The 222,968-nt window shown below is 41.8% G+C and overlaps 2 protein-coding genes across 13 annotated transcripts; one reads left to right on the top strand and one right to left on the bottom strand.

Moving 5' to 3' along the window:
• Window positions 1–10,008: 10,008 nt before the first annotated feature.
• On the bottom strand, window positions 10,009–27,943 carry MPC2 (mitochondrial pyruvate carrier 2). The gene is made up of 5 exons (XM_037906821.1): window positions 27,681–27,943; window positions 15,001–15,041; window positions 12,030–12,114; window positions 11,208–11,319; window positions 10,009–10,252 (listed from the first exon to the last, which is right to left on the bottom strand). The coding sequence occupies exons 1-5, from the start codon at window positions 27,781–27,783 to the stop codon at window positions 10,195–10,197; spliced, it is 399 nt and encodes a 132-aa protein (XP_037762749.1). The 5' UTR covers window positions 27,784–27,943; the 3' UTR covers window positions 10,009–10,194.
• Window positions 27,944–28,158: 215 nt separating this feature from the next.
• On the top strand, window positions 28,159–186,581 carry DCAF6 (DDB1 and CUL4 associated factor 6). Of its 12 annotated transcripts, none has more exons than XM_043538454.1 (23): window positions 28,159–28,322; window positions 61,638–61,699; window positions 62,991–63,179; window positions 71,214–71,306; window positions 81,660–81,845; window positions 87,135–87,248; window positions 88,251–88,386; window positions 92,148–92,362; window positions 102,255–102,348; window positions 108,767–108,886; window positions 109,119–109,364; window positions 115,285–115,452; window positions 130,410–130,469; window positions 141,918–142,029; window positions 151,541–151,683; window positions 152,749–152,832; window positions 152,987–153,314; window positions 162,937–162,978; window positions 174,625–174,763; window positions 179,051–179,207; window positions 180,726–180,814; window positions 185,199–185,304; window positions 186,140–186,581. In XM_043538454.1, exons 3-23 carry the CDS (start codon window positions 63,177–63,179, stop codon window positions 186,202–186,204), a joined length of 2,700 nt encoding a protein of 899 aa, XP_043394389.1. In that variant the 5' UTR covers window positions 28,159–28,322; window positions 61,638–61,699; window positions 62,991–63,176; the 3' UTR covers window positions 186,205–186,581. The 12 variants fall into 12 exon arrangements, with proteins under 12 accessions (XP_043394389.1, XP_043394392.1, XP_037762724.1 ...); XM_043538453.1 differs by lacking the exon at window positions 28,159–28,322 and adding an exon at window positions 28,589–28,651; XM_043538450.1 differs by lacking the exons at window positions 28,159–28,322; window positions 62,991–63,179 and adding an exon at window positions 28,365–28,651.
• The last annotated feature ends 36,387 nt before the right edge of the window (window positions 186,582–222,968 follow it).

Raw genomic sequence — 222,968 nt, forward strand, 5'->3', positions numbered from 1 at the left:
AAACAGTAATTGTTGCACTTGGCAAAACAGATCTATTGGTCTGTTTAAAGATCTGACCAGAGATATTTGTGACAGAAATGGCAACTTCCTGCCATATCCTTGGGAGACCTTATTGAATGAAATGTCTTTTGAGGTCCATTGTATTAAATGAATGATTTATGCCATGGTGGTAACAAAGTGTTAAGTGCTTTTTCCTAGGGAATATCTAGGTGAATACTAATTCCTTTCCTCTGGTTATGCAAAACCTTTTGAAACTATGCCCTGAGGAGTGAGCCATTGACTGCTGATCACCTGTTACATGAGGCCATGATCAAAAGCCTTCCATCTAATTCACTGTGGATGGGCATAACCAGGACCTAGAATTTTTTAGGTTTCTGCTTAAAGTTCTGTGGCCCTCATTAAGAGTAGGGGTTTGTCCACTTTCCTTAGCCATTGAGAGTAGGCTGTGTATCCTCCCACCTTACCTGTGGTGGCTATATTTCAGGGATGGGGATTGCCATGTACGTATAGTTTGTAAAGTACTTGGGATGAAAGGCGCTGTGTATATTGAGGAAGGGATGTGGTTAAAGGAGGAGACTGAGTCAGGAGATCAGGGTTCTGTTTTGGCTGTCATCAAGTCACTTGCTCAAGGCCACATAGCCTCTGTACTTCAGTTCATCTACTCAAAGCATGTAGCCACTAACCCATGGTAGATGCCTTCGCCATGCCACTATATGGGAGGAAAGGGATATTTTAAAAACCCCTCTGGATTTCCTAGTGAATCATGTCTTTTCTGACAAAATTTCTTGTGGCTGAGATTATCTTGTCTTGGGCACTTTGTATTATCACAGTTTGATCGTTTGTCAATTTTTTGTAAGTTTTTTAACAGCTGCTGTTTTCTATCCCATCGTCAGGGAATGGCTGGCATCTCAGATACCAGAAACTTGCAAATGCTGGCTTCTTAAGGGTGATCACTGTACTTCAGACATGTTAGGGGCTTACTTGAAAGCTTTGAGATCTTGAAATGGAAGGTGTTATAGAAGGGCAAAGTGTTGAATAATCACTTTCTAGTGACGTGCTGCTAATATTTTTAAGAGGCTCCAACAAACATCCCCCATCCTACCTTAGTCTGTTTCTAAATTCTGTACTAGAAGTATTCAGAGGTGGGACTGAAGGATCTTCTCATTCCCCCACACTCCTAAAGGACACCTCACAACCGTAACCAAGAGGGAGGCACTACATTTGGCAAACGGTTTAGTTTGCTGGAACCATTCCCATTCTTTTCCTGAAAACACAGTGCAATGATGGTCACACTTCAGCTTGTAACTGGAAACAGTAGACAGCTGGAGCAAATCTAGTTCATTTTGAAAGTAAAAAGTGTCTCTCCAGAGATATAGTTGAATGTCAGTGAAATGTCTGTGGGAAGGATGGTTCAGCAATAATCAGAGGTGGAAAGTGATCAGAGCCTTGTCTTGATGGGCAAAAAGGGAGTGTTTCAATTGTTAGCTTAACACCTGAAGTCCTTTAAATTGTTATGTTGGAGGTGTAATTTCCAACTTGGGTAGACATATCCAGGCCAGCTCTGATTGAGCTAGTGTACTAGACATAGAAGTGTAGCTGCAGTGGTCTGAGCAGTGGGCCGGGCTAACTGCCCCAAATATGATCCTCTCAGAGACCTTAGGTACCTACTGGAGGTGACTAGTTCATCCTTCCATCATTTTAGTGCTCTAGCTTGATTGGTTAGCATGGGTACATCTACCCAAGCTGGAAATCACACCTCCAGCTCAAGTGTAGCCTGCCTCTAATGGCATGTCTAACACATTTGAAGCTATTATCGGTGTCCATGTTTTAACCTAGGTCACAATATGGTCAGCGAACACCGCTTAAACACGGTAGCCTGCAACCTACTGGGGCTCTTCAGTTGTGTTAGGGCTAATCATATGTTTGCCCTTCCTTAATTTTAGCAGAACTATAGCACAAGGGGTGGGAAGAACCTCCCGCAGCATCTTGCTGATCTACTAAAGCTAAAAATGCCGTATTGCCAACTCAAGGGATGTGATCATATTACTTGATACTGACTTTTTTCCTGAAAGCCCCAACTCCCAGGGTCCTGTATCTCACTTTAAAATATATTTGTAGCCCCTGTAGTTGTGGAGGAAAACCTGGCGATATAAACTTCTAAAGGCTCAAAAAGTAAAGGCAAATACTTCTCCCACCTTCCTCCCTAAAATTGGCTGAAAACTGTAGGAATCTTTTGAATATTTGAGAATACTTAATGTCTGTACTGAAGTTTTCCTAATATGTAATCTAAATCTCCTTTACTGCAGATTAAGCCTGTTAGAATTTATCCTATCTTCAGTAGACCTGGAGAATAATTGATGACCATCCTCTTTGTAACTAAAAGACAAAGGGGATGGGAAGAACCTACTGCAGCATCTCACTGATCTATTAAAGCTAAAAATGCTGTATGATAAGCATCCTCTTTGTAACAGCCCTTAACATATTTGAAGGTTATCAGGTCCCCCCTTAGCCCCTTTTCCCCTCAAGACTGCTTTTTTTAACCTTTCCTCATAGGTCAGGTCTCTCCAATTTGTCTCTACATCTTTCTTAAAGTACAGCATCCAGAATTGGACACAGTATTCCAGCTGAGGTCCCATCAGTGCTGAGTAGAGCAGACAGCTACCTTCTGTCTCTCACATACAACACTACTGTTAATACCCCTCAGAATGCTTTTTTGCAGCTGCATCACATTGTTGATCCGTATTCAATTTGTAATCTGTTATAACCAATATATCCTTTTCAGCAGTACTACCCCCTAGTGTATGATGGATAATAATTTTGTAGTTGTGCATTTGATTTTTCCTTTTTAAGTGAAGTACTTTGCACTTGTCGTTATTGAATTTTATCTTGTTGAATTCAGATCAATTTGTCAAGGTCATTTTGAATTCTAATCTTGTCCTCCAAAATGCTTGAAATCTCTCCCAGCTTGGTGTCATCTGAAAGTTTTATAAGCATACGCTCTACTCCATTATCCAAGTCATTAATGAAAATATTGAATAGTACCAGACCCAGGACTGACATCTGTAGTACTGCACTAGATATGCCCCTCCAGTTTGATAGCAAACTACTCCGAGTATAGTCTTTCAACCAGTTGTGCACCCACCTTATAGGATTTTCATATAGACGGTGTTTTCCTAGTTTGCTTTTGAGAATGTCATGTGGGACTGTCAAATGGTTTACTAAAATCAAGGTACATCATGTTTACTGCTTCCCCCTATCCACTAGATCAGTAACCTGTAGAAGAAAATTAGGTTGGTTTGGCATGATTTGTTCTTGACAAATCCACACTGGCTATTTCTTACACCCCTATTATTCTCTAGGTCGGGGTGGCCAAACTTACTGACCCTCTGAGCCACATACGACAATCATCAGAAGTTCGAGAGCCAGGGCACATCTGTTGGGAGCCGGGGTTGTGGTTTCAACCCGCTCCTGCTGAAGCCCTGAACCCTGGCAGGTGCACCCTGCAGGGCTGAAGCCCTGAGACCCCCTCTCCGCTGGGCAGAAGCCCCTACCACACCACCCTGCTGCAAGGCAGAGGTCCTGAGCTTCCCCCTCAATCTGGTAGGTGGATATTGGGGGGGCCTGGAGGACTCCATGAGCTGTACTTGAATGATAAAAGAGCCACAGTTTCGTCACCCCTGCTCTAGGTGCTTACAAATTGATTGTTTAATAATTTGTTCCAGTATCTTTCTGGGTATCAAAGTTAGGTTGATTTGTCTGTAATTTGCTGGCTGCTCTTTGTTTCCACTTTTTAAAGTTTGCATTTCTCCAGTCCTCTGGGACCTGTCCTGTCCTCCAAGAGTTCTTGAAAATAATAGCTAACTGTTCCAAGATTGCTTCAGCTAACTCCTTAAGTACCTAGGATTAATTCATCAAGCCCTGCTGACTTGAATACATCTAACTTACTTAAATATTCTTTAACATGTTCTTTCCCTATTTTGGCTTGCATTCCTTTCACCTTGTTGTTAATATTGTGTTGAGTATCTGGTCTTTTTAGTCAAGACTGAAGCAAAATAGGTGTTTAAACTCCTGCCTTTTTGAGTTCATCAGTTATTAGCTGTCCTTCCCCGCTAAGTAGGGGATATTCACTTTGTTGTCTTTCTCTTGTTTCTAATGTATTTAAAGAATCTCCTCTTATTGCCTTTTGTGTCCCTTGCGAAGTGTAACTCATCTTGTGCCTTAGCCTTTCTCATTTTGTTCCTATGTGCTTGTGCTGTCCTCTTGTACTTCTCCTTAGCAATTTGTCCATGTTTCCATTTTTTTGTAGGATTCCCTTTTGATTTTTCAAGTGCACGTTAAGATGGGTTAACAAGCTCCCCCTCTGTCGTGGGCTGGGATCAATGTGTTTGAACCCTTTTTAGAAACTTCTTTTCTAGCCCAGCTATAGTAGGAATGCTGCTGTATTTGGTACTGTACCTTGGACAATGCTTCAACACACAGCCTGGTGCCAGTAGTTATATATGGCTATAATTTGTCAACTGCTGTAGATAAAGCTTAATAATCAGCTGAAAATCTGTTTAGATCTGTAGTGTCCAACCTTTGGCCCATGACTTGAGAAACTTAATACTTGATTCCAAATGAACAATGTGTTCCCTGAGCTGTGTCTTTGATTATTTTTTTAAAGAAGTATTTGAATCAGGTGTAGAGCACAACCTCCCCCATTTCCTCTGCAGTTCTAGTAGGCTGAACAGCTGCTGTCTCTTCCCTTTTGCAGGGCTCCAGCATGGCAGTTGCTGTTGTACAAGATCTGCAGTGTAGGAGGGGGAGGAGAGAGTAATAGCTGTGGTTGCTCCATTGCCTGCTTCTCTGCTGGGTTGTAGGAGCCCCAGGGCGCACAGGACAGGAGCCTACCACACACTACTTGCCCCTAGAGAAATAAACTACTGATTGTTGCCCTTTGCCTTTTTAAAAATATTTAGCCCTCAGGCTGAAACTGTTGGACAACTGGTTTTAGAGCGTCTAGGCAAACCTAAAGGGTGGAGTGGGAAAGTGGAGAAAAGGCTATGGGAGGGGATGTGTGCATACCTGAAGGGAAAACAGAATTGTGGGAGAAAGATACAGAATGAGAAGAGATGGGAAGAATGAAGTTAAAGAAAATTATACAGGAGGATGAGAAACTAGAAGGGAATGAAATGCAGGCGCCATGGTAACTTTTGTTAATGAAAGTGTGCAGGAAGGATTCTGTGACTATCTGGTTTTATATTCTGGGGGGGTTTCAAAATAAGTAGGGGGAGTGAAAGAAATCTTCATAGTTTGTACTGTCACCCCTTCTGAGTCACTTCCCATTTGTGTGTGACATTTGCTAGCTAGCATGATGAAACAGAGTTTTTAAACCAGGTTTCTGAAATGGTTTGAACATAAAATCAGAAATGTAGGGCTGATAGGGACCCCAAGAAGCCATCAAGTCCCACCCCCTGTGCTGAGGCTGTAAATGTAGACCATCCCTGGCAGATGTTTAAGAACAGGTTGGACAATGAGGGAGATTCCACAACTTCCCTTTGAAGCCTATTCCTTAGTTCAAAATTACCTTTGGAGTTAGGAAAAGCTTTCTACTATCTAACCTAAATCTCTCCTTGCTCCATATTCAGCAGGACTACTTGTCCTGCTTTTGGTGGACATGGAGAACAATTGACTAGTCCTCCTTGTAACAGCCGTTAACACATTTGAAGACTTACTAGCTTCCCCCACCATCTTATTCTTCTTTTTGCAAGAGTAACCATGCCTGTTTCAGAGTAGCAGCCGTGTTAGTCTGTATTCGCAAAAAGAAAAGGAGTACTTGTGGCACCTTAGAGACTAACCAATTTATTTGAGCATAAGCTTTCGTGAGCTACAGCTCACTTATGCATCCGATGAAGTGAGCTGTAGCTCACAAAACCTTATGCCTGTTTTAACTTTCCCCCTCTCCACTGTCTCCTGTGTAACTGTGTATAAGCCATCTTAAGATATGTTCTAAAGCAGTGTTTTGTTAATACATGCAACCTCAGGGTGGGGGAGGTCCTTGAAAGGGCAGGCTCTGGTGTACTAGAACTAATGCATTTCCAAAATCAAGGTATAGCATGCTGTATAAGGAGTGATAAAACTGGATTCAGTTCTCCTTTCTACCCATCCCTGCCCCAGCTGCAGTGGAGCACAGAAGGGGCTGGAATGGATGGTGAAGCTGCTTTAAGTCAACAGTTGAATTGCAGTGCAATGTGTGAAGGAGGTGAGGCTGCTGTATTCATGAATACTATATATGCTATGATTGGCTGACCTGTAAGGGAGGTTTTGTCTGACACTAGAGTTAAATCAAAAAGAGTTGTCAGGAAAAACAACCAGGAACAGCAATGAGCTACTACGTTTGGCTAGAACCCAGCAAAGATAAGATTTATTTGGCCAGGGGTGGGAGCCTAGGCTCAACAGGACTCTAAACTATTAATTGCAGTGTTGGTCCAATGAAAAATATTACCTCCTCTACCTTCTCACTCAACTGAGAAATCATTGAGAGAGTTGATCAGAACCTATTCCTTTGAACAGCTTGATGATGCAGGCTTTGCAGAGGGCGGCTAAAGAAGTTGCCTTACCTGCCTAACAGGGATTGGGAGTGGAGGGGGGCGGGGGGGCGCCAAGATCTAAGTAGGCCACAGCTGGACTTTTTAAAATTCTTGGCCTTCCTATTAAAAATAAATAGCCTGTTTGGAAAAGGCTGTATAGTCACAGAATATGCTACTGGTCACAGTTACTGAATCTAAGTCAGGCCTACTGAAATAATCATAGTCGATACAGAGTGGGTCTGCAACTGGTCTACATGTGACTAGGAGAGTCTCATGATTCTGAGATGAGAGCTTCTGGCTCATCAGCTGTAGGGATGCACTGAGAGGGGACTTTGGTGCAACTAGCTCGGCAACAGCACCAGCACATAACACAGGAAGTAGGCGAGGTGTCCTGCTAGCCTCTGCTCACTAGATGGAGGTTGATTTCTTCACGTGGCTGATTATATTGCCCTTTATCTAGCTGCCTACAACTCTGCCCTGTGCAGCAGCAGCCGCCTCATACAGTTCTGACTGCAGAATGTTAGCCGTGCTGATGTATGCAGGCGTATCATAAATGGATTTTCATATACTACATGAGCAGTTGCTGGAGTTTAGAAAAATCCTTCCTGGAGGCAAGCACCTTTTGATTCTGGAACCAATAGGAGAGAACTAACGGGGTATATTTGTAACATTTTCTTTAAAGGCAAAACTGACATTTAGAGAAACTGTTAAATTCAGTCTTGACTGGCACAATGACTATCCCTCTCTGGAAGAGTAAACAGGAAGGGGATGCTTGTCATATTTACAAATACTAAGAGTATGGCAAAAACATGGTATTCCTGCCCTTACTAATACATGGTTACATGTTGCTTAGATTTTGAGAGCAGAAGGCTTTGCCTATGCAACATGGACTTCTCCTCCTCCTCCTCCTCCTCCTCTTTGCTGCCCCCCCTTCAAAAACAAAAATCTCATTTAGGGGTTGGGAGGGCCTGGTCTCTGCCCCTTGTTATGACCTTGCTATGTGGGAGCTTCCATTTGTTTGCTCTTTGCAGGAGGGTAGGAGCTGCCTTTTCTGAACTATTACCACCATCTACTGTAACTGTCCACCCCACTCGGACCAACTCCACTTAGGGTAGGTCTACACAACTAAGAAAAACCCACAGGTGGCTCAGGCTCCAGGGCTATTTCATTTCTGGGCTCAGGCTGGATTCTGGGCTCTAGGACCTTGTGGGGTAGAGAGCCCAGGCTCAGAAGTCTACACAGCAATGAAGCAGGCATAGGCCAGCTGTGGGTTTTTCTATAGTCTGTCCATACAGCTGTAGTGGCTTTTAAACAAATAGGAGTTGAGAACCAATATAGGTAATATGGGGGGGGGAGGGGAGAAAGTAGTTATGTGTTGTCCTAAGACTTTAGGAGGGGATACTGCTAGACCACAGAACCTAAGTAGTATCAGGTCATTAGTACTTTCCTGAAGACTACAGTAGAATAGCTGATTGGTTCTCTCCATTGCAGTATTTTTTAGATGATGATTTAAGGCTAGTCCTGAACTACCACAAAACTGGTGACTGTTAGTCACAGCACTCTTAACAATTTCCAATTTGAGTAATTGCATTAGGCCTATTGCCCTAAAGTGGAGCGTTGCTGCTAAGTAGTCATCATATTCTATCCTAGATGTGGGCAAACTACGGTCCATGGGACCATTGTGCCCAGCCTGAGCTCCCTGCTGGGGAGGCTTGCCCCCGGCCCCTTTCCTGCTGTCCCCCCCCTCCACCGCAGCTTCAGCTCGCCTTGCCACAAGCGCTCTGGGCAGTGGGGCTATGAGCTCCTGCTGGGCAGCATGGCGGTGTGGCTGGCTCCGGCATGGTAAGGGGATGGGGAGTGGTTGGATAAGGGGTAGAGGGTCCTGGGGGGCCTGTCAGGGGACAGAGAGCAAGGCCGGGGGGGGGGGGCGGCAGTCAGGGGATGGGGAACAGAGGGGGAGGTTGGATAGGGGTGGGGTCCCAGGGCAGGGGGTAGTCAGGGGGGGTTGGATGAGTCAGGGGTTCTGAGGGGGGCAGTGGCCAGGGTGTTTGGGGAGGCATAGCCTTCCCTATCCAGCCCTCCATAGTTTTGCAACCCTGATGTGGCCCTCGGGCTAAAATGTTTGTCCACCCCTGTTCTATCCCCAGAGTAAGCTGTATTACCTGAATGTATATCCCTTTACTTTGGAAATTCACTTAGAAGGAGCCCCCACAGATAAAGTCATTGATTTGGAACACTGTCAGTAAGAACACACACTCTTATGGGAAGTAGACACATGCAAGAAAGATCAACTGCTAACCATGAATGACTAGCCATTTTATAAGTTAGTTATAATACACTCTAGTCCAGGCAACACATGATTTTGCTTGGGCCTGCTAAAAGGCAGCAATTCTCAGCTTAGCTTATTTTCTCTTCTATTTGAGGGGCTAGAGCATTTCACCTCCATCATTTGAACTCCTTCAGCCAGATGGTTACCTAAGTCTCTCAAATTTCATGCTGGTTTTTTATTCACTGCAGTTCAAGAGGACAATTCCTCCCACACAACTCTCTCAAGTAGAAGAGATCTATTTGACTGAAGGGGTGGGGTAGAGAACATCCTGGGACAGCACTCTTACTAGGGAATTGCTACATTCCAGGAGCTGTAGAGCAATGGTTTTCAACCTGGGGTCTGCAGACTACGTCTAAGATTTCCAAAGGAGGCTGCAGCTTTCTTGGAAATTTAGGGGTCCACAAATGAAAAAAAGGTTGAAAGCCACCACTGTAGAGAATGCCTCCTTACAAACATTTAGAATGGTCCCAACATTTTAGCCACGATGTGTCATGTTTCACTGTGTGAAGAGATTCCAGCCTTGGCATGCCAAGGTCTTCTCACTCACTGGGGAAGTGAACGCTTCCCAGCTTGCTGCATAATACAGAGTAGAATGTAATTCTGATAAATTAAGGAAATTCTTAGCATTTGAGTCAACAACCTTAGGGAATTACTTTGTTAGTCTGAAAGCTGAATATCCATGTACAAGAGATTTCACAGGCCTGGAGTCAGTCTTATGAGAGACCAGGTACAGCATAGGGGCAAGCAAACTTCCCCATATGCTGCCTCCCTCGTGTGTCAGTCCTCATCTGAGGAAACACCTTTTAGAGAGCAAGGGTAGTTCAGTCTCCAGGGTCCATCTGTTCCTGAGACTGCTAACAAGTAGTTAGCGGTGATAATTTGTGATGTGGACATTTCCCCATGCTCAAAGGTTAATTAGCCATTGAATCACCCATATGTAATTTATTACTGACTAGGCTCCAGGCCAAATCCGGACTGCTGATCAAGAGGTTCCACATCTCAGTATCAACTGAGCCATCGAAGAACTTCATTTTTTTCTGGAAAGGCAAATACGCTTTGATATTTGTGGATCAAAATGGACTTAACATTGTAAATTGATTACACCAGCTATAATTTAAAAGGTTATATTTTATTTAAACACACAGAGACACTGCATGTTACCTACATCTGAAGAAATACATTTGTTCTCTAGACATTTAGAAAAATTAGCACATCCTTCTCAATGCGAGAAGATTAAAACTGGTCAAGCTAGGTTCCACTGGAAGTTATGTGCACAGCTAGATTTGACCAGTAGGGTTAAGGTTCTTTTTGCTGCAGCTGCTCTTGTTCCTTGGCTTTTAGCTCTTGATTATACCTATAGACAGAAGATAAGTGAAGTCAGCATACAGCAAACCAAACGTACGAGTTTGCAAACACATTCCTAATAGCTACACTAGAACCTTTTCATACTATTCTTTGGGAGACATTTGAGAAGTAGCAGGAAGTTTTTAATAGGGTAAAATGCACAGAAGCCTTATCTGTGGGCAGAAACACTCCTGATTTGATTTACAAGTGGAAGTTTAATTCAAACTTTTGATTACACTACAAGTGAAGGCTCCCAAGCAGCTGAGCAAGACAATTACTGCAAGATTCCTAAGTGAAATGGCTGACCACTTCTGGACTCATTCTAGCTCGTTATTCCAAGTAGCCACTTAGAGTTGTGGTTTGCCCTCCCAATGAAACAGAGCTGGAGTGCTCTTCCCAGGGGCCATTGCTGCCCATGCTAAATGAAGGAACTGATGGGAAGGTTCAAGGGATACTAGTGGGAAGTCCAGAGAAATGCATGGCTGGTGGAAGGAGGATTGGGGGAGTTGAGGTTCAGGCCTGTGGCGATATGGTTGCCTAAAGGGCAAGTGCACCCTAGGTAGCTTGAAGAGCCTGTCTTATGCTTGGTAGCTAAGACCCAGGAATGAGAATTCTGCACAGATATCTCTAGAGAAATTCTATTTGCTTCTGAAATATTAGGTAATAGGTTTATGATTAAAGTTACAGCATCCCTTTAAAAGTTTTGCTTATCTATAATTGTTCTAGTTATGCCAGATATTTACAACCTTAACTCCATTTGCTTGGCATAAAAACACTCAACATTTTTCCCTGGGGCGTGCAAAGTTAATAGTTCTGCAAGATTTTTTTTATACAATTGTTTAAGCCTGACTCCCTTTACCTAGGTCTGTTTGTTATTTAGTGAGTGCTAACAAATACTAGAAATTCAGAAGCCACCCAAATAAAGAGTATTTATAGTGAAGAGCCTCCCAGTAGTATGTACATACTTCCATATACGAAAGAGCTGGGAACCACCGGCACAGCCAACAAAGAAATTCACGGTGAATAGACCCCAGTTTTTAGGAATAATAACTAGAGAATATCTTGACCAAATAAGGCCTGTTGGATACAAAGCAAAGATTACCATTAAATACTCAAATATGCATCTAATTACATTAAAAATCACTTGAGAAATGTTGATCAGACACTAAAAGGTATTCAAACTGTTCTAGCACATCGACCATGTCCTAATAGAAACATATGGACACATCACATCATTAGTGCCATGATAACCCCGTACACTCCTCAGCAAGCGGGACCTTAATTCTGCAGCAAGGTTCCAGACTGGAGGCTCTCTGGGGTAGCAGGCTAGAAAATGTGCAGCAGCTTCAATTAAAAAAAAAAAAGGAAGTCACAGGTGGCAGTCAGTGCAGATATCCCAGCATTATTTGTTTTAATGCTGCGTTGTTTTACATAGTCCCTACTTTTCAGTTTTAAAGTATGAGACTTTTTGACAATGTGTGACTATCAGAAGTTGTGAAACAACGCCCTGGCAATGGGTGGATTTTGTGGTGAATTTCATGGCCACAGAGTACCTACAGCCCTCTCTGTAATATAAGTAGGTTATCAGAAAATATCTAGGCCTATCATAGAAAGAGGGATCTTTTGATAAAAGGCTGAAGTTAAATTTTTTAGCACATAATAGAATCTGTGAAACAGATTAATGTATAATTGAGCATTAATCTTGTGGTGAAGATTCTTTATGAAGAAGAAAAGATTACAAACTGGTGAGGATTCTGGTCAGAGGTGTAGAAACAGAATGCATTCACCTGTTGCCATTAACACTGCAGACTGTGCTGTACTGAGTTTTTCTGCTGGTCTGGTCATATCAGCCATTCCAGCACATACCAAACCCTGTAAAGAAAAGACACAGCCAACTTTAGTCAGCAAAGTAATTATTTCACTTATTTGTCACCAACACCACTCTAAGTGCAGAAGTATCCAGAGAGCCCATTGCAGTTTGTGATGCACAAGCATGTACAAAACTTACACTCTGGGGCATAAGCCAGCTAATAACTGACAAGGAATAGGATAATATTTCTCTCCTCTGAGCAGGGTATTCCATAGTTGTCCACTGTGCGATTTCTTGTGTCCAGTGCTGGACTCTGAGGATACTGGACAAGACGGATGCTTGGTCTGATCTGGCATTGCAAGTCCTGTGTTCCCAGTTCAGAAAATGGAGTTGCAATCTTTATTATAGCATTGCAATAGTACAGTAGGCAGTGTTTTTGCCCTCCGCTCACAAAGTGTAAATATTTAATGTAGAGCATATGGCAGAGTTCTTAGTGTCCCAGAAATGCTAGGCCTATAGTTTGCTTCCAGTCCTACACAACAGTCTACTTACACTGGCAGTTACTGCACCAGTTCACTGATGCTAAGTACAGTAACTCCTCACTTAAAGTCATCCCGGTTAACGTTGTTTCGTTGCTGATCAATTAGGGAACATGCTAGTTTAAAGTTGTGCAATGCTCTCTTATAACGTGGTTTGGCAGCCACCTGCTTTGTCCACCGCTTGCAGGAAGAACAGCCCGTTGCAGCTAGTGGTGGGGGCTTGGAACCAGGGTGGACCAGTAGCCCCCCCACAATCAGCTCCCTGAGTCAGGTCCCCCAAAATCATGAGATTTGTTTAAAATTAATAGGTTAGGGTTTTTATTCACCTTCTGGTTTTTGAGCCTTTAGGGTTCATGTTTAAGCTTCTCTCTGGAACTATGAGGGCTAGAAACTTAAAATTTTAAGATGAAAGCTGAGCTTCCTAAAGAGTCACGTAACCCCCCAGCTCCCGGAGTTTAAGACACACACCAACTATCACAAGACTCAACAATATGTTAATCAACACACTATTTCAGCCTAGTAGTGGCATCCATTTTTCAAATACAAAGATAGAAATTGGTTTCCATGGGTCATACATAGGAATTTGTCTAAATAGACACCTAGTTTTTGAAGATGTACTTTTAAAAAGTGGACTGTCACTTTCATGTGTGGCACCAGGTGCCTTAAGCTTTATAAAAAGGTAAATGGAATGCTGGAAAAATAATTATTTCAAGAATAGCTAGAACTCACATCTTCAAGAAAAGTGAGAAATAAACATTGATGGGCCACTGATTATTAAAACTATCTAAAAGGAAGATTAACATACTGGCTAACGTCTTACTATTTTACCATGTGGTATCACTGCCCTCTGCTGGACAGTATCAGTCTTGTTTAGTATCCAACTGTAGCTTCTAGTCACTTAAGTTTCAGAGTAGCAGCCATGTTAGTTTGTATCCGCAAAAAGAAAAGGAGGACTTGTGGCACCTTAGAGACTAACCAATTTATTTGAGCATAAGCTTTCGTGAGCTACAGCTCACTTCATCGAATGCATTCAGTGGAAAATACAGTGGGGAGATTTATATACACAGAGAACATAAAACACTTAAGGATGACAAAACCTTAGTATTACTGTCAGTAAGGACTCCTTTGGCTTGAGTGACAGAGGCTTGTGTGTTTTTGAAACTAGAGGCCTTGTGTTGTATTCTCAGTGCATCATGTGGTTTATGTTGCCTAATACGTTAGGAGAGCCATGCAGGACTTATCTAGGAAAAGATACAGTTTCAACACATCTACTTAATATAGATTAATACAGCAAGCTCCTCACATACAGGGAAAAAGCCATTTTATGGCAGTTATGTTATCAGAAGGCTACATATAATTCCAATTTCAGCTTGAGGGCAATGTTGTGGAGGCACAGGAAGCCTGGTATGGCATTACAGTGCACAGGCCTACTGGTAATGCTGCATCAGCTAAACTGCTGCTATGCATAAAACAGAGAAAGATCTACTGGAAAAACAAAAACCCAAAGCTAAAGCAAAGGATGAGGAGAGGAAGAGTAATCTGACTGTTGGACATAAACGGCCTGAAAGATAGTAAATATTTTCAAAAGATACCTTTCTACAAATACTAGTTAGCTCATTTTTGACATAAAACCAATGCCAACAATAGACTAAAAGGCTGACATGGATGAGGACCAAGAGTGAACAGCCCTGAATGTAAACCTGACATGTTGACTCAAGCCACTAAATTTCATAACAGAGGACTGTTATAGGGAAGTTGAACTGCACTAAAATCAAGGAGTTCCCATTTACCAGAATGGTAATTTACTTTCACTTATTACCTAGGCAGTGTTTTTTAAAAAAGAGGTTATATGCTAGAATATGTTTAAACAAAGATATTGCAGAAATGTAAGTACATCCTGGTATGAATAAACGGAGTCTCAGAAACTCAACTTTGCCCTAGATTCACTACAGTTGTAGTGCTGAGGCACCAGTTGTAGCATGTCTGTTCAAAGTGACCTTGCAGTCCTCCCCATTTTAGGCCGTCATCTCAAGAAGTCAGTTTTAGCAACTGACTTCCAAGAAAAAAAACACGGCTGGATTGTTATGCTACTCCATTGGGGGTGGACTGCTTTACAAGGAGTTTTGCATTGGGCCTGGCAATAGTTATTTCACAGAGGGCTCTTCAGTGAAAGTGTGTCTCTCACTGACCTCCAAGAATCAAATTGTTGTCACGTGTGCTCTCTACCATTACAGTGAAGGTACAGTCATTCGGACTCATTCCACATTTTAAAAACAATTAGGAGCTTAATAGCAAATCCTTTGATGGCGTGGCCAAGACCATTCATACCAAGAACTAGTCACTTTCCTCCTGGGTGGCTGAAAATCATTCCCTGACCCACAGAAACGTTAACTGACTTCTTATACTTACCCATTTCATAACAGGTGCCCAGAAAAACACTGTTTTGGGACCTGGAGGGAAAAAAAAAACCGCAACAATTTGAGTTAAGGCATAATAAACCACACACTCAGATATAGCTGTAATCGTACCAAAATGTATTTTTTAAAGCATTGGTACGAATCCCACAGTTGAGGGAACAGTATTGTCTCATGCACACCACAGTACATACAGGGAGAGCTTTTCTACTCTGCTTTGCTAATGCCTTTCTAGTCTGACCCACAACCCCTCTTCAACATTACGGTCTTAGCAGTAGTATCCAAGGCCATTTTGTTTTCTAGGTTATTAGACTGGCAAGTGAGCCAATAGCTGCAGTGTGAATAATGCAACTGTGGCGAACAAAAAAAAAAAAGTGAGGTCCCAGCTAGTGGCAATACAAAAAGCTGTATCACTTGTAGATCCGCTCTTATGGCAATTCATGACAGTTTTAGTCCCACATAACAATGTTTTTTTCCTCCATGAATTCCAAAGTACTTTAGTCTGATTTCCTGGGTATGTTCTCATCAGCAGTGTCTCTACCAACAGCTGTAGTATAGCCATCTCTTGTGTGACAACAGATCTGCTCCACCACCATATACGATTAAAAAGTGGAATTCAGGAGGCAAAAGTAATTATCCATACTGGAATTTTCCCAGCAGGGCTACTGTCCTCACCCGCATGCAAAAACGCTTGAGTGACGACGAACAGTCAGGATCTTAGGTCTGACTGATCCAGAACATGGTGGATACAATTTTCAGGAGCGTTTAATTTATGTAGAAGCTTAAGTTCTGATTGACTTTGAGTGCAACATTCTGAGAGCAGATGTAGGGCAAGAAATGCCTATGTATTTTTGTCTCCCAAATACACATCATACCTAAGGGTCAAAACTTTCAAGTTCAAGTCGCAGAAGTTAGGCATCTAAGTCAGCAGCTTGCTTTCCAAGTCTGCTGACTTTCCATTGACTATAGACCCTAGGGAAAAAATCAAGGTGCCTTATTTTTAGCTCCCCACAATTAAAAATTGTCCTAAATGTTTTAATTGTCACTGCTGGCAGCAACTATTCCCTGTGAAAGTAAGAGTACAGGAGCATATCACCACTGTAACTTAAGGTTATAAAATCAGTTGCCACACATCTTTGAAGCAATTCAAGCCCTATAAAATATTTAGCAACAACTGTTTTTACATTCTTGCACTGTGCTCCCAGACCCATACTGCTTGTAGAACAGAGATCACTTGCTGATAATTTCCTTTCTTCCAGCAGCACCTCCCACAATTCTGGACATTTGGGCGGCTCCCCTCAACTCTGCAGCTCAAGGAGGTGGATCAGCATTTTGGTGCTATGGGCTCTGGCCATGTCCCCTCTGCTCCCACTTACTGCCCAATGATTTATTGCAAAGCTGTAAAACTTGAACTTGCATAACATTTTTCAGAATTAACAAAATAACTACATACTTTAGACCAAGAAAGACGATTGAATATCTGACCTTAGGCTATGAGCCATCTATGGAAGACAGAATTGAGGGAGATGCTGCCAGCAAAAAGAAAACTAATGGTAAGAAGTTTTACATTATGCAGTCCAGCATCTCCCACAATTCTGGACATCTGGGATGTAATGAGCAGTGAACAGTGGTAGGGAGGGTTATGGAAAAAAATTTGGTAGGAAAGAAGGGAATACCCACCCTCCTGTTTGAAAGCTCACTCAAAAGGCTACATTATTTCTGGGCTACCACCTGCAGCACCTTCCTTCCAAAGGAGACCTTTGCAGAAGACAAAGTCCACCTCATAGCAATTCAAGAAGGTATTACCTTATGACCTTTTCAAATTTCCGAAGCAGACGCACTTTCTCATTCTGCCCTTGAAGTTGCTAGGGATCTTGTGGGGTGCACCTTAATCCCTTCTAGGATAGGAATTTAAAATGCTTTATAGGCTTCCACCCAGCAACGGAGGACTTGGAACTTCTGAGTCTCTGGCATTTTGGGTGGAAGGAGGACACAAATAAAGCCCAATCTTTCTGTGGATTCTGTAAGCTAGAGACAGATTTTCAACACACTGACATCTAAGGTGTGCTACATCTTTTCAGTTGGATACTGAGGTTTTGGATAGAAGAAAGGAAGCATAAAACTCTTGGGAAGTATGGAAGGAGGAATTCACCTTAGGAAGAATGGATTTTCTGGAGACCTGAGTACTACCTTAGCCTCATGGAGCAAGCTTTAAGGCACCTGAAGAGATAATAGCTGCCACATCTGTCAGACAAGTTTCAAAGCTGGCAGAGTTAAGAAACAAAATCTTAACGGATAAGTAAAATGCCGACACTGATGTCAAAGGGATGGGCTGGTCAAGGCCCTCAATACCAGTAGTAGGTCCCATTTTGGAAAGAATGGGCTGACCGCTGGGCTGGCTAACTGGACTGCGTGAAGGAATCTGGCTACCTGGGGGCTATCTGCCAGGAAGCACAAGGATCCTGTGAATAGCACGCTGCTAAAAACAGATCTGGCATGTAATGATTCTGGGCTATCTATGCCTTCTTAGAGAAAATCCAAAATGGTTAGGATTCCTGGATTTGTCTTGTGCTCTTGACACCTGTAGTTGAATCTGGACCAGACAGAGGAGTAAGCATGTACTCACGACCCCCTGAGTGGTCACAACCCCCAGTTTGAGAACCCCGGGACTAGGTTCTTTGGCCAACTATGTGATAAGACATTGGTCTCCATGGCTCCAGAGTCTGTCTCCCTGGTGAAGTATTTCAGTATCTTTGCATTCATATGATTCGTAAACAGGTCCACTGAAAGGAGGCTGAACGTTTGAGTGAGGAAATCAAAAACCTCCTGATTCAGGCACCACTAGGAGCTGTTGACCCTGCTGAGCCAGTCCACCTTTCAGTACAGATCCCCTTTTGAGAGATCACTCTGAAGTTAAGAGAAATTGCTCCCTGCGCCTCATTATTTCCACTGCTTCCACATGTAGCACCTGACTTTGTTTTGCCTTGGTTGCTTAAATATACACCCGTAGTTATGTTGTCTGACTGAACTTGGGACTCTTTTCTCCTCTAGGACAGACTGGAAATCAGAGTCAGCTTGCCCACATTCAGCTCTAGAAGGTTTATGCTGTGAGCTGTTTGGGTTCAAGTGTACTTCCCAGTCCTCCAGGTTGCCGCAAGGTGTGAGAACTAGAGTAGTGGTTCTCAACCAGGACTACATGTACCCCTGGGGTATGCAAAGGTCTTCCAGGAGGTATATCAACTCATCTAGATATTTGCCTAGTTTTACAATAGGCTACATAAAATGCCCCAGTGAAATCAGTACAAACTAAAAGTTCATACAGACAGTGACTTGTTTATACTGATCTATATACTGTACACTGAAATGCAAGTAAAATTTTTATATTCAAATTGATTTATTTTATAATTACATGGTAAAAGTGAGAAAGTAGACAATTTTCACTAATAGTTGTTGTGACACTTATGTCTGATTTTGTAAGCAAGTAATTTTTAAGTGAGGTGAAACTTGGGGGACTCCTGAAAGAGATACAGTAGTCTGGAAACGTTGAGAGCAACTCAACTAGAGGATCTGGAAGCAAGATGGGCATACCTTTGTGGACAGTATTGTGGGCTGATCACCACTGTAGGGAGTTGATCTCCTGTGTTGGAACCCATATTTGATCTTTCATGCATTCCAGGGAGTTGTCCCACCCCTTTAGGATAAAGGCTTGAAGGCATCTGATATGTGGCCATGGAGCAATCCCTATCCATGACATCAGAGGCCCAGCAGTTTAAGACATAGTGCTATCGGAGGCTTTCCGCAGCTCTGGAGCAAGATGACAGAATTCTGGATTTTCTGGAGCCTCTCTTATGAGGAGGAGTAGAGCTTTGCTACTGAGGTATCTATTTCTGTGCCCAGATGACTTAGTCTGGTGGATGGAATCAAGACACTTTTTTGGACACTGATGAAGCCATGCACCTGCAGGAGATTCAACATCTGAGACATGGCTTTGTGCTCCACTGACTGCAATGGAGCACTATTCAAGATGTCATTCAGGAAGGTTCAGATAGATTCCCTGCAAGCTAAGTCTAGCTAGGATCACTACTATCATCTAAATGGGAACGTTTGGTACTGATGTTTTGTGCTGCAGTCAAACCTCAGAAGTCTGCAGGGGCATGATCTGATGAGGATATGGAGGTATGCATCTGTTAGATGTGCTTAAGTTTGGAAGCATGTGCCATATCTGAAACCCTGCTGGGTCTCATTTTCCTTGGGGAGGGGAAGGGACTTGTCAGAACGCCCCTGAGCAAACTGGGAGGGAGGGAGGAAGGCTGATTGGAAGCTCTGCTTCTTTCTCCAGAGCACTCAGGCCCCCTTCTTAGACCAGGGAGGATGTGTGACCCCACAAACCTCTCTTTGTTCTCCAGGCATCCCTTGGGACTTACCCCTCCACGTGGACTGGCTGGGGTCCAGCTCCTCACTTTTGGAGCTTCACCTTGATCTTGAATGGGGTTCTGCTCCATTTGTCTCATGCTGGAGTTGTAGCTACTTTGCTGGGAAGGGGACCCCATCTGCCTGTCCAACTTATAACCCCAGGACCTAATGGAGTTAGCGTTGGTTGGTCAGGCACAGTCTGGGCACAAGTTGCCATCTGCTGAACCTTGGAAGGTTGCTTCACACAGATACTACTTGACTTTGACATGGTGCTTTCTTGGCTGCTCTGCCATGCCTGTATAGGGGCAGAGGAGCTGGCAGGGAGGCACTGCAATGGAGATGGAGGGTAGGCTAAACTATTAGAGCATTAACCAATCCAGGGAGGTATAAGATGAAACAAAAACTGCTCCCTATTGCCCAAACTGAATAGGAGAGGAAGAAAACAAAAAACACAACACACCAACAACCACCCCCACCCCGCCAACCACACAGAATAGGGGCTGGAGCAATTGACCACCAACTGCCTCGTGCCAGGGAGCAATAGAATATGGTGCATGAGGATGCGTAACCAGATCATGTGGTGTCAAAACATTGATCTGCCTCTGTAAGCTGCAGAGTGGAGAGGAACGGCCCAGATGTCCAGAACTGTGGGAGACACTGGGGTGCAAAAAAGACCTGTATTTTTCTGCTCTGGTTTGGAAGTGAAAACAATTCTACCTGGCTGGGCATATTTATGGTGCAGATGGAGTATATAACATTCAATATTTTTTAAATAGCAGTTATCTTCTCATGGAAAGATCTTGGTTAGTGTACCAGCATCACTTTCAGCAGAACTAACTGCTTCTGAGTCAGTCTAAATCCTTTGAGGTCCCACAAAACTGGCATTAAATACTCAGACTGTTCATTTGTTGACCAGTGAAATTAAAACCATCTACAATGGTCTCAGTTTTTGGGACAGGTTAACAAGATTGTACCCTTATATTAAAAGTAGAAAGTTCTCAGGACTCTTAAGCAAATGTGTAGAATGTAATGCAAACTAAGTGAAACACATGAATTGATTCTGAAGTACCAAGTTAAACCAGGACCGTACTGCAGTTTTGTTAACAGATTAAAGCCCACAGCCCATTCAGTTTGTTCTGTCTGAATTCACCCATGTGTTTTTGGACAAGAAGTTCTTCAGGACAAGGATGTGTTACATTTTATGCATTGTATAGTACTGGGTACATTTAGGATACCAAGACTGATCTCTTGCAGCATAATAAAATATTAGTGAGCTTATCTAAGACTTCTCACAGCTGCAACTTACACATAGTGCCATCAAACACTCCTTTTATTTATCAATTTCCTAGAATACAGCAGAGTTCTCAATGGACTTGCAGAATTAGAGACTAGCTGTATGCTGAAAAAGGAGCAAGGGAAAGATTCCAGAAAGCTTAGATGGAGATCTCAAATTCAGACAGATTTAGCATGTAATATTTGATAAAAATACTGTCACAATGTCACATTGTTCCATGCAGTAAGCAGGTACTTGTCAATCTAAGACAATCTGGTTGTGTTGACTTACATCAATGGTGCTGCAGTTTTTTATTTTCACAGTTGCCATGTTACATTATGAGTGTAATTATGGTTAATGCACGTTAGTACCATTCATTTTAAACAATAGGCAAGACTCCTCTAGGGGATGCCAGGCTCATTATCCCCTCTCCTAAAAGGCTCTTGCTGTTCTCACTCATTTATAAAAAAGAAACAACAATTATGTGACCTGACCCAGCATTTGGGTCAGCAAGGGAACATCAGCTGCAAATGTCCCTAGGTACCGGTTAGGATGAACACTGCATATTCTCATACTCTAATAAAAATGCCTGTTTAAGAAATGTACTAGCAGGCAAGCACAGATGTGAGTCAGTAGGGTATAATACAACAGGGGCAGGGGTGTCAGTGGGTATCGATGGCTTAAACAGTAGTTCTTGGAGTGTCATGCACCCACACTCACACCAAGAGTAAGTATTGTAAGTAAATGAATACTCAGCAGGATTTAAAGAACAATATTCTGTACTCCATTGCATTCAAGATTTGTGCCCTAAATTAGATTTTTAAGTCAGCCTACATTGTGGGAAAAATGCCTTATACAGAGTAGCAGCAGTGTATTATGCTGGCACTAGTAAATCAAGCCTCATTAGGAGACAATTACTTGGTAAACATGAAAACTCAAATGGAGTTATTCTTATACTGTATAAAGGCTTTGCAACTCCTGAAGTTTGCTAGAACAGCCTAACAATGCAAGCTGTAACTTTGCCTTTGTAATATGCTACTAGATTCACAGATCTAGTTTTACAATAAGCACTGGTAGCTTGCACTTCTACATAGGTTTTAAATTTCTAAATTATAAAGTTTGTGACACTGACATTCTACTCAACAATCAAAGACTAAAAGCATTCATGACTATACTAAGTGTGAAATACCAGCATATTATACTAAGTTCTCTTCATAAGGGAGAGCCTCCCGAATACAGTAAATAGACTGAAGGCAGATATAGCAGGTCATTAGAAGGTACTAGTAGCTGCAAGTCCATGCTGTTGTACAGGTGCAATTCAAAGTCACATGCGTAAACCCCCCCACCCCTGCCCCTAAATTAGGGCTCTTGGTTCCATGTAGCGTGATGTAGTGAGCAGTGATGCTGTTGTACATGTTCCCCAAAGTTTGGGCATGGTGCTGCCCCCTGGCTGGAGGCACAGTCATCTTTGTTACCCCAAATAGCTGTTGCTTCCACCTTCTCTGATTAACGGTCATATTCCAGCTGCCACAGAACCTTCAGACTCCAACATTCCATCTGGTTTTCGCAGGGCCCAGTGATGATTGAACCTGGTGATATTCTAAATAAAGAGCTTTCAACCATGACTGTAGCTGTTTCCATCACATCATACTGACTCAGACATCACAGGCTACAAAAGAGGGGGGCAAACTATGGCCCAAGGGCCACATCCGGCCCTCCAGCTGGTTTAAACCAGCCCTCGAGCTCCTGATGGGGAGGAGGGTCTAGGGCTTGGCCTGCTCCTGGACTCCAGCTGGGGAGCGGGGTCCAAGGTCGCTCCGCGTGCATATGCCAAGGCTCCTGGAAGCAGCAGCATGTCCGGCCTCCGGCTCCTAAGCTTAGGGGCAACCAGGGGGTTGCGCGCACAGCCCCCCCAAGCACCACCCCCGCAGTCACATTGGCTGGGAACTGCAGCTAATGGGAGCTGCAGGGGCAGTGCCTGCAGACAGCGCAGCACTGCCTGGCCACACCTTTGCATAGGAGCAGAGGGGGAGGGACATGCTGCTGCTTCCAGGAGCTGCTTCAGGTAAGCACCGCCCAGAGCCTGCACCTCTCCCGTGCCCCAACCCCAGCCCTGATTCCTATCCTGAACCCCAACCACCTGCCCCAGCCTGAACTCCTCATTTCTGGCCCCACCCCAGAGCCTGCACGCCCAGCCCTCGCCCTCACCCTCCCCCATGCCCCAGCCCTGATCCCTCGCCTGCCCTCTGAACCCCTTGGCCCCAGCCTGGAGCACCCTCTTACACCCCAAATCCCTCATCCCCAGCCTCACTCCAGAGCCCTCACCTCCAGCTGGAGCCCACCCCCCCATGCACCCCAATGCCCTGCCCAGAGCCCCCTCCTGCACCCTGAACTCCTCATTTCCGGCCCCACCCCAGAGCCCACACCCCCAGCCAGCCCTCACCCACTCCTGCACCCCAACCCCAATTTCGTGAGCAGTCATGGCCCACCATACAATTTTCATACCAACATGTGGCCCTCTGGCCAAAACGTTTGCCCACCCCTGGACTACAGAGTGACAATTCTTGAATCTTATTCTATAGATTATATAGCATAGAAAGCTTCCTTACCTGGCCCCTTCTACAAGGTCTGGGAAGTTTCTCTACTAAATCAGGTTTAAACATGTCTGCTAGGACTTCTCCCTCAGTGTGGAAACTCACCCATAGCCTTACTCCTGTTTAAGCTTTTCCCTCCCATCCACTTTCTAGACCTTTTACATTTGCAACACTAATGGCAGACAGGTCTAAAGTCTGACCTACTTCTTCCAGCTATGTCTTAGGATCTTCCCAGGGAGGGTGCCTGGATAGTTTCTTGCTACAGAGGATGTGGCTGTATTTATTTTGGAACCTGGAGTGGCACACAGGGTTGAGGAAATGCACTGCTTGTTTATTCACTGACTGCATGTCAAGTTCATAGTATTTAAAGCCTTAAGAAAGAGAAGACCAGTCTGAGGGCCGGGCCATGGATTTACGTTCACCTGTGAAAGCAACTGGTAGGCTCAAGTGCTAAATGTTCATAGCATAATCTTAATCAAGGGCCTCCCAAATTCAAATGCTTTCTTTCTCATATGTTTGCCTGAGCATCGGTGGCATCCTTCCATACAGTAAAGTCTAGTACCTATTTCTTCCAGATTACGGTGGGGTTTTTCACAAACATTATTTTCATGTTCATTTATGCTGGTGTGGGTGATGTTTTACTCCTACATTCAGGAAGATGCCTGTTCAAGTTATGTTTAGTATTTGTGATAGGGTCTGTAAGCTTCCAAGCATGTATGTATGCAAACATCTGATTATTTTCTACGTATTTTTCCCTAAAAATACTTCAGTGTCCCTGCAGCAAAGGCAATGGTCTATCAGTAACAAAGCCGATAAGCCAGTACACATGCATTTGAGGGAAAAAGTTGCATAGGAATCTGATTGGAATTTTAAACTAATACTTGAAAAAAATATCTTGACAAAACCCTTAAGAAAATACTCCTCAAATTATTAATGGAGTTTTAAAATGACAGTGAGCTGGTTCAGAAACTCAAGAGGAGGGAGAGAACCGCTGTTTGCAAGGTCTTCCTCAGAAGAGAAGTAACTCAAGAATGTGACAAAAGCTCTGTTTTGATTAATTGATAGCCTCCACATGCATTTTGATCATAATAAAAATAAATTGACTAAAGACACTTTATGAAGCTTGGAATGTATTACACATATCTATGCTTACTGAACTGAATTCGTCCCTAGTGTAACTATTATTACATCAGGGATAAATTTGGGTCATAAAAATACAAGATCTTAGTTTGAATATATGCTTCCTGCTCCTAACAAGAAACACACAGTACACGGATGAAGTAATATATAATTCACACCAAGAGATGGGCTCTGCTTTGTTCATGAATCCCTTGTTGAAATCTGACTATCCATCCCTGATTAAGAAGCTTTAAACAGTGAACACATGACAGAACACAAGCCAAGTCACATCTCTCTGCTGCTAACACTAGTTTTCCATCAAGTGGCAGCCAATTGGAAGTGGAGGAGTTGGCTTTGCACCTCACATTTGTCAGAAGCTTTCACTGTCCTCTAGCCATCTTAATTAGTTTGAAAAACATTACCCAAATGCAAGATTTTTTTTTTTTAGTATTTCATCCAAAAAGTGTTCTCCAGGTCAAAGTAAAGGGATTTCTCTTAGACAAACAATTTAGAATCTAGGTAAAAAGTCACTTATCAAACGAGGCCATCAAACTAGGCCTCACCAAGGACAGATGACTGTACATTAAGCGCTTTCCTTTTAGGACAAAAAAGTATGTTTTCATGTTGGATGGCTTTTGTTCTAGTTAAATGTGCCCAATAGCCCTGGAGACGAAGCTCTCTATCTATAGAGCAGGTACAGAAGGGGGGAGAAAAAAAAAGGGGGGGGGTGAGAAAACCTGGATTTGTGCTGGAAATGGCCCACCTTGATTATCATACACATTGTAAGGAGAGTGATCACTTTCGATAAGCTATTACCAGCAGGAGAGTGGGGTGTGGGGAGAGAAAACCTTTTGTAGTGGTAAACACCCATTTTTTCATGGTTTGTGTGTATAAAAAGATCTTCTGTACCTTCCACAGTATGCATCCGATGAAGTGAGCTGTAGCTCACGAAAGCTTATGCTCAAATAAATTGGTTAGTCTCTAAGGTGCCACAAGTACTCCTTTTCTTTATATGGTATTGTAGTTATTCAGTTGTGTTATCTACCTTGACAACAATTGTCTGTTTTTTTAAACCAGCACGAAAGCATGCACTTCTATTTTCCTCAGTATCTTCTATTTGTTAACTATAGTCATTTTGAATGTCTGGCCAACTTCTTCCCTCAAACATAGCACTCCTTGAGACTCCTGCTCCCGGGTATACGCATAGAATCTGTCACATAAAGAGTAGATAAGCATGTCTCTTCTTAAGGCCATCAAGACACATGATCAATCCACTTATCTTCTTGGATTCTCCTGTCTCAAGACCTTTCTCCTCATTTTCTCCCTACCCCCATAAAAGGGCACTAAACAGGACAACTGCTACCAATTAATTGTGGACACTTGCTGGCTCAAATCTAAACTCCTGGGGAAATGCAAGATAGTACAGAGATCCACACAATTCATGAAATAGCTCCAGTGGTATACATCACTCATGAATAGACAAGACATATTCACTTATTTGTTTTGCCAGCTAGAAAAAAAGCTTTACTTTGTACTGTATAAATGGCAAACTCTACAACAAAATAATTGAAATTTGTTGCCCCCTACTCTCCTCTAGCCATTAACACAACATTTGCTTGAGGGGAGGTGGAAAAAAAAAAAAGCAGGTGAAGGTAGTTTTTTATTTAAATAGAAATGTCATTGGCTTTTTATTTTAGAGCTACTTCAACTACAGAGCATTAGCTTCTGAACCTGCAACACAGGGGAAGCCAAAGGTTGAGCCGAAGTGGCTCATTTCAGATAAGAAAAAGAAGACAAGCGGCAGTTTGTTTTAAAAGGGATTATACTTCAAGATAGGAGATCCCTACTGTTTCTTTTCCCTTTTCTCGGTCAGATTGATCCAAAGACAATTATGGTTAACAAGTTCAAATCTGTGTCAGCATCATCTCTATTGTATTATTACACTATTTGTAAAATGGCAGTAACAACACACTTAATATGTTCACGTGTTGTAAATAGCTAGAAACCCCACTGCAGTTAATGAAGAGTCACAAGATTTTGGATTTTTTTTTTAAAAAAAGGGGAGGATGTTCCCATAAGTAAAGTAAACTTGCTAATTTGTGTTAGAGCAACAATACCACTCATCGTTTCCCCAATACTTCCCCCCCCCCCATACTCCTCTCATATACTCTATAGAAGTGTAGACAAACTCTTAAAGAAAAAAAAAATCTAGTGACTGTCAATTTGATGCTAAATACCACAGCAACAATCCTGTAGTGGCATATTTGTAGGTGATATCCTAATGTCTAATAGGTTCCCGGCCTCAAAAAAGATTTTAAATCCACCTGGGTTCCTTCAAAAATTAATATTACTGATCATTGAGACTACAAAGTGCATTTCAAGATCAGAAAAGCAATAAGATACTATAGGATCCCTTAGTTATTGTATTGTATAGTGATCCATTACATCCATCCCTGTACTCTTAGCAAGTTCCCCAGTACCCAGGTCTGTATGTCCAAGTGCCTACTAGACTCTACAGGATCTTCTGCTTTTCTCCCTTTTCTGGTTACAGGAAGCTCTACTTGGAATAGAGACACGTTTAAAGAAAGTCTTTCTGGTGAAGATCAGAGAGCTTTTCCAAAGAGATCGTGTAACACTCCCGGAAGGCAGCTAGGCTCCGGATCGGACTGAACTCCCCCAACAGCTCATCCCACAGCTGAACCGTCCTTAACAGAAGGCCCTTTATCTTAAGCCCTTTATGAGCTGCCTTGTCCTAGAGGAGAGCAAAGCCTCAAAAGTTTGCCCCATTTACTATTAAAAAACGATAATTTAGAAACCCAACTTCTGTCTGCCCGCCCCGCACACCCGGCCCGGTAGGTGGGGAGACCTGGGGCCTCGACCTGCCACTGTTCCCGGCCCAAGGTCTCGCAGGGCTGCCAGTCTGTCAGGAAGGAAGCAGGTGCCGGGCGGTACCACCCTGCCCTCCCACAGGCCAAGGAAACCGAGGTGCAGAGATGGAGTCACCAGCCCAAGGTCACAGCGAGGCCCGGCCGGGCTCCGGCTCCGCACCCTCTCCGTGCCGCGCTGGGGGCGGGGGAGGATGGGGGCTCCCAGCGCCTCAGGCCCGGGACCGCCGCCCCGCAGCCAGCGCCGGGCACAGGCCGGGGCGCGCCCAGCCGGGAGCCCCGAGCGCTCGTCATCCCCTCGGGCAGGATGACCGGGGCCCCGCCCTGCCCAGCCGAAAGGGGGGCGCAGCCGCAGCCCTCCCCGATCCGCCCCGGGGGGCGCGGCCGGTACCTGCCGGGTGGTTGTACAGGGGTCGCAGCCGCGGCGGCAGCTTGAGCTCGATGCGGTCAAGCAGCCGGTGGTAGGAAGCGCGGAGCCCCGCGACCGCGGCCATGTCGGCGGGGAGAGGAGAGAGGCCCCCGGGCTGGTCTGGGGTCCCAGGAACAGCGGCTGCTCCGACGTCCCTCCGCGACCCGCAGTCCTTCGGCTTCCCTCTGACCCTCCCGCCCCGCGAGCCGCCCTTCGCGTCCCGGCGCCGCTTCGCCAGAGGAGGCCCCAGCTCTACTTCACGCTGATTGGTCCGCTGGGAGGCGAGGGGGCGGGGTCGAACAGCTCGCCGAGCGCTATTCGCTAACAGGGCCTCCTTCTCCCTTGGCGCCCCTCCCTGCGTGGAGAGAGCTGACGCTATGGCGGGGGAGGGGGGTTTCCGGCCATCTTTGATAAGGGCAGGAACATCCTTTTCCATTCCGGCTACCGTGCTACCCAAACTAAACATGGCTGCCTTCACGCTTCGGTGCCCCGGCCAAGATGGCAGTCGCCGATGAAAGACATTGGAAGAGCAGGCGGCTTTGTGTGCCCAAATACAAGACGGCCGCTTGTCTGACTTCACCGCCCACATCCACAAAGCCGAATGGTCGCGTTCTCGCGATAGGTGTAAGTCTCGAGCGCTGTGAACGGGGCAGGGGCAGGGGCGGAGTCAGGGGCGGGGTGCGATGGGGGCGGGGAGCGGAGGAGCTGCCGCTGTTGCTCGTTCCTCGGCGGCGGGCGGGTGCGTGCGCGAGCGAGCGAGCACCGCGCGGGCGGGAGGGCGGGCGGCCGGGTCTCCATGGTGAGCGTGGGGGGCGGCTGCCGCCGGCGGAGAGTCTGAGCCTCCCCTCCCCGCGGTGCCATGTCCCGGGGGTGCTGCCCTCACCTGCTGTGGGACGTGCGGAAGCGGAGCCTGGGGCTGGAGGAGCCCGGTCTGCTGCGGAGACACTACCTAGGTGAGCGGGGGGAGGGGCAGCCGTGGGGGGGGGCGGGCGTTGCCGGGCGCTCGGAGCTGCCGGGCGCTGGGGGGGGGGACGGGGACGCTTCGCCCCGCACGCGCGCCAGAGGCGACAGTGACAGCTGAGCCCTTCCCCCTCCAGCTCTGGGGCGGGGCGGTGTGTGTGTGTCGCACATGTTGTGGCTCGGCTGGCTCCCCCCCCGCGGCCCCGGTCACTGTGCTTTGGTCAGTGCCTTCCCTGCGGGCCCCGGCCTCGCCCCGGCCTTTCTGCGGGCTCTTGAGAAACCGCTGCCCCGAAATGTCAGTCACCGCGTGAGAAGTCAGTCCCCGTCCCCGGCGCCTGGGTGGGTCCCCCGCGTCTAAAGGATTTTGCGGGGACAGGAAGCAGGGGCGCTGGAGCCGTTTGTGTCGTGAGGCTGCCGAGAGCCATTGAACTCCACGGTCAACGCTGTTCTGTGATGGGAACCACTTCCAGCCGGGGGGTGCGGCAGCCTCCCCGCACCCCGACTCCTCGCACCCATGGTGCGAACCCTCCTCAGCCGGTGGAAACGTAACGCCTCTCTGCCCGCCCTCGGCTGCCTGGCTCTGTCTTTCCTTTCCCGTCCAGAAAACAGACCCAGGGGGTAATAAAGCGTCTCAGTCCAGTGACAAAATGCTTTGCATGCTTACTCTGAACAGTCAGAGCCCTGTCTGTGGCAGCTAGTGCAACTTACGGTGAAGTGGCTCAGGAGTTACTGACAAAAGCATGTGAACACCAATGCTACTGTGATTGTTTTTGCAGATTGTCTCTCTTTCTGACTCCTTGAGCTGGCAGTGCTGCTCAGATGACTTTTGAAACGATCATCTTAAAACAGTTGTTTGTTTAATATCCCTTTACTTGTGTTAAAAACATCTCAGGATCATTAAGAAGGGTAGCTTTTAAAAATGCCACTTAATTCTCACCCATTGGTGCTGTGTGTTTGCTCTTTGTATTTTATTCATGTTAGACAATAACATTAGATTGGTGAGTTTTACTTTCTAGCTCTCATATATTACCCAAATACTGCTGCTGTTTTAAGTTTCCAACACCAGTGTTTTACTAAAATATAACTTGAAATTTTAGGGTGGGAGGAAAGCCACAACTATTGTGTTAAGTTTTTTAGTCGCTGCCCTCCCCCCCCCCCCCCAAAAAAAAAAAAAATGTTCTTAGGAGAAGGGACAGGTCTTCTCTGTTTGGAGCTCAGTTGTGCTAGGCACTATACAATCTCTTTTAGGGCCTCTAGGTTATGCTGGAATAGTAATAGGAATATAGTATTCCTTTAAATTGGCCACTGGAGTGAAATTTTACTTAAACACCAGTGACTTTTTAAATCAAAGAACCAATTTAAAAAGTATAATGCTCTTTTTTTGTGAAGAAGCATTATATTTCTATGGCTTCCATATATGATCTGCTCTGGTTTTCAGTTGGTTTTCCAGAGAAATTTAAGGTGGTGTTTGACCTAGTAAATTCTCAATATTTGTGACTGTCTCCCCTTGTGTCATACCTTGACAACGGTAATCAGCCTAGGGCATGGATATGGTGATAGAACTTGAATACCCAGGTGACTTGGTGCTTATAAAGGCCTATAAAAAAACAGTGCCCCAGTTTGAAGAGGGAATGGGAGCAATTTGGTGGCAAAATTAGACAAACTAATTTGTTGAACTTCAGGAGATACTGCTAGACCTACTATTTTTTTCCCAACCTTTTCCTGTAGAGGTTGAATGGGGATATAAGTGGGTAGAGAGGAGTGAATTTTATTTGTGAAATGTTAGGAGGTTCCTTATGGATGTTTGTCCAGTATAACTTTTGTATCTGTCTTTTTAAAAAAACGGAAAGTACAAGTCCTTGGGTTTTTTTTAACAGTTTCTAATTAAATCAAAAAGTTTGATAATTTTATAGTAATGGTTAGTATTTCAGTGAGATGCCAATCCTATGTAATCTGGCTAGCTGGCTTCTGTTTCTAGTTGCTCAGTCCTTACTGCAAACGTACTGTAAGGTTCTCCAAAGAAGTGCTGACCTTAACTGCAGTTCAGTACTAGAGTGGACCAGGACATATTTGAATTGTACCCAAAATGTTGTTTAAAAATAAATGGTATTCAACTCCATTAAGTCATTGACACACCTGCTTGGTTTTGTACCAAAAATAGAAATTATTGCTAATCAAGGTGCTACTTTTTTTTTATGCCGTAGTCACCTTTTGGTCTCTAGTAAAACTGATCTTAATCAAAAGGACATATCTGCGATTAACATGCATTTGATCATGCACATACAGGTCTCTTCTGTGGTTCAGCAGGAAACTGGAATGAGACCACAAACTCCTTTCATACAGGTTATGGCCAGACAGCCAGTAGGTGGCGAAGATTATTGGTCCGTAGTGATATAGACTGACTTAGAGGTGAAAGTCTCAGTAATCTTCTAAGGACCACCTGATCATCCATTCCACCACTCTGATATTCTACCAGACAGAATTCTTATTCTAAAAAAAAACCAACAAAAAAAACACACACTTTGACTTGTTGTCTGTATAGTAATATATTGTTAATCAGTGGTGGACAGCCTGCAGGCTGCACGTAGCCCATTAGGGTAATTCGCTGGCAGGCCGCAAGACAGTTTGTTTACATTGGCATGGCCGCCCACATCTCAGTGGCTGCGGTTTCCTGTTCCCGGTCAATGGCGTTGCGGGAAGTGGAGCGGGCCACAGGGACGTGCTGGCAGCTGCTTCCCGCAGCTCCCATTGGCCAGGAACGGCGAACTGCGGCCACTGGGAGCTGCGGGCGGCTGTGCCAATGTAAACAAACTGTCTCGTGGCCCGCCAGCGGATTACCCTGATGGGCCGCGTGCAGACCGCAGGTTGCCTGCCACTGATGTTAATGCTTCAGGCCTTGAATGAACTTTTCTGTAAATCTATTGAAACTGTTTTGGGTAAACAATCAAAACAAAAATGGATTATCCTATTCCCTTCTGCCCCCAAACCCCATTGTTAATATATTGCCAAATGTATTGTTGGTAATGTGGTGTGAGGAAGATGTGTGTGTCTATTATATGTATATGGTGTGTTGGGTCTTTCATTTACAGTAAAAGCTGTGTTATCCATCCCTATACCAACTGGAAAACTCTGTATACCGGCATTTCTAATCTTCCTAGAAAGTCTGGTTTATAGTCTGGTTGGTGTGGGGCCGGCAGGCTCCCTGCCTGGCTTCGTGTGGCTCCCCAGAAGCGTTGACATGTCCTTGCTTTTCCTAGGTGGAGGAACACCATGAGGGGTTCAAAGTGTGGGAGAGGGTTGGGGGGTGGGAGGGATTCCAGGGTTCAGGATCCAGGGGGTACTCACCTCGGGCAGCTCGCTGCAAGTGGCGACCTGTGCCTGCTGCTCCTAGGCAGAGGAGTGGCTAGGTGGCTCTGCACGCTAACTCTGCCCCTAGGTGCTGCCCCAATGGGTCCCTTTGGCCGCACTTCCCAGCCAATGGGAGCTGTGGAGCCAGTACTCAGGGCAGGGTGGGGGCAGCACACAGAGCCACCTGCCCTGCCTCTGCCTAGGAGCATCTGGGACAGGTCGCCGCTTGTGGGGAGCTGCCTGAGGTGAGCACCCCACACATCTGGAATCCCCAGCCCCCTTCCACGCCTCAACCCCCTGCCCCGAGACCCCTCCCACACTCAAACTCCCTCCCAGAGCCCCCTCCCACGCCCCAGCCCCACATCCTCTCCCGCACCCAAACTCCCTCCCTCTTAGGTAACTGGCATTTTTCACTTACTGGCACCCTCCCATTCTCCTAAAGCCTGATAAAACAGCTTTTACTGCATATGGTAATATTTCCCTGTAATCTTCAATCTAGTGAAAGATTGGAGGGTGGTGCAGTCTGTAATCCTTTCCCTATTAATTTTTACTTAAAATGCCACTTGGCTTGTTCTGAAAGTCTAGTAATGGGCTGGCAGTCAAATGACCCATACTGCCTTATAGTGATTGGTTCATCTTCAGCACCTTAGGTTGACAGGTTGGATTGCTACAGTAGCTAGTCTAACAAAGATATCTAAGTTACATTGTACTGTCCTATGTAGATTTCCCACAGGAGGAATTTAGGTGTGCCAGGAAACGGAGGTTGATCTTGAAACGTTTCTAAATAATTGTCCCCATTGTGTCCCTCTGAAGTCCTATAAAACTCCTGATGGCATTCTGAAAGAGGGGCTTCTGCAAGGGTGAGTTTGTGGATGTGTGTTTGAGCAGGAAATACCTCTAAGGATCCCATCTGCAGTGATAGAGGAGACAATCAAGCCCATCATATCACTGCAGTTATACCTGCAGCTGTGATTTTGTCAGCATTGCAAGTTAATTAGACTCAATCAGTGGTCATATTTGAGATCTCCGAGGAAGACAAAGGTGCTGCAAGAAACTATTGGTGATTCATTAGGTGGCACTCTCCCCTCTGAGTCAACTTGGTCAGTCAGTGTCCTAGTAGATGAAATTGTGCTGCTGGGAGTGCCATCTCTTTGATGAGATATGAAACTGAGGTCCTTTCAACTTTCAGTTATTAAATATTTCTTGGCGCTTTTGCAAATGTAGAATAGTAAATCATGGTATTCTACTCAGATTCCTTTTTGGATGATTACTCTGTCTGTTGAAAGGCCCTCTGCAGTTTTAATTAGATGCAATATTATTTGCCACCACTAGACCTAAACTGTTCATTGTTGGTGTCTGGTATTGTAGTGCGCTGTGAAACAGCTGACATGGTGGTAGGATTTTAGTGATGAATGAAGTCAGTGCTCTTAAGATAGCATTTTAAAGTATCAGCCTTATATATGTTAAGGCATTTTGGCATCTTCAGAATCAAAGCAACTATATAAATGTGATATCTTGTATATTTTAGAATCTTTAGTGAAAAAGTAGCAGCAGTGTTGCCTTGCAAAGAGGAAAACAGATTAATAATTTGTTGGAAGTATTCCATATTACTAGGGTCTACTTGCTTTTCTGTGAGAGGGATAGTGCTGCTGAAGATTACTATGAACTCTATAATGAAAGACTTCTCTTTATAAACTATTTGGCATTGGTGATAATTCACAGCAAATCCATACTCTGAAATACTAAAATATTTTACAAACAGAAATTCATTACTAGTTTGTTATTCAGAATGATTCTCAACAGCGTCTGGCACACTGTTTGGCACAGCAATAAACAAAATAACAGTCTCCCCTCAAATATTCGAATTTATTACCTTTTCTTCTTCTTTCCTACTTTCTTTCCTCCGGCTAATCTGGAATTTTTAAGCTTGCCAAATATTTTGGATATGATGCAACACCTCATAATCTCTGGTTTTTGTTTTGTTTTTTTTAAAAACAAAACTGTACTTTGCTAAATTCTGTACTTGAAGGCATCTGTTTTTGTTTACCAGAGGGAGACTTTAATATTAAACTATTTCTTTGTGGCTCTTGGAATATGCAGATGGTTTGAAATCTATGAAATAACTACTGGAATGTGTGCAGTTCAGTGCACTGGGATCAGATCTGGGCATTTATCTGGTAATACTTCAGTTGCTGGTGCCAGGGAGAGAATAGCAGATGTCTTCTCTTATACATAGACCTGGAAGATAGGACTGGCCAGCCAGTTTATATATGTGGTTAGCTGGTCCTGTCTATACAATAAAGAACTGTGGTAGAACCTGATTGCAGCCTAACACCCCACTGGCATTAATTTGAATAAAAAATAAAATATACATAATGAACACAAACCAGTGTGGGGGGAGAAAGAAAAGGAGGACTTGTTCTTTTCTTTTTGTGGATACAGACTAACACGGCTGCTACTCTGAAACATGTGGGGGGAGAGTTGCTTTGTTATTTTTCCTCATATACTTCTGGCAAGTTAACTGCTCTTTGCAAAAGAACGATCTTCAGTGTCTGATTACAAGGACTCAAATGATTGACTGCTATTTTAATGTGAATGGTGTTGGTCCTGATGTGCAGCATCCTCCACTGCTCTTTGGCATGTGCCCAGAATACTAGCACAGCAGTGATATATTGTGGCATATACAAAAGATTTTTTCAAATAAAAGTAATTGAGGATTTCAGAAGGACATAACTCAACTTCCCCCTAAAGTTTTTTTTATCAGTAATGTTCACTGAACAATAGCAATGAGTGCAGCCATATTTGGGCATGCCAGATGGTAATTAGAAGGCAAATAGGGAATCTGAAAGAACATATAACCTAAAACATGAACATATATTTAAGAACGGAAATTTATTTTGTTTATCAGAGACAGGAAATTTGTGATAGCATTGGTGCATTCTGTGGACTTCCAGGGATTATGTAGGGCTCTTAAGGAGCATAGTGACGTTGCTGAGAAGCTAAATGACTACTTTGTATCATTCTTCACCACAGAGAATGATGAGGCAGTACCAACATCAGGCATACTCTTTTCAGTTAATAAAGATGAGATATAGTCAGTGACTAGTCTGTCAGTTTGCTTCTGCACCTCCTTGTTTTACACCATAAAGAGTGGTAAATCATCAGGACCTGTTGATATTCAGCCAAGAGTTCTGAAGAACTTAATGAAGAGGCTGAAGGAAAGTCTACGCTACAAAATGAAGTCGACCTAAGTTACGTGGATGTATAGCCACCACAGTAATCGAATCAGTTTTACACGTCCATACTATGTTCCTTGTGTTGGCTGTGCGTGTCCTCACTAGGAGCACTCACACTGACTTAACTGCCAGCGTGGGGCATTGTGGGATGATTTCTGAAAGGCAGCAACAGTCAGTGTAAGCAGGGCAGTGTCTACAGTTACACTGCTTTGACCCGACTACATCAGCTGAAGCACTACGCCTCTCGCGGAGGTTGAGTTATTAAGTCAATGTAATAGGCAAGTTACATCAGTGGGAGCTCCATTTTAGTGTAGATGTTTACAGAGTTAGGTTGAAGTAAGGCAGCTTATGTCAACCTAACTCTGTAGTGTAGACCATGGCTGAGTCACTAATAAATCCTGCCATATAATCTCACTAAAATCAGTAACTATATCAGAGAATAGAATAGTAACAAATGTTACACCTATATTTTAAAATGTGTTAGGGGTACTCTTTGCAATTACAGAACAATAAACCTTATTTTAATGCCAGGAAATTTAGCAGAAATTACTAAATATATTAATTTAAGTTTTTAAAATAGTATAACATGGCAAAACTAACAAAGCTTCTATAAAGGAAAATTGTGCCTTTAATATATTAGAATTATTTTAGCTTGGCAACAAAATAGGGCATTAAGGAAAACTGGCTGATATATTTTAGGTCCCTACCGAGAGATTAATTCTGCCACTTTGTGTATACACATGAGGATATAATGTTGCATGAGCAACCCTGGTTATGGTATTTCCTAAATTTTGTGTTTGTCTTGGCAGTCTTCATATGCTTATCATATAACATTGTTTACTGTAATAGAAATATATAAAATGATGAATGAGAATGAAAATGAGAGACAATTGAGTTCTCTATTTATCCTGTGTCATAAAACAAAAGGACACCCAACAAAATAGATAAACTAAAAACTGATAAAAATAGATGGATAATTTAAAATTTTTACTCAGTGCATAATTAATGTACGGAATATATTGCCACCAAATATCAATGACGATTCAGAAAAGGATTTGACATTTACATAGCTATTGTAAACATCTCCAGCTATATCTGAATGGACAAAAAATGTATAAGGGATATAAACCCCATGCTTCAGGATCAAAGTGACCACTGAATGATGGAAGAAACTTTACTCATGGCCAGGTTATTCCATTTTGTGACCATACATTTCATAGGTTTTTATGCACTGGGTGGTTAAGTTTAATTACTGATTAATAAAATAGATGAATAATTTTGTCTATTTCGTTGGATGTTCCCTTGTTCTTTCTTCTTAATCCTTCTTGCATCTTTAGCACCCAATCCCATAGTTCTTTGTAACCCAGTCTTGCCAACCCCAAGCACTCAAAAATCATGAGTGAAGGCCCCCAGAATCATGATATTTAAAAAATAATGAATTTTGGTTTCTTTGCCTTCTGGCCTTTATGCCTTTAGGGTTCGTGTTATCAAGCTTTTTTCAGTAACCATGTGGGCTAGAAATTTACTTTACTTTTAAAAGAAAGCTGAAGTTGTCACAGTCACATGCTTCAGGAGTTGAGTATTCAAGAATAACACCAAATACCCTGAGAATTATGATTTAAAATGGTAAGAATCCACCACTGCTAACACTAGTGTGGATGTAGGATCTGAGCCTCTGGGTTAATATGTGTACAGGAAACAACCCTGCTTCCCACTTTGGAAGATGAAGATGGGCTCCAACTGCATTTCTGCTGGGACATTTTGCATCATCTTATGGAGTTAGTTGAGCTCATAATCAAGAATGGATGACCCATTTCTGATAAAATAAAGACCCTTCCCACTGATACTTTCATTCTTTTTAGAACCAAGCTGCTTAAACCTTTTTTTGAGGTTCTGAATTGTTTAGAAGTTACGGGGTTTTATGTGAAAGACCTGTTCTTGCAAGATATTCAGACCAATTTTGCAGACCCAAGGGGTTCCATTAGTCTGGATCTTTATCTGTAACTTGGTAGAACTAAACAGACACTTGGAACTTCTGAGTTCACTTGTCCTTACCCCAAAATTTGATGTCAAATCAGATTTTTTTTTTTTTTTTTGAGTGGAGGAAGAAAAGGGAATTAAGAGGGAACCTATAATGGAGAGATCATAGTGCCACAGGAGAAAGGTTTCTGTAAAGCAAGTTCAGCTCATGGTATATTAAAAGCTGTTGAATGAAAGCTATGCAAGCTATAGCACAACATATTTACCATGAGCAGCAATAGGTCAAAATGTAAGGAGTCTTCAAAAGGTGTTGAGCACACATAGTATTTAAATGAGTAAAAGTGTTGTAGGATACCATTAATCAGGCTACAAAAATGAAAGTGAGGCTACCTTTCTTTATGGTTTATGTAAATAATAAAGTTTTATCTCAAAGTAAAAGTTTTAGGTTGTCTTATGGAATAATAGTGATGCAACCACCACCATTAATGTAGCAAAACATTAATTTGAAAAAAAAGCTGTATGTGTTGTGATTGATGCGGGTTTGTTGCATCCTGTGGACTTGGCTGAATTTTGCATTTTCTGTACTATGACCTAGATGTTTTGTTCGGCACTCTGGGAATTCAGACCAGACAAACTCCTGCAGTGTAATCAAACTTGGCACACTTCAGCAAACAGAACAATTTTTATTTTGGTTGTATTTGTTTTATTAGTGAGAGTTTAATGATGCCAAATTGAGCAAGGGCTAGTGCATGCAAATGTTTAGTAAGCTTCCTCATGTGCCTCTGTCAGTACGTCTTATCTTGCTGTATAGCTCTTAGAAATGCCATGGCATGCTGGTGTCCTTGACCAAAATCCCACCTTTTGCCTCACATGCACGCTGTCAGTCTCTTTTGCTTCTTTGTGCTTTGGAGGTATTTAGTATAGTTTATAAATCACTTTAGAATCACTTATGGTTAAAGGCACTGTTTAAATTAAGGGGTAAAATATGAGATATGTACTGAATGAGAAAGGAGAGCTCAATATATAATGTACTTGTTGCAGTATCTAGCCAGTATATGAAAGATGCTGAATTGTATGATAACACTTCAGCTAACAATGGGATTTTCAAATGCACTCAAGTCACTTGGCAACGGAACTATTGAAAGTCAAAGGGACCTATGCTTCTAGGTGACCTAGGCTCTAATTATGCAAAAGCACCTACGCTTCTTTCCCTATCAGAAGCATTCATGGAGTGGGTATTGCTAATATTTTGGCACTGTGTTATTCTAGGCTGTGAATATGTCCATCTGAAGTAAAACTAGGAGGAAATGACTAAAAGCTGCTGAAACTATTGCTGGTTCAGTTTTCTATGCTTCAGAAACTCAAGAGGAGTGTGTTTTTTTCCTAATTGAATAGTAATGTTGCCATCTGTGATTTAAAAGGATTATATTTTCAATTCTGTTCATAAAACTTTACATGACCAGCATTAATGGCTATTGTATGGATAAAGATCTGGGCACAGACTTGAGAATGAATTGCCTAAATTCTATTCAGTTCTGAGATGTGAATATATTTTCTTCATATACTTCAGATTCGGAATAGTCTCAGACAAGAGGCTGGAGAGTTTTTTTCCCAAAGTTTTTACTAACTTTAAATGCATTGCATCATTGGAAGTTGCAGCCTTCCACCGAGTCTGTAATGAATACTTCTAAAGAGAGTCTTTTGTACAGAAAGCCTATTTACTTTATACATAATTTTCTACATCTTGCTATTGAATGTTTGACAGCTTCATAGTTTATTTGCACCTTCATCTTGTAATGAGTCCTGTATACATATAAACTGTCTCCTGCTGAATCTCGGGTGTTCCCAAGTGTAGGCAAGAGCTGAGTGTGAATAGGGAGCTACCAGGTTGGATCACTAAATCTAGAGCATGGGCCTTACTGGGCCGTTAAGAAGGCCTTTATTTTTCTCTGTGAATCTTTCTCTCTCTCCTTTTTGTGAAGCATATAGTCCTTTAAACCATGGTATTCAGGACGGCTGAACTGAATTTCTCTTCAGGGCAGCACTAATACTACTGCTGACTGGTCAACAGGTGTGATCTGGGTCACAAGAAGATTGTCCTTGCCTGCATTTGTTTGAGGCAATGCTCAGTGCACATATGCAGACCCTGCCAGCTCTGTGTGAAATTAACCACTGAAGATAAGTATCAGCAGCAGTAAGGAAAATGATGAAAATACTTCATGCAACTGTATCATATTCTTATTAGTATATTGTGTTGACATTCTCCATTTTTGTTAGGAACTAACCCACAGTTCAGCTTGACTTAGAGAAAAATGTGCTGCAATGTCTTACGAAGTGTCTGTATCTCTAATGAGGGGCACTTTATAAGTTACAAAAAAATAAACCCCCCCATAGACTCGTGGGATGAATGTACACAATTTAATACAATAAATTCCTTTTAAAAATAAGTAAAAATAACTGGACTATAATTAAAGGGAATGTCACCAGATTGTTGTAACTGGACCCAACCTTTGGATCTCTATCTGCCACCTCTCCTTTAGTAAATGAAATAACCAAACACACTATACATTTTTAAAGTGATTTATTTTGAAAACTTTTCAGATTAGTTTTACAGCTATAATTCAGCAATCATACAGAAAATGAACGATTGTTTGGTTATTTCATTTACTAAAGGTAATTGAAGCAGGTATTTATGAAGTCATTGGGAGGTGAACTGTCTCCAGTTCAACAGGTTAATCATTAATATTTGGAGGATTTTCTTGCCATGCTGAATAGGAGGAGAACATCACCAGACAGACATTTAAATTGTTTTATTTAACTAAAACAACGTTATGTATTCTGGATTTTTTTCTTCAACAGCAAACATACACTGTTTTAACAAAACAAGCATATGAATTTTTGAATTTAGTTAAACATTCAAGTTTTTAAAATCAGGTTTGTTTTTGTTAAAATTGTTTTTAAGTAAAATAGTTAAATGAAATATTAAAAAAAAAATAGCCATGTCAACATGAGAATCTTAAAATATTGGCTTCTGCAGCTAACTCAGTCATCTTCACCTTCATTTTCCTGTTAGTTCATAATCTGGAAAAGAAAAACAAGCTTTCATGCTTTTTCAGGTCCCAAATGATTTCTCAATTTGGAATGAATTAGTCCAAAGGAAGAAAATATTCTTTCTACACCGGCAGAAGAAGCTACAGCTGCTAAAAGTGAAATGATCACTTAAACAGTCTCTGAATCCAAGTCCTTAAGTGACTTCCACCAGTTCACTGGTGTGACTTTCTTTAAAACATCATCAGCAAACATATATTTCTTGAGTGGTTCACCCTTAGCTCTGAAGTTTATTATAGTTGGTATTGTGGAGGGATGATTGCTGGATGTCTGTCATAGCCAACTCCTCTTCAGCAGTTAAGGTTTGACCCTGGTACCGAGTATTGAGAATATTTGCAAGAAAATGAGCTGGAGATAGTGCTTGTCCCATTTGTTTTTTTAATGCTTGTAATTTAACTCTGTCATTGCATATTTCTCTTTTTAAGATCTCACTCAGTTCCTTCTAAATTTCAACAGCGTCAGTAATAAAACAGCAATTTCCCTGCATTTTGTTCAAGGCTACAGAAATAGGCTTCAGGGTACTCAGCATGTGTTCAACATTTCTCTTAAGCCCAATGTTGAGAACTTTGGGTGTGACAGTGCCATCTGTTCTTTCACGATTTTGTTTACAAACTCTCATCAGATTAGGCCAGTTCTTGATATAGTGCTCAAAACAGTCCCCTACTGAATTCCATCGCTCATCTTGTGGGAGAGTTAGCTTGGTTCCTCCCACTTTTTTCAGAGAAGCTGCTGCAAAGTGGTTGTTACAGAAGTATTTTGCAATTTCAACAACATTCACCTTTATTTCTGGAACACTGAAGACTTTGGCTAGGATGTGCATCAAATGAGCACTGCAACCGTATGTTATTAGCTTGGAACTCTCTTCTAAATTTCTTCTCATCTTGGATACATTTGCAGCATTGTCTGTGACCAAGCTGCATACTAGACATTTGAATTTTTTTTCACAGTTTGTTATAGCTTTTACTGCTACTTCTTGTAAGTATTCTGCTGTGTGTGCATTTCCTGATGTGTCAATTGTTTCTGTAAGGAAGACATTCCCTTCTTCGTTGTCACACAAGCACATACAACAGGACCATTGTGGACATTGCTCCACCTGTCAAGACTCAGGTTAACAATTTCACCCTCTAGACCTTTTGCACACTGCTCAATTTCTCTTTCATACACTTTATCCAGAACTTTGCCTGCAACATCTGCTCTGTAGGGTGGACAGAATCCTGGTCTTAATGACTGAACCATGTTAATGAAGTATGGGTTCTCAATCCTACAGAAAGGAGAGTTTGTTGTATAAACAACCTGGGCAATTTTTTCATCAATAATCTCTTTTTGTAATCTGTTTCTTATCACAAACTTATCTATGGTTGTTTCTGAATGATGGAGATTTTTTTTTTTGCTATGGGTGATATACTGTGGCTATGTGACATACATGATGTGACTGAAACACTATCATTGGCAGATAACTCTGAAACTATAGAAAATGATGGTGATCTTGAAGGTGGATAGTCTTCAGAATCCTGTATGTTGAGGATGGATTCTCCTAAACAAAATAAGTCAGTGCAGTTATTTAATTATTATTACCATACTGCTCATTTAGTATTACTCATTGCATTCATTGACACTCAGTACTGCTTTAAAGGTGAAATTGTAAGAGAAAGATCTGGCTATTTCAGCTATTTATTTATCAAAACTGCATCTAAAATGATAGTACCATAGAGTAACAACTATATTTTTTTTGCTCAAACGTGAGAATTCAAGAATAGTCCAGAAGGAAGACAAGCAGTTCTTAAGAAGTATGAAATAAGAGTTTACCAACCTGAAGATCCTGCAAGTTTAGACATGTTCCTTTCATCATCTTCAAGACAGCTTCCTCTTGAGAAGGAACACTTCTCATGATGTTGTTTCATTTGGGTAACAAGACCTTGCATTTCTTTGTTGCACTGTTTGCATTTTGTACGCATAACTGTCTTACCCACAGGTAGAGGAACTTCATTAAAATATTCCCAAACTGGGTCTCTCTTGTGGCCTGCTGCCATTATAGGTTTTCCCTTCTAGTGAGAGAATGGTATGGTAGATCTCAAATCAATGAAGTCTATACTCAGAAAGACCTCAAGACTTCTGGAATATGCTGCTCAAATAGTTTCACTTTTGTTTCTGCTGCCTGTCCCTCCCTTCTCACATTTATCTCCAGACTTCTTCTCCTTGTCCAAATCTATTTCACCCCCCACAATCTTGAACTTCATTGAACTTTTTGGAACTTTTCACTTTTAGAGAGAGCTAAGGGATTGACTCTGTATACACAAATTTGCAGAGGGACAGTAGGGTTGAGGTCTGTTATTTCTCACCTCTCTATATTTATTTAAAAACATTTTTGCTGTTAACAAGCATGTTACCTCTGGAGACACAAATCCACGGTTTGAGAACTGCAAAACTAAGCATCTCTGATGATATCTTCTCGACTGAGCACTGAGTCCCATTGGGTAGATAGAAAGATTAACCTAAATAATCTATACAGAAATCCCTGGAACATCATAAGATTGGGTCCCTAATTCATGAGCTATTCGAACTCATTTACAGAACTTTTCTTAAATATTACATGAATATATTGTCTCATATTATAGAATTGGGATTTATAATCCCTGTTCCATGATGAGATATTTTTGAGCTATAATGTATCTTAATTAAAACTCTCTTTAGATAGGTTTTATCCTCAAAAAGCATTTTATCAAAAAAATCAGATTTTGATTTTTATCCACCCTGACTATAGTAGGAGTAATTTACCTACCAGTATAAATAAACATAAAGGCCTGTCAAAAATGTGTGGTGGTTGAGGAAGAAGGTTTACGAAGACTCATTTAAGCACAGGTGATTCCACAACAAACAGCTGCACAAGACATTTTTAGCCATTGCACAGCATTGTGCACAGTTGTCTACGTTCTGTGTATGGGGACTTCCCCTTGACACTACTGGGAAGTTCACAGTGAAGCTAGAAGAAAATGTGGCTTTGAATAGACTTTTCTTCATTCAAGATAAGTGTAGAAGCAAATACTTGGTATTTATTTCAGAATTTGAAGTTTTTCACTTGGCCAATGCAAAGCTATGTTCAAGGCTTATCGATAAAACAAATCATACGTACTGATTACTGTGTACTAGGTAGGTTTGCTCAATTAGTTAAACTTAAGGTGTTTTGGGTATTCTTAGGCATGGGAAGAATAGAAAGACATTCAGATTCCCCTTACATTGAGTTGCGCCTTTCTGTTAATTTTTTCTCCTCCTTCAGCTTAGTCACAATGACCATTCCCGCCAGAATCTAGGAATGATTATTACCTAATTGGTATAAGAAATTGTGAGATGCTTGCTTCCCATTAGGAGTAGTGTGTGCAACCACTGAATGCTTACTATGTTTGCATAAAAATGCATTCTCAAGCTATTTTTGCAAATAATGTAAGCTAGTAAGAACGTCTGTGTGAGGTAGTTGTGGTTGATGACAAAGTCTGCCACTGTAACACCTCGCTTCTCTAAAGATGCACGGTATGTTCTTTTATTTCAGTTATGAGGTAAAATTGAGTTGTACTTTTTCATGCATATAACACGCTAAATATCAAACAGTGACTGGCTAAACAAATAAATTTGTCCCTGTGACACTGTGTTTACTTCAGCTTAAAACTCAAGTGCTTGTAACCTTATCAGTGATCAAGAACACAAGGGGAGTTTATATTTAGCCATGGACTGTTTTAGAGTCTGAGATATGTTTGAAAGTGGAATAAGGACAGTACTACTGATGAAAACAAAATCTAATTTGGACACTGTAACTGATGTTAATTGGGCCTTGATAAGATGGACAGAGGTGAGTCCAAATGAAAGCTTTTTTCAAAAACACTCAACAGCCTATTAATCATACAGAACTATATAAGAATTACAAAAAGTCAGGCTCACTTGGTTTGCTAAGCCTCCTATATGTTTTTTTTTCTTTTGGAATCAAATTCTGCACTGGCTTACATTCTGGGAAGACCCCATAGACTTCAGTGGGTGTACACAGGATGGAATTCAGGGCAGAATATGTCCCCCCTGTTCTGTAGTTGGTACTATATTGTCAATGTTTCAAAGTTCACTTATTTCTTAACACTTGAAGCTCTACTCTTGAACTGTGCCTTGGCATTTGAACATAGGTTTACATAACACCAAGTCAGTGGAGTTAGATATCTGTAATAAAGCATTTGTTTATCAAAAAGGGAAGTAGACCCTTTCGTAGATTTAAAATATATTTTGCCTTTTCGGCATGTCCATACCATTTACATCTATTTTAAAAACAAGAGCTGTAACATAAATATATAGTTTTGGAAGGGAATGTGATCAAGTACTTTGATTAAGGGAGTAGGGGTCAAAACTCTTGGGTTCTGTTTCTGTCACTAGCTCACTGTGTGCCCATGGATAAATCACTTAAACTCCTTGTGCCTCAATGTCGTCATCTGTAAAATGCTAATAACCTACTGGCCTAGCTCACAGGTGTTCTTGAGGGCTTACTTCATGTTTTTAGAGAGTGTTGAGCTCCTCAGATGAGAGGTGGTCTGTTATATCAGTGTAGAGTCCTAGTTACTATACAAAACATCAACATACTGTACTAAAATTGGTGTGTGTTTTCTTTCAGGAGAAGGAAAAGCAGTGTGTTATACTGTGGATTGAAAATTATGCTGGATCAGGGTTCAGAGTTTGGTATATTCAGTTCAGAACAAATGACCAATGTGAGAGTGAAGTCAACTACTTCGATAAAAATGTGGTTCCATACTGTATAAACTCCACTCTGGATAATCAAATGTCATTTTAAAATGCTTTTAGGGTACAAGTTAACAGATGCTCTGCATTGGGATCAAATTCTGGCTCTGTTTCAGTTTTAAACTAGGGCATTTAAAATGTCACAGCAAGCTAGCACTGAGGAACTTGGCTTTGGTAAGAACCAGCTTGAGATAAATGAGTATTCGTTTGACAAATAGGATCTATTGCTATTTTTCAGAAAAGGGGTTCTCTTTTTTCAGCTCTGGGTACCATGGATGATGTGACTTCAAATAAAAAGTTTGTTAGTTTAGACCTTGTTCATGAAATGGTCTGTTCTTTCCAATGGAAAATGCTAGACTAAGATTTCAAATGTGTAAAGTGCTTGAGTATTAAGCTGTCATTAAGCTATCATTCCTTGACCATTGTTACCTTGCAGATGTACCTATCCATCTCTCCTATGAGAGACCTACACAGTGCTACCCCAAAGCAATGTGTTTGTGTGGAAAAGATGAGGCAAAATGGTTGAGGAGAACAAGATCTTCATGAAGTTTTAGGTTAAACCTTAACCCTCCTTTTGTTCCTCTGTTTAGGTTGCAAACTATATAGCCCTTTGCGGTTGCTCTGGTTTTGGAGGGGCCCCAATTTGAAGTGTGGTAGTCCTCCATAGTGGGAAGACATCAAGAGACAACTGGGGTGATGGTGAAAGGTGAACTGGGGAAATCTGGCACTGAAGAAAGGAGAGCTGAAAATAAAAGTTCACATTTATTTTTAAAATTGTACTATCGAGATAAGGAGTACTTGTGGCACCTTAGAGACTAACCAATTTATTTGAGCATGAGCTTTCGTGAGCTACAGCTCACTTCATCGGATGCATACTGTGGAAGTTGCAGAAGACATTATATACACACAGAGACCATGAAACAATACCTCCTCCCACCCCACTCTCCTGCTGGTAATAGCTTATCTAAAGTGATCATCAAGTTGGGCCATTTCCAGCACAAATCCAGGTTTTCTCACCCTCCGCCCCCCCCACCCCCCCCCACAAACTCACTCTCCTGCTGGTAATAGCCCATCCAAAGTGACCACTCTCTTCACAATGTGTATGATAATCAAGGTGGGCCATTTCCTGCACAAATCCAGGTTCTCTCACCCCCCTCCAAAAACCACACACACAAACTCACTCTCCTGCTGGTAATAGCCTATCCAAAGTGACCACTCTCCTTACAACGTGCATGAAAATCAAGGTGGGACATAACCTGTATTTGTGCTGGAAATGTCCCACCTTGATTTTCATGCACGTTGTAAGGAGAGTGGTCACTTTGGATAGGCTATTACCAGCAGGAGAGTGAGTTTGTGTGTGTGGTTTTTGGAGGGGGGTGAGGGGGTGAGAGAACCTGGATTTGTGCAGGAAATGGCCCACCTGGATTATCATACACGTTGTGAAGACAGTAGTCACTTTGGATGGGCTATTACCAGCAAGAGAGTGAGTTTGTCTGTGGGGGGGCGGAGGGTGAGAACCTGGATTTGTGCTGGAAATGGCCCAACTTGATCACTTTAGATAAGCTATTACCAGCAGGAGAGTGGGGTGGGAGGAGGTATTGTTTCATGGTCTCTGTGTATATATAATGTCTTCTGCAGCTTCCACAGTATGCATCCGATGAAGTGAGCTGTAGCTCACGAAAGCTCATGCTCAAATAAATTGGTTAGTCTCTAAGGTGCCACAAGTACTCCTTTTCTTTTTGCGAATACAGACTAACACGGCTGCTACTCTGAAAACTATCGAGATAAACATCTTTAAAATATCCTTACTGGTGTTATTGGGATGCTGGATTAAAACTGAACAGGACTTGAAAAATCCAGTTGCTAGGAGTGAGTTAGAAAGTTCTTGATGTGAGTGGTATATGTTTGGTGACAGGAGTAACATAAATATATAAAGTAAGCCATTAACTTTTTGCAGAATTTAAGATTTTTCTAGCCTTAATTGTTGGCAAGATAATGTTCTGAATGTGAACTGGAGTATTGCTGTCTTTGAGTCTGTAGACAGACTGCTCTTTTGTGGCTCAATTTTCCCAAGCTGCAGCTGAATGAAATTGACGTGACTGTTGAGGTTTCATTGCAACTAATCAGAATCACATGGACGAAAATGAAATTGGCAAGGATAATTAGGAAAGTTATTAGCCGCATGTAGAGGTAGGCATTGGAGCTATTCACTTGGAGAGAAGGATCCAAACAGTAAAGGCTGGTGAGAGGGTAGAATACTCACTCTTTCCCTCTCTCCATCATAGTAGAATATAGGATCTCTGCGATGGTTAGGAGAATGAGATGGAGTGAAAAATTTCCATCCAGCAGGGAAAGCAGTTTGGGGTGGCTTCAAGCGCTGTCTGGGACAGTGCTCTCTCCCTCCTTCCAGAGTAAAGGTTGTGGGGGATGGACTTCTCACCAGTATATTATCTGTATCTTGCTGATGGGGAGAGAGGAGTTTATCTCTTGTTTTTCATATTGTCTTTTAGCCTAGTAGCTGTCACAGACTTTTTCAAATCTTGAAACTGAATGTATGCTGTTTTGTTTATATTTTGCATTTCCTTGAAAGATGAAGCTAACCCAGTCAATTTAACATCCTTGTTCTAATCTTCCAGATGCCAATGCCACAGGAGAAAGTTTATATTTAAAGAAACCCCCAAAACTTCTTAAAAAGCCCTCTTAATTTTAAGTTAATGAAAACATTTCTATTCACGTAGAATACATTTCCATTCTTGTATATTAATCCCTTTTTTGTAAGCTAAATTTTCAGCCTAAGCTACTTGCTGGCATCCGCTGGCATGTTATGATTTTACAAAATATGCAGCAAAAAGCACCTGTATGGAGACAGAATTTTGATTCTGAAGTGCATTTGAAGGAATTAATTTTATAATTGGAACTCTTTCGTTGTAACTTGATAGCCTTTATTTTCTCAAAGTTGGCAATTTCTAGGGAAAGATTCTCTTGGAATAACTGTAGGCAAACTTTCAGTCTAGCATTTGGAAATAAATTCCAGTAATATGAGTTGAATGCTCTGGGATAGAGCTAATGGATGGGGAGGAAAGATGTCTCTGAAGGGGGAGAACTTAGGTCCTAGCTCAGGGGTGGACAAACTTTTCGGCCCAAGGGCCGCATCGGGGTTGCAAAACTGCATGGAGGGCAGGGTAGGGAAGGCTGTGACTCCCCAAATAGCCTGGCCCCCGCCCCCTCCCACTTCCTGCCCTCTGACTGCCCCCCTCAGAACCCTCGATCCATCCAACTCCTCCTGCTCCTTGTCCCCTGACCGACCCCACCCAGGACCACACCCCCACCCCTGACAGGCCCCCTGGGACTCCCACGCCTATCCAAACTCCCCGTCCCCTGACCCTCCCACCCCCCGAACCTCCACGCCAATCCAACTACCCCTTGCTCCCTGTCCCCTGACTGCCCCCCGGAACCCCCTGCCCCTTATCCAACCCTCCCGCTCTCCGCCCCCTTACCATGCCGCTCAGAGCAGCAGGAGCTCGCAGCCCTGCTGCCCGGCAGGAGTGGTGGGCCAGAGTGTTGGCGGTGCAGTGAGCTGAGGCTGTGGGGAGAGGGGACAGCAGGGGAGGCGCTGGGGGCTAGCCTCTTGGGCTGGGAGCTCAGGGGCCAGGCAGGACGGTCCTGCAGGCTGGATGTGGCCCATGGGCCATAGTTTGCCTACCTCTGTCCTAGCTTTTGCTTTCTTTGTTAAACCAGTCCCCTTCAGCCTCTCCATGCACTCATTCCCAGCAGAGGTCCACATACTATTCCTGGACATATACCTCACCAGTTTAGTTTTTGCTGCTAGTACTGCCAGAAAGTACTATGTGCAGAAGTAGCACATCACACAAGAATGATTCTCAGCTATAGAATTTTCTTGCTCTGCATCTGAAACTGGGAAAGGTTGAGTAACTCTGGATTCTTGTATCCATATGCTGAATTTAACTTCAACAGTGGAATAAACTTTTCTGTGGTCCATTTGTTGTTGTTTAAGGTTTACAGTGTAGTAACACTTAGAGGCCAACCCGGTCAGGGTCCCATTGTGCTAAATGAGTACAAACAGCTAGTAGAGGACAGTCCCTGCCCCCAAAGATCTTATACTTTAAAGTTAAATCAAATATTTGCAAAATTAAACTCATTTGAAACTAGGGTTTTGTAGTGGAAATACTGAGACATTAAAAGATTGTGAAATGATGGGGTTTCACTGGACAAATATAGTCGGGTAACCAAAAACTGAGATTGGAGTTGTTTATGTACTCCAGTATAGGAAGGGTACTTGTGTATTAACATACATTGTATAAGGATTATCCATCATATTATGGGAAAACTCTTGCAGACTTAAATTACTTTCTCTTCCAAGAATTATAAAATGCATTTGTCCACGCCAGTTTGTTATGCTGCAGTCCAGCCAAATGCATTACTGTATCAATACCCTTTTCAGGGTGCATAATGTATGGGACTTAATGACATGGTGCACAGATCATTTATATTCCAGTAATAACCTGGACCATCTTTTCTGTGTATATTTACAAGGAAAGGAAATACTCAAGGTTACAAATTTGGAAGGGTAATTTTGAAGTGTGCATTCTGCTCTTTAACATATGAAGACTTTACTATAGCTTTGGACCTTGCAAGCCTATAAGCTAAAGTTCTCTAATTAAAATGGGAAATAAAACATTCACTGAAAGGGTTCAAGGATGGTAGCCTGATTAAATAAAATAATTATGTGAGTATTAGTTATGGAGCTCAGAGCAATATTTGACAAGGTGGAACATTATTTTCTGAAAGCAGTATGCTAATCAACAATATTTGTTAATGCATGAGAAAAATATATATTCCACTCCACAATGTCTCTAGGGAGGGTAAGTACAATGTAGCTATCCATTCTGAAATTTGGACAGGATATGGGCGACTTCATTTTTATTTTAAAATAACCCCCAAAATAAAACCACAAGTAGTCAGTTCTTTACTTTTTCTATCTCTGCTGAAAGATTCCAACGCTCGCAGCACAGTACCCCTGAACCATACTAGGATATTGGTTCATTACTGACCTAAGGGGAAGTGTGCTACCAACTTAAATGCCAACATTACTACTTGTAGCACCTGGATTTTCTCTTTTCCCAGCTTGACCAAGATCACAGGATATGGTGTTACGATGACTGCAAATGAGAAAATTTCAAGAAACTAACATTTCTTCAAGCCTTTTTGCAGATCCAACTTATAGTATGCATGATCCTCATGCATGATTTTTGACCAGTTAGGTCCATTGAATCTGATCTTCTGCTCTGCATGTCCTCATGCCCTCCGCCCTTTCCCCCCTCCCCCATTTGAGAACATATGGCAGATCGGCCCAAACCGCTTCTCACTTTCCACTTACCATCTGTGGCAGTGAGACAGAGCTTGGTCTCTGCCTTCTAGCCTGAAGCACCTTTTCATTGTCTCAGACTTATAAATATTAGCAATTACTACAATTAGGTTAGTGTAAGAATGATTTTTTGCCCTTTTGGTAGCCCCTTATTTGTTTTCTTGAAATTTTCTTCTTTTCTTTTGACTACTCCTTGGCACTGAGGTGCCTTCCCATCTATTGACCAAACTTAAACTCTCTGGCTTTCAGCCATGCCCATCTTGTGAGAGACTTATAATATTAACTGATGGAATAGTCATTGTCTTTTCTGTTTGGGTGATGGTAACATTCTGGACCCTTGTTCTGTATGCCATTCCTTCTTCCCTAGAACTTTCATCTCCAGAGATACTTTGCTAATGCTCTGCCTACTGGAGCTGTCTATCAAGGGAATGTAGGATTGAGAAATGTTCTTCTGGCTGCAGAAAGAGATTTTCCTCCCAGAGATTCCACACCTTCAGTGCTACTCTAACTTACGGAGTCTATCCCAAAACTTCCTGTTATCAGTCCTGAGAGAGGGTCTCCAACTCCTGCAGCCAGCCATCCTCCAACCTCCAAAACAAGCTCACCAATGGCTGGAAGCTTGGCATTGAAGCCTGGTATTGTCTCCACCCTGTTGAACCATGGGAGATATGAGCAGCACTCTAAGGGCAACTCATGGTGGTAACCCTCTTCCTTGGAACAGAAGAGATAAAGGAAATTGAGTCATGGACCTTCTAATTCTTCTAAATAACAAGTCTAGAGGCCTGATCACCTTGGATAGGCTAGAGAGGCAGCAAAGCCTGGTACTGGCAAAGATTTCTCACTGGCAGACACCCTCCTTACCAGAATCCTTAATGGTACTGGCACACCTGTTGTTAAGTACTCATGCTGAGCACTCAGCACTAGCCTATCAGTTATATACATATTTTTGGATAGATATTTTTTTTTTAAATTCTCCTCTACAATGAAAGGAATCTCTGCTTTCTTTAAATTTGTCTGTTGAATCTCCTTTTGCATTCTCCCATTTTGACAAGTATACTTGCTGGACAGTTTGAACCTTCTGATGATACAGTTGATGCATATACTTTGGAGTGCTGTACAGCATAGACTTGTCTGTTAGCTACTCTTCTCCAAAGCACTTGCAAGTAACTGACTACAGTAGGCTCTTCAGTGTTGAGTGAGAAAAAATGTGAGATTTCTTTTATTTACCTTTTTTGAGACATTAGGTTTCATGTTTTCAAACTTTTCCCTGCAACCATAAAGGCTAGAAACATTTTCTTTAAAATGTAAATCAAAGCTAAGATTTGCACAATTGTCGGACTCCAAAAGCTTTAAGTGAAACACCAAATATTATGAGAGTTGGTAATGATGCAGCTTTAATGTAGTTGAGATGCCTTTGCCTCTTCTTAAATCCCACTCTTCCTCAATTTATTGTTGCTTCTGCACTATCCCAACTGCTTCAGTTGATTTTGCCTTTGCGCACAGTAGGAAATCACAGCCAACAAACAATAAAAGGGGGAATCAGAATCTCTTCCGTATTCCAGTGTGAAATCCCAGACCCAGAATTCTCCTGAAATTATAACCCTGTGTACAGTTACCAGGGAAACCAGGCTAGCATCCCTAGGAAGAACTATGGTGAAACCTGATTTGTTAGAGGTTTAAACAGTGGTTTCTTAGTTGTTGAATACTTCACTTTAAGAGAGTGCACTCTTCATTACTGCTGCTCCTAATCACCAGCTGCTCTCATTCTAAAGATTTTCCTTTCAGTTCCTGAATCTTAGCCTCCTGCCATTATTTAATACTTTATTAAAGGTTGTTGGATTGAGGTCTTCTCTGCTAGTTAGGAAGGAGCAATCCTTTTTTTCTTTTTACGGTTTGTATTACGGTGTGCCCAGAAGCTCCAAGCAAAAGTGCAGCCATAATGTATACACTCTCGCAGAGAGAGAACTATACAAACACATAGCCAGACAAAGTCCCTGCCCCTAAAAGTTTATACTCTGAATAAACAAGATCAATAAAGGTGCAAAAGGAAACAAGAGGTGAAGTGGCTTGTCCAAGTTCACCCAACATGTCAGTAGCAAAAATGGAAATAGACATGAGGTCTCCTAGGTCCCAGTGCAGTACAGGTCCTTGAACCTAGGAGAGTTAGATATGAAGAGATTTCTTCTCTAGATTTGTGTCCCACATCCAATTTCTCTTTCTCCTGCTTCCCCTAAGAAAGGGGCATTTTCACTGAATTCAACTGAGACAAGATGTTATATTCCTTCTTTGAAAAGGACATGGGCCACTAAGTGAGTATTTTTAATTTAGAGGATACCAGGTTAATTCCTTTTTCAGGTCAAAATAAAACACCTAAGCTATGTCTACACTGCTGCTATATATGTAGGTTCTTGGGCAGTTAGCCAGAGCCACTATCCATGCTGCCTCAATCACACTCATATTTTTAGGGTACTAACTCAAGCAGAGCTAGAGTGTCTATGTCTACCCAAACTTGGAATTACACCTTCCAGCTGTAATGTATTCATATCCATAGAGTGAAATCCTTGTCTGAGTGAAGCCAGTGAGAGTTTTGCCATCGATTCCAATATTATTATTATTTGTATTCTCATAGCACCTAAAAGCCCTAGTCATGAACCAGCATCCCATTGTGCTAGGTGCTGTATGAACACAGAACAAAAAGGCAGTCCCTTTCACCTTTAGTTTTTTTCTCAAAACATAGATTCATAGATATTAAGGTCAGAAGGGACTATTATCATCTAGTCTGACCTCCTGCACAATGCAGGCCACAGAATCTCACCCACCCACTCCTGCGATAAACCTCTCACCAATGTCTGAGCTATTGAAGTCCTCAAATCATGGTTTAAAGACTTCAAGGTGCAGAGAATCCTCCAGCAAGTGACCCGTGCCCCATGCTACAGAAGAAGGCAAAAAACCTCCAGGGCCTCTTCCAATCTATCCTGGAGGAAAATTCCTTCCTGACCCCAAATATGGCGATCAGCTGAACCTTGAGCATATGGGCAAGATTCACCAGCCAGATACCCAGGAAAGAATTCTCTGTAGTAACTCAGATCCCATCCCATCACAGGCCATTGGGCCTATTTAGCATGAATATTTAAAGATCAATTAATTGCAAAAATCATGTTATCCCATTGTACCATCTCGTCCATAAACTTATCGAGTTTAATCTTGAAGCCAGATAGGTCTTTTGCCCCCACTGCTTCCCTTGGAAGGCTATTCCAAAACTTCACTCCTCTGATGGTTAGAAACCTTCATCTAATTTCAAGTCCAAACTTCCCAATGGCCAGTTTATATCCATTTGTTCTTATGTCCACGTTGGTACTGAGCTTAAATAATTCCTCTCCCTCTCCGGTATTTATCCCTCTGATATATTTATAGAGAGAAATCATATCTCCCCATAACCTTCTTTTGGTTAGGCTAAACAAGCCAAGCTCCTTGAGTCTCCTTTCATAAGACAGGTTTTCCATTCCTGGGATCATCCTACTAGCCCTTCTCTGTACCTGTTCCAGTTTGAATTCATCCTTCTTAAACATGGGAGACCAGAACTGCACACAGTATTCCAGGTGAGGTCTCACCAGTGCCTTGTATAATGGTACTAACACCTCCTTATCTCTACTGGAAATACCTCGCCTGATGCATCCCAAGACCGCATTAGCTTTTTTCACTGCCATATCGCATTGGCGGCTCATAGTCCTCCTGTGATCAACCAATACTCCAAGGTCCTTCTCCTCCTCCGTTACTTCTAATTGATGCGTCCCCAGCTTATAACTAAAATTCTTATTAATCCCTAAATGCATGACCTTACACTTCTCACTATTAAATTCCATCCTATTACTATTACTCCAGTTTACAAGGTCATCCAGATCCTCCTGTATGATATCCCTGTCCTTCTCTAAACTGGCAATACCTCCCAGCTTTGTATCATCCGCAAACTTTATTAGCACACTCCCACTTTTTGTGCCGAGGTCAGTAATAAAAAGATTAAATAAGATTGGTCCCAAAACCGATCCCTGAGGAACTCCACTAGTAACCTCCCTCCAGCCTGACAGTTCACCTTTCAGTATGACCCGCTGTAGTCTCCCCTTTAACCAATTCCTTATCCACCTTTCAGTTTTCATATTGATCCCCATCTTTTCCAATTTAACTAATAATTCCACATGTGGCAGAGCATCAAACACCTTACTGAAATCTAGGTAAATTAGATCCACTGCATTTCCTTTGTCTAAAAAATCTGTTACGTTCTCAAAGAAGGAGATCAGGTTGGTTTGGCACGATCTACCTTTTGTAAAACGATGTTGTATTTTGTCCCATTTACCATTGACTTCAATTTCCTTAACTACTTTCTCCTTCAAACATTTTTTCCAAGACCTTGCATACTACAGATGTCAAACTAACAGGCCTGTAGTTACCCGGATCACTTTTTTCCCCTTTCTTAAAAATAGGAACTGTCTTAGCAATTCTCCAGTTATACGATACAACCCCTGAGTTTACAGATTCATTAAAAGTTCTTGCTAATGAGCTTGCAATTTCATGTGCCAATTCCTTTAATATTCTTGGATGAAGATTATCTGGGCCCCCTGATTTAGTCCCATTAAGCTGTTTGAGTTTCGCTTCTACCTCAGATTGGTAATATCTACCTCCATATCCTCATTCCCATTTGTCATGCTACCATTATCCCTAAGATCCTCTTTAGCCTTATTAAAGACTGAGGCAAAGTATTTGTTTAGATATTGGGCCATGCCTAGATTATCCTTAACCTCCACTCCATCCTCAGTGTTTAGCGGTCCCACTTCTTCTTTCTTTGTTTTCTTCTTATTTATATGGCTATAGAACCTTTTACTATTGGTTTTAATTCCCTTTGCAAGGTCCAACTCTACTTGACTTTTGTCCTTTCTCACTTTATCCCTACATGTTCTGACCTCAATAAGGTAGCTTTCCTTGCTGATCCCTCCCATCTTCCACTCCCTGTATGCTTTCTGCTTTTTTCTTAATCACCTCTCTGAGACGCTTGGTCTACAACTCCTGCCTATGAATTTTTTCCCCTTTCTTGGGATGCAGGCTTCCGATAGCTTCTGCAGCTTTGACTTGAAGTAATCCCAGGCCTCCTCTGCCTTTAGATCCATAAGTTCTTCAGTCCAATCCACTTCCCTAACTAATTTCCTTAATTTTTGAAAGTCGGCCCTTTTGAAATCAAAAACCCTAGTCGCAGATCTGTTTTTGTTTATCCTTCCGTTCAGTTTGAACTGAATTAGCTCATGATCACTTGAACCAAGGTTGTCCCCTACAACCATTTCTTCTATGAGGTCCTCACTACTCACCAAAACGAAATCTAAAATGGCATCCCCTCTAGTTGGTTCAGCAACTACTTGATGAAGGAATCCATCAGCTATCGCATCTAGGAAAATCTGAGCCCTGTTATTACTAGCACTTGTCCTGCAGTCTATATCTGGGAAGTTAGTCTCCCATGATCACGCAGTTTCCATTAGTATTTACTTTATTAAAAACATTAAAGAGGTCTCTATCCATATCCAAATTAGATCCTGGTGGTCTATAGCACACCCCAAGCACTATCACAGGGGAGGCTCTAGTAGTTCTCTTCCCCAACGTGATTTTTGCCCAGACAGACTCTGTCTTATCCATTCTATCGCTTCTTATTTCTTTACATTCTACCTCATCATTGATATACAGTGCTACTCCACCACCTTTACCTTTATTTCTGTCTTTCCTAAACAGCACATACCCCTCAATAGCTGTAGTCCAGTCATGACTACTATTCCACCATGTTTCTGTTATCCCTATAATATCTGGTTTCACTTCCTGCACCAGTAGCTCTAGTTCCTCCATTTTGTTACCTAGGCTCCTCGCATTGGTGTACAAACATCTTAATTTTTGCTGTTTGGCCTCACTCACATTCTGTACCCAATTAGGCAGGGTCATTCTACAGCCAGTATGACCTATTAGACTGGCATCCACACTGCCCTTCCTCCTTATGTCCATTCTCCTACCCACGACTGTATCCTTTCTTACTTTTTCTTCCCTCTCCATGCTAAAATCCGGCGTGGAGATTATCTGGACATCTCCCAACCATCTCCCCCAAATTCCTAGTTTAAAGCTCTCTTAACCAGTTGTGCCAGCCTCCATCCTAGAAGTCTATTTCCTTCCCTACTCAGAGGCAGTCCATCCCGAGAGAACTATCCTCTGTCCATGAATGCCTCCCAGTGGCCATACATCCCAAAGCCCTCCTTATAGCACCACTGTCTGAGCCATCTGTTGATAGTCATAATCTTGTCACACCTTTGTTGCCCTTCTCTAGGAACAGGCAGAATCCCACTGAAGATCACCTGAGCCTCGATTTCCTTAAGCGTCTTCCCCAGCCTGGCATAGTCTCCCTTGATACGTTCCAGCGAGAATCTACCGGTATCATTTGTTCCCACATGAAGGATAATTAGTGGATTCTTTCCCACTCCCTTTAGGATCCTTTTCAACCTCAGGTCTACATCCCGTATCTTAGCACCTGGAAGACAGCACACCCTTCTGTTCTCTGGATCAGCTCTGGTTACAGGCCTGTCTATTCTTCTCAGTAAGGAGTCCCCGATCACGTAGACCTGTCTTTTCCTGGTGATGGTGCTATTCTCCAGTCTATCCCCTGTTCCCTCTAGCTGCAAGTTCCTTCCATTCCTATTCTCCCTTGTAATCCTCTTCAACCCATCCTGTATCCTCCTGGGGCTCATATTTGGTGTAGTCTCCATTGACTCTTCCCCTTTTCCAATGGATTAATTGTCATCATCAATTCCATAACAAAAAGCTACATTAAAGCTAGATGGTTAAACAGTCATGGCAGGAAATGCCCAGATAAAAGTTGTATCTGTACAATCTTACTCTTCACCCTATAGGTATGCATTGTTAGAACAGTCTTTATCTGTGTAGTAACATAGTATTTTATGCATACAAGACAATGATATACAATTGATGGAATCCTCCCTCATTCAATATGTGCTTTGTAGGAGATTCTCCTTGCCTTAAATGCCTTTCACCTTGTCTTGCTTTACTCTGTTTCCCCTTCCACATGCACATTTCCTGCTCAGTTCAGAAACTTCAAAAGCACCCCTGCCATCCATGTTTGACTGTTTAAACTGTGAAATGGAATGATATTGGTCATTTATATTGCTCTTCAAAGTGAATTACAATCAGTAATGATGAGGAAACTGAGGTTAAGTGGCTTTCTCAAACTGAGAGGGACTCAGAGATAGAGCTGGGACTGGAACTCAGGAGGTCTGGCTTCGGGTCCTCTGCTTAAGCACTAGACCAGGGGTCGGCAACCTGCGGCGCATGTGCCAAAGGCAGCACGCGAGCCAATTTTTACTGGCTCGCTGCTGCCAGCCGGGGTCCCGGCTGCTGCCCCCGCTCAGCCCGCTGCCGACCTGGGTAAATGAAACCCCAGGCCGGCAGCGGGCTGAGCGGGGCCGGCAGCCGGGACTCCGCCTGGCAGAAGCCGGCGGACGGAACTCCAGCCTGCCGCTGGTCTGGGGTTCTGTCCGCTGATGTAGTGTATTACATTTCTCCCTGTAGGAATGTGCTACTTGAGGAGCACCAGGACTGGCAGCCGTAAGTAGTATACCATATATAGCACATTCCTACGGGGAGAAATTTAACACACTACACCGGCATAGGGAAGGCTGTGTCTTCCAAACAGCCGGCCCACTTCCCACCCCCTGACTGCCCCCCACATAACCCCTGGCCCATCCAACCTCACCCCCGCTCCTCGTCCCCTGACCACCCCCTCCCGGGGCCCCCTGACTGTCCCCTTCAGAACTCTCCACCCATCCAACCCCCCCGCTCCTTGTCTCCTGACCACCCCCTCCCGGGATCCCCTGCCTCTAACAACCCCCCGGGACCCCATCCCCTGACTGCCCTGACCCCTATCCGCACCCCTGACAGGCCCCCTGGGCAGGGCCGGTGCAAGGAGGTTTCACACCCTAGGTAAAACTTTCACCTTGCCCCGTGGCAGCTCCCCGCCCCCCCGGCAGCAGCTCCCTGCCGCCGCTCCCCCCTAGCCCAGGGAGCCTCCCCTGTGGCAGCTCCCTGCCGCCCCCTCCCCTCGGCCTGGGGAGCCCCCCTGCGGCAGCTCCCTGCCCCAGCTCACCTCTGCTCTGTCTCCTCCCCGAGCACGCCGCCGCTTCTCCCGCCTCCCAGGCTTGCGGCGCCAATCAGCTGTTTGGCGCGCAAGCCTGGGAGGGAGAGCAGCAGAGTGGGGCGGTGCTCAGGGGAGGAGGCAGAGCACAGGTGAGCTGGGGTGGGGAGCGGTTCCCCTGTGCGCTGCCCCCCCCCCATTACTTGCTGCAGGCGGCCATCCCTGCGCCCCCCTGCCCCAGCTTACCTCTGCTCCACCGCCACCCCCAATCACTTGTTCGCCTAGTGGTTGCACCGGCCCTGCCCCTGGGACTCCCAAGCCTATCCAACCACCCCTGTTCCCCGTCCCCTTACCATGCCGCTCAGAGCATCAGGACTGGCAGCCGAAAGTAGTCCACTGTAAGTAGCACGTTCCTATGGGGAGCAATTTAATACACTACACCCAGCTCCGCTCAGCCCGCTGACAGTCTGGAGTTCTCAAAATATGTTCTCTCACCCCTTATCAAAAATTACACTACAATTAGCTTAAAAACTTGAAAACTTAAAAACTTTGTATATTACAGTAATTGTTAGAAAATGTATGATGATAAATACATAGGTTTGATGAAACAAAGGTGGTAGTTCTTATGTGCCTGTGTTTAATTTGTGTGTTCGATGGTTTACCTTCTAAAAAAATCTCGCATGTCTCACACCCCCAGAAAGGGCATCTCGCACCCCCGGGGGTGCCTGCATCCTGGTTAAGAACCACTACATTAAACTGATAAGATCTGCATTTTAATTTAATTTTAAATGAAGCTTCTTAAACATTTTCAAAACCGTGTTTATTTTACATACAACAATAGTTTAGTTACATAATAAAGACTTAGAGAGACCTTTTAAAACCGTTAAAATGTATTACTGACATGCGAAACCTTAAATTAGAGTGAATAAATGAAACACGCCACTTCTGAAAGGTTGCTGACCCCTGCACTAGACCCTGTTCCACTTTCCATTTGAGACCAAAACACACTGACCATCATGTTCCTATTTAAAATACATTGTGCTTCTTAAAGCATATTCTACTTATTACTCCTGGGGCGAATTCAGCGCTACTGCACAGGCACAGAATTCATGTCCCCTTCAGATTTCTTTGCTTCCACACAGAAAAATGACTTTCTGACAGGGAAGCAAAGGGAAGCCGCAAGAGCGGTCATGTGCCCCTCCCCAGCAGCACGGTTGCATTGTTTCGGGCGCCTAGAGCAGGCACCGGAGAGGTAAATCACTGTGAGGGGGCAGGGAAGGGCCTGAGGACACTCTGGCTGATGCATCCGGACCCCCCCCCCCCAAACTTCATCCCCCCCCCATACTCAGAACCTGCCACCGAATCCCCTGTGCCCAGAACCTTCCACTGAGCCTCATTTCCTCCCCCTCCCCCCTGCCCGCACCCGGCTGGTGGTTCTTACCCTGCACTGGGCTCAGCTGCTAGTCCTGGCTGGGTTGATGGTGGAGAAGGAGGGCATTTCCGCTGCACAGGGCAGCCAGGGCCTGAACTACCTGCAGAAATCTCCCCCTGCATCAGGAAACGCCGCACCTTTCTGCCTCTCGCTCCTCACCCACAGGAGAGAGGGGGTCACTGTACGGGGAGCTGTTTCCCTATCTGCCCAATTCCCATTCATCTGGACCCCCACCATACCCAGAGCACTCTGCTGAGTCTCATTCCCCCCCCCCCCCAGAGTCTCATCCAGCCCCCCACTGAGCTCCCCGCACCCAACCCTCCCCACCGTGCTCCCCTCCCTGTGCATCTGGACCCCCGCCGAACCCCTCCCCCTGCATCTGGACCTCCACTTCTGCACCAGACCACCCCCCTGCCAAGCCCCACCCACTGCATCCAGACCCCCATCCCTTCACCCAGACCATCCCCTGCTGAGCCCGCTGCACTCAAACCCCTACCCAGACAGGCCCCACCCCCTGTGCACCTGAACCATTCCGAGCCTCGTGCACCTGGACCCCCACCCCACAGAGCCCCAACCAGCTGCACCTGGATCCCCACCCCACTGAGCCCCACTCCCCCAGCACTCGGATCCCCCGCTCAACCCCCCACACGCAGATCTCCTGAAGCCCCATCCCCTCACATCAGACTCTCCCTGCTGAGCCCAAACCACCTTCACCGGGACCTTCCCGCAAGAGTCCCATTTCCTGCACCTGGAACCCTTCAATGAGCGCCTTGTGCATCCAGATTCCCCACTGAGCTGCCTGCACCCAGATTGCCCCTACACAGAACCCTCTCACCCACACCTGGATCCCACCACACTAGCCTCTTCACATTTGGATCCTGCTGGGCTGAGCCTGCTTGCCCCATACCTGGTGTGCCTGGCACAGAGGGACAGGGCCCCAGGGTGTTTCTGGGACAGGTCCGGCACTTGCGCTGTGTCAGGGTCTGTTGCAGCCTCACCGCTGAGTCCCTGTCCTCGGAGAGGAGTAGGGGGGTGCCTGAAGGGTGATCTTCCACCTCTGTACAGCCAGTGGTCTGTGCGCCTCACTGCCATGCCGGAGCCTCCACATTTATTTATTGACAAATAAAATTTTCAGAATTTTTTGTAGAATTTTAAAATTTTGTGCCTAGAATTTTTAATATTTTTGGCACAATTTCGTCAGGAGTAACTTCTTATCTTCAGTTAGAAGTTTTTAGCTATTGTTTGTTACTGTTCATAAGTTCTATTTTACAGCTTCTAATTTCTAAGTGTCTGCTTGTTGTGAAGCTTGCCAAATGTTAGCATCACAATTTCTAAACTGGTGCTAAAGATGGTAGAACAGCAAATAAACACGAAGCATTGCTTTTTCCATTTGAATATTTGAACCATACAAATTGTATTAAGATTTATACTACGTGCAGGTTCTGTTCTATTTAGGTTCTTTTGCTGTGCGCAGCACCATGATATCTGATTGCCAAAGTTCTTTAACCTCAGCTTTTTAAAATGAGACTATAATTCAGTCTTCTTTCTTCAACAGGAAGAAGAGAATTTATCCAAAGATTAAAACTTGAAGCAACACTGAATGTGCATGATGGCTGTGTAAGTGATTTCTTGTATCTAAGTTTTCAGAGCTTTAAAAATGTGGTGTCCCATATCAGAGTGTGTGTACCTATACTTAAAAATGCAAACTAAATACATTTTAAAGCTGAACTGAAAATATTTACTTGCCAGGACCTACATCCAGGCCCTCTGGGTTCTATTTCTTCTGAAGCAGCTGACAACAACTCAGTCCCTGAAACTGAGCAATGAGCTGTGTTCGCTTCATTGCTTTAGTTATGAGGGAGGCAGTCACCTATAGCAGGGAAAACTGGACTTGGGTAGGAGCAGGAAAGTGAAGGAAGAACTAATCTTAAATAATTTCTAATGTAATTATTTGTAGTTTAACACACATTCTGATATTTTGGGATTTTATTGTATTGCTTTGCTTGAGGCATTTTAGTTCTCTTCTAAGCTTAGAAATGAGGAAGGGCTGTACATTGATTATAAAAAAGGCGCAATACTGTAACCTAAAATGTGGCTGACCTTGAAAACACAATGTGAAATGGCACAGTCACATGGTATAAAGAATAATTATGGATTTTTCTTTTAAAGTAAATATTTAACTTGTTAAATAAATCTCTACTTTTCTGTATCTAGCTGGTTGCAAAATTCTTCCATGCTGTGCTCTCATAGCCACACTTCTGCTAACTCATAATTAGATTCTGCTTCTGACAGCAGTGGCAGAAGACCGGTAGGCAGCAAATAGACTGTGTTACTCAAACTCCACAGGACTGTTTGAGCTCTAAGAGTAGTGGATACGTTTGACTAAGTTCTGTGATCTAGGTGGTAGAGGTTGGCTGTTTGGGCAGGGCTTCTTTGCTGGCCTGTCATCTCTCAGCAGAGCTGAAGTTCATGTTTGTTAATGCATGTGTTTTGTTTTTCTTCTCAGAGAGGATTTTTGAAAGGTGCTGGGGTGTTCAAGGGAAGAATGGCTTGTAAAGTCCATAATATGCAAGCTACTATGTAAATGAAAATGTTGAACTTGGGCCTTTACACAAATTAAAAAAAAAGATTCAAAATTAAGGTTCTCACAGAGCTATAATTCAGCCCCCCTGAGCATTGTGATAGGGGCTTAATTCTTGTACCTGTTAAAGTCCTAAAGTTTTCAAGCATGCGGCTGATAACCCTTTAATTTATTCATATTCTAGGATGTGGTTATCTAATCTTACTTGATTAGTGTTAGCTTAATTTCATAAGCTTAAACAGGTGACATGTTATCGATGGTTAGCTGGCTGTAGGAGAGGATGTTGAATAGGACTTGCTCTGAGTAAAAGATCTGAACTCTTCACAGGTTGTATAACTTAATGAAGAATGGCCAATGTGACTGGAAAAACTACCAGCTCCGTATCCTCGTCGCCACCTAAATGTGAACTCAGAAATCTTATGCTGCTATGAGAATGATCAGCTGCTGTTTGCAGCATGAATGTTTGATGGATGTGTGCCCCTTGCATGCTAATGAATAAGGAAACCAACATGCATGGTCAGACCATTATTTTCAAATGCTAGTAACTTAATTTCAAAAAATATTTCAGACTTAAAACTCTTATTCCAGGGGTTCTCAAACTGTGGCTCGGGACCCCTCATGGGGTCATGAGGCTATTACATGCGGGGTCATGAGCTGTCAGCCTCCACCCCAAACCCTGCTTTGCCTCCAGCATTTATAATGATGTTAAATATATAAAAATGTGGTTTTAATTTATTATAATTAAAAACATTTATTTATTTATTTATCAGGATTGCTATGTGAAAGGGGTCACCAGTAAAAAAAAAAAAAAAAAAAAAAAAAAAAAAAGTTTGAGAACCACTGTCTTATTCTGAGCTACACATGGTTGAGTTTAAAGCTCTTAAACAAAGAGCACCTTCACATATACTTAATATCTATTCAGTTACATACTCAAATTACTGAACACATTTTCTTCAGATTTACCAGAATAGTTACCTTTTTGCCTGGGACTGAAATAAGAATTTTAACTTAGAAGATACATTTTATGAGAGTCATAAAAGACTTCCAAAAAAAAAAAAAGGTATGGTATGGAATTGCAATGTCTCAGGATTGTGATAATAAGTAATGTTGTGATATTTATTGTTACAGTTGTAAGGTAATGAATGATACACATGATGTTGGTCGAAATTTTCCAGTTTAGTACTGAAATTAATCCATCATGTGGATTTATATAAAATAAAGTATAATTTTATTTCACTGGGTCTCTTCAAAGTATGAAAATGTGTTAGAAATCATTATATATGGAGTGAGTAGTGATGTTTACCATGAAGACTGCATTAGTTTTTTCATTAAGAAAGGTCCTTTTTTAGTTGTTTATAACCGTATCAAATACTCATCTTTTGGGCTGAAATATTCCAAATCTGGTCTCTTCTTGAAGGTGAATTCTTTTTAAAATGTGAATAAAAATGTTCTGCAATTTTCAGGTACAAGAAAATGGGGTCAGGGTTGGGGGGATACTTTAACCATTACAAAATAAAATATCTAAGAATAGATACAGCTGCCCAGTGGAGAGTGAGAGAAACTTGAAATTTGCCATCGAAATGGTTTGTGGGATAGACATGGGCCTTATGGAGGTCTGGTGAAGATGCATTTTGAATTGGCAATGTTAGGATTTTAAAAATGTACTTTGCTCATGCATTTTTTTTTTAAGTGAACAGCAAAGTTTTTTAATGACAATCTCCTAATGTTCTTTTGGCACTGTGTGTGTGTGTGTGTGTGTGTGTAATTTTGAGTGGATTCTCCTTATTTTAAAGGTGCCCTTCAGAATCCTGACTTACTTCATGTGATTCTTGGAGGAAGGAAGCAATAAGAGCCCTTGCCTCATTAGTACACATCTCTTGCAGCACACAGCTTTTTATTGCTCCACATGATGAAATTTTCTTTGCATTGTCACTTTTCTTTTATAGAAACTTAGAAATGCCATCTAAACAAAAGAATATTGAAGTTGCAGAATCAAATTGCCAAAGGCTTTGATTACATGAGCATGCTTTTTTTTCCCTGACAGGACTCCTGCCTCACTCAGTGTGTATTTCAACTGTGTGGAGAGAATGTGGTGGATGTCCTAATGGATCTTTTATTTTTGGTCAAAAATAATTTGAACTTGCATCAGTGTCACACACAGTACTCTGGGGGCACTCATTAATCAGTATGGCTGATGTTTAGTGGATGAGGCAGGACTTCATGTTGAAAAGTGAGAATAAGGATAAATATTGAAGAACTGTCTCATTACACATCATGCAGCCTGCATGTTGAATGAAGCATGAGTCATGTGGGAGAAACAGTATGTGAGCATGTAATTAAAAATTGTGATATAATACATAGAATCTTAGAAATAGAGGGCTGGATTAAATATACCTAGACCATCCCTCACAGATGTTTCACAGATGTTTGTCTAACCTGTTCTTAAGAACTTCCAATTATGGGATTTCACCTGTTTCCATGCTTGACTATTCTTATAGTTGGAATTTTTTCCTAATATCTAGCTCAGCAGTTCTCAAACTCCATTGCACCGTGACTCCCTTCTGACAACAACAATTAATATGGGTTGGTGAGGGAGGGTGTGGGGACAGAACCTGAATCCCGCTGTCCCTGGCTAAAGCACTCATGCTTCGGCTTCAACCCCAAGTCCCAGCGAGTCTAACAGCGTCCCTAAGGACCCCATTAAAATGGGGTCCCAACCCACAGTTTGAGAACCGCAGATTAAATCTCCCTTGCTGCAAACTAAGCTGATTACTTCTTGTCCTACCTTTTGTGGACATAGAAAACAATTAATCACTCTCCAGTTTTTATTTTAAAACAGTTATCAAATCCCCGCCTCCTCAGTCTTCAATATAATAAACATGCCCAATTGTTTCAACCTTTCCTCTTAGGTCATGTTTTCTAAACATCTTACATTTTTGTTTCCATTCGTCCACATCCTTCTTAAAGTGTGCTGCCCCTACTGGACACATTACTCCATCTGAGGCCTCATCGGTGCTAAGCAGAGCAGAACAGTTACCTCCTGTGTCTTACGTACTGTTAACACATCCCACAATGATGGCTGCGTTTTTCGCAACAGCATCGCTTTGTTGGCTTATATTCAATTTGTGATCCACAATAACCCCCAGATCCTTTTCTGCTGTACCACTGCCTAGCCAGTTATTCCCCGTTTTGTGTTTATGCATTTGATTACATGTACATATGGGGGAAGAGTGAAAGTTGCATGGCTGTTTCCTGACTTTGCAACCCTTGTGACAGTAATTAAAAAAAAAAAAAAAAAAAAGAGCAGTGGTTCCCAAACTTGTTTCACCACTTGTGCAGGGAAAGCCCCTGGAGGGCCTGACCGGTTTGTTTACCTGCCGCGTCCGCAGGTTAGGCCAATCGCGGCTCCCAGTGGCCGTGGTTTGCTGCTCCAGGCCAATGGGAGCTGCTGGAAGCGGCGGTCAGTACGTCCCTCGGCCCGTGCTGCTTCCAGCAGCTCCCATTGGCCTGGAGCAGCAAACCACGGCCACTGGGAGCCGCGCTTGGCCGAACTTGCAGATGCGGCCGGTAAACAAACCGGCCGGGCTTGCCAGGGGCTTTACCTGAACAAGCGGCATCCCAAGTTTGGGAAATACTGATATAGAGGGATATGTGTTGTGTACTATACTTATTTTTTCCTCTCCAGGTACTGCACCTGATTTACACCATAAATGAGAACTTTAATTAGTGTAGCGTGACCTAGTGTTAGGATCTAGGGTTTAATTTTACTTCTTGGAAGAGTGATATTCCCTTTTTCTCCCTTTTCCTTCCATTTCTTCTCTTGGGATACTTAAATATTCTAAACAGCCTATCGTAGATGAAGGTGGGTGTGGGTGTGTGTGTAAATTGTCCAGAAGAGCAAGCAGTAGTGGGTATCTACCTTTGAGTGGGACATTAGTTTTTTTCTGATCTACTCCTTTTGGGAATTAGTCCTACAGAGTGGTCTGTGAAGATAAAAAGTAGGACTCTTTGTTAAGGTAATACAGAGATTTGGGCCAGCTGTTGAGAGGGTTTTCCCTCTGAGCACTGATAAATACAGTGTGGTAGTTAATCACAACTGCTGGAAGAAGCAGTGGTCTCTGATTATAATATGGGCCTGTTGCGTTAAGGGCCTTTAACTTGCAAATCATCAGTAGCAAAATCAAGAAGTGGATTTAGTAGTGAATGAGAAACCAGTGCAAGTTGTGGATCACCAGCATATGTTCTTTCAGGTAATCATAATAAAGTGGCTTCTTCATGAACTTATCTGGGGCTAGGCAGAAAGTATTATATTTGTCTAACCTGGAGCTGATGTATGGATGAACCAGTGCAGTGACATCATCATCCAAGAGGAATGACTGAAGTCTTCTTGCTGTGTTGATGTGGGGTGCTATTATTAGGATCATCACTGTTGCTTTTTTCATTCTGTCTGCACATCTGTTCTTTAACAAAGTATCTTCTTCCCTGTTCTGTCTTTTAACAACCACCTCCTATTATTCTTTTTGCTGGCTCTCCTCCCGTGTGTGTGTGTGTGTGTGTGTATAGATAGGAAGATAGATTCATAATAATTTTGCTGCTTCCTTCTTTTTTGAAAATTATCTTTTTCCTCTTCAGTGCCTTTTTATTCACCATTAGTGGGCTCCTTCGGAGCAGCAGTAGCATCCTTCACGTGGAAGGGGCTGTAGATGGAAAATAACTAGCATGCTGGTCGTCGTCGTCGTCTTCTTTTTTTTTTGCAGCCAGCTGGCTCTGTGAAGTTGTGCTGTGCTTGACCACTTTGCTGAGCTACTGCTGTTCATCAGTCAGATTACTGTAATGTTAAATAGATATGTAGGCTGAATCAGTGCCTCTCTCATTATGGATGTTTGTACCCATAGCTCATCTGGATCAATGAATCCTTATTTTGTTAAGGAAAATTATAGTATTTTCATGTTCTAAAATGAATTAATTACATTTAGCAAAAGTTGTTTTCCCTATTGAGAGCTGCAAATGGCAAATTTGAAACTTAGAAAAATATTCAAATAGCTGAAATCATTTTTTTCCAACTTTTAACTAAAACAGATGTTACCTTTTGGGCTCAGACTGGGAATGAGACAATCTAGCCCAAAAGAAGATATTTTTAACAAGTTATGTACGTATTAAAATAAGGGTTTAGAATGAAAATGCTTTCTTGGCCTTGATTAGTGTCACCACTAATACAGTACTCTAAAGAATCATCATAGCTGAGCACTCTAAAACCTCAGTCAAGACCTGGTGTTGTCACTGACCTTGAATAGCTCCTTGGGAGTACAAGATGTTGACGGGGACACTGCATCAGGCAGTGTTCAAGTATTTGCCTAGGCTCTCCTCATTCACATTTGGGTTTGTTTCTCCATTTCCACTTGGTCATATTGTCACCAGACTTTGCTACCTCAGCTCTCACTGATTAGAGTACACCAATTTTTTTGTTGGAGGTCAGTGCCTGGAGGGAATTGTTTTGAAGGAACCAGGTTCTCCAAGATCATTGGCACTTCCTGCCATTTAGTTACTATGTAGATTCTAACAGTGGTATTTTGGGGTAAGGGATTTTCAGAGGCAGATCTCTTTCTGGACTTCAGCCTCTTAGGTAGTAGAATGTGTCTATGCAGTGGATGTCTTGGATCATGTACCTGCTTTTGTATCTCCTTCTTACTGAAGGCATCCTGCCTATCTAGTGGTGGTGCAATCTCAGTAAGGCACTACAGCAACAGTGTGGGAGTCGGTTTCAAAATCCCTGCGATGATCCCTCAGGACAGTTGAGTTCAGTATCAGTTTTGTGCATGGCTTGAAAGTGAGCATACTGGGGCAAAGTACTCTGCAGTTTAATAACACAGGGCGTCTGGTTGCTCAGAATGTTTTGGCATCAGCTCCCTGTTCTATGTTAGCCAGTTTGTGGAGAACACGATTCCTGGAGTTTAATTTCTTATTTAGCATCTTGATATGCTCTTTGAATATTAGTGTTTGTTTTAATGTGACCCCCAGGTATACCCATATGTTTATAGTGCTCAAGGATTGTACCATCACACAATATCTGGAGTTTTTGCTTGGCCGGATGGTACTTCAAGGGAAAGGTGCACACTTGTGTCTTGCTAGTATTGGCATTCAGGAACCACATATGACAGTATTTTCCAAGTATACTGAGGGAACCAGTTAAAATGTGCTCAGTGTCCTCATATCTTTTTTTATTGGGTAACGATGCAAAGATCAGCTGCATAAATTAAATACTTGTACATTGGAATTCAGGTTGATATGTGTAGACCAGTGGTTCTCAAACTTTTTTTTTCACGGACCATATGAAAATTGCTGAGGGTCTTGGTGGATCACTAAATGATCTTTTCAAATGTTGTTTGTACCATTAGCTAACTATTGTAAAGCGCTTTAGATAAAAGCGCTATATAAAAAATACCCCCTATATAAAAAATACCCCTTCAGTCAGCTGCCCCCAGGTCCTCTGCCAATCTGCCCTGGAAGAAAATTCCTTCCCGACCCCAAATATGGCAGTCAGCTAAACCCTGAGCATGTGGGCAAGACTCACCAGCCAGACCCCCAGGAAAGAATTCTCTGTAGGAACTCAGATCCCGCCCCATCTAACATCCTAACACAGGCCATTGGGCATATCTACTGCTAATAGTTGAAGAACAATTAATTGCCAAGATTAGGCTATCCCATCATATCATCCCTTCCATAAACTTATCAAGCTTAGTCTTGAAACCAGATTTGTCTTTTGTCCCCACTGCTGTTCCAGAACTTCACTCCTCTGATGGTTAGAAACCTTTGTCTAATTTCAAGTCTAAACTTCCTGATGGCCAGTTTATATCCATTTGTTCTTGTGTCCACGTTGGTACTGAGCTTAAATAATTCTTCTCCCTCTATGGTATTTATCCCTCTGATATATTTATAGATAGCAATCATAATAGTAATAGTTCACTAGATATGCCACTGAGTCCAATTGCCTTTCCACATTTCAGGGTTTTCATGGCTATTGTCAGCTCTTCTATGTTGAGCTGCTCATTATGGACCTCACTATCTCAGAGGAGTGCGTGAAGTTTCTGTTTAACTGAACTCTTAAGACATATTACTGTGATAGTCCAAACTTTCTATTTTTCTGTATTTGAGTTTTACATCTTCATTGGCAATACTGTAATGTTGCGGGGGGGGGGCTGGCTAAGGAAAAACTTACAAGGAAATAAAATACCAAGTGCTCCCACCCTCATTTGTTTCCTTACTGGAAGAACATCATCGCAGTCTTCTCATAGGTGAGATCTGGGAAGGTTTTTGCAGTTCTATATGGGCTTTTCACCAGGTTTATGAGAAGGTATGGCCTCTGTGAGTGTGTTCATGTTAGCCAGATCCTGAATACTTAGTGCTTTGAAGATGCGATAGTGAGAACTTTGACCCCAAATTCAGAGCACTCTGTAGAATGAAATACATTCTAGGGAGTAAAACACCCAAGTACATCAAATTATAGGTACTAGAAACTCTATTGAAAGGCTTACTTTATCTGAGGGGACCCTTGTGATGCCACAGGGACCAAAGAAGGCAATTCAGAGTCTAGAAAGGTGGGTGTGGGAAGGGGTCCAAAACCTGGAATGCTCTGTATTAGCCAAATAACTATTTTTACAAAAGACTACTGAATTTAGTCAACTGCTGAATTTTAAGCATGAATTTCCTAGTTAGCTGAGCACATATGTATAAATGTTATTTTAAAAGTACACGTTAGTTCACATAATAAACAGCAAATTAAACTCTGTTGCCTGAGGTATGCGCTTATAGGGAGATGCAGGAGCATGGTGTATATGAAGAATGTACAGAATACATTAGACCGAGTACTGAGAGATGCCAACATGTTTCAAGCAGGTGGACTCTCATCAAACAATTTGTTAAAAATCACAGCTTTTTTTATGCTAACAACTCAGATTTAATGACTTAAGAGATCTTGTTGGAATCAACTGTTAGAATATACTTTTCAGTGTCTATAGAAATGTTGACCTTTTTGATATTGTGTGTGTGTAAACTTTTTTACAGTCATTTTAAGTTTTGATATGAATAAGAATATAGGTAAAAGATTAATTTCTTCAGCCTGGTGTGTTAACTAATTTTTCTCAATAATACATTAAAGGCCTGATTTTTGTTTTTTTTTCAGTGGAGGTATGGTTTGGCCTAGCCTTCACACACTGTGCAAGTTTGGACCTGAACACACTACACTTTTCTTTCACTATCAAATGCATATCAATTCAGATTCTCAACACCTACATGCACATTTAATAGAATTTTTGTTTGCAGACCCCATCACCTGCATGTGCAGGTGGCTAGCCACGGGAAAGCATGTGTGTGGAAGGTGTGGCCAAGTAGTGAAAATCAGGTCTCTGAACAGATTTAAGCACTCCTGTGTATTTTGAAGTTGTTTAAGTAACTTTATGATTCCATTTTCATATCTAGGTATTTCTTGGCTATTTTATTTTCTATTTTAAATATTTTTCCTATTAAATATTTTTGTTTAAATATTTCAAACAGGTGAATACAATTTGCTGGAATGATACAGGAGAATATATATTGTCAGGTTCAGATGACACCAACCTCATAATTAGCAATCCCTACAGCAGAAAGGTAAGTTTACTTTCTGGATAGTCAATATTTTACAGTATTTCCCCAAAATCTATCTGCCCTTGTTTTAAACATCTCTACTCCAATTTACAGGAGGGAAGCATTGCATAGCTATGTACCACACTGACAACTTGTTAAGAGCCAGAGAGTTGCACTTATATTAGTTTACGTAAAATGGAGTAGGTTTCAGTTGCAATCATGGAAGCATGGCCCATCGAGACTGCCCTGTTTCAGCTTGGTTTACTGTGCCTATCTCTAGCACTAACTTTTGTTACATAATTAACACATACAAATTATAAATACACAAAATGCATAATACTTAATGCACAAAGCAGCATGGACTGCTTATACATGAGATGGTACAAATGCTAATCTCCTTATAACATCTCTTCTGTTTTCATCCACTCCCTTCTCTAAAACTGGAGGCAAGGGAGAAGCTTTTCATTGTACTCTAAAAGTTTGAGAAATCTGGACTCCGTTGGTTCAAGCTGGGAATAGAGTTCAACTTCCTGAACCAGCCTTGTGTTTTTTTTTATGCTAAGAGATTGTTGGCATTAATGACTTTTGTGATCACAACTGTGGCAGTATCCTAAGTAAGAAGTGCTGTTAAGTAGGCAGTTTCCAAACTATTTTGGATTTTATCAGTAACAAACAGTTTAAAGTTGTGTCTCAGCATAGAATGTGGCGGTGTTCCAATGAAGATCGAGCACTGCAGGCTGGAACCTGTAGTCTCCAGGAGCCTGATTTACTTATTAAAGTGAAAGTTAGCTAAGTGTTGTATTGCAAAATTCATTAGGATGGAAGTTGGCTCCTTTTATAGCTTTGAGAATAATTGTAGGAGTTAGAGCCTAGTATTTGTACAATGTTGATTTTTTTTCTTCTGACTTATTGATTGTGTTATGACTTTCCTTAAGTCAGGAAACTTATTACATTTAAGTGCAGCTGTAAAGGTACTTTAAAATGTTTGTGTGTGGCTGATGCCTTTTTGGTATTTTGGATGAAAGATATTAAATGGGTTAGTTCCCTTAAATTTTGAAAAAAGAAAAGGAGTACTTTGTTAGTCTCTAAGGTAGCACAAGTACTCCTTTTTCTTTTTGCGGATACGTACTAACACGGCTGGTACTCTGAAACCTTAAATTTTGAGATGCTGCAAATTAGAAGTAGTAATTAGTATTCAAAATGACGTTACATTATATGTGGGGGGAAAGGGGAAGAGGTTTGTATTGAACTAGGAAGAGCCAAGTGGGAGGTGGGAAGTGCAATGTAGATTTCTGCTCTGCCAAATCATCTGTGTCTCATCAAAGGAGCTGTAGTGCAATGACCCTCAGTAAGTTCATGAAACAACTTTTCCCCTGTACCAAAATTCTTGTAGCTTATGACTGCATCTCCTCTGTGAAGAACTATTGGGGTTTTTCAGAACAGATATACTTTGTGGCACTCATAGACTCATAGATATTAAGGTCAGAAGGGACCATTATGATCAGCTAGTCTGACCTCCTGCACAATGCAGGCCACAGAATCTCACCCACCCACTCCTGCAATAAACCTCTCACCTATGTCTTAACTAGTGAAGTCCTCAAATCATGGTTTAAAGACTTCAAGGTGCAGAGAATCCTCCAACAAGTGACCATGCCCCATGCTACAGAGGAAGGCAAAAACCCCCCAGGGCCTTTTCCAATCCTTCCCAGCACAGCAGTGTTCCTGCTCAGCCCCCTCTTTTCTCAGTGGGGATGGGACCAAATACCAATAATAACGCTTGAAAGTTAACGTCTGTGTGGGAGCTAAGTGGGAAGTAGACAGTTATAGGGCCATAGAGGCTTGGATGGGCAAGTGGAGAGACAGGAGTGCTTGCCTACCTAAGATGCTGTAGTGGGAGAATAGCTATAGGGTGAGGCCTGGGGGCTATTCATGCCTCCAGTCATGTCTTTTCCGCCACCTACCATTAATGCCTCTTGGCCTTAGAGAAATATCTTTCTCTACTGCTGGTGCTAGTCTGATAAACCTCTTCTGAGTCTTTCAGACCAGTATTCCTGCTGGCAAAGTACAGATGGTTCTGTTGTGGAGTAAGGTGCCTCAGGAACAGAGTTGGTAGTTCTACTGCTGACTTAAACTCAGTTGCATGCCTCCTGTTTCCCCTCCCTCTTGTCATGTTGGGAGGTAGTGGAAGAGAGGAGAAAATTACAGTTGGACTGTCTGATAGAAGCTGTTCCCCAAGGCACCTGCTCTGGCTGGTAAACCTCCCGTAGTTCATTAGGAAGGGAGGTAGGTTAGTCAGACTGCTGTGGGGAGGAGGGAAGAAATTTCCCAAAGCCAAGAGGGATGTTAGTGTGGGGTGAGGTGAATGAACAGTTCTGGGTCAGAGCAAGAGATACTTAAATGATGATTAATCTGCAGTCATTATTGTATTAATAATCCGTCAACTTAAAAATCAAACTTCTGGTCTTCTGGATGTAATTTTCTTACATATTATTGCTACAGTCAACACCTAAGTTTCCTATGATTGAAAGATCAGAGGATTGAAAGATCAGAGGAATTATTTTTTCTGGTTTTGATTTATGTTGTGTTCAGCCAATTTTACTGTTTCCCCTATTTGTGTGGGGCCTTTTACATAGCAACAGAGAGAGAGGGTTGTTTTTTTTTTCCTCCATAAGACAATATCATAAAACCACAAAACCTAGCAGTGGGATTTGAGGGTAGGGGTGTTGTACCTGAAACTACTCTTAAAACTTAATGTTTGAAGTTGACTGTATTTTCAAATTGATGGTGACGTTTTTAGTTCTAAGGTGTGTGTAAACGTATTCAAGGCCACTGCTTTGTCTTTAGATCGGAGAAGACTAAGCTTTTCTCTATAATAGTAAAGTGCAGTGGTTTAACTAAATCTATTTCAAAAATTGATCTCGTGAAACCACTACAGATCACTAATGTAGAAGCACTTGATCTAAATTGATGTAAACAAAGGTTAAACTAGTTTAAGAAACTTGCCTCCTGTAGATAAGGCCTAGGCTTCTAGCTCTCGCTAGCTAAGCTTTTTTTATATCAAGGTTTAACCTAAAACCATTTTTATATTGAAGGTGGTATCTGCTGGGTTTGTAATTCAGGGTTGGGTGAGTGGAGAGAATGCTTATCTTCACAGCATAATAGTTCATGCTCAACAGTAAGTAGCAGTTTGATTCAAGTCTTATAACAGTGTGTCATCACCTCCCAAATTAGCAGAGCCCTGGGCTGGGTTTTCAGAGAAATGAAATGCAGGAAATAGGGGTTGCATAAATGTAAATGCTTTATTATGTCTTTTCCTTGTGATCTTTACTTTCCATTTTTGTTCAGTGAAAATGTTTGTTTTACCTGTCTGGTCCCAAGTCCAGTCTGGTCCCAAGACTGGGTGATGTCATTGGCCAAACTCTCTGAGAAAGATCATGTTTAACCCTGGTATTGGTGGGCAGTGAAGTTGGGTTCCTGGGAGGTATCTCTGGCTCTCATGGGTTGGAGTCTTTACAGGTTGCCACTCTGAGAAGAAGCTGGAGTGGCCTGATGATGGAGTGGGAACACTGGGGGCTCATTGTGTTAATGGCTGTGGCTGGATGGGGAAAGCAAAAGGAGGAATCAGTAATCATGTTTCTCTCTTCCCCATCTGCTGCTTCTGATGGAAATGAGGGTCTTAACAGCCTGCGCCCCCTAATGAAAGGGCTTTTAGAAGGTCAGAGCAAGGATGGCAAGTCATGACTCCTGCATTCTGTGGCTTGCTGTGCGGTCTTGGATAAAGAACTTACCTCACTGTGTCTGTAGACCCATCTATTACATGCAGATAAAGTTCTTTGGGATCATCAATGAAAGACTATTAAAATCAAAAGTATCTTTGGATGTCCCACACTTTCTGCTTCTTGAATGTAAGATTAGAGTACCATCTCTGTATTTAGGGGGATAAAAATCATGCAGTGAGCTCCTCAGGATGGTCTTTGCCTCTGTTTGGAAAGCACATAGCAGATTGTGCACGTTACTGAGAATAATGTCCAAAAGATTTGCCACATTTTAAGTAGCATTATTATTGTTAATGAATGCTCCTAGCACTAACCCTCACCTATTCCTCCACAATGTCATCCTGATTTCTATTCTTGGTCTCCCCACACACCTTAATCCCAGATTTCAGAATTGGGGTTAAACCATTTTGTTAACTTTTCCATCACTTTGTATAGGCATCTTTCTTAAATCTTCCACTATAGTACGACTAGTACAGCTTATAGCAGTATTAGATGACAGATAAAAAATGCCTGTTACACTAGCATGTGCACTATTGCTACAACTTGTGGAACTGCAGTGGTGGGAGTTTTAAGAGTGTAGATGAGGTCCATATATATGGATCTCTTCTTACCTCGGCTGTTTGTTAATTATATTTTGCTGCGAGACCAATGCAGGTTTACTCCTGGGGGAATTTTGCACCACTGTGCACGTGCAGAATTCATCTGTCCCGCATAATTTTATTTTTTTCTGCAGAAAATACATTCTGCCCAAGAAGTGTTGCAGTTACACCTTTTCTCCATTAGAGGCCGCTGTAGCGCCATAACAACCAACAGCATGAATGAAGCAGGCTGTTCTGGTGCCACAGCGGCTTGTGATGGGAAAAAGGTGGAACTGCAGCGCTTTTAGGGCAGAATGTATTTTCTGTGGGGGAAAAAATGTTGTGCGCGCGCGTAGTGGCACAGAATATCCCTGAGAGTAGAAGTTCATCACAGCACCCAGCCCGCAGAGCCAGGTTAGCAGAGAGTGGGGCACATGGGGCTGCTGGGGGTCACACACTGGGGTTCAGGATGGCTTGTGTGGGGGACAGACTGGAGTGCGGGCTTAGGAGCTAATGGGGTAACAGTGTTGAGCCAGAAGCTGAATGGAAGTGTGGGTGCAAGGTCACATGGGGATGGGGGAGGGTGGGCTGCAGGGACACATGGGGATGGGGGAGGAGGCTACAGAGACCCGTTGGGATGGGGGTGCGGGTACAGGAGCAGATGTGACTAACTGAATGGGAGATGCTTGGGGTCAGCCAGGGTCTGCAGGGGGGAGGCTCCTCAACTCCCTAACAATCTTGCCTCTCCCCTCCCCAAAAAAGCCTGTTCCATATTTTTCCCACCCACACCCAACAACCCTCCAGGTTCACTCCAGCCTCCTTCCCTCTCCCTCAGATCTTCTGTTACCCCTGACACCCCCAAGCATTTGCACTGCTTCTGATGGGTGCGGGAAATACAATTCTGTATTCTAATTTAAATGAATTACTCAAAGTTCTGTATTAATATGTCTAGCAAGGAATCTGTGTCAAAAAAAAAAAATTACCAGAATCTTTTTTTTTTTGGTCTGTATTGCTACAGACACACTTGCTGACAGATATTTTGAAATAAATTACCAAAATAATTGAAACTGGCATGATTGTATTGTGTTGTTTTGGCAAATAAAATATGCAGAATTTTACAGAATTTTAAAATATTGTGCGCAGAATTTTTAATTCTTTAGTGCAGAATTCCCCCAGGAATAACTGAAAGGTTGATGGCTCAAACTTTGATTCATGTCTGTCTGACAGCTTGCAAATTGAAGACATTCAGCTTGCATTGAGTATTCTTTCCCACCCCAACCGAGGAACCACTTGAGTTCCTACAGCTGCATGTAACTAGTATTTCAAAACTAGTATAGACCCTTACTAAGTAATATGATGGAACATAAACTGATGATGCAGCTGATGATGCATGCCAACTTGTGAGTGAGAAACATTAAATTTTTTTGCTCTCTGGAGAAAAATTGTAGCAACATACTGGTAATTTATCAATGTTCAGGTAGACCCTGAAAAAATTCTTATATTGCACTATTTCACAAGGGTTAACCACAATTTAGCAAAATAAAAAGTGAAACCAAAGTTTTTAAATTTAGAACATATGCAACTGATAAAACATGTGTAATCAAGGGCAAGCCCTCTTAATAGTTACACAATATATCTTGGGAGGATGAAAATGTGCATACATAATAGAATTCCCTGCCAGTCCAGATGGTGTTCTAATATAATATTCACTTAGCTTGAATGGGCCATATGTTTCTGTGGCTTGAAAGACCCAGAGTGAAAAAGAATGTTACTGAGTTTTCTAATATAACTATAAATCCTAACGGAAAAGGCTGTCCTGATTTTACTTATTCATGGACACCTGTGATGAACTCTTCTGAGTGGGATCTTTTTTTCTTATTCTGCTCAAGGCAAATGATACTTAAAACTAAGACCTAATTTTCTGTATCTAAACATTTATTTGTATTAGACAAGTGACAATACACAGCAAGAAAATGCAGGTTACTTAAAATCTAGCTGTGGAAAGAATTTTATGAGCTACGAGGGCAGTAGATCTACACTTGGAAAATGGTGGAATTTAGATTGGGTTTGTCTAGCATGTGTTAGCTAAGCCCAACCTAAACTCAACCACTTTTCCTAGTCATACCTCATGTGTTCGTTCCACTCCATCTCTGGACCTAGGGATTTGTAAATAAAACCGGTGACTTCAATTTTTACTTTTTTAAGTAAAATGCCTGAATTATAGTATAGTGAAGAATTTAGTTACAATGAATAAAGATTTTAGTTTCACTTAATAGGAGCTATAATTTAAATGGAATTTCCAAAAGAAAGTTTATTTGTCCTATATATTGCTGCTAGAAGTAGGATATTTGTGGTTAGGAGCAAGAGAAATGAGCCAACCAGCCGATTGCTCTGCCCCAACGTTTCACTGTGCAATAAGACAAAATTTAAAGTTTTGCACTTCCATTACTCCCACTTCAGTTGATTTTCTGTGTAATATCTAAGCAATTGCAAATTTTTGAATGTGAAATGTAAAATATTTTGTTTACCTTTTGTGGAAAAGGTCTGAGGCCTTAATTTTGCCTAGGAGGCCAAGTGGTGTTCTGAAGCAAGCATTTTGCTGCTGTTTTTTTTTTTTTTTTTTTTTTTAAAGGGGGGGAGGGCATTGTGGTGGCTGGTAATGAAATAGAGCTAAACCCCACATATTAAATCTTTTCTCCTTTTTCTCTGCTTGTGCACAAACAGCTTTTGTGACAGGTGCCTCTAATTTTCCCTTTCTGTCAGCACAATAAAGAGAGCAGCAAGGGATATATGGGGAAGGTGAGGGAGGGGCTGGAAATACTAACTGTTGACTGTGTTACCATAGACTGCAGTTGGAGGCAGGGAAGGAATGGCATCATTCAGTCCTTTATGGTACTGCTGTACATGAAGTGTACCTGGGGATGAGAGGGACTGAGACAGATGGGGCTGATGATGAAGCTGAGAGCTTCCTTCCTTCAGTGAAAGTATACAACAGTGCTGAGAGCTGCACATAACCATTTTGCTTTTTCAGCCCTCTTGGGGCAGAATCCGGAGTTCCCAAGAATTTGAGTGCAGGCACAGGCCCATTGCAGAGGTTCGCCTCAATTTCAGAAGCAGAACCAGAGTCTCAACTGGAGAAATCTGAGGTAGAGAGAGAGAGAGGGAGGGGCTGATCAGCTTTTAATTGCAAAGAAGGCACCTTTTAATTGCAAAGAAGGTGTTGGTAGGGCCTGTGACCAAGGAAGAAAGAGGAGCAGGGCTGGTTGTGACCTGGTGAAGGATATAGTATATGACTCAATAAGGGATGGGGAGGTGGGAGCAGAACAAAGGGAGGCTGCATTCCCTTTTTGGGGAAGGAGTAAGGGAGAGATGGTGGGAGTTATCTTAGATTAGGGTTGGAAGAGACCTCAGGAGGTCATCTAGTCCAACCCCCTGCTCAAAGCAGGACCAACTCCAACTAAATCATCCCAGCCAGGACTTTGTCAAGCGGGGCCTTAAAAACCTCTAAGGATGGAGATTCCACCACCTTCCTAGGTAACCCATTCCAGTACTTCACCACGCTCCTAGTGAAATAGTTTTTCCTAATATCCAACCTAGACCTCCCCACTGCAACTTGAGACCATTGCTCCTTGTTTGGGCATCTGCCAGCACTGAGAACAGCCTAGCTTTATCCTCTTTGGAACCTCCTTCAGGTAGTTGAAGGCTACTATCAAATCCCCCCTCATTTTTCTCTTCTGCAGACGAAATAAGCTCAGTTCCCTCAGCCTCTCAGTCATGTGACCCAGCTCCCTAATCATTTTCATTGCCCTCTGTTGGACTCTCTCCAATTTTTCCACATCCTTTCTGTAGTGGGGGACCCAAAACTGGATGCAATACTCTAGATGTGGCCTCACCAGTGAATAGAGGGGAATAATCACTTCCCTTGATCTGCTGGCAATGCTCTTACTAATGCAACCCAAGATGCCGTTAGCTTTCTTGGCAACAAGGGCACAGTGCATGGGATTGTCCCATCCTAAGTGCAGGACTCTGCACTTGCCCTCGTTGAACTTCATCAGATTTTTTTTTTGGCCCAATCCTCCAAGTTGTATAGGTCACTCTGGACCCTATCCATACCTTCCAGCATATGTACCTCTCCCCCCAGTTTAGTGTCATCCACAAACTTGCTGAGGGTGCAATCCATCCCATCATCTAGATCATTAATGAAGATGTTGAACAAAACCGGCCCCAGGACCAACCCCTGGGGCACTTTGCTTGATACCGGCTGCCAGCTAGACATCAAGCTGTTGATCACTACCCATTAAGCCTGACGATCTAGTCCACTTTCTAGCCACATTACAGTTCATTCATCCAATCCATAGTTTTTTAACTTGCTGGCAAGAATACTGTGGGAGACCATATCAAAAGCTTTGCTAAAGTCAAGATATATCACAATATATGATATGATATACCATATATATCATGACAAACAGAGAAGTTATTAGGGAATGGAGAAAAGCCTCATATTATTTAGTTTGTTGATTTTTATTTGGGAGCTCAGATATAGTTTGGTGTGAAGTCAAAAATATTTCTTTCATGGAATGTGAGGGGAGGTATCTGTCAGAACCACCTCTTATTTTGGGCATTAGCTGTGACTGAGCTAAAGCATCTTAATATAATGGAAGTCATCCATTGAGATCTCTTACTTTGGCAGCAGAGCTCTGTGGATTTGGTGCTGAACTCTTCGCTCATTTTAAACAAAATTGAGCTCTGAGGGTGTTTTTTTACATTTCTGTTTATATAATTTTTCTGAACCTACCTGAATAAAGAGGAGAATGCAGCAAAATAAAGTGAATTGATTGGCTCTCTGGATACGTAATATATAGTTGTATCCATATCTTAGAACATGCAGAATATTAAGTAATATATTGTTAGCACTTGCATAAATCATTTTAAAAAGTTTGAAGTAATGCTTTTAAAATACAAGGCAAGAATTTACAGAGAAACTTGATCTCTGTAAAACTTTCTTTGATTAAGTTAATTGGTGGAAAGCTTTAGAAGTCCTTGTCATATTGTAAACATCTTGTACTAACATGAGAATGAGACGGTTGCTAGAAAAAAAAAAATGAAATTGTCAGTCTGCTCTCATTGTCAGAGGTGGGAGAAATAAAGTAAATCAAAGTAGAAAAGCACACTTAGTTTTTTAATTTTGTTCAGTTTTAATATTCTAATTTAAGGTGGGTTAGGAAATGAAAGCATACAGAATATTTTGCCACAAAATATTGAGACCCTATAAAAGATTATGGTAACATAAATAGCATTACATTGCTAAATTGTACTGTGTATGTATGATTTTAAAAAAATCATTGCTGAATTAAATATGCGTCATGTTAAAATGTTTGGTAATAAACTAATAGTCAAGCCTGGAATTTTTAGTGCCCTACATTAGTGAGGTTAAGTTCCAATTTAGAAGTAGGGATGCTGTGAAACCCACCATAAAACTTTTTCAGTTCTACTTTTTAATATGATTTTGCTCTTTTATAATTTGTGCTATTTTACCTTTGGGATAACTTCAGGACAGTACATTTAAAAAGTAAATAGTGTGCTCATATTAGATTTCTTGCTCCCTTTAAGTCTTCTCAGCTGCTACTGCCAGCTGTCTAGTGGCTCATTACCACTTCATGTAATGCTGCCTCTTCATGCTCCAGGATAAGTGTCCAAGAGTCAAAATCTTTAAAATATAGGTACTGGCTTTTTCAAGAAATACTTTTAGGGCAGTGGCCCTCCAACTCTTTCATTTTGCAGACCATTTTGACGTAGAGCGAGAGAGAGCATGCATATGCCTCTTGTATATCACCTTATCTCGCAATCCATTCCTTTCTCACAGCATTTTCTTTGTTTTATGGACAACAGACTGTGTACATTTCTAGCATTCCATACTCTGGAACTTTGGGATTATTGGCTGAAAGTTTATTTTATTTTTCCATGTGTTGCTATTTGTTTTGAAACTATTAACCTAACACAAGCCTTTCTTGTTTGCTTTGTAGGTTTTAACAACCATTCGCTCAGGACACAGGGCAAATATTTTTAGTGCAAAATTCTTACCATGCACCAATGACAAGCAGATTGTGTCCTGTTCTGGAGATGGAGTAATTTTTTATACTAATGTTGAGCAAGATGCTGAGACCAACAGACAATGCCAATTTACGTGCCACTATGGAACTACCTATGAGGTATTGTATATCATCTCTGTATAAAAGCACAAGATTTATTTAAGACAGGAAAAATAGATGTCGGTGTTGATATTAGCTAGGATTTCAGTCTGACAGTGACAACTTCATTTCTATGCTTCACAGTCATTTAAACTAGTTTTCCTTTGATTTGTAACTTTTAGGGGTCATTTCATGTGTAATTTCCTTTAGTAGAGAAATAAATTGTCCAAATAAAGGAGACTCTAAAGTCAAGTATTGTTAAGGCCACTTTCCCTGCAAAATATATAAGCAGATAGCAACAGATACATAATAGCACTTGTTTATCTACATGTTAGGGGGACAGGTAGTTTGTATATCATTTTTTATTAAAGGGAGAAAAACAAGGCCTTTACTGTACTAAGGTAAATATAAAATCTTACAGAGAATTTCCTAGCTTTCAGCACATTTTCACCTTTTAAGTTACAGATACATCTTTATAATCTTAAGGACTTTTTTTGGTGGAAATAATACATTACAATCATCATTAATCCTCAAAACCCCTATGTTAGTAATATCCCCATTTATTTTACAGATGGGCAAAGCAACACAAAGTGTGTTTAAGTGACTTGGCAAAGCTGTAGTAAAAATCAGGAGTTCCTGACTCCAGTTTCATGCTAAATTCACTAGACAATTTTGCCTCTTGTTTGCCCTACTGACTTACCCATACTAAATTTTACAAAAGATAAAGATAAACTGTCACCACTTTCTTGGAGTTGTCAACATTCCATCTTAGTTTTCCAGTATTTTTCAAATGCTACTTTCATAATTATCTAGCTCAGACCTTCCAGTATTAGTTAGTTCTTGATAGGTCCTTTGGTTTTTATACAGAGTGGACAAAAGATATGAGAAGAATCAAATATACTAGTATCAAACAAAGCAAAAGAATGGTGATTCATGTCAAAATGGAACATGTCTAAAGAGCTGTCTGGATTAATTTCTCGTTATGTGGTAGAAGTTTCTTTAACAGTATATGTCTGTGTGCAGTTAAAGGACTTGTCAGAAACGTTTAACTGAACAATGTCGTCTTCTCAGGAGATGTGCAAGGCAACCCTATGGAGCTCATTTTGTATTTGTAGACTGGATGCAGCTTGAGTTCAATAGTCTTAGGGCAGGTCTACACTTAAAACACTGCAGTGGCACAGCTGCACTGCTGTAGCACTTCAGTGAAGATGCTACTGTGCCAATGGGAGGGTTTCTCCTGTCGGCATAGTTAATCCACCTCTGTGAGTGGTAGTAGATTAAATCGATGGCAGAAGCCCTCCGGTCAACATAGCGCTGTCTACACCAGGGATGGATTTTTCACATCCCTGAATGATGTAGTTATACCAATGTAAGTTTTTTATAGTGTAAAACTGTACTCAGGATTGCTTGTCACTTTTGCCAAAGATCATCTTAGGTTCCTCCCTCACACCAGTTATTTCTTTTTTGAGATGCGTTTAATTTGTGTGTTCTCGTTTATTTTGATCAGGAAGCTATTGCTTCCTTAGTGGCATTCTCCTTCTTATCATGGGAGCTAAGATCACTTCATATTTTCAAACAGCTTCATGTCTGAACATGATTCGCTATCTGATGTTGCACTTATTTATCCAGCCCTTAACTAGACTGTATGAGTTGATCTTACCCTCACTGCATCCCAAAAATATGGAAGAGAATGGTGTAGCCTGTCACTCCACCCATGGTTTCAGAAGAGTCTCTGAGGATTGAGATATGAGTTACTAAGGGCCAAGGGTACTCAACACGATCTAGATTTTAATACCGACTGTTTGTGTTCTCATGGTAAAGAGGTAAGAGTTCAGTCAGCGGTGACAGTGGTATTTACCTATAGTGTTAACTACCAAGCCTTTGCTGGATAAATATGAATTTGATATATTGAACAAGTTGAGTTATTTTCCTTTTATAAAAGAGAACAAAGTAGTTGAAGATTATTCCAGAAGAAAGTGAACAGCCAAGCATTAGGCTAGGAAAACTGGAGCAGCAGAATCTTGAATATAGACTAACAAACATGCATATTTGTAGTGCAAATGCAGTTTCCAGCACCCAGTTCAGCCGAAGATCAGAGTAACCGTGTGATACAGGGGGTTGCCAGAGGAAAACAATGAAGGATAAGTTAATGAATGTGGTGAGGAATGGAACCCCATTTTTGCATCTCCTGGGAACTTGTTCTAGCCTAACAAGTCATCTTGCGTCAACTAGCATAATACCTTCAGTCAACTTCAAGAAATAGCTTTCTCAATAGAGCTTAAAACTTGATGTCTCAAGTTCCGTTCTTCCATTCTTCTTTGTTTTTAGTCTGTCTTGATTTCCTGAGCCTGTGACTAGACTCCATCAGTCTGTTGTCCAGTCATAGATATTTCTTTAGAGAGTAGATTCATGACATTCCTTCAGTTTTACTGAGCATGGTGCTCACAACGTTTTGGTTAAAGTATACATCCTATACAAAACTTCTGTTTTGTAAATTCCACTATGACTCATTAGTTGTTCATCTGTACCAGGCAGAGTTATTCTCCACACACGGAATGATGCAACCTTGAACTCTGACCATGTACAGGTGTTAGAAATGGGTATCTGGTGAATGTTAGGAATATTGAAGTGGTGGCATTGAAGTAGATGATTAGGGACATGGCTGTGTTTGACTTGTGTTAAGTGAATGCTAATGGAGGGAAATCCTTTTTGTTTTTTAAATAGAAATAGTGTGTAGCGTTTATCATTTTGAGAAATTATTGATTTGTAATGTTTTTAATTAAAGTTATGGGAAGATGTTTCTAAAATCGCCTATAGTTTGTTGAAAATCTCAAACACAGTGTATTTTCAATAGTTGATTTTGTTCAGAGTTAAGTTAGCCTATTTTGCTAGAAATGAAGGAGATTGCAGCTTGTGTGTTGTACTTGTGGATACAGATGACGTAACAGAAAAGGTGAAGGTGAAATCATAGTTATTGGTTTTCAGGGTAGGTTGAGGATTTAATGAGTGATTCTCTGACTTCTGTGGTTCTGTTGGTGGTATATGCACTTCAGCAGCTTTTACTATTTTCAAAACAGTTCTTTGATAGAATATTTGTAAAATACTTTAGGATAGAAAGGTACAACTTATTTAAATATTATTACTCTACCTAAAACCTATCTTGTACTTGAATAATGAAGCAGATACAAAGTTGTGTAGCACAGTGAGCACTGATCTTAGATCCCTGAAACTTCAAAGCTCAGCAGAGCAAGTAAGAGGTAGTATTGGGGAGAAAAGAATTGACTTGCAGATACAACTTGGAATTAATTTGTCAGTTTGTTAGATGCTTCATCTCATTTAAAAGTATTTTTTGACCATGGGGGAAAATGTGTTTAAGAAGTCTGAGTTTATTTTTCAACTGTATTTAATTGCCTCATTATATTAAAAATAGAACTTTATCTCACTATATTCTCTAAATAACAAAAGCTAATATTATCTGTCCCTCAGGTACTAATTCTGAATTAAACAATGGGATAGATTTTAGACTGGCTTCATCACTTGGAGCTTGTGGCAATTACAGACCATGACTGACACACCTCACAATAAGGAAGCTTGTGGAAATTCATGAGCACTGTGCCATTGTTTTATGAGAGACAAGTTGTGGGAGAAGAGGAATGGAGTATATTTTTGAGAGCCAGACAGACACACGCACAAAATGGGCCTCTGGAGACTGGAGTATTTGCAGTTTATACCTGGCAGTTCAAAAACTATGAATAGTCACTACCAAATACCAGACTTTGCCACTATTCATATTATTTCTATTTCAGAAAGAGTATACTTCTAAGGATAATTCTTGCCTTCATATTTCCAGTGTGTCAAGATTTTTTTGTACAGCTTAATTTTTTAGATCGATAATTTAAAGATAGTTATATACGATATCGTGTTAAGGGACAATATTTATGAAGTCAGCTCAGATTACAGCTACTGATATTTATTTCATTTTTTTAATAAAAAGAAAAGAAACCCCTTGCTCCTTACAAATTACAGCATATTTAATAGTGAATTATAAAATACTGTATTGTTACCAATATAATCAAAACTAAACTACAGCAGTTGAAATAAATGAATGTGGTACATTTGTGCTTCATTATTACTTTTGCCTGGTGTTCATCTACGGCCTGAAGTCGATGGAAAAACTCCCATTGACTTTAATGAAAGTAGGATCAGCCTGTTACTTACTTACTTACTAACTAATTCAGTAATTCGCCCTGTCTGCTCTTGTCAGTAGTGTGAAAGAGTGAGGTTCTGCTGCACTTAACTTGTGATGGTCTGGTAGCTGTTTTTCAGACACTGAGCTCCTAAAGGGAAGGGTACTGTTGAACAACCAAAAATGTGGACAGCCTAATGACTGGAATAGTAATTCTAGGATTTCCACACTTTAAACAAATTTCATTACTTCATTCTGTGTAAATTAGTGGCTTGAGATGTACATATTTAAATGAAAGATGTTTACATTTTCCATAAGATATCTTTAAAATTCTCTTTTGTATATAAAGAAATAAAGTGTGTGATCATATCACAGTTCACATGCCTTCATCCACCTGAGGTGTTCTGCTCTGTAATATTTGGCACTTCTTGTTCTCTATATTTTATGGAATGATTTGTTAAATGAATCTGGACCAATGATTAGTTTTCTGAGAACACCCTTATTTGGAATATCACTACATCTTTGTAGGAATTGATAGCTTTCCGGAGATCAGGAATATGGTGTAATAAAACAATTCAGTGAAAGTGAAGAAAATACTGATTAATGCATTGAAGGATAGGGAGCAATAATAGACTTCAGTTCATTACTGTATCTTGCATGGAAGAAGCAACTTGATTGGGGGAACAGTGTTGGTAAGTATTTTCCTGTGGTTTGTATGGGGATGGATTTTAAGACTACAGTGTAGTTAGATTGTTAAAATATTCTCTTGTTGCATAATAGAAAATAAAATGAACCTGTCTTTTATTCTCACTTTAGATGCTAATTATTTATTTAATAACTAAAAATACCAAGTTTGTGCGTCATTTATGCAATAGGCAATGGAAGTGTTTGTGGGATTTAAATGCTTATTTCAGCTGCTGGAGGACTATCTGTAAGGTTGTTTTAAAGACTAATATAAACTATTTTAAATTTTCAACTATCTTTCACTTTTGATTATTTTCATAGAAATCTTGAGCGCAATTAAAAATCACCCTGTGATTATTGCTCACTAATATTAAAGGCTTTATTCCCAAAATTATATTCTTTCTTGAACTATTAATGGTACTGACTTTTTTTCATTTCAGATTATGACAGTACCAAATGATCCCTATACTTTCCTCTCTTGCGGTGAGGACGGAACTGTAAGGTGGTTTGATACTCGAATCAAAACAAGTTGCACAAAAGAAGATTGTAAAGATGTAAGAACCAAAATTTCCAATAAGATGACAGAAATATAGGGCTATAGTATTAATATTAGAATCTGAACCCTAATAAGGTTTCTGAGGGCCCCGATGAGCTGACTGAGGCATGTTGTAAAGATTATCCTGGAGCTAGAAAAGAGTGCTGTTTGGACTCTCTACATCTGAGGTACATTTATGAACCTCTGGTTTGGTTTACTTCAAACTTGGTAGAAAAATTCTACCTTGGCCTCAGACCTAACCTTCCAGTCCTGAGGCTGTGATGGGTTTTTTTGTGCATTTTTGAAGTGGTGGTGTAAATTGAGCTTATAATGGAAGCTCAGCTGCGAATTTAAACTCTCAAGCAGCCTCTGTAAAATAGTGGTGTAATAAACATATTAGATCAGATTAATCACTGATGTATCTCCGTGGATGGTATTAATTTCATCCATAGTGTTTGGATTCCAGAAAACGTTTGGTACTGATCTAGATAAAAACTGACCCCCAAAATGTGTTATACATATTGCCCCTTGGTCCCCGTCTCTTCTGTTTTCTGCATTGTGTTCCATTTTAGGGTTTGGTTATTTTTGGTCCCCAATCTTGTTACATTACTCTTAATACATGACATTCCTCTATTCAATTATCTGCCCATAAACCAAACCTATTCTAATCCTTTTGAATTAGTGTAGATACTTCCTGCCTATTTGCAATTCTTTCTGTCCGCATCCTGGTTTCTTTGTTTAAGAAAATCCAAGCAGTTGTTAGCCCTCTCTACCCTTAACTCTTAGCTTTTTTTATGTTGATATAATGCTGTTTTTCATCCTCTGATTTCTTTTGTCCACTGCAGTAACTCTTCCCTGTAATACATTTACCACCTATCTGTATAGGGCCAGATTTGGCTCTTTTGTACAAACATGATTGCAGTACCTTGACTAGTGGGGCTGCATCTTTTTTTTCCAGTAGTATTTTACTTCAGATGCTTAGGAGCTATTTTGTAAGTGCAGTATCTTTGTTTTATTCCAGGATATTTTAATAAACTGCCGACGTGCTGCCACCTCTGTAGCTATCTGTCCTCCAATACCATACTATCTTGCTGTGGGCTGTTCTGATAGCTCAGTAAGAATATATGACCGGCGAATGCTTGGCACAAGAGCAACAGGTGAGAAATAAACATTAAGTAAATTTTTCTAGCAGCAGACAGTTCTAGTTTGTCTGGTTTATGACTTAAGCTTAGTTTTATGTAAGATCTAGGCTTTTAAAAAATATTGTATATTGGATATTACTAAAAAGTACAGTAAAGCCTGCAGGGAAATATTTTGAAAGATTTGATTATTTGTAAATAAACAGTGAATGCTGCTATTAAGGTGGCCAAAACTTCCTGCAGGTCAAATGCAGCACATGGAATTCTATAATGTCTCTTAGGGCTCTCTTGGAACATGCAGCACACAGAGACTACTGGTTCCAGTATGCAATGCTCTGTCTTTATTCAAGTAATTGTTTACAAAAATAAACCACACTGGAGCACTGTATGATTGCACCTCTAGGTTGTGCATGCCACATTTCTCTAGTAAAAATGAGGGCAGGAACTGTCTCAGTGACATGCACATTTACTGCATCCATGTCAGCCCTATGTTTGTATGCTTTTGCTTCATTAGAAGATAGTTTCTTGCAGAAAGGGATCTTGTGAATTTTACAGATTCTCATAGAAAACATTTAACTTCTCAGTAGTTGTCACTGTACCTGACATACTAGTAGCCTTCAATATTTGCCTAAAGTTATTACCAAGTTTCTAAATTTAGATAGTGTGTGGTGAGATCATTCACTCTAAACAGTGGGGGTTGTTGTCTGGCTTGTTGGAAAAGGTGTATGCCCCTTTACAGGGCTGGAGAGCCAGGGAGTAACTTTCTGCTGTAGCTGCAGAGGAGGTCAGCGTGGGGATGCTGACCCATCCCCGCAGATGACTGAAGAGAGGGAGGACTGTATTGATCCATGCTGGTGCAGGAAAAGCCCTTTTTTTATCTGGACCAGGTGGAGCAGCACCTATTCTTTCACCCATGGAAGTGATGAAACACTGGGGTTTGTCAAGATCCACTGTGAGCATTGCACTAGTCACTCCTTTCTCAAGGGGCTGGGAAGGAAATTTTCCTTCACCGCCAGATTGGCGAACACGAAGTGGGTTTTTGTTTTGTTTTGTTTTTTTGCCTTCTGCACAGCAGGTTTGAGGGGCTTAGTTGGGACAAATATGAACTGGGAGTTACTCTGTGATGTCACAACCCATTATATAAATGTGTGGCAGATGTCAGGTACTCCACAGAAGAGGCATACAGTGACTGGATAAAATGGATCGATAAAGGATTTAGAGGTGGTATTTTAAAGGAGTGGAAATGGGGTTTGGGGCTCCTATGACTGGTATGGCAGGGAGCCTATCTCCCCCCCAGCCCCCCCCCCGACAGTCACCCCTAGAGCCTCATTTGAGTGTGTGGGGGATGGTGAGAACTCAGTAGTGGGTTGGTTGGGGACCAGGATCAATAAGGGGGAGGGCTGACAGAAGCCAGCTGGGTGTGTATTGAAATGATTATGGAATTACCTGAACTGTACGCTTCTATCTGCCGGGTACTCCCAGACATTTAAGCATAAAGTTGTGGTCTAGTTAAACCACATCCAGTGTCTCCTGTCCTTCCAGCACAGCCGGACAATGACTGGAGTATTTAATACACTGTTTAATTATGAAACTGTTTTACCTTAGGGATGTGATCAACACTTGAAACAGAGATTTCAAATGTAACTATTATGGGAATTAAGCTGGCCTTTGGTTTGTGGAGCTCTATGAGAAGTAAGATATGCAGGGTCTTACTTCTTCAATTTAGAAGGAGCAAACTACTGTCTTATTAATGGCTCTGTGGCTGGTTGTTTCAGAGTTTGCATGCAAGCCCAAAGGTATCAAATGCCTAAGAACCAGCATGACAAGCCATTGTATGTTTGCATTGAAGTCTCTACCACTTCCTATCCTCTCCTCCACAGATAGTCTGACTGGGTATTCCTTTTGCTGTGAAAATTGAATGAGGGACATGTGGGGGGGGTCTCATTGTGAAAGCTTGAATCTAGTCCTTACCCAGTAAGGTGACCAGATGTCCCAATTTTATAGGGACAGTCCAGGTATTTGGGTGTTTTTCTTATATAGGCTCTTATTACCCCCAACCCTGTCCCAATTTTTCCAACTTGCTGTCTGGTCACCCTATTACCCAGATAAATCAAGTAGTCTTTGCTTTCCTCTAACAGACAGTGAAGGGGGTGTGCCAATGTACATGCACATATGTGTAATATAGCTTGATTGTGTAGCAATATCTTAGGGTGACCAGACAGCAAATGTGAAAAATCGGGACTGGGGTGGGGGGGGTAATAGGAGCCTATATAAGAAAAATACCCCAGAATTGGGACTGTTCCTATAAAATCGGGACATCTGGTCACCCTACAATATCTATAGTCAAATCCGGCACAGTGTTTCCATTCTAAGACCCTATTGTCAGTTGCTCAGAACTTTCTGAAAGCTTGAGTTATTGAGATGAAACTTTCTAGTTCTGGTCTTTGCCCAAAGCAATTTTTTAGTTTTAAAGATTAGAATAATGAGGAAAATTTGTTCAGATGCTTTGGTAGAAGTAGGAAAAATACTTTTTTCTCACTGTAAAAATAAAAATAAAAATTATAACCTTTTCATGAATGGCTGTATGGTCAAAACAGTGGGAAGTAGAAAACTTAGACTTTGACAGGGAAATAGCCTTTAGGACAGGGACTTTTAATCTTTTAATCTCTCAAACACCATGCAAAGTAACAGTAATATATACATGATTAGTTCGTTTATTTTTTTCTAGTACTTATGGGTGGCAGTGCAGTCATCCCAAATGCATGTCAGTAAAACTTTTATACTACACAATATCATCATACTGTTAAATACTACATTTCATAGAAGCTTATTTTAAAAATACTTTAATTTCATTTTTATTGCTACTTTTTTTCATATTTCTCTATCTTCAAAGCATTGTTGCCTTTGTGTTGAATTTAGCTGTATAGACCTGTAAGGGAGAGAGGGAAAATGACAAAAAACATTAGACACTTGTATAATTGTTCTGTGCAGAATATAGTGATTTTAAGAGCTGGCACACCAGTACTGGAAGCAAATGCTATGTCTCATTTAAAAGCAGACTCCTAGCTCATCTGCTATGGTATAAAGAATCCATTATTATCCCTGATGCATTGAGATAGCACACACTGAACTTGTCATTATTCTAGCACTGAATATTCTCAGTTGCAGGCCATTTTAGTTTTGGAGAGAAATCCATACATGTCAGAAAAAAGAGATCTGTAAATGATTTGTAAAAGAGATTATTTTCAATCAGTTCAGAGGTTTGGAAGGTTATAAATATTTCCAGTGGAGATTCATTAGTGGGTAAAGCACAGGTGAGTTGGTCAAAGGAGAAATGTAATTTGTTTTGAAATTTCAAAGGAATATCCTCACCACATATGCCACATGTCTTTAGATAAGTATGTGTACATAGCAATATGACCTTAAACATTGAAGGGAATATCTTCTAGATCCCTTCTCTAATTGGTTGTGGTAATTTGAATTATTGTGTTTTGTATTGTAAATATTTTTAGTATTGATAACATTCTGTTTCCAATAAGTGTTACAGATACAGTAGCAAGTGATATGCTATATAACACATTAATCTTGTGTGTACACTGAAAGAGGTTAAAGTACCAAAATAAAATATTTACAAGATCTGACTTGTCGCTTTTGTGCCATATTTAGTATTTCTCTAGCTATAATTCATACTATTTTGGCTGTTTTGTTAACCATATATTTGCTAACTGAAAATGTGTTATAGTTTGCATGTGTTTTTTTTGTTTTTCTTATTGTTTTAGGTAATTATGCTGGTCGGGGCACTACAGGAATGGTTGCACGTTTTGTTCCTCCACATCTTAATAACAAATCCTGCAGGGTAACATCTCTGTGCTACAGTGAAGATGGGCAGGAGATCCTTGTTAGCTATTCTTCAGACTACATATACTTGTTTGACCCTAAGGATGACACAGCCCGAGAACTTAAAGTTCCTTCTGCAGAAGAGAGAAGAGAAGAGGTGAGTGAATGATTAATATGATCTGTTTTCATCTATTTGGGCAATTTTTCCTTGGTGTAATTATTGACACCAATGGTATTGCCGTAAAGATGAATTTGACAAGATTGCTGAAAGAATAGTTGTGTGATATGACCCTGAATGTACAAGGCACTGTGCCATCACACAGATTGTGCAGACAGAAAACCATCACTGTCAGAGCTCTTCCTGTAATACTTTAACCTTTATAAACCAGAAGAAATTTACAAAACCTGAAGAAATTCCCTTTTGGGCATAAGAAAATTCTGCCCAAAGATACTTTAGGAAAAAAAAATCAGAGGTCTACAAAAACAGGGACTCTTAAAGTATCTTAGTAGCCTTGTTTTTACACTCAGCTATGCTGTAATAGAAGAGAATGATTTTACGAAAACTGTAAAATACAGCAGAACTTATTTTTATAGGGTCTAATCCTGTGAAATAGAGCAGAGCCTGAATTGAAAAGGTTTTGCTTGGCCACAGGTAAACTGAAGCTTGTGAGTTGGCTCATATCGGGGGAAAAAGCAGCTTGCCTTTCCCCTTCAGCACTGAGCTTAGGTCACTGATATTTGTTGTGTGTAGGTCCACTAGTCACAGCTCCATTTGTGTGACAGTACTAACATCCTCCATCCCCAACTTGTTTCCCTGCAGTTGACCCTTTGTGGCTAACATGCTGATGGCAAATGGGGCAAAGTTATCCTAAATGGATTCTTCATTGCCTGCCTACTAGCACATTGAAATTCCTTATTTCCTGCTGGTTTTGAGCACACAGCGGTTTTCTAGTTTGGACTCATAGAGTGAATGCTATTTACCATAAAGTGGAATGAAAGATTTAAATTGTTTAAATGAATTAATGGCAAAATGCAGTTCTGGATACAGTGACCCTCTGCTTGGAGTGAAGTTTGTTGCCATATGCTGGAATTTTGGATATTTTTACATTTAAGACCAGTTGTCCACACATACAGCACTGGCAAAGTCTACTCTGCTGGAGTTGCAGGATACGCTGGAACAGTTTACTTATATGAAATTCTGTTCGAGATATAGAAGCAGCAATGTGTGATAACAGCATATTTCCCTGAAGACAGAAATAGCAACAAGAAGGATCAACAGACATGTCAGGAACTCATTGATACGTATTTTAAAATAGTATGTCTCAGAAATGAGTTTGTTTTGTTTAACTGTGTGCCATACACGTGAAACAGAAAAGAGAAAAATTACATTTTTTTCTAATTTATAATCTTTGAATACCTTTTAATCTAGAAGTATTTTTAAATATATAATTTTCATAAGTTGAATGTTATGTTCTATAGGTTATGAAAACTTTCAACATTTCAATTCAAGATGAATTTTTGTCTACAAAATTCCACTAAAACCGTATAATACTCACTTGTGCAAGCTCCTTTATACTGCAGAGGTTTGTTAATTATCAATGGCCTTCTTTTTTGTCCAAGTGTTTACGAAAGCTTATTAGTCAACATATTTTAAAGGTTACTAAAGGGTATACACACTACTTGCTCATAAGTGCTGTACTGTGCAAAAGATTTTTCATAAATTATTGCACATAAATCTACATTAAGTACTTAGTGATATTTATGAAAAATGTTTGTTGTTAAATTTATGCAGGGCCTGTTAGTAAATTAGTTTATATTGATGAAGTTATTTAAGATTTTTTTTGAAAGCCATTATTTAAGAGCTTGTCAGACAGTTATAAAACCGAATTAGAATGATTCATCTAGTGTTTCTTAAATTTTTGTGTAAACTTTTACCTAGTGGAAGGTGCCAGATCATAAGCCCTGGAGATTGATGTTCTGAATTTTTTCACAGCATAGTCAAGTGTGAGTGTAAGATTCCCCATGCTTCCCTGCCAGTGTACCTTTACCCGAAAGGACCACCTCAAGGAGCGAAGAAGGGAGTTGACATTTCCTTGCCCTTTTAATTCTTGGTGGCTTTGAGACTGCCAACTAGAGTGTCAAACAGTCCCAACCATAGTGATGTCTTTTTTTTTGATGTGGGACTAGACTGGGACCACCAACTCATTTCACATAGACTGCCAAATAGCAGTTATATGGCATTTTTCAGTCATTGCTAACCTTAGCTGGATTTGAACAGGTGGGACTGAGATAGGTGAAAATAACAGCAGTTTATCTAAAGCTGTTGCTTTACCTTCTGTGCAGTTGAGCACTTGCCTTGGTGATGTAAATGAAAAGAGATGGAGTTCCCCTCCACCTCTAGCCTTTCCTGGTCATTAGGTTGCCACTGATCAGAATGTTCCTTCTCCTGCTTCTCCCTTTCATTACTACTTATGAGTTCCATGGCAGCATTCTCATCTGTTTCCACATGAATGCATCAGAAGAATCTTTCTGTTTGTCAGCAGCAGCACCATTTTCTCTGATCATATACACCTCAGGCATTTCTTCATTGTGTAGAACGTGTATTAAGGGAGTATTACCTAACCAAGGGTGATTGAGAGGGAAGGGAGTTGCAGGACAGAAGAGAGTGTAAACAAGGTTTGGGCAGGATTCTGTTTCCTCCCTTAACATCCCCGGTGACTCCCCCATTCCCTATGCATGCTACAAAGTATGTATCTTCACTGCAAAGTTACTTGAGTGATCAGGACCTGGGTTAGCCTAATGCCAGGTGAGCAGCCACACTATAAACCAAACTCAAGTTAGTGTCTTCATTTCAGAGTAGCAGCCGTGTTAGTCTGTATCCGTAAAAAGAAAAGGAGTACTTACGGCACCTTAGAGACTAACAAATTTATTAGAGCATAAGCTTTCGTGAACTACAGCTCACTTCATCGGATGCGTACTGAATTCACCTATGTGAGGTGCTAGGCCTTCTTGGAGCATATCCCATGTTCTTTGTGCTGCAGTAAGCTGAGCCACTCTGTGGTTGTGGGAAAACTTCAGTCCTGGGCATAAGAGGAATTGTGGGAAGGTCATTGGAGGACTATCAGAACTTGAGTGGCTTAACCTGCATCCTCCTGGATAGTGAAGGGTTAGCTGCCCAAATGAAAGTCTCTCTTGGGTGTTAGTCTGTGTCTCAGAATGGGCCAAGTAGGCCTGGTTGAGAGTACCATAGAACTTGGGTCAAAAGTTTGTGTGTGTGTGGATGGAGAGCCAGGTTAATGGCAACACCTGAATAAGAGCCCAGGTTAACTCTTCGGTGAAGTTATCCAAAGAGGCTGCTGAAGGTGACTCCTCAAAAACCCTCTCACTTTCCTGTCCTGCTCCCACTGTGGCCCATGATGTATCTGACTGCTGGAACAGATCACAATTTAGGGCTACAGGCTCAGGCAGCAGCCTTTCACCTCAAGTTTCTCTTCTTTGCTCTCATGGTACTTTCCTCAGCCTTGTATGGTCCTGTATCTCCAGAAACGTGTAGCCTGCTGGGGAATGGGGAAAGTGATTAGAGCTACCAAAGAGAATGGGGAACGAAGTGGGTGAGGAGAAATCAGCAAAAACATGTAAAAGAACGGAAAACAATAGGAAAGAAAGAAAAGATGACAAGGAGAAAGAACAGAAAAGTTACATGACAGATAGAAGAAAGGAGAGACTGCAGGGAGTGAAGGGATTCAGGTTGGTGGTGGGTGACCTCGCTACCAAGACACTGGGGAGCGGGAGGTTGCAACAAAGGTTCGGAACAACTGTACTACTAAGAGGGATGTGTATATTAAGCGATTACAAACGTGTGGAATTGGCTCTGGAATCCCCCTGTTACTACAGAATTTTGCTCCAGAATCTAATTTTTCCTGTAAAAGGAAATACGTTATGGTTGTGAGAATAGCCTTGAAAACATGAAAGCAGTGTAGTGTTATCTTCTTGAGTCTGCAGACTGTCTGAAACAATAGTTTTGAGCTACAAATTCCCCCTTTACCTCAGTGGCTTTTTCATTCAAAACTAAAGATAATTTAAATTTCAGTATTATTTCACTGCTGATTGTCTAGGCAGAAATACCTAGTAAATATGCTTATTGCATAGTCCAGAACTGCCTTTCTAGGTCGTCTGAGCCCTAGCTGCCCCTTCCTAAGCTACCAAAACCTTTACTTCCTTGTCCTGCCCCTGACAGTATTTAAGGCAGCGGTTTTCAAACTTTTTTTTCTGGTGACCCAGTTGAAGAAAATTGTTGATGCCCATAACACAACGGAACTGGGGATGAAGGGTTTGGGTGGGGGAGGGGGCAGGGAACTGGGGTGGGGGAGGGAATCAGGGCTCTGGTCTGGGGGTGCAAGCTCTGGGGTGGGGCCAGGGATGAGGGGTTTGGGGTGCAGGAAGGTTTGGGGGGCTGGAGCAGGGGATTGGGGTGTGGGCAGCTCCTGGTCAGCAGCGCAGCAGGGGTGCTAAGGCAGGCTTCCTGCCTGTCTTGGCACTGCATACCGCACTGCGCTATGGAAGCAGCCAGCAGCAGGTCCAGCTCCTAGGTGGAGGAGCGCAAGTGGCCCTTGCCCGCAAGCACTGCTTCCCCCCTCCCCCCCCCCAGCTTCCATTGTTTGGTAACCAGCCAATGGGAGTGCGGAGCCAGCGCACAGAGCCCCATGGCCCTCCACCTGGGAGCTGGACCAGCTGCTGGCTGATTCTGGGGTGCAGCTCTGTGCTGGAACAGGTAGAGACTAGCCTGCCTTAGCTGGGCAGCACTGCTGACGGGACTTTTAACGGCTCAGTCAGTGGTGCTGACCAGAGCTGCCATGACCCAGTGTCTTACATTCTATGACCCAATACTGGGTCATGACCCACAGTTTGAAAACCACTGATCTAAGGTATAGTTATGTGTCATCAGTGCAAAAATCTGCATCATACAGAAAATAAAAATGCATGGTAAAATACATTTGATTTAATATCAACACAAGTTACTGTACTGACTGTATTCATTTTTATATTTAATTCAAGCCCACCATTTAAATTACAACTCTGGCTACTGTAGAATTGCTAGGGATATTGCTGAGTCCAGGGACTTTGCTGCAGAATCTAGGCCCCACTTATTTTGGAATAAACAGAGCCTTGGTTAATGCACTAAAGTTAATACTGTGTAGAATAAACTCGGGTAGGGTTGTGGCTGTTTTGGGAGTCATAGCTTGAAATTTTAATATTTTTGTGTGACTAAAATTGGCCTTAACATTGTCTTATTTCACCTATATACTCAATGTTCTTCGAGTCCTTGTTCATGCTGGTTCCATTCTAGATGTGTGTGTGCGCCCACGTACACAGTCGTCGGAGATTTTTGCCTTAGCGGTATCCGTAGGGTTGGCTGTGGTGCCCTCTTGAGTGCCATGCTCATGTGCTGATATATTAGGCGCTGCCGGCCCTACGCCCTCTCAGTTCCTTCTTACTGCCCATGACGGTTGGTCGAAGTGCCTGTCTTGCATTGCAAAAGTGTTAGCGGTTCTTTACAACCCATTGTCTATCTTCTTTGTTTATAGTTTGTAGGTACTTAGTTAGCCGTTAAGTTAAGTGTTAGTTAGTTTGGTAGGCACGCCCTGTTCTCCCTTCTCCTCCCCCCTCCCCCCAGCTTCTAACTATGCTCATCATGCAACAGGCCGATGCCTATTAGTGACCCCCACAACAGCTATTTGAAGTGCTTGGGGGAGTCCCATAGAAAGGACAAATGTAGAATCTGTAAACAAAAACAAAACAAAAAAAAACACCTTTTGCTCTAGAACCCAAAAGGGGCGGGATATCTGCTTGAGGGCCCTCCTGGCTTTAGGGGCAGGGGTGGGCGCTGGCTTCAGCCCTGCGCTGCTCCCAGCTTCAGCGCTGGGGCTCCAGGCACCGGGTTTCAGCTGCGGGGCTCTGTGGCCCCCCGAAAGGGCTCGTGGACCCCCATTTGAGAACCGCTGGCCTCGGCGGTCTCGCAGACATCAGTCCCTTTCGGGACGGGATCGCTCCCTATCACAGCACCAGTTTCCAACTCCCCAGTACCGCTCATCGGGCAGGCACTGATCCTCGCCTTGTCTCTCTCATCGCTGACCAGGGTCAGTTGGCAGACTCAGGCCTCAACGGCTCCGCCCTGATCAGCAGAATGGCAGTGGTCCAAGTTGGACCAGGAGTTCAGCCCCTCAATGAGGAAGAGTGATTTGCCACCGACCTGCGAGAACGGTATGGTAGCAGCAGCAGCAGCATGGCAGCAGAGATAGTGGCACACTAAATGGCCATACTGGAACCCATGGGGTGTGCCCGTAATGCCGGTCCCCTATTCCCACCATTCCTCCCTTGCCACCTCGGACAAACTGCCTCTGGCACTGTTGGCACCGGAGTCTGAACATGGTACTGAATCCAACGCGGGAGCAGCGCAGCAGGCTCCAATGCATAAGGAACCGTTCCCGGAGAGGGAAGGGGAATCCACCCTCCCCCAGTGGTTGTCGTCTCCAGACTAAGTGATGGTGAGTTCCTCACAAATGGGCAGTACCCCCGACGACTTCAAGGAGCACCAGGCCCTCTTTAAAAGAGTGGGTTCCAATTTGAATTTGAAAATTGAGTTTGTGGAGGAGTCCGAACTCTTTAATGTTATATCCTCCTCCACCCCAACCCGGGTCACGCTGCCCGTCCACCCAGGGGTCCTTAAGAATGCCAAATCACTGTGGCAGACCCCCCTCTTCCATTCCGCCTACTTCTAAGAAGGCGGAAAAGAAGTACTACATCCCTGCAAAAGTGTTAGAATATCTGTATGCACACCCTCCAGCAGCATCACTGGTCATGTCTGCTGTTAATGAAAGGGACAGGCAGGGCCAAGTGAGTGGCATGCCAAAAAACAGACACACCAAGAGACTGGACTTGTTTGGCAGGAAAATTTATTCAACGGCCAGCCTGCAATTTCAGGTGTCTAACCACCAGGCCCTGTTAGACAGGTACAATTTTAATCTGTGGGACTCCCTTAGCAAATTCAGGGAGACCTTCCCACAAGACCAAGCCCAGGGGTTTGCCACTTTAGTGGAAGAAGGCATAGTGGTGGCAAGAGGGGCCTTCCATGTGGCCTGGGACACTACGGACTTGGCGGCCAAGGTGGTCGCCTCTATGGTAGTCATGAGGCGCAGCTCCTGGTTGCCCCAGGAGATGCAGGCCACCATTCAGGACCTCCTGTTTGAGGTGGCAGGACTCTTCTCTGAGCTCATGGATGCAAGTCTCCCCGGCCTTAAAGACTCCTGTGCCACCCTCCGCGCCTTTGACCTTCATACCCTTCAGCAGGCCAGAAAGCCATTCTGTTCTCTGCCTCCCCAGTCTAGGTCCTGGGAACTCCCTGGCTGAGCATCTACAGGAGAAAGGATAGAGACAAGGGGTCTAAGCAGTGACACCTGTTGTCTTCCCATTTGTCTGGTCAGTCTGTCCTTTCCAGGAACCAAGGAGGCCAGAAGCAGGTATTTTGATGGTGTGCTCGAGGACGGTGTCCCAGTCACATCCCAGGATCCACCCTCCTACTCTTTCTTCAACTGCCTGCGCACCTTCCAGTCGGCCTGGTCATTGCTGACCTCGGATCATTCGATGCTTAACGAAGTATCTTCAGGTTACACCTTCCACACTCAGGCCCCCTGCAGGCACGTCTGGCATCGGTCTACATCCCCAACAGACATAGCGTGGACTGGTAGTCAAGGTCCCAGACCCCATCCTGTCATCACTCGCATGGTGGCAGAATCCTGCCTTTGTGTTTGGAGGGGGTTCCCTTCGCGGCTCCATCCCCGCCGATGACCCTTGTCTCTGATGCTTCTGACCTGGGGAAGGGAGCCCACCTGGGCGATCTCAGCATGCAAGGTCATTAGTCAAGTCACGATCACTACCTACACATAAACGTCAGGGAGTTCAGAGCAGTTCACCTGGCCTGCCAAGCCTTCCTACCTCACATAAGAAGCAAGATGGTCCAGGTCCTGACAGACAATACAACGGCTATCTACTATATCAACAAGCAAGGTCGTCTGCCCTTTGCCAAGAAACCCTCAAGCTTTGGGACTTCTGCGTACAATACGACATCCATCTCGTAGCTGAACACCTTGGCAGATCGCCTCAGCAGGACCTTCTAGTCTTGTCACGAGTGGTCCCTCCATCCGGAAGTGGTCAGCATCATCTTCCAGAGGTGCGGGATTCCCCAGTGGACCTGTTCACGTCCAGGCAGAGCAGGAAATACCACGTTTTCTGCTGTATTCAGGTGATCGAAAGAGACTCCCTGTCAGATGCTTTTCTGCTCCTGTGGTCGGGAGCTCTGTTGTACACCTTCCCCCCAGTGCCATTAATTCACAGAATCCTCATGAAGATCAAGCAGGACAAGGCGAAGGTGATCCTCATAGTGCTGGCTTGGACACGCCAGCGCTGGCTTGGCACGCTGCTGGACCTCTTGTGGCTGCTCTGTTACAGCTACTGCTCAGGCTGGACCTGCCAAAACCACGGCAGTCTTCTGCATCCAAACCTGGCAGTGCTGCACCTGATGGCTTGGCTGCTGCATGGTTAAATGCAGAGGAGCAGGAGTGCTCGTCTGGTGTCCAGCAGGTACTGTTGGGTAGCAGAAAACCCTCCATCAGAGCTACCTACCTGGCTAAATGGAAGTGGTTTGCCTATTGGACCTCGGATAAAGGCATTTGGCCCAAGCAGGCCTCGCTGCAGTTAATCCTGGACTACCATCTGGATCTCAAGTTCCAAGGCCTGTCCCTTTTATCTATCAAGGTCCCTTTGGCCACTATCTCGACCTTCTATCTGCCTCTCGAGGGCAGGTTGGTTTTCGCCCAGGGTATGACTGCCAGATTCCTTAAGGGCCTTGAGTGCCTCTACCCACATGTCAAGGACCCCGTCCCTCTGTGGGACCTGAATCTTGTGCTGTCACGGCTCACGGGACCCCCCACTTCAAGCCTCTGGCTTCCTGCTCTCTCCTTCTCCTTTCCTGGAAGGTTGCCTTGGTTGCAATAACATCTGCCTGCAGGGTCTCAGGGTGCTTACCTCCGAACTGCCCTATACTGTCTTTTACAAAGACAAGGTCCAGCTGCGGCCGCACCCAGCTTTTCTGCCCAAGGTGGGGAGGAGCCGGGAATCTCCCAGTTTCATACGGGCCAGGACATTTACTTACCTGTTTTTTCCCAAAACCACAAGTCAGAGGAGTGTAGATTGCATTCCCTAGGTTGTGCTAACCTCCTATAAAACCTAACCTCCTTGAAAGGACCAAGCCATTTTGTAAGTCGATGCAATTGTTTGTCATGGTGGCCGACAGGATGAAAGGTCGTCTAGTGTCTGCGCAAAGAATTTCTTCTTGGATCACTGCCTGCATTCGCTGCTGCTAGGATGAGGCAAAGGTGCACCCTCCAGTGATCGTAACCGCCCATTCCACCAGGCCACAAGCCTCTTCGGCAGCTTTCCTGGCTCAAGTGCCTATCTAGGACATCTGTAGGGCCACCCGGTCGTCTGTCCAATGTTCATGTCCCATTACGTACTTACCCAGCAGGCCTGGGACGATGCTGGCTTCTCCAGAGCAGTTCTGCAAGCCGCAAGACCGTGAACTCTGAGTCCACCTCCGAGGATACTGCTTGAGAGTCACTTAGAATGGAATTGACATGAGCAAGCACTCGAAGAAAAAATGGTTCCCTAGCTTTTCGTACCTGTGGTTCTTGAAAATGTGTTGCTCATGTCCATTCCATTACCCACCCTGCTGCCCCTCTGTCAGAGTTGCTGGCAAGAAGGAACTGAGAGGGCGAAGCGCCAGCGGCACCTAATATAGCAGCGCATGAGCGTGGCCATAGCTGACCTTACAGATACTGCTAAGACAGAAATCTCCAACTGTACACATGAATGCGCACACACCTAGAATGGATTAGACATGAGCAACACATCTCGAAGAATAACAGTTATGAAAGGTAGGAAGCTGGGTTTTTTTTAGTTTTATATAATACTATTGCTTATCTTTATTTTTCTAGTTACGGCAACCTCCTGTTAAACGTTTGAGACTAAGAGGGGATTGGTCAGATACGGGACCAAGAGCAAGGCCTGAGAGTGAACGAGAAAGAGATGGTAATGTGTGGTTATTTTAATTGTTGTTTCTAGTATTCCTGAAGAATATAAAGTGTTAAAAACAAAATTATCTGCAGTTTTTAAGGATCATACCCAAATTTTAGAATATTTCACTTATAGCTTAACATAAGATGAAAAATGTTGCTGTACTGAATATAGTAAATTTTATGCCCTGTCTGCATTAGGGAAATTCTAATCAGTGTAGTTAATAGTGTAGGTGCACCGTACCTGTGTGAAATAAGACTTACTGAATTAAGCTGCACTAATGTACTACATTGATGTAGTTACATCAGTGTGAATTTCCTTAATGTAGATATGGCGTTACTTTTTGCTAAAGCTACAAGAGGAAATACTGTGTAATAATTAAATCTGGACTAGGAATCAAAACAATAGTGTTTCAATCCTGATTCTGCCACTGATTCATTAGTGACAGTCGCCAAGTCGTTTAATTTTGATGCCTATGCTTTCACATCTGTAAAGTAGTATTACGCAGTGGCTGGAACCAGACGCAGTTAATACAGGCAGTTAATAGGTCCAAAAATTGCTTTGCCAATAATAAAGTGGGGTCAGCAAACAGTGATCCTATTGCATTTTAAGTTGGAAAGCTTGTGGAACGTTGCTGTCTTTCTTTAATGACATCTTCCCCTTTGCCCTTTAGTGCATTTTCATCTGCATATCCATAATGATCTCTTCGCTTATCTTCATGTGTGTTTGTGTGATTTTTTTTTTTTATACTCCACACTTCTATAGGCCCCACTCATTTTTTAAGTTTATTTCTTCTCACATCACCTCTTGGCTACAGCTCTTACTTGGTTCTTGCTCCTCACTTTCTGTCTGCATCCTCTCCTCTTGGCAGTTATGTTTTTTCTTTTTACTTTTTTCACTGTTCTTCTCTTTTTGGTTACCTGCTTACTCATATTAGCAATGGTCTGTCATGAAAAGGTTTTGAAAAGTGGCTGTGCTAGTTCTCCTACTTCCTAAAATCTGTCCTTTTTTTCTCATCTTCTCCTCTAGGTCTTCTCTTCCACTCACCTCTTCCTACCTCAGAAAACTTCTGTGTGTCCATCCCTTTTGCCTCAAGCCTTTCCCATGACCCTATAGTCTCTCTGTCCCTCTAGCTTCTCACATAAACAGTCACTTCTGATCGCCAGATGATCTGAAGTTTGAGAGGGATACTGAAAACTCTCTCGTTCATCCTGCTTCCCTCCTCTGCAGCAAGTGTTTTTGGAACCAAGCAAAACTGACAAACATTAGAAAAAGAGAAGCAACAAAGAAAAATGAAAAACTCCAGCTTGGCCTGTGGTGTGATTCTGACATTCCTCTCTTCTTCCTCTGGGCCATCTGTCTAGGCAGCTCTCACAGGTATTCAGAGGAATGGCAAGTCCACTTATCTTTTTGCTGCCTCGGATGTCCATTCTTTTTTCAGCAAAAAAATCTTTCAAACGTTTATAAACAATTGCAGAGTTGTTTTATTTTACAAGAATTACAGGAGTAATAGCTTAAGGTACAGCCTTTCATTTCTTGTGTGCTGTAGACACCTAGGCACGTGTTCGAAATCAATGGCTAAAAGGTCTTTAGCCACATGAGCCTAGCAACTTTGTCAACAAGGAGTTTAGGAAAAAAGTATCAGGAAATGGGGGAAAAAATCAAGAAAACAAGAAAATAATGGAAGTAAATTATGTAACGCTTTGAGGTAAAAAGATATGCTTTAAAATTGTCCAAAAGTTTAGGTATCTTAAAATACATCACAAGCTTTGCTGCTTTTTGCCCCATCAAAAGAATATTCAGGGTCACAGGAGGACACTTGTATGTATCTCAACACACAAACCTTTGAAAATTAAGAAAACTCATGTTTTTACTGAAAATACTTTTTTTTCCTTCTTAGGTCTTCTTTTTGTGTGTGCTTAATGTGAATTTAACGATTCCTTTTTTTATCACACTATCTTTACACACTCCCTCCCACCCACCCCATAACCCAGGGTTTTCAGAACCCAAGGCAGTGGTAATTTTCCTGATTTTCTCCAGGCGGTGTCAGGAATAAATCAGTGGGGACGCAGTTCCTCCATCTGATATGATTAGGGCCCTACCAAATTCACGGTCCATTTGGGCCAATTTCACAGTCATAGGATTTTTAAAATAGTAAATTTCATGATTTCAGCTATTTAAATCTGAAATTTCACTGTGTTGTAATTGTACGGGTCCTGACCCAAAAAAGAGTTGTGGTGGTGGTGGGTGGTTTGCAAGGTTATTTGCAAGGGAGGGTTGCAGTACTGCTACCCTTACTTCTGCGCTGCTGCTGGCAACAGTGCTGTCTTCAGACTTTGGCAGCTGGAGAGCGGCGGGTGCTGGCCAGGAGCCCAGCTGTGAAGGCAGAGCCGCTATCACCAGCAGCAGCAGCACAGAAGAAAGGATGGCATGGTATGGTATTGCCACCCTTACATCTGCTTCCCTGCCTGCAGAGCTAGGCCGTCAGCAGTCGCCACTCTCTGACCGCCCATCTCTGAAGGCAGCAGTGCAGATGTAAGGGTGTCATGGTATAGCATTGACACCCTTATTTCTGCACTACTGCTGGTAGGGTGCCGCCTTCAGGGCTGGGCAACCGGCCAACAGCTGCCGCCTCTCCCCAGTCACCTAGCTCTGAAGGCAGCGCAGAAGTAAGCGTGGCAATACCACGACCTCCCCTAAAATAACCTTGTAACCCACCCCGCAACTCCCTTTTGGGCAGGACCCCCAATTTGAGAAACATTGGTCTTCCCCATGAAATCTGTATAGTATAGGGTAAAAAGCACACAAAAGACCAGTTTTCACCAGGGGGGAGGGGAGACCAGATTTCACGGTCCGTGATGCATTTTTCATGGCTGTGAATTTGGTAGAGCCCTAGATATAATTGATACAAACTATTTTTAATTAGATTTTAAGCATGTGTGCGCGCGCACACATGCTGTCGCAGTAGGTTTTAGAGCATCTTAAACCTTTATATTTACCTAAGTTAAGATGGTTTCAAGGGATCAACAACTGGGTGTCCAGGTTCCAGTTTTTATCCAGCTGATGGGGAATTTTAGATGTCAGATCCTTGCCTAAAGAAAACTTCCTCGGACTGCTCCCAGGCACACTTTCTAACGAAACTTTTTATACATTTTCTCCAAACAAAGCACATACAGTAGAACCACAGAGTTACGAACTGACTGGTCAATCACACACCTCATTTAGAACCAGAAGTACGCAGTCAGGCAGCAGAGACCAAAAGAAAGCAAATACCTTACAGTATAGTACTGTGTTAAATGTAAACTACTGAAAAATAAAGGAAAAGTTTAAAAAAGAAAAAGCTTTGACAAGGTAAGGAAACTGTGTCTGTGCTTGTTTCATTTAAATTAAGATGGTTCAAAGCAGCATTTTTCTTCTGCATAGTAAAGTTTCAAAGCTGTATTAAGTCAATGTTCAATTGCAAACTTGAAAGAATAACCATAACGTTTTGTTCAGAGTTACGAATATTTCAGAGTTACGAATAATCTCCATTCCTAAAGTGTTTGTAACTCTGAGGTTCTTCTGTAACTCATAATAGCCCCTGATAGGCTAACAATTTTCCTAGCAATAGCCAATGACAATTCATTATTCTCATTATTAGCAAAGCATTTCTAATCATAACAAGAATAAAACTTACATCAGAGGGGCCTAAAACCAAGGTCATCTGTCAACACATTCCTTTTATTTTCATGAAATAATCCCTGACCTTGCCTCTCAGGGCCTAAGATTTTCCTTGCTATGTGATGTTTGGGTTTCCAGTGGCAATGGTTGAACATACAAAATGGCTGACTGCAGTACTGCCAAATTCTGGGATACATGCAAGTGTATCAAATTCAAGGACTACAACCCCACCCACCTCATTTTTCCTGTCACCGAGGTTGTCTGTCACCTAAGTTGTCTGAATATTTCTTCCATTGCTCCTCCAGAGGTTTCCTTTCTTCTCTCCATTTCACTCAGCCCCCTTTATGAGCTATGCCTAGTTCCAAGATCCTACTCTTTCACTAAGACTGCAGCTTCAGCACCTTGACTCTCATCTGATGCAGCTAAATAGTGGCTGATGTGCTGGGGACAGCAGCTACATTGTATTAGTTAGGCAAGTGGGTGAGCTGAGACTTCTGTTGTGCTAAATTATCTATTTATTACCTCATCCTTCCACCTTATATCCATCGCCTTTCTTATCTACCCTCCTCCTCTAATCCCTCCAGTTGTTCTGGTGGAATCCATCCCATCTCCTGATCTTCCTTGCGCTCATGCCCTACCTTACTCTTCTCCTTAACTTCTTGCTCTCTTCTGGCTTTTCCTTCTCACAATGCAAAAATGCTTTAATCTTTCCTATTTTACAAAACCAAACCTTGAGCCCACTTGCCTCTCCAACTGTCACCCAGTCGCCTTTCATCTCTAAGTTCATTGAATGCACTGTTTACAATTGCTGTCTGGAGTTCCTCTTCAATCCAACTTCTGTCCCTTGCATTCCACTGAAACCACTCTTGCCAAAAAAAAGACTCCTTCATAGCTACAGTTCAGGACTAGTTCTCCATACTTACCCTCCTTAACTTGTCAGCCACTTTTGGTACAGCTGACCATGCTCTTCTTGGAATCATGTCTGTCTTAGGTTCTGTGACACTGTCCTCTCCTGGTTCTCCTCCTACCTCTATAATCATTCCTTCATTGTGTCTTTTGAATAATTCTCCTTATCTGCCTTTGATCTTTCTTCAGGGCTTCCACAGGGCTTTCTGTCATTGGTTCCCTTCTCTTCTCCCTCTACCCCTTATCTCTGGGTAATTTCATTTGCAAACACAAATTCAACTACCATCTCTATGTTGACAACAAAGATCTACCTCTCTCCTGCAGACCTGTCTCCTTCTGTCCAAACTAAAATCTTGGCCTGTGTTTCTGACTTATTCTTGTGGATGTCTAGCAACAAGTTCAATCTGCAAAAGAACTCCTAATCTCCCTCCTCTGCCCAAGCCCCTTTCTCAAACACTGTGGACAACATCATTACCCTGCTGGTCACTCAGGCCTATAACTTGGGTATTATTTTTAACTCGGACCTCTCTCTGGGTCCTTACATCCAGGTTATATCTAAATTTTGCTGTTTGTTTCTGTATAACATATCTAAAATTACAGTCTTTCCTGTCCATCAACACAGCTAAAACTCTCATGCAAGCTCTCGTCGCGCATCTTGGTTACTGCAACATCCTTTGCTCTAGCTGTGACAAATGCAGTTTTGCCCCACTCATATCCATCCAGAATGCTGCTGCAAAGGCCATTTCCCTAGTCTGTTACTTTGACCACGTCACCCCTCTCTTTGAATCCTTTCACTGCTCCCCCTTCTCTATCACATCAAACATAAGCTACTTTTCTTCACTTTCAGGGGCCGTCACAGTCGATCCCCATCCTACCTATCGTCTATTTTGCTATCAAGCTGTCAATATTCACCTCGGATTGGCTAATGATGCCAGCTTCCACTGCCCACTTGTTAAATTTTCAAACAAACACCCTCATGCTTTCTCCCATGCTGCTTGCCACAGTTGAAAGGCACTTCCTGTAAACATTGGCAAAGCTACCTCATTATTCACTTTCAAATCCTTCATCAAAACTCTCCTTTGTCATGGTCCGTACAATTTTTTTTTACAAGGGTTGAATTGCAAGTTTGCTGAAAACACTGCCTATCATGCTGACCAATATATTGTCTCATTGTTTCCCTGTAATCCCCCTGCTTATCTATCCATCTGTTGTATTTTGTCTTATTCTTAGTCTCCACCCCAAGGGGTTAACAATCTGTGTCTTTGTTCTGTGTGTATAGCATCTAGTACAATGTGGTTCTGGTGCATGACTAGGGCTTCTAGGCAATATTGTAATACAAATAATATGTTTAACTGTGTTCTTGAATACAGCATCTTCTAACTAGATATGTGTCAGTTGGGCAACAAGTGAAATCTGTGGAAATTTGAATTCCCTTCTGTCACTTACATTAGATAGTGGAATAATCAGTAAATCACTTTTCCTGCTTTTAAGGTATTATCTAGTAAAAATGTCCTGTTTAATAATAAATAAAATAATAATAATTGTGGGAATCTGAAACAGCTGACCTATTAACTTTTATAACAAGTGTTCAAACTGAATACAGTGGAACTCAGTTACAGAAAGTCAGATATAGGGAAATTCCAATTTAATTGTGAAGCAGAATGAAAGTTGAGGTTTTTTTAGTTTATTTCCCTGTTCAAATTGCAATACGAGTTAGAATAACTTAGTCTTACTCTGAAAAAGTGATTTCACTCCGAGGATACCAATTTGTATAACTTCAGTACTGTGTTTTTATATGGAAAAAGAAAAGCGTCTCTTGCTTCTTTACAAAATTGCAGATAAAATTTCAATATCTTTATTTTTACAGGGGAGCAAAGTCCTAACGTCTCTCTGATGCAGAGGATGTCAGACATGCTATCAAGATGGTTTGAAGAAGCTAGTGAAGTTGCGCAGAGCAACCGAGGACGAGGAAGATCTCGGTCTAGAGGTGATAACTTATTTTAGTAAGGATAAACAGAATTATTGATACTACAAGGATTTTTTTTTACATGAAAGAGGGGGTTGGATGTACAAGATCTTTTTGATTGGAAGCTTTCTGGGGCACAAACTATAGTTTTAGTATATTGTACAGTACAGAACATTTTATGTTTGCAAAATATTAAATGATCATACAAAAGAGTCCTTCTGTAAATGTGCATTTGCTATTTTTTTCCCCAAAGGTGGAACCAGTCGACCAGATGCCTCCATTATTAGCAACGTACCACCAAGTGCTGAATCAGAGACTGCAATGGAAGTGGATGGTCCTGAACAGCTTCCATCCTCTTCATCCTCTACAATGTCAGCACAAGCTCCCTCAACATCTTCCTCAGTAGAAACCCCCCCTTCCACATCCTTACTATCCTCTCCTGATAATGAACAAAGACCATCTTTGGAGGCATCTGCTCATCCTACACTCCATCAGTCTGGTGAGGAGAAATTGATCCAATATGCCATGGTTTATCAAATTACTTAAATAACAAACTACAATTTTGTTTTTGACACGTTTTTGGTAATTGATTTATAGTCTTGTTGAGGTCACGCATGTCATGAATGTGGATTAGATGTTTCTGTTACCTGATACTCTAAAGTATGGCTATAAAGAAATATACTTTCACAAAGAGAATCTCAAGTAGAATTACTAATCTTGTTTTTAAAAATTAATTATACTTTTTTTTTAAAACCAAAAAAACCTATATTTTGTATTGTTTAACTGTCTTCTTCGTGGCATATAAGTAGATACCCTACCCCTCCTGCTGAGATTTGGCTGCAGTAGCTCCAACACAATGAATAGCAAAATCTGTCATCTTTTGCTCATCAATGGAAATCTGGAATGATGTGTCCCTTTCAGCCTGTATATACACCCAGGTCCTATAGAAGCTATGCCAGAATCAACTAGGGCAGAGTTGTTTTGCCTGCTGAAAGTATCTGGATGGACAGGGCTCACCTTGTAGTGTATTCTGTCCCATTTAATAATCTAAGTTCTATTTTCACTTCTAATATTGTAACTGAAGTAGCTCCTTGTCTTAAATGGAGATTTACATTTACATTAGTGTAAATGAAAGGAGAATTTAGCCTAGTTGTTAATATCAGTGATCTCTTTGTGGGAGAGAGCTACAAGGCTGAGTCACACCCCTCTGCACCAATACGCAGAAGAGGCACTGTTTGTCCTGGATCCCTGTGGGTGCATAGTAGAAGGCGAGGAATACCACATGCAAGAGGTGTTGCCAACTACCACAATTTTCTCTCAAATATCACAATAACTGGTGTGTTTCCCACAGCCCCAGCTTCTAGAGTCATGTGTTTACATGAGAATCTCAGCTTTCAGTTTTTTAAAAAAAAGTAAGTTTAGAGTCCTTATGGCTATAGAGAGAAGCTTGAAGATGAGACCTGAGTGCACCCAAAAGGTTGAGGAACTAGAAGGAAAATAATCCCTGCCCCCAAATTGTTGTTTTTTAAAAATCTCATGGGTTTTTTGAGGCTTGACTTGTGATTTTTGAAAATATGGGGGAGGCAGTACTGTGTAAGGTCCACCCTCTCTCTTCTGATACTTATTGCAGGCATTGTGAGTTGCTGTCCTTGGAGGAGATGCCTGGTTCCAACTCTCCCAGGCCCTGAGTGGATGTGCTGGGATGAGGGAGAGATGAGATTTTTCCCCATCTCCCAATCTTCTTTGAGAAGCAGCCATAAGAGGAAAGAGAGAGTGCCATTCACTGTGCTATGGCTGCTGCAGTCAGACCCTCTGGGACATTATCAGAAAGGGGCAGGACAGTACTGCTGCTTAAAAACATGGAAGAAAGAGAAGTTAAAGATATAAATGGATGTTTAATAAAGGTAATTTAAAAAAACCCCAAAACTTTCAAATATACCAATATTCGTCTGGTATCCCAGTTAATTTTCCCTAATAGAGAAAGTAAACAGCAACAATTTTACTCATTCCAACTGAAGTGTGGTTCATCTCTCCTAATAAATGAGAAAGTCAGGAACCCATTTTATTGAATATCAGGGGCTTTCAGTTACCTATAGCTTTTGCACACAGCATATTGATGCTGATACTATACCAACCAAGGTTTATATTCACAAATTGTCAAAAGCTCAAGGGTTCCGCTATACATAAAATGCTGCAGATTTCAGCCACCCTCATGTGTGATAGAGAGATGGCCAATCCCAGTATTGATCTGACTGTCATTTTGCTTTGTCCATTATATGTTACTGTTTACTGGGGCCTGTTGTCCCCATGGCTGCACCTACTGTGTTAAAGAGAACTGCTGCAGGCTACTTTATTAAACGCTGTGAGTTGCATAATGACAACTGTTATAGAGAATCTTATGTAGTTCTATACCAGCATTTTTCTGACATCTCTCCTACAGAATTCACTCTCACAAACGAAGTTTTCCTTCTGTATTTCTCTGAATAAGTCTGAAACTTTGGGTGAAAGTTTCTCATGCCAGCATGTGGAGTCCAACTGATACCATTATTTCCCAATACATCCCCCTTCTGATGGTGTGCTCTCTCTCTCTGCACCACTTCCATTGTCAGATTCCTATCAAACAGGGAACTAAGCAACCTTCACCAAAAAAATTAATGGAAGTTTGCTTCACATCAGGTTTGAAAGATCATATGTCTTGAGGGCAATGGAGATTTTAAACTTGCTGTAATTATGTTTGAGGTCTTTGACCACAACTGGTTAGGATTTCAGTTTTATGTCTTATCCAGATACTTTACTCTTACACTGCTCCTGAATGATATGTTCAGATGTTAGTTCAGTTATGAGTATGAAAAAATACCACTTTTTGAATAACCAGAATCTCTCCTGCAGGAGTGATTACAGTAGTAACTTACTGGTCAGGAATAACATGATTCACTGAGATGGTAAAGTTGCACATAGAGAGATGTTGTTACAAAGAGGAGGGAGAAAAATTGTTCTCCTTAACCTTTGAGGATAGGACAAGAAGCAATGGGCTTAAATTGCAGCAAGGGGGGTTTAGATTGGACATTAGGAAAAACTTCCTAACTGTCAGGGTGGTTAAGCACTAGAATAAATTGCCTAGGGAGGTTGTGGAATCTCCATCATTGGAGATTTTTAATAGCAGGTTAGACAAACACCTGTCAGGAATGGTCTGCATATTATTTAGTCCTGCCATGAGTGCAGGGGACTAGACTAGATGACCCCTTGAGGTCCCTTCAAGTCCTATGATTCTGTGGCTAGTATCTACAGCTGTATCTGCTCACGCAGAAAGTGACTTGTTGAAATAAAGAACATTTGACTGTATGGTATTAAATACTGAAGGATTGCTTTTAAAAAAATAACCCAGAATAGTCCCATAATCATCAGAATTTAAAACCAAACTCTATTTGTATATGTTTTTTTAATCTATTACAGATCACTTGTAGAACACCATGCCTTTAGAGTTATTCCACAAACATAGAAAAGATACATTCCTTGCTCGAAGGAACTTACAGTTTCAGATAGGCCAGACACAGAAAAATAATGAAGGAAAGTGAATGAGAAACTTATTGGTGAAGAGAGGACAGGAAAGATTCCTAGGAGAACTTGGTTTTAAGGAGACGTTTGAAGGAAGAAGAGAGCTTTTGGCAGATTGAGTTCAGAAGGGTGTTCCAGGAGCAAGAGGCAACTACAGAGAAGGCATAAAGCTGAGAAGGAGGAAGTGGTAGCAGTAAGGCAGGAGGAATGAGAGGGGGATATGGAGAGTGAGAAAGAAAAGTAGAAGGACTGTTGGATCTTGAAGGGATGGAGAATTTAAGAGACAGGGTGGTAGGCTATGCAGTGGTGTGAGTGACAGGAGAGGAAAAAGAGAGGACTGTAATAGCAGTATTTTGAATATAATGGTGAAGAGGAGGAAAGGCAAACAGAAGAATGTTGCAAAACCTAAAGGGAAGAGATGATTGGGTGGGGAGGGTTGGAAACCTTGAGAGGAAAAGCCAAAGATGATCCAGCCATCAGTTTGGAGAGGGCAATGGTGAATGTTCATTTGGAGAGGACAGAAAAGCTTTAGTGAGTGTTAAGAAACTGAGGGCAGTCACCATCTTTTGGACCAGGGTGACTTTCATAGAAACAGAGCATGATTCATGAGGGAACAGGAGAATGGACTACTAAGCAAATAACTTTCACTGTTCTGTTTTATAATTTGCTACATTTCTTTCAGGCACCTGAAATAACCCCCCCTTTGAAACCCAAACATTTTATTACTGTTTATTTGAATCATGATACATATTTAAATCCTTTGCATACTATGTTGTCCTCAAAGTATGTCATGCAATGGATGCCTGACTTCCTGTTTCAGAAATACTCTTGCCCTTTTACATTTTGAGAAACGGTCTATACAGACAATAGCCGGCACAAAAATAATACAGCATGGGATCTTTGTCACATGAGCCACTTCATCTGAAAATTGTTTATATTCTGTTAGAGAAGTACAGTTGAAACCTCTCAAATGTGGTGTTGGAGCATTGTTAAAGTTCCTGTAGTGAGACAAATCACTGAAAACCTTTAACTTTAAGATTGAAATTAATCTTCTGTTTCTCTGAGGGAAATCATAGCTGATAGAGATTTTTATTGCCCTGTCACTTACAAAAACTTGTTAATATGGGTATAAAATGAACATATTAGTTTTGGTTTTTGCTCTGTCTGTCTCACTCAATGGAAACTAGGAAATGTTCATTATTATGGTTTTAATATTAATTTTAAACTAGCGATAAATTGTAAGCTACTCAGTTTTATGCAACAACCCATATATAAAATGTTAATCAGACTTTATTTCCATAAACGGAGTGGCAGAGAGACATGCACACATTGAGTGCGTCTTTGGATACATTTTCTTTATATTAGATGGTCAAATTAATTGGGAAAACATTGAATCCATAGGTTTGTCCCGATTTTAAGCAAGTTCTACCTTATTTTGAACTGGGGATGTGTCATTGGCATTTATTTTGTTTTCTGACTCCACTTGCTGGCAAGGTGACTTCTGCTTGAAGATTCTGACTGGTATTAAAAGATTTAGTAAAGCAGAAATTCATAGGCAAGAAAAATTGGTTCTTCTAAAATGTGAGGGGTAACTTTTTAATAACTTTTAAATAACCATGATTTCTGGGCTAAGTGGAACTGAATCCTTTAAGCAAATACTGGAAACTGCAATTTTAGCCACAATTGAGAAATAATTAAAAAAATAATTAAAACAAACTTGGAACTTTGATTCCCCAAGATACCAGGTTTTCTGTTATTTGACAACCCCTCCTGGCATATTTGTTTTGCATGCTGGGGTCCTTTAGGATATATATTTTCCTTTTTCCTTCCTGTTACATTTCATCATCAGCCACCAACTGGTTGGTTGTAATATCCAGAAGTGGTGATAGACAAGGGACACTGGAATCCAAGACCAGAGGAAACCTGAATAGAGCAAGGGAAGGAGGAGAAACAATTTAGACTCCTTGGTAGTAATGATTGATTTCAGCAAGTACCAGTGAATCAGAGATGGGACTGGTACCTGAAGGAAAAGTGTGTAGCTGACAAGTAGTAGGAAGAGGGCAAGGTGAGAACAGTTAAGTATTTAAAATGGTATCTAAAGAGAGATTATTGCTAAGAGGCCAGTAGCAGGAAACCTTGGTGATCTTTTTTGAGGTACCTCTTTATGGACCTAGTTAGCAGTGTTTCCAGATTTTTTTTTTTTTTTTTTTTAAAGGTTCATATTTGGGAGTGTATAAATTGAAGGCTACCAGAAAATAGTTGACAATGTTAAAAATTGCTGCTTTCTGCTTGGACATCTGTCACCTCTGTCCATAATCCCCTTCTCAGGTGGTTGTTTTTTTTTTTTTTTTCCTTTTGGCAGTTGGGATTATATAACTATTTGGTTAAATGACATTTTAAAATAAAACCATTCAAGTAAGTGTGTTTGAAGTTTTAGCTCATGGATTAAGGTTGCATAACTTTTCCCACTTACCGAGAGTACTGATTTGGTTAGGCATACCAAGAACATGTAAAAAGATGAATTTAAGTTTTTTGTTTTATTTTAAATCTATCTTGGTATATTTCGTTTTTAAATTTTCTTCAGTTAATCGCTTGAATAGTTGGGGGTATGGAGGTGGGCATGTACTATGAAAACTGAACTTCATATGTCCTGTGATTCATACTTTTAGAAAGGGAAAAACCCAAATTTAAATATTTTGTTTATGCTTCTAATTATTGCACTTTAATAAGCTGCCATATAAAAGAAATACTTTGCTTTTATTCCTCGTAGTATCTGTTGCCTTGCTCTTCAGTCATTTGTTCTTTTTATCTTTTATATGTTCTATGCCTTTTTCTTTTACACCTTTTTTTTCCCTATCTGTCAGAATTTTTGGCACCTGAGTTAGCTATACTCCGTAGGGGCCTGCAGCGACTGAGGCTTAAGAAGGCTGAACAACAAAGACAGCGAGAGCTAGCTGAGGGTTCAGCACCAAAGTCCTCCACCTCTGATCAGTCTTCCCCTAAGGGCTCCTCACAGGACCCCCAGACTTCAGGTTGTCATTTGTCAAGGTTTCTTAAGCAGCTGATGTAGTTATAGTTTGTGCTGCTATTGTTTGCTGAGATGCTTCCTCTTCAGAACAAAACAGTTAATGCACTTGCTGCTTATTTTTACCTTGCGTGTGGTGGTGGTATCACAATTAGATACACACTAATGGCAGCATTACTATATATATATTTTCCTAATATTGTTGTGATACATAGTTTCATTTAAGTACTGGTAGGTTATGAATAGTACGCTACAGCAAATTTTGCCCAAATAGGGTCACAACTTTCCAGAAGGAAGCTGAGCATGCTGCAAATAACCAGAAATGGAGTTGTTTTGAGCAGCACTTGTTAGAAAAGTGAATAGTGAAAGTTACTCTCATCTAGGTGGAGTACACCGGACCCTCGTTAGAACCCGTGTCTATATAGCACGAATTTGCATATAATGCAGTCGCGGCCATGGATCCCAAATTTAATTACTTTAATTGCAGTTCATTTTAACGCGGTCCCCACTGTAACACGGTACTCGCATGGATCCCAAATCCCGCTTTCTAGCGAGGATCCAGTATATGTTGACACATAACCACCCAGGGCTACATCTTCATATTAAAGGAGGCTGTGTCGGTGAGTCATGTTAAGACTCTATTGGCTACATTCTGGGCTTACTGGCACTAAACAATTTCACAGTAATGATGAAGTAAACAGACAGCATATGTAGATATTTTTGCTTTACTAAAAATTTCCTTCAGAATAAACGTTTGCGCTATGCTCATTGTAAAAATGTCTCTAATGGCTGCTGTATCTTGGCTTCCAGCTCTCTTCCTTTTAAACTTATTCCATATCTTAAAATAGACAAAGCAATGCAGAACTGGAGTAAGATGGTTGACTGGCAGATCAATAAGTATATTGGATATAAAAATGTTCATTATATCTGATGTTAATTTTTGACAGACATAAGAAATTGAAAAGATCTCTCTTCTCAATTCTGTCTCACAGGAATTGCGCATCCATGTACAATTGGCTCCATTCATTTATTTATGGGAATATTAGGAGTTTGGAATAAACCTTAAGGGCTTGCTGTCGTCAACTCAAGAAATACCTATTCACCTGATTTTGTCTAAAATTCTCAGTCTCAGAAATAATTAGAAGTTAATAGGGTCTGTTCACTAGAAATATGCTGTAATTGTGAAATTTGTGCATATGCAGCCTTAACTTTGCCATTCCTGACTCATGAATGCTTAACTTCTCTTAATATATTGTATTTTTGCATGGACTCTCCTTTTTCTTTTTTTAGGGCCAAATTATGTCACCCATATTCACCTTGAGTAGCACGTTGCTCCATCAGTAGTTCCATTGAAACTATGAGTAGGGGTTACACAATCTGGTCTTTAATCTTTAGCGTTTGCCTAGAGTATTTGGGTAGGTGGCATCAAAATATCAGAAGCAAAATCAGGTTTGCGTTCTGTGATGCTGAAAAAGATCTCATGCACAAAACTGTTTACAGTGCCAGGTCACATGGAAAATTTTATGAACCCCTTCTCTCCTTGTGTGTTGAATGAGGCATGGTTTACTACTTTCATACTATGATCTTTAATTAGCTATGCATGCAAGCACAGTGTAGCCCTCTATCATTTAGAGTGTTGAAATATTTTTAACAAGTTCCAGCATTTAACTAGTTCACAAGCCCGAACTCCTAACTCAGGTAAATTATGGAACTCTTAATTCAGCCAAATCAAAAACTATTTTTACAAGAACACAGACACCTTTCTTCCTGAAGAAACTATTTACCTGCCAAATTTCAACTTTCTATCCCTCTTTACCCCTGACCTTCTCTCCCCCCAGTTTTGACACTTTTGTAAGTGGAATAGCATTTCTTTTCAGTTTTTCCTTTTTAAAAAAGATCACTCTTTGGGCAGTGACTGAGCCTAGAATGTTCATTGTGAAAGATAAATGTTTAGAAAGCTATACACTACTGAAAGCAAGATCATAGAATGGAAACACTCTGACAATATTAACTATGGCTGTGGCTAGTGCTCTAGTTAGAATATGTAGATATTGAATTGAGCATAGTTGCTAGCATTGGAAACTCTTTTCCAGAAACAATTTTCAGATGGGTTGGAAGTTGGAGACCCCAGACCCTGGGGGACTGTGTACACATTCTGGTGTTGCTGCTGACACCAGTGGCTGCCTCCTTGCATGTGGAAAAAGGCCAGTAGAACAGGGAAGACAATGGTAACCACAAGAGCAGTGGTCTCTGCCCTGTGGCAAGAACTCAATAGCTACTCCTGACAGGGAAAGCCAGGGCAAAGGCAAAAATCTTGTTGGCTGTTGTGCTTTTGAAAAGAGAATGCTTTCCATTATTCCTCTGATGGACTGAACATCAAGATTTATTGACCCAAAAGACAAACATTGACAGACAAAGCCAAAGCTAACATTTATGTTCTGGGTGAATAAATATTGATACTAATTCAGAGATGAAGTGTGGGATTTTCAGAAATACCGAGTGCTAGCCTAGCTTTACTCACATTAATGTCAATGATAAAATTCCTATTGACTTCAATGTACAAAAAGTTAGGCAAGGACTCTGCTTTTGAAATTCCCATCTGGAGGTTGATGTATGTATTACTATTACTTTTTGAGTATGTGTCAGTGTGGATCAACATTTCTTGTAAGCTACACAGCCATGCAACAATCTTGTATATACAGCACAGGTCAGAAAACATGCTGCTATGTTTCTTCTCTGGGGCCCCAGCAGGGGTGTGGTGTGGTCCTGTAAGAACCTGCTCTGCTCGTTACCCCTCCCACTGTGACAGTGCATGCAGCTGTGCCTTTTCACTGATGGGAGGAGGGAGGAAAAGATGATGGAAGTGCTTCTAGTATCGGGGACACGGTTGGGGTGTCCCTTGTGCAGGACCCCAGGTGAGCAACCTGGCTGAGCTCTGCGATGGCTAATCAGGTCAGCAGAGGACACCCCCCCTCCCCCCCACCACTTGCCCACCTGGCAGTTCAGTACAAGGAATGTGACTGCTGCTGCTGAGAGGTGAACTGTGGCCAGAGCCCCTTTGTGAGAACAACTGGCGGGGGAGGTCTGAAACCCTGGCCTGGAGGAGGTGTGGTCTGATGCCACAGACTCCTGGCCAGGCTCCTAAGACGACTGCTGTGGAGAAAATTCTGGGGACAGGGACCTGTGTGAGAGACTGGGGAGGACACTTTAGGACAGCATCTCCTGCACACGCTTTCCGTCCCCAACCCTACCTGTACACATGCCTCACGGTGGTTTTTAAAAAAAAAAAAAAAAAAAAAAAGTGGTGGTGGAGAAAGCTTGCCCAAGGACAAAAATGTAGTGCTTAGTGGAGTTTGTAGCCCACTCAGTAGAAAAAAAGTTTAGAGAGAACATTGGTGTGGATTCCACTGTAGGTGTGCGTACATATGAGACTGGAGATTTTTAAGTATCCATTGAGGTTGTGCATGTGCCCTGTGTCGTCTCATGCTCCCATGCGAGGAAATCAAGAGTGGAGAGGTTTTGATCCTCCCACAGTTCCCTCTTACTGCATGTAGCAGCAAGATGGAATCTTGGTGAGTGATCCCCTAGTTCTTAGCTTCATCTAAATGTTACTACAAATCTTCTGAATTCTTCAGAACTCCTTTGATAACATCTGTCTTTGACCAGTGTGATCATATTGATGCATCTTGACCAATTATTGATGTCTAGACACAGCTGTACAGACCTAGAGTGGGATCTGTTGTATAGGGTCTACTGTCCATCTTCCCTATTCTTCTTCATGGACCCTTCTCTCAAAAGCTTGTTGAAATCAGAAGTGGCCTCATTTCCTCATCTAGGAGCTGTAGAGAAGGTTCAAAGGAATACAAGGGAAGGGCTTCTACGCCTGGTATTTCCCAATCCCAAAGAAGAAAGGAGGTCTTTGTCCTATCCTATATCTAAGGAGTCTCAACAAATACATATGCCATCTCAGGTTGAGGATGGTAATGCTTGTCTCCATCATCCCATCTCTCCACATTCAAGACTGATTCATGTCTCTTGACTTGCAGGATATGTACTTTCATATCACATCTATCTGGGCCACAGGATGTACCTCAGATTCACAATAGGGCCCAACTATCTTCCTTCGAATGGTGGTACCTATGTGTATTCCAGTGTGATCACAGAGGCACACCATATGCCTGAGGCAGAAGATTTTTACTAGCAGAGTCTGTTAGTTCTCACCTGTACCTTTTCCTCATGCTTTAACCAATGTCATAAGGGGTGATGTCGACCAGCGCCCTCCCCAGTTCCTTTCTGCCACTGCATGGCCTGAGATGAAACCCTTCTCTGTCCATGAAGTTCCTCTTCAGTGTTTTTCCTGTAAATATTGTAAAGATATTTCTTATTAGATCATTTTTAGTGGTGGCTTTTATGGTATCTAGCTAGTTAAGATTCAGGGGTTCCTCCCCAACTTTCCCTCATATAGAGTGACTATTATGCCCAAATTTCCAGGCTTAAGGAATGGTAGTTCCTGCATCAGGGCTTTCCTGATCAGCAATGACTATCTGAAGTGCTTCTGCTGCCTTGGAGAATGTCCCACAGCTTTGAAGTCCAGTATTAGTTGATCTTTTCCAGCTGGATCCTCCATGTACAGGAGTATAGACTTAGAAAACATCTGGTGGATCATGCAATGAGGCCTCAGTCTGACCTCGGCCAGCAGAACCCCCGTACAATGGGAATAGATGCTTAGGAGCCTGCCTCCTAGTAGTATGACCTCTGATACAGGTGGACAGGAATAAAGCCAAGGCCTCCTCAGGCTCATCGTGAAGGTAGGAAACACTCTCAGAAACCTAGAGAGAAATCCACTGCTATGTCCCAACAAAGAGGCATCAGCATGGACAGGTCTATCTACACCAGCTCAGACGATGCATAGGGAGAACAGTCCCTCAACCCTCCGCAAGTGGAGACAGATATATGACCCCAGAGGGCATTATCATTCTTCCAAATCCTGAGTTTCCCATTTTATTGGATGCAATCTTTACTAAGTTGATCCTGACTCCATCAGTCCAGGGATGGTATGAAAGGAGAAGCTCATTCCTATCCTGTCCACTAGCTGTGGGAGGTCAGCATCCACGGTTCTGACGGCACTGCTGTTTGAAGTAGCATCTACCTTTTTCTCCTCAGGGGAGCTGGATGTCACTGAGGGACCCTCAGAGACAGAATGTTAGCCAGTCAGAAGATTCAGAATTTCTTTGGCACTCTCAGAATCTCACAAGATTGCACCGATATTTGATTCCCCTCTCGGTCTTATTGGGGGCCATGGGATTCGTACAAATGCTACACCGAATCAGTATGGGCCCATCGAAAGTTACAACATCTTTCTCTCCGAGAGGAGCTTGAACTTCCTCAGGAGCCCGTGAAAGAGGAGGGAGAAGAGCTGGATCCAGCTTTACTGTTGGTCTCAACAGAAATATCTTCAGCTCCTGTTGAGGCAGTTGTTCCAGACTCGCCTTCTCCACCTGATGACTACAGGCAGTTTCAGGACTTAAGGAGGTTGCCGACACACTCTAGGTCCCGCTGGAAGAGATACCTCACAAGCCCCTGGGTATCTTAGAGTGTTGGGCCAAATAAGGTATTAATGAAGTCCATGTTGGAGCCCAACAAAGCTGTCTGGCATATGCCAGTAATGTGCTCCACTCCTAAGAGGTCATGTACTGTGTTTAAGGGCTTGTTTTGTTTAATAACAATAAATGTTATATGCTATTTTGTGTGTTTAATTAAGATACTTTGTATCAGACAAGGGCACGGAGTTTTTATTTCTACATCCTGTCCCAAATTCTTTAGTTGTTACAAGCTACCACTGAAAGGAGCAGGTAACATCAATCATACTCTACGTCCTCTGCCAGGGAGGCTAGATATTTGGAATGCCTTGGGAGACAGGTCTTTATCTCAACCAGCCTGCAGTTCTGGATTGCTAATTACTAGGCATTAATTTGTAAATGTGACTTTGTAAATTTGGTGAATTGCAGCAATTAATCGACAGTCTCCCACAGGGGGTAGAGCACTTTTTCAAGCTCTTATTGAGGAGGGTAAGTTGGTTGCATTCTCTCCATGCCACAGTAAATTCAACTGACACAGCCTCACAATCAATGGCGATGGCTATCATTGTGTCAAGAATCCTGACTTCATTCTTTGAGATTTCCCAGGGAAGTTCAGTCTACAATGGAGGACAGGTGGTAACTTTGATGATAACTATTCAGTGAAAATATGACAAGACATCACACTGTATGAAGGACTGAAGGGCAACCTTCTGCTCCCTGGAGACATATACTCCAGCACTGGAGAGAGAATTTCATAGACCACAAGCATACAACCACAGGCCAGCACCACAACCCCTTTACCATCAGAGGAAGATGGGATATGAACAGTCACATTTAAAAACAGGACCCAGAAGACCAAGCATAATGCTCCATCTCCTTCCAATCACTGCCTCCTGTTAAGAAAGTCTTTTGATGGAAATCTTCGAGAGCTGAGAACCAACCCAGTTGCCACCTGCTTCATCTGAGAACTGTGATACCCATTTTGGTGGCTGCTTAATTTGCTTTTCCCATGCATGGTGGATGGTAACGGACAAATGGATTCTTGACATTCATTCATTCCAGTTTTGTCATAGAATTCCCCTTCCCCATCCCTCTTCAGAGGCCACTCTCACAAGAAGATACTTATTCAAGAGGTAAACTTTCTCCTCCACCAGGGAGACATGGAGCCAATACCCGCTCAACATCAGTGGAAGGGATTTACTCAAAATATTTTCTTACCCCTCTCACGGGAGTTTCCTAAGGTTCATTGTAGGTCTGGACCATTATACATATAGGGTGCTCCCCTCTGACTTAGCAACAGCACCAAAGGTAGTGTCAGTTGTAGCAGCGCACTTTTGATGCTACGGATCATCAGTCTTTCCCTGCCTAGGCAATTGTCTATTGCAGCGGTCCCCAACCTTTCTTGCTATTCCCAGAAGACTGTGGCAGGTGCCGGACACCCCGCCACTGAAATGCTGCTGCCGAGAAGCGGCAGTGGCAAGAAGCGCCGCCGCCAAAATGCCGCCGGGAAACGGCAACACATTTCGGTGGCTGGGTGTCCTGTGGGCGCACAAAAATGCCCCAGCGGGCACTGTGTTGGGGACCCCTGGTCTATTGACATAGAAATCTTATCAGGAGGTATCAAGAACAACTTCATCCCTGTTCACTAGCATCACTGGGACTCTGTGTCAACACAGAAAAGTCTGTTTTAGTTCTTACACAGATTGTAGTTTATTGGAGCAACTTTGGACTCTTTCAGCATCAAAGCATAACTCCCTGAGGACACATTTCAGTCCATAAAGAATCTTGCTACTCAGCTCAAACAGAGCCCACAAACATTGGTTTGTTAATGCCTCATCCTCTTATGTCACATGGCATCCTGCACTTATGTGATGCCCTTTGCAAGACTGTACCTCTGTTGCCTATAGGCCTCGTTTCTGACTCTTTGGGACCAACTAGGGAAAACATGTAAATGTTAGTCTCCCTCCTTCCCAGGGTGAGAGATCCTCTAACTTGGTAGGAGAACAGAGACCATATGTATGTGGGAGCCCTTTTCATTCCCCCTCCACCTGAGAAAACTTCAATCACACATGCTTCTTTAGTTGTGCTGTATGCCTGTCAAGATGGGTGCCCTATCATAGAATCATAGATCATAGAATCATAGAATATCAGGGTTGGAAGGGACCCCAGAAGGTCATCTAGTCCAACCCCCTGCTCAAAGCAGGACCAAGTCCCAGTTAAATCATCCCAGCCAGGGCTTTGTCAAGCCTGACCTTAAAAACCTCTAAGGAAGGAGATTCTACCACCTCCCTAGGTAACGCATTCCAGTGTTTCACCACCCTCTTAGTGAAAAAGTTTTTCCTAATATCCAATCTAAACCTCCCCCATTGCAACTTGAGACCATTACTCCTCGTTCTGTCATCTGCTACCATTGAGAACAGTCTAGAGCCATCCTCTTTGGAACCCCCTTTCAGGTAGTTGAAAGCAGCTATCAAATCCCCCCTCATTCTTCTCTTCTGCAGACTAAACAATCCCAGCTCCCTCAGCCTCTCCTCATAAGTCATGTGCTCTAGACCCCTAATCATTTTTGTTGCCCTTCGCTGGACTCTTTCCAATTTATCCACATCCTTCTTGTAGTGTGGGGCCCAAAACTGGACACAGTACTCCAGATGAGGCCTCACCAGTGTCGAATAGAGGGGAACGATCACGTCCCTCGATCTGCTGGCTATGCCCCTACTTATACATCCCAAAATGCCATTGGCCTTCTTGGCAACAAGGGCACACTGCTGACTCATATCCAGCTTCTCGTCCACTGTCACCCCTAGGTCCTTTTCCGCAGAACTGCTGCCTAGCCATTCGGTCCCTAGTCTGTAGCGGTGCATTGGATTCTTCCATCCTAAGTGCAGGACCCTGCACTTATCCTTATTGAACCTCATCAGATTTCTTTTGGCCCAATCCTCCAATTTGTCTAGGTCCTTCTGTATCCTATCCCTCCCCTCCAGCGTATCTACCACTCCTCCCAGTTTAGTATCATCTGCAAATTATCCCAACAATGTGGACTTCTTGGGAGTCCAGGATGCACATAAACCTATTTGAACTGAAAGCAGTCCAAGAGGCTTGCAAATAATTCCTTCCACTAATACAAGCTCAACACATTCAAGCAAACAACCTGACTGGTATCCCAGTATGCTAAAATACCCTCTCTCTTTAAAGATGTTAAGTCTGTCCCTTATCTCCTTATGGGTGCGCTTAGCAGCTCTCAACACCTGATTTAAATTTGTTTGTTGTTTAAATATTAATACATTTTTCTTGTTGAAGGGGGGAGGGATAGCTCAGTGGTTTGAGCATTGGCCTGCTAAACCCAGGATTGTGAGTTCAATCCTTGAGGGGGCCATTTAGGGATCTGGGGCAAAAATTTGGGATTGGTCCTGCTTTGAGCAGGGGGTTGGACTAGATGATCTCCTGAGGTCCCTTCCAACCCTGATATTCTATGATTCTGTGATATGTGTTTTTATAAATCTGTTTAAAATGAAAACTGAATTTTAATACAAAATATATTAAGACCTAAATTTACTATAATCTTTTAAAACATTTAAAATAAAAAATAAATATGCTGACTCCTATCGAAAACTTTGAGTTAAAGGCTGCTTTTCTAAGTAAAGATAGAATTGGGGGGGGAAACATCTGTCTTTTGAGTTGAGCTTTATAAAGATGGCACAATAGGTCATGTACTGTGTTTGAGGGCTTGTTTTGTTTAATAACAATAAATTTTATATGCTTTAATTTTGTGGGTTTAATTAAATTCCAGTTACCATCCTAATGCAGCTTGACACAAATCATGAGCGAAGAGTAAGTTATCTATGACATAAGCAATATATCATTCACCATTTTCTAACATACTAAAAATGTACAATTAATAAGAATCTGAAAATATTAAGCTATATGATTGCTTAAATAAATTTATAAAGTTATAGTGCACCCTGCTAGGTAACAAAAAGATGTACCGAATCTAGCTAAAGGCTCTATTTAGATTTAAATCAACGCAATTTAATGTCTTTAGTGAGAATACATCTTTCTTTAGAAAATAACTGAAGTACAAATGGAAAAGTAGATTAAAATCAATTCTTTAACTTGAGGCTTTCTACTTGGTGATTTAAATCACCTTGATTTGAAGCATTCTAGCCTGCTGGGCATTGGAAATGGAAATTATTAGTCCAGGATATGTCTTGAACTTGCATCTATTCCTGCATTCCCCAGTTTCTTCTCCTGGTTTCTTCTCCTGAAATTGTTTTGATTTAGGTGGGAAATCTCTTCCCTCCTGAATGCAAGAGCTATATATTTTCAATACTTCCTGTTTGTGAGTGGACATGCAATACTGAGTGGACATGTATTCTCTTGAGATCTTGGCAGTTCAGGATCCTGGTGGTGCACAAAAATGGGGGTGGGGTGGGGTATCTAGTTTGCATATTAATTCAAGCTCAGCAGTCTCCTGTTGGAGTCTGTTTTTGAAGTTTTTCTGCTGCAAAATTGCCACCCTTAAATCTTTTACTGAGTGGCCAGAGAGGTTGAAGCGTTCTCCTACCAGTTTTTGAATGTTATGGTTCCTGATGTCAGATTTGTGTCCATTTATTTTTTGATACCATTCTAGATACCATTAACTTGGGTTTGAATAGAGACTGGGAGTGGCTGGGTCATTACACATATTGAATCTATTTCTCTATGTTAAGTATCCTCACACCTGCTTGTCAGCTGTCTAAATGCGCCATCTTGATTATCACTACAAAAGTTTTTTTCTCCTGCTGATAATAGCTCATCTTAATTAATTAGCCTCTTACAGTTGGTATGGCTGCTTCCACCTTTTCATGTTCTCTGTATATATGTGTGTGTATCTTCTTAGTATATGTTCCATTCTATGCATCCGATGAAGTGGGCTGTAGCTCACGAAAGATTATGCTCAAATAAATTTGTTAGTCTATCCGCAAAAAGAACAGCAGTACTTGTGGCACCTTAGAGACTAATACGGCTGCTACTCTGAAACCTTACACACAGTAAGCACCTTTGAAGAAGCAGTGAGAGATAAAAAGGCATCTTTTAAAAAGTGGAAGTCAAATCCAAGTGAGGTAAATAGAAAGGAGTAAAAATGTAATAAGAAAAGCCAAAAAGGAGTTTGAAGAACGGCTAGCCAAAAACTCAAAAGATAATAACAAAATGTTTTTTTTTTAAGTACATCAGAAGCAGGAAGCCTGCTAAACAACCAGTGGGGCCCCTGGACGATCGAGATACAAAAGGAGCACTTAAAGACGACAAAGTCATTGCGGAGAAACTAAATGAATTCTTTGCTTCAGTCTTCATGGCTGAGGATGTTAGGGAGATTCCCAAACCTGAGCCATCCTTTTTAGGTGACAAGTCTGAGGAATTGTCACAGATTGAAGTGTCATTAGAGGAGGTTTTGGAATTAATTGAGAAACTTAACAGTAACAAGTGACTGGGACCAGATGGCATTCACCCAAGTGTTCTGAAAGAACTCAAATGTGAAATTGCGGAACTATTAACTATGATTTGTAACCTGTCCTTTAAATCAGCTTCTGTACCCAATGATTGGAAGATAGCTAATGTAACGCCAATATTTAAGAAGGGCTCTAGAGGTGATCCTGGCAATTGCAGACTGGTAAGTCTAACGTCAGTACCGGGCAAATTAATTGAAACAATAGTAAAGAATAAAATTGTCAGACACATAGAAGAACATAAATTGTTGGGCAAAAGTCAACATGGTTTCTGTAAAGGGAAATCATGTTTTACTAATCTATTAGAGTTCTTTGAAGGGGTCAACAAACATGTGGACAAGGGGGATCCAGTGGACACAGTGTACTTAGATTTCCAGAAAGCCTTTGACAAGGTCCCTCTCCAAAGGCTCGTACGTAAATTAAGTTTTCATGGGATAAAAGGGAAGATCCTTTCATGGATTGAGAACTGGTGAAAAGACAGGGAACAAAGAGTAGGAATAAATGGTAAATTTTCAGAATGGAGAGGGGTAACTAGTGGTGTTTCCCAAGGGTCAGTCCTAGGATCAATCCTATTCAACTTATTCATAAATGATCTGGAGAAAGGGGTAAACAGTGAGGTGGCAAAGTTTGCAGTCTATACTAAACTGCTCAAGATAATTAAGACCAAAGCAGACTGTGAAGAACGTCAAAAAGATCTCACAAAACTAAGTGATTGGGCAACAAAATGGCAAATGAAATTTACTGTGGATAAATGTAAAGTAATGCACATTGGAAAAAATAACCCCAACTATGCATACAATATGATGGGGGCTAATTTAGCTACAAATAATCAGGAAAGAGATCTTATCATGGATAGTTCTCTGAAGACGTCCACGCAGTGTGCAGTGGCAGTCAAAGCAAACAGGATGTTAGGAATCATTAAAAAGGGATAGAGAATAAGACGGAGAATATCTTACTGTCCTTATATAAATCCATGGGACGCCCACATCTTGAATACTGTGTACAGATGTGGTCTCATCTCAAAAAAGATATACTGGCTTTAGAAAAGGTTCAGAGAAGGGCAACTAAAATGATTAGGGGTTTGGAACGGGTCCCATATGAGGAGAGATTAAAGAGACTAGGACTTTTCAGCTTGGAAAAGAGGAGACTAAGGGGGGATATGATAGAGATATATAAAATCATGAGTGGTGTGGAGAAAGTGAATAAGGAAAAGTTATTTACTTGTTCCCATAATATAAGAATTAGGGGCCACCAAATGAAATTAATGGGCAGCAGGTTTAAAACAAATAAAAGGAAGTTCTCCACTCAGCACACAGTCAACCTGTGGAACTCCTAGCCTGAGGAGGTTGTAAAAGCTAGAACTATAATAGGGTTTAAAAGAGAATTGGATAAATTCATGGAGGTTAAGTCCATTAATGGCTGTTAGCCAGGATGGGTAAAGAATGGTGTCCCTAGCCTCTGTTTGTCAGAGGGTGCAGATGGATGGCAGGAGAGAGATAACTTGATCATTACCTGTTAGGTTCACTCCCTCTGGGGCACCTGGCATTGGCCACTGTTGGTAGACACAATGCTGGGCTGGATGGACCTTTGGTCTGACCCAGTATGGCCATTCTTGTGTTCTTATGTTTGCCTTGCTGCCTGCACCACACTGAGCACCTGCCTTCAAGTTATTCATTATTTAGGTTTTAAAACAGTAACAAATTAATAGCAGGTCATGAACTGTCAGAATGAATTAATACTAGCACTTGAAACACACTTGTACTCTCCCTAGCCAGTCTGACACTAGGAAACTGCAGAACAGCCACAGTGCTACCTCAGGAGCCTGGCGTGTTTTCACAGATAACTGCTTCTTCACTGGAGAGAGCAACTTTCAGACCATATAGTTTTACTGAAGACCACGCAAATGAGAGTTCTGTTTGGGTTGGGTGAAATCTGGACCTGGTTTAGGTGTAGATTGATAGGACACAGGAGTATAACATTTTGCTCAATTTCATGAGGCAAGAGCCTGACAGGTGTTGTGGAGAGGATAGAATTATGTATACAACTGGGATGCTGGTGGGCAAAGATGCCTTTTGAGCCACTTTTATTTTCCACAGCAGGTGGAGAGTCCACTGCGTCTCCCCACAGCTGCCAGCATGACTCTCCCCGATCCGGCTGTAGCCGGGGGTGGCAGCGGGAGCTCGGAGCCGAAGCCCGGCCATCATAACTGCTGAGCAGGCAGCTGTGGGGAGCTGCTGCGGACCCTCCACCTGCCCTGGGTGGGGGGCCTAAGCAGCCCCTGGGCAGCTCCACAGGTTACCACAGAGCTGGAATGGGGGGTGGGCCTTGCCCATCCACTCTTCCCAGGGGTGGACCCTCCCCCCTTCCTTTTGCCCCTCTTCTTTCCCCTATGAGGCCCCACCTCCCAGCCAGACCAGCGTGGAGCCGAGCCATGGGGAGCCGCAGTGGATCCTCCACCTACCCAGGATGCGGGGGGTGTGGGTGGGCTGAAGCAGCCCCTGGCCGTGTCCCAGGCTCCCCACCCAGCCGAGGGCAGGTGGAGGGTCCACGACTCCCACAGCTGCCCATGCGGCTCTCCCTGAACCAGCTCCGGCGGGGGGGGGGGGTGTGCCTCGGAGCCTCAGCCCAGTCATGATAAGTAGAACTCTGCAAATCATGGATATCTGAGGATATCCGCATCCGCAGATGTGGATGTCGGCAGACAATTTTTGGAGATCGGATGCGGATACACATTTTTGTATCTGCGCAGGGCTCTAGGAATAAATAGCGTAGTCGTTATTACTTTATTTCAAATACTGAACTAATTTATGTGCATCACCTGGAATTAGGAATGTCACAGAAGTAAGCTCTATGTTCTTTTTAGAGATGACAAGGGAAACAGCTTTCACAGAAGATGCTTAATTTTTGCATCAGTAGTCTATGTCCGCTATGAAATACATAGAAAGTGATAACTATCAACTGATAATGTCTTACAGAAAAATCTTTTGTGATCCTATTCCATTATAAATTGAATCTTCATATAAGTCGTCTTGCCATGGTGCTATTTGATAACTGAGAATTTAAGTCTTTTTAATTTTTAATTTTAATTAATTAGAGCTGTTGAATTTTTCAGTATATGAACTTGAAATGAGTTTGTGCTTTTAGAATTTAAAGGCCACATTTAAAAAAACCCCACACATTTGTTGCTCTATTTGGAAACCCTTCTCAGCTCTTAAATTCTATGGTGATAGGTGCTTTAAAAATTCTTGAATTCTTAAAGCCATATTTGAAGACACTGGTCTAATGTTGCATATTCTCCTGTTGAAGTGCAAAATATTATCTGAAACTTCTGTGAAGTTTTAGATCACGTTTATTCTTATGACTCGGGGCCAGGGGCATACCTTCTCTCTCTAATTTAAGATGCAGTTGAGTTTGGTGATGGGAGCATGGAATTTAAGAGTCATGACTCTTCAGGTGTTGTTCCTGGCACAATAAAAGTTCTAGGTATATATTATAGTTCATCATCTTGATTTAAGCTCAGTTATCTGATCCCAACTAGCATTGCCTTGAAAAAGCCGATAAATATATTGAGATCCTTGCAACAATAAGTCTTTGGGTACAATTATAGTATAGGTTAACATGCCTGAAACTGGAAGGGAAAAGCACAGCTTCTTTGATATCTTGTCAGCATACTTTTAGGGAAAATACTAAATGCTCGCCTAAAGGAATGTGTCATGGTCTGAAGCATGTAGCTTTGCTCCTGTAGCACAGCTGAAAAATGCATTATAAATTACTGGCCACTTAAGAAACAAGCCCAAATGCTTTCTTACATTGCTACTTTATTTATTTTAAACTAACATATGATCATGACATTGCTATGCAGTTTTCTGCTGCTTATATTTTAAATCTCATTTTTGTTTCAGATTCTCCTTCCTCTGTGGTTAACAAACAGCTTGGATCCGTGTCACTTGATGAGCAACAGGGTGCGTGTGATAGGAAATATGCTATACCCAGCCATAGTTCACTGCAATGCAGACTTCCTTTTTAATGTCAGTTCATGATGATAAACATGCTGTTCATCTTCATAAATTAAATTCCTTAAGCAGACCTGCATTGGAAATCCCATAATACTCAGTTAAAATTATATCCTCTGCAAAACTAGTGTAAATTTATTTTTAAAAATCTGCCCTTACCACCAATTTGATGTTTTTAACATAAAAGTCGTACTCCACTCTGACACATTGTAAGTGAATTCAGAAAATGTTTTTTAATCAAAAGTAAAATTGCAAATCAGGTTTTAAACTGGTGTTTACAGATGGTGCACTCCTCTTGGCCCATTAAGGGGAGTTACCTTTTGGGTGAAACTTGCGTTTAACCAGATGAAGCCAAAGTAGCCTGCCTTACGTAGAGGACGTGCAGATGCTGAGGAAGAAAAAATCCATCCAAATTGGGGCTGGGGCAGTGGGCTGCACTGCAGCCCCCACCTGTTACCTCAGCCTGTTGGTTGAAAGCTGCAACTTGTGCAAATGTGCCATTTTTGCTGTGCCTTAAGATCACCTTACTTCTGTAATCAATGGTCCCCTGTCTCCTCGGAGTGTCTACACAGCGAAGAAAAGCCCATGGCTGGCCCATGCGCGCTGACTCGGGATGCAGGGCTGTTTCATTACTGTGTAGACTTCCGGGCTTGGGCGGGAGCCTGAGTTCTGGGACCCTCCCACCCTGAAGGGTGAGCTTCAGAAGATTTGGATGCTTATTTCAGCCCTTAAATCTTCAAAACATGACTAGAAAGCTCAGAAAGAGGCTTGTCTGTTCCAGTCACAGATGGAACCCAGAAGTGATGCGTTGATAAAAATGAAACCATGAAGCTTCAAGATGCTTTGGTCCCAGAAATCAGGCAAGGTTTGGAAGTTTCCTTGTTATCTTTCCACGCTGGTTTGCTTTCCCTTAGAACTGCCTTGCATCTTAGAATAGGTCATTACATAAATGGAGTAGAACTTTCTAATAGTTGCGTTCTTCCATAGTGTTTATGCTGTTGTGCTGATGTGTGGAGATTTCCTCTTACAAAATCAGTTGTTTTTTATATACAATAGAAATAAATATATCTGTTTATCTAAAACTTAAAGGTAAACCTACTTTATGATCACTTATTTAAGACAATGACTTTCCTACTGTGATCTTAGGACCACTAGAAGAAAAAGTTAATGTCATTAGAACTGTGGTGGATTGGGAATCTGGGTGAGGAAATAGTTTGTTAGAGGATTTATCTCCTATCTGATGGTCAGCAGAATAAAAAGCTGACTGTATTCTGGATCCATATCATCATTCAGATCTCTTAAATTAAACAATATCAGGTGGCAGCCGCATTTTGATGGGAAATCTCCAAAGAACTGCTAGCTGGTGCAGGAAGTTGTTGGTGCTTCAGTATATAGTACTTTTCCCTCTGATTTTGTTAGCTTGCTGTTAGAGCAGACTGTGCTCTTGGTATTACCATCTTTTATGTCCACTTCTGGTCACTAAATATCTCATCGCATTTATCATGATTTCATAATCCCACTATTCAAGCCACATTCCTGTGTGGGGTGGTTAACTTCTGCCTACTTGTATTTAATCCTGTAGTTTCAAATGGAACATGATTTTCTTCGCTTGGTGTTTCACCTTAGCACTGGCTGCAGTTCAGTAATGGGTGGTCACTGTTTAAGGGTGGTATTGTTTCTTTAAGCCATTGCCTACATTTGCAGGTGTGGAGAGTTGAGGAAGGGCCACTCACACCTGGCAGTCTCCCAGATATTATGCTTATTGCAAGATGCTTTGGGGAATGTGGACCTGCGGAGACCCTCTGATATATCTTTAGGGTATGTGCACATGCAGCCCTTGTGTCAGTGCCAGACCAGTGCTCCTGGCCAGTTCAGCAGGTGGGGGTAGAAGCGGGCAGGGCCATAATCTTGCCCCATCGTCAGGCAGTTTTGAGCACTTGGCTCCCCAGTTCCTTGCAAGTCAGTGCAAATATTGTGCCTGACTCCTTCTCAGGGGATTGGGAAAACTTTGTGCTCCTTCTGTAAAATTCAGTATAGTCTATTAAACACGAAACATCCTAAGGGACAAAGAAATTGTGTAACTTGGCCTATGGAATGGTTGCTGGTGTTCTCTAAAAGTCATTGGCCTAATCCTGAGGATTCTTATTGGGTTCTTACTTAGCTCTTCCTTGGGCAGACTCCTTGAGCTTTTTGTAGACTGGTATTTTCACTATTTAGGGTTTTCACCATTGCATCTAAAACCACCTGGTGATTGTGGCTTTGTTGTTGTGAGCCTCAGTATAGAACTCGTTCCTGTCCCCTGAAATAGATTACATTTTGACCCTGTCACTTAGAAGGAAACATCTTTAAGTTTTCCCCCCAAAATATGTCTTAGAATGACCACTACTGTCTTTATATTTTGTCACTATTGATCTGCTTTTCCTGGAATTGGGAGGTTATAGTTGGGTATAGTGAGGAATGGAGTGGAGCCTGGGGAGAGATCATGATGCAGACTGCTTGACAGCTGGAATCAGGAAGGGACTTCAAAATTCTCAGGATGTGCGAGTCTGAATGATTATCAGACTTCATTAAAATATATTGCTAATTATATTTTTAAAGCTTTGTACTCTTTTTTTTTCCTGAGTATATAAACAGTTTTACATGTTCAATACAATTTTTGCTGATTACCTTCAATTTACATGAAAACTGAGATGCCTCCTAACGGATGGCAGAGTAGAGTCCTTAGTCTCTAACTTCCAACCAGGCCAAATATGATCAGGTAACATGCCTCTATACTATTAGTATTGCACAGAGAAAAGCTGGGACTTTTGTGAACTTGTCTTGCACAGATATCGTTTTCTGAGAAAATAAGTGGATTTATTAGTGTAATTTTCCCTTTTACGTGATTGAAGAAAATATTTCAATTCCAGATCTTTCTAATTACAAAGGGAGATAAAAGTTCACTTTTTTTTTTGCTTAAAAGGAAATGGAGGGTGGACTTTGTCCTATAACGTTTGCTTATGGCAAAGCACAATATGAAATGGTAGTCATAACGTTTTCCACAATTTACATCAAATGTGCTGCTGTAAAATAGAGGACTGCTGGTCTTGTAGGCATATATCTTCAGAGTGGAATGCAAGGAATTTGGAGCAATTTAGCAGTATTGATTTTCTACTTGCTACCTTGATAACTACCTGTTACCTTGTTTGTTAGGGCTTGTGAATAGGCAAATAGCACTGGAGATGGAAGTTCTCTGTTTAATCGCAGAACATGTACAACTTCCCTATAATGAGAATTTTATAAAGGAAGAAAGCCAAGAAATAGCTATTGAAAGTTTACCACTACAGTAGAACCTCAAAGTTAAACACCTCTTCGTAACACTGAAATGTTCGTAACTCTGAACAAAACGTTATGGTTGTTCTTTCCAAAGTTTACAACTGAATGTTGACATAATACAGCTTTGAAACTTTTCTATGAAGAAAAATGCTGCTTTCCCTTTTTTTAAGTAGTTTTCATTTAACACAGTGCTGTACTGTATCCCCCTGCCCCCCCGGTCTCTGCTGCTGCATGATTGTGTACTTCCGGTTCCAAATGAGATGTGTGGTTGACTGTCAGTTCGTAACTCTGGTGTTCATTACTCTGAGATTCTAATGTATTTTTGCAGCTATGTCTTTCCACACTTTTTCCTCTGAACATTTACCAAATTCCATTTTTTCAAACTCTGCTAGCTGTTCTTATTGCTCTCTAGATTTATTTAAAGGAGTGCCCGTGTGTACTCAGTCTTGAACTACTGCAACAGCAAACGGAGTCCGAGGGACTTGTCTTCAGTATCCCAGAATGGTTTGTGATGTTTAAAGCCAGAAGGAACCACTAATATAATCTAGTCTGACCTTCAAAATACAGGCCATAGAATTTCACCCAGTGGTATGCAGCAATATATTTGGTGGTGGCTTCATGACTCAGTGATACTCATTATTTTTGCACTGAGAAAAACATCCCAAAGCAATGTCAGGATATTGCACTGTAATTATTTAGTGTCCGTCTCAAATGCCATTCATGAAAGTGTCTCTTCTTTCCATTCCTATCCAGCTGCTGAAGTGAGGAAATCTCCTCCCTTGTCTGGCTGCTGGTGGTGGGGAGGGTGTGGGGAACAGGGCAGGATTCCACAAGCTCCTTTTCTGTCCCCTTCTCATGATGAGGTGTTTCAGACTCTGTTTTGACTTACTCAGTGCTATCTACTTGTACTGTAAGGATACTGACATTTTGTGATACCAAATGGTGAGTGCTGACAGCTTTCCATGAACTCAAGGATAGCACCTATTTACTTATAAGTGTACATATTTTTCAATCAAAATGTAAATGCACACAACCACAGGCTTTTCTTGTGCTCATATTTTCTTTGAATAAATTGATTTCACCCGCAAAAAAAACCCTGCATTTGATAAGCTTTCTCCTCACCCCACACTGACAGAATAAGGCAGTTGCAGGCTGTATTTTAGAGCAGCCATGAGCTACACTGAGAGTAGTACCCATTGTGCAGAGGTTACCATGGTGAGGCTCATGTATAATTGTCACAATGCATTATACAGAACAGTCTTTCACAGAAAATTATCTTAATTTTAGCTCTGTGTTTTCGTACTTTATATTTTCCACATTTTAAAAAACTTTTTGTATTCAGAACGTGTATAAAGTACGTATTTAACATTATTTAAATTTTTCAGACCAAATTACTATAGTCCTGGTATCCTGAGTGGTTTCCATCTGTCAACAGCGTACACACACACGAATGTTCAGGGTCAAATTATGCTTGCAGACACATTAGTTTATGGCTTCTGTTAACTTTAAAGGAAGTTTTATATATGTATTCAGTAGCAGAATTATGACCCTTATTGTTTCTGTAAGCAGTCTTTACTTGGGGAGTTTTGTATGTTTGAATATTTACTTTATAGTAAATTATATGCATGTAGAGTGATTCTGAACTCTATTTTAGAATGGTTATGCAAGAAATATTGCCATTGTACAGTGAGTTACGTTGTAGTTTTAAAACTTCCTGTTAATCTTGCATTATTATTTTGTCCATTGCAGCTTTGAACTAGAAATTTAAAACAGAAATCCAGACTGGAAAAGCAATAGGAGATGTGCTACTTTAATGTCTTATTTAAAATTGTGAATGACACCTTAAACATTTTTCCATGCAGCACATGTAAGGTTTTGTCACTGGCAAAGCTGTTGTAGTCATGATCAAGTTCCTATACTCCATAAACCAAACAACACCTGACTAACACTGCTGTCCAGATGGCTGTGAAGTAAAAAGATTAGACTGCATTTGATACTAACAAGCAGTCAGGACCTATGAATTCTATTTCCAGCTTTGTCACTGACTCATTGTATGACCTTGAGTAAGTCACTGGGCCTCCCTGTTTCATCATGCCCACTTATAAAACAGGGATATTAGGACTTCTACCTCTGAAAGGTGCTGTGATGCTCAATTAAAGTTTGTATATCAAAGTTCTTTGAGCTCCTCAGATGAAAGACACTAGTGTACAATTATTATCAAACAAAATGCAGCAGAGAGCTGTGCATGTAGATAGTTTGTCCATTAAAACAAGCATCTTATGCTTTAACATTACATTTGTTGTTAAAGGTTAACATTGAAGCTATCAGTTGGCTCTTTATCTCAGAAGAGGACTTTTGTCCTGGAAGATGCTTTTAAAATATCATATTTAATCATGTCAATCAATTTTCCTTCTATTTGTTTTTCATTGTTCTTGCTGTTTTTATTAGGAAAGATATTTGTGTTTAAAACTAGTATTTTTCTCCCACACAGACTTGTCTGTTCTTTGAGTACTGTCCCTATGGGTGCTCCACTTCAGGTGCTCATGTGCCCCATGTACCTTTGATTGGAGGCTTTAATCAGCAGTGTTCATTTGACCTCTGAATGTGCTGCTAATATCCTTGTGCCCCACACCGAGGCTGTATCAAGCTGTACAAGCAAACTGCCCTCAGTTCTTTCTCAACCGCCTCGGCCCGAAACAGAGTTTAGCATGTCAGCATTGTGCGTGCCTCGGCTGCTTGCTGAGCTCATTCTGCTTAGTTTATTTAGTTTGTTAGTATCATGCAGAGATGGGTTGAACACTTCAATAGTCTACTCAATAGAGCATCCACAGTCAATTGGCGTGTCTTTGATCAATTACTGAGAAACCCATCAAAGAGGATCTCAACCTCCCTCCATCAGTTGAAAGCCATCAAACAATGGAACTCTGGTCTGGAAAGGCATCTGGAAAGGATGGTGTTGCATCAGAACTGTACAAAGCAGCAGGCCCAAAGGCTATTGGGGTGTTTTCATGGCTTTTTGAGTAACATTTGGGAGGAAGAAGAAATGCCACAAGACTTCAAAGACGCTATTATTGCATCACTGTTCAAAAACAAAGGCAGCAAAGCTGACTGCAGAAAGTACAGAGGCATTTCCCTACTCTGTATAGCAGGGAAAATACTAGCTCGCATTTTACTGAACAGACTCATTCCAAACATGTCTGAGGAGAATCTGCCAGAAGCACAGTGTGATTTCAGACCAGCTCATAGTACTATGATTTTTGTCATAAGGCGGGTCCAGGAAAAATGTTTAGAGCAGAACATGGACCAATATGCAGTATTCATTGACTTGACCAAAGCCTTTGATATGGTCAACAGAGAGGGTCTGTGTGCTATTCTACATAAACTGGGCTGCCCAAGAAGATTCATACAAATCATCTGGCTGTTCCATCACCACACGACAGTACAAGTGCTCTCCACTGGTAACTTTTCTGACTTATATGAAATCTCAAAGGGAGTGAAGCAAGGCTGCATACCTGCTCCAGTGCTGTTCAACTGGTTCTTTGTCTGTGTCCTCACCTATGCCACGAGGGACTTGGATCAGGGAATTTATATCTGCTACTGACTGGATGGCTCCCTCTTTGATCGTCGAAGACTCGATGCTAAGACCAAGACTCTGGAGAGACTTCTCATCAAGGCACTTTTTGCAGATGCTGCATCTTGATTTACCATAGACATAGTGACCTTCAGGTCATTGTTGATAGATTCCCTGAAGCATCCCAGCTCTTTGGCCTCACCATCAGTCTCAGCGGTTTTGTTTCAACCAGCACCTCATTCTAGTGCCCCAGCACCAGCCATCTTCATACAAGGCACACAGCAGAAAAATGTAGATCAGTTCAAGTATTTGGGTAGCGCCATCAGGAGTGACTGTTCCCTTGATCAGGAAATTGCCTACAGAATTAGTAAAGCCTGCCAGGCCCTTGGCCAACTCTGAACAAAAATCCTTAACCAACACAAATTTTGTGTCTCCACCAAATTGAAGATCTACAGTGCAGTGATCCTAACATCTCTCCTGTAAGGATGTGAGACATGGACTCTCTATAGATGGCACATTAAACAGCTTGAGCAATTTCACATGCACTCCCTCTGCTCAATAATGAGCATTTGCTGGCAGATCAGAGTGACCAATATTAAGGTCCTTGAGAGAGCAAACAAACCAGCATTGAGGAAATGCTACTGAGAGCACAACTTAGGTGGACCGGACATGTCATCAGACTGGAAGACCACAGTCTCCCAAAACAGATCTTGTATGGGGAGCTCAGGCAGGGCAAGAGAAAGAAGCGTTGTCCGCATAAGGGCTTCAGAGATAACCTGATGAGCAGTCTCCAGTAGGCTGGCGTCCATCTCAAAGAACTCAAGCAAATGGCTCAGAACTGGACTCACTGGGGGTCTCTGACAAGATTAGCATGTAACAGGTTTGAGCAGGATAGACAAAATAGTCTTCAGGCTGCATGTGAAATGTGTCACAGAGCTGCATCATCAAACATCATAGATATGGACTTCCCATGCCCTCATTTTGGCTGACTAGGCATCAGAGTTCGAACTTCAGAGTGAAATGCATAGCCATAGATGAAAAATGTGACAATATCGTCATAGTTCGCGATGGACTACCAACATTAGCAGTTAATTACTGGTTATTGAAAGATTGTTTAATTTCTTCCTGGGAAATCCTCCTTGTGAGGGGCATGTCTGGTTCACTAGGATTTAAGTATTGGCTCATATGCGGAGAGGCTGTCTCGGTCAGTGACAGACACTGTAAGTGTGTTCACTGCCTGGATGAATTGCATGTCTCACAGAAGTGTAATTTCTGTTGAGCCCTCAAATCCAGGGCACAGAAGAACTGCAAAATCAAGCTGTGACTGTTAATTTTGGAGTGCTCCCTTCCCCCCGCTTCACAGCCAGGTCAGGAGAACTACATACATACCACTATACATCAGTCACCACAGTCTCTAGTGGCCCTTTGACCTCAGCACAACACCCTTCTACATAGGGGAAGGCTTCAGAGACCTCCTCTAAAGATTCTAAGAGGAGGAGCTCTAATACCCTTTTTAAGGTACCCTCCTCAAAAAGATCTCGCTCTCCGACCAGGTCAGCAGCCTTGAGGCTTGGTACAATAGAGGCAAAGGGCTCTGGTACCGGTGAGGCAGGAAAATCCCACAGTTCTCAAAGTAAACATGGTTCTGGGAAGGTTCCAGTATTGTCTAGCAGAGACGGTCAGAGTGAGCAAACAGTATGCATGGGCTGAACTGACACTGCTAATGAAAATCTCCAGTCAAAGGTGCGTGGGGAACACGTGCACCTGAAGTGGAGCACCCAGAGGGACATACAGCTCAAAGAACTACACTTACTGCACATGGTGAGCAACCTCACTATTGTTCTATTTGATCCTGCAGAGACAATGCATGAGTAAAATTTGACCCTGTTATGTAGAGAAAAGTCAATGACTTCAGTGGGCAGAACTTGATGGTTATTTGACATTGTGGGGAAAAAACTCAGTGTTACAGATGTAGGGTGATGGCTTCAGAGCAGGATCAAGTATAAGAAGCTGGTTTGTGAGGAATTTGTTTTTTTGTTTTTGTTTTTTTTGGAAACTCAAATGACAGCTAGGGGAAGACTGTGCATTGATATTTAACAACTAATAAATTAATAATACATTAATAGCAATGGGTTACTGATAGTCTCATAATTCATATGAGGCTGGAGTAAGTGGGCTTCACATAAGTGGCATACGTGGGGCATGGAAGTCAAGAATTCTCCCACTAATCTGGGTTCAGAACAAGGAGCACTTGTGTAGTAAGTTTGTATTTGATGTTACTGCCCATCACCTTTATTAGCAGGAATTGGCTACTGCACACCTCTTAAGTGGTGTTTATAGACAGGAGGTCCATGATGTAGATGAGCCTACTGGCTATGAACCTTCCTTCAGGGAGGGATGCCATGGAGCAGTGCTGTTACCATAGAGCCCATTGCACAGACTCTCCGTGATCTCTTAACTCTGTATACCAGGTATTCAGTGGTATTGCTGAGGTAAATGTTATTGTCAGTTCACGTTCTCAGAGTTTCAGCATAAAGAACATTTACACTAGGATAACTTTAGGCGATGAGGAGGGGTGGGGGAAAGGAGCACTTTCAAAATGTAGCACTGGATGAAATAATAGTCCACGTTCCCATACAACAAACTCCAAACCTCCTGCTCACAAAGGACCAAATCACAGAGGAAGGAACGCAAGCCAAAATGGGGACAGAAGAGGTTTAAGAATATTTAGATAAGTTAGATGTGTTCAAGTCGGCGGAGCCTCATGGAATTCATCCTAGGTTGTTTAAGGAACTAGCTGAAGCAATTTTGGAACTGTTAGCGGTTATCTTTGGGAACTCATGGAACTAGAGAGGGCAGAAATGTGTACTTATCTTTAAAAAGGGGAACAAAGAAGACCTGGGGAACTATTGATCAGTCAGCCTAATTTTAATACCTGGAAAGATACTGGAACAAATTGATTAAAAAATTGTTTTGTAAATGCTTAGAGGATGATAGGGTTATAAGGAATAGCGAGCATGCATTTGTCAAAAACAAACCATGCCAAACCAACCTAATTTCCTTCAACAGAGTTACTGATCTAGTGAATGGGGGGAAGCAGTAAATGTAATATGTTTTTATTTTAATAAGGCTTTTGACACAATCCCACATGACGTTCTCATAAGCAAACCAGAGAAATGTGATCTAGATGGAATTACTATGCAGTGGGTGCACAGTTGGTTGAAAGATGGTACTCAGAGTTATCAGTGTTTCACCCTCAAACTGGGAGGACATATCTAGTTGGGAGCCATAGGTTCAATCCTGGGTCCCGTACTATTCAATATTTTCATTAATGATTTGGATAATGGAGCACTTGCAAGTAGTTTGGAGAACAGGATTGGAATTCAAAATGACCTTGACAAATTGAAGAATTGGTCTGAAATCAATAAAATTATATTCAATAAACCCAAGTGCAAAGTACATCAATTAGGAAGGAAAAATCAAATGCACAACTACAAAATGGGGAATAACTGGGTAGGTGGTAGGACTGCTGAAAAGGATCTGGGTGGTCATAATGGATCACAGATTGAATGAGTCAATAATGTGATGCAGTTGCCAAAAAGGCTGATATCATTCTGGGTGTATTAACAGGAGTGTCATATGTAAGACATGGGTGCTAATTATACCGCTCTACTCGGTATTGGTGATGCCTCAGCTGAAGTACTGTGTCCAGTTCTGAAGATCACACTTTAGGAAAGATGTGGACAAACTGAGAGAGCAGAAGAGAGCAACAAAAATTATAAAAGCTTTAGAAAACCTGACCTAGGTTTGTCGAGGGAAAAAAACTGGGCATGTTTAGTCTTGAGAAAAGAAAACTGAGGGGGGACCTGATAAGTCTTTAAATATGTTAAGGGCTTTTATAATGAAGATGCCGATCAAGTGTTCTCCATATACTCTGAGGTTAGGACAAGAAGTAATGGGCTTAATTTGGAGCAAGAGTGATGTAGGTTAAATATTAGGGAAAATTTTCTAACCCTAAGGGTAGTTGAACTCTGAAATAGGCCTCCAGGGGAGGTTGTGGAATCCTCATCACTGAAAGTTTTTAGGAACAGGTTGGACAAACACCTGTTAGGGATAGTCTAGGTTTACTTGGTGTCCTGTCTCAGCACAGGAGGCTGGACTTGATGATTTCTTGGGGTCCAGCCCTATATTCCTATGATTCTATGTATGACTCCCATGTAAATCAGAAGGAATCTTATGCACAAATCTAAGGACCACCCATGCCCTTTTCATTGTTATAAATACAAATTGGTATATCTTTAGGCTAGTCCCTAAGCTTTGCAAAGTACAAATTCAGTGCGATCACTCCAAAGCATTTAACTTTTGGTTTGTTCTGTGTCTGGCTTTAAAACAGACTGTATTGGAGAGAATTTTTTTGTTATCTTAATTCACATCTGAAGGTGATTCCATTATTTAACAGTTTTACATAAATTACTGAGACACATTCAAATATTATCAACCCTTGTTTACAGACAGTGAAAAGCAGAGTCCACGAGCAGGAACAGGTGAACCAGTTTTAAGTTTGCACTACAGTACAGAAGGAACTACTACAAGCACGATAAAATTGGACTTCACGGATGAGTGGTAAGTTTTTTTGTTTTTTTTTGTTAGCTGTTAAAAGTAGCTTTCATCATTAACTTTTTAAGTTGTGGAGAATTTTTTTTTAATAAACACAGCTCAGCAAACTTCACTTTGTAACAGTACATCTATCTTAGAATGCTATGGATTTAATTCTTCTAGCTAAAGAAGGTTTTGGAGCAGGCACAATTACAGAAATATGTTGTGAATTTCATAATTAAAAAAATGAAAAGTAGTAATAGTTCACTGTATAGATCATCTTCAGTAATTTTGACCAAATCTTAAAATAATTCAGAAAAAAAATACTCTTGAAAGACACATCTGTTGAGTCTACATGGATTTTAAAAGAGCTATTTCAAATTTGTGGAGCGAGAACTGCACCAGGATCTGTGTTCCCTTGTTGGCACAGAGAAATCCAAACATTGCTTGAAAATGTCTGAATCTCAACTAAATTGAAGGGCAATTGAAGGAAATTGAAGGGTAGTATGAAATGGGGGTAACCATGAGAGAGAGGCTCCATGTGATCACTTCTTAGGCCCCATGGACCCAGAAACATTTCCATAGCACATGGGTCTATAAAAGGGTATAAAAGGAAATTCATCTTCTCTTTAACAGTCTTTCAAACTTTTTGTTTACTTTTTTTAAAATCTAAATATCATGCTGCACAGCTACAGAGTCTTGAAATCTTAACTACAAATTGGAGTTCTCAGACAGCTATAAGGTGCATGTCTGTCTGGACATGCAGTTTGGGCAAGCAATAGTTGTTTAGATGTTTTCTTTATGTTGATACTTTTTAGATATTCATTCCTTATGTCCTGTCCTTGAAGGGGACACTGCTTCTCAGGCCCAGTCTACACTACAAAGTTAGGTTGATGTAAGCCACCTTGCATTGACCTAGTGGTGCATGTGTCTACGCTTAAATTTGTCTGCCACTGATGTAAGTGCCCCATTACAGCGACACAGTAACACCACCTCCCTGAGTGGTGTTGAGCCATGTTCGATGTACTGAAGTCAATGCAGCACGAGTGTAGACAGTTACTTATGTCGACCCTAACAGCAGTCCAGTAGCTGTCCCACAATGCCCAACACAGAGTGCTCTGGTCACAATTGTGAACTCCATTGCTCGGGCTCACAGAAGACTGGAAGGCCCCATGCTCCTTTAAAGCCCTGCATATTTTTGAAATGCCTTTTCCAGCTCTCTGTTGTGTGCCACGGACCATGCTGGCTACGCAGTCCAGAAGTGCTCATGCCTGGAGTAGACAGGAAATATTGAATCTCCTTGGCCTGTGGGGAGAAGAGACTGTGCAAGCACAGCCATGGACCAGCTGTAGAAATGTTGACATCTGAGTATATTGCATGGGGGATTCAGGAGAATGGGAATGAAAGGGATCAACAGCAGTGTTGCGTGAAAGCAAAGGAACTTCAACTGGCATATCAGAAACCCAGGGAGGCCAACAGTCAATCTGATGCTGAGCCACAAACCTGCCGCTTTTACAAGAGCTGCATGTCATACTTGGCGGAGACCCCCTTATCCACCCCGCATACCAGTGTGGATACCTCCGAGGAGCCAAGTCACAGGCCCCTAGTGTGAACAGTGCGAAGGAGGAGGATGGGGGACACGTGACTGGGAGGTCTAGCTATGCTGCGAGTCAGTACCTGTTTGATACTCTACTGCAAACCAGTCAGTCCTGGCAGTCGAGCATGGGAGAGCCTGATGCAGGGGAAGGATCTTTGGGTAAGTGTGTAAATTTATTTCCCATTACATTGATGGCGCCCCCAACTTAACAGGACACAGCTACCGACTTTTCATTAATTTACTAGTATTAGAATAGGTAGTGATACTACGAAGAGAGGTAGTGTTGTTATCTGCTTTTAATTCCCCTATAGAGTTAGGCAAGGGGGCCCATGCGGAGCTGTTTATTTATGTACACAGGAACGTCCCTTTAATCCTGAGAGATCTCAATGAGACTTCCATGGGGGTATTCTGCAGTCTTCTCCTGAAGGTTTCTAGGGTGGCTGCCTTCTTTCTTCTTCGATGGTAGGACGCTTTCCCACACCAGTCAGCAATACCTTCGACAGGCACCATTGCAGTACATAGGCTAACAATATATGGGCCCCCAGCAGTAGCTGTGCTTTCTCTGCCTTTGTTACCTTCAGGAATAAGATATCTGATAAAATAACCACCCCTTATTGAAGTGTCAATAAGCACGTCTTGTGTAAAACTTTAGAGGAGCAAGGGAAGGGCGTTTTGAATCTTAACTTTTGCTTTCTCTTGTGACCGTATTGATAACGGTGCCACTGTGTGTTTTATCTGCAGCTACTGCAGTTGCGGCATTGAGGGGTTCCTTCTGCAGATCCGTGGAATGCCTGAGCCAGATAAGGTGAAAGAAGAGGACTTGGAATTACATGTTCAATGAGATCCTGTAACCTGTGCTGATCAGACCGTGAGCAAAGGGCCTGAGGGTGAATACAACAGGCATCGTGGAGAAGGGAAGAGTAGAGAAGAGAGAGTCCCAGCAGGAAAAAGGAGAGGGAGATGCATCAGGACATAATGGGGCTTCTCCGTTGGCAAACACAGATGCTGCAGACTCTTGTGGAGCTGCAGGCAGGGGTGCTGTAACTAGTGGTGCGGAGGATGTGGTAGCACCCCCTGGCTTGAAGTGGTTTCCATCATATAAAGGGTTTAGAGTTTGTTCAATGGCTTTCAGCATCCCCACTATAAAAATCATCCCAATACCACTGCCTGCACGTTCAACAACTATGGGTTTGCCTCCCTTTGCAGTACATGGAGAACTCCATTTCAGCAGCTTCTTACACCTCCTACTACATGAATCATAAAATATCAGGGTTGGAAGGGACCTTAGGAGGTCATCTAGTCCAACCCCCTGCGTCAGGACCTGCATTCCTACCCCTACCACTTCATGCTAGATGACATTAAGGACACAGCAAGCTTCACATATGCTGACTTATGAAAGCTACTGTTGCTGTATGTGTAGGCAAAATGGACATGAATGTTTTTTCTCCTTGTTAAGTTCTGTTTCATTAATATATTAAGTTTTTTATGTATTTGCTTTTAAATTGCAGAGTCTTTTTTTTTTTTTTTTTTGGCCACTGATTTTGGTACTGAATAAAATTGTATTATTTGGAAAATCATTCCTGTTCGTTAGTTCACAACATATGTTGGAGTGCCTAGTAGTTCTGAAAGCACCCACCTGCTTGCTACTGTACAGTGTGACACAACTCATAGGATCAGTGACAAACACGGTGTAATAATCATAGATCTGCAGTAAGCACCGCAAAATTTAATAGTTGCATTGAAAGAGCTATATTCATAGACATACATGAAGCACCACACAATTCCTAACAGGCCCCAATACAGCAGAGACAGGTAGAGTATGGTATGGCACAAGACATTACAAGGGCTTACTGTTAAAGTGCTCTTTCAAAGCCTCCCTGCGCCGTATAGCTACGTGTTGAGCTCTTTTGTGTCTGGTGGTTCAAACTCAGCAGACAGTCTCTTCACCTCTGTTCTCCAGCCAGGCAACTTTTCCACCTTTGCTTCAGGACACAAGAGGATACTATGCAGGACACAAGAGGCAGATATAATCATTGGGGTGCTTTTTTCACCATGATCCAGTCTTGTGAGTAAACAATGTCAGTGTCCTACTAAAAGCTCATTTAACTGTCTTCTGCATCTGCTGAGCCAGTAGTTGAATCTTTCCTTGGTGCTGTTGATGCGGCTGGGGTATGGCTTCATGTGCCAGAGAGCAAGGGGTAGGCTGGGTCCCCCAGGATCACTACTGGCATTTCAACATCATCAATAGTAATCCATCAGTCAGGAAAGAGAGTCCCTGCTTGTAGCTTTCTGAACAGTCCTGCATTCTTAAAGATGTGAGCACCCACACCATCCCTGACCAGCTACCATTTATGTCCGTGAAGTGTATATGCTGATCCACCAATCTTGCATCACTGTAGAAAAGTAGCCCTTTCTGTTGACGTACTCTGTGGCTAGGTGGTCTAGTGCCAAAATAGGAATATCTATGCTGTCCATTGCTCCACTGCAGTTTGGACACCCTTTTGCTGAAAATACATACACTATATCCTGCACATTGCTGAGAGTCATAGTACTGTGTAGCAGGAGATGATTAATAGCCCTGCACATTTGCATGACAGTGGCCCTCAGAATGGATTTTCCAACTCCAAAATTATTTCCCACTGACTGGTAGCAATTTGGCACTGCAAGTTTCCACAGTGCTATTGCCACTCGCCTCTCCACGGTGAGTGCAGCTCTCATTTTGGTGTCCCTGTGCTGGAGGGCTGGGGCAAGCTTGGTGCACAGATCCAGGAATGTAGGATTTGTGCATCGGAAAGTTCTGCAGCCGCTGTTCATCATCCAAAGCCCGCTTTATGCCACCAGTAAGTGCTTGTTTCTTGGGCCCAGGAGCAGCATTCCACTACCATGAATGCCACCAACAGCCTGGAATTGGTTCCCACTACGTCCCACAAAATCTGTCCTCCAAGAAATAGTCATGTTCCCTGCTTGTTCAGTTTTTCTTATGGCTCTGCAGATAACAGAGGATAGTGCTTCCTGTGCCTGCAATGCTTATGACAATGGTGCAGAGCTGTGCAGGCTCCATGCTTCTGTCAGAGATGGCGGACAGCGAGGAGGGTCATGCAAGTTCATGGGATTTTTAAAAAGGCATGAAAATTATGTGATATAGGTGACATTATGGGATGAAGGCAGATGCACGCTGGGAAGTTGACCTCTTGTTCCCAGGCACCCCTGTGCAATTCAGTTCTGCCCCCCCCCCCCCCCCCCTTATGCATTGTGAAAACTTCTCAAAAAACAGAGTGGTGGACAATGGCAGGTAGCGCACTGGAATACCTACCTATGGTGCGCTGCACTGTGCATCGACACAATCGCTCCTGGTGAGCATGTATAGCACCAACACAAGGAGCCAAGTATGCATGCACACAAGCAACATAGTAACTGTGGCAGCTTTATGCCGATGTAACTTGTATTGACCAAAGTTTGTGGTGTAGACGTGGTCAGTCTGGTAAGAGTGGGAAACTGTGATAAGTTGAAGAAAACTTGATTGGTTAGCGCACAGTTTCAATCACTATTTTCCATGGATTCACTTCCACTTATGTATTACATTGTACAGGAAAGACAGAGGGCTTATGTGGTGAGGTGCAGTGCTAGTTGATGACTGGCAATTTGATGGTGCATGTTCAAAGTCAATGTGAAACTTACAGTGCTGAAGTCTAGCAAGGTGGTTCTTGAGGAAAATTCATAGAGTTTAGCTCTTTAAAATTCCACTGAGGGCCCTGGTCTCTGACAGGGGCCCATAGGTAGGGGCCACCACAATACCAGGGATGATAATGGAGGAGATTACACAATGGGAGAGTTCCAGTTACTGGTATGTAACCCAGGAATAGTTTTTGTTTGTCTTCTTTTTTTTTTAAATTTGCAACATCTTGATGCAAGTTTCCTTAGACCAAAAACCCCACATTAACCACCCCTTCCCACCAGAACAAACAAACAAACCCACAGCTAGTATGTCTCCTGTTTCTTAGTTGGTTTCACAAACTGAATACTATATTTCACTACTATGTAGATGGCCATGTTGCAATCCAGCATTAATTCTGGACGCAGACAAATTCTTTTCCATTATATTTTTTTAATCTACTAAACATATGTAATATTAAATGACTGGATTCTGCGCTCCTAAAACTTAAAAAAGCCTTCATATTTTTAGGTTAAATGTATAAGGCAATTATTTTATTATATGTCCTAGGTGTATTAGTTCTTAACACTTTTTTTGAAATAGTTAAGATGCTAATGTTTGAAAACTAATGTAATTTGTATGTGTATTCATTTAAAATAGAAACTGATCCTACCGGATAATCTATCTAAGTGGCCTGGGTCAGCCCTGTTTTATACTGATGTCCATCACTGTAGAAGCTGAAGTTTTTACTCTCGGGAGACAAACAGTAATAACTCATTCTCTTCTGTCCCTGCTACCAAGAGGCAGGTTTAATTTTCTAAAATTGTTTAATATGTAAAGTAATAATACCAAGAAAAAGGGCTCTCTGCTATCATACACTTAAAATGAGAAAAATATTTTTAACTTTTAATAAACACTACAGTTCTAAAAATAAAACACATTGTACCCTGTAACAGTTTGAAACTTGCTTCCTTAAGCAGTTTCAATCGGATTTTGACTCCTAAGTGCTTAAATCCCATTTGAAAATGAGATTTAGGCTGCTAAATTAGTTAGGTGTTACAGTACTGAGTGCAGCAATGCCTAAATAACCTTTAAAAATCCAGGCCTTAAGCCCTGATCCTTATATCTACATGGAGTCCCATTGACTTCTCTGAATCTACCCACACAGATCTGGGCCCTAGACACTCTTGTCATGGGTATGATAGAAGATCTTAAATAGACTGTCAGAATCCAAATCTGGCACGCTTCAGATTGTTGCAAGACTGTCTTCTGCTGGCTTTAACTAACCATACACTTATAGTTTTTGCAGTGGTTATTGTTGAATGTTTTAGGACAGGCATGTTCTGTGGGAGGTGCAGAACATTAATAAATTTTTATGTATCAGAGGGGTAGCCATGTTAGTCTGTATCCACAAAAAAACGAGGAGTCCGGTGGCACCTTAAAGACTAATGCCCAAATAAATCTGTTAGTCTTTAAGGTGCCACCGGACTCCTTATTGTTGTTTTTTTAATAAATTTTTTAGTTACTTTTATCGACTGGTAGTATTTAATGTGCTAAAATTACATTACTAAAGTACTCAGCGACCATAGTTTTGTGTGCTATACTGGTCAAAAACATTAAAAGTCTGATTTTAAACTGGCAAAAGCACAAAAACCAGCTTCAAACTTCAATTAGACAGAAAAGTGATTCTGAAAGTTACTAAAGGAATTTGTATTTGTTTTTTCCTCAGTGGTTCCATATCAATTGCGCTCAGTTTACAGGTTACATTCTTTTTTCTTGCAATTAGCATCACAGACTCCATTTGGCATGTGCAAATCCACATGTTCTTTCTTTCTCTTACATAATCACCTGTAGTGGTTTGATTTTGCCGACACTTGTTGATGGATGAGTCAGAGTGGACTCAATCTTGCGTTCATATAGCTGTTTTGGTTGTACAGCAGTAAAACTCTTGGTTTGTCAGGGAAAAAGCCTATTCACCACTCTTTTATAGGTTTCAGAGTAGCAGCCGTGTTAGTCTGTATCCGCAAAAAGAAAAGGAGGACTTGGGCACCTTAGAGACTAACAAATTTATTTGAGCATAAGCTTTCGTGAGCTACAGCTTATGCTCAAATAAATTTCTTAGTCTCTAAGGTACCACAAGTCCTCCTTTTCTTTTACTAGGGTTTTCCTACCACATGTGGACCCAGAATCAGAGCTGCCAGTCAGGGAATGTCTAAGACATGCCAATAGGGAGAGGTTGTCAGAAAGCTTATGTCTCTGAGAGACTGCTGGAAGAAGTAGCAGAAACCTCCTGGTCTCCGATGGAACTTTTTTCCTTATTTTCTATCCTCTTTTCTTGTTTGTTGTCTTAACTCTTTTCCAGCAATGAGCCTGAACTTTATCATGTTTCTGACCAGTTTCTTAGAGATTCGCCTATTCTGTCTTGTTTCCTTTATTGGCTGGCTGCTGTTTCCACCACCAGGGCAAGGTTATATAAGTGGCCCTTTAGTTTAGCCATGGTTGTGTGCTAGATGCTTCTTTCAGTTTATAAGGCCTCTCTACAATCTAATTTACTGCATAGTGTGCCTTACTTTGCTAATACCTACTATGGAGGACAACAAAGAGCAGAAAATGGAGGCACCAAGAAAACCAAGATTTGGCACTCCACATCATTTCCCCATCACCTCAGGTCAGCTCAATGGGAGACCAGCAGAAAAGCTGCAGTAGTTCAAGGGTGTTCTCTAAAGGTAGTCTTTACCTCAAACTCACTCAACCACGTGTAAATTGTCCAGGATGGTAAGTGTTAAAGTGCTTGCATCTCTAGCCCTTTCTTGGGACAAGTAATTCATGTTCCAGAGGTTGTATATTAGGATCTTAAGTCAATAGACACAGCAACAGGAGTTCCACAATTACCATCCAGATAAGATGAGCAGAATCCAAGCACCTCCATGGTAGCTATGACTCATTCCTAATGCCATGTGAACTGATCCCCAAAATTCCCAAGCCAGGAGAATGTTCTCAGGGCTAGCAAGGATTTGCATGTGCCCAGCACTGGTTGAAAGCACAACAAATGGTGTAAGAGACTAGCTACCTCACCTCACCTTTCATAGACCTGAAAGCCCCAGTTATGATCATTCTACCCATCGTCGTTTCCTTCCTTGTCCACAAGAGTGAGTTTTCTCAGTCCAGCAACAAAGAAAAGGTGCAAGATTGAATATTCACCTCCACTTTCATTGAGATGGTGCTCAGAAAGGTTTTCATTGTTTTATGGTTGTGGTTGTTGTAAGTTGAGAACAAGAAGAGGAGCAGAGTGAGTTAAAACATGAGACCCCAGGAGGAAAAGAACTTTGTTTCATAAGGATGAAACTATTCTAAAGGTCTTTCAAGACATGGAGGCAGTTCTGTATGTTAATTGAGAAGGAGCCATTTTCCCCATTTAAAAAGAAAAAACATTTGCCAGCAGATGTCCCACCTACTCTAAGCGTAGGGGGAAAACAGACCTCAAATACCACTTAATAGTAACATATGTTAAATTCTGATATTTTAAAGGTGGCCACTTTAGTCCCTGTAATAGTTTATTATTTGTGGCATGGCCAGAAGTTATTTATTCATTTTACAGAACATAGCAGAAGTCTGGTCCTTGCTGTGGAAAGTTTACAGTCTAGGTTAAAACATGTATGGGTTATTACAACATAAAAAGAGTGGTTTAAGGTAACATAGACAGTATGTTATAACAGATTATTCATGTACACACCTTAGTTCATGTCTCTTCCTTTTCTTACTACAGCTGCAAGTTAAGGCTTCTGTTTCTGTCTTGATATGCTATATGCTTACTTCATCAAATCCATAGTGCATGGTTTTGCAGACCAATAAATTCTTGTGAAGTTATGACACACATCTGCATGGAATGCCCTGGTTCTCAAAATCTCATTTAGTACAGATTTAGGGTTTTACTACTTTAATAACTTTGTTGTAATTTATTACATGATGTTCCAGTGATTAAAAAGACTTGTAAAAGGTAATTCAAGGCAATGGACACAACAACCAAAAAATAAGATTAGACGTAGTCATATATTTTGCTTAATCAAGCCCTTAAGGATTCCACCTTTATAAAATGAGGGCCACATTTTAGAAGCTACTTCTGAAAATTTGGCTCCAAACATCTGACTTTATCTGTATTTGTTTTGTAATTACTTATAGTAATAAGTTGTAGGGATGTTGTGCTTTGTGGTTGTCCCTTTGATTTAAAATGGAATCTTCTTGTGTCTTTGCCTCATTACTGAACCATTTTACACGTGCTTTGTTGTTAGGAGCAGCACAACTTCGAGTTCGAGAGGGAGTGGAAGTCACTGCAAACCTGAAGGCCAGGAAGAAGCTTTAAGAACACACAGCTCAGAACAGACAACACCAGAAAATGAAGAAACAAGTAAGATACGTAGTTTTTCCTGTAATGGTAAGGTCCCAATTCTACTCATGGCTACGATTGAACTCAATGGGAGTCTCTCACATACCAAAATGAGGGCAGAATGTAACCTTAATACAACATTATTTTTCTCATTTATTTCCAAGAAGGCAAAACGGATAACAGAGCTCAGGGAGGCAAAAAATTATTTACTTTACAAAACTAATTCCAGTTGTCAACTGAAGAGGCATGTAGCTATGTATAAGAGAAACTAATGTTTTTCTTAATTCTGAACTTCTTGTCCTTTATTTCTTTGTATTATGGGAGAACAGTGAATAGTTTTTACTGTCACCTTGAGGAGGAGTTTTTTCAAGGCCAGAATTAAAGAACTTTGGTGGGGTAGAGAAGGCTTGTACCACCATGTCTATGCTGTATCTGTACTCTGGATAATTAGGGGACTCTGGTCTTCAGGGCTGTTAACTTTTAAACAACATTAAAATTTACATTAAAAATCCTCCTGTTTTCACTTGTTAATCCGTTTAGTAAATGGACAGTTGAAGTTGGCAGCCTATAAAGGGGGCATACAATGTTAAGGTGTAAATCTGGAGAAAAATGTATTGTGCTGAATTCAGTCAACCTGCTGGATTCATTGCTACAGGAGACAATTGGAGCAATGGCTGTATCAGTGAGTATATAGTGAGGATTTCCAAAGAAATGCCTAGAGATATGAAGATTACCTTTAAATAAGTTAATTAACCTTTGTAACTCTAGATAATCATAACTATGAGTTATCACATCTTCTGTTTCACAACATTAAAAGTAAATTAGCTACTAAAATACTTGTATGATCAAGTATTGAATTGTAGCATGGACCAAGAAAGAATCTTCCCACCCCACTTTTATTCTCTCATATACCAAACTGAACAATTGGTAAGTGGATTTATGGGGTCCTTTTGTCTTCCCCTGAAGCATTAGATATGGGCACCTACGGGACGTAGCATACCAGTCTACATGAACCAGTGGCTTGACCCAGTGTAGCAATTCCAATGTTCTACAAGACTTATAGTGTATACTCATGTTACTGAAATGATTATATGATCTGGTGTTTAATTTCAGGAGTCTGTAAAGAATTGCATGAGGAAGTCACAAGTGCTGAAGAGTTGAAAGCTATAGATGAAGCTGTAGAGAGAACAAAAACAGGTTTGTCTGCTGTTTCTTCATATGATTGTCTGGCTGAAAAAGGGTAAAGCCAAGCCAAACACAAAATTTATTTATAACATTTATAACGTCTTCCTAAGTAGACTATAACTATCAGTGCTGTCAGTGGCTAATTTTGACCGCCTTTTTCTGTTAGCTGTGTCAGATAAGGGTATATCTGAGCATCCTGGAACCAGCACAGAAGGAGAAAGTGATCCCAATCTTGACAGCATCTGTAGGAACCCAGAGGAAGGACCTTCAGGTGAAAAAAGCAAAGAGCAAGAGAGTTCAAGTCAACAAAGTACAGAGTCCACTGCCAACCCAGTTAATACAAACCATGAACGTCAACCGCAGCCAGACTCCTCAGGGCTTGCAAGTCATGAAGAATCATCCACCAGAAGCACTGCTTTCCAAGAAACTGATGATAGTGATGATGACCCTGTCCTGATACCTGGTGCAAGGTATCGAGGAGGACCAGGACATAGGTTAGTAGAATTCTTTCCTTTTCTATTATTTGGCATCAGTATTTTCTGAGGGAAAACTAGGAACTGATGCCCCAGCCCCCTACAGAAGGATCTTAAAGCTTGTGGCCCAGAGCGCCTCATCAACTTACCAGGAACCTTGAAGGCTGCATCTAGTTAGGATACATATTTTTTTTAAAAAAGAAACTCATACAAACCTAATACTTGTTGTGTTTGTATATTTCTTGCTAAAGGAATAAAAACAGCTTTTTATCTGAGTTCCCCATTGATAAATATTTGCAGTTAATCAGTGTTGTTCTCAACGCATGTTAGGATACTGTCACAATTTCAGGGCAACAGCACCTGTATTCCCCTTCCATGGTCCACCAGTGGCATCCACTTTGGGCTTCTGGCTCCCAGATATCACCTTTCCTCGCCAGAGACCCACATCTCACTCCCTTCTGACTGGGGTTTTTAAGGTTCTACAGCTTCCTGATTTACACTGATCTCCCAGCCAGCCAGACTTCCTAAAAGACCAGTGTTTTTGTTTTGCCTTCTCTCCCAGGGTTATGACCTGTGTATTGCCCCAGATTATAATTACCACGCAGATGCTTCTAAGCAAGCACATTCATTCTTAATATGTTTTCTCTGTAATGCTTTAACTTAAAACAATGAAAACATACATGCATGCTAAAAAGCTTATTGGAGGTCACCCTCAACTCCAACCTAGGGCTCTGGTCGGTTTTAGTCCTTCAACATCCACAGCTGGGTTTTCATCATGGTTACAAGTTCATCCACCTTAGGTCCCAAACCAGAATGAAGGCGGGGCAGATTAGCCTTTTCTTTATATTGCCTTGGCCTTTGATGTTGGCCTTCTGTAACAGGTAGTCATAGAAACATAGAAATCTGCAGACAAAGACCCTGTCCTCAGGGAGTAGCTTCAAAAGGCTGGGTTTTTGCATAACCGGAGGTGGGGCGTTTGCATTAACTTCTCCCTAGGGATCCCCAGAAATCCACTTACCACTTTTTGTCTCAAAACTTCATAATTGTCTGGCACATTTTCAGTACAGTCTTTTGAGCTCCCAGGTCTTGTATCAGTCATATCTCACACCTAGAAAGGTTACTTACAATCCTGGCTCACAATGATACATAAACTTAATACAGTAAGGTCTTTCAAGGTTATTGTAGGAAGTTGCCCATCTGTCACAGATACAATGGTCTACAGTTTGTCTATCTGCACTGTAGGCATCCTTGGTTTGCAAAAGTACTAACTAGTACTGGTAGGCAGTGCTGCATTTTGCTGTAGCGTATGTTTAATATACTGTGCCTTTTCTCCATTGGTGGTTGTTCAAATAATTTTGAATTTTCCTTTTTCTCTCTCATGAGAAGAGAACTTTCATACCCTTTTTCTCTTGTTAACTTCTGAATACCAGTATGGACAAGACTAATGATGATTATGAGAGTTACTAGAAAATTATGGTCGCAAAAAAAAACCCAAGCCTTTTTTGACCATTGTTGCTAAGAAAGTTTCCTATATATCATATACTTGGATAATCCATAATCCATCATTGACATAATAACCCTCCCATTCACCAAAATATGCTGTTAACATCAATGCCTGGACTGTTCAAATACTATCATAATTTATTAAGCAAACTTTCAGCTATTGGACTCAAGGCAATATATTTTTAAAATTTTTATTCTCACTTTCAGTTGCACCTTAGGATATGGTACATCTCTCTTTTGGGACATACTTAACACTGTATTTGTATGGGATAGAGGTTATGTTTCTGTTAATTATGTACACTGGAAATGCAAATAGTTGAAACTTAGCTGTACTGTTGCTAAAGAAATTAACTTGGCATCAACTTTAATGTCCTCCTTAATTGTTTTCTGTTTCATATTGGCTCTTTGATGTATATTTAGGTCTCAGAGGGTGGATGCAATGAATGACTGTTTTCCCTGGGATTCATAAGTTCTGCAAAGTAGGAATTTTCCAAGGGACTGCATGGCTGAGGAGATTTTTAAAATATAGGACTTCTTCATGACATGCATCCGACGAAGTGGGTATTCACCCACGAAAGCTCATGCTCCAATACGTCGGTTAGTCTATAAGGTGCCACAGGACTCTTTGCTGCTTTTACAGATCCAGACTAACACGGCTGCCCCTTTGAGGCTTGACTTCATGTCTGTGTCCCTAGATGACGACATAGCCCAGAACACTGAGCAGTGTATCAAAGCCCACCACTGTAATTGACATTTTTTGGGACTCTTACTGGAATGTTAGAGAGGAACAGGATTGAATGGACCATGGACCCTGAACTACCCTTTTGCCCCTCATGATTTGGGTTGAGGTACATTGATGAGGCATTGTGGAAAAGTTTACCCTTCTGGAGTATGTCCACACTAGGGAAAAAATGTGATTTCACTACATTACTCCATTTTTTACCTTGACCCGTTAACATGTGTGAGAACTACAAATGCCCTGCCCACCCTGGTGTTTTACCACAGTTGATTAACACATGGTTTTTAAAAAAAACACCTAAAACTTTTTTCTTTGTTATTTCAAAACCCAGGTGTTCATGCAGTCCCAGGTGACTAATGTTTTATAAATATCATAGATACATAAATCTCTGTGATTTCAGTATCCGGGGTTGTAAGTTGGGCACCTTTCACCAGGCATGAATTCACTTAATATTTGTAAAGCTTTAGACAACAAAACAAGTCACATTTCTGAGGCTGGAAAAAAGCTCTGGGAGTTTTCTTGCTCCTTTCTTTATCTTTATATCTGGCACATTGCTCTTTTTTAATCTTTTCCTCATCTTCTCTTTTACTGTAGCAGTTGCAGTGTATTGTCTTACCTCCATGTCAGAATGATGGGTGAGCAATAACTTCATTAAATGCTGCTTTTCCTCCAGAGGATGTTGTGGAGTCTGCACTATTCCTTGGTATCAGAGTAGCAGCCGTGTTAGTCTGTATTCGCAAAAAGAAAAGGAGTACTTGTGGCACCTTAGAGACTAACAAATTTATTTGAGCATAAGCTTTCGTGAGCTACAGCTCACTTCATCGGATGCATTCAGTGGAAAATACAGTGGAGAGATTTATATACACAGAGAACATGAAACAATGGGTGTTACCATACACACTGTAAGGAGAGTGATCACTTAAGATGAGCTAATACCAGCAGGACGGGGGGAGGGGTGTGGGGGGAGAAAACCTTTTGTAGTGATAATCAAGGTGGGCCATTTCCAACAGTTGACAAGAACGTCTGAGGAACAGTGGGGCGGGGGGGGGAGTAAACATGGGGAAATAGTTTTACTATTTTTTCTTACAATTACAATACCCACCTGTTGAAGTGAAGAAACAGACTGACAGAGCCAGAAGAGTACCCAGAAGTCACCTACTACAGGACAGGCCCAACAAAGAAAATAACAGAACGCCACTAGCTGTCACCTTCAGCCCCCAACTAAAACCTCTCCAACGCATCATCAAGGATCTACAACCTATCCTGAAGGACGAGCCATCACTCTCACAGATCTTGGGAGACAGGCCAGTCCTTTCTCACAGACAGCCCCCCAACCTGAAGCGAATACTCACGAGCAACCGCACACATCAGAACCACTAACCCAGGACCCTATCCTTGCAACAAAGCCCGTTGCCAACTGTGCCCACATATCTGTTCAGGGGACACCATCATAGGGCCTAATCACATCAGCCACACTATCAGAGGCTCGTTCACCTGCACATCCCCAATGTGATATATGCCATCATGTGCCAGCAATGCCCCTCTGCCATGAACATTGGTCAAACTGGACAGTCTCTACGTAAAAGAATAAATGGACACAAATCAGACGTCAAGAATTATAACTTTCAAAAACCAGTCGGAGAACACTTCAATTTCTCTGGTCGCTCGATTAGAGACCTAAAAGTGACAATTCTTCGACAAAAAAACTTCAAAAACAGACTCCAACGCGAGACTGCTGAATTGGAATTAATTTGCAAACTGGATACAATTAACTTAGGCTTGAATAGAGACTGGGAGTGGATGCATCATTACACAAAGTAAAACTATTTCCCAATGTTTCCCCCCCCCCGCACTGTTCCTCAGACCTTCTTGTCAACTGCTAGAAATGGCCCACCTTGATTATCACTACAAAAGGTTTTCTCCTCCCGCCCCCCCGCCCCCCCCCCACTCTCCTGCTGGTAATAGCTCACCTTAAGTGATCACTCTCCTTACGGTGTGTATGGTAACACCCATTGTTTCATGTTCTCTATGTATATAAATCTCCCCACTGTATTTTCCACTGAATGCATCCGATGAAGTGAGCTGTAGCTCACAAAAGCTTATGCTCAAATAAATTTGTTAGTCTCTAAGGTGCCAAAAGTACTTCTTTTCTTATTCCTTGGTAGGCTCACTAGATACCTGTGTAATGCCCCAACAACTGTAGACATTCTATGAAAATCTCAGCAGGATTTGTCAGTGTTTTTTACATGTTTTTGTTGGCTTTACAGCCTTCTAGTGAGGAAAGCTAAAAGTCTTATAATAGGTTAAGGGTAAATAATCAAGGATGGTGCTTTGTCATGTACCACCAGTATAGCCAGTTTCCAGCAATCGTCATTATTTTTTTCAGCAATTTCAAGTGTCCTAGCTAATGTGCAACACCAGTTAGGATTCATAGGCTTTAATTCAGCAAAGCATTAAGTCTCCTCAGTGAGACTTGAGCATGTGCTTAAACTTCAGTTTTTAGCAGGGTATAACTCCAACCAAGTTCTTGTCTCATGTCACAATTTTGATATTACAGTCTCAGCACTTTTTTAGTTGCTTATAACTTTGTCAAACTTTAGCAATTTGAGCTGAAATTTTCTATGCTATATCTGTTTCAGGTTGATTTTTTTTTTTAATTTCTGCGAAAATGGTTCATTCATTTGAGAATGAGGCCAGGGAAAAATACATTTTGCCCATTTTAAAAGACAAAACAATCTGACATTTTGTTTGAAAAGTTTTGGATCAGGGACTTGAAATTTGGTAGGTGGTGGCCTGTGTGTCAGGATTGTGCATTTTGCTGAACCCATGAAAATCTGCCCAAATTTGGTCAAGTTATAAGCCTTTGAAAAATCATAGTTCTCACATGCTCAGGAGAGACTTCTTAAATTTTAGCAGCTAAATACCCCAGAGATTCCATATGCACTGGGTATATGCCAGCCTGGGGCTGAGCAGGACTTTGCCTGAAATTGCAGCTCTGGGTTGCTATAAACTGTGCTACATCCGGGTTCCTGAACTGAGAGCAGGAAGCCTGTCTGTCCTGTGCTCAGTGACTCCCTCTGGTGACAAACCAGCCTGATACAAATACAAAAGGGGAAAAAAAAGCTAGACCTGTGGAGTCTTAAGGGAGGAGTAAGCTGGGGCAAAGACCCTGTAGGACGATCCTGGGACTGGAGACTGAAGGGAGGGGAGAGGAAGACTGGGATTGAGAACCAGTGGAGTGGGGGAAGGAAATAAAGGGAAAAGGGAGACAGATCTAACAAGGTTCAGGGGGTCAATTGGGACTGACTGGACAAAGACTGTGACAAGGAGCTGAGACGGGGGAGACACTGAGATTCAGCAAGGAGCCCAGGGATGGAGACGGGGACTGGGTATGCGGGGGCAACTGAAGACCACGGTGGGGTGGTGGGGAAATAGATTGGATGAAAAGCCAGGAGGAAGGAACTGGAACTAGCAGAGCAAGGAGACTGGCGAGAAGGAGCTTTGGGGCTAGGACTGGGATGAGAAGCTTTGAGGAATGGAGTCTGAGACTGGCTAGGTGAGGAGACTGGGATGAGGAGCCAGGGTGGGGAAGAGATGTAACTTGAGACCAAGGACATGTTGGGTAGGAGGAGGCAAAAGGAATCAAGCTGGATGGGAATGTGTAGACGAGTCTGTATCCACTACAGCATGCTTCCTTCCTGAGCCTAGAGTGGAACCCAAAATTCCCGAGTCTCACCATTCCTCTGCTGGCTCACATAGAGGATGACAACCTACTCCTGCTACCAGTTGAACAAACCTCTGCCACTGTGATGGATATAAAGGTTTCCACCCTGCTGATAACCTATGTGGGTGTCAATATGATGCCACATGATGGAATAACTATTGTTTCAGTTCCTTTAAAAAAAAAAACACAAAAACTAAAAATTACACAAACTGTTAAAAGAACATTACTAAGGTTACACTGAAAAGTTAGGAAATGCCAGATTTAAGGTTGCCTGTGCAACTTTAATTTGTCCACCTTATGTGTATGCATAATGTTAGTCTTTTGTTATATGACTACATACTATTTTTCCACAGGACCACTGCCTCATTCAGTGGCGTATTATGTGTAGCATTAGAATCTTAGTAGTTAGAGACAAAGATTTTAAGTCAATTTCCTCAGGAAGGACAGCATATGGTGTGGTCTGCTGGTTTGAACACAAGGCTATGAATCAAAAATCTCCCAAATTCCAATCCCATCTCTGATATGGACTTCCTTTGTGACCTTGGGCCAGGAACCTAGCATCTTCCTTAAGTTCCCCTCTCATAATTTTTTTATCCCTATCGGGTGTTCTGTTCTTTATTTGATGAAGATTGCAGTAGTGCTGTGAGCGGATATTACACTTAATTTTACAGACTTCTCCCTTGTCTGTATCTGACTGCATCAGTGACGAATGTAAGCCCAAATTCTACTTTTAGTTACACCAGTGTAAATCTAGTATATGTTAACTGCACTGAAGTTGATACGGTTAAATATTTTTAAATATTAAATACTAAGTCTTTAAGGTGCCACCGGACTCCTCATTGTTTTTACCATTATCTGTTTGGCCAAGTCAGCTTGATAAATTAGCATGCTTCACTGAGTGTTGTACTCCCTAAAATTCATTCCATTGTTGTTACCTATTTGATATTTAAAGTAACAGACCTTGATGGAGTATGGAAAACGACCACAAATCAGCTTGTTGAGAGTCCAGAGACAGAAAAGAAAAGGATGTGTTTACTTTCCCAGTTGGAAATTCTATTGCTGGACAGCCGTAATTCAATATATTTGGGCTGCAGAGAAACAGCCCCTTGTGACAAAGTACTGGTGCAGTACATTGCTCACCCTTTATTCTTTTCAATCTGATTTATGGTAAAGACATTTGGCTCCCTCAGGTGATTGGATTACATGCTATAGTAGGGGGTACCTCTGTAAATATAGAAAAATATAATCGGGTACCTTGACAAAGAGCCAAAATTCTCATTGACTTCCTGGGAATATCTGGTGTGTTTCCTCTAGGAAAAGAATACACTAACTTTCAAAGAGGGGATGCTAAAATCCTGTTGACTATTGGAGACCTTTTCCAGAGTATAACATTACTGAACTTTGAACTGCTTAGAATAAAGTTTAATCTCTGGATTTCTATATGTATCTACAAGTTAAACACTTCCTAGACATTGGAGAAATACCAGAGTTGGCGAAGAATGATGTAGAAGAAAAATTCAGATAGCGACATAACCCAAATTAGCTCTTGTCTATAATGTACAATTTTTCTGTTGGGGAATGCTGGAAAGTGTATACCCCAAATTCTGTACTCTGGAGTCAAGATCTTACAGTTCCTCCTAAGGATAATCAGTGGCAGAAGCACTTGAATATCCCTTTGCAACCTGTTTGTAATCCTTAAAAAGCAAATATAGTACTTCATGCTTCATGAACTTTTTACTATTTCCTTCAATTTTGAACAAAATGAATATAAATCTACACTTCAGATGTTCTAAATGTGATTCATTATGCATCATTCATATGTTTTTTAGGGATCTCCCAATGTGTGCACTCATTTAGATGCCTAATCCAACTTTTAATGTGTTCCAAACTGGGAACTGGCTCTATTTAACCCTCTGTTATGTGTTCTGGGAATCTATCCACAGGACCAACTCTCTCTAGCGCTTGACTTAAGGAATACAGAACATAGTGTCTGCAAGCAAAAAGCTTATCCTAAATTTAACTGTACCAGTAAACCTATGCTATAGATATGGAAACATGAAATCTGAACCTACTTTGTTATTCCTAAAACAACAGCACCAAAGAGAGCTTCTATAAAGTATGTAAAAACATCCTGGTCTTCAAGTCAATTAACCAGGATTTATCATCTAATGCACATAATTTAGATATGTTTGGAGTCTAAAGTAGCAGTCAATCTGTTGCCCAATATTAGTATGATTTAGTATTTAGACTTACAATGAAGATTAAATAGATGTTAAATAGAAAGCAATTAAATTCTGGGGAAAAAATCCTATGTCAATTTGTCAAAAAGGTAAAACTAAAAAAAAATAGTAGACCTATAATTTAATATTTTCATTTTACTTATCTGACATAGCATTCCTTACAGTGATTCCCATGTAACTATTCCTCTGTTTATCTTGAATGCAGTAGAAATATATCTTTTAAAAAGCTGTTTGTTGTTTGAACATAGAAAAAGTCCACAGCAGTGGTTTTAAAGTCCAAAACAAGTATTTTTACAGGTTTACATAATTGTGAAAACTGCCCAAACTCTCCAGAGTTGTTAACGTTTTGGGCTGAGACCAGCCATGAGCCTTTATCTCCCAGAACTGAAAATGGGAGACTTAGGATGGAATGGCCATCTCATTCTTTTCCTTTAGCATCTCTGCTGCTATAGTATAACATTACCTTAGGAAATGGTAAAGACTATATTGACTAAAAGAAGTGAAATGCTTGGCTCTTGAAATCTATTTTATAGTGGTTGGTCTAGTTAACTAATCTAATATGACATTTTTAACACACCCGTGAACAATTATCTGATGGAATTTCCTAGGGTATATTTAAAGAATAAGGATGAAAATAAATTTCATATTGTGAAACTATTTGACTAGATGCTGCTGGAACATTGTCACTTACCCTACAAGGTCTGCAGAAGGGAGTTCTCTCCTGTGCTCCTTGGGGAGTCCATGGGGAGAAGAGTCCCTTTTGTTGCATGCCAAAGCAGCTAAATATCTTCTAAGTTAGATGTTCACAAACTTCTCAAAACGCAGCAAAGTTAGTCATGTATGTGCAGAAAGCATGGCCTTCCTTAGCTGGGAACTCTGTGGGCTTAGTGAGAAAATACTGTGCAAAGTGTTCTGCAAGTGCACACAATTGAATTATGACCAGTCAAAAATCGTGTCAGATCAAAATCAGTTTTCACCTGAATAGTCCAAGGTGCTTCCCAGTGAGGGCTATTTCCATATTCAAACGGCCGAATTGGTTCGATTCAAAGTTTCTGATAAAAGGTCACCTCTGAGCAGAGACTAAGCCTGGAAAATCAGTCCAATTAGTGGAAAATTTGAAGTCATAAGGGACTCAAAATAGAGAATTTGCAATGGAAATGTTTATGCAACTTGCTGCCACACCTGCTACAATTCAATTGATGAGTAATTACTGTATTTTATAAAACCTGTATTTACAAAAACGTATTGTGTACTAATAAAAATATGCAAAAACTGGGGGGAGGATTGATTGAAATTAAAATGTTTTTCATGTATTAACCCATATGGAAGAAGTAGAATCTTTGAAATAATCGGAACACATTCTGTAATAGACTCTAATCTTTAAAAACTCAGTACACGGGATTTGTGAATGACTTTAACTATTGTTCCCTTCACTAGATTTAATATCAGAGGAACAGCAATAGGTGATAGAATAATGAGGTAATTCAGTATCTTCCTCCCTCTCCCCCTTTTTCTTCCTTCTGTATGATGGATTTACCAGGTCCTCGTTTTCCACATCTAACCAGTTTTTCTGTTAGCTGTTACCACTTTTAAATTTGCCAGACTTTGGATGCTGGAAATTGTAGAGCAGATTGCTTGATGAGTTATATTTAACTGCATGCATTGCATGGAAACAGAGTGAGAAGAAATTGCTGTGTACAAATTTAACATCACATTAATCTCTTTAGTGTGTGCCATAAAAATGATCATAATGTAAAAAGTGTTTACTCATGTAGAACAAACACTTCTTTTTTTTTTAAACTTCATTAGCTTTGGCACTTGTATTTTGCATGTGCCACCATTGATTTGGCTTGTTTTGTATTGGAGAACACTTGGTTCTGGAGTAAGATTAATTAGCACTATTTAGGAATACATTATTCAAAGGCCTGTTTTAATTTTTGGATGGATCAATTTATGGAACTGAGCATAATTTTTATAGCCAGGGTTGATAGTGCACATTTAGGAAGAGAGACACTGGTTTTGGGGGATGTTTCTCCACCTCATAAAGTTAAAAAATGTAAAAGCACTTGAGATGGAATACTCTTGTCTCTCTCAGTGCAATACCCCAGTGTGTTAATTGTAGGAAGACTTAAGGTTTCTGACAACTAAGTTTGGCAGTAGGCCTTCAGGGAGAGAAGCAATTGTGTGAGTTAGTGCCAAATATAATAGATGGAGATTAAGTTAACAAATGGAAGGAATTAATTTAAAATGACACAATATTTTTATAGTTTCATGAATGACCAGTTGCAGGATACACATCTGAAGGGGTTAATTTATATGACTACCCTAGAAAGGGTATCTGCCTTTCTTATATTAAGGTCCCTGCATACAGTCACACACAATGTGTAAGAGGGTCCAAAAATATGAATATCTAAAGGAAAATAGTGTGTCCCTGTCTTTCCATTGCCTTTATATTTCAGTTTTAGTTACTACTCTCGTGCAGTTGGCTAAAGGTCTGTATTCAAGGGCTTTTGTAATCTGTGGAAAGATGGGTCCACATTCCATGGTAAAAGCCACTGTTCTTGGAGTTCTATAGCACCCCAGTGTTACAGACTGCAAGTTCTGTGTCAGCTTGAGGTAAATGTATAGAATTAAATATGAAAATGAATAATGCAATCAGTGTGGAATTTTTATAGTATCTAATTAGTTGATTGATATATTGTCTTCCTAAAATTTCATCTTAATTGTCCTGTAGATTTTAATATTGCCACAACTGTCGAGTTTTTTGCAACTGAGTAGGAGGTAGTTGAGAAATTGGGCACCTGGGGAGGCAAGGGAAATGAGTATCTTGGGATTGAGAGATAACCACATCATGTTTCTGCTGAAATGATCAACAGTGAAATAGTCAATGTTGGGACTTGAGGCAAGTCTGCACTGTAAAATTAAGTTGACTTAAGTTACGTCGATGTACAGCAGGGGTGGGCCAACTACGGCCCGGGAGCCACATCCAGCCCTCCAGACATTTTAATCTGGCCCTCGAGCTCGCTCTGGGGAGCAGGGTCTGGGGCTTGCCCCGCTCCAGGCAGGGAGCAGAGTCTGGGGCTTGCCCCGCTCCGTGCGGCTCCTGGAAGCAGCAGCATGTCCCCACTCCAGCTCCTAAGCGTACGGGCAGCCAGGGGGATCCACATGCTGTCCCTGCCCCAAGCTCCACCCCCTCAGCTCCCATTGGCCGGGAGCCACAGCCAATGGGAGCTACAGGGGCAGGGCCTGCGGACAGGGCAGTGCTTAGAGCTGCATGGCTGCGCTCCACAAAGGAGCTGGAGTGGGGACATGCTGCTGCTGCTTCTGGGAGCTGCTTGAGGTAAGCACTGCCTGGAGCCTGCATCCCTGACCACCTCCTGTGCCCTGATCCCCTGCCCCAGCCCTAATCCCCCTCCGAACCCTCGGTCCCATCTCGGAGCACCCTCCTGCACCCCCAACCCCACCCCAGAGCCCACACCCCCCAGCCAGAGCCCTCGCCCCAACCCCCAATTTCATGAGCATTCATGGCCCGCCATACAATTTCCATATCCAGATGTGGCCCTTGGGCCAAAAAGTTTGCCCAGTCCTGATGTATAGTCACTGCAGTAATGAAGTCAGTTTTGCATGTCCACACTATGCTCCTATTGGTGGTGCGCCATATGTGTCCTCACCAGGAGCACTTGCACCAATTTAACTGTCAGTGTGGGGCACTGACAGCTGGAGCCCTGCCGCCCGGGGCTAACAGCAGGAACAGTCTGATGTAAGCAACACAGTGTCTTCACGGACGCTGCGTTGACCTAACTACATCAACTTAAGTGTTATGCCTCTTCTGGAGGTGGAGTTATTAAGTCAGTGTTGTTGGTGCCTTACATTAGCGGGACTGACATTTTAGTGTGGACGCTTACAGAGTTAGGTCGATGTAAGCTGCCTTAGATTGACCTAACTCTGTAGCATAGACCAGCCCTTAATGTGTTGTTAGGATTCAAAGTTAACATGATTGGGGCAGTTCACACATCAGAGCTGTCTTAACAAATAGGAATGTGTCATTGCATTGGAAAGTTCATAATTGGAAGGTATTCTTCACATAGAGGCTCTTTTAGAAACTATTTGAAACCTAGAAAACATTTTTTTTAAATCAAAACTTAGATTTCAGGGCAAAATTCTGAAGCAAATTCCACAGCCGCAAAATAATGAAATTCATGGAGGCTGCTTGCACCCATGAAAACAGGGCTTTACTTGTCCAAGGACTGGGACGGCAGTGCAATTATGCTGCAGCTTGGGGAGGTAGGAGAGTGTTATGGGAAGGGAGAGAAGGGTTTAATTCAAAAGAGGAGAGGAAGAGGAGGCAGGTACACTTCTTAGCAAGGAAAAAGAGAACAGAATATTTTGGTGCTCAGTTTAGATTCTCTCAGGATAAATAAAGCTCACCAGGGTAAGAGTTGAGAATTTCATTGGCATTGTAGGAAAGAGCTCTGTAAAGTGTACTTCCTTTTACAATATTAATGAAGTAACTATGTCAGTGGAATCAATGTATGTCAGATACAGCAGCAGCTTTTCTGTGCATAATCTGTAGATTCAAGAGGCTTTTAAATTGAGTATGTTTTTGAGGGGACCAGTTATAATCTGTTTTCCTTCTTTTAAAGCATGTCCAGTAATCATTTCTGCATCCTTTAATAATAAATTTAGCTGTTTTGAGATTTATGCCTTTCTAGGTAACCAAAAGTCCTCAATAATATGAATCCGAAGTGACAGCTGAACTCAGATCTGTGACCAAAAAAACTTCTAAGGAGCACTATGTAAAATATTACACTGGACCAAATGTACTGGGTACCCAATTATGCAAAATTCATTGTAGGAACATAAACACAGAATTTTCTGGATGGAAATCTTAGTAGATTTTAGATGAAGACTCATTCGCCCCCCCCCCCCCCCCCCCCCCCGTAAGTGTGTGTTTAAAAAAAAAAAAAAAAAAAAAAAGTGAAGAATGTTCTATGGATTTAGGTTTCACTTTTTCTTCCTCCACAGTTTTTTGGGGGTTTTTTTTTAGTGGCTGTAGAATTTCTTCTGAGGCAGCTGTTAGACTTGGCTATAGATAAACTGTATCATCCTCTTGTTCAGTTTTTTCTTCAGATTTACATTTAATGGAAAAATCCTAATGCTTTTATACTACAGTGATAAATACCTTGATAGGTCATTCATTCTTGGGCCTAATTAGAATAGTTAAACCCATATTTTGGGGTTTGAAAGGACAGCATAATACAATCGCTTTTGATAATATTTTCAACTGGAGGGTGGTGCAGAATGAGTGCTTTCAAGTGCATACACGTGATGAGGTTTGGGCACACAAGTTCTTTTGCGATTAATACAATGTTTTTATGTATATTGGTTGGGGATACAAAAAAAAAGCTGTGTTCAATTATTGTGCTTCAGTATAAAGTCCAGGGTAATAATACTTGGAACTTGACTAGCATCTTCCATTCAAGGATCTTAAAACACCTAATAAAAGAAACCACACAATGTCCCTGTGAAATAGATTAGTATCACTACCCTTCAGATGCAGCAACTTAGTCACAGCAAAACAGTGGCAGAGATAATAGGAATCAGGTTTCCTGACTGTCCACGCTTTTTTGAACCACTAAAACCTTTCTTCCATATCGTCATAAACATTCAATTTTGAAATTGCACCTTTTTTATGTGCAAGTACTCCAAGCTTTGAGTCTTTCACATAACCATACTCCATGAGTTGGTTGATGTGCAGTCAATTCCTTTTGATGATTTTGGCTGGTGTGTGATGTAATTAAAAGTGCATGATTTGCTAAAGCCTTAAAATCAGGCTGCATCTTCTGTTGTCTTAATCCATTATTACACTGGGAGATAACCAGTTCGTGGCTGTGTCTTATTTGTTGATATTTTCAGTTACATAATGGACATTTTTGTTTCACCTTGATAGCATTTTACCTATAATATTATTCACTTGCTTTCTAGACATACAGATTCCGTTTGTGACTGGCACTACTTCCGGGAAAGGTGTGATGGCCACTCCATTCAACCATTCTTTTCAGTAGCAGTTCAATCTCGAAAAACTACTTTTTGGGCTTAAATTTCTGCTTCCAAATCTTAGCCTAAAAGTGAATTGTATGGGAACTTTGTAGAAAGTCTAAGCTGTTTTTGAATAACATAACTTGGAAAAAAATTCCTTTTATGACCATTTGTTTTCAAGATTCAAATTTGGCTCTGCTGGAGTCAGTCTAGGAAAAAAGTGCTGTCCCTATCCAAGACTACTTGGATACTTCTGCTAAAATAATCAGAATTGAAATGTCTGACAATGATACTTACCTTCGAAATCTGATGAAAATTTAACACGCCATTGAGATGACTGAGGCACTACACGCCTTCTTGGGTCCTGTCCCATATACGCAACACAAACCTACTTTATTATGGGATGATATATCAAGGTAGCACTCAACATGAATAGAACATTGGTTTTGATTTTGTTATGTAGTTGAGACCAAAGAGCATCCCTGTATTATCCTAAAATAATGGCTTTAGCATGGTATGGGGACATAGTCAAAACATAGTTCAGTCTCTCTCTGTGTATAGGACCAAATCATTGTGTAACTGCATTCTGCAGCATAACTTTCTGTATTGTGAACAAAACCTTTTAAAGGTATTGTTGTTACCTGCAGTTTCAGTAAGACAGCATTACTTAAGGTTACTTTCAGATTTCTTCACAATCATAATGGCTAGAAATTTACTTCTAAAATACAAATAAATAATTTATATTTGGCAGCAACTGATGAGGTCACCAGAAAAGCGCTGTAACAGAGTATGTATCACAGATTACTTCCTGACTTCTCAGTAGGGTTGCCAGTTTTGATTGGACGTCTTGCTGGAGATTTCTTCACATAATCTTTAAAAATGAATCTTTAGTTCCTGGAGACTCCAGGACAGTTCTGGAGGGTTGGCAGCAACCCTACTTCTCATGTTCGGTGAAGCGTGTGCAATTTTTTAAAAAACAATTGTTCAAGCTCAGCAAAGATCAAAATTTGGAACATTAAAAAAATTGCACAGCATCTTACTTTCTCTGCTGGCTTTGTGTATGTGTGAGCCTACATCAAAATTTCAGATTGCTATCTAACATTTATATTTTTATATCATAACTGTTACCATTGTATCTGAAATTAAAAATGAACAAAAGCCCAGAACAAAAATATGCTGCTCTTTTTGTACTTCCAGGACAGAGATGTGTAACTTTTAAATTAAAACAAAACAATCTGTGCACAGAGCAGCAATTCTGGGGGAGGCTTTATCAAAAAGGTGTGTTCTCCCCATGCATCTGAAGCATCATTAGGCTAGGGCCCAGTCTGGTCTTGTCTGGCAAGGAGTTCTGTAGCCAGGGTCTCACCATCAAGAATACTTTGTTCCCAAAGCCTGATAGCCAGAACCTCCCTGTGAAGTGTAGTTGTATTAGCCTTACTCTCCAGATGGCCCCATTTCAGAGACAGCTAAATTACAGTCGATTAGTGCCTTTTCACTTAGAACCAGGACTTAACTTCAGAGGTGAATCTAAATTGGTGTTTGGAAAGCATAAGTGTGATTGATAATATGTGTATCACAGTGGCTAGGTCCTCACCTGAGAGGCGTGAGTGGAAGCATCCTGGGTGTGCCAAGGTGCAAAGGTGATTCTTGTATCTGTGGCAATCTGTGTGACCAAGAGTAGTAGTAAGACTAGCAAGATCCCCAAGACTTTTTTAGTTGTACTCAGCAAGTTTTTATTCCTTTGAAGGACTAGACTATCTTACTTGGGGTAACCCAGATTTAGCACTTTATCTGCAATGATAACCTTTTAACTAATCAGCTGATCCCCCACTCAGTGGTTTAAAAAAAAATTAAGCTAATGGTATAAGACCAGAGATGTACAAGCACCTCCTGGAACTGATAGAAGTCCCAGTAAGTGGCAGTTGAAAGGATAGCAGTACACACTTGAAAACAAAGGGCCCTAATGTGTTGAATAGATCTCTTTTCTTTCCAAAGCTAAACTGCTTTTTTGCCTGGTTGGTACTAGAATGGGAGGCAACCTGGTGTTCTGTGTGTGCCACCTGGAACTGGGGTACCACTGAGCCCTCTGATCCACCAGCCTGGGCTCCCTGTCACACTGTGCTGCTGTGACAAGCTGCAAAGCCCTCCAGCCTGCACTTTCGCTAGCATTCACACAGGTAGGGACACACCCAGGTGCAGTTACATGCAGGCTCTGTATCCACAGCTTCCCAGCTTACAACCCCAGGGCAGTACCATCCTGCCCTGGTCAAATCTGGGTCAGTATATAGGTTTAATACCTGGTCCGCCTCTCCCTCAATGTGAAGAGAACATTGCACATTTGTGGTAATCAAGCAGAGATTTTCCCCATCCACTCCAGTCAAAGCTCACTGGTTTGGATTAAAACATAAAATACATTTATTAACTACAAAAGATAGATTTTAAGTAGGGCTGTCGATTAATCACAGTTAACTCACGCAATTAACTCAACAAAATTAATCGCAATTAACAATTTATTGTGATTAATCACAGTTTTTATCGCACTGTTAATAGAATACCAACTGAAATTTATTAAATATTTTGGATGTTTTCTACATTTTCAAATATATTTATTTCAATTACAATACAGAATACAAAGTGTACAGTACTCACTTTATATTATTTTTATTACAAATATTTGCACTGTAAAAATGATAAAAGAAATAGTATTTTTCAATTCACCTTATACAAGTACCATAGTGCAATCTCTTTATTGTGAAAGCATAACTTACAAATGTAGAGTTTTTTTGTTACATAACTGCACCCATCATCAGTATGGAAGCATGTCCTCTGGAATGGTGGACGAAGCATGAAGGGACATATGAATATTTAGCGCAGCTAGCACATAAATGTCTTGCAACGCCGGCTACAACAGTGCCACACGAACATCTGTTCTCCCTTTCAGGTGATATTGTAAACAAGAAGCAGGCAGCATTGTCTCCTGCAAATGTAAAAAAAAACTTTTGTCTGAATGATTGCCTGAACAAGAAGTAGGACTGAGTGGATTAGTACATAAAGTTTTGCAGTCTTTTATTTTTGAATGCAGTTATTTTTTGTACATAATTCTACATTTGTAAGTTCAACTTTCATGATAAAGAGATTACATTACAGTACTTGTATTAAGTGAATTGAGAAATACTATTTCTTGTATTTTTACAGTGCAAATATTTATAATAAAAATAAATATAAAGTGAGCACTGTACACTTTGTATTCTGTGTTGTAAGTGAAATCAATATATTTGAAAATGTGGAAAACATCCAAAACTATCTATATAAATAGTATTCTATTATTGTTTAACAGTGTGATTAATCATGATTAGTTTTTTTAATCGCTTGACAGCACTAATTTTAAGTGATTATAAGGGATACAAACAGATTAAAGCAGATTACCTAGCATATAAACAATATACAAACTAAGCTTAATGTACTAGATAGAGTGAGAATCTGCTATTCATATCCAATCTAACTGATGGTACTGGCAGACTTGTAGATTCTTCAGGCAGAAGCTGCATTAGCTTTACAGCTTGGGTTCTTCAGATCTTCATACACAGGCTAGAAATCCCTTTAGCCTTGGTCTAGCACTTCCCCCAGTTCAGTCTTTGTTCCTAAGGTGTTTGCAGGAGTCTTCTTGTGTGGGGAGTGAAGAACCACAGATGATGTCACTCCCTACCTTATATAGCTTTAGCATATGGCAGGAACCCTTTGTTTCAAAACTTGGTTCCCAGACGGGTTTGTGGAAAAATAGACATCCCAAGATGGAGTCCAGAATCATGTAGCCTGGTCACATGTCCTTGTAGAGTCATAGCAGATATTACTTACAGGATGTCTGGAGTATTCTCAGGAAGGCTTACTAGGTGGGAGATAAGCTTTTATTAAGGCCCATTGTTTTCACTAATGGCTCATTGCCCTGAATAGGCCCTTCCCAACCAGCTATCTAGACTGAAAGCATCTTGTCTAGTGGGCGTCACCCAGGTGTAACTGCATTTGAAGTACAGATAAATAGTATTTATAATTTCAGATACAAAAATGATACATGTATACAAATAGGATAATCATGTTCAGCAAATCATAACTTTTCCAATGATATCTCACATGACTCGTCTTGTACAAAATGCATCATAATTATGCCATAATCATATTATAATAATATTACTATGATGACTATGGGTTTCAGTGTCACAGGATGCTTTTTGTTCATTTCTCTGTGTTCGCAAAGCTGATCTTTTCAAATGTGTATCTATTGTGACTGGGCAAGGCCAGATGGCTATAGAAAAGTAGTGGGAGATAAATATATTAGCTCCAGGCTAAACAAATCCCTGGTACCAGGATAAGTGAAATGGCAGCTGCTCCAGGTCAATTAAGACACCTGGGGCCAATTAAGATCCTTCCAGAAAGCAGGGAAGACAGCTAGGTTGATTGAGACACCTGAAGCCAATCAGGGGCTGGCTGAAACTAGCTAAAGCCTCCCAGTCAGTCAGGTGGGTGTGCATGTCAGGAGCTGTGGGAGGAAGTTGCGCTGTTGGAGAGGCAGAGTAGTACACACCATATCAGGCACAAGGAAGGAGGCTCTGAGGTAAGGGTGAAGTGGAGCTTGAGGAAGTGAGGGCTGCTGTGGGGGAATAGCCCAGGGAATTGTACATGTAATGTTTCTAAAAGGTCAGCTACCATAGCTGATACTATTAGGGTCCCTGGGTTGGAGCCCGGAGTAGAGGGTGCACCCGAGCTCCCCCCCCCGACCTTTGCCCCCTGATTAATCACTGAGACTGGGACATAACAGAGACTATGCAAGGAAGGATAACTTCTCCTCACCTCCCTTGCTGGCTTATGATGAAAATGGCTCAGTAGACTGTGACCCTTGTCTCTAGAGAAAGAAGGGTTACGTGCAGGGTCACAGTGAGCCTCTGAGGCTAGTGAAATCCGCCAGGAAACGTGGGACTCATGGAGGCAAGGACAGAGCTTTGTCATGCTGTACACAAATCACGTGTGTATATTTGTATTGACATATAGCTGGAGCACATAGCTCTAGTTACGGTTCCAGAAATATAAGTGTGGAATGCATAATTCTCCATAGTTTCCCTTTCTGTATAGAAGATGACAAATGAGCAGAATGTTGTTAATCTCTTGGGAGTAATCCAAAAATTCAGTAAATGTAAGAGTAGTGTTATATATCTACAAATACTTGAAGGGTGTAAACACTAACGAGCGGATAGAATTATTTAGTGTGGTACACGGCAAGACGGGGGCACATAATAAGTAATGGGATACAACTATAAATGGGAAGACTTAGCTTGGCTTCCAGGGAAAATCACCCAATAGCAAAATTTATTGTACTCCAGAAAAGTCTCCCCAAAAAAATTGGTGGAAGCCCCCATCTCCTGGGACTTTTAAAAGTACAGTAAACAAATCACTAGGAAATGTATCATCAGGAATAGTCCATTGTTAGATGGACTGGGTGACCCCATCAATTCTTTCCTCTCTAACTTCTATCAAATGTGGTTAAAATTTTTCTTCATTTTTTTTTTTTAACAATAAAAGACCAATCTAACTGGTGAGCTTTTTTTCTTTGGGGGGAGGGAGACGACGATGAAGACGACACTTTTTATAGTAGAATAAATTTTCTCTTATGCCCACTTAGCGTTACTTTCAGCTTTAGGATCCAGTGCTTCCTTCAGCAACATTTTCTCTCCATCTTTCTTCTATGGCAAGATTGAGAAGGAAATCTATAGACTGAACTGGGAGCGGAGATGACTAATTGGGAAGGGCAGGAGGAGCTGACTCTGGTTATGAAGTATGGAAGTAGCTCTAGAGGTGGGAGAGAGAGCTACTTCCTTCTGCAACAGACGCATGTTATAGAACAGTCTGAAGAGGTAGTGACTAAAATATGACACTTCATCATTTCTGGCCTACTGGAAGTTACTAGTCTGGTGGTGGCGGTTTCCTTCCCTATGGTTCTGTTGCCTATCAAGAATTCCTGCCCTGGCCAATTTCATCCATTACATTCCACCAGCAATCAGCACCTCCACCCACTTCCTACTGTAACTGATGGTCGAAGTGGAACAGCATACTCTAGTTCCACTCAGGGCATTGAGCAGGATGGCAGCAGCCATATGGAGGAGAAAGTGAGTGCTGTGAGCAAATCTCGGAGGTAAAAGTGTGACCATAGCTGGAGCTGAGGGGAAGCTGCAAAGGTGCAGCCAGGGGACAGGAAGATGAACCAGATGGAAGAACTCAAACAACCAGAATTTCTATAGCATCACCAAAGCTGTAGCTTCCTGGAGTCCAGCAGCCACAAACTAGGGTGTTTAACCTAGCTGCTTTCTCCTGTCACTTCAGGAAGCCTTTTTGTGTGGGTCTGCTGCTGCATTAGGGGCAGCTTCCCACCACAATTATTTTTTTTTCTAGCCTTCAGAACTAGCTCTTCTCCGTTTCCCAATCAGTACTATTAAACATTTCTTATTGCTCATTCTCATCATAGCAAAAACATTGACAAGAAACTGTCAAACAAAGGATCTTCACCATAAAGTAGGAAAAATGAGAAATGAAGGTCTATTAAAATGTAATAAAGGTGAAAGAAAACAATTAAAGGTTAAACTAGGTCTTTAATAATAGCTAACCTTTATATTAACCATTTTTTTATATATATGTTCACCCTTTAACACGTTTGGTAGCACAGGGGATGGGAGAAATTCTACAGGATTTTGAAAATATTCTATTGCAAAGTAAAGTTACATGTGAATTTTGCCTGCCTCTAGAGTTTGTATGTTTTAAAGAGAATGAAGAAAATAACATGACCCTTGACATTTCACTGTGTTGCATGTTCTTCCTGTTCTAAACCAATATGGAAAAGCTCACAATCTGTAACTTCAAATAATTGTAATAGTGTTGGTATCTGTGCCAAATTTGGGGAGAAAGGTTGAGTTTAAGTAGGCTGATTAAGCTGTTTGGTAGTGCTTTGTAGTTGCCCTAGTACACTATTTCGAAAAGATCTGTCTATGCAGACTATGTCTCTGTATGATGGTCTTTCAGTGGTGTTCTCTTTGTAATTCCTAGACGATCTGCTGTTGCTCGCATTCAGGAACTCTTCAGAAGAAGAAAAGAAAGGAAAGAGATGGAAGAATTGGAAACCCTGAATATTAGACGACCTTTAATAAAGATGGTGTATAAGGGACATCGGAACTCCAGGACAATGGTACAGAAATACTGCTTTAAGAAGTGCAGAGTTGATATTTTAGGCTGAAATAATTTAGTTGTTACATTGATATGCTTGCTAAAAAGGGATTGTGTAATACATTTAAGATATTTTTAATTGTACATTAGATCTGTAACCACAAAATTTGGCATTTTAGAGAAGTTATGTACATTTCTCATGAGACACTCCATAATGTGCTTGTAGTCTAAGCCTGCATGACAATGAGTCAGGTTTCCTAGGTTCTTCTTCGAGTGATTGCTCATGTCCGTTCCGCTGTAGGTGTGTACATGCCCTGTACACAATTGTCAGACATGTTCTTTTCACTCAGCAGTACCTGGTGTGGTGGCTCAAGCAATCTCTGCTGTTGCATGTCATTGCATTCAGGTTTAAGAAGGCGGAGCCACCTCTGACCCCGTTCAGTTCCTTCTCCCCACCAGTGACTGTTGTTGAAGCACTTTGAGTCTTGCTTGTAGCAAGATCTTCCTTCACTCCTTGTATATAGCCTGTTTTTTCCTTAAAAGTTAGCAGTAAGTTAAGTGTAGTATAGATAAATGTTAGTATTAATTTTCAGTTTTTAGGTCTTTTTTGACCAAATTCCGGTATAGGAGCCATGCCTTGCTCTCTGGGGCTTAAGTCCTGTTAGCCATGTAGCAAGGCAATGCTGGTCAGCGACCTGCACCCCAGCTGCTTATAATACTTGGGCAAGTCCCACATTAGTGACAGGTATCACATCTGTAAGGGATTTAAGCCCCAGTCTGAGGATAGAGTATCCAGGCTCAAACATCTCCATATGGAGGCAGCACTTCATCCACCATCAGAGCTGCCATGTTCGGAACGGGCTCGGAGTACTGCAGCTTTGGTATGGTGTGCCCCACCAGAGATGTCTATGGCATCTTGCTCTCTATCATCAGTACCAAAGTGGGGAGAGAAGCTCACCAAAGGCTCGGTACCTTGTTCGGCTAGATCGTTGGTACTGAAGTCAGCTGGAGGCCATGGCTCTGGGAGCGGGTCTGAGGATCTCTAGAGAAGTACTCATCTAAGAAGAGTGGATCATCGACTCTGGAACCTGTGCCAAGTCTGTAGAGGCCAACCCCTGAAGTATCCATCGAAAGACACCAAGGAAAGGAATCGGTACCAATGACACCAGAGGCATATGCGGCCACAAGAGAACTGCTTAATCTCTCAGTACCAGAGTCCCTGGTGGTGGTGGTGGTACGGAAAGGCTTCCAACCGGTACAAGTGCCTGTGTTTCCTACTTTGCCTCTTTAGGAGCATGTAGTACCATTACTTTCTACAGCCTCAGAAGCTGGTGCAATCGAGAGGTAAGCCAGCGATAATATACCTGGTACTGTCATCCCTAGCCTCTGGCTACTTATCTCTGGTTCCAAACGGCTCTGCTCCCCTATTATCAGAGGACTCAGGGTCATATTCCTCTGATTTGGAGGTGCAGTTTTTTGTGTCCCAATCTAGGTATGGTGTATATCCTCTGTCAGAGACTTGAGGGCCATGGATCTTGCATCAGTCTCAGCAGTGGCCTCCTCTAAGGGGGCAATGGCCTGGTCAAAGTTGCATCCCAGAGCCATGTCAGTGGTCTTTTTGGACACCATGGGGTGTCGTCCTCCTGCTAGGACTTTCTCTCACCCATATCAGTCAGTTTCCATGAAGGTACACCAAGAGCATCAACAGGCAACGTTCTCAGAGCCTGGTACTGTGATTGAGCAGCTAGAAGTCACTCGGGCAGCTCCCCAACTGCAAGACACGGAGCAGGTGTTACCTCAGCATCCTTGTGCATCCTCTTCCTCATCACCAGAGCCAGTAAGTGACTCACCACCACCAGAGTATTACAGGGCTCACCAGGATCTACTGAGAAGGGTGGCTTCTGTTCTGGATCTTCAAGCAGAAAAGGTCCATGAAAAATCTCAAACACTGTTGAATATTCTGGCTTCAGTGGCACCTTCCAGAGTGGCTCTGCTGATTAAGTAAGTCATTATGGAGCCAGTTAAGGAACTCTAGCAGTCCCCCTTTTCCTTCCCTCCCACAGCACATCTGGCAGCTGTCTCTGCTTTTCACCCCTCGGTAGATAATGGATTTCTTTTTTCCAACCCCTTCACCATCAGGTTTCTAAAGGGCTTGGACGGATTATTCCCACAGGTACAAGATTCTGTTCCCCCATCGGGTCTGAATGTCACCTACTACAGGACAGGCCCAACAAAGAAAATAACAGAACACCACACGCCATCACCTTCAGCCCCCAACTAAAACCTCTCCAACGCATCATCAAGGATCTACAACGTATCCTGAAGGACGACCCATCACTCTCACAGATCCTGGGAGACAGGCCAGTCCTCGCTTACAGACAGCCCCCCAACCTGAAGCAAATACTCACCAGCAACCACATACCACACAACAAAACCACTAATGCAGGAACCTATCCTTGCAACAAAGCCCGTTGCCAACTGTGTCCACATATCTATTCAGGGGACATCATCACAGGGCCTAATCACATCAGCCACGCTATCAGAGGCTCGTTCACCTGCACATCTACCAATGTGATATATGCCATCATGTGCCAGGAATGCCCCTCTGCCATGGACATTGGTCAAACTCTGGACAGTCTCTACGTAAAAGAATAAATGGACACAAATCAGACATCAAGAATTAGAACATTCAAAAACCAGTCGGAGAACACTTCAGTCTCTTTGGTCACTCGATTAGAGACTTAAAAGTTGCAATTCTTCAACAAAAAAACTTCAAAAACAGACTCCGAGAGACTGCTGAATTGGAATTAATTTGCAAACTGGATACAATTAACTTAGGCTTAAATAGAGACTGGGAGTGGATGGATCATTACACAAAGTAAAACTATTTCCCCATGTTTATTTCCCCCCCCCTCCTCGCCCCCCACTGTTCCTCAGACGTTCTTGTCAACTGCTGGAAATGGCCCACCTTGATTATCACTACAGAAGATTTTTCTCCCCCGCTGTCCTGCTGGTAATAGCTCACCTTAAGTGATCACTCTCGTTACAGTGTGTATGGTAACACCCATTGTTTCATGTTCTCTATGTATATAAATCTCCCCACTGTATTTTCCACTGAATGCATCCGATGAAGTGAGCTGTAGCTCACGAAAGCTTATGTTCAAATAAATGTGTTAGTCTCTAAGGTGCCACAAGTACTCCTTTTCTTTTTGCGAATACAGACTAACACGGCTGCTACTCTAAAACCTGTGTAACCTTGTGTAACTTTACTTGAAATGTTCCCAATAATATTAATGTTGTTATAGATAAGGGTGCAATAAAACCCAATTTAGTTTTCAGGTTTAAGCCTATAGGTCAGTTACAGAAAATGTATTTAGTAGACGACCAGTAGGCAACACTTTTGAATGATATAACCAAAGTTTATTCAAAAGAAAAAAGTAATTAGTTAAGCAAACAGGCATACAGTTACCACTTACACAGTACTACAATTATACTTACACCTGAAATTTAGCAAGGCTACTCAGCTATTACAGTGAGAGTCCTTCTAAGCCCCTGTCATCCTGGACTTGATCATTCTTAGTTGCTTTGAGGGAAGGGGATGGTGCATGCACAATCTAGTGAACACTAGGAGTTGAGAGGGAATGGCACATGCTCAGTAAAAACAGAATCTTCTGAGATTTTAGCTGCTAAAATCTAAGCAGTCTTTACTAAGCATGTGTGAACTTTAGTTTTTCAAGGCCAAATTTGGGGGTATTTCATGGGGACAGCAAAAAGCATATCCCCAATACAAGGGCCACTCCTTGCGTAATTTCAAACCCTGTTCCAGAGCAAGTCCTTAACTTGCAGCTTCCACCAGATAAGGACAAAAATGGAGAATACTGCCAGGCTTTTTGATGTACAGTTTAAGTTTTAGCGTGAGCATTTTTGTGAATTAGTGAACAGATCCCCACCAAGATGTAAACTACAACTTAATCCAAAAATGTATCAAGCAGAAAACAGACCGGTGACATTAGAGGATCTGATGCTTGTGGTCAAACAGTTACGAAATGATAAAGCACTTGATCTTGATGATGATTAATCAGAATTGCTAAAGAGAGGAGGCATGGATTTAATTCACTGGCTTTATAGAGTTGTCAATTCAAAAATTGACTTTGCATTTGGAAAATCCTTAAATTAGGGCCGCACTATTGTGAAAGTGGGAAATACTTTCTGGAAATGGCTTACAAAATTAACACTTCACATCTGTTATTTCTAGACTAACCATGTAAATCATAACAAATATTTGTAATTCATTTTATTTTTACTATAGATAAAGGAAGCCAATTTCTGGGGTTCTAACTTTGTAATGAGCGGTTCAGATTGTGGCCATATTTTCATCTGGGATCGGCATACTGCTGAGCATCTGATGCTGCTGGAAGCTGATAATCACGTGGTGAATTGTCTACAGCCACATCCATTTGACCCAAGTAAGACCATCTACACCTGCAATATGCATGGTCCTATAGCCTGTAGTAAGAACCTTTATAGATGAGTCTTCAACACCTTGCTTAACCAAGGGTCACATTAGTAAATTGCCAGGAATTCTGAGGGCTGCGTCTCAGTTGTATAAAATTCAGCATGCTGCTGCTATCCTTGTCTGTAATAGTGAGGTTTGGCTCAGAGGCCATTATACCCATCAACTCCTCAGAAAGAAAATGGTATTATATAGCATCCAAAGGGGGTCAGGATCCATAAAGAAAAGTCCTCCTTTCCCCCCTCCTTTCATCATACATAATGAGTTTGAAAGAGTGGTTCCCGTGCCATTGGTGAGATAGTGCGAGCTATCTAATACAGTAACAGGAGAAGCAGTATTAGCATCTGGCCTCAGCTTGTTCTACTTGAGTCTTAAGCAGAGCATGTATCAGACTCTCAGATTCTGTGGGAGGGAGGTGAATTTAGATTAATAGGAGTTCTGCTGAGTGAGTTAAATAGGTATAATTAGGCTTTTTTTTTTTTTTTTTTTGGAAAATATTCGTGCTGGGGATGGACAGACTAGCATGGGGAAAATTAGATATGACCTAAAACTTTGTTGATAATTCTAATTGAACCATTTTTCAGTTTATGAAACATTGACAGAACAGTTTTAATTATTTTTCATTTTCCAATGGCCTCTGGGAATAGTCAAAAATTAGTGACTAGTGGTGCGCTGTAAGGGCTCACTATCAGAAGCTCTCCCAAAATACGCCTACAGCTTCCCTGACTTTTTAATCCAGCGTGACCTCCTTCCACTTACACCTTGAAAAATGAACATTAGGGGTCAGCCCTCCCAGCAGTGACAAATGCTCTGAGCCAAGCCTCCATCCACACCTACTGAAAGCCTCCTAAAGATACACTGCTCCTCCAGTGTAAAGTGCCCTAATTCTCCCTCCCAGATGACAGAACAGTCCAATGCATTTTGGTGTTCTTTTAAAAATATTTGTAAATGTGCCCAGTGTTTTTGGAACAGGTGCGTCAAAGATTTCAAATTTCTACATAAAATACACAGTGCAAATTAATTTGAGGCTTGTTCACATCTATCGTTGCACATGGATCTACTTGTCTTAAAGCCTTTCCTGTTAAATCTTTTCAGATCAACAGAGGAGAGTATAATAATAGTAGCAGGTGCTTGTTTACTTTATAGTTTTAAATTATGCACATTCTGTGTAAAAGAGAGAATATAAGGTTTGCATTTATTTTCTTCATGACATATATTTAGTCGATAGCTCAAATCCAGCAAAAAGGGATTATAACTCAATGAGACTACTCCTGGGTACATGTTTGCAGGATGGGATCTTACATATGTTATGATGGTGAAAAATGAGAGCACTTCTAATGAAGTGAAGTGTGTGTGCATGTATGTAATGAAGCATGTCAGCAACACTTTCAACAAACTCCAGCTAAGATGTTCAGAAAAGGCATTTAATTCAGAACTCTCTTCTAATACTCTTTTAAATTTGATTTTCTAGTTCTTGCCTCGTCAGGTATTGATTACGATATAAAAATCTGGTCACCGCTAGAAGAGTCCAGGATTTTTAACCGAAAACTTGCTGATGAAGTAAGAGCCTTTCCTTCTTTTTACGTCGCAGCTGTCATTTCTAGCAAAGTCTTCTCTGCAAACAGCTTGAATAACTGAATTTTTTTAACTTAAAACAAGTCAGCAATAGATCCTGTTTTTAAAAATAAGGTGTTCTTAAAAACAATTAACTTTCATTTCTTTCAGTACATAAACACCCCACGTAACCTGAGAGATTAGGAAATAATGGAATGTACAGATATAGCGGAAGTATGAAATTTTGAACACAAGACAAGTGAGAGATAGGGGGAGCCATCAAAGTTACAAGGGTAGATAGTAGGAATCAGAAATGGAGGAGGCTGAGACTGTTTAAAAAAGTAAGAGAGATATACATATTGGAGGCAAGTGAAATTAAAAACATTATTAAATATTCCCAAGCACAAAACTGTGTGTTACAGAGTTAAGGCTATAAAATGAGAATTATAAACCCAGTTAAAAAAATTCAAACATGTTAAGGTATACCAGCTTTATTTAGGACACCCAAATAGTCTTAACTCTCCCTTGTAGTGATTCCCTGCTGTGACCATAGATATGACTACTGGATGTTAGTGCTTATGGTTGCAGATTAATGACTTGGATTTTAAAGACATGAGGGTTTTTTTTCAATGTTTTCCCCCTCATAGTGTCACTACAGGGCAGAGTTAAATATTTGTCTCTTATGCTCTTTTTAAATAACTGCTTTTTGTGCAGGAGTCAAATAGTCAATTTCTTCTCTGTATAAATGTAATGTCTCATCACAAAAGTAAATACTGCCACTCCTGAGCTCTGAGCCATTCTTGTGTACTTCACCAAAGGCCAAAGTGTATGCTCTAATTAGCTCTCATTGATTGCAATAGGAACTAGGTGCATTTGAGGGCAGTATTTGATTCCAAGTACCCTTTAGAGCAGGGGTGGACAAACTTTTTGGCCTGAGGGCACATCTGGGTATGGAAATTGTATGGCAGGCCATGAATGCTCATGAAATTGGGGGTTGGGGTGCGGGAGGGGATGAGGGCTCCAGCTGGGGTGTGTGTGCTGGCTCTGGTGTGGGGCCAGAAATGAGGAGTTAAGGGTGTGGGGAAGGGGGAGAGGGCTCTGGGCTGGGGCAGGGGGTTGGGATGTGGGAGGGGGTGAGGGCTCTGGCTGGAGGTGCAGGCTCTGGGGTGGGGCCAGGGATGAGGCGTTTGGGGTGCAGGAGGGGGCTGTGGGCTAGGGTGGAGCAGAGGGGTGTGGAGTATGGAAGGGGACTCTGGGCTGAGGTAGGGGGTTGGGGTGTGAGAGGGGGTACAGGCTCTGGGCTGGGGGTGCGGGTTTCAGGGTGCAGGAGAGGGCTCCAGGATGGGGGAGAGGGTTGGGGTGTGAGGGAGGGGGCTCTGGGCTGGGGCAGAGGGGTTTTGGGGTACGGGTGGGGGGTGAGGGCTTTGGATGGGGATGTAGGCTATGGGGTGGGGCTGGAGATGAGGGGTTTGGTGTGCGCTCCAGGCTGGGACCGAGGGGTTCGGAGGGCAGGAGGGGAATAAGGGCTGGGGCAGGGGGTTGGCACGCATGAGGAGGTCCGGGGTGCAGGCTCTGGGCAGTGCTTACCTCAAGCAGCTGCCGGAAGCAGCGGCATGTCCCCCCTCTAGCTCCTATATGGAGGCATGGCCAGGTGGCTCTGCGCCCTGCCCCGTCCACAGGCGCCAGTGGCTCCCATTGGCCACAGTTCCCAGCGTATGGGAGCTCGGAGCTGGCGCTTGGCATGGGGGCAGCATGCGGAACCCCCTGGCTGCTCCTACATGTAGGAGCTGCATGGGGGGATGCTGCTGTTTCTGGGAGCCACGCAGAGCCACGGCACGCGCAGAGTGGGGCAAGCCCCCATCCCCACTCCCTGGCGGAGCTTGAGGACCAAATTAAAAGGTCTGACAGACCGGACATGGCCCGTAGTTTGCCCTCCCCTACTTTAGAGAGTGAGGGAGCAAAGAAAAATTATTATAATAAGCATATGTCATAAATATAAAGGGAAGGGTAAACACCTTTAAAATCCCTCCTGGCCAGAGGAAAAACCCTTTCACCTGTAAAGGGTTAAGAAGCTAGGATAACCTCGCTGGCACAACCTCGCTGGCACCTGACCAAAATGACCAGTGAGGAGACAAGATACTTTCAAAAGCTGGGGGGAGGGAGAAACAAAGCCTCTCTCTCTGTCTTTGTGATGCTTTTGCCAGGGACAGAACAGGAATGGAGTCTTAGAACTTAGTAAGTAATCTAGCTAGATATGCGTTAGATTCTGATTTCTTTAAATGGCTGAGAAAATAAGCTCTGCTGAATGGAATGTAGATTCCTGTTTTTGTGTCTTTTTGTAACTTAAGGTTTTGCCTAGAGGGATTCTCTGTGTTTTGAATCTAATTACCCTGTAAGGTAATTACCATCCTGATTTTACAGAGGTGATTCTTTTTACTTTTTCTTCTCTTTTAAGAATCCGAATGTTTTTCATTGTTCTTAAGATCCAAGCGTTTGGGTCTGTGTTCACCTATGCAAATTGGTGAGGATTTTTATCAAACCTTCCCCAGGAAAGGGGGTGTAAGGTTTGGGAGGATTTGGGGGAGAAAGACATTTCCAAATGGGCTCTTTCCCAATTATATACCTGTTAGACGTTTGGTGGTGGCAGCGATAAAGTCCAAGGGCAAAAGGTAAAATAGTTTGTACCTTGGGGAAGTTTTAACCTAAGCTGGTAAAAATAAGCTTAGGAGGTTTTCATGCAGGTCCCCACATCTGTACCCTAGAGTTCAGAGTGGGGAAGGAACCTTGACAGCATACATAAAGATAAATCGTGTAAAAAGTATTCTGTTTCTGACCTAATAATCACTTAACAATGTTTAAGCAGCATGCTAAACACCAAAATTGCAGCGTTTTGATTAGCATTAAGTCTGTTTGTGAAGGAGAAATAATTTTAAGCATATTGTGTCCAACCAGAAAACATTTTCTGCCAGTTGTAGATTTTTACAAGTTTATTGTGCCAAATATATCAATTTTTGAATTAATATCCCTGAGGGACAGGTGGGGGCTTAGGAGGAAAGCTGAGGAGTTCAGTTTTCACCATGTAAATTTATTTGGTTGAGGGCATCCAAGATGAGATGTCTGAAATCCAAGACTGGATGGAAGGGGAAAGGTCAGGGAGGACACTTGGGAAACTTCAACATGGATACAATAGCTGAAACCATGAAAGCAGATGAGATCACCCAGCAGAAAAAGATAAGGGGGCAGAATCCTGAGACAGTGTCAGAGGGAGGAGGAGGAGGGATGAAGGTGCAGTTGGAGAGGTAGCAGTAAAACCAGGACAGGACAGAGTCAGGAAAGCCCAAGAATGAGTGAGTTGAAGAGGAGATGGGAGTGACTGACCATCAAAGTGGTTGGTGAATAGAAAATGAGAATAGAGAAGGGAATCTTAGACTTGTCTAGAAGTAGGTCATTGGTGTCTTTAGTAAAAGCAGTTTCAGTGTAAAGAAGAGAAAATAGGTTGCCAGGAGGTCTTGGGGGGTTGGGGGGGAGAGAGAGAGAGAGAGAGAAGCCAGTGGAAATACTGCATTTAAGGAGGCAAAGGGGATAAAAAAGATAGGGCAATAGCTGGAGAGACAAATGGGGTTAAGGTTTATTAATACCAGAGAGAGTACCCTAAGGTCAGGAGCTGGATGAGGGTGGAGGTCAGATTCAGAGCAAGGTGAAAAGGTGGACAAGAAATGGTTGTGGGGAGGGAGAGTGAAAGAGGAGCTCAACATACTTGCTATATAGCATTTTTTTTCTTTGGAGGAATTAACTAAATTATGAGCAGAGAGGCGGCGGCTGGGTTTTATAGACACAGGAGTCAGTTGGAGAAGGGGGAGAGAGCTATTTACAGTGAATGAACTTGTAGTGCAGTAACTCTACATGTCCCTAAAATTTTCTCCAAAGGTTTTCAGGAGCATGGGAGTAGGAGTGGGAACATCATTTCTGTTCCTTCCCATCTTCTTAGCTATTGTTGGTGGGAGAGCTTTGTTCTCTGCAGTTATTGACATCTGCAACATTATCAGTTCTCTGTCTTCACATCTTATCTTGAAAGCTATTTTTCTTCATTTCCCGTACTACTAAATATCTGTCAGGAATTCAGACAGCACAATGATTATTTTATTATAAGTACTACCATACTATCTGGATTAAAAAATTGCTCTTATGACTGACTTTTCTCATGATACAGTACACTTACAGCACAATTTATAATACATGCTAGGGTCTGCTCTTTTGTCATTTTTAACTTGGTATAGCATTTTTGGACACAGTGTATTAAATACTGTATAAAGTACAAACTGTATTGCATCAGGAGTAGTTTGTAGTTAGTGATGCTTTGATTAGTGATTTTGTTTTTAAATCACTACAGGTTATAACTCGTAATGAATTAATGCTGGAAGAGACCAGAAACACAATTACTGTTCCAGCTTCTTTCATGTTACGAATGCTGGCATCGTTGAATCATATAAGAGCAGGTAGGAGGATTTCAGAGCAGCTTCTGTACAGACTATTTATGCCATTCATAAATCTTGTCTAGCATTGTCACTTAAGCTGAGTGTTTTATAGGGAGATTTACATACCACCCTCAAATGCTGTTTGTTTCTCTCCTTTTTAAGAGTCTCTAGATGTGTGTTTTAGATGCTAAAATTTATTTATCCATTTTTGATTTGCTCCTTGGTGTATTCTATTCCAAGGAAAGAACTGCTCCACACTTCAGTAATGATATTTCTGACACTAATATTGTTTTATTGTAGAAGTGATTGGCTAGTCGCACTGTATGAGTTGCCAGTCATGCTCCCTCCCTCATGCTTCTCCATTTAATTTTCCTCTTTCTTTAAACTGCTACTCAACAGATGTCTTTTCTGATGCATACAGTGACTGACAGCAATTTCCCCAGTTTTCTGACCAATGCATATTTCTGGTTACAACTGTTCTTTAAAATACCCTCTCAGTTCCAACTCTCTCAAACAGGCTGCGCACTTCATTGACTCCCCATCTGTTTTTTAAAACTCTGCTCAAACCCATCTCTTCTGTGCTGACCATGAGTGAGCTGCTGGCTAGTTCATCACATTGGTGCTCACAATTTCTAGTCCTTTGCTTTTACTGTCCCTTGTCTCTTGTGTTGTTGTTGCAACTTTTCCATTTAGTATGTGCTCTCAGTCTACCTTATGCATTTCAGATGGTTCCGTCAGCATAATACATAGGCACTATGCTTTGGGTAGTAGCCAGTTGATGCATTGTATCATAAATGTTAGCTGAAAATTTACTTTTAAAGATGTGTCCTTATTAAATCTTCCTTGTGTCTTGCAGACCGGTTGGAGGGTGACAGGTCAGAAGGGTCTGGTCAAGAAAATGAAAATGAAGATGAAGAGTAATTGGCTCTTCTGTGCGAGCACCTAGACGTTACGGAATTTATATAAGACATTAATTATATTTTTCCTTACAGAGCTTTAGTGCAATTTTAAGGTTTTGCTTTTGGATAACCCAACATTTTGTTTCTGAACGACTGTGTGCATGACTTTGGGAGAGTGTGCAAGTAAAATAAGCAAAAATGTTTTTAAAACGTTTTGCCATGTCTGAGGGGTGCTAGAAGATGCAAAGTGCAATATTTTCCTTAACCTGCAAACGTGGGAGCTTGGATCAATGTTTAAAAATAACTTTCATTAGAGCAAAAACATTGGTTCAGATAAATTTCTATACCTGCTATTTGCATGTTTGTTGCTTTCTAATTAAAAGATTTGGTTGTTTTAAATGGTCTCATGTTCTTTTTGTACAATAATTGATTCGTCACTATACAGTATTGTCCAGATTCTAATCTCAGTTGTCCTTTCTCTCTGAGCATGATCCTGGACACCCTCAATTCCTATTGAAATCTGTGAGAGTTGAGGGTTCTTGGCATTCTAGAAGGATTGCACCTTCTGCTCTTAAAAGCTAGTTAAGATGAAAAAGGCCCAATTAGTTACAGAAGTCCTATATTATGTTCAATTTTTTATATGTGCCCATAGATTTTTAGTAACAGACATATATTTTTAAATAGAATAAATGAATCCTGCAGTATTTATGAAGATAAAACTCCCATAACGCTGAATGATGGCATTGTAGTTATAACGTTGGACAGGATTCGGACAGATCTGAGGTCTGGAAGTTGACTCTGCTACAGACTTACTGTGTGATCTTGGTAAGTTATTTAGGCTAACATATTTTGAAAAGCTTGGCTAGGCACGACAGCAGTTTTAGTGCTCATGGGGTTTAGTGGGATTTGGGCATTCAAAGGATTAACTTTTGACTATCTGGAACAGTTTCTGAAACTGCTACTCTTTGAGTGTCCATCTTCTCCACTGTGCCTCTACCCCTCCCCCTTGGAGTGCTCAAGCCACTATGCGCCCTGATAACTTGGGAGCAACCAAATTATGCGGGAATTCTATGCCAGGGCAGACTTCCTATCTGTACTGAGCACAGTAGATAGCGCACCTACCTCTGAATGGACCAAGGGGAGATATACAGCCTGAAAAAATAGGAAACATACCTATCCCAGGAATAACTACACATTATGCAGAGATGCTTCGGTTTCCATCACTGTGGTGGCTAAACACTCTCACAAGTATGCCACTGTTCCTCATTTTGCCACCCAATATTTATGCAGTTTACAATCTGAGCCACAGTCTTTTTATTCTTGGCAGAAGGGATTCTGGAGAGCTTACATAGCAGCTCCATCTTGAGTATGGTCATTTCTGTAATAAGATGTCCATTTCTGGGTTCTGTAGTGGGGCTTTCCTTGAACCCCCTTATTTTCTTTGCCATTTCCCTTCTCACCTGTGCCTGCACCAGAAGCTACTGCTACCACCATCTTGCATGTTTGGACACACACTATTATTGTCTGAAAATAGCCTACTTTTACACTGTTCACCACGAGGATGTCCATGCCTCATTAGCATATGTAAATTGTCTGTTTACATGTGCTAGTATAGCTCTAGTAGGTATTTCTGTCCAGCCCTGAGCAACCAGGAAATTTGAATTAATATTTTAAAAAATCCTGCCCATTGCTGGGCACTCATATCCTTCCATCCCATCCTACCCCCACCTTTTGCTTACACCTATACTCAAGGCATTCATTGGCCAGCACTGTGATTAGCAACTCCTAATCACAACGAGGTAAGTCACAGAGGAGTTATTAGATAATTATTGTGAAAACACTGATTATTATTTTTAAATCACTGACATTCATTTTTCCTGATTTTGCTCCTTTGCAGTTAGGCTCCTAGCAAGTGAGCAAAATCCTTTCCTTGCTCTGTTGCAAGGTATGTATGCGGTCTGGTTTGTCATCATAACCTGTTGTCCTTTGAATACCATGAAAGACATGTTGTTTACAAAGACAGCAAGACTTGGACTCCTCTGTGGTATTGAGCCACTGTGCTGTCCAGCCCTCATAGCTCCACAGACAAACCAGAGTCTCACATGGACACACCCACTCTGTACCCATTGGTTATGTAAGGACACTTCCTCCACAAGTGTCATTTCAGAAAAATTTGGGGGAAGGGGTGTGAAGGGCAAAGTTGAGTCAGCATATAGAACACTATATGTGATTATATTATATCCTGCAAAGTCGGGGGGGGGCACATACAGTGGAAGGAATAATGGAGCATATAGACCTTTCGCAGTGGGGGAGCAACTGGCCCTTTTGTTGCATAGCAAATAACATCATTGCTATTCTCCATGTACTTTTGAAGCTTTTCTACTGGTTCAGGTGCTGATAAGGTATTTCTGCTCTGCTAGTAGGCCACAGGTATCCATCATATGCAGGGATTATTGAAGTAACTCAATTCCCTTTGGATGTGGAAACTGTGATGCTAAGAATTAGGGAGACCAACACCGGCTGATTGGGGGACCGTAGTTTTGAAAATTCCAAGGCTGATCTCCTTGGGTATTGTCATAAGGGGCAACTCCTCTGACTTTCAGGTGGGAGGAGGGGGTGTGTATGACTTTGTCTTCTTTCCTCTCCCCATTTTTGTCTGTCTGTGGAGGGGAGGAAAGAGAGAAGGCAAAGCTGAGGACAAAAGAATGAGGCTGCTTTGTGTAACCATGCTCAGCACACACCCTTTTCCTTTTCTTGCCACCATCACTCTCTCCTGTTTCGTTAGGCTCAATAGGCAGGATATAGCTGCAGCTAGTCCCCCTGCCAGTAGGGGCTACTCTGTCCCTCTGCTGGACAGGCAGAGGCCACAGCTGTGACTCTTTCCTTGCCTGGGCTCCTCCTCTTCCTGCTCTGCAGAAGGCCGGTGGGTGAGCAACTCCTGGCTGACCATGGAAGAGCAGCAACTCCTTCCTCTTCCCCCATTTGCTCTTTAAAGGCAGACATCAGGGGCTGACAGATCATGGAAAATAACATCTGCAGAGTGAGGAGTGGCAGAGAGAGACCAGCAAAGGGGAAGTTGGCTGCAAGAGAGAGGGAGATGCAGGTGGGCTTGAGGGAAGTAGGGGGAATGCCAGGGGGACTTGGGGAGAGTGGGAGGGAAGTAAGGGCTCCAGAGGAGAGTGATAGGGGGAATTCTGAGGGTGGTAGAGGAGGGCGGGGGCTGGGAAAGCGAATAGACTTGCAGGGTAGGGTGACAGGGAGTTAGCACTGATGCCCAGGATACTTGCTGGGAATATTTGGAGGACAGGAGTAATGGGGACACTGGGCTGGGCAGATTGTTGACCTTGAAGGGGCATGACAGAGGGAAAGGGTAGCACTGGAGGAGATGGGGGACATCAGCAATAAGGGACAAGGGAGAAAGGGAGTGAATCAAGGAGTAGTAAATAGGTGCCAGGGGTGGAGGGGAAATGGGGGGCAGGGACTGGAGGGAGATTTGGGATGAGGGAGCAGAGACTAGAGGATTTGAAGAGGAGTTATTGAGAGAAGTAGAAGAAATTGGGGGTGAAGAGGAATGAGAGAGGTTTAGGGAGGAGGGAGTGGAGGGATTTGGGAGGAAGGAGGAGTACTGTGGGAATAAGTGCAATAGAAGAAAGTGAAGAGAATAGAGGTAAAAATGGAGAGGGAGGGACCTTGGAGGAGAGGGAAGAGAGGCTGGGGAATTTGGGGAGAGGGAGAAGAGAAGGTGGAGGGAGTTTGGAAAGGGAAAAGAGATGTCAGTGGGGTGGACTGGGAGAGGAGGGACTGGGGATCTTTAGAGACAATGGAGATTTAGGGGAAACAGAGAATGAGGTGAGGTTGGGAAAGGAGAAAGTGAGAGGGGTGTGGTAGAGAACAGACTGGGATTTGTGGGGAGTAGTCTACAGAGAGGTCTTGGAGAAGACACTAGGGTTTTTTGGAAGGCAGAGTAATATGGGGAGAGTCATGAAGTCTGTAAGGGGAAGAGGAGAGGATGGAAAATTGGTATGCTTTCTGAAAGCTGTTGCAACACATTATGGGAGCTGATCCAAGATGACAGCATATGAGAAGAGAGAGAGGAAGCCAAAGTAAGTGATGGGGTTTTTTTTGTTTGTTTTTTTTTAAGGGAAGTGAGGAGAAAGTAACCTGTGGTGTGGGAACCTTTTAGCTGGTGGCAGGAAAGAATGAGTGTCTGAGAGTGGGGGAGGATAAGAAAATGCATTTTCCCCATTGCCCAATTTTTTAAGTAAACGTATTCCACTGTGGGGCACTCAGCTCCACCTGGGCACCCAGACACCTTGGGCAGCCAGAAATGAGAGCATATTTCCAAAAAACATGAGCTTCCCGCAATCTATTTTGAAAATACCCCCTTCTTTTGAATGCCCAAAACTCTGAAGAGCTGGCAAAGAGTAACCTCTTTGATGCTTTCCCTGTGAATTTGTGTTCACTGATTCCTCAGCTGTGAAATCCAAATAGTAATTGTCTACCTTGCAGGGAATAAATTCATTAGGTTTACTGAAATGCTGAGATATTGTGGTGATTGGGGACCATGGAAAAGCCTCTTGAATCCCATGACAGCTTTGCTCATATAAAGACTAGGGAATGGAGTCCATATTTTGCCTTATTTAAAAAATATAAAACAAGGTATTCTAGAACAATTTTTCTAAGTCCAACAGCTTACAGTAGAAATACTGCTGTTTTATGCTATTACCTTAGAATAGCGTATTTTTGTAATAAGAGATTTAACAGAACAAAGTGTTTGTTTAGTTTTGAACTAAAGAACCCGTACAGCATATTTAAAATAAATTCTGCTCTTAATAAAGGCTTAATAAAATAAAGCCTTCTCTTCCATTATTTTGATGCCATTGTTAACCTATTTATACGTGAACCCCTGATGATGGAAGCAAAGATTTTAGAGCACTGAGGTGATGTGCTGTGACTGCTCACACCAGGGGCGCTAGCTAGAGCACATGGTGTTTCTATTATAAGCCCGTGTTTCTGGAGATGAATAACTTGTGCCATTTCATATTATAAGATAATGTTTGATATACATATTTGTGAGTCTTTTTTCAAAAATGCTTTAAGATAAAATTCTACTTCACACTCCCCCTCCACCCAAGCCAGTTTTAAATGCTTATTTAAAAAAAAAAAAAATCCAAGGCTTTTCTTCAAGTGGCGCATTAGTGTGAAACTTTCTGACTCTTCCTGGTCCACCATCTCATGGGGGGTACGTTAAAAAGCTTAGTATAGGGCATACAACCGATTAATTGGGTACAAAATGTACAAATATATCTCTTTGAAATATATATACCAGTATGATACTCTTGTTTCCTCTTAACTTGAATATATTGTATATAGATTAATATGCCTTGTCCTCCATGGGAGAACTTCGTAAGTCACTACTGTAGGTCTCCTAATTCTTAGGAAAAATAGAAAATAGGTGTGTTTTAAGTTGCTTTTGCCATTGCAGCTTCACTTAGCCCCAAGAATCCCTAGAAAATAATATACTGTGAAAGATAAATGCAGCAATGTTTCTAAATATCATTTTTCAGAACTTCCTATTAAACAGTAGTTGTTTTCTAAAGGGCTTCTTACATATCTGAAGGTTCAATATTCAGTTTGACATCCAGGGATTTAAGTTATTGTTAATTTTAAATGTGGAAGTGGGTGAACTTCAAGAGGGGGAGAAGTTTGGGTTGAATAAGCAGTCGAGAGTTTGGATGTTTACATGAAGATTATTCAAACCTTCTGTCATAAATATAAAGGGAAGGGTAAACACCTTTAAATCCCTCCTGGCCAGAGGAAAAAATCTTTCACCTGTAAAGGGTTAAGAAGCTAAGATAACCTCGCTGGCACCTGACCCAAAATGACCAATGAGGAGACAAGATACTTTCAAAGCTGGATGGGGGGGAAACAAAGGGTTCTCTCTGTCTGGGTTGTTTTTGCCGGGACCAGAGCAGGAATGCAGGTCAGAACTCCTGTAAAAAGTCAGTAAGCAATCTAGTTAGATATGCATTAGATTCTGTTTTGTTTAAATGGCTGATAAAATAAGTTGTTCTGAATGGAAAGTATATTCCTGTTTTTGTGTCTTTTTGTGACTTAAGGTTTTGCCTAGAGGGATTCTCTGTTTTGAATCTGATTACCCTGTAAGGTATTTACCGTCCTGATTTTACAGAGGTGATTCTTTTACTTTTTCTTTAATTAAAATTCTTCTTTTAAGAACCTGATTGCTTTTTCATTGTTCTTAAGATCCAAGGGTTTGGGTCTGTGTTCACCTATGCAAATTGGTGAGGATTTTTATCAAGCCTTCCCCAGGAAAGGGGGTGTAGGGCTTGGGGGGATTTTGGGGGGAAAGACGTTTCCAAGTGGGCTCTTTCCCTTTTATATTTGTTAGATGCTTGGTGGTGGCAGCAATAAAGTCCAGGGACAAACGGTAAAATAGTTTGTACCTTGGGGAAGTTTTAACCTAAGCTGGTAAAAATAAGCTTAGGGGTTTTTTCATGCAGGTCCCCACATCTGTACCCTAGAGTTCAGAGTGGGAAAGGAACCTTGACAGTACAAGTGCAGTGGTGCCAGCACATGTCATTTTATCACGAGTCTTGCGATGTTACTGTTTTTCAAAGCCCCAGTTTCTGGAGGCACTTGATTATACGAAAAATCTCAGCTTTCATTTTTTAAGAAAAGGTAAATTTCTAGCCTCGCGGTTGTAGACAAACATGAAAACATGACCTACGTATTCTTTAAAGGCTCAAAAACCAGAAGGAAAAGAAAAATAATCATAGAAGTGTAGGACTAGAATGGACCTCAAGAGGTCATCTAGTCCAGTCCCCTGCACTCATGGCAGGACTAAGTATTATCTAGACCATCCCTGACAGGTGTTTGTCTAACCTGCTCTTAAAAATCTCCAATGATGGAGATTCCACAAACTCCCTAGACAATTTATTCCAGTGCTTAACAGACCGGACAGGAAGTTTTTCCTAATGTCTAACCTAAACCCCCCTTGCTGCAATTTAAGCCCATTGCTTCTTGTCCTATCCTCAGAGGTTAAGAAGAACATTTTTTCTTCCTTCTCCTTGTAAAAACTTTCTATGTACTTGAAAACTTTGATCATGTCTCCTCTCAGTATTCTCTTCCAGATTAAACAAACCCAATTTTTTCAATCTTCCCTCAGAAGTCATGTTTTCTTTATCATTTTTGTTGCTCTTCTCTGGACTTTCTCCAATTTGTCTACATCTTTCCTGAAATGTGGCATCCAGAACTGGACACAATACTCCATTTCATGCCTAATCAGCACAGAGTGGAGCAGAAGAATTCCTTCTCCTGTCTTGCTTACAACACTCCTGCTAATTCAACCCAGAATGTTTGGGTTTTTTGCAAGTGTTACACCATTGACTCCTATTTAGCTTGTGATCCACTATGATCACCAGATCCCTTTCTGCAGTACTCCTTCCTAGACACTCATTTCCTGTTTTGTATGTGTGCAACTGATTGTTCCTTTGTAAGTTCCTTTGTAAGATCTTGGAGTCATTGTTGATAGTTCTCTGAAGACGTCCACGCAGTGTGCAGTGGCAGTCAAAAAAGCAAACGGGATATTAGGAATCATTAAAAAAAGGGATAGAGAATAAGAGAATATCTTATTGCCCTTATATAAATCCATGGTACGCCCACATCTTGAATACTGCATACATATGTGGTCCCCTCATCTCAAAAGATATACTGGCATAAGAAAAGGTTCAGAAGAGGGCAACTAAAATGATTAGGGGTTTGGAATGGGTCCCATATGAGGAGAGATTAAAGAGACTAGGACTTTTCAGCTTGGAAAAGAGGAGACTAAGGGGGGATATGATAGAGGTATATAAAATCATGAGTGGTGTCGAGAAAGTGAATAAGGAAAAGTCATTTACTTGTTCCCATAATATAAGAACTAGAGGCCACCAAATGAAATTAATGGGTAGCAGGTTTAAAACAAATAAAAGGAAGTTCTTCTTCACTCAGCGCATAGTCAACCTGTGGAACTCCTAGCCTGAGGAGGTTGTGAAGGCTAGGACTATAACAGGGTTTAAAAGAGAACTGGATAAATTCATGGAGGTTAAGTCCATTAATGGCTATTAGCCAGGATGGGTAAGGAATGGTGTCCCTAGCCTCTGTTTGTCAGAGGGTAGAGATGGATGGCAGGAGAGAGATCACTTGATCAGTACCTGTTAAGTTCACACCCTCTGGGGCACCTGGCACTGGCCACTGTCGGTAGACAGGATACTGGGGTGGATGGACCTTTGGTCTGACCCAGTATGGCCATTCTTATGTGAAGTGGAGTACTTTTGCATTTGTCCTTATTGAATTTCTTCCTATTTCCTTCAGACCATTTCTCCAGTTTATCAAGATCATTTTGAATTTTAATCCTAACCTACCTGTTCGTTTGGTTTTCTACATCTAGTTTTTAAACCAATCTCATGATGTTTTGGGGTCTGACTAGTGTTATTTCAATGCTCGAGGTTGGCAATACTGCAAACTCTCCCTACCATGTTAAAAGCGTTACTTTACTTGTACAACTTAAAAACAAATGTAATGGCTGCAAAGTCAGAAAAGTGTAAGACTTTATTGTTCCCACCTGTGGTGAGAGAAAAGGAGCGTTGGAGGTTTAGAAAACATTCATTTTGAATGAGGATGAAAATATCTGGTTGTGTGTTTACACTTAATTAATACTGTACCCCAAGGATGGAACCCATGAGAGACTTCAGTCCTTCACTTGTGTTCAGCAGCAAGGTCAGAGACAAATCAATATTTATCAGAGCATAAAACTATTATACATACAATGAGCAATATACATGCCTAAACAGTGAAAGCAAAACTTGTAAATTTGGAGAACTAACATTCTCTGAAAAAGATCAGGATAGTTTAAGATATTAATAAACCCAGAGGGATGCAATGATTTTTAAGTGTTTTTGTGGAATTAAGGCTGGATAAAATGAGCACCTCATTTTCTCTGACTTGCATCAACTGTCTCAGTTGATGGTTCTAGATACTTGGCCACTTCTTCTGATTCTCCCAGCAACATAATAGTCCAGCCCCGCTGATGCTGCAGCTGTGCTATCAGGCATCTGTACATGGAAGGCAGCAGGTTAAAACAGTCAGCAACAGTGAAAAGCAAAGGTTTAGATTTCAGTGAGCTCACCTTCATGAAAGGTATTTTAGAGAGTCACAAAGAAGGTCAAAAGTGACTTCTCCTTTTCAAAATGTTGCCAATTTCAGACCATATCTTCTGATGTGTTTGTACAGTGTCTAGCATAATGGAGATCCAATCCTCATTAGGTTTCAGAGTAACAGCCGTGTTAGTCTGTATTCGTAAAAAGAAAAGGAGTATTTGTGGCACCTTAGAGACTAACCAGTTTATTTGAGCATGAGCTTTCGTGAGCTACAGCTCACTTCATCGGATGCATAGCATATCGTGGAAACTGCAGAGGACATTATATACACACAGAGACCATGAAACAAAACTTCTTCCCACCCCACTCTCCTGCTGGTAACAGCTTATCTAAAGTGATCATCAAGTAGGGCCATTTCCAGCACAAATCCAGGTTTTCTCACCCTTCCCCCCCCCCTCCCACACACACATACAAACTCACTCTCCTGCTGGTAATAGTCCATCCCTCTTTGAAACCTCTCTTTATAATGCGCATGATAATCAAGGTGGGTCATTTCCAGCACTAATCCAGGTTTTCTCACCCCCCCACACACCCCCCTCCAAAAACCACACACACAAACTCACTCTCCTGCTGGCAATAGCTCATCTTACAATGTGCACAGCAATCAAGGTGGGCCATTTCCAGCATAAATCCAAGTTTAACCAGAACGTCTTGGGGGGGGTTTGTAGGAAAAAAACAAGGGGAGATAGGCTACCTTGCATAATGACTTAGCCACTCCCAGTCTCTATTCAAGCCCAAATTAATAGTATCCAATTTGCAAATGAATTCCAATTCAGCAGTTTCTCGCTGGAGTCTGGATTTGAAGTTTTTTTGCTTTAAGATAGCGACCCTCATGTCTGTGATTGCGTGACCAGAGAGATTGAAGTGTTCTCTGACTGGTTTATGAATGTTATAATTCTTAACATCTGATTTGTGTCCATTTATTCTTTTACGTAGTAGTCTCTAAGGTGCCACAAGTACTCCTTTTCTTTTTACGAATCCTCATTAGGACCTCATGGCACTGTAATGTAAATATTTATTAATAATTTTGGAGAGCCTCTGATATTGTACTTCCTGGGGGATGAACATGCATGCATCAAGTTCTTTCAGTTAGTCTCTTGCTCATGGTATCATGCTTTTACCTTGTGTGGCATCATGCTCTCTTCATAGTCACCATCTAGTTAGGGCAACACCTTAACCTTTAATATATCTGCTGAACCGATCCGATACATTTGTGACAAATGCAAATACCAGATCTGCAGCATGGGTTCCAAAAGTCCTGTCACCTGATCAAGGAAGTTCTGGATTACTCACTATCCTCACTTCAAGTACCCCACATTACTCGCTATCCCCACATCAGAAAGCAGCTTTTGGAGCCCCACATTTTGTAAATCTTTTGATGTTTATTTCTAGTTTAATGCAGCTGCTCATGTGCCACGTAGTATTTTCTATTAACGTTTTTTAAAGTGGGCCTTTTGTTCTGTAGAGTGTTTTTATTTGCTCAAATATCTATTCAGGATGTTCCTCATTCATCTCTTGTATACTATTTCCTCCAAGTCTCTCTCCCATCTAGGCTTAATTTTCCTACAAATTCCTCAAGCTTACCTAGAAGAAACTAGCCTCACCAGCCCAGGCTTATAGTAACCAAAGTCTAATGCCCTTTTAACAGTATATGTTACATGGGTTGGCCTTTCAGCCCAGTTCCCAGTGGACATGTCTCCATTGTTGCTATCTTAATTGGTTCTGTGAGCACAGATGTCAAGGACTGAATCAATGTGAAGACTGTACTACCCTCCTACTAACCCTCCTCCCCCACAAATTGTTCACCCTGAAAATGATTCATACACATGGATGTCTGCACAGTCACTACTGCTCTGGAACATTTCTGTGCATTAAAAAAAAGGGCTTTCAGTCCCAGGATTGTCACTCTGTCTCCTTTTCTGAGCATTTGGAAGAACAAAATGTGGCCTAAAATAATTCAAGTTCTTGGCATTGTGAAGGGAAACTAGGCTTTTTTACCTATTTGGGGGTTTTAGCACCATTTTCACACAAGTGCCATGAAAGCATCGTTTCCAAGTAATCCCTCATTATGCTCCTTTAAAACAGAGTTTTCGATGGACAGATTAAATGTTTCCAGTATCAGGAATGTTCTGAAAGCCTGGGTCCTCTTGCGAATCTTTGATAAATAAGTGCTGAATATTTTAACTAGAGACTATTTCATTACTTTATGGATAATTTTATGAGGAAGTTAATAATTTTTTTTAAAAACCTGACTTCTTTCATTGGAAAAATATTTCTCTCTGACTTTGCTCATGGCCTCTTTCACCTGTTTCTCAGGCAGTAAATGAAAGGGTTCAACAGGGATTAGGATCGTATAAAAGCCCACCAGGTCACAATCCAGTGAGTAGCTGGATCTCAGTTGTATGTACACAAAGAGTGAAACAGAGAGCAGGTCTGATCCATGGGTGGAAAAAGCTTTCCATCTCCCCTCTGCTGATTTCATTCCCAGGGTGGTGGGGAGGATGTAAATGTAAGAGACAAGGATGGTAGAAATAGTGAAGACCTGAATCGGGCCACCAAAGATAAAAATAATTAGTTTGTTGATGGAAGTGACAGATATCCCTGAAGAGACCATTGAGTGTGAGGAGCCACAGAAAGATAATCTCAATTAAAAATACCACTCATATGCAGCGTGGCATGGAGGCATCCAATGATACACAAACTGATTACCAGCTTGATACAGTCAGCTGGATATGGCCATTCTATAAAGCAGTGGGTTATTTAGCGCTGCATAAGCGTTGTATGACGTTGCCACAAAAAGGAGGCACTCTGAAGTTTGCACAGCTACACAGGAAAACAAACTATGTAATACAGCCAGAGAAGAAAATGGCTTTTTTCTCCACTAAGAAGTTCACCAACATCTTGGGAGTAATAGTTGAGGAACAACAGGTGTCCGGAAGGGATGAGTTACTGAGGAAAAAGTACACCAGGGAATGAAGGCAAGAATTCATCTGCATTAATACCACCATGCCAAGATTCCCCACCAGGGTTTTGAGATACATCACCGCAGTTTGGGATTATCTGTAAATCATAAAGGAACAAACTCTGTCACCCTTCTGTCATTGCTCCAGTATTTATCTGATGAAATGAGTAGATAAATATGAGGCAGTTCAAAAGGTTTTAAATCAAATTTAAATTGTAACAAGGAATGGCTGTGTATCTTGGGGTAAGGGATAGATAGGGGACACCCACCTACTATATAAATGACTGCATAACCGTATAATATTGCTCGTGGACACCACCTGCAGGTGCAGGGATCTGGTTGTAAGTAAATTGCTCTTAAAGGGGCAGTTTTTATTGTTCATATCCTTTCTAAAGTAAATGTGTAAAAAGATTAATGCACGGATTTAAGAACAACTTCATTATGTGAATTACAGCTCTGAATGGGACTATTTTACTGGTACAACAGTCTTGAGCTTTTTGTATCTGATGATTTATAATGAATCCTATAAACTATTGAATTCAGTGACTAAATAACCTTTTTTTGAAATTTTCTTTCTCAGATATAAACATATTTTATAATGAGACTTTAACTATTTCTCTTTGTGATGCAGTTGCATTTGTTAGATGAAATTAGGACCTGCATCTGACATTCTGAAGGTCACATACAGGAGTTGTCATGGTAACTCACTAGGATGTAGGGGTTTTTAAAATCTTTTGGGCTAAATTCTGGAATGGATGCTGTCATACAGATGAAATTAAACTGTCTGAGAGAAATATACCATAGAGTGTGTAGGTTTTATTAGGGATTTCAACTCAGTGGGTGAGCTCTTTAAAAGAAGGGTAGATACAGAAATTCATAAATCCTGCAATGCTGCAATGACACACAATGCTGTCATAAATGTAGAAGGTCTGAGCATGGTGGGGTCAGTTAGTAAAAACAGATTTATCTGAGATGCTCCCAGGTCTAAACTGGGAAATATTGGTGAGAAAAATTCTGGTTTTGCTGAGACCCATAGCTTTATGTTTGTGCGTATTATGGCTGTTCTTTTGTTTTCATTACTATTGTGTACACACAGTCTTTTGATTTGTTATGCCTTTGTAGTACTGCATATTGATTAAGAGGTGTAGAGGAGAATAAGCAGTACAAATTTGTCCACCCTCAAAACCTGTTACATTAGGTACAGGCATAAGAGAAATCAGGAAGCTCAACTCAGCTCTGAAAGGCTTTAAGCAAACAGGGCAGAGCTGTGCCCAGAGCTGCATGTGCATAAGGAGCCATCCACACTGTCCACGACCAGGGTTGTGGCTCAGAGACACACCTTGTCACCTGAAAGATTCAGCACTTACAAGATATATCCTTAACAGACGTGCAGACACGCATCCCCTTATGTGCACGTTTACCCCTCACGTGTTTATACACAACAAATACATGAATGACGCCTGGCACTTGTATGATACGTTAGAGCAGAAGTATGGCCTAATGGTTAGGGCAGCAGCCACGGCTGTGGGAGTGAGTGCAGAGAACTGAACTTAATCACAGACATCCTGTGTGACTTTAGGCAAGTCATTGAGGGTATGTCTGCAACACACACACAGGTAGGATTGCAGCATGTGCAGACATTACTGAGCTAGCAGGGAAGCCATGGCGGCATGACCTGCAGCAGGTTTAGCCCCCTGAGTATAAGCCCAACAGGGAGCCTGGGTACATACACAGTCAACTAGCCCATGCCTCCGTGTCTTCACTGCTGTGGTACCCAAGCTAGTTATATTAAAGCTAGCTCAGGAATGTCTACAACCCCTCTGATTGCAGTGTAGTCTCTGAGCATCAGAACAATGGGGATGACTGCACTTCCCTACCTCATAGGGGTATTTTGAGGGTATTGTGAGGGGCATAGCTGTTACAGTAATGGGGGATCATATGAATACCTAAGATATCTATAGACTTTACATCTTCAAAGCACTGTGTGAACTTTCTATAACGTCAGTTTTGTCATTCTTTTTTTCTAACTTGCAGCAATAAGAGTGAAGGGATACTATATTTGCGTGAAATGCTAGGTAATGTCGGGACTAAAACGAGGCATGTTTAAAAGATATGACTAACTTCAATAGTCAAGCAGCACTTTGTAGGTTCAGTCCCAAATCAAATTTCTAGCATAAATTAATTCATAATTCGGTGTTAAAGTATTTGAGCATGCAACCTAACGTTTGCTTTTCACAAGCATAATTCAGTTGTATGAATCTTATGGGAAGCAAACACAAAAAGCATGTGGAAGTGGCTGAAAAAATTTATTTAAAATTTAATCTTCTGATTTGCTTATTGTATGCGTGCACGGTACTCATCTCCCTGTAGTATATTCTCACGTGTCAGAGGTGCATCTCCTTTTTGGAATATTTCTTAAATGAAAGATTCCAGAGTCCCAGGAGGCTGATTGTGGTGTGAGTTTTAAAATCCATCTCTGACCAGGAAAGTGTGAAGGAAGCCATTTTTTGGCTGAGTGAATATTACTACTTGTAACTTTAGTTTAATTCATTTATTTGCTTTCTTTAATATAAATTTGATAAAATATTTATTGAAACAAGACCCTCAGAAAGTCAGTATTTTAAATGAAAGTATTTGAAAGATATTATGAAAAAATCAGTAATTTCCATGCGTTCACCTAGCTAGTGGCAGATTAGTCACTGGGCCAACGTGGCCCGTGCCAAGGGGGCCCTGGAAAAATGGGTGCCCCCGTGACCCGCTCCAGTTGTCGTGGGGACTTGCCCCACTCCACCCGCCCAGCAGGGGGGGGTGGGTGGACTGAGCGGGGCAAGCCCCCGGGCTCTGACCGCACTCCCTGGCAGGAGTGCCGGGAAGGGAGGCAGGACGGACTGCAGGCAGAAGGGGTGGGGAGGGGCCCCCACTTGCTCTGGCCCGGGGCATCACAAAATCCTAATCCACCCCTGCACCTAGCTCCTGCAGGAAGGGCTGAAAGGAGTTAGTAGCTGTTAGATTCTTTCTCAGCATTGCTCACTCAGAAATGCAGACAATGCAGGAATTCACCTGTTCTTTGGAAGAAAAGCACCTTCTCTTGCTTGCTCTGGAAAATCTGGGGTGTAAATCCAAAACCAATATTTATTTATAATTCTCAGTGATCCTCTCCCCTGCTTCTGAAGCACTCCCCAGCATTTCATCACCTTTTGGGTGAATTCAGTTATATCTGTTGGGTTATCTGACTTTAGGACCTAATCTTAGAAATGTCTTAGATCCTAGGGTCAAACACAGCACCAGAAGCAATTAAAATTGTATTTCTTGTCTTCTAGGTTCAGTGTTTGCCTGGATATGGTTTTCTCTCTTCTCAGTTTCAGCTGAGTTAGACCTCATGGACTCAGTATTGTGGGTGAATATATGTAAAACCCAACAAACTACACCAAGTTACTACTAAGAATGCAAAATGTCAGAGAATGCATCAAAATCAGTATCAAGGGGAAGAGCCATCTATAAAGTGCTTTTATTTTAAAAGTGTGGTGGATGCCGCAGGAATCCCCAAATTCTGCCACATAATTGTTTTTTATTGCCCTTATTTGAACATCCATTGATCATCCCAATTGAAACAGCCATGGCAATTTGGAAATGTGGGTGTGGTATGTGTGAGAGAGAGTGAGTGCTCACTGGAAAGCCACACCTTTCAATTGACTCTCTTCCCTTATTTCCATATACAGTGTGTGAAGGAGCAGTGATTGAGTCATTTGATAGCAGCCTATCACATCAGTACCCCATTTCCTTTCTTCTTGTATTGTGCCAGCAGCCCTTTCAGGGTCCTGGATTTATCAAGTGAGTCCTGAACTTCTCTCTCAATTACACCCTGGCCTGGCATTGTGTTCATTGGGAGGACAAGCTCAGCATTCAAGGACCAACAGCTTCCATTTTCTGACTAAGGAAGAAACAAAATAGAATAAAGCAGGAAAGAGAAGAGAGAATTTTGGAGAAAACATTTTAAAAATCTGTACTTTTAGGTAACTGAAATTCAATGAGCCCGTCACAGCAGCAGCACCTCAGTGCTGAGAAAGGGCTCCTCGATTTTATAGATAAGTCTGTGTGCATGACATCCGTCACAGTGGAAATTGCTGTTCCTTTATCCAGTAGGTGAGGATATATTTATTTCCCCACTTTTGGGTGGATATATGGACTTTTATAACAGCAAGTTGGTGAGGCAAGACAAAGATGGAGGTGAGGCTAGAAAGTGTGGCAAGCTCCCAGGAAGTGTGAGAGGAGGGGTGTGTGTTTGTTTAATACATTTGAACGTCCTTTGCCAGAATGGTGTGTGGACTGAGGGGGCTTATGGTTTCCTGCTCCATGGATTCTGATGTGGCTTCAGTGGTCAGACATAGCAGTTGTCAACAGTTTGGTAAGACAACGGTAACCATTTCTCTTCATCTCCTCCCCCACCAGCGTCATTCATGCCTTTGTGACCTCAAGATTAGATTGTTTCAACGAACCCTACATAGAGTCATGCTAGAAGACCACTCAGAAGATGCATGATGCAGAATGCAGTTTTCCATCTGCTCCATGGTTTTAACCACAATGTGAATAGCTCTCCAGTGACTACAGTTGGGCTTCTAATTCTGGACAGAATTCAAGACATTTCCAGTGGGACATTGCTCAGAGAGAACCTCTCCTTCGTTCCTCCCCAGTGACAGCTAAGATCAGCGGAGAGTTCTGGTGCTATAACAGTCTCTGGATTTGAGCTTCCCAATGTAGGGCATTCTCAGTGGAGGCCTCTTCACTCTGAGATTCATTTCCACGGTTGGTCTTGTGCAGCCTGTTGAAATTCAGGATATGGTGTCTGGCTCATCCGTTTGTTCATGCTTTTCCCTGAGCGTGGGATGATTTCAGGATTCTTGCATAGCAGAACTCCTAGGTTAATTTATTGGTATTGAGTTTGACTATTGTATTTTATACATCGTTTTACAGATTAATGTACAATCACCCAAGCCTATTGTGTTGGGTGTATTTTAAAAAAAAATCTATCAATAACAGATCAGGATTGCCCAATGTAAAGTTGTTCTTTAGCATATTATGAAAAGGATCAGAGAACTCACCCAATTTATTATTGTACAGTAGAAAAAAATATTAAATATGTACTGTTAGAATGGGGTAAGGATGTCTGCTCTGTTTAGATATTAGATAACCTACAGAACTTTTTAGTCAACAGGAAGTTAGGCTCTCAATTGATATTTTACTAAGCAGACAATTCTTAAAGGCACAGACCTCAAATCTTATGGTGCCCTAGAACACCAGAATCATCATTTTAATAATTGAGATATATCTGACTTTTCGGAATACTTAATATTAAGACATTTGTCAGTACTTTGTCTTAAAACAACAATCGTTTGTCTATACCCTTGTAGTATTCCAGTGCATATAAAAAAAACCTCTCAATTAGCTAACTTTGCTTCAATAGAAATGTACAATATATATAAAACAACTATTTTAAAATTCTATACATCATTTTAACAGTTCCACTTTTCTTCAATGAGCCTTCAAGGTGGTTTTATTTGTCTCTGACTTTCTTGGATGCTTTACTGCGTGACTCTCTAAATCATTTGTCAATTTCTTTCTTAGGAGCCTCTGAGCAAAAGGACAGGTTTCAGAGTAGCAGCCGTGTTAGTCTGTATTTGCAAAAAGAAAAGGAGTACTTGTGGCACCTTAGAGACTAACCAATTTATTTGAGCATAAGCTTTCGTGAGCTACAGCTCACTTCATCGGACGCATTCAGTGGAAAATACAGTGGGGAGATCTATATACATAGAGAACATGAAACAATGGGTGTTACCATACACACTGTAACGAGAGTGATCACTTAAGGTGAGCTATTACCAGCAGCAGCAAATACTCACCGCAACCACACACCACACAACAGAACCACTAACCCAGGAACCTATCCTTGCAACAAACCCCGTTGCCAACTGTGTCCACATGTCTATTCAGGGGACACCATCATAGGGCCTAATCACATCAGCCACACTATCAGAGGCTCGTTCACCTGCACATCTACCAATGTGATATATGCCATCATGTGCCAGCAATGCCCCTCTGCCATGTACATTGGTCAAACTGGACAGTCTCTACGTAAAAGAATAAATGGACACAAATCAGATGTCAAGAATTATAACATTCAAAAACCAGTCGGAGAACACTTCAATCTCTCTGGTCACTCGATTAGACACCTAAAAGTTGCAATTCTTCAACAAAAAAACTTCAGAAACAGACTCCAATGATAGACTGCTGAATTGGAATTAATTTGCAAACTGGATACAGTTAACTTAGGCTTGAATAAAGACTGGGAGTGGATGGGTTATTACAAAAAGTGAAACTATTTCCCCATGTTTATTTCCCACCCCCCTCGCCCCCCACTGTTCCTCAGACGTTCTTGTCAACTGCTGGAAATGGCCCACCTTGATTATCACTACAGAAGATTTTTCTCCCCCGCTGTCCTGCTGGTAATAGCTCACCTTAAGTGATCACTCTCGTTACAGTGTGTATGGTAACACCCATTGTTTCATGTTCTCTATGTATATAGATCTCCCCACTGTATTTTCCACTGAATGCATCCGATGAAGTGAGCTGTAGCTCACAAAAGCTTATGCTCAAATAAATTTGTTAGTCTCTAAGGTGCCACAAGTACTCCTTTTCTTCCTGAGCGAAAGGAATTTCATAGATTTTAAGGCCTATAGGAGCCATTATAATAATCTAGTCTGACTTTCTGCATAACACAAGCCATATAATTTCACTCAATCAGGGAATTCTCAGATACGTCCGACTCCTTTTTGGGAAACCATCTTTCAATCATTTTTATTTTATGTGGTGAATTTACCTCCTGAAATAAGATGCATTTCTAAGCAATATTCTCCTAGATCCTCCTACAATTATGGAACCTTTCCTTTGTGTTACCCACAGTACTACAGAGTTTAATGGAATTATTCTTGGTTTGAACTGGTCGTTTCATCCAACCCATATCCTTCATTTCTAAAGGTGAATGGTTATACAGTTTCTGTTCTGAGGTGCGTGCTACTTGACTTCAGTGTTTTTGTCTCTGTTCAAAATGTGAGCATAATTGGCTATTTCTATTATGTTTCATACACATGGATATTTTCAGTGGTCTGTTAAGCATTAGTTTCATGGAAGTCTCACCTCTGCATGGATTTATTACTGATCTATGTCTTAAGTGTATTTAATGCTATTCTTACTGGAATTCTTTGGATGGCACCAATGTAATAATTTATATATATCTTGCATAAATCTTTCTACCATACCATTGACTTGGGGCCATTGTGGTGGTGGTGGTGGTTGGTGTATGTGTGTCTGAATCCCAATTCATTTGAAAAATTAGTGTCTCCTGGCAGAAAGAGCTGGGGCAAAGATGAAATTTATAGTACTGCTATTTGTTCCTTTCCTAACACTGTCATCTGTCACTACCATCTAGAGTAGATATATCCTCTTTCGCAGCAATAGATTTTGTCCAGATAGTATTTCAGAGTATGTCTCAGGCAAGTCAGTTTCCCTTATTTATCATCAGAATTTCTTGCCATTTCCACTGCGGTCTTGGAATAGAATAGCTGTCCTGGGATGGGAGAAGATAGGACATGCAACCAGGAACAATTACTTATATGTAATCAAATTTGTTGTAGTCTGTCCTCTTCTTCCATTTTATTTTCCTCCATGCTTTGGGAATTTTTGTCTCCTTTTTAACTAACTGATGTATTAGAGTCATATATTTTAAAGCCTGAAGAGATCATCTAGTCATTTCTCCTGGATGGTCAAATTCACTAAATTGTTTCAGTGAAACAAAAAACAAAAAATTCTGGACAAAACATTTTTGATTCAACTTTTCGATTCAAAACAACTTTCTTTCAAACTGTCTTTCATTTACAAATAAAAATGTAAGGAAAGAAACAAACATTTTGTTCAACCCAAAATGATTTTTTTCTGACATTTTTGGTTCCCTGAAAATTTTGAAAGATGTTTGTTTTGCGTATTTTTGTTCAATTTTTTGGTTGGACCACTGATCTGAAAAGTGGGTTATTTATGTACCAATTAGGGCTGTTGATTAATCGCAGTTAACTCAAAAAAATAATTTAATCGCAGTTTTAATTGCACCATTAAACAATAGAATACCAATTGAAATTTATTAAATATTTTGGATGTTTTTCTACATTTCATATATATTGTATTCTGTGATGTAATTGAAATCAAAGTGTATATTATTTTTTATTACACATATTTGCACTGTAAAAATTATAAACAAAAGAAATAGTATTTTTCAATTCATCCCATACAAGTACTGTAGTGCAATCTCTTTGTCATGAAAGTGCAACTTACAAATGTAGATTTTTTTGTCACATAACTGCACTAAAAAACAAAACAATGTAAAACTTTAGAGCCTACAAGTCCACTCAGTCCTACTTCTTGTTCAGCCAAATGCTAAAAGAAACAAGTTTGTTTACATTTTTGGGAGATAATGCTGCCCGCTTATTGTTTACAATGTCACCTGAAGTGACGCTTATTGTTTACAATGTCACCTGAAGTAAGAACAGATATTCGCATGGCACTTTTGTAGCCGGCATTGCAAGGTGCTAGATACGCTAAACATTCGTATGCCCCTTCATGCTTTGGCCGCCATTCCAGAGGACATGCTTCCATGGTGATGACGCTCGTTAAAAAAATGTGTTCATTAAATTTGTGAATGAACACCTTGGGGGAGAATTGAATGTCCCCTGCTCTGTTTTACCCACATTCTGCCATATATTTCACGTTATAGCAGTCTCAGATGATGACCCAGCACATATTGTTCATTTTAAGAACACTTTCATTTCAGATTTGACAAAACGCAAAGAATGTACCAGTGTGAGATTTCTAAAGATAGCTACAGTACTCGACCCAAGGTTTAAGAATCTGAAGTGCCTTCCAAAATCTGAAAGGGATGAGGTCTGGAGCATGCTTTCAGAAGTCTTAAAAGAGTAACACTCTGATGTGGAAACTACAGTACCTGAACCACCAAAAAAAGAAAATCAGCCTTCTGCTGGTGGCATCTGACTCAGATAATGAAAATGAACATTTGTCAGTCTGCTCTGCTTTGGATTGTTATCGAGCAGTTCCCGCTTTCAGGTGACATTGTAAACAAGAATCAGGCAGCATTATGTCCTGCAAATGTAAACAAACTTGTTTGTCTGAGCGATTGGCTGAACAGGAAGTAGGACGGAATGGACTTACAGCCTCTAAAATTGTACATGGTTTTATTTCTGAATGCAGGTTTTTTTGTACATAATTCTACATTTGTAAGTTCAACTTTCATGATGGAGATTGCACTACAGTACTTGTATTAGGTGAATTGAAAAATACTATTTTTTTTAAAAAAAGAAAAGGAGTACTTGCGGCACCTTAGAAACTAACAGATTTATTTGAGCGTAAGCTTTCGTGAGCTACAGCTCACTTCACGAAAGCTTATGCTCAAATAAATTTGTTAGTCTCTGAGCCCTGGTCTACACTAGGACTTTAGGTCGAATTTAGCAGCGTTAAATCGATGTAAACCTGCACCAGTCCACACGATGAAGCCCTTTTTTCGACTTAAAGGGCTCTTAAAATCAATTTCCTTACTCCACCCCTGACAAGTGGATTAGCGCTTAAATCGGCCTTGCCGGTTTGAATTTGGGGTACTGTGGACACAATTCGACGGTATTGGCCTCCGGGAGCTATCCCAGAGTGCTCCATTGTGACTGCTCTGGACAGCACTCTCAACTCAGATGCACTGGCCAGGTAGACAGGAAAAGAACCGCGAACTTTTGAATCTCATTTCCTGTTTGGCCAGCGTGGCAAGCTGCAGGTGACCATGCAGAGCTCATCAGCAGAGGTGACCATGATGGAGTCCCAGAATCGCAAAAGAGCTCCAGCGTGGACTGAACGGGAGGTATGGGATCTGATCGCTGTATGGGGAGAGGAATCCATGCTATCAGAACTCTGTTCCAGTTTTCGAAATGCCAAAACCTTTGTCAAAATCTCCCAGGGCATGAAGGACAGAGTCCATAACAGGGACCCGAAGCAGTGCCGCGTGAAACTTAAGGAGCTGAGGCAAGCCTACCAGAGAGGCAAACGGGTCAGAGCCCCAAACATGCCGCTTCTATGATGAGCTGCAGGCCATTTTAGGGGGTTCAGCCACCACTACCCCAGCCGTGTTGTTTGACTCCTTCAATGGAGATGGAGGCAATACGGAAGCAGGTTTTGGGAACGAAGAAGATGAGGAGGAGGAGGAGGTTGTAGGTAGCTCACAGCAAGCAAGCGGAGAAACCGGTTTTCCCGACAGCCAGGAACAGTTTCTCACCCTGGACCTGGAGCCAGTACTCCCCGAACCCACCCAAGGCTGCCTCCTGGACCCGGCAGGCGGAGAAGGGACCTCCGGTGAGTGTACCTTTTAAAATACTATACATGGTTTAAAAGCAAGCATGTGAAAAGATTAATTTGCCCTAGCATTTGCGGCTCTCCTGGATGTACTTCCAAAGCCTTTGCAAAAGGTTTCTGGGGAGGGCAGCCTTATTGCGTCCTCCATGGTAGGATACTTTACCACTCGAGGCCAGTAGCACGTACTCGGGAATCATTGTACAACAAAGCATTGCAGTGTATGTTTGCTGCCGTTCAAACAACATCCGTTCTTTATCTCTCTGTGTTATCCTCAGGAGAGTGAGACATCATTCATGGTCAGCTGGTTGAAATAGGGTGCTTTTCTTCAGGGGACACTCAGAGGTGCCCATTCCTGCTGGGCTGTTTGCCTGTGGCTGAACAGAAATGTTCCCCGCTGTTAGCCACGGGGAGGGAGGAGGGTTGAGGGGGTAGCCACTTGGTGGGGGGAGGCAAAATGCAACCTTGTAACGAAAGCACATGTGCTGTGTATGTAATGTTAACAGCAAGGTTTACCCTGAAAGAGTGTAGTCATTGTTTTATAAAATGTGTCTTTTTAAATACCGCTGTCCCTTTTTTTTTCTCCACCAGCTGCATGTGTTTCAATGATCACAGGATCTTCTCCTTCCCAGAGGCTAGGGAAGATTAGAAAGAAAAAAAAACGCACTTGTGATGAAATGTTCTCTGAGCTCATGCTGTCCTCCCATGCTGACAGAGCACAGACGAATGCGTGGAGGCAAATAATGTCAGAGTGAAGGAAAGCACAAAATGACCGGGAGGAGAGGTGGCGGGCTGAAGAGAGTAAGTGGCAGGCTGAAGACAGGGCTGAAGCTCAAATGTGGCAGCAGCGTGATGAGAGGAGGCAGGATTCAATGCTGAGGCTGCTGGAGGATCAAACCAGTATGCTCCAGTGTATGCTTGAGCTGCAGCAAAGGCAGCTGGAGCACAGACTGCCGCTACAGCCCCTGTGTAACCAACCACCCTCCTCCCCAAGTTCTATAGCCTCCTCACCCAGATGCCCAAGAATGCGGTGGGGGGGCCTCCGGCCAACCAGCCACTCCACCACAGAGGATTGCCCAAAAAACAGAAGGCTGGCATTCAATAAATTTTAAAGTTGTAAACTTTTAAAGTGCTGTGTGGCATTTTCCTTCCCTCCTCCACCACCCCTCCTGGGTTGCCTTGGTAGTCATCCCCCTATTTGTGTGATGAATGAATAAAGAATGCATGAATGTGAAGCAACAATGACTTCATTGACTCTGCAAGCAGTGATCGAAGGGAGGAGGGGAGGGTGGTTAGCTTACAGGGAAGTAGAGTGAACCAAGGGGCAGGGGGTTTCATCAAGGAGAAACAAACAGTACTTTCACACTGTAGCCTGTCCAGTCATGAAACTGGTTTTCAAAGCTTTTCTGATGCGCACCGCGCCCTCCTGTGCTCTTCTAACCGCCCTGGTGTCTGGCTGCGCGTAACCAGCAGCCAGGCGATTTGCCTCAACCTCCCACCCCGCCATAAACGTCTCCCCCTTACTCTCACAGATATTGTGGAGTGCACAGCAAGCAGTAATAACAGTGGGAATATTGGTTTCGCTGAGGTCTAAGCAAGTCAGTAAACTGCGCCAGCGCGCCTTTAAACGTCCAAATGCACATTCTACCATCGTTCTGCACTTGCTCAGCCTGTAGTTGAACAGCTCCTGACTACTGTCCAGGCTGCCTGTGTACGGCTTCATGAGCCATGGCATTAAGGGGTAGGCTGGGTCCCCAAGGATAACTATAGGCATTTCAACATCCCCAACAGTTATTTTCTGGTCTGGGAATAAAGTCCCTTCCTGCAGCTTTTGAAACAGACCAGAGTGCCTGAAGATGCGAGCGTCATGTACTTTTCCCGGCCATCCCACGTTGATGTTAGTGAAATGTCCCTTGTGATCCACCAGAGCTTGCAGCACTATTGAAAAGTACCCCTTGTGGTTTATGTACTCGCCGGCTTGGTGCTCCGGTGCCAAGATAGGGATATGGGTTCCGTCTATGGCCCCACCACAGTTAGGGAATCCCATTGCAGCAAAGCCATCCACTATGACCTGCACATTTCCCAGGGTCACTTGATATCAGCAGATCTTTGATTGCGTGGGCTACTTGCATCACAGCAGCCCCCACAGTAGATTTGCCCACTCCAAATTGTTTCCCAATCGACCGGTAGCTGTCTGGCGTTGCAAGCTTCCACAGGGCTATCGCCACTCGCTTCTCAACTGTGAGGGCTGCTCTCATCTTGGTATTCATGCGCTTCAGGGCAGGGGAAAGCAAGTCACAGAGTTCCATGAAAGTGCCCTTACGCATGTGAAAGTTTCGCAGCCACTGGGAATCGTCCCAGACCCGCAACACTATGCGGTCCCACCAGTCTGTGCTTGTTTCCCGAGCCCAGAATCGGCGTTCCACCGCATGAACCTGCCCCATAAGCACCATGATGCATGGCAGGGCCCATGCTTTCAGAGAAATCTGTGTCCATGTCCTGATCACTCATGTGACCGCGCTGAGATCGCCTCCTTGCCCGGTATCGTTCTGCCGCGTTCTGGTTCTGCATACACTGCTGGATAATGCGTGTGGTGTTTAATGTGCTCCTAATTGCCAAAGTGAGCTGAGCGGCTTCCATGCTTGCCTTAGTATGGCGTCCGCGCAGAAAAAAGGCGCAGAACGATTGTCTGCCGTTGCTCTGACGGAGGGAGGGGCGACTGACGACATGGCTTACAGGGAATTAAAATCAACAAAGGGGGTGGCTTTACATCAAGGAGTATTTCAGGCAGGACTTCACGGAGGGTTCCAATAAGAAATGGTGCACCTAAGTAACTGTTCTTATTGGAACAAGTAGGTTGGTCTGGCCTCTGATTGATACATGGGTAGATTTACCTCGCTGCACCTTCTCTGTGAGTGACTGCAGTGTGACCTAGAGGAATGAGTCCCCTAGACGGGGGAGCGGGGAAGCAAATGAGTACAAAACAGATCTGGTCTATTTCTTGTTTTGATCCACTCCATCTATCTTTTACATCTTTGGCTGGCAGCAGATGGTGCAGAAGGACTGCAAGCCATCCACATCTCATGGCTGCTTGGCAGAAGATGGTACAATAGGACTGCTAGCCATCCTCCTCTCTTGCCTGCCCGGCAGAAGATGGTACAATAGGACTGCTAGCAATCCGTATCGCCTGCCTGCTCACCATAAGATGGTTCAATAGGACTGACTGCAGGACTAAAGAGAATGACCTGGTCAAGTCACTCTAATGTAGTCCCTGCACCCATGTCTGCCCAGGCGCTCCTGGCCGACGTGGCCAGGAGCACCTTGGACATGACGATGATGGCTACCAGTCCTATTGTACCGTCTGCTGCCACAAGGCAAGGGGTTGCTGCTGCTGTGTAGCAATGCAGTACCACGTCTGCCAGCACCCAGGAGACATACGGTGACAATGAGTTGAGCGGGCTCCATGCTTGCCGTGGTATGGCGTCTGCACAGGTAACTCAAGAAAAAAGGCACAAAACGATTGTCTGCTGCTGCTTTCACGGAGGGAGGGAGGGAGGGAACGGGGACCTGACGATATGTACCCAGAACCACCCGCGACAATGTTTTAGCCCCATCAGGCATTGGGATCTCAACCCAGAATTCCAATGGGCAGCGGAGACTGCGGGAACTGTGGGATAACTACGCATAGTGCAACGCTCCGGAAGTCAACGCTAGCCTCGGTACTGTGGAAGCACTCCGCCGAGTTAATGCACTTAATGCACTTAGAGCATTTTCTGTGGGGACGCACACACTCGAATATATAAAAACGATTTCTAAAAAACCAACTTCTATAAATTCGACCTAATTTCGTAGTGTAGACATACCATAAGGTGCCACAAGTAGTACTCTTCTTTTTGCGAATACAGACTAACACGGCTGCTACTCTGAAACTTGTCGCTATTTTTTTGGTTTTTTTACAGTGCAAATACTTGTAATCAAAAATAAATATAAAATGAGCACTGTGGACTTTGTATTCTGTGTTGTAACTGAAATCAATATATTTGAAAATATAGAAAACATCCAAAAATATTTAAACAAATGGTATTCTATTATTGTTTAACAGTGTTATTAATTGCAATTAATTGAAATTAATTTTTTAATCGCTTGACAGCCCTTGTATCAATAGTATTGAGAGTCACATGAAATAAGAGCCTTTTGATGTAATTAAAAGACTTTTACTTAGAATTGTATTAACCTGTTTTACAGAGGTTGCCAAAGACTTGTAAAAATGGAAATAACTTTAGGTCACTACTGGCCAGAGTTAAAAGGTTTCATATCTCACTGCCATTCCCTGAACTACCCACGCCTACTTAAAATCAGGAATCTAGAGTAATTTCATTATAAATTCGCTGAACGAGCTAGTCAGCAGCCCCTCACTGTTTTGATCAGAATGGTTTCTAATATCATTACAGAGCTCTTACAATACCATTAATACTGTTGTGTGCTAAAAACATTCTGATTTCCTAATAAAGCCCAGTGGACTTAATTACAATTTACAGAAACCATTACTGTAAAATGTTTATAATTGTTGGTCTCAACACTGAACTTTTAATGATATCCCTTGTGCAGCCTATTATAATCCCTAATTATTAGGGGTTACTGGTCTCCTAGGTGCCTCAATATTTTTTCTCCAGATGAGTAAAGCTAATAAACCAGAGGATAGTGAGAACGGAGAAATAATAATACAGACTATTTTCTTCAAGAGTTATTGGCACAAAAAAACACTTTGTCTTGTGTGCGCTTTGTGAAGACATGCAAGAGGGGAGTTGGATTAATCTTTCATGGAGTATATGCTGGGTATATGATAGGAGAAGATGTTTCCTAGGCCAAAAATTGTTTCTAGATGGTATTAAGATAAATTTTTATAAGTGATTTCTTTAAAGGGCAGAAGAACTTTGAGAGAAAATTGTAGTTTTTTTCAACAAACAACATTTAATACCGTAATTCTGAATTAAATTTACACTTACAAATCCAAACATTGAAAATCAAAAGTACATTTTTAATTAAAAAAATTATCTGTCCTAGGGTTCTCAACTTGGATCTGTGTGTTATGAAGAAGTTTCATTGGGGGTCATGACCACCCTTCCTTTTTGATTCCTTCCATTTAAAAAAAAATGTTTCTAGCTTGTATAGTTGTAAGCAATGTTCCTTCTATTTTTTTCTATCCATGTGCAGAATGAATTTTGTTATGTGCACCAAATTATCGAGGTATTGAGCAGATGTGTGCCACCAGTAGAAACAAAAAACCTAGATATAATATATATTTTTTAAAAGTTACCATAGGAATAATTACTTCAGCCAGGACAGGTTAGGCATTTTAGAACTCACTTCTCAGAGAATTAAATTTAAGTGTAAGAGAGAAATAAAAATTATGAAATGCATAGACCAGTCAAAAAACTCAAATAACAGCATTTTGAAATAATAAAATTACAGAGACTATATATGCATTGCAGGAAGTATCAAGAATTAAGAACAATACAAGTACTTGTTGGGAGGTGAGTGAAAGACTCTGTGTGTGTGTGTGTGTGTGTGTGTGTGTGTGAGAGAGAGAGAAACACACACACACACTGTGTGTGAGAGAGAGACGTGTGTTGCCCCTTTAAGTATGTTCACAGCCTGGCAGGACTCCCCAGTGGACTGCAGCTGTCCTGGGGCATCCTTCCGGTAATCAATATTGCTAACTCTCACACTATATGGTGCTTTTCCTTAAAGCCCCAGTGTGTATATGTGGGCACAGGAGGATGATATTGAGGAAGAAGTGTGTATATAGAGTATCCCATTGAGTTTTGGGAGAAGTGGAACAGCTTCCTCCCATTCTGAGTTATAGTCAGGGGACTAAAACTTAAAGTATCCTTATGCCCATGCCCAAGAACCTGGAGACCTGGCTGATAGCTCTGACATAGAGCTGGGAGCCTATAGAGAAGTCAGGCCATTGCCCCAGTCCTGGGCAACATGGATCCAGGATGGGAGAACACATCTCCCAGACTGCATTCCTCACTGAAAGGGCCCTTTTTCTTCTTCTTCTACAGAGGGCCCAGCCCTCTCTCTCCATGAGAGGCAGCTCTGTGGAGGTTACTGTCATTCTAGTGTTTACACATCAATTTACAGTGTTATGACTCTGTATTCACAATGGAAAAAGATAGAAACTCGGGTTGTTGTAATTAAAGCACAAAATTTCAGATGATGGCAAAATGCAGCCTGAATGGTGAAGCCTCACTAAAATCCTGAGCGCTGTTTCTTTTCAGCCCTTTTAGGTAGATCAGCACTCAAAGCAGAAACGGCAGCAGCAGCCAAGAGCAAGCTCCCTCCCTCCCACTCCTGAGCCCTGTCACATCCCCGTCCCCCCAGCTCTGCAGAGATGGGGTACAGGGGCGGGGGGACACCCTGACATCAGGAGGCCCCTGGGAGAAGCTCCAAGGCAGAGGGCAGGAGCAGCATGGCAGTGGACGGAGGGACACCTGAAGTGCGCGGCCCTTGATAACTTGCTGGGCAGCCACCCAGCCGCACAGCTTAGAGGAACTTAGGTTGTAGGTAGAAACTTGAAAAAGTGAAGCAAGCATAAACTGATTCAGTGGTGCCTTCGTGAATCTGCAGGGAGTCTGAAACACTATCTCTTAAGAATTGTGATTCATCTCAATCAAGCCCCTGAGGACTCTGCCATTCCATGGTCATGATATCGGTCACGTTTCTAATATGCCATGGAATTCTTCCTTTTTATCCTGGAATTTGCCATTTTGCTAGAGTCAGGAGCCCAACATCTTGCTTTCTGTCCCCGTGCCTACAGCTATCTCTTGCTCTACAGGTTTCCCTGCCTAGAACCTGTCATTAGTGTCAGCTTTCCCAAGCCTCCCCAGTAGCTCTTGCATGCTCCCAGAATTCCATTGACTCCGTGTCCCCTCTGAATTATTGTTTCCCCCTTCAGGGACTATGTGACAGTGAAAGCCAGGGACACACTGATTTTGCAAGGAAAATTTTAAACCAATCACATCTTTCTCACAGACAAAGCACAAGAGATATACAGATCTACAGAAAAATAGCAAAAACCTGTATGTAAAACCCTCCCTCCAGTACCTCATCACTCTGCAAGCCCTTTGCGTTTTGGTCAGTCCTTTTATGGTCCCAGGACCCTCTTCTCCCCTGGCACATCTTTACCTTCTTATTCTGGTCTCTTCTAAAATGGCTGGTGAGAGAGCCTTCCTTTTAGAAAGTTCCAGTTCTTTCTGTCTGGTGACCTCCTGAGTGTGGTCTTAAATCCCTCATCAGGTGATCCATTGCTTGGTTACAGTCTCACCTGGGAGAGTTGGTTCCTCTGGGCGGCAGCCAGCTCATTGTCCTACTTGTTTCCATTTGAATGGAAGGCCCTCCAGATGGACTCTTGATTGCTCTCTTTTGTTAGCCCTCTTCTAACAGTTCCAATACAAGATGGAGGTTAAAAGGCCACAGTGAAGGTACAGTGAAGAATGGTATTCACAAAACAAAAATGGGGTTTGTAGTTCAAGGTAGATCTATACAGACATACACTATTAAAAGGAGCGAGCACTGGGCCTTTTGGAGACCAATGACCCATTTTTACAAAAGAAACCCATTGCATTCTTCCAAACGAAAGCTTCTGGGTTTACAAAATCAGAAGACTGTTTTATTAAATAACAATACTATAAATATGAAAGCCCTCTGAGCATCATACTTGGTGTCGCAGCAAACAGCAAAAGCTGCCAAGCCGCATATAGTTAGGGGAACTGATTGTGCCCTGTGTCTTGGATGTCATTAGTGTTACGCTGGGATCTGCTGCTGCCAGTCAAATCAAAGCAAACTCATTCCCCTCTCAAATGATGCAGTCAGGTGACAAATTCATGGCATGACTGTTCAGAAACAGCTATTTAGAGGGGTTCAGAAGTCAGTGCCTGTCAGTACAAAGGGATGAAACTACAGATATCTTCTGCCCAACTTTCAGCATTTGAGTTGTATGACCAGAAATGATCTATACATGAGGACTTCCTGTTTTGCTGTCCACTGACAAAACATACTTTTCGTTCATCAGTTAATTTTCAAAAAAATTAATTGACAGCTACTGGCGGTTGGTAACTATATTCTATTTGTGAAGACTGTAATGGGTATGAAAGTGATCTTAGTCCGATGATCCAAATCCCACAATCTTTTGAATTTCTAAAGAATTATGGCATGTGACAGATCACAAGATGATTTTTTTGTTTTATGAGTCACAGGCTAAAAAAAGTTTGAAAACAACTATGTCAGATGACTCAAAGGGAAAGGGACCACACAATTTCAATCTGTTTTCCCCTCTGTCAGTAAATCTTGGTTTGCATTAGACTATCTGAGTCCTAGAATGCTTTGGGGTAGGGTTACATCAGTATGCCCTTGAAGGGCAAACAGCTTTCTAACCCCACAGGAGAGTGAGTCAGCAAGGGAGACATTGGTACTTACACATTTAAGCAGCAGTTTTCATCCATACAGCTCAAACATTGCACTAGTTTAGTAAAAATGTAATAATTGTTAACAGTTTAGGGCCTGATTTTCCAAAATATCAGAAGCCAGGACTATATGCAAAAATACATAAATTCCTGAGCACCTAATTGGCTCTAACATTTACCAGGATTCAGTGTACCAATCAGGCGTTTGCATGTGCAGATAGACAGTTGAGTGGATTCAGGGAGAAAGAATGCCACTGTGAGATTCTATAGAATAGCACCTGCTACAGCAGAACTACCATGCAGCGCTTCCCCGCCCCCGGTTTTTCTGTTGTTGATTTTAATTATCACCATTCACTTCCTCTCCTGATGAAGGGGGACGTGGGTTGCCTTTGCAGTCCTGGTAGTGAGATGCCAGAATCTATCGGTCATTTAAAATGCCAAAATAAGAGTGTCCCACAGACAGCTAAGGGTATAGAACAATGAGTAGTTGGGGGACATAAGCTGAAACACAAAAAGGGAGGATTTCTATTATGCAAACTTGGCTTTTACAGTTTGATTGATGCTGAAGGATGGGTCTGAGTAGTAATGAAATATTTAAAATATAGGATGGTTCCATCCTGTATTTTAGATGTCATAATTGGACTGAGTGGATTATAAACATTTTAAATTATTTTGCAAGGACCTTTTTAAGTAGTTCAAGTCGGGGCCAGTAGCGCACATTGATATGCTGCTACAAGTCGCAAAATGGACTGGGATGCCGCTTGAATGCTTGAATAGCAAGGACAGGGAAGATTGCTTCTAGCTAATTGGATGGGGGAAAGATCAGAATTTTTTTTTCAATTAAACCCTTAAACTGGAATATCCAAGGTAGAAATAACAGGCGTTGGGCTCTGCATTCTACTCCAGTGGACCTGGGTGTCATTGGCTTAGAGTTGATAGTAAAAACTTGTGTGTGTGGGGGGGGAAATGGGCTCCTGAGTGTGTATAGAACAAAGGAAAGGAAGAAAAACAAACTCTGTGAAAGACAGAGAAAGTCGGGGAGGATCGGGATCTGTCAAATGAGAGCAATGAGGGAGGTAGGAGGGAAAACCAGAAGAGGGCACAGTCATAGATGCCCAGAGAGGAGAGAGAAATGTAAGGGGGAGAGAGATTATCAGTGTTGAAAGCAGCAGGAAAATCAAGTAAAATAACAAGACAAAAGTGCCCTTTGACTTAGCCGGGAAGGGCAAGTTGGTGAAATATATAGGTGAAAACCAGGTTAGAGGGAATCAGAGAGAGAGTTGGTTGAGAAGCCAAGGCAATATGAGCAGACAGCATGCTCAAGGCTTTTGGAGACACAGGAGAGGAGAGAGAAGATGGTCATTTTCAGGGTCATGCAGGCATCAGATATTTCCCCCCAAAATCAGAGAAGCAGATTAGGATGTAAGGGAAGTTTTGATCAAGGTAGGGCAAATAGTTTGCTTGTAGGAGAGAGAGGAGCCAGAGGAAAGAGAGCAGTGGAGAGGGGAACAGGCCGAAGGATTGTGAGATGGGATGGCTTTCCTTGAAACCGTGTTTTCTCTTCTCCTCCTGTAGGTAGTGGGTGGAGTTTTTCCTTTTCAGGGTCTTGCAAGACATCAGCTGCTGTCCCTCATGTCAACAATCAAGACACAGATTACAGATGCATTTATACAAATGGCTGCTTATTAAAGAAAGAGTAGAAACAGAGAAAACTAAAGAACTACATCTGAGCTTTACTTGTCTAGCTGTGGCTACAGGAAGTTGGCCCTTATATAGTGAAGCCACGCTCATTGTTCTTTCCACAGGGACCCCTTTTAATGTTTAAGGATGCTACCCCACAACCCTTAAGAGTTTGGTGAAAGGGGGTAATTCATTCCCTAAGCGGTGCCTAAATAAGATGAGATGGGCCAGGCTTGGTGGACCTTGAAGTTACAGGAAAGTATGAAATGCAATTAACTAAAAGCTAGTAGCTACATAAATGGAAAAAAAAAACAAGTCCCAACACAGAAATAATTATGGTTTAAAGTTCAGAAATAGAATGTCTCTCTCATTTTACTTCTAATCACCACAATTCCCATAGGGAAGATACAGAAGATCCCATCACCCCCCAAAATTGTGCCCAAACATACAGATAAGCACTGGGCCCAGAAAACATGAAGCAAAACTTTAATTATGACTTCTGGACCTGTGTGCAGTCCTGGCATCTGAGAAACTTCAGGGAATTGTGTCCGAGATTGAGGATACTCATCAGCAGTACTCCACTTTCAGCTGAAAGTCTCTAGGATTCAGTGCAGAAATGGTGTCTTGGATTCAGAGAATTCTAGGCTTGGAGAGAACTTGAACTAAGTAAGTTGCTTTCTTAACTTGATCCCTCAGGTTACAGAATAATCTGCTGGAGTTTAGCTGCTGTCAGACATCTGTGTTCCTGGCCATCCTGCATTGCTGAATACATGACCCTGAAAATGCAACTAATTTCCATCAAATCTTTAATGAATTCTGCAGCAAGGTAAAATCAGGGGAATACCTGATATTTTGATTGTTTGTTGTAGCATCCTAAATTACATGTTAAAAACCTTTCATGTCAAATGTTTACTTTTGAGTTTTGTTCCAAATCCTTTTGCCTAAAGAAAATCAAATGAAATTAACTGTGGCAAGGAACAAATGTCGGTCAGCCAGAAAATTACTTCCAAATTAGGTTGGTATAAACTATCCTTGGAATAGAACGGGAGGATGAACACCCCAAATCTGCCTGTGGCCCAATCATTTGTACCTTTTATCAATGAGGAAATCTCACAAGGAAACCTGAAATCAGCATGCAGGAAATAGTTTGTATTATTCATCAATGTGAAGGGTCAATTTTGGGGAAAATTTCTCCCATCTATAAGTGTAAATGAGTCCCTCTGTAAGTCTCTCTCCTTTGCAATTTCTGTCCATATTTCTGTAAATATCTTATATCCCCAAACAAAATCAGAGCCAGGTGAATATTCTCATTTTCAATTGATCAGCTTTTAATGTCAGGCAAGTTTTAGAGATCAGAATATTGCTGTTTGAAAGTGAACTCCAGTAGGACTGGGAAGTTGATATACATTGGGCTGGGAAGTGCAGTGAGGTCCTGTTCTATGGCTGCAATGGAATTGCTTCTTTGTACTGTATCCAATATTGAGTGAAGGTAAATTGAATTCTCTCTCTGATCAGTCTCTGCTAACTACAGCCATCTTTCCTAGAAATGTACTAGAGGAAATTGTTTAGGCTGTCCTCTGGAAGGTTCCTTTTTGTGATCATGGTGGAAGCAGGGTATAGAAGGAACCGGGAAAGTTATTTTTACCTGGAGTTGTTTCCAGGAGTAGGTAATACTGTATATAGACTATTGGGGCAGAAACTGTCTTTTTGTTGTACATGTATACAGTACCTAGCAGAATGGGGTCTTGATCCCTGACTGAAACCTTTAGGAACTACTGCAGTACAAATGCATAATTATTCTAGTTATGAATTACAGTGACATTCAAGGGGGTTTTTTTGGTCACAACCAAAATTCAAAATCACTTGGCACCCTATATGTGTAATACAGTAAATATGGGGAGCCAGTATTATATTTTACTGAAGTCACTCTTCAGGAGAGTAATAAGAACAGGTTTTTAAATAGCTATCTTGCAGTTTGCTGGCTAGGTATGTGTTGTGAATCTGTGTATGTGATTGCTGGTGTATATGTATTTGCATTATCACAACACGGTAATGTGTACTATACGATGCGCAATGGAAAAAGCGGAATACCATTGCTGCTAGTACTGCTAAGTGAAAAGAGGTGGCAAATGCAAGAGGTGGGGCTTTGAGTGGGTTATAAAGTCCCCCCTCTTCCTTGTCAGTGAGGATAAAGCGGGCTTTTCATTACTCACTGTCATGTTTATTTCACTGTAATTTTTGAATTAGTAACCGTGGCTTTGTCTTCACTGCAAAAAGTTGTGCTTTTACACTGAGATAGCTATAGTGGAGACGCAGCATATGGGTAGTTTTTTACCTTGCTGTAGGTAGTCAAGATTAATCCTATACTCACCACCTGAGGTTGACCTCGACTTGAGCTACTTAAAGGTAAAAATTAGCTATGCCTCGTCTCTGCTAGGATTTTACATTGAGAGAGCTATTTTAATGTACAAAATGAACCTTTTTTCAGTGAACACAAACCCAGTAATGATGTATGTCTAGGGCTCTTAAATGCTTGCTTGGGTTTGCTGCAGTTTCAGCTGTTTCCATTTCTCTGCCTCACTAACTCTGTTTCAGGGCAAGTTTATACTACAAAATTAGATTGACCTAAGTTAGGTCAACGTACAGTCACCGCAGATTATTGAATCTGTTTTAAACGTCCACACTATGCTCCTTGTGTCAGCAGTGCGCGTCCTCACCAGGAGTGCTTGCACCGATTTAACTGTCAATATGGGGCATTGTGGGATAGCTTCTGAAAGGCAGCCATACTGTAATATGGAGAGATTTGACCCTCTGACTCAGGTTCCATTTCATGAGTATGTTCAGCTAACATTGGTTCCTCTTGCACTAAAAGCATATCCAGGATGATTGGAGGGGACCAATCTCTACTCTTGTGTCTTGCAGACGGATCTGGGACCTCAGGATCTGACACTTGAAAATTTCCGGCTTAGTAGGTGGAGAAGGTTTCCTTACATAAAAAGGGGGTGAGGCTCTGGAAAATGTCCAGAGGGAGGGCCAGTATGGCCATCTTACCCACGGCAGAATCTGACACTCTGGCCACAATTCCATATTAGGATCCGAATGATAAAATGTCATATGATAAGAGTCCTCCTCATATGGTTGTCTGGCAGTGTGGTTTTCTTTTTGCTGTGTAATTTGTTCATGTTCAGAGTCAGATTGCAGATCTGATCTCCGTTTCAGTCCTGATAAGCCTGGGTGGTATCAATGTCTACATGGTTCTCTACATGCCCAAGCAGAGTGTCTCATATTTACACTACTATTTTTAGCAATGTAGTGTCCTGCTGCCTCACTGCTACCAGAGCCTTTCCCCAATGCAGTAAAAGGCTCTGGCAGCAGGAAAAAGCTCCAGTAGTTGTTGCAGGGAAAAGTTCCAGCAATGCAGAACTGCCAGAGCCTTTCCCTGCCACAGTGAAAGACTTCAGCAGTGGGGAAAGGCTCCAACCGCTCCCAGCTGCCTCCCTGCTGCCAGATCCTTTCACTGACATGTGTAGCTGCATGGTGTAGTGTGGACGCAGCCTGCTTTTCACTGTGGTGTGTAGCTACACATACCATACATTCCACTGCCAGCATAGACAAGGCCTTAGATTAGTTTTTATTGGTTACTGGCATCCTTTCGTCTGCGAGAGATGGTGGGAATTGCAACCTATGATGTAGATGGTTTGCAATGTCTCATGTGACTGAATAGGCCAATCCGAGATTTGCGTGATCTTTGGGAGTTATTGCAAATCTATGTATCTTGGTTGAGAGCTGCTTGCTGTTTATGGGCATGTTTGTTCATGTTTCCCCACCATATGTGAGAGTGCTGAGGATGCAAGCTTGGTACACTAGAATTTTGGTCTTGATGGTAAGCTTTGAGTTGTTTCATGCTCTTTTAGTTAGTCTGCTAAAGGTGGTGGCAGCCTTTCCAATGCAAATATTTAGTTCTTCATCCAGTGAGAGGTTGATCGTCACTGTAGAACCTAAATATCTG

This window comes from Chelonia mydas, chromosome 1, assembly GCF_015237465.2.
Source record: "Chelonia mydas isolate rCheMyd1 chromosome 1, rCheMyd1.pri.v2, whole genome shotgun sequence".
Classification (NCBI taxonomy): domain Eukaryota; kingdom Metazoa; phylum Chordata; order Testudines; family Cheloniidae; genus Chelonia; species Chelonia mydas.

Bases quoted from the DNA above. Each gene is read 5' to 3' on its own strand.
- DCAF6 (XM_043538450.1), top strand. From the start codon at position 28,558: ATGTCCCGGGGGTGCTGCCCTCACCTGCTGTGGGACGTGCGGAAGCGG. The intron at 87,249-88,250 runs GTAAGAACCAAA...GTTTTATTCCAG, and splicing joins CAAAAGAAGATTGTAAAGAT to GATATTTTAATAAACTGCCG. The intron at 152,833-152,986 runs GTTTGTCTGCTG...TTTTTCTGTTAG, and splicing joins TGTAGAGAGAACAAAAACAG to CTGTGTCAGATAAGGGTATA.
- MPC2 (XM_037906821.1), bottom strand. From the start codon at position 27,783: ATGGCCGCGGTCGCGGGGCTCCGCGCTTCCTACCACCGGCTGCTTGAC. The intron at 11,320-12,029 runs GTGAATGCATTC...TGTATCCAACAG, and splicing joins TGCAGTGTTAATGGCAACAG to GCCTTATTTGGTCAAGATAT. The intron at 10,253-11,207 runs GTATGTACATAC...TTCTGTCTATAG, and splicing joins CAGCTCTTTCGTATATGGAA to GTATAATCAAGAGCTAAAAG.